Genomic DNA, 227,272 nt, shown 5'->3' on the forward strand with positions numbered 1-227,272 from the left:
TTTTATACCATCAATAGCTTACCTGGAGCATTGGAGATGATCATCTAGCCTGGCTGACGCAACTCTGGGGACTGGGCACATCTGTGAACATTTAATGACTGAGACCGACCCCCGGCACAATGACACTCTTTAGGAGCACACATGGCAAGCTTACAAAGCACTCTCTGGCTCAGGCAGAGAACAGTTTCAAATGCTCAGAGCTCAGTTAAACAGATACAGTTTCTGCTGAATGAAGTCAGATAGTCCTCAGGAGGAGGAGGAAAAAAAAAAAAAAAGAGTACTTGTGGCACCTTAGAGACTAACCAATTTATTTGAGCATAAGCTTTCGTGAGCTACAGCTCACTTCATCGGATGCATACTGTGGAAAGTGTAGAAGATCTTTTTTATGCACACAAAGCATGAAAAAATACCTTCCCCCCCCCCCCACTCTCCTGCTGGTAATAGCTTATCTAAAGTGATCACTCTCCTTACACTGTCCAATCATGGACATTGTAAGGAGAGTGATCACTTTAGATAAGCTATTACCAGCAGGAGAGTGGGGGGGGGGGAAGGTATTTTTTCATGCTTTGTGTGCATAAAAAAGATCTTCTACACTTTCCACAGTATGCATCCGATGAAGTGAGCTGTAGCTCACGAAAGCTTATGCTCAAATAAATTGGTTAGTCTCTAAGGTGCCACAAGTACTCCCTTTCTTTTTGCGAATACAGACTAACATGGCTGTTACTCTGAAACCTGTCATTATGCAAGGCACTGCATTTAACCATATGGAGTGGAAATCAACTGCATGAAAAAACTTGTACAGATACAGACAGACATCATCTTCCTTTCCAAATGCAAACAGATGGACATCGTACCAAAAGGACTGAAGGTAAAAAATCCATTACAATCTACATACCATACAGACTATGCTGACAGCTTGTGCCACACGTTCTCAAAGAAACTGCGGAACCACCTGATCAACATCCTCTACAGCAAACAGGGAAAGATAAAGAACGAGCTCTCAAAAATGGATACTCTCATAAAAAACCAACCTTCCACACAAACTTCCTCGTGGCTGGACTTTACTAAAACTAGACAAGCCATTTACAACACACACTTTGCTTCTCTACAAAAGAAAAAGGACACTAAACTTTCTAAACTACTACATGCCGCAAGGGGCCACAGCAATGGTTCCCTCAACCCACCCAGCAATATTGTTAGCCTATCCAACTATACTCTTAGCCCAGCAAAAGCAGCTGTCCTATCTCGGGGCCTCTCCTTCTGCCCCTCCACCTCCACGAACATGATACATTTCTGTGGTGACCTAGAATCCTATTTTCGACATCTCCGACTCAAGGAATATTTCCAACATACCTCTGAACATACTAATCCACAGAGACCTCCCTACCAACACTACAAAAAGAAGGATTCTAGGTGGACTCCTCCTGAAGGTCGAAACAGCAGACTGGACTTCTACATAGAGTGCTTCTGCCGACGTGCACAGGCTGAAATTGTGGAAAAGCAGCCTCACTTGCCCCATAACCTCAGCCGTGCAGAACACAATGCCATCCACTGCCTCAGAAACAACTCTGACATCATAATCAAAAAGGCTGACAAAGGAGGTGCTGTTGTCATCATGAATAGGTCGGAATATGAACAAGCGGCTGCTCGGCAGCTCTCCAACACCACTTTCTACAAGCCACTACCCTCTGACCCCACTGAGAGTTACCAAAAGAAGCTACAGCATTTGCTCAAGAAACTCCCTGAAAAAGCACAAGATCAAATCCGCACAGACACACCCCTGGAACCCCAACCTGGGATATTCTATCTACTACCCAAGATCCATAAACCTGGAAATCCTGGGCACCCTATCGTCTCAGGCATTGGCATCCTGACAGCAGGATTGTCTGGCTATGTAGACTCCCTCCTCAGGCCCTACGCTACCAGCACTCCCAGCTACCTTCGAGACACCACTGACTTCCTGAGGAAACTACAATCCATCGGTGATCTTCCTGATAACACCATCCTGGCCACTTTGGATGCAGAAGCCCTCTACACCAACATTTCACACAAAGATGGACTACAAGCCGTCAAGAACACTATCCCCGATAATGTCACGGCTAACCTGGTGGCTGAACTTTGTGACTTTGTCCTTACCCGTAACTATTTTACATTTGGGGACAATGTATACCTTCAAGTCAGCGGCACTGCTATGGGTACCCGCATGGCCCCACAGTATGCCAACATTTTTATGGCTTACTTAGAACAACGCTTCCTCAGCTCTCGTCCCCTAATGCCCCTACTCTACTTGCGCTATATTGATGACATCTTCATCATCTGGACCCATGGAAAAGAAGCCCTTGAGGAATTCCACCATGATTTCAACAATTTCCATCCCACCATCAACCTCAGCCTGCTCCAGTCCACACAAGAGATCCACTTCCTGGACACTACAGTGCTAATAAACGATGGTCACATAAACACCACCCTATACCGGAAACCTACTGACCGCTATTTCTACGTACATGCCTCCAGCTTTCACCCTGACCACACCACACGATCCATCGTCTACAGCCAAGCTCTGCGATACAACCGCATTTGCTCCAACCCCTCAGACAGAGACAAACACCTACAAGATCTCCATCAAGCATTCTTACAACTACAATACCGACCTGCGGAAGTGAAGAAACAGATTGATAGAGCCAGAAGAGTTCCCAGAAGTCACCTACTACAGGACAGGCCTAACAAAGAAAATAACGGAACGCCACTAGCCATCACCTTCAGCCCCCAACTAAAACCCCTCCAACGCATTATTAAGGATCTACAACCTATCCTGAAGGATGACCCAACACTCTCACAAATCTTGGGAGACAGGCCAGTCCTTGCCTACAGACAGCCCCCCAACCTGAAGCAAATACTCACCAGCAACCACATACCACACAACAGAACCACTAACCCAGGAACCTATCTTGCAACAAAGCCCGTTGCCAACTGTGCCCACATATCTATTCAGGAGACACCATCACAGGGCCTAATAACATCAGCCACACTATCAGAGGCTCGTTCACCTGCACATCCACCAATGTGATATATGCCATCATGTGCCAGCAATGCCCCTCTGCCATGTACATTGGTCAAACTGGACAGTCTCTATTAAAAGAATAAATGGACACAAATCAGATGTCAAGAATTATAACATTCATAAACAAGTCGGAGAACACTTCAATCTCTCTGGTCACGTGATTACAGACATGAAAGTTGCGATATTACAACAAAAAAAACTTCAAATCCAGACTCCAGCGAGAGACTGTTGAATTGGAATTCATTTGCAAATTGGATACAATTAACTTAGGCTTGAATAGAGACTGGGAGTGGCTAAGTCATTATGCAAGGTAACCTATTTCCCCTTGTTTTTTCCTACCCCCCCCCAGACGTTCTTGTTAAACCCTGGATTTGTGCTGGAAATGGCCCACCTTGATTATCATACACATCGTAAGGAGAGTGGTCACTTTAGATAAGCTATTACCAGCAGGAGAGTGGGGTGGGGGGGAGGGGAGGTATTTTTTCATGCTTTGTGTGTATAAAAAGATCTTCTACACTTTCCACAGTATGCATCTGATGAAGTGAGCTGTAGCTCACGAAAGCTTATGCTCAAATAAATTGGTTAGTCTCTAAGGTGCCACAAGTACTCCTTTTCTTTTTGCAAATACAGACTAACACGGCTGTTACTCTGAAACCTCTCAGGAGGAGAGCATCTCTATGCTCATCTCTCCTCAAGTATGAGGCAGCCATTTTTTTTGTGGGTGTGGAGTTAAGCAGTTCTGAGGACTGGTTTGCCTTAGGCAGGGTACAGGGATTTGCATACTTGCTGACTACGTGTAAAGTAACACTCAGCCATTCTCTACTGCCTTCCATCTCAAGATTTCAAAACACCAACCAGCAGCTGCCACCCTCTGAGCTGGGCTAGTATTATCCCCATTTTACTGATGGGTAAACTGAGGCACAGCAGTTAAAGTGTTCTGCCCAAGACCACTCTCCAAGTCCATAGTAGAGTCAGGTGCAGAATGCAGGTCTCTTGAATCTCAGTCAGACAAGAGCAGGCGTGCATTCCACAATTTATCCATCCACTGAAATGCAAAGAATTGTACAACTAAGAAATAAGTATATATTCACAGATCACAAATGCCCGGCATCCCTGCGGGAAGGCAGAGATTCCCATTTCAGTACAGGAGAAAATTTAGTTAACGGTTGCAATCCTGAAAGGAAAAAAAGGTTTGAATTTGAAAAGTTTCTTTCCACAAAAGATACTTACTTTAAAATACAACTCAACTCCTCCTCTCCCCAAGCAAACTTCTTGTTAAAGGCATTGTAATAATAGCACTTCGACCTCTGATAACAGGGCAAGACATAATTATGCCATGGGTGTGTATGCAGACAGACCAAAGTTAGCTTTTCTTCTTACTTCTACAAAAAGAGGGTTCTCAGACATACGTCACATCTGCCCCCTAGTGGATGTACTGTAGCTAAAGTACAGAAAAAACTACCTTCCTACAACACGAAAGCCACACAATTCATGTTAAAATAAAAAAATCACCAGGACATGCAGATGTTCAGGTTCCGAGTGCCACATTCACTTGGCCACGCTCTATCACAGTCTGCATGTTAGTATGTGCAGGGAGAAGCATGGCCCTTTTCAATCTGGGAGCCTATTCTCAGTCCCAGCTTTCCTTATTTCACCAAGACACACAAGGTGGGGGAGGGAATATCTTTTATGAGACCAACTTCTGGTGGTGAATGAGACAAGCTTTGGAGCTAAACAGAGCTCTTCTTTGGGACTGGGAATGGTGCCTGAAGAAGAGCTCTGTGTAGCTCGAAAGTTCTCTCTCTCTCACCAACAGATGTTGGTCCAATAAAAAAAAATATTGCCTCCCCCACCTTGACTCTCTAAAATCCTGGGGGCCAACACAGCTACAGCAACACTGCAAACGGCCTATTTTACCCCATACTGATGTTAAAATTGTCAGAAGTTCTGCCACAGACCAGACTGGATGTGTAGTGTGGCCAAGTTAGCGTTGCTGCAGAAGCTTAACTCTCACATTCCTAACTCTTCTCCTTGGGTTGCAGTAAGGTCCTATTATTCCATCTCATACTTGGGTTAAAAAGGGAAAAAACTGGGCAAGCCTGTGTTTTAAAAAGGTTAGGATTTAAAAGGGTCAGGCTAGGTTTTGAGGTCCATGCCTTACCAAGGTGAATTGGGAGGCAGGGACTAGAGTTCACCCCTCATTCGAGATGAGCTCCCACCTTTGCTACCATACTGTTTGGCTGAGACAGATTTATGCAAAAGTGCAGCAATTGCCCTGGTCAAGGTGGTCAGAGATCTGCTCCTTTCTCTGACAAAGGAGGTGCCACCTAGCTCTCCCCCACCCACCTGGCTGGGTCTCTCCGCTGTCTGACACTGTTGATCAAAGTATCTCCTCTTCCACTGCCCCTCTTTCCCAAGAGTCTGTACGTGTGCTGTTCTCTCCCCGTGCCCCAACTTAGCAAGCCATCCCTAGTGAGCAATGCTCGTAAGCAAGTGCTGAAAGCAGAGCCCAAAAGCTGCACTCATCTTGGTGGGACTTGTGCACTTGCTTGAAATGAAGGCCATGTGTTAGCATTGGGGCCTTGCTGGCAACACCACCCAACTTGCCTCTCACCCAGTTGTTGATGGCTCATGGTTCTGTTCTCCTTCCTCCCTCTCCTGATAATCTTACCTTCTTCCAGGACTTCAGTTGCTCTTTCCACTCCAGTAATTGCCAAATTCACCTCTACACCACCAATCTGTCCCTCTCCCTCCAGTCTCACGTGTCTAGCTGCCTCCAACATCTCTTGTTGGTTGTTCACATCCCACCTACAGATGGTCACTCCTGACCTGAACTACTCTCTGCCCCCAGCCTCTTCCTCCAACCACCACCTCACAGCTGTTGTTCGTGTTGTAGGCCCACAGCCCCGGCTCAGTTGTTGGGTTGCCTTTCCCTTCCTCATGTGTCTAGTCTCTCCCTGGGGCCTTCTGAATTTCTCCAAAATCCAACTGCCATCCCTCACCCCACTATTAAAATGTCTCCATGCCCCAGTCATCTCTCTACTAGATTACTGCACCTTTCTGTCTGGCAGCACCATTCTCGATGGACAGGAATGATAAGAGGCAATTATCTCCCTGCATCACATTCTCTTTCAATCCCTCTGTTAGCTTCCTACTGCATCAGATCAGAGCTCCTCAGCCTCCCAAGGCCGTGCTTAATCTCAGTGCCCTTCCCAGCCGTTGCCCTCCTATGCACAATTCTCATTTCCACTATCTGTGTGCTGGTCCGGGCACCTTTCTCTCTTTGCCCACCCTGGTTGATACCTTCCACCATGCATGGAACTCTGTCCACATTCGTCTCCTCTGGTTTAGTACATAAAACGCAAGAAAGAGCCCATCACCTAGGCCCCCAGCTCCAGGGAGGGTACGGATTTTTTTCCATAGTCTCCTTATTTCAACATATTGTAACAAAGTTCCTCCTCTGCTTTGGTGGGTCCTGCACTTTTTGGCGGATTTGCTCACCTCAGAGGTTCACGGCAGCCCTCAGTTTGGCTGCTTCTGCTACAGGCTCAAACCTGCTGTTCAGTCAACTAACCTCATCACTGGCCAGCATGGGGGAAAATGGAGAACAATCTCTGCAGTCTCTGTTATCCCACCTAGTGGGTCAGAGACAGGCCAGATCCCTTTCCAAATTAGACCTTCCCTTCTGGTGTTGCTCACAGACCAGGTCAACTCCTCCTGTGTCCAATCAGGAATTGGGGAGAACCCAGGCCTGCCCTCTACACCAGGTTCCAGTCCAGGGCCCTGGGGATAGTAGCTGTCTACATCTCCTGTATTAGCTGCATGACAGCTACAACTCCAACTCCAACTCCCTGGGCTACTTCCCCATGGCCTTCCCCCAGCACCTTCTTTATCCTCATTGCAGGATCTTCCTCCTGAAACCTAATCATGCTTGTACTCCTCAGTCCTCCAGCAGCACACCTTCTCTCTCACTCCCTGCTCCTTGCACACCCTCCACTAACTGATGGGAGGTCCTTTTTAAACCAGGTGTCCTGATTAGTCTGCCTGCCATAATTGATTCTAGTATGTTCTTAATTGGCTCCAGGTGTCAATTAGTGTGCCTGTCTTAATTGGTTCTAGCAGGTTCCTGATTGCTCTAGTGCAGCCCCTGCTCTGGTCACTCAGGGAACAGAAAACTATTCATCCAGTGCCCAGTACATTTGCCTTCCACAAGACCTGGAAACCAAGTACAGGAGTCTGGTAGATCTCCCCCTTAGGCTGCGGAGGGGATCCTTTAGCAGTGGGTGAGCTTTGCCCGCCCACTTCCTGGATCCCAATAGGACAAGACCTGGAAACCAAGTACAGGAGTCTGGTAGATCTCCCCCTTAGGCTGCGGGGGGGATCCTTTAGCAGTGGGTGAGCTTTGCCCGCCCACTTCCTGGATCCCAATAGGACAAGACCTGGAAACCAAGTACAGGAGTCTGGTAGATCTCCCCCTTAGGCTGCGGGGGGGATCCTTTAGCAGTGGGTGAGCTTTGCCCGCCCACTTCCTGGATCCCAATAGGACAAGACCTGGAAACCAAGTACAGGAGTCTGGTAGATCTCCCCCTTAGGCTGCGGGGGGGATCCTTTAGCAGTGGGTGAGCTTTGCCCACCCACTTCCTGGATCCCAATAGACCAGACTCCTGTACCCCACTGGTCTGGGTCTGTCACAATATGCTTAGGGTCAGAACCCTGTATCTGGTGTTACCAGCTAAAGTCAAGCTGGGCACGGATTAGAATGTGGTACCAGGTTATGCAGACTGCAGTTCGGCACAGACACTATTTAAAAAATTGCCCTGGATCATAAACATCCCCAAATGATTTGTTGTATTGGCCCTCAAACCAGCATCTCCCAGCAGCCTAGGTGCTCCCACTGCTTGCAGGAAGGAATCCGCACTGTAGAAGGAATGCTCTTCCTCAGGTGAGTCCTGCCACAGTGGGGTGATGACGTCGACTCAGTGAGCTAGGAGTACTCATGAGAACAGGGAAAGAGGAGAGCTACTTATAGAATCATAGAATATCAGGGTTGGAAGGGACCTCAGGAGGTCATCTAGTCCAACCCCCTGTTCAAAGCAGGACCAATCCCCCAACTAAATCATCCCAGCCAGGGCTTTGTCAAGCCTGACCTTAAAAACTTCTAAGGAAGGAGATTCCACCACCTCCCTAGGTAACACATTCCAGTGTTTCACCACCCTCCTCGTGAAAAAGTTTTTCCTAATATCCAACCTAAACCTCCCTCACTGTAACTTGAGACCATTACTCCTTGTTCTGTCATCAGCTACCACTAAGAACAGTTTAGAGGTAGTTGAAAGCAGCTATCAGATCCCCCCTCATTCTTCTCTTCCGCAGACTAAACAATCCCAGTTCCCTCAGCCTCTCCTCATAAGTCATTTGTTCCAGTCCCCTAATCATTTTTGTTGCCCTCTGCTGGACTCTTTCCAATTTTTCCACATCCTTCTTGTAGTATGGGGCCCAAAACTGGACACAGTACTTCAGATGAGGCCTCACCAATGTCGAATAGAGGGGAACGATCACGTCCCTCGATCTGCTGGCAATGCCCCTACATATACATCCCAAAATGCCATTGGCCTTCTTGTTGACTCATATCCAGCTTCTCGTCCACTGTAAGCCCTAGTCATTTTCTGCAGAACTGCTGCCGAGCCATTCGGTCCTGAGTCTGTCACGGTGCATGGGATTCTTCGTTCCTAAGTGCAGGACTCATTCACTTGTCGAATGAACATTCTGCTTTTATTGGATTTCTCAGTGAGCTCGTGTATCCCGTTTCAAAAGGTACATGCCACAGGGGAAAGCTTCACCCATGAAGAAGTGTGGCTGGCTGGTTTTGAGAAGACCACAACTTCCCTTGAGAGTCCATTCCACAGACTGATACACCTCACCATGAGGAACTTCCCCGGTCAACCAGCTATATTAAACTTTCCTTTCTTCCTATTACTGTTTGTACTTCCATACATAGTCCTCCTCCCTCCATGGTATTCAGACCCCGCAAATATTTGTAGATGGCTCAGTCCTCATCACTTCACCAAGAGATCCATAATTAGCTCTTCTCTCAAATTAATCCTCCCGCCCCCTTCCCTTATCCCTCCCCCCCGCTTTTTTGTAATTCTATGTTCTTGGCTGCATGCTGGGACACACTCAGGCTGTTCTGGGCCAGAAAGCAGAGATAGGGCCAGGAGCTCTGATCTGGTCACAGACCGCACAGCCGTTAGTTGAGTTACTGTTAGAGCTGGATGCTGCACAAGTGGCAGAGGTTGGGCAGGGCTGCTTTCAACAGACCGTTTATCTTGGGTGGTATATTGAAAACTCTTAAAAGTGTAGCTATCACTTTAAATTTTATGGAGACTTCCTGGTCCTGCTTGCAGGTTAGGGGGCTCTGTAGGAAGCCTGTGTTTTGTTACTTTAGCAGTCAGTCTGTAAAGAACCAGCTTAGAGCAAAGTGGGTGGGTTGTTCCTCTCTACCTTAAGGAGCAACCTGCTTTGTCTCTCTGCTTTGGGTTCTCATGTGTTAGGGTTCTGCATTTTAAGATATACAGTCATTCTTTCTGGAATATTGCAACATAACATTTTTCCCCATCTAATTTCTCTGTTTGTATGCTGTGAACATAACAGCTTGTATGGCAGAGATGTAGAGCTATTCCTCCCCTTTTGTGCTGCTGTCCTGTTAGGCCCTTAGTCCCACACATTTTCGCTCTCACCACCTTCTTTATCTGTAGCCGTGGATCAATGTGGCCACTCAGCTGACCAGGTCTTCACCATGCACTGTTCCCTCACCTTTATTGCCAAGGTCTCCCTGTCTAATGGTCTCTCAGCATCACTCACCTGCCTCTTCCTCCTGACGCTGGTTCCATCTCTCTCCATGTCTACCACGCCTCATTCTCATGCCGGTCAGCTCAGGCACTGGTTCCTACTCTGTATTCTCCCCTAGCGGGGGTCCATCCCACCAGTGCCCTACCCTCGGCTAAACCCCAACACCCACCATTCCTCTTGCAGGAATCCCATGGCCATATCGACTTCCCCAACAATGAGTTTACGTGCCTCCTCTAGCACTGCCATTTTCCTGGCCCAGCACCTGTACTTCTCCATCCTCAGAGGCCTCCAGAGATATCTCTATGCAGCTCCAACTCCCTGCGTAAACTTAGAGCTGGACAGGAATCTTCTGACAAAACACTTGTCAGAAAATGCCTGTTCACTGAAACCAAAATGTTGTAAGAAAACACTTCGGTTTCGCCAAACTGTGGCCAAACCGCAGGCTGAGTCCCAGCAGATTTCTCCCTGGTTTATGGCCACCTCCCCTGGTGGGGAGGCCTGCTGCTCCAGGGCCAGGATGCCCCAGCTTGAACCGGGGCTCTTAAGGCCTAGGGTCTCTGCTCTGTAGCAGGGGCAGCTCAAGGAGTCTCCCACAAGGCAGGGGCAGCTGGCTGCTGTTCCATAAAAATGAAATAAACGTAACCCCTTTGGGGTTGAGAGAGCATGGCCCCTTTAAGTTTTTTTTCCTAGGGGAGAGGGGGAGCAGTAAGAGAAAAGAGGGAAACTCAGGGGCGTGGCTCTGGAGCTAGGAAGAGAGAAGGGCTGCAGCCTGGAGGCCCAGGATGAAGTGAAGCAGAAAGAACCTGCCTGGGAAGGACAGGGCCACTGGTGGGGGACACCCCAGGACAGGAGCCAGGAGCACTATGTCAGGGAGGAATCACCTAAGGAGGACAGGCCGGAGCTGGACCCAGTATCACTGCTGCCCAGAGCTGCATGGGGCTGTGAGTACTGGGGCTTGTGATTGCACTGGGAATAAGGAGGGAGGCTGTAGCTAGTTAAGTGCGGGAGGTGATCGCCCTGTGTGGCTTGGCAGAGAGTAACAGAAGAGGGCACCGAAGAGGTTTGTTGGGGAAAGTTCACGGGCGCCAGAGACGACCAGGAGCACCCAAGACCTACCACTCAACTGGAACTTTGCTCAGGACTCCTGAACTCCGTGTGCAGACACATTGCTTAGTGTCTGCCCTTTCAGACTGTGCTACCACTGGGCCTGTGGTGCCTTGATTTGGATGCAACCCTGTTCTACTGCTTCCCCTATACTTCCCCTGGTTGTTTTTCTCCTCTCATCCCTCTGTAAATAAATATTTCCCTTTGTTATATCCACTGTACTTTTCCTGTGGGTGTGTGTGTTCACTCTGGGGGGTTTGAAACAGGTGCCCCTGGGGTGGAAGGGATTTTTCCTGCTGCATTCCTGCATGTGCCATCTCTTGGCCAGAGGTGCCTGCAGAGCAGAGTCCATCTTGGTCACGAGGGCGCTAAAAAAAATGGTTGTTTTTTTTCCAAAGCAATTTTTGGGGGGAATTTCCTTTGCATGGGAAATTCTGACATTTCTAGTTTTTGTTCTGAATCTGAACAAAATAGTTTTTGAAATGTCAGATGTTTCCATTCAATGGAAATTCCAAGTTGACAAAAATCTACCTAATGCCCCCCAGCCCACCACCATCCCTCTAATTTTTCAAGTATAAAATGACCAAATTCCAACAGGTCCCTCCTACCTACAATCTTCTCTCCCACCTCCCGTCACAGGTAGATTTCCTCTCTAAACCCACACACCCAGTACTTCTCCAGGATTCAGCATTACCCATCTACAGCTAAAATTTGTCCATCCCTCCTCACCATCAGCATGGGTTTCGAGTAGACTACTACTACTACCTCATCCTCTGCAGTCACGAACGCTGCAATTTTGCTCCCATCCAGTCCATTAAAAATGCTGCTACTAAGATAATCTTCTTGGCTTGTCACCTCTTCCTTCTTTCCCCTTTCTCCATGGCACCACACCCAAATGGATAGTCTTCAGCTTTAGGGCCTTCCTGGCCAATCCCCTCCCTCTCAACAACACATGCCATTGAGCCACTGACTCCTACCTTTGCTCTGCCAATGCCACCAGACTTTTGTGACCTAAGTCCAATTTCTCCTTCTGTGCTTTTGCCCACACAGCCCCTATGATTGGGAAGCTGCCCCTAAAAATCTGCAAACCAATATATGCTCCTTTCAAATTCCACCATATTGCCTACGGAACCCTGTACAATGGCTCTGTAGCTGGCCTGCCAACACTTCTGTCTATGATGTTAATCACAGTGGTTTACCTTGTCCCTCCCAATCCCATTGGTTATATGCACCTGTTCCCGTGTCCTATATATTGACTGAGCTCATTAGGGAAGGGACTCGTGTGTGCACAATGCTTAGTGCTCTCCATCGGAGCCTCTAGGTGCTATTGTAGCAAAGGTTTGGTTAGTAATTTGTTGTGCACTTGAGTTAGTGGGGCACAACCCTCAGCCTCATTGTTGAGCACCAATAAAAGAATGTCTTAGTGGAGGGGGCTGGACTGGATGACCTCTTGGGGGCCCTTCCAGCCCTACATTTCTATAATGTCCTGTGATCAGATGTAGCGAGGCCTGCCTTCCTTCCCACTTACCATCCTAGAAACGAACACACACTTGGCAACTCACTTCCTGGCCAATCTGATATCTTGGGAGCATGCTCTGAGTGGCTTAGCTCCCCTGATTGTGTGCAGCTCAGAAACAAACTGGAGGAAATACTCTGGGATTTTGGCTTTTGCAAGATGGTGGAGCTCAGGTTCATCATGGAGGGCTGGGGATGGGCTTTGGCTGTGAGGCCTGAATGTGGCTGTTGCGATGGAAGGGGTGACAAACAGCTAACAAATTAAGCATGTTCTGGATGATCTCTAAGGAACACTGTTTTCTGATGGTGAAGGTAGTGATGATGCGGAAGCTGTGTTGTCAAGAGACAGGGTCACGCACATTGTTCTCCACACTCCTTGCAGGAGAAGAGCTCAAGGATCACAATTGTTTCAACACAGGGGAAAGGGGATGGGATTGTGGTAATCCTGCTCTATCCTGGGGTGTGAAATATTGTTGAATAGCATCATGTGGGCACAAAAAAAAGCCACTGATGTAAAGAAGCCAGCTCAAGTGCAGTTTGACCATCAAAAGAAATGCTTTGGTCTTGTCAACACAACTGGTAGCAGCAGTGGCTTCCCTGAGCCAGTGCTGAGAATGCTTTGGCTGCTAGCATAGGCAGTACCAGAAAGTCTCCAGCTCTGTCAAACCATCCCTGAGACTTGCTTCCACCCTGTCTCACTCTTACGTACTCTACTGGTGAAAAAGAAATTTTTCCCATCTACTCTAGCAGCTAAGCCGTTCCAAAGCATCAGTTCAAAGGACTGTCTGCTAGTAACAGATTTCCAAAGCTGGTTAACTTCCTAGTATAGACAGATCCAACCCAGGCATACAGCGCTACAAAATGCAGCCATTTCAATTCAGGCCAGGTCACTGGCACAGAAATGGACGGCTGCTCCCACCCAAAGGAGATGCCTGGGACGTGAGTGTGCTTTCATGTCCAGTTTTATTAGTGTTGCATTAGTACCATAAAATAGTCGATGAGGTTGCGCACATTGCAGTTCGTTCCAAAAAAGGCTATTTACATTTAATTTGTCTTCATATAAAACCTAAAACCCAAACAAAACAACAATGAAACAGATGGACAACTTAGAAATCTACAGTGGTAACATCCCTTCATTTGACATTGTCACGTGTGCAGCAAGCATTGCTCAGACTATCTCACACACTAGTGTACCCACACTTAGCAAGGTGCTTCCTAAAGAGTGCTCTGAGTAAAGATGCACTGCATGCCAGTCAGACACACTAAGTTCTGGGATTCCTTCTATCCGGCTATACAGAAGGGGAAGCCGACCTGACTGGGATTTTGATGTGCTTCCTTTTAAAGGAATTAATGCCCTGCTACTTGCAAAACTATGGCTCCTCCTCCTCTCTAGCATCAAGTCCTAAAGACTCCACAGAAACCCAGGAGAGCTCATCACTCCAGCGCTCCCGCTTATCACTCCCGTGACTTTGCAAGGAACTTGCCAAAGGAGCGTCATCAGGGTCTGCGGGAGATGCTGTGCTCAGATGGTCACCTCCCACACTGAGCATCCCAGTGGGAAGGTCATACTAGAGTTTTAGCAAGTCCCCACAGTTCTAATGGCCAGGATACGGAAGTGCACTGAATGGAGGGTTTTTAATCATCTCAGCATCTCTAAGCAAACAATATGACAGAAGAAAACACACCAAGATGTTCCTACTGCCAAGAGCTTTCAGACTTTACATCCTGGGGATCTGAGCTGAAACAAAGCTTCCATCTGAAGTAAGAAGCCCCTGTCCTTTCAGTACTTCAAACTACAGGGAAAGAATACAGGCTCTCTATTGTCACCAAGATGTTTTGCTTACAAGGTTTCAAGGCATCTAGTACTAATTCTTGAACCCTTAAAATGAACGATTCTTAGAATGTTTTCTTGGTACTAAACACCTGGCCAGACTGATCCGAGATGGTAGCGATAGCTAGCCAAAGACTAACAAGATATACATGTCAACAAGAGTGTTTTAGAGACATTAATGGAACAATGCTGGTCAGTTTGGTTTTTAGCTGGGTCAACCGGCCTACAGGTGGGTATGGCGATTCTATACAAAACCACAAAAACTTCCCATTCTACTACTCCACCCTCAGATCTCCTCTCTAGGACATGACACCAAGGCTTGCCAATAAAAGCAGCAAAATGAAGCCAAGGGAAGGTTGATAAGTATCCTCAAACTAAAGTAACAGAGGAATTTTATACTTACATTTGAGATATAAACTGCTCAATGGGGCTGTTGTTGGGTTGGGCAGAAAAACGTGACTGGATTATAAGCAATTGATAACTGCAGGTGAAATTAATGGAAAGCCAGAGGTTAAGTGAATACTGTTGCTCCAGCTGCTGTTTTCTTTAGGGCAAAGAAAAACAAATGCAATTCCAGCAAGCATTCAAAACTAGTAAGGATATTCCCTGGCTTGCCATGGTAGATGTCTGCATTTCATTTAGCCATGGAAGTGCAGAACCAGAGCTCCAGTCCTTGGCCAGCCTACTAGGGATGCCTCCTTAGATCCAACCTCCAAGGAAGGGCTGGGGCCAGTTTCCCAAGAGAACACCAGTACATGGGAATGGCAGCTTTGCCAACAGGAAAGTGCTGGAGTCACAGCTTGGGGCTCCATGGAGCAGTCAGTCAGTATCAAGGCCCGGGTCAGTGTGTAATGGGAATCAAACGGATCTGCTACTACAGTACTTTCCTGCAGGAGGCCAGGAAATATCAGCAATCCCAACGCAGGTGGGAAAGGGGGGGGAAGTTTAAAGGTGACAAGGTGGCATGCAACCAGCTGAAAACTAGGCAGTCAGCTCTCTCCCCACCCCTCTGCCTGTTCACTGCTAGAAATCCAGGGGCCGAAGTAAAAGCGACTTCTAGATTTCCAGTTAAAGCAGGCTGATTCAGGCCAATGAGATAAAGCAAATGAGTTTCCTTCTTTGAGTCACACTCTGGTGGAGGTTCGTGCAGGTCTCTTTTCATTATTCCATAAAGAGTTTTAAAACTGGGGCTGTGCAGGGTTTCTTGCTCCATTAGGGTCAGTCTTCTTCACTCATCACGGCAAAGGTAATTAAGCAGCCCACCGATATCCTGATGGCCCCTTTCAGGCACAAGAACTGGCACCTCCCCCCGCCCCCTCCCGGTCAGCTCTGCCACAGGGCGTACAATGGTAGAGTCACAGCAAGCTGGCACACAGACCAATTCTTCAGAGTGACTTCCTGTGAACCCTGGAATTGGTGGTTGGTTGGAGAGCACCACGTGGGAGACCGGAGCTCAGCTCAGCTCACCCTGAGAGGAGGCTCCTACCATTGCTTTATCAAAATCATTTCCTATGGAGCAGTACATTGTCTGCACAGCCCAACTGCTGTAATACTCTGTTACTGCAGAGCTTCAGCTCTCAGACTTCCAGAAAGTTTTCCTAGTGGTCAGGGACGAAGTTAGTTGTGTGAAGAAACTCAGAGAAAGTAACCACTGTATAAAACTTTAACAAACATTCCCAGGAAAAGCCCAGGGAATCCAACTCCAACCCTTGGCTATGAGGCAGGGCAGCACCATGACGAGCCACCAAGAATGAAGCTTTCCCAAGATCAGTGCAGTTCTGCCACCCTAAAAACTCCAGCCTGAGGGTTCAAGGAGGGTTTCCTTGGAAGCCTTGCTACAGCAGAGAGCCCACTGCAGATGGCTGTACTGCCAAATAGCAGCTTGCCAGAGGTAACAAACTGTGCTGTCTGCAAGTGCATGGGTACCAAGCAGGCAGAAAGTTTTCTGGTGAATTAGATTTCACAAAATGTAATTAAAATAAAGAACTAATCCACATGAAACATTACACATAGTAAGAAAGGGGGCAACACACATTTGATAGGCAGGAGCCATGAAGTCCCATACCGGCTACTGTTTGTCTCTCTATAGTAGGTTGAAATACAAAGAGGAGCAAAGTGTCAAATCCTTCATTGCCCCGGTAAACAAAGTTATTGCAAATAGCCAGTCCAAGCCTGCCGCAGAGCTGCAGGGGCCATGAAAGTCAGGCAAGGGTCTCTGCCAGTGCTGGTGTAGAATAAGATGTGGGACTGAAATCAGACTGGATTTCAGTCACTCTACTTGCACAGTGAAGAGGGATTTAAGGAAGAATCTGAACTGCTGACTTCATTAAAAGGCTTGTCCTGAGACAACAGCTTCAATAAAGAGCACTGATGTGCTCGTGTGCTCATTCCTAAGTTGTGGCTGTCAGGCAACGCTGCGCTAACCCAGAGCAAGGCACAAGCCTCCTTGCAAGATCCTACGCGTCAGCCGCCACTATGCTGAAGCTAGAGATTCTTTCTGCTCCTGTTACAAACCGTTAAAGGGAAAACCTACCCTCTCCTCAGGGCTGCCATAAGCGAGTGAATAGATTACAGTAACCCCCCACCAGCTGCATCAGCATTTGTGTGCGGATCTGTGCGCTGACCTGCCCAGCTCCTCAGAGGAGTGCGCATTGCTGGGCTGCTGAGGACCCTGCCAGTCTGATGAGAGTCAATTCCTGGACATGGCTGAAATTGCACTAGAAAGTTTCTATCTTATTAAACACGTGTCTAAACCAGTAACCTGAGCAGTGAAGGGAAGGTGCATGTACTGTTTGCTCTGCGGATACTCCACTGTGAGGGGGAAGAAGGAGGCACTGTTCTCATTTAGGGCCCCGGTCACCCTCACTACTTCAGCAGGGCCGTTAGCTGAACACACCCCCAGCTGCCCACTGAAGTCCTGCCCAAGTCAACGAAACCCCTCCTCCAGGATGCGCCTTCCTGGGGCGTGACCCACACGCAAGGTGGAACAGGCTCCCCAGCCATTTGCAAATCTTTGTTCAGTCAGTCATTGTCCCAGAACATTTGGACTCTGAAAAATGCTTAACATATTGCTGTCCCTTTGAGAGGGTGGGGGAAGGAGCCACTCTGGGGATCTCTGAACACAGGCCTGAGCAGTGCAAACGCCTGCCCATGAGACTGGAACCCCCAGGAGGCTCCCCTTATGCAGCTGCACCCTGCTCATTCCAAGGATGGGGTGTTGGCTCCTCTGCAAAGAAAACAAGCTCTAGCTCCTGAGCCCCTGGGTTTGGCAGCATCTGCATGGAGGCTCCTCCCTGGAGCTGTATTGCCAGGGGAGCCCCACAGATCCAGCCCTGGGACCCCCTGGAGGAGTAGAGCAGGGTTACAGGTAACTAAAGCTGTTAGGCTTTGCTGTAGTGTAATTCCTTGCAGGGTTGAGGGGGGAGGATTTCTGGGAAAAGGCTCCACCCCTGGGAATTTCAGTCCACGTGCGGCTGCCACCAGTGTAGTGTGCACCATGCCTGGTAGAGGAGGGCTTCACTCAACTCCAGGGAGCTAAACCAGGTTAAGCAGGTGGTGAGAAGGATCAGAGCCTTGTTCCTCCAGTTAGAGCACCCTGATGCCCCTTCAGCAGAGCAAAGCTCTGTCCTAAGCTAGGGTAGGATTCCCAGCAAGGAGAGTTCCCGCAGTAGCTCCTACACCACCCACACACCCAGCTGCAAATGTGAGTGGGAGACAGGGGCTCCAGTAGCTGAGCCTCCTTTGGCTCCAGAGATCCCCTGCTGCTGACACAGCCCTGTAGGGCTACTGACATTGTAAATCAGAGCAACCTTCAGGCTGCTTTAGAATACCCTGGCAATGGGCTAGCACTGTGATATTTTAAGGGAAGGGGAAAGGAGAACATACATAGGTTACAGCTTCCCACTCGTGAGCTGCAGTAGTGCTCAGGCTGTAGTGGCCAGTGCATTTCACCCAGGCACTGGCTGGTTTTGCACAGTAAATCCTTAATCCGTGAATGGTGGGTTCTGCTAGCTGCAAGCTTGTATCCTGCTGGAGTAGCTCCCTTCCCATGGAGAGAAGCCCACAGGAAGTACAGGGGCACTGATTGACTCCTCCACCCCCATTTTCTGTGGCAGGCCCCTCGACCCCTTGCAGGATGGATCCTAAGCCGGCACGTGGCCCAGCTGGCTAACGGTGCATTGTGCAACACAGGTGCACTGCTGGAGTCAAAGAACTAGAATAGCTGAGAGAACCCTCAGGTGACACAATCCGTGCATGAGGCATTCCAAAGCAGTCCAGACAAGCCTAAGTACTCTGTCTCTGCTGTCAGAGCTGGCTTTGCTACATGGCCTCCTGCCTTGGAAATGGCAGCAGCAGCTCACATGGCTGGAGGGGGCCCCTAAACAAGGGATTCCCACCTGGAGTGCGTGTGTGTGTGTGTGAGGAATCTTGTACACATTGCCTGGAAGAGAGGGCACATTCAGAATGAGGTATGCAGGTGGCGCGTTTGCTGTGAGCTGGTATTTTATGTGCTTTCACATGCACATGTGCTTTTGCTGTGTGGGTATGAATGTAGCTGGTGTAAAATGCAGCTGCTCATGTGTAAGGGCTCAAGGGGCACAGGAACTAGCCAGTAGACTAATGCTTGACTCATTAGACAGCAGCTGATCTTTCCTGTTGTCTTTTTTAGCAACTTAATCTTTTTGAAAAGCGTTAAAAAAATCTGCACCTGTAAAAATCCATTCTCATGAGAGGCCGGGCAAGGTTTTATTGATGTACATAATCTGTGTGAAAATCTAAATAGCAACAACCCCACTGAACTGGTGTCCTTCAAATCCAGCTACAGGCTGCAGGGGGCATTGTGACGGGCTTGGTTGGGTTACTGGGATGGACTTGGAGCAATGGGATTCCTAAAACAGACATTTCATACTTTGTATTTCAGTCTCTACCCAACCTGAATCAGGCACGAGTGTGAACATGCCTGCCCATTTCAGTTGCTGGCCTTAAAACAATGACCCTCTGGCATTTCTTCACCTGTGGAGAATCCCAGGGTTTCCCTCAGTTATTAGCTTGGTTTTTGGCAGACAGCGCAATGTATTTCACATTCTTGGTACCTGAACTATTTGGTGGTGAACCAGGCTCTACTTTCTTCATGTGAAGTCTGGGGGGGTAGAGTTAAACATTTTAAAACACTTAATCCTCCCAGTACCTCCTACTCTCCCCTCAAAAACCACTCAAGCCCAATCCAGAACACCCAGCCACAAACACACCGAGGAGGTTTCAGGTTAATAAGCAGTGCAGTTATCCAGCTATCTGCTCTTAAGTTCTCCAGCAGGCCACCCCACTTCTGGAGGTTCTCCTGGTAATTTCCATGTTATCAGTACATCTCTACTTAAGACTGTTTTTCGCTTTGTTCAAGGGGATTCCTTTCCTTGTAGTAAACTTAAGAATTAATAGAAAAAAGTAATTCAGAAGTAATCCAGACGCATCTATAAGTAATCCACAGGAGAGAGCAAGCAGATTTGAATCAGCGTTGGCATTCAGATTCCTGGCTCCTGGGTGTGCAGTCTCCACACAGGGAGAAAGCCGCCTCGCTGAAAGCAGTTAGAAGTTAGGTTTGGAGTGTCCGAATATGCAGATGGGAAAGTGCTTGACATGGGAGGACCACTGTGCTGCCAGCTGAAAGAACTTCACATCATTCCACTCTACGCCATCAATCAGGACTGCAGGGGAAGAATAGAACAAGGAAGCAGGTCAAAAAGCACCCAGCAAAACAGACACACTGGAGAATCCCTATGTCAGAATTCTACGCCATCACATCATCCTTCCTCAGTCAGTACAGGAAACAGATGCTGCACTGACAGCTAGATAATAGAAAAATTAGGAAGACGGCCCAGTCAATTCTTCTGCTGCCCTGAAGATCAAATGAAAATGGCTCAGCAGCTGGGTTGGGAAAAGATGCCAGTCATCTCCCTGCCCACCCCCAACAGTGGGAAATTATTGTTGACTGACTGCATGCATTACGGAGAAATTCTCTTCCTCTCAAACATCATGTAGAGGCCACAACCAGAGCAAACAAGATGGACCACTGGTTTGTTCCAGAATCAACACTTATAACCCAGAAGAGTTTAGAACAGTAGTTCTCAACCTGTTCCCAACAGTGAACCTATGTTACAACATAAAACTTCTGGGACTCCTCTCCCACCTAGCTACAAAGGAAAAAGAGGGTTGTCATGCCCTCCGAGACCTGTTTGTAACTCCCAGATTGAGAACCTAAGGTTTAGTGGCTGGCTGCTCTATGTCATGTGTGGATTTCCCCATGATGGGAGAATCCTCTGCAGCCAGATCCACCAGGTTCAAGTCTGCTTTGTGTCACAGACCAGCACGTCCTGGTCAAGCACTGAGATGGCTGGCTTACAGGCAATAGAGCCATCATTAGCAATAAAATGCTCCCTTTTACTATTGGAAATGATGCAATAATTCAGCACTTACCCCGCAGCATATTCTGCTGATGTTTTGCTGTGCAAATCAATCTACTAATTCCTTCAATGCATTGACTCTTAGACTCAATCTCCTTGTCTTTTGTTTTCTTGGGCAAAAACATCACTAGAAGAAAATCAAACCAAACATGCTTGATCTCTACCAGCCACAAGAAGTTATACTGAAAGAATTAAGTAAAAATACACTGAAGTCTGAACTTTCCTCTTTGCCAGGAGTTTGAATGGCCAGGTACTCCCCCTGCCCATGCTTATTAACATTTCCAGTTCACAGAATTACTTACCAAGCATCGCCACCTTACAAACTGGGTCCTATTAATTGGACCTTTTTAGAGCCCCAAAGTAATTCATATTGCCTCTGAAAGTCTTCGTTGCTGTAAGTCTCCCCTTCATCCCCCTAGGGCAATTCCCTGCTGGGAAAATATCCAGTCTGTTAAGACAAAGCTCCACCCTTGTGCACTGCGAGCTTTGGTGGTTGGCTCAAATGATATAAAATCTGCTGTGCTCCCATGGAGATTCTTGCTTATTGCAAGAGGTTTCTAGAGCAGAAAGCCCCAGATGTTATCCTCACTTGCAGTTGAATGTGGCAACTAGTGCATATTCACTACACAAACACCAGGTCAACAGTTGCTCAAAGGGACAGCCGAGATAAGGGAGCTCCTGCAAAGAAAGGAACTGGGCAGGGAGGGGAAAGGTTAGGAAGCTCTTCTGAAAAAAGGTACCAAGGTCTCAGGATCCATCTGAATTAATAATCTGAAATTAACAATCTGGCTCCAGGAGAATTGCTTCCAAACTGGGGATGAACACCCTAGACACCCCAGCCTGAGTGATGTGGCATCTGCTCAGCATTAACTCTGGCCCAACTCTGCAATGGGGCACCCATGCAGGGCTCATTGCAAGAATAGATCCCCTCGAGGGAAAAAGTTACCAGCTATTGAAAAGCCAAAGCCATTTGCTGCAACACAGCACATTTTCAAACCAAGTGCTGACTAGCACAATTCAACAAAGTGCTGGAGATTTGATGTGTTCACAGTCCATTGCAATATGGCAGTTGCTATCTCCCCAGCTCTTGGAGAATTATTTTTTCAGGCCCATGCGCAGGGCCAGTGGAGAACTGTTGTAGAAGACTCCTGAAGGAAAAGGAATTCTAGAAGTGCCTCTCACTGGTAATAGATTTCCCAGAAAGTGTAATTTCCTGGCTTTCCAGTATTTGGGTCCCCCCCACACCTAAACTTCAAACATTGTTCGGCTCCCCAACAATCCTCCTCCTTTTTGAAATATTCCTGTGTTTACAGCCTTACAGGGAACAGGAGGAAGACTGAGCTCCTAGGTTGGAAAGGTGGTTCTGGTCATACTTGGAGAATGGAGTTTAAACTTTAGGTGGGGTACACGTGAACTGGAGGCTGCCCAAGGATGATGGCAGCTCTTTGAAACCTGCTGGTCTGATTAATCTGGGTCAGAGCTCATCTCTGCAGCCTGCACTCTGTCAGGGACCTGGGAGGATCCTAGTGATAAACACGGAGCCCTTCCTCCCCCCTTACACCAGTAGCTGAAGTAGATCTGTACGTATGGGAGGATACTGCTGTGGCTGACTGCATTCTTGAGGCTAACAGCCTTTTAATAGGCACCGATAGCCTTTTGTCAGTATCCCTTGCTGCGTGGTTTAGCTTGGAAGGATGGAGATGTGTGATCAATCCTCAGTGGAGTCAGTAGTTTCACTGGGCCATGTTCTTGTTCCCGTTATTTCCAACATCCACATCCTCCCTGGTGCAATCGGAGTCCCTGATGCCTCTAGACCCTGATCCGCAGTAGCACTCTTGGCAGGGGAGCATTGCAGCAGTCTCACATCAGGGGTCCTGAAATAGGATCTCCTTGTCTAGTTGTTTGCTGCAGGGCGAATAGCTCTCCTTGGTGTTTCCATGGGGCACACTACACCCAAGCTGTACATCTCTCATTCTCCATTCACTCTTTTGCTCCATCTCTTCTGTCGAGCCCCTCGCTTTGGTGCTTGGTGCCCCGTGTATGCACAGGTGCTTTTCAGACCAACTGAGCAGTCGTCTGGCCTCTGGTGTGTTGCTTCTTGTCTTCTCTTGCTGTTTCTATAAGGTCAATGTCGCCGGGTGGATTATCACATGTGATCCTCAGAATGGGGGACACACCTACGAGATCAATCCTCAGCCGGTCGATGTTGTTCCTGACTTCAACTTGTGGATGGAAACTCCCGGCCCCAAGCCTGCCAGGCTGCCATCAGCCTTAATGACTATCTGGGGTAGGGGTTCCCCCCTCAATCACCAGAGTGAGTTTATTTTTTGTGGCATTTCCATCAGCCTGGTCCCCTCCTAGCTTTGGAGTGAGACCATTTCTTGCTCATGTTTGAGTGTGAAGGATCCTAGTGATCCATCCTGAATCTAAGTTTCTAACACCCATGAAAGATCTCCAAACAGCTGACTATCAACCTAACAGTTTGGGGAGACTGTGCACTGCCCGGTCTTTTGCTGCCTGTATGAATGACCAGGTCTCCTCTCACCTTTCTGAATCACGTCTCTACTCATACCTAAATAACTCTCCCAGGTGAGCTGGCAGGATCTTTATCACTGCCTCTGTGGCCTCCTCCAATTCCCTCTTGGTTCTGGCCTTGATGAGAATGTCATCTACACAGGGAAACAAATGCATGCCCCCTGGCCTGGAGCTGTCCCACCAGGATCTCCATATTTTGTGAAGACTGGAAGCAAAGGAGAGCATTGCTCCATCACAAATGCAGCACAGGAATCTCTGGCAGGTGCTGGATGTGGCTTTGGTCAGGTCTCCTGATGCCCTGAATTTCCTGGGCAGCATTCCTGCTGCTCTGGCATGCTACGTCACCATGTGGAACAGTGTGCTTTTTATGCTAGGAGAGTATTTCTGGCCCAGCACTGCCCACAGACCCTCTGATTTCTTGTGGATGATTAAGATGGAATACTGTCCCTGAGAACTCTTCTGAGAAAGAGTCTGCTGTCCCTGTATGTCAGACACAGAGTGAATCTTGAGGTTACGTTGGTATCGGTTTCAAAGGGTGTTGTGTAAGGACAGTTTTCAGTACCCACTCGTCTCATAAGGCATGTTCTCTCCTGGTGTAGAAGATGGTGGGCCTGCCACCAATTGCTTGTCTCTGTTCCTCCTTGGGCAATGCTGGTGTTGTCTGGAAGAGGGCAAGGAGGGGTTGACGTCCTGTCATACTTTTCATCCTCTGCTGAAAGTGTGGTTTCCTCCAGTCAATCTGAGTCCCTTCTGTGGGACTGGTGAAGGGGGGCTTCAAGGTCAATTATGTGCATTGTCCAAATTCTTTTTGGAGCTGGAGAAAAGGTTGTGGGGCATCTTTTCCCCTGCAGTGCACAACTGCATTCCCCCCCCCCTTTTTTTTTTTAGGGGGCAGTGGGTCTCCGTTAAACCCAGGAGCTGCTGAGCCAGAGTCTCCAGACCACATATATAGCCCCAGGCTGTGCCTGAAAACAGACGAGCTGCCATTGCCCTTGTTGGGCTGTCTGATGGTGCCTGCTGATATGTCTGCAGTGAAAGACGTGGCAGGGACATTGATGAAACTGTTGATGACATCTGGAGGCCAATCCTCTTGGTGCCTGTGCCATAACAGATTGTCCTGGAGTGAGAGAGAGCGGCCCAAGGAGCCTGGGGTGCCAATAAGACAGTCTGAGGGCATCCTCTACTTTCAAGGGGAAAGAGACCCCTCCCTCCACCACAGTCGTGTCAGAGGTGAATCACCACGATGATCTCTGAGGTGTGGCGAGTGGTTTACTCAACAGTGCCCCATACGGGGATGCTCCAGCCTGAATGATCTTTTCTGCAGCCACGTTCAATGGCATGCCGTGCCCTTTGGGGAGTGGTGGGGGAAATCCATCTTAGACACAGATTGCGCCTCTTCCTCTCCACCTGGAGTCCCAGGGCTGCAACTGCCCTCTGAGGCATAGGGGTAAATGCTCGGGGATGGAGGGAAGGAGTGCACACATTAGATACCTCATGTTTTGACTCATCTGCCCCACCAGGGCAAGTCAACAGCGCACAGGGACCTGCCTGAGAAGGAGAAAGGGATGTGCGCTTCCTTCTGGCTGGATTTGATTTCTGTCCTGTGTAGCTGTCTCCTGAGAGGCCAGTGAAGAGATGGAAGAGGATGAGTCTCTTTGTTGTTTGAAACAGGACCCAGCTCTCTGCCGGTTGCTGTGACCTGCTCCCAACCCCCTCTGGGGTGGGAAGGGCTACATGCTTTGGCGTCTTGGCACCAAGTTTCTTCAGGGAGGAGATGGTGCCCACCCAGAGTTCTCCCACTGCTACTCCCCTGAGGTACACCACCCAGCTGAGCACCCCTTCATCTACTCTTCATTTGGGTCAGTCCAACTCTTTGCTGCTGAATCAGTATGCCAGGGGGCTCCATACCCTCACATGGGCAGGTTTCCTTCCAGTGGAGGGGTTGGTTGGCCTCCATCAGTTCCCTGCTTGTCTCCCCTTGCTGTTTAGAGTATCAAGGTGATGTCTGATCTGATAGCGTGCCATCCTCAGCATAGGGGCACGTGTCTGGGAGGTCAGTCCTCAGTGCCGAGAGTCCAGCCAGCTCATGCTGTCCTGGCTTCCATTTGAATGGACATTCAGAACATAGCACTTGTTCAGGAATGGTCCCACTCCTGGTTTCTTCCTTAGGGGAGCAGTGAACCTCACATCTACTGGATTCTCTAGGGCTGGCCCAAGTTTTGTGGAAGGTTGCACTGAGGCTGTTCTGCCTCACACTGCTGGGAATGAGCATATTGCTCTCCTCCTCAGACTCGTTCTCACAGACACAGTCATGCTACGGTCCCTCCTTGTCCAAGGGGAAGGAGACAGAAAAGCCCATGTCACCAGGGCTTTGGCACTCAGGTGGCCAGCTGTCTGCCAGAACTCTCTGCTCTGGGAATGAGGGAACTGGGAGACCCGGCACCCCCATGGATCTTCCTGGTTGCCTGGTCCTTGTCTGAGTGGGGGACAGGTATGTTTTGCATTGAGCTGGGAAATGGGGGGAGGTAGGCAGAAGCCTTCTAACAGCTGGAAGGATCATGGGCTGGCTGGTAGCACCATACTGGGACACAGGGGAGTTCCAAAGGAAAAAAGGAAGAGAGGCTCAGAAGACCCAAGAACTGTAGCAAGTTCTCTGCGTTGCTCCTCCCACTCCACATTTTGGTGGTGGGTTTCCAGCAGGTAGGTCCTTATGAGAGAAGACTGGACTGAAGCCTGTAGGTGTGAGGATACCTTCAATTGGGGAGGTGGGGGTGCTGTGACATACTCTCCCTTGAGTACTAGCAGCACAACTGCTGTACCCTCTTCTCCAGCCCCACCCTTCTCTTCTCCACGTTCTTCTCACACCTTCCCATTCTTACCCTCCCTCCACTACCCATACCCTGTCGTATGACCGCCAACTCCCCATCCTCCTTCGCCTCCAACCCTTTCTCCCAACAAACGAACAGTAGGAATCCAAAGGCTTGTCTACACGAGGAAACAGCCCTGAATGACTATTCCGCACTAGCTCCTTGGGTGGATGCTTATATAGTACACGAAGAGTACCTTTAACTTAATCCACTTCCAATTAATCCATCGCTTTAAATTCACACCATATCTTATTTCACAATAGATTCCCTGTGTAAACCAGCTGTAAGGGCAGTCTCTGTTCATCGCTGCTGTGAAATCATCTAACAAGGGTACAGGATGATACTGAGTCCAACACAAGGGCTAGATAGTTGCATGACCGTTAACACATCTCTACCTGCAATAATGAACAGAGCAATTCAATCTCATGCTTCAGGCCTTCAACTGATGCCCAGCAATTGTCACAATCGTATAGCTGGCTAGGTGCAGGAGGGGTATCTTCATCTTAAACGTCAAGTATTAGCCATCTTTAGACCACAGACACATCCATTATGGCAAAATTTGTGCACCCATGCCTGGAAAAAGTTTTCTACAAGTCTAAAGCTAATGGAGCAACAGTGCATGGAGTTCTTTAAGAAATGGCACTGCAGCAGAAAGGGCAAGATATTGTTTTAATGAATGTTTGGGTTTGATAAGGAAAAAGCAAAATAACCCCACCCTAAAAAACCCAGCCAAAGTCCACCCGTGAGATTGGGTGGCTCATGATTTGTTGTGTGTTCAATTATTCAGTGGCCTTGGCTTACCTCATGGTACAGCAACCAGCTTTTATTTCACAGGGGCAAAGGCGGATCAGGAGACCTACCCTGTGGTATGTGGTATGATTTGCTGGCACCAAACACAGCAACACGGGGAGTCACTCCCCAAAACACAAAAATAAGGTTGCCTCTAGGGCCACAAGCCAGCAGGCCTAACAATGGCATTTCAGGGCCGAGGAGCAAGTTCTATTGTTAAGACATCACACAGTGAACCCGGGCAGACCTGGAAAGCCAGGACAAGTACCATCGTCCACCTTTCACACGTCAGCAACACCCGATAGAGCAGCAAGTTGAATCCCCTCTCCTCTTACCCTTTTTGTTCTTTTCCTTTGTCACGACTGTCATTGACATTGTTGGAGTGCTGGTGGTCTCCCCACTCGTGGGTAACCTGCTGACCTGGAGAGACCGGAAAGTGCATTTGAGTGTGTTTTTGGCAGTGGAAGAGTCCTTCTTCTCTGGGTCTCTTTTCTTCTCCATGGGCTGAGCTGCAATCCAGTAATCCACCTGCAGTCCCATCAGCTCAGCACCAAGGCTCTGGCTAAAAGATGGGAGCAAAGAATCATTTCCACATGCTGACTGACAAAATTTCCATCAAAATGACAATCAAGGGCCCATCATTTTCACAAGTGACTAGGGATGCTGGCTACCCAACCTGAGACTCCGTAAGGTGGCCAGATTTTCAGAGGGCGAGTGCTCAGCTTCTTTGGCAAGTCACACCCCTCGGACGTCTCTCAGAATGGGCACCTGAGAATGGTAAGCACCCAGAAACAACTAGCCACTTATCAAAGGGTAGATCAAGGAGGTTAGGATCTTCTCATGAAAGACAATTGTCAAGGAAGCTCCATTACGTGGCACATGAGCCAGGGATCACTGTTACTAATTACATTTAATCAGGCAACTTCTAATGAATTCCTTTTCCTTTGTTTTAATTGCAATCCTGAGAATAACTATCAGACTGTTCTTCAGAAAGAACAGCCAGTTACTTTTTTGGGTGACTGCACTGTAAATCAGTCTGGCTAGAGTCACATCTGCTGTGTAGCTCACAAAGTCCAACCCATGGAAAAGGAATTTCCTGTCTTGGTAGTTCATTACCCCAATACAATCCTGAGCTTGACAATCACTTTCCCTTGTGGGCTACCAAAGTCAGACCTTGGCTGCCATCAGGACATGGTGCAAAACTCACTCCAGCTTGGTATTTTAGGCACACAGGGGGACTTAGTTACAAAACATAAGTCTGTTAATTGGTTGAGAAATTGCCAGTGGGTGGAGCAAATGAATAAAACACGGTCTACCATGGTGGCCATATCAGGTGATCACAGGAAAGGCTATGAAGAATGCACTGACCCTGTGGAGAAAAGTCTCAACTTTTTCACCAGTGGATGTTTGTTCTGTGGCTTGGCTCTCCAGAGTGGACACATGTGCGGGCCCATTCTGCTGACATCAGGCAGGCAGTGAAGAACATATCAGGAGCAAGAAATTTGGCACCAATCGTGCCCTCATTCAGACACTCTGAGCCTTTAGGCTTCTCAGCCAATAGCTGCCAAAACCCATCAGCTAAATCTGCTTAGCCTAGGCTACACGAGTCACTTCACCCATTTCCTCAGCCCCAGGGGCTACCTGGGAGGAAGTTCTCGCAGGGGAGCAAAGTCACATAAACCCAGTTGGCAGTGGAAGAAAGTTTGTGGCTTGGCTCCCTAGTGCTGAAAATGGCCCAAGGAGGGAGCAGGAAACTCGCAAGCTGAGGTGACAGGTACAGTGGGGCAGGCTGGGGAGAGGAAGGAAGGAGTACTCCCCACTGAGGTGACACCTTGGAAAATGGTCTTAAAGCTGGGGCACTCTGTGCAAACTCCTCAGACCCCAGTGCAGTCAGATCCAGCTGATAGTGCTTGGTGAAAATGTGGGCCCTTGATGGCTGCTCTGCAGACCTAGCTACAGAGTCGTCTCCCCAGTCAGTCCATGGACCTCCTGGAACAGGCTCTAAGTTGGGTTGAGCAGGCTGGCTAAGGCAGAGGCCAGCCAGAAGCAGGAACATATTTAGTGTGAAAAGATGGCCAAAGAGGACCATCATGGAACAAAAGGATTTTCTCAGCCTCTGCACGAAGTAGGTGGCAGCCCTTGCTGAGGTATCTGAGGGACAGAAAGGCTAGTCAGACGGCAAGCCAGGATGAGAGTGTACAGTGCATCAGCCTGCTGTGCAGTAACCTCCCATGTGGACATGGCTACAACATACAGAGAGTCCCAGCGTCCAGGTAGGTTCACACCCTGGCGCAGTAACTCATCGGGCAGACAAGCACTATCTTCCTCTCTTCAAGGAGTATCCTGAAACTAGAAGTCTCAGTCTAATTCGGCATGAGACTCATGGGGACCACAGTACCTTACCAGGATCTGGCTCCATAGGCTCAGCCCCAAGCAGTGTTTACAGTGAGGTGCAGTTACACTTGGAGTAGCACATTGCAGGTGCAGCATTAACCAAGTGGACGGGGCGGCCTCGTCTTAGGGACCCTACTTTCACATCAGTAACCTGCATTCTCCTCCTTCATGGGGGGTAATCTCCAGAGGCTGGGTCATACCAGAGGTGAGAGAAACACTCCTTGCGTAGCAGACACAAAGCTTCTGAAGAGGAAGGGGAACGAGGGGCAGGGCCTCAGGCATTAGTCACACAGGGAGAATTGCCTTTGGTGGTGAGACAGGGAAGGACTGAGGAAGAGGCGGGCCTCTTCAGAAGCTGCTTGGGAGGAGGGAAGGGAGAGGAGCATCTGGGAATACAGGCGATGGCCCCAGCCATAGGAGGGGGGTGCGGTGGGGAGACAGGGGTCCTGGAGAGAACTCTTTGCCATCTCTCCTGGGACCAGGCCTACAGTAGGTTCTAGACAGAGAGCGCGAAAGTGAGGTGACTCAGAATTCAGGTCTGGAATGGAGGGTGCCCTGCAGAGGACCTCCTCCACTTCCTTCCCCACAGAGGGGTGAGAGAACTCACTTCACCTGTGCTGATAGCCACAGCTCCTGTGGCTGAGACAAGAGATGGCGCCTCAGCACGAGGCTCTTGCAGTTTTCTCCCAGGAGAGGAGGAAGGGGCTGGGGAACACAGAGACCAAGGCCAAAGCTTTCAAGTTTGGAAGCACAAAGGAAGCCAAGTGGGGATTTAGATAGTGAATAACACTGGCCTGACTTTCAGAAATGCTGAGCCCTGAAAAATTCCACTGGAGTCAATGGGAGCCGAGGGGACCAGCTGCTCTGCATGACGGGCCTGAATTCAGCTCAAGATGCCTAGCAAAGCCTTCCCCATATGAAAATATTGGTGCCATCTCCTCCGATCCTGACTGGTCCTTCGCCAACTGCCTGCCACCAGAGGAAACACCCACTGTAGTGCGAGGAAACGAAAAGCAACACAATCCTGGCCTTCTAAAGAGACACTTCCATAGTTAACATGCGCCTGGCAAAATGAAACTGGAGACGCAAGCTTATGAAGCAGGGAGCCCTGCACTCAAGCCAATCTCATTCTACCTGGGGAGGCACAGATAGGCTATTGCACTGAAATGATCCCAGCACTGGGGAAGATGACTCTTGCATCTGAAGTCATATTCAAGCCACACGCCTACAGTGCCTCCCTACTACCTTCCCATAACTCACACTGAACCCCATACCTGAGCAAGCCCTCAACAGATGCTTCTCCTCCTCCCTGCTTTTCTGCCTGTCTATCTCCTGGGAGCTTCCTCCCTCACTTGCCATGCTACAGCTCAGAGCTTACAAGTCAAACAGCCTGGAGGAGGAGGTGGACTTGTCCTACTGCTTGCTTCTCCTCCAAACCCTTGTCCTTAATAATTCTCCATTATACAGCATCTTCCATCTGAAGATCATTAAACTAAATGATTAGGCCGCACAACACTTCTGTGGTGAAGGGAGGTAAATGATAAATCCCATGGACTTTCAATGAGATTTGTGCTCCTCTGTAATTTTGGCACTTTTGAAGATGTTTAGTTGGTAACTTTTAATGCCCTTACCACCACTGTGTGTAGCAGCAGAACACACACAAAAAATAAGCTTTTAGGGCTAAATTCTGCCCATAGTCACTGAGACTCCCCATAATCAGTAGCAGAAGCACCACATCTGCCCTTAGCATTTTCACTAGCTGTCAGATCATTTTTGTGGTTCAATTTGTTAATCGTTTCAAAAATATGGACATACAGTATTCCAGCACTGGTCTCACCAATGCCATATACAGAGGCAAAATCACCTCACTGCTGCTACTCACTATGCCTCTTTATACATCCAAGGACCGGATTGGCCATTTTTGCTACAGCATCACATAAACTCATGTGAAGTTGCTTGTACACCATGACCCCCTAGATTTTTTTCAGGGTCACTGCTTTCCAGGATGCAGTTCCCCCTACAGTTATAGGCTCTCTTCCTTGTTCCTAGGTGTATAACTTTTTCAGTCGCTCTGTATGACTGCCCTGTCCTCATCGTTATCTGCTATTCCGCCAATCTTTGTGCTTTCTGCAAATTTTATCAGCTGTGATTTTATATTTACTTCCAGGTCACTGATTAAAATACTGAATAGTGTTGGGCCTGCTACCGATCCCTGGGGAACACCACTAGAAACAGTCTCATTTGATAAAGATTCCCATTGACATCTGTCAGCCAGTTCCCAATCCCTTTAACATGTGCTCTATTGATATTGTATCGTGCTATTTCGGTAATCAGAATGTCATGTAGTACCAACTCAAATGCTTTACCAAAGCCCAAGTATATTAAGTCTTTGCAGTTATCTGTATCAACCAGCCCTGTACCCTCAAAGAACAAAATCAGGTTGGTCTGACAAGACCTGTTTTTCATAAAACCACATTGATTAGGATTCATTACATTTCTGTCCTCAAATTCTTTATCAATTGAATTGCACGTCAACTTTTCCATTATTTTGCCTGGGATTGATGTCAGGTTAATCAACCTATAGTTATCTGGGTCATCCCGTTTTCCAGTTTTGAATACTGACATTAGCACTCTTCCAGTCTTGTGGAATTTCCCTGGCAACCCAACACCCTATGGTTCTGAGCTATTGATAACTCCATTTTGTGTTGCTCTTCTCTCAAATTTTTCCATATCTTTAGTACTGAAGTAGCCAGAACTGACTGATGCCACATCTGTACTGAGTTGGTCTGATACATCCCAGCTCAGGATGAGATCTGTGAATCCAGCCCAAAATTACATTGGCTTTTTGCTGCCCTATTGCACTACAAAACTCATTTAATTTAGTCTCCATTAACATGCCCCAGGTCCTTCTGCATTTACTGTCTCCTAATTCCCTCTCTCCCACTGAGTATTCTGGATTATTTGCTCCTAGTTTTGTTAGCTTCCATTTTTCAAACAAAGTTTAATCTCCCCATGCTTCTAATCTTCCTTGGTCCCTCTTATTTATTGGACTGGTCTTCACAGCTCTTCCCAGATTTAGTGTCATCTGCAAATTTCATTAACATGCTTCTTACTTCCTCCTCCTAGACCATTGTTATTTCTTTGCATTGTGCAGCACCTCAAGGACCCAATCAGAAAGAGGCTCTACTGTGCAAGGTGCTGTATGAATACAGGGAGCGTCTCCATCCAGGACATTAATAAGGCCAGACCCTAACATGATTCCAGGGCTGTCCTGTTATCCTTTGTGATGGCCCTTGCTCCAGTAGTTACGATCACATGGATTATTCTTGAATTAAGATTGACGGTATCAAATGCTTTACTAAAATCCAAAGGCAGTACACCAGGAGGCCCAGAGAAATACCTGCTTTCTACACATTCTCCAAGACATGATGCATTAGGTCTCCAGGCCAACTGGAGACCTCCAAGACAAGACTCCCGTTTGAGGACACTAACAGAACCTGAGGTAAAGCTGCAGACGAGTATCCTCAGAGAGTGCTGCAGATGAATGTATGCAGACAAGCACTCTGCCAAACGACCTGACCCCCTCCCAGCCAAACGCAGCAAAGAAAATTCAGCCTGACCCTCATGAAGCCCCTATGACCCTCCCATCAGTCCTGACTCCTCCCAGTATCCACGAGTTAATTCCTCTGAAGTGAAGCAGGGTTAATCTCCACAGGGCAATAGGCTAAAAGAATGTAAAGGGATGACTGAGGAGATGGGAGTTGCACGTGGGGGAAGGAGGGCTGCAGTATTCCTTACAAAGAGATTTCATTTCTACTATATTTTGGGTAATACAGGGAGAGAAAAGAGGCGGAAGGTGCTTTACCTGGAGGAAGAGAAGCTGCCCGTGACAGACGGCGAGGAAGGTGGGGTGGGGGAAGCTTCCTTCACAGCAGGAGACACAGAAGGCGGGGTAGAGGAAAGGACACTGGAACTAGAGGGAGCTGCGTCATCGGAATCACCTTAAAGAGAATGAGTCAAACCGTTTGTCTGTGTTCGTCACCTGGGTTCTCCTGCTGGTGAACACCGTGCAGTGCAGTCTCTCTCTTGGCAGATCTCAGTCTTACGCCTAGGCCATTGTCTCTTCCTGCCTCTGTTTCACGGCACCCCCTGGGCCACTCACCTAACTTGTTTCCCCATCAGTAAATGGAACAGTAACTCCATTTGACAGATCTCACAGGTGGTTTGGGAAACAGAGTCATCTAGGGCGAGATTGTTGCCCCAGCTTATTACAGGAAACACACTGTATGCAGATCTCAACTCCACTGCAGAAGGGAGATGGCCAGCCACTTCCACAGCCCTCCCAGTGCTCTCTGCAGGAGCTAGGATTCTTGTGTAGTAAGGGGGTCGGGCCAGGGAGGGGAAAATTGGAGGAACATGCATTGTTCCCTCAACCCCGGCAGGGAATCCACACAAAGGTAACATGCTTGTTAGCTTTTCCATGGAACCCCCTCTGCTGAGAACTTCTCTTAAAAGGGGGGAGGAGGCAGTGAAAACGCACAGGAGGGTTAGGTGGATGGTCCTGTACCACTAGGACAAGGTGGTGTCCACATGGTTTGGGAGCCAACCCCTTGCTTTAATTGAAAGCGTGTGCATGAGTGGGGGGCAAATCCCCCTCTCCTAATGGGAGGAATTAGGAGGAAACTCCACAAGGGGAGCCCTGTGGAGTCCCCACGCCATCTTCACATTTGTAAAGAGCTTTGAGTCTCTTTGACAGAAGGCTCCACCATGTATAAGAGCAATGTGGTGTTACAACATGCAGCCTGTTCCCAAAGCTCTCTAAGGAATTAGTACAACAGCCAAGAGAGAGAAATTAAGAGGCATGGAGATGAGATTCTTCCATATGAGGCCTCAGATGAGAGGCGTCTGGAAGTAGAGATATGGGAATGCTGTTCCAGATGGGAAGAGATGCAGAGGAGAAGGCTCTTATACACAGAGAACAGTGGGTACAGGTGCGCCTTGGAAGGATGTGCAGTACACAAAAACATCAGGGACTGTGGAGTATGAGAAGTTGTCTTGCCCCGTATCTGAAGGACAGATTTAGGCCACTTGATTTCTATTCCCAACTCTGATTCCGACTTGCTGTTTGATCCTGGGTAAGTCACTTAATTGCTGGGCCTTTGCACCCCATCTTTCAGGCTGCTCTAATACTTACCTACCTCCAAGGGTGCTGGCAGACTTAAATATGTAACGTGGCGGCAGAGCCATGGCAACAGACATTAATGCAGCCTCCCCATGGGAGGGCTGTGTGGGGCCCCAGGCCTCCATGGTGGGACGGGGAGCTGGCCCCAGGCCTCCACAGGGGCAGGCTTGAGGGGTAGGGGAGAACCGCCCCCCAGCACGAGCTGGCGGAGTGGAATGGGTTGGGGCCAGGTCACTCCACTTCCTGCCGCCTGGTGAGCGCAGGGCAGGCCTGACCCCGCACTCACGGGGCGACGGGAAGTGGAGCGACCTGGCCCCAGCCCGCTCCGCTCTGCTCCCCTGGCTTCCAGCCTCAGGGCTTGAGGGGCGGGGGGGAACCGCCCCCAGCACTCACTGGCGGCGCGGAGCGGGCTGGGGCCAGGTCGCTCCACTTACCGCCATTGGTGAGTGCAAGGAGCCCAACCCCTGCTGCAGTCCCCAGGGGAACGGCTGGAGTGAGGGTGAGGCTGGGGTGGAGCAGGGGCAGGAAGAGGTGGGGTGGGGGTGGAGCAGGGGTGGAGCCATGGGGAAGAGGCGGAGCAGGGGCTGGAGCAGTATGCAGCTGCTTACTTTGTGTATGGGTAGGGACGGCCCTGGCAGCGTTGTCATAGCCATGCTGGTCCTTAGGTATTAAAGAGACAAGGTGGGGGAGGGAATGTATTTTATTGGACCAATTTCTGTGGGTGAAAGAGCAGCTTTGGAGCTACACAGAGCTCTTCTTCAGGTCTGGGAAACATATTTCCAGCCTCACAACTAAATGCAAGGTGAAACGGATTGTTTAGAATAGATAGCACATATTGCAAGGGACCATTCAAGGTGGAGTGGCCTGTTAACACCTCTGCAATCATAGGACAAAAAACAGGAGGGTTAGTGTCCAGTGTGTCTGTTCAATCCATGATTTTTAGGCTTTGTCTACACTAGCACTTTTGTCCGTCAGGGGTTTGAAGCCTCTCCCCCCCACCGCCCCCAACTGACATAAGTTGCACCACCAAAATGCCAGCGTGGACAGCGCTTCACTGGTGGGAAACGCTCTCCGAATGACAAAGCTACTGCCCTTCGTTGGGGGTGGTTTTATTTTGTTGCCGGGAGAGCTCTCTCCCGGCAACAAAGAGCAGCTACACGTTGAACCTTACACTGATGCAGGTGTAGCAGCACAGCTGCGCTGTTGTAAGGTGCGCAGCGTAGACAGCCATAGAGTCTGTGTAGCACAGTTATGAATTTAAGCTCCCAGGCTCGTCTTTTGAAAGCGTTGTGCAGGTTTCCTTTGAGGATGAGGACTGAGAGGTCAGAGTGATCACTCTGTGAGATGAGTTCACCCACCGGTGATGTGATATTTTTGTCTTTTATCGCTTTCCTTTGCGAGTTCATTTGACAGTGCAGTGATTGTCTGGTTTCACCCACAGAGTTACTGGGGCATTCAGTGAGGTGGATGAGGTACACCACCAACCCCCCCCCCCTTTTTGTCCTATGACAGCAAAGGTGTTAGCAGGTCATTTCACCTTAAATGGTCCCTTACAATATATACTAACCGCCTATGCTAAACAATCTGTTACACCTTGTATTTAGCTGTGACACCTTTCCCAGACCTGAGGGTGTGGCTCAAAAGCTTGCTCTCACCACCAGAAGTTGGTGCAATACAAGATATTACCACACTGCATCCGATGAAGTTAGCTGTAGCTCACGAAAGCTCATGCTCAAATAAATTGGTTAGTCTCTAAGGTGCCACAAGTACTCCTTTTCTTTTTGCGAATACAGACTAACACGGCTGTCACTCTGAAACGCCATTTAATGGCATTTCTCTGGATGTAACGCAATAACTTTGATCAGATGTGGCATTTAAATTCCAAAATTTCAAGGCATATTCTAAGTATCAGTGGGCTGAAGCCTACTGATTTTGGTGAAAATCAGAAAGCCAAAAGGGGAGAAATGGCACAGGGTCCCCCTGGTATCTGGTTAGCAAAGCTAGCAGGTTCAGGCACCTCTGAAAGTGCTGGCTAAGGGCAGCCACTAGCACGTTTCAGCACAATACCCTTTATCTCCAACCAGCCCATCTTCCCCAGACAGTTTAAAAATACTGACCTCCTGAAAGAGAAGAGGAGAAACAAGAAGAATGTGGGGAGGTGCGGAAAGAGCCTCAGGCATGGGGGAAAGGGGAACACAGAATCCCTGGTGGTGGTAGTGGGGGGACGGGATGACAGTGCGGGATCCTGGTATGGAGCATAGAGGTCAACCCCTGGCATATGTGCATGTGGGAAAAGGGGGCACAGAGATCACCTGGCATAAGGGCGTGGGAGGGCTGCAGGGAGTCTCTGAAACAGGGGGATGGGAAGTTGTATCCCTCCATTCCCACCCCCCACAAACTCCCTGGGTGGCGGGAATGGAGGGATACAGGACCCCTGGGGTGTGCTATAAGCTTGGCCTACAGAACCAACAAAGCATGCAGAGCTCTAGTTAAGGTTGCAAGACAGTTTCCCATGTTAACATGTGCAGAATTTGCCAGACGTCCACATTTTGGGGTAAAATCTCTCTGGCTTGGGCCCTGCCTACATAGAAGTTGCACCAGTTTAGCATATAGCACTTTAGAAAACAGATTTAGTTAAGCCAGTGCAAACCCCTGGCTGGGACACTTATTAGGTCATGTCTACACTAGCGAGTTTACATTGGCACAGCTGTATCGATGCAGCTGCCCCCACTGTAAGATTGCTGCTCATGTAGCCGCTCTATGCTGGCAGGAGAGCGCTCTCCCATCATCATAAAACCACCGGGCAGTAGCAGCTCTCCTGCCAACATAGCTTGCGCACACTACCACTTATGCCAGCAAAACTTATGTCGCTCAGGGGTGTGTTTTTTCATAACCCCGACTGACATAACTTTTGTTGGCATATGTGGTAATGTAGATATGGCCTTCGTTTAAAACTGGTTCTCTCTGTATATTTGTCAGTATGAGCCAGGTTTAACAATCAGCATAACATATCCACAATGGTGCTGGTTTAAAACCTTCCCTTTAATAAAACCCACCCTCCCCACAGGTTTAAAGTTTGAATACAATTCTTCAAGCCATTTGAGTCATGGGTGAGGGGTAAAACAGTCCTTCCCAGCATGACAAACCTTAACCTGCCTTTTTTGAACCGGGTTATTTATATTGCAACTGACTATGGTAGGAAAGCTGGCGTCAACTATCACTGATTTGCACAGTTTGGGCAAAAAAATTTAACGAAAAGAAAAATCACTCCATATGCTCTGTGGTCAATTACTAAGGCTGTGTCTGTGCTAGGGATGTGCACAAGCACAAGCCCCAGTTCAAGGCCTGGCTGCAGACCACAGAAATCCCTATAGTAAACCTGGCCTAAGATATTCAGCAGAGCCTACTGAAATCCCAGTGTAGTCTTTTTGCCAAGTTTAACACTCTAGGGTGAAGGCTCCAGGACACTTTGCAAAGGAGAAACTAATTGTTTCACTGGCAAACCCCCAAAACTCACCCAAAAAGCCTTAATGTCAGAATCAAGAAAATCCCGGCAGATCCTGGCTGCAAAGTTGTCTGGTCATTTTGTTAAGAACATTTTAGAGCTGAGTGTTTTTTCCTGCTATGAAGAAATATGCAATGCAAACTGATGTGCTGCTGGAACCACCACTGAAAAGCTGTCTCCAGCTGATCCCCTTCTCAAGCACCTGCCTGGGGCTGGAACTTTGAAGCCCAAGTAAGAGCTGGTCTCTACACAAACATGCACCAAACTCACTTCTATTTCATACCTGATATTTTAGAACAAGTCTATGAGCAAGTCTACACTACAAAATGAAGCTGACCTAAATTACGTTGACATAGAGCCACTGTAGCAGTTGAATCGGTTGTACACGTCCACACTACACTCCTTGTGTTGGCAGTGTGTGTCCTAACCAGCACTTGCACTGATTTAACTGCCAGTGTGAGGCACTGTGGAATGGTTTCTCAAAGGCAGCAACAGGCAATGTAAGTAACGCAGCATCTACACTGACACTGTCGACCTCACTACGTCAACTTAAGAGCTACGCCTCTCACAGAAGTGAAGTTATTCAGTTGGTAAAGTGGAAGTTATATCGGTGGGAGTTACGTTTTAGTGTAGACGCTTACAGAGTTAGGTCGACGTAGGCAGCCTTACATTGACCTAACTCTGTTGTGTAGACAAGGCCTGTGTGGCTGCTCATTTAGGATTAAGAATGTTCTGTTTTAATGGACATGGTTAATTCCAAGTAAATTAGCTACACTGGCGTATGTTTGTATGTAGCCCAGCCCCACAACGACGTTAAGGTGAACTCTAAAAGCAGCACCTGTGCTCTTTATTGCTGCTGCCTGGTGTGAATGGCCTGCTTTCACAGACGGGTGTTCTACATTTGACGTTAGGTGCAAGCACATGCACTCGCACCCCCACTTCCCACCTCATCCCCCACTAATACATTTGCCTGGAGCGAATTGGGAACTCCTAATGGATGCAATCTGAAAAATGTGCTGCCTCCCAGGGGCCTGCTCCATATTGCCGCCCCCTGGTGTAGGCTCTCCCTCCCGTCCCCTCCTCCCTCCTTCAGAGGCCCAGGACATGGCTGGTGCAGCCAAATTAGTGCAGCTTCTCTAGACATTAACAGGTCTGTGCTAGAGTCGGGTATCTCATGGCCTTTCAGGGCTACAAACGGGAGCTTGTTTGTTCCCCCAACAGGGCCCGGTGCTCCTGTCCAGCTCTACAGAGGGCCCAAAGAGTCAGGCTGATGCAGTAACACTAAAACTATCATTTTTCATGTGTTCTGACAGATCAGCTTTAGTCTCTCCTGCCCTATGAGCCCTGCACAGTTGGACTCAGAGGCCAAGATATTTTCCTCCTGGGAAAGTATGACCTAGGCACCCATTGGTGCCAACTGGCAGAGGGTCCGGGGGTGCATAGGGGTTTACAGGGATCCCCAGGGTTGGGTATCTGCCTAATAGTTCACCGAAGGGTGGCATGTGAGATCGCTACTGAGAGCCAGTAGCCCACTGGTTGCCATAATCATTGTGAAATGTGTGTATGGATAATGGTAAAGGAGCTATGTATCTATACTGAAAATTATGCTCTCAAGGTCTTGGAGTTGAGGCAGGTCACCAGGAGGTGCCAGACTGTGGAGATAATTCCTTTCAGGCAGGCAGTAACAGGCCTCCTCCGCCATCTGACCATTTGTGTGTGTATGCCACACACTGTAGGCTTATTTGCACACTGAACCAGGTGCCAAGTTAGAAATTGCAAAACCTAGAGGAAGGAACAAATAGCAGGAGGATGTCCTATTGACAAACACAGACATCGGATTGGTCTGGTATATCTTGAAGCACAAAGGGACACACTGAATAGTTCAGAGGAGGCAAACTGACAAACATGCTTGTCTAGGTAAAAGGGGATGACAGCCATGCCTGGCTGTAAAGCGCTGCAAGGATTTGGAGTGAGTAATACTCTGCAAGACACGAGTCTCTTGTTCATTAAGTCTAGGCTCTAGAATGCATGTTATGATTTTATTGTATATGTAAAAGACAGTTACCTTTTCCATAACTGGTGTTCTTCGAGATGTGCTGCTCATGTCTATTCCACAATAGATGTGTGTGCTCTCCACATGCAGTGGTGCTGGAAGTTTTCCCCCTAGCTGTACCTGTAGGGGGGAGCGCCCCCCCCGTGACCCCTGGAGCGGCACCTGCCTGGAGCAGTATAAGGAGGGCTGCGCTCCCCCCACCCTCAGTTCCTTCTTGCCAGACAACTCTGACAGAGGGGAAGGAGGGTGGGATGTGAAATAGACATGAGCAACACATCTCGAAGAACACCAGTCACGGAAAAGGTAACTGTCTTTTCTTCTTAGAGTGATTGCTCATGTGTATTCCACAATAGGTGATTCCAAGCTAAATCTGTTGGAGGGGGGTAGGAGTTCACAAGTTCTCGGGACGGAGTACTACCCTGCCGACCCCGGCATCATCCCTGGCCTGGGAGACGATCGCATAGTGTGAGGTGAACATGTGAACCGAAGACCCCGTGGCGGCCCTACAAATGTCCTGGATGGGGACGTGGGCCACGAAGGCAGCTGGCCTGACCAGGACAGGGGAAAGGCATCGGAGATAGCGCCCCTCCCTAGGCCCCCCTGGAGCAGAACCCGGGCCATCGTCAGTTCTGCTGGGTTGCAAATAGGTCCACCTGGGGAGTACCCCACCTTCGGAAGAGCTGGTGAGCCACTTCTGGGGGCAGAGACCACTCATGCTGAGAGGAATAATCCCTGCTCAAGAGATCCACCCTCACATTCTGGGCGCTCGGCAGGGGAAAGGCTTTTAGGTAGATGTCGTGGGCTATACAGAAGTCCCACAGATGTAGGGCTTCGTGGCAGAGGGCAGAGGATTGGGCCCCGCCTTGTCTGTTGATATAGAACATCGAGGCTGTGTTGTCCGTGACGACCCTGACTATCTGGCCCTCCAGGTGTGAGCAGAAGACCATACACGCCAGTCACACCGCCTTGAGTTCCTTGACGTTTATATGACGGGGTAGGTCTTGTATTGACCACAGGCCTTGGGTCTGAAAGTTCACCACATGGGCCCCGCAACCCAGGTCCGACGCGTCGGACACCAGCTCCAATGATGGGGCCCTGTCCCTGAATGGGACCCCTTGGAGCATGTTGTTTGGGACGGACCACCACCGCAGGGAGGTGATCACCGAGTTCGGTACAGTGAGGACTTTGTCCATTCTGTCCATGGCCTGGGAGAACTGTGAGGCCAGCCACAGCTGGAGGGGCCTCATTCTGAGTCTGGCGTGACAGACCACATATGTGCACGCAGACATGTGACCCAGCAGGTGCAGGCAAATCCTGGCTGTCGTCACGGGGAACCTTGTGACTGAATCAATGAGTCCTTTCAGGGTCTCAAACCTGTCTGGTGGGGGAGAGGCCCTGGCCGACACTGTGTCCAGTAGCGCCCTGCTAAACTCTATGTGTTGGACCGGGACTAACGTGGACTTGGTATTGTTTATCAACAGGCCCAGGGCAGTACATGTGGACAGGAGGAGTGCCACATGATCCCTCACCTGTTACCTGGAGGTGCCTTTGACTAGCCAGTCGTCCAGATATGGGAATATTTGAACCCCCCGCCATCTGAGGTAGGCCGCTACCACCGCCATACACTTTGTAAAGTGGAACGCCTTGGGCATTGCCTCTAAAGCTCCTAGGTCCAGGAGCTGCCCCACCTCCTACTTGAGCAGGGCCTTGTGAGAGGGGTCCCCCGGAAGGGACGGGGTGGTTGGGCGGGGAGGAGGTAAACTGAAGGGTGTAACCTCAGGAGATGGTGCTGAGGACCTACTGGTCCGAGGTGAGCCACGACCATTCCGGGAGAGAAGTACACAACCGATTGGAGAAAAGGAGCTTTACTGGGGATAGGTCCCTGCTGAGAACTGGCAGGGTACCCCCGAGCATCCCGTCAAAAGCACCTTTTGCCCGCCTGCTTGTTCTTAGAAGATCCAGGCTGGGGCCAGGCCGGGATTGCCGCTGCGGGCGCTTTCTATAGTCCCGCTGCTTTTTGTGGGCGGCCTTGTACTTCGGGAGGGCGGCCTAGGCAGGAGCCTGCTGCAGCTTGAACTTGGGTTTTGCCGGAGGAGGGACATAGAGGCCCAAGGTCTGGAGAGTTGTGCATGAGTCTTTCATGCCATGCAGCCGTGTGTCTGTTTCCTCAGCAAACAGAGCCTTCCCATTGAAAGGGAGATCCTGCATTGACGACTGCGCTTCGCTGGAGAACCCAGAGAGCAGAAGCCATGATGCTTGTCTCACAGATGCTGCCGAGGCCATGGACTGCACGGCAGTGTCTACTGCATCCGAAGCGGCCTGCAAGGATGCCTTTGTGGCCGCAGTCCCTTCCTCCACGAGCACCTTAAACTCCTTCTTATCGTGCTCCCGGAGGGAGTCCTCAAACTTGGGGATTCCCAGAGGTTAAACTTGTAGTGACCCAGGAGAGCCTGATGGTTTGCTACTCATAGCTGAAAGCTTGACGACGAATAAACTTTTCTTCCGAAAGTATCCAGCCTCTGAGAGTCTTTGTTCTTGGAGGTCGGGGCTGGTTGCCCCTGCCGCTCCCTGTGGTTGACTGACTCGACCACCAAGGAGTTGGGTGCCAGGTGGGTATACAGATACTCGTGTCCCTTCGTGGATACAAAGTACTTGCGCTCCGCCTTTTTAGAGATGGGAGCCAACGAGGCGGGTGTTTACCACAGGGCATTTGAAATTCTTGCCACCCCTTCATGGAGTGGCAAGGCCATCCTGCCTGGTGCTGAAGGGACAGCACATTGAACAGGGAGTCTGAGGACCTCAGCCTGGAGGTGGAGGCTTGCTGCCACCCTTTTTAGGTCTTGGTGAGCCAGGTAGTCCTCCTATGGGACGGAGGGGGGGCGGGGCCTCAATCAGCTCCTCCGGATGGGACGAAGCGGGTGCGGTGCTTTGGGTGTCGTCCGGCACCGGCGGATCCACCACCTGGTGTGACTAAGTTCCTCCTCTACCTTGGTGGGTCTTGTGCTTATTGGTGGATTTGCTCGCCTTGCAGCTTCGCGGCAGCCCTCAGTTTGGCCATTTTCGTGAACCCACAGTCCAGGTCAACTCCTCCTGTGTCTGACCAGGAGTTGGGAGGTTTGGGGGGAATCCAGTCCCGCCCTCTACTCCGGGTCCCAGCCCAGGGCCCTAGGGAATGCAGCTGTCTAGAGTGCCTCCTGGAACAGCTGTGCGACAGCTGCAACTACCTGGGCTACTTCCCCATGGCCTCCTCCCAACACCTTCTTTATCCTCACCATAGGACCTTCCTCCTGGTGTCTGATAATGCTTGTACTCCTCACTCACAGCTCCTAGCGCCTCTTGCTCCCAGCTCCTCACATGCACACCACAAACTGAAGTGAGCTCCTTTTTAAAACTCAGGTGCCCTGATTATCTTGCCTTCATTGATTCTAACAGCTTCTTGATTGGCTGCAGGTGTTCTAATCAGCCTGTCTTAATTGTCTCCAGAAGGTTCCTGATTGTTCTGGAACCTTCCCTGTTACCTTACCCAGGGAAAAGGGACCTACTTAGCCTGGGGCTAATATATCTGCCTTTTATTACTCTCCTGTAGCCATCTGGCCCGACCCTGTCACACTGGGTCAGACTCCAGGCACAGTACCGAGGACACAGATCCCACCAACCTTTTTTCTGGCGGTCTAAAGATGGACACCGACTGTGCTTCTGAGGCCCTGGACACTGAGTGAGCCTGCATCGGGGCTGTGCCGGAGGTCACGGTGCCCACTGGTACCACTGCGCCGGCCACGATGCTTGGTCCCACTGCGCTTGCTGCAGCACCAGCGGGGCTGGCTGTTCGGGCTGGCTAGCTTGGCCTGTAGATGGGCGGCTGTGAGGGGAGGCCAGGCTGGCAAATGATCCACTGCTGCCTTTGGACCGGGAGTATTGGCGGTGCTGGGACCTACATCGGCCACGGGACTGCCATCTCGACATGGAGGAGCGGCGCCAACGGTAGTAGCTGCTCTGCGAACAGCCTCGACGGGTGGACCCGCGTTGGCAAGATGCTGGCTATCAATGCCCGGGGCTATGGTGCCTTGGCGGAGACTTGGAACAGGAGTCTGAGCGGGAAAGGCGTCGACGATCATGCCACGACCGACTGCGGTATCTCCTGCAAGACGAGGACAGATGGCGACGTCCGCCATGGTCCCGTTGATGTTCGCTTTGCAAAGACTGCGAGTCCTGGTCGGACGGCACCCATCTGGACAGTGCTGGGAGTCCCGGTCGGACAGCACCCATCCGGACAGTCTGGCCAGCGTGGAGGGTGATCCACATGAACCGAGCCCTGAACGGTCGCTGGATGGTGAGCTGTGTCGGGAACGTTCCTTCGACCGAGACCGGTACCAGGCCGGTTGCGACTGTGGTGATCCCAGCGGCGGCTTGCCTCTGGAACATGGGGCCGACATCAGCGGAGCTCCGGGCACTGGCATGGACATGATGTCCCTGGCTGCCTGGAGGGCTTCGGGCGTAGATGGCATCTGGACATCCGGAGAGGCCTGCTCTGAAGGGGCCGGGCTACTCCGCTCAACGTGAGTCGGAGGCCTAGGGCCTGATGGGGATCAAGGACTACCCGACATGGGCCTAGCTTCTGTCCCAGACTTCCCTCAGCACCGTTGTGAAGAGGGAGTCTTTCCGGTCCTCTTGGCGTGCCCCGTGGATGGGAAGTAGTGCCCACTGCACGATGGTACTGGAGGGTCTCCGCGTACTGACGCCACGGTGCCGGGTACCGGTTCGGAGGGCATGCCGGGGTCGGGGTCAGTGCCGACTCCATCAGGATGGCCCGGAGCCTAATGTCCTTTTCTTTTTTAGTCCAGGGCATAAAAGACTTGTAGAGCTTGCACCTTTTGCCGATATGGGTTTCTCCCAAGCAGTGCAGACAATCCGCATGCAGGTCGCTCCTTGGCATAGAGTGCCTACAAGAGCCGCACGACTTAAAGCCTGGGGCGCGGGGCATGCCCTGGCCCGGGTTCAATGACTAACTAAACTAACTAAATTAGCTAACTGACTACAGGTACTACTGAACAAATGAAGAGTTCTGGGGACAAGCCGCAGCAAAGCTGGAGCTGAGCAGTTTCGATGCACCTCCACTGGTGGCAAGAAGGAACTGAGGGTGGGGGGAGCGCAGCCCCCCCTTTTTCCATGCTAGACAGACGCTGCAGGGGGGCACTCCCCCTTACGGGTACTGCTAGGGGAAAAACTTCTGGCACTGGTGCACGTGGCGAGCACGCACACCTATTGTGGTATACACATGAGCAATCACTCGAAGAACCCTTTTTTCCAATATTTCTACTTGCATCTCCATCCTTTGTTAAATAAAAGTATACTTGCTTTCACTATAACCCTGTCTAAGTGCTGTGTGAAACGGGGTGGTGAACTGAGGTGGAACTGGTAAACGGGGGTGTACTGTTCCTTTGAGACAGGGAATCTGTGAATGCTGCGAGTGTCCAATGGAGCAGTTGCTGGACACTACAGGTAGACGCTCAGAGAACGCAGGAGTGTGCCAATTGCTAACCTGCAGAGCGACAGTGGGGCCTCCGAGGCCCAGAGGGCAGGGCTGGTGCTGCCCAGGATCAGTGGAGTTGGGGAGCTGATCCCTGGCAGATACAGACTTTGCTTCCTCACACTAAAGCCACATGGTAGCAAGGTGCCTCACAGCCCTGGGTACCCAAGGAAGCGCCACAGAAAGTCCCGTGGGAATAGCCGGGGGAAGTCTGAGGATCCTCTTGTAGGCCTCCTCCCAGAGTGTCCCAATGGGGATGGTTTGTCCTCTGCAGAAGAAACCAAAACCTGGTAGAGCTAAGGGGATATACAGGAGAACAAAGCCATCCACCTTAAGATCGTGGGCCTCTGTGGTGCTCCAGCGCCCAGCATCCTGGCCACAGATGACCCTCAAACCCTGAGATGGGCACAGGGAGCTGCAGAGAATAAATACAGCCTGCTGTTGTATTATTTTTGACTAATATTCACGTCTTCTCCCCACCTGTTTCCCTCACTCCATCTGTCCTAGGCCTCCTGAACTCACTCCCTTGGACCTTGCGGAGAAGCCTCCAGAGGGATGGGGTGGGGTGGGATGGTGCCAAGTACATGGCAGAGTCCTGCGGTGTAGGAAAGACAGCCACATATGTAGGGTTCCCTCCATGCACAGGTCTAGGGCCAATCCAGACCATGGTAACAAGGCATGTGGCTTTACTGGTGGAGGGATACAAGAAACAGTCGCAGCAATTTAGCAGACTAAAACAATCCTAAGGTAACAGTGTGTATCAGGGCGGCGATGTACAGAGGATATTGGTAGCTGTTTGTACATCCCAAGCTCATATTGCTAATTGCTTGGGCTGAAACTTTCAATGCCAGGTGTCCGATTTGAGGGGGGGCGGGGGGGTTTCAGCCAAAATGGCTCAACGGTTTCAGAGAATAAGGTTAGGACGTTCCGGCAACTTTCTTTAAAGAGCTCTAGCACCCCCACGCTTTGGAAAAGGGACTAAAAATTAGTAGGGGTTGGCTTTTGTATCAGGGAGGTACCATTTGCTTTTCCCATGAAAATCCGCTCAAATTTGACCAAGTTAGAAGCCTTTGAAAATTGCAGTTTGCTCAAAGAATTCTTAGATTTTTAACTGCTAAATTTCCTGAACTTTCTATCTGCACTGAGCATGCTCCAGCTCAAAGGTGAGCAGGACTATCCCTGGAGCTGCAGCTCTGGACTATGCCAGGTCTGGGCTCCTGAACTGAGAGCAGATGACCGCTTGCTGAGCCCAGGCAGCATGGAGGAGGAAGCTGCCTGATTTGAGTGCAGAGGGGACCTGGAGTAGATTGGGACAAGGAGCCTGTCAAGCTGAGAAAGGAGACTGGGAGCCAGGGAGGGAAACTAGATGGGGGTTGGACATTGTGAGCAAGACCAAGATAACAAGACGACCACAGGGAGAGTTGGACAGGAGAAAGGGGGAGGAGACAGATCTGACGAGGAGCCAGTGTGCTGGGGGAGAACTGGTATGGCGGGGCAAAGACTTGAACAAGAAGCTGGAGTGGAGGGGACTGAGTCTGAGCAGTGCTCACATGCTATTTTTTCCACAAAACCCCGGCTTCATTCAGTGCACCGGAGGGCCTGCTCTGGGGATGAATTAGAGCTGTGTAGCGAAGGAGGCTGTTATCTATAGCACCCCTGCTCCATTTGTTGCAGAATTTGGAAGGAGTGTAGTGAATGAGGCAGGGGGTTGTAGGAAGAGAAAGGACAGTCTCATGGTTAAGGCAGTCAAACGCTGCCCTGGAGAACTGGATTCTATCCCTGCCCCTGCCACCGAGTACTATATGATGCTGCACAAGTCACTTAAACCAGACTTTCCATAGGTGATCACTAATTGTGAGTTCCTCATTTTCTGGGGCCCAACTTAAAACCATGAGCTCTGATTTGCGGAAGTGCTGAGCACTCACAGCTGCAGATGAAGTCAATGGGAGATGTGCTTGCAACATATAAAGTGCTATATAATGCCAAATACTCTGAAAAAGTCAGATCCTGGGCATTTCAAATTGGGCACCTAAAATTAGTGGATACTTCAGATGTTAATCTCTGTGCCTCGATTCTCCATCTGTAAAATGGGGACAATACCCCCTCACCTTACAGGGGTGTCATGAAGATTAATCTATGTTTGTGAAACACTCAGATACTACTGGTGACAAGCATCATAGAAAAGCCAACTTGGAAATGAGTAATTCTGTCATCAGTGCAGGGTTTGAATAGTGTGCAGTTCATAAAGCCTGAGGCCTCACACTGAACACCCAGGAGTAAAATATTGAATAGCTGTCCATCCTGTGCACTGAATAAGGCAGATCCTGTGGACAAAATAGTATGTGATCATGTAATTAAAGACCATCAATCCAGACCCACAAGGGGCTGAATTAAGGTTGCACGGAGCTCCCTAATTCCATTTGAGTGCTTGCTTATGTAACCCTAACTGTTCTTTTCATGTAGTTCTTGCATGTGTGACAATTTTAGCGAATATCCTCCACTCCTATTTCTGTTGGAGGACTGCAATGAGATTGTGACAGCACAACAGGCTGCTAGAATCTGAGCTGCTGTTCTCCAAGTGCATAAGTGGCTTACAGATTTAATCAGGAAACAAACTCTGAACCTTACTATGTATGTCAAATGAACCCAGGCACTGAATTCAAGTTTACACTGATGTTGCACGTTTTTTTTAGTGGTTGTCTACACCAAAATTTTTCCAGTTATACCAGCATAAACACCCCATGTGAACATACTTATTCTGGGATAAGAGTGGATTTTTTCTGCTGAACTTAAATCACTTCCAAAGCGACATAAACGAAGCCAGAAAAAAGGCCCTTTTATACCAGAATAGTGCATCCACATGGGGAGTTTAGCGCTTTAAATTCACACCCTACCTTATACTGCCATAACTTTCGCCCTGTCAACAAGCCCTAACATGCCATGATTGCTAACTCTGACCTTGTGCGACTAAACCTATGCATTCCTGCATTCCTATAACGTAGCTCCAATCTGGAATGCTACAGACGGCAATGAAAAGCAGACAAAGGTTCTATTACCTGATGTTGCTGAGGACTGTTCCACTATTCCAACCTTTACCACCTAGAATGGAAAACACAATTGAGTTTATATGTATTGGTCAGCTCCATCACTTGAAAAACTGTAAGCCAGAGGCTCAGTCTCACAAATCGCTTTCCCATCACTCTGGTGATGCAAAAGGGCCAGAAAGACGGCTCGAGTGGGCAGTGGAGTACTCTACTGGTGATAGAAATCCCCGTCTGGCATACAACCAGCTATACCAACTTAACAACAGTCTGGGGTGACCAGGCAGCAAGTGTGAAAAATCTGAACAGGGGGTGGGGGAGTAATAGGAGCCTATATAAGAAAAAGACCCCAAAATCAGGACATCTGGTCACCCTACAACAGTCCCCTGTCCCCCTGTAAAGGGGGTATGGAACCTTGGGATCCTTATCAGCCAGTGTAACTTGAATCAACCCTGAGACTGCTCAAACTTATACCAGAGACCATACCGGTCCCCTACTACCCCTAGGAATAGGAATGGGAGCAGAAAGACAATAGAAAACCATTTTTGGCTACACCACTTCAACTACCATTGAAATGCAGTCACATCTGGGGTGCAACACAGTTTCTGTTTAACACTTTACCCCAACACTATGAGATAGCCAGGAAGAAAACAGGTTTCAGAGTAGCAGCCGTGTTAGTCTGTATTCGCAAAAAGAAAAGGAGTATTTGTGGCACCTTAGAGACTAACCAATTTATTTGAGCATAAGCTTTCGTGAGCTACAGCTCACTTCATCGGATGCATGTATCCAATGAAGTGAGCTGTAGCTCACGAAAGCTTATGCTCAAATAAATTGGTTAGTCTCTAAGGTGCCATAAGTACTCCTTTTCTTTTAGGAAGAAAACAGTATCTAAATCAGGGATCTCAAACTCAAACCACCACAAGGGCTACATGAGGACTAGTACATTGGCCCGAGAGCCGCATCACTGAAACCTTTTCATACAACGATACAAAAGTATAGTCAAAAATGAAAAAAATGAAGAGTAATATAGTATGCGATTAAAAGTCAATGTACTAACTTTTTAAAAACTAATGTGAAGAGGGGTTTTAATAAAATATAAACACTCAGTAATGCACCTCACTCAAACAACATGCGTTTACTTTTAGAATTAGTTCGGTTAAAGCCCCCCCATGGCCCCGCCCCCACTCCACCCCTTCCATGAGGCCCCACCCCTTCCCCAAATCCTGGCCCTGGCCCTGCCTCTTCTCCACCTCCTCCCCTGAGTGCGCCACGTCCCCGCTCCTGGGAGCTTGGCTGCTGGAGTCTACGCCTATGGCGGGCTGCAGGAAATAACTCTGCGGGCCGCAAGTTTGAGACCCTTGATTTAAATGATAATTTTCTAACACTAGAATTAACGCAACCAACACCGGTTAATTCTACAGTAGACCTCTCATTCTGATGGATAAAGATGAATTGATCACTGAACTAAGAATCAGTGGTTACTTAAGTGCAAGTGAACATGATCTGATTTGCAATTCCACAATCATGTAAGGTGGTTGCACTGACTAAAGAATCCTGGTTTAGCGGGGAAGTGAAAGCAGCAACACAAAATAAAGAAAGTATAACAAATGGGGAAAAGGAAAAGTTAACAGCAATAAATATGAATCAGAAGTTATGAAATGCAATATAAGATAAAGAAAGCTAAAGATATCAATGAAAAAAATCTAAGGTTAAGGACAATGTTTTTTAAATGTATCAGGAATTTATCACTAGGCAAGATGATAAAACTGTCTGATACAGACAAGGCAGAAGAAGCATTCAATAACTATTCCTGCTCTGTATTTGGAAAGAAGCCAGGTGCTGTGTTCATATACAGTGAAAAAACACTTTCCAATCAAATATTAATTAAGGAGGCTGTTAAACAGTGTCTTCCAAAGTTAAAAATGTTTAAAAATCAGCAGGGCAGTATAACTTGTATCCAACAGTTTTAAAAGATTTGGCCAAGGAACAAAATGAACACTCAATGCTCATTTTAAATAAACTTGAACTCTAGGGAAGTTCCAGAGGAAGAAAGGTAGTGTTGTGCCAATATTTATAACGGGTAAATGGGGTAATCTGTGTAACTACAGGCCAATTAGCTTGACATCAATGCTGGGCACCAATAATAGAATGGTTAAATAAGGCAATCAGTAAAGAATTAAAGATGGTAGCAGAATTAAATACCAGTTAAGTTTTATGAAAAACAGGCCTTTTCAAACAAACTTGGTATTGTTTCTTGATGAAGCTAAGAATTTGGTTTGAGAGAGTTGCGTTGACATAACGTTCTTGGACTTCTGTAGCTTAGTACCACACACCACTGATTTAAAAAAATCAGAAAATCAAGACACCACTGCAACACTGTGGCTAAGAGGGCTAAGAGGGCTAAGATGACCCTTGGATGTATAAGCAGGGGAATGTAGGTGATGTGTAATTACCTCTGTATATAACATTGGCAAAACCATTACTAAAATACTATATCCAGTGCTGATGTCCGACTTCAAAAAGGATATTGACAAACTAAAGAGAGTTCAGAGAAGAGCCACAAGAATGATTTTGAAGCCTGGAAAACCTGCTGTACAGTGAAAAATTAAACCAGTCCAATCTATTTAGCTTAACAAAAAGAAGATTAAGAGGTGACTTGAACATGGTTGAAGTATCTAAATAGTACAGGATTCAAAAGGCTGATCAACCGCAGAAAGTTATTTTGACCAAGTTATGTCACTCGGGGGTATGAAAAATACACACTCTTGAGAGACATAGTTATGCCGACCTATCCCCCAGTGTAGACAGCGCTAGGTCACAGAAAATTGTTCTATCAACCTAGCCACCCCCTCTTGTAAGGTGGATTACCTACACTGACAGGAAAACCCGGCCTGTTGGCATAGGTGGGGTCTCTAATGAAGCTCTGCAGTTGTGCCACCGTAGCATTTCAAGTGGAGACCAGCCCCCAGAGGGATGGATTTACCACAGGAAGGGAAGCACCCTTTCTGTCACTACGGCTGTGATGCTGTACTGTTTCTAGTGCAGACATACCCTAAGATAGAAAAGGGATAAAACGACCCACTTACTGAAAGTGGAAACTTCATAAATTCATACTGGGAAAAGCCACAAGTTTTTGTAGGTAAGGGTGGCAACCCTGCAGCTACTTACAAGAGAACGGCGTGGATTCTCCATCAATTCAGGGCTTTCAAATCAACATTGGATTTCTTTCTAAAAAATTTGTTCTCTGGTTCACCTGCAAGTTATTGAGCTTGATGCAGGAATTGCAGGGGGAAATTCTGTGGCTCATGATCACAATGGTTCCTTGTGGGTTTAATCTATGAAATTGGAAGGGGAAATCAGGACAGCAGTATGTAGTTACCTAAATTTGAGTGTGACCAGGGTCCTGAGGCTAAAGAGTGTGCCGGGGCTAATAAATAAGTGAGTATGTTTCAACTTGGCAGTTTTATAAATGCAAAATAGAAAGTTTTCATCTTTCTCGAGAGAATGTTCTTCATCCATATTTAAAATAGAGAAGCAATGCTAATTTAAAATAAGTCAATGTGAGAACTGCTGAACCAGTATTCTTCAAACTTTATTTGGCAAATTACAATGAGAACTAAATTTAAGTCAAGAGGAGACTCTTATAAAAACCTGAAAAAGTTGTATTTTGTGCAGTGTTCATATCACTTCAAGCCTAACATCTTAGCTCCTCTGCCTTTCATTAGGAGAGCTGAAACACTTCACATAAGGACACACACCCATTAGTCAGCCATGACTCAGAAAAATTCACTGATCCTGGAGCTTGCATGACACTCAGTCATGAGAATACTTGTCATGGAAAAGTCAGTGTAATTCACCTCACAGCCTCAGGGAGATTAGTACCTTAGTTAATAAAGGAGCATATCAACAGTAGAGCTGCAAAGGCAGATTTCCTGGGAAGGCTACATCTTAGGACAGAAAAAGACATGAAGGTGAAAGCAAGGTCAACCTGAACCATAGGTCGGACTTAGGATAAGACCTGCTAAGAGCTCTAAGGTGTTTGGGACTTTGTCACTTATAGCTGGAAGCACTACTGATCTACACAAAACACACAAAAGCTGACTTAAGATGGTCAGAAGGAGGAGGAAGAACAAGTCACCCCCTCATAAAAAGCAAGGGAAGATACTAAAATGCAACAAAAAACCAGAGACGCAGAGACATCTAGTGGCTGAAGAGAAATCAACAAGTCATCCTTTAAGGTTATAATATTAAATGGATTTATACCAGAACCTTGGAGAGGACTGAATAACCTAACCAAGAAAAAAGTAAACCCGAGAAAGGGAAGATTGCTCCATTCCTGTGAAACACGTCAGCAAGAGAATCAGAGCACCAGAAGGGCAGGCAACACAAAAGTTACTATTTCTCTCAGCATGCCTACAATGGCAGGGTAAGGAGAATAGCGACTCATTCACAAAGAATTTAGCCACAGCAGCCAGGAGCCCGGGTCATGGACTAGGACCCCATTGTGCTAGGTGCTGTACATACAGAACAAAAAGATAGCACCTCCTACCCAAAGGAACAGACGTTCTAAGTGCAAGACCATACACAACATCAGTATAGGCAGACAGTGTAGTACAAGTAAACAATGAGACAATATTTGTCAGCATAATAGGCAATGGTCTCTGCACACCAACCGCTTGGCAGCTGTCAAGTTTTTTGTGGGCCTCAGGACCAAGGAGAGTTCTGAGGAGGGAGTCGAAGGTGGAGAAGGAGGTCGGGTTTCAGATGTTCATAGGAGAGCTCTTCCCAGGTGCGAGGGGCAGCATGGGAGAAAGTACAAAGGTGCCAGTGGGAACATCTAACAAGTGGGCATTGGAGGTTGGTATCACGGGCCAATAGAAGAGCACTGACAGCTTGATAGCAAACAAGAGATGATAGGCTGGGAATTGATTGCAAGGCCTAGAAAGTGGAGAAGGGAAGCTTGTATTTGACGTGATAGAGAAGGGGGAGCCAGGGCAAGGATTAAAAAGAGAGGGGGTGACATGGTTAATGATGAGCTAGGAAATAATCTTTGCAGCAATATTCTGAATGGGTAACAGCAGGACAAATGCAATCTTGCCAAGGCCAGAGAGGATGTTGCAGTAAGCAAAATAAGAGATGAGAGCCTGGACAAGAGTTTTAGCTATGTGGATGCATAGGAGAGGCAAGGCTGGATCTTAGAGATGTTATGCAGAAAGAAATGCAAGATTTAGATATAGGCTGGATGTTGGGCCGGAGTCATCCAGCTCTCAGTCACATGGTTTGAACATTAACATACTAGTACTGAGAAAAGTGGAAGGTTAGCAGATTTCATACAAAGTATTCCAAAACCAGAACACTTCATTTCAACAGTTAAGGGAAAACAAGATGACTTGGGTAACTATAGGCCTTTTACCCTGACCTTGATCCTGAGCAAGATCATGGAAAGGCTAACATGGGATGCAATCAGTAAAGAAGTAAAGGATGGTAATTAATGACAGGCAGCTTGATTTAAAGGAAAATAGCTCTTTGTAAAACTTAATTTTTTTGATGAGGTTGTAAATTTGGTTGATAATGGCACATGCATTGAGATAATATATTTGGGCCTCTATAAAGTGTTTGGCTTAGTATCATACAATAACTAGTCCTACTAGTTCAACATATTAAATGGAGCCTCAAAAGAAATTCTATGTGGGAATTGCCACCCCAATGGGCGTGTTTTTAACGTGGTCTGTTCTGATAACCGGGCCTACACATTTAACCTAATTGTGAGCTCAACTGTAGAAAGTGAATGAAAGTTCATGAAAGGTCACAGTAACCTGTAACAAGTGCTGGTGGGAAAAGGTGCAAAAGGGAACAGCCAAAAAGGAATGCTGATCTAACTCCAGGACTGTACCAGGCATAACTTTAACAAGTGTGGGACTGGAAATCAATGAACCAAATTTGGTGTCTTGGAAATTAGGCTTAATGGGTGAACAAAATAATGAGAGGATAGGGTAATCCACCCTCCACTCCCTTTTAAAGAGCCTTAAATGCAGCTATATAATTTGTAAGTTTCTTTTTCAAAAAGGCCATGTTTTCATTTTGAAATTATTGGTAAAAGAATTCATTTTGAATCAGAGTTACAAGTTACAGTGATGTAATATGCATGCCTTTATATGCAATATTATGCTGGCAGGGTAACATTTGAGGCTGTTAACTGTGTGTGTCCTGGCTTTACAGTGACTCAATTTTGTAATTAAATGTTAATTTAAATAAAGACTTTCTTTTCTAAGCATTAGATTTGCTTTGCATAACACTTCTGATTTTAGGGAATTTATTTACCTGTCAGGAATGGTCTAAACTCTAGATAATACTTAGTGCTGCCATGAGTGCAGGAGACTGGACTAGATGACCTCTCAAGATCCCTTCCAGTCCTACGATTCTATTTACCAAGCACTAGGTACCACACAATTCTGTGCAGCTACAGGTAAAGTGGTACACAAATTTGTAATATGAAGTGCCAAGAGTTGGCTGCAGAGAGAAAAAAGAGTAAGACTTTTCTCAACTTGAATAGTTTCCAGGTAAATCCTCAACTCAATTTCAGGAAGGGCTTTACTGGTAAGTTTCATTTTTTTAAGAAGAGGAAACCCTCTTCAGAAAGCAAATTTTTGCAGATGGGTTGGTAGGTGATAGACCCTTCATCTCTTGAAGTCTTCAGATCAACAGTGCATGCCTTTCTGGAAGATTTGCTCTAGTCAAAGACAAGAACTGGACTCAGGACAGGGGTAACTATGTGAAAATCTATGGCCTGTATTATACCATATAATGTCAGCCTGGATGATCTAATCATCCCTTTGGGGCCTTAGAATCTATGGATCCAAGTGAAATTGTTAATAATCAACCTTGTTTTATGAAATTCACCAAACTTTAACCTGCACATCAAAGCAAATACTCACCCCAACAAAGGGAATGAACTTCTGGGATGATTCTTCATCAGGGCTAGAAGTAACGAGGAGAGAGTGATTAATAAGAAGTTCTTTCAATGCTGAGAAAAAAATTCATGTTACTGTTTCAATCAAGCATGCAGCAGGAACTGAAAATGTGCAAGCGCCAATTCTATTTCTTCTCTCAGTGTCTCTCTGACAATACTCCGAGAGCCCACACCGGCTGGGGAGTATTGCACCTCCTCAGAAATCTTCTTAAAATAAAAGAGGAAGTTCCCCCCCCCCCCCACTCCCTTGCTGTTTTTTTGGAGAGAGAAACATGCTTTAATGACATGGCAGTAGCTATACTCATACACATGACTTCCTACTGCAAAGAAATGAACCCGTGCCACAACATACATCACCAGCAATACAGAGACCTGCAGGTTACTTACTACTAACTGAAGCTCTCGGAACACACTGCCTTCACGAGTCCCACTTTGCAGTCGAGTAGCATACCTTGCAAATCCCAGAATCACTAAAGCAGTCAGCCTGCTATGGGTTAACAAGCCATGACACCTTACTTGTGTGGCACCAGACACACACATGCACAAAAAGAGGTAACACTGCCACAAGGAGCTTACACCCTGAGTGAGACACAACGCAAACAAAGCCCAGACCCAGAGCTGGAACAGAATGCTCTTGGGAGATCACTGATGTTTAGGAAGCGAACTGGAAATAGTGACTTCAGGAGGGCTGGGAGGAGAGGCAGGTGGCTCACCCAGACAGTGTAATGGGACACAGATAAGATGTCCCACATACAGCCCCAAGTGCAGCAATGACACGACTTACACTTTGAAGGAGGTGGTATATCAGTCCTGCCCAGAATTCAGAAACATGGAGGAGGGGAGAGAAGAAATCCGTGGTGCTGTGGTGGCACAGAGGAAGGAGGAGGAGCAGGAGGCACACGTGGGAGGCAGGGAGACAAGAGGGAGAAGTGATGGGTAGGAGAGGGGGAAGGGAAGGTGCTTGGTGGGAAAAAAGCTCTAGGGCAGGGGTCCCCAATGCGGTGCCCGCAGGCGCCATGGTGCCCACCGGGGCATTTTTGTGAGCCCGCAGGACACCCTGTTGCCGGAATGCCACCAAGAAGCGTTACCGTTTCTCAGCGGCATTTCAGCAGTGACGCTTCTTCCTGCTGCCACTTCTCTGCGGCGGCATTTCGGCGGCGGGGTGTCCGGCGCCTGCCATAGTCTTCTGGGAATAGCAGTATGCTATTCCCACAAGAAAGGTTGGGGACCACTGCTCCAGGGCACCATGGAGGGACAAGATGAGAGGTGCAGGGATGGGGACAGAATGGCAGAGGTCAGGAGAGGGCAAGGGTAGTCACTCTCCAAGCAGCCACTGGAGAGGCCTGAAGTGTGCGCGTGCACGTCTGAGGCTGAATCTGAAGTCGAAGAAAGCAGGTGGGAGAGTTTTAAATCTCGCAATTTTTGAATGCTGGGAGCTTTGCACTCCGTCAAGAAAGGCATTTGCTGTAGCCTGGACTACTGCAGAGCGCGGCTCAAACACTCAAGACATGGAGTCCATCAAAAGAAACAAGCCACCCTGTGGTGCTCTCTGCAGCAGATCCTCTGAAAAGGTGCGGAAACGTGAAAAATGCTGACAACTGCACAAGTCGGACTGGCTAGACAGCTTCCTCCCAGCCCTGTGTAAGGGGTGGCACGCAGCTGAGGGATGAGTGACTCAGGCACAGCTCCCGTCCTGCTTCAGGGGCAGGGGGTGTTTTACCATAGCTCTTCTTATGGTGCAACTTATCCTTGCACTGGCTCAGCTGGTAGGAGTGTTGGGGTGGAACCAAGGCTCCGCTCACTTCCCGACCCAGCTGTTTTCTTCATGCTTCAGCCACGCTGAGGAAGAACTAATTATACAGACGCTCGTGTCCTTTATCTAGGCTTTCCATCACACCCTTTCAACTCCAGTGCTAGCCCTTGCCATTAAACCTCTAGAAACTTCCCTGAACAAAACCTGCTAGAGTACGCAGCAGAGAAACTGGGAAGTGCTACTGAGAAATCTCTAATGGACTATGGAAGTCGTAGAGCTGTTGAGATAAAACAGCAATGGAATCTCAGTCCTTTCCTTCCTCAGCTACAGTAGATAAGTGCTGTCCTCATCTGACAGCCTCACACTGCCTGGTCACTCAGTGGGATGATGAAAGTACCAGAGTATCATGCTTCTTACTCTTGCTGCTATTCCAGTTCTCTTTAAACACTAAAAAACCCAAACCAAACGCTGTTGCAGCAGAACACTTGCTCAGTTCTGCTGAGGACAAATGCTAGTACCAGAGCAGATGCCTTCCAGGGAAAGCCGAGATGTCTTTGATTCTAAAATAGAAATTTGCCCATTTTAAATGGCAAATAATGGTTCATTTCTTAACTACTGCTCTTGACAGTTGACTAATGCTTCTTAAAATGACAACTGAACAGATTTCAGTTAGAAGCATTAACCCAAAATCACTTAGTTTGGAAGAATGCGCTCTTCTTTAAATATTGTTCTTTTGGGCCATATAGAAGTTTGCTTATTTTTATGTCTATTAATTATTTTAATAGAGAAACACCAGCAGGATGGATGGACATACATACAAGTGGCGCTCAGAAACAATGTGTGCCACAGAAAGCCTTAGCAGTTAGCCAACTGTTACACTGGGAAAAAAGGCAATTTTTTTTTTAAATGATGAAAATAGATTAGGAAAGAGTGGATGAAAGTAAAATTCCCTTCTTGAAGTCCTTGTTAAAATAATAATTTATTCTATCGGGAGAGATGACTGAATGCCCATCCTTGTAACATACCAGTAATCAGGACTGCTAGGAAGTACTGAAGTATTTGACACAACACATACCAGATTAGATATCAGAACAAGCAATTCTATGGTGTGATTTTTTTTTTTTAAAGTGGCTTTGAAAATCAGTCCCAGGCTCCTTCATCTGATACATCTCTTGTATTTAACTTTTGGTTCTTGAGGTTGGATGAGACTGGCAGGAGCTGGAATTGGGGGCTGCTGATCTCCCTCCCTTCCCCAAACACTCAGTGGGGAATAAGCCTTACAAGCCAGCCTTTGTCCAAAAGAAAATGAAGGAACTGGGGATCAGGGCTGCTTCACCTGGCTAAACAAGCCCAACGAAGGCCTAGTCTGCACTAGAAAAGGTTTTGATGAAATAGTAAGTCAAGAAGGGTACCCTAGAACTACAGGGATTTTAAATATGATAGTGAAGAAATTAAACAGCTGCCCTGATCTTGCAAAATGTGGTCACTGTATATTAAGCTTCCATTTATAAAGGGTGAATAAACAATTAACGGGTGTTCTAAGGCTGTTACAGACATGAGGAGTATGCTACAGAGGGCAATCAAATCAGCAGAAGGTGTTTGAGTTTAAGTAACCGGTTGACCTGCAGAGCGGGATAACACCACTTTTCTAGTCACAGGGACGGGAAGGTTAAAGGCATTAAGATTGTGAGGCACTAACCTATTACTGTGATAGGTGCGGGACAAGTACTTAAGGTTGGTTAGTCAATTGTTAGACTTTTAATAAAACACCTATTAACTCTTTATACACTATAAATGGAACTTTAATACAGAGCGTGACACCGAATGTATCGAGGGGGCTTGATTTTACAGTCGGAGGTCCAAAACCAGGCTCTCGGTTCCAGCCATGCCCCCATATGGTCAGCAGGAGAAAGGGGTGGCAGTTCTGTCCCGCCAGGGGAGGTCTCTGTGGCCCATTACACTGGTTGAAGGCCAAGTGCCAACAGCAGCATCATGCAGGGCAGTCACTCCACACCCCAGAATTCTCATCCTTAGGGATGAGGGCATCAGTGCTTGCTGCTAATTTACTGCAGATGACAGTCACAAAAATACTGGTTTTGATTTCATCAACTTGCATTGTGAATAAATGGATGAAATGGCCAAAAGTCATTTAGACTCTTTGGAAGATTCACTTCCAAATTTGATTTCTCCCTGTGGGTGGGAAGCGTGTCAGTCTTTCTCCGCAACTTCGGACCATTTTCAGCATTCGTGATACTCCTGGGCCATGTCACATGCATGGGCACTCTGGGTCCTCTCGTGTCTGAGGCACTTTTCAAGTCATTCACAGATCTAGCCATCTGTTTGCCCTCGTTTAATCGCCATCTCCGATAATGCAGCAATGGAGCTGGGTTCCAGGTTACTCACTGGGTTCCAGGTTACTCACTGGAGAATCTATGGCATTTCCTACCATCTGACCTAAGCCATGCTATAGGCTCCATCTCTGCCACAGTAGCACACCATATTTGAGTGCTCTTGGTCTCCCGAAAGATGTAAAATTCTTATTAGAGTGACCATAAGCCCTTGCAAAACCAGTAACTTTTCCTGGAATGCAGCTATTGGCGATCATGACAATACAACAGAATGTAGTAAAACATCACATTTCAGCCCCATTTACCCCCTGCTGCACAGTTCAGAGAGGTCAAGGGCACAAAATGCATCAAATTATTCCCTCAGAGTGCCCCAAAGAGGAAATGCTGTCATGTTTTCCTCAAGTGCCGCCACAGGTTCTCACCAATGCCAACCACAACAGGTGGGCATGGCTGAGCCAAAAAGAGGCATGGTTCCAGGGGGTGGGGTGGCGGGGGTTTGAACAAAACTTCCATTGCAGGCTCCCCCCTAGATTCCAGCATACAATCTGGCAGCTTCAGAGCCTGCGCTTTGGAAGAGACAGTGTTGGGTGCCAGGCCCTTGGGCAGTGTGTCCCGTGGCGAGGGGAAATATCTTTTAGACATCCTGTGCTGCTCAGTGCTCACTGGCATGTGACGCGCTCCGGCAGCATTAACTACCATGGTGCAAGGAGGGCATGGGGTCTTGCCTTGCAGCAGCCAGGTCAGTAGAGCCACATCCAGTGGATAGGCCTGGCACTGGTACAATGCTGCTGGTGTCACTAACACCTACTGAACTGGAGGCAGCTTTCTAGGCCACAGCAGTCCTATACTCCACCAACCTTCTCTGACCAGGGTCAGCAATATGCTGCACTGACCCACTGGCCTGCAGCCAATCAGCTCACTGGTGACCAGTAAGGGGGACCTCATCAAAAGCAGCAGGCCCGTACCAGTGTTACTTCCCCTTCTTGCTGTCGAGGTAGCTGACTTCACAGTATTTCAAACACCTCACTTTCTCCTTTGTCAGACATGGGGAATGGCTGCTACCACACCACAAGCAACTACCAACGTGCCCAGAAGAGCATGGCTAGGGAGTGAGAGGGGAGGGTGCAGGGCACAGGTCGTGCCACTCTTCTGGCATATTCTCTGCTCACCCTTCAAAGAATCATAGAATATCAGGGTTGGAAGGGACCTCAGGAGGTCATCTAGTTCAACCCTCTGCTCAAAGCAGGACCGATCCCCAACTAAATCACCCCAGCCAAGCCCGACGTTAAAAACCTCAAAGGAAGGAGATTCCACCACCTCCGTAGGTAACGCATTTCAGTGCTTCACCACCTCCCTAGTAAATAAGTTTTTCCTAATATCCAACCTAAACCTCCCTCACTGCAACTTGAGACCATTATTCCTTGTTCTGTCATCTGCTACCACTGAGAACAGTCTAGATCCATCCCCTTTGGAACCCCCTTTCAGGTAGTTGAAAGCAGCTATCAAATCCCCCCTCATTCTTCTCTTCCGCAGACTAAACAATCCCAGTTCCCTCAGCCTCTCCTCATGTGTTCCAGTCCCCTAATCATTTTTGTTGCCCTACGCCAGACGCTTTCCAGTTTTTCCACATCCTTCTTGTAGTGTGGAGCCCAAAACTGGACACAGTACTCCAGATGAGGCCTCACCAATGTCGAATACAGGGGAACGATCACGTCCCTCGATCTGCTGGTAATGCCCCTACTTATACAGCCCAAAATGCCATTAGCCTTCTTGGCAACAAGGGCACACTGTTGACTGATATCCAGCTGCTTCTCGTCCACTGTAACCCCTAGGTCCTTTTCTGCAGAACTGCTGCCTAGCGATTCAATCCCTAGTCTGTAGCAGTGCATGGGATTCTTCCGTCCTAAGTGCAGGACTCTGCACTTGTCCTTGTTGAACCTCATCAGATTCCTTTTGGCCCAATCCTCTAATTTGTCTAGGTCCCTCTGTATCCTATCCCGACCCTCCAGCGTATCTAGCACTCCACCCAGTTTAGTGTCATCTGCAAACTTGCTGAGGGTGCAGTTCACGCCATCCTCCAGATCATTAACAAAGATATTGAACAAAACCGGCCCCAGAACTGACCCTTGGGGTGCTCCGCTTGATACCGGCTGCCAACTAGACATGGAGCCATTGATCACTACCCACTGAGCCCAACCATTCAGCCAGCTTTCTATCCACCTTATAGTCCATTCATCCAGCCCATACTACTTTAACTTGCTGGCAAGAATACCGTGGGAGACTGTGTCAAAAGCTTTGCTAAAGTCAAGAAATAACACGTCCACTGCTTTCTCCTCATCCACAGAGCCAGTTATCTCGTCACAGAAGGCAATTAAATTAGTCAGGCATGACTTGCCCTTGGTGAATCCATGCTGACTGTTCCTGATCACTTTCCTCTCCTCTAAGTGCTTCAGAATTGATTCCTTGAGGACCTGCTCCCTTTTTCTTCCAGGGACTGAGGTGAGGCTGATTGGCCTGTAGTTCCCCGGATCCTCCTCCTTCCCTTTTTTAATGATGGGCACTACATTAGCCTTTTTCCAGTCATCTGGGACTTCCCCCGATCACCATGAGTTTTCAAAGATAATGGCAAATGGCTCTGCAATCTCATCCGCCAACTCCTTTAGCACTCTCGGATGCAGCGCATCTGACCCCATGGACTTGTGCTCGTTCAGCTTTTCTAAATAGTCCCGAACCACTTCTTTCTCCACAGAGGGTTGGTCACCTCCTCCCCGTGCTGTGCTGCCCAATGCAGTAGCCTGGGAACTAACCTTGTTCATGAAGACAGAGGAAAAAAAAGCATTGAGTACCCTTCTACCCAGTGTGCTTTTTTTAATGCATGGGATGACAACTGGGGCCATTCAGTTTGCAATATGAGAGCGGAAGAGAATTTGTTTACAGATCACAAATGTACTCTACATTTTTAAAGAGGCAGTAAATGACAGATTCCCTAATACAAGTGAGCAGTGCTTTCATTTCCAAAGCCAAGCTGCAGCCTAGATTCATGCAAATGAGATCCAGAAGCCCCAAGGCTTCAGAATTACCATGGGCAACACTAACTTTGTTGTCCACTGCCAGTGAATGCTCGATGACCTGGCTGGACAACTATTGTGAGTTACCACTGGCAAAGTGTTCCAATTATGACAACTAAAGCCTACAAAAATTCTGTCCAATAGAGTGTTTCCTTCTAGAGAACAGGGTATGTCTAAACCAGAAGTTGCTCCAGCAACACAGCTACGCACCAGTAGTGCTGGTCATATAGACACTTACTACAGCCCTGGAATGGTTTTTCCATCTCTGATGTAAATCCACCCCCTCACAAGGCAGTAGCGAGGCTGATGGAATAGTTCTTCTAATGGGGTTTGGGAGACCTAGCTACATTATACAGAGTGAAATTTTTCACAGCCCTGAGCAGTGTAGCTCCCTTGACCCACATTTTGGATGTAGTCTGTCTGTATGAGACCTGGTCATCAGCATTACGTGAAAGATGACTAAGTACATGGTAAGTAAATGACCCTTCCCATTGATATCATTTAATCTCATCTCGATTGCAGCAGTCTTCAGCTATTCCTTAACTAAAGCATTTCTCCTCCTCCCAACCCTACCACCACCACACCCACCCCCCACAGAGAGTACATCACCCAGAAGAGACAAAATACAGCAAATCATTTTCTCCCTAAACCCCTTCCTCTCCCCAAGTCTCTGTATTTTGGGAAAGTCAGCGGATGCTCCAAAGAAACGGGGCAAAGCTTTCAGACAATATGCAGTCTATCACAGGCAGTACATGCTTCAGTCTTGCCATGACAAACAGAACAAGTGGTGAGCGGTGGCGGGGCGGGTTGGGTGGGAAGGAGAGCAGAAGTCAGTTAAGTTAGGAACTGGCAGCAAACAAGTTATATAAAGCAGTTCATTACATATGGCTAGGTTCTGGAGACTGGTTTCTCTCTCTGGTTTTGGTGTCCTCAAATCACTAGAGCTTGTTTAACAGAGCAAGTGCCAGGATACTGGGAAGATTTTTAAAGTGTTTCTAAAAAGCAATTTTCAGTGAGCTTGTAGAATAGAGCTGCTTCCTCCAGCACAGACCCTCACAAAGGATGAGTAGCTTCGAAGAAGTTGTTTCCCTCAGCTCAGTAGGGAGATTGAGAGCTCTACAAGGCCTTGTGACTGGAACACTGAACAGAGGTCACTGGACAGTTCAGAACTGGGGCAGAATGCAGCATCTGTCAGACCACAAACACCAACTAGGGTTAGAGAACCGAATGCCTCCTGCTACTCTTGCTACATTCTCGTTTGCCCGCCCCACAACCTTGTCTTAGATTGAAGAATATGCAAAAGCTAGCCTGAACTTATGGAGGCTTCCATTCCAGGAGCTACATTTCTCTTCTTTCAACTTGTTATTGGGAAGGGAACAGCCCTGGCCTGTAATCTTGAAAGACCCACATGCTTCTACTCCAGCTGAAGAGGTTCCAAAACCTGTAGTCTCAGGGTACGTACACACAGAGATAAAAAACCTGTGTCTGGCCCATATCAGCAGACTTGGGCTGACGGGCTGAAAAACTGCTTGGCAGACATCCAGGCTCAGGCTGGAGTCTGAGCTCTGGGACGCTGCAATAGTGGATGGTCCCAGAGCTCAGGCTCAGCAACCTTTAGCTCCGCAACCCAAGTCAGCTGGCCTGGGTCAGTCACGGCTGTGTCACAGAGCTTTTCTCTTAGTATAGACGCACACTTAGGGGGTACACTTGGTGCCATTGTTGGGAGCAAAGAACATTCTTTAAAATTACACTAATGGTGACACTTAAAACCTTGGTTTAGTGTGGATTCTTTATATATCACAGTAAACCCCCTAATAGCTGTGACTAGAAGATAAAAGGCACATGATCAACATAAAAGCCACGTTTATAACCACCTTACCTGTACTGATATATTAAAACCAAAATACTTCACAATTCTAAATCACTTCTACATACATGTTACCTATTAACATCATTTGCTTAACTCAGCTTTGACAGTAGGAACCAAGACTGGCTAGTTTCACTTTCACATTCTCATGCCCTCAAGTGACACTGGCCAAACTTCTTTATTTTCTGGATAACATTTCTATTCTTAAATTTATTTTCTGTGAAACCTGCATTTCGGTTCCCCAAACAATTGGCTCTGTGGTCCTTGGAACAGTGCATTCTGCCATCAGAGGCAGGAGTATGAAAAGGAACAAACAGAATTTAATCTGAAGCACAAGTTAAGCAACCCAGACCTGCAGGAGCTGTTAAACAAGACATAAAAGACCAGCCCAGGAAAAGTATAGAAGGTACAGAATGGGGAAGGGAACCTAAACAATGGATACCTTATGGTAAAATCAAAATGAAAGCTCTTTTTCCTTTTCAGAAAGCAACCAAAGGAAAAAATGAACACGTTATTATACTTATGATAGAAAGCAATACATTCGTTTGGGTAGTGCTAATGGAGCCCTATTTGTATATGTTACTTTAAAAAATAATTCCTCCAAGTCACTGCTATCAGTGAGCACAGTTTCTGAAGGAAACCAGAGGTGGGAGATAATTTCCCATCACTCCATGTGATAAATTGCTTCTCTAACCTCTCTAATTCCCTATGTGGTACTTGGCTGAAAGCAGAAATTGTTTGAACAGAGCCATAAATAGATTCCAGAAACTCTAATGACCTCACATTTTAGCCAGGAAGTGAGGAAGATATCAGGGAGTGAGGGCCTGTGGCAATGGTTGAGGAACCAAATAAAATTCTTCATTATTTCACTTCAAGGTAGCCCCAGACAGACCAAGCAACCTCTGCATGGCTTCAGGCACAGTGCACCAAGAGGACCTGAAGGGTGTGATGCCAAGCCTATCTTTAAAAAGGGAAAAGGTGGAGTAAGGTAACTATGATCTGTTACAGACTTGCGTGAACTGCCCGAATCTATCATAAAAGATAGCTTGATGGAATGGGGTGGATAGACATGGGTGTAAATAGAAACCAGCACACTTTAAAGAAATCTGAACAGCTGATCTCAGACAGAATTATCCTCCTAGTAAGGAGGTCAGACAGGCTGTTGACCACGGAAACACATGTGATGTCTAGCTAGATGTCAGAATGTTTTCAACAAAGTACCACTTGCAAACTTGATTCTTAGATCAGCCAACCTGGGCATGGCAGAAAGTCAAAGTGGGTAAACTGGTTAAATGGGAGTGCTCATTATAAACAGGAACCGGTACTAGAAATGGAGAAGTCAAGGGGGAACCAAACAAGAATACAACAGTTAAAGCATACAGGAAAGACAAAGGCAGCAATATTAGAACAAGTTAATGCTGTAGTAAAAAGATTTAGAATTTTCTCCTGCTATTTGTGGAGAGAATGCAGTTTCATTCATAAATCAGGAGTGAGACAATCAACCATGGTGCTACAATGGCTAAGCAACCAAATGACTAAAGTGTTATTAGGTTAATATTACAGAAGAAAGTTTGGGCAGGAAGTAAGGGAGACATTAAAATACAGCTAATGAGACAAGCAGGTTAGAGTATTCAAATATTTACTATATCGGCAGGTCTGGAGGTATCTAGTTGAGGGGGCTATGGGTGTGAACTAAAGATTTCATTGAACCACTTCAGTTACTTCCAGAAAGAAATGGGGAGCAACTAAAGGATTGCAAACAAATATGCTCCCAACTTTCAAAGAGGAAAGAAAAATAACGAGTAATTACTGCTTGTAAATTTAGCTTCTACTCCTATAAAAATTGAATGCAAAGGAACTACCATGGTACCAGTGTACCATTAAAGTCACAAGTTCTGCACCAATTTAGAAAGTATCATTAAACTCAGCTTTACCTCACCCATGTGGCATATACGCTATATTTGCGATTTTTGTCACTAATTGAAAAAGTAACACAGGTGAGTTAAAACTACCTTGAGAACTGAAGGAATCAGGAAATACAAGAACTCAATCTTGCTAATATTGGATTACTTTGTCTTAAACAGATAAGAAAACTCCTATGCCAACACATTGGGCCTCACTCCCATAGGTCCCCCATCCTCGCTGCCATACTTGGGCATAGCCGCTTCTGCCCCGCTCCCGCTTTGCTCCTATCCTGTTTGCTGACTCCCGTACTCTCCTCTCAACCCACATCTCACAAGCCCCATATCCATGCCAAAGCTGAAGTAAACCCTGGTGAGCTCCAGCCGTCCTGACTGGGACCCCAGTAATGCTGTAGCTGCCAAGGAGAGGAGCAGCTCCTTTCCCCACCTGTCAGATGGGCGCTGAGGCAGTATTCTCTACCCAGGCTTTTGCACCAGTTCTTAAGGAGGCAGAGGCCAGGACCCCTCAGAGACACCCTGGTCGAGGGCTAGGCAGAGTTCATGCTCTGAGGTCTGAGCGCTCCCCCTCACAAAACATTCAGACACTGGCACTGTAAGCAAAGACAGATATCTGAATTCCTTTGCATCTGGAGACCAAGCAGGTATACAGGTTCCTCCCAGGCTTCTTTGCTCTTCAGGTATACCAACTGCGCTGAAGAAAGTAAGGCAAATTTCTGGTTGTTCTAGATTTGTCATCTGCTATCTAGCTGATGACACTCACGGTGCCAGGGACTGTTCCTTGAAAGAGTTCTTGATTTGAATGTGCAACTCTTACAGGTTGTTCCTCAGACAGTTTTGAGGTGGCCAGCTATATGTGTGTGTAACAAGAGAATGAAGTGGTGTTTCCCCCATCCTCTGTGGACTTCCTGACATTTTGGAAACCATTACTGAAATAACGTACCTTTTCTGTTTGTACGTCAACATTGCTTCTGCAATAGGCAACTGGTGTGCACAGTTTGCCCCGGCTATATACTGGGTTATTCTGGAGACAATATCTGGTGTTTCCTGAACTGCAATAGAATGAAAAGAAGAGATAGGAGCAGAATAAGGACTATTCTTCACTAATGGAAACTGCAAAATGTCACCAGCAAATTAAATCATGCAAGATCAACCAGGGCAAGAAAGAAAAATAGGGGACACTGTCAGTCACTTGGTCAAGAATTGGGTAATGAAAAGAGGGACTCAAATTTAGAAAGAAAGATATGTTTCAAAACAAGGTGCCAACCAGAGCAGACAGCAAGAAAGACTAACAAGATCAATGCCATGTGCTCCTCCCCAAGAGTTCAGTGTGTGGCTCAACAGCACCCCTTGCTGAGAGAAGAGAGGAGAGGCACCGCTGCATAGCAACATGAGAGTTTCTCTAGTCCTCAAAGCTGAGTGCATGACTTCTGCTACGGCAATGACCTTGGGAGAAGAACAAAGGGGTCACCCACGGTGTGGTGTAAGGCTCTACCCCCAAGGGGATGCAGCATCTGCCTTCTGAAAAGACCCAAAATGCTGGTTCCCCTCACACGGAAGCATAGAAGGAAAAAACAGTGTTTTGGCAGAGGTAGCCATGGTTCTATGGTGAAGGCTGAATTGAGTTTTGCATTTAAAATAGGAATTTGGCCTCTTACATACGAAGAGTACCAAGTATCCTCCTCAAACTTTTGGCACCACTTTTTTGAGCACAGAATGGGTCTTCTGAGAATTCACAAGCAAACCTATTAGTTTAGGAGTTAAAAAATAATTTAAGATGGGTTTTATGGGATGCTAAATTTCTGTCAGACCATTTTTTGTTCTGAATGTTATTAATAAAAAGAAAAGGAGGACTTGTGGCACCTTAGAGACTAACCAATTTATTTGAGCATGAGCTTTCGTGAGCTACAGCTCACTTCATCGGATGCATACTGTGGAAATTGCAGAAGACATTATATACACAGACACCATGAAACAATACCTCCTCCCACCCCACTCTCCTGCTGGTAATAGCTTATCTAAAGTGATCATCAAGTTGGTTCATGGTGTCTGTGTATATAATGTCTTCTGCAATTTCCACAGTATGCATCCGATGAAGTGAGCTGTAGCTCACGAAAGCTCATGCTCAAATAAATTGGTTAGTCTCTAAGGTGCCACAAGTCCTCCTTTTCTTTTTGCGAATACAGACTAACACGGCTGTTACTCTGAAAAATGTTATTAATGGAAATAATGAAAATTCAGACTTCCCATATGTTAAAACTCACTCAAGTTGTGTGCATTGGCTACATTTGAAGAAGTCTTAACAATTCATTTTTTTTTTGGTCATTCTTCATAAACTTTCTTCAGAGAAGTTCACAAAGAACTGCTGTCTTTCAAAATGGCTGCCATCTCCTTATGTTCTCAATGGGATTGAGAGCCATGAATTAGGATGCCCTCTTCTGGCTTGGCCATCACCAATCATGGCTTCCAATGAGAATTAACCTCCCTGAAGGCTTCACTCCCATTTGGTAGCCAATTTATCAACAGAGGGCACCTGTGGCCCAAATCCCATTGCAGGAAATGGCAGCCATTTTGAAAAAAGGTAGTAGTTCTTGAATGTCTCTGAGGAATGTCATTCTTCAGCAACTGGAGAAACTTTCAGTAAGGAAAAGCAGCAAAAAATAACCATTACTCCTAAAAAAACAAAAAACTTCAGACTTGGCCTATGCTCATAAAGCACCGAGTAGAATGAAAACGGATTTTGTTTAAATAAATTACAACCTTTTGAAAATTCCACTCTATATGTAAAGCACAATTTTACACAGAGTTCTCTCTATCTGTAAAATGCACAGCTATGGAAGGTCATGCTGCATGTGCTCATCCAGTACAAGATCACATTTTCTTCTTCAATCTTGAAGTAACGCATGCACCACTATACGTGCCTGTGCATGCCAGATAAATGGAGTTCATTACAAGGGAAAACATAGTAAGTTCTTATACAGGCATAAAGAAAAGTTTTTCGGGCACATATAGCTCACTTAAATTTGGAGGTAAGCCAGCCTCATTTGCAACTAAGGCAGTGCTGTTGGTTGAAGAGAAAAATCGGTGTGACTTTGGACTATAATACATACCGTATGGAAGACAACAGTTGTAACTTTGTTGGGGTTGCAAGGAGAGTTTCTTTCTAAGCTTTATATTTATCCAACAGCCACCAACTCAATAGCAACAAGCTATGCTGACCTTATGTGCTTCCATGGACTATTTTTTCCCCTGAGACTTAAACTCTAGAACAAGGACACAAACTAATCAAAACTGACCTCCTTTTCCCGATCTAAGAACTTCAGCATTTTCTCCCGAAAAGTTAACTCTTTGCAGCCTATGACCAACGACTTTTGTAGATGCCCAAACAAAACTGAACATTGGACAATTCAGGAAAGAATAGATTTCAAATAAAATGTTTGGGAAAGTGCATTGGCATGGAATGAATGATTGCCAACAAGTCTGCCATGCAAAGCTTTATATATGTAGCTTTATTTGCTGAAAACCCTACATGCTAAAGCAACTGCATTGATGCTGAACTGGTTCATCCGTGAGCCAGTTCCATTCTTCTCCCTCAAGACTTTAAGGAGCTAAATAAGGGAAATGCCTACACTCTTAGTTCCCAGTACCTTAAAGAGTTGCTCTGCTCACTGAAGTCTCTGGACAACCTGACTTCCTAATTAACTCTCATAGCCCTGCTGAATTCCTAACTGAGAATACAGAAAAATGCCAGGTTAGGAATATCCATGATAAAATACTTTAGAGTTTAAAAATTAAATATATTAGGGAGAAACTGAAAGTTTGTAAGCTTGTGCTTGTCAGAGTCAAGGTTTGTGTGAAGTGTGTATGGTGAATTTTTACGTCAATGTTGTCATTAGTATTGATGATTAATTGTAAGAGTAATGGAAAAGAGGAAATTGCTTCCCTATAACTGGAAGTTCTTCTAGATGTGTGCTCCCTATTTGTATTCCAAACGCAAGTGCACAGGCACACCATGCACTCAGTCAGAAGGTTTCTGTAGCAGTGCTCATCAACTCACACATGCACCACACGTAGCCTCGTGGTGCAGGCGAGGTTGTATGAGGCTGCGCAGGATGACACTCCCCCAGTCATCCTCTTACTGATGACCATAGCAGAGGGGATGGAGGGTGGGTATTGGAATACAAACAGTGACCACAGATCTCAAAGAACCTCCAGTTACAGGTAAGTAACCTCCTCCTCCTCTTCTTCTTCGAGTGATGGGCCCTATATGTATTATAAGTGCGTGTGAGTAGCAAGCAACGATCATTGCAGAGGGGGGTGCGAGGATGCAAGGGGTATTACAGTCTGGAGGAGGGCGCAACTCACAGCTGTATCAGCTGCCACTCTCAGGCTATGGCATAGTGGGTGGTAAAAAGTGTGCATAGAATGCCATGATACATCAGCCAGGGAGGTGGAGGTGGCCACTTGCAACCACGTTGAGTGTGCCATAATCCAGCCAGGTTGCGTGGTGTTAGCACATAGCATTCTCGGATGTATGCTGAGACCCACTTCGAGATGTGCTGGGAGGAGAGGCTTGGCCCCCGGATCTGTCCTCATGAAGAGGTGTGGGGCTAGTCCAGGATGGCAGGGGTGGAGATGGTGTCAAGGGGAAGGCGATGGTGCCGAGCCCAGGGGGTGAAACCGTGTAGGACGCTCTGGTGGAGGTCTGCCTATGGTGCGTAAGGATGAGTCACACCGGTGTCAAACAGACTTTGTCTATTCCTGAGTCCCATCCAAAAACCAGGCTGTGAGATGAAGGCGGCCAGGGTTGGGGTGGCAGACACTGCCCTGGTCCTGCGTGAGGAGGTCTGGGAGCAGGCATAGTATCTTAGGAGATCCAGAAACCAAAACTGACTGGCCCAGAATGGGGTGATTAGGATAATCGTGGCCTGGGGTCTTGTCAGATCTTCTGTAGGACCCGGGGAAGGAGATGAATGGGGATGGAAGGCAGGAGTTTGCTGCAGCAAGGCAGGAGGAGAGCATTGCCTTGGGAGCCAGGCTCTATGGCCCCCAGTGAACAGTACAGGGGGAACTTGTGGTTGTTGCACATGCAAAAAAGGTCCCACCGAGATATGTCCCTGGTATGGCAGAGAGAGTGGAGAGAGGGGTCATGGAGTTCCCCCTTGTGACTGATGTACCAATGCTGGCTGACCACAATGGCCAGGGAGTTCTGCATGCCCAGGAGGTAGGCCGCACGGAGCATGACAGTGGTGGATACACCGGTTCTGGAGGAAGATGGATTCCGTACAGAGTGACAGGGATTTGGTGCCCCCTTGCCTGTTGATATAGGCCACTGCCAGCCATGGTATTGTCGGAGAGGAGCTGAACATGAGCGGCATGGGTGGGAGGCCAGGACAGACAGGCCAAGCGGACTGGTCGGAGCGTACATTGATGTGTATGCAGGCCTCACGCTGCGTCCAAACCCCCTGGGTGGTGTGTGAGCACAGATGAAAGCCCCAACCGGCGACGGAGGCATCTGTGGTCAGGGGGATAGTCGGGACAGGGCAGTGAAGGGAGTGCTAATGAGCACCTTGGAAGGGTTGGGCCACCATATGAGGGAAGCCAAACCGACCATGGGACAAGCAGTGGGCTATCCAGCAGGGCGTTATGGGGCTGGACAACTGACAGGAGCCACATCTGGAGGCAGCGCATGTGCAAGCGGGCATGCAGCATTGCATAGGTGCAGGCCGTCATGTGCCCGAGGCGGCAGCGGCACACCATAGTGCAGGGGCTGCGGTGCAGGTCCTCCACCACAGCCGTCAGCGCAGCGAAGCAGTCCACCAGGAGAAAGCCAGGAGCCACCATGGAAATGTGGCGGGCACCGATAAAGTGGATCATCTGCGTTAAGAAATCAGCACTTGTCCTCTCGTTGATATAAACGCCAAGCGTAGTGAGGAGAGAGCAAAGAGCATGAATCGCAGATGTAAGCTTGGCATGGGAGGACGCGACAAGAAGACAGTCATTCAGATATGGGAACATGGAGTACCCCAGACATCAGTTGTCCTGCCATGACTGCGAATACCTTCGTGAATACCCATGGGCCGTTATGATGCTGAAGGGGATAACTTGACCTGCTAGTGGTTGGCGCCCACACGGAATAAAAAAATTTGCAGTGGACTGGGCAGATGTTGATATTTCATACTGAGAGCTGTGAACCAGACTCCCTGGAGAAGGGAGGGAAAGATCAAGGCGAGCATCACCATATGGAACTTGGTCTTGTTGATAGAGATGTTGAGAAGGGGGAGATCGAGGATGAGGGGGAGCCCTCCGCCCTTCTTCAGGATAAGAAAGTACAGAAGGTAGAACTCCTTGCCAACAAAGGAATCGACTACCTGTTCCATCCACCCTTGGCTAGGAAGGTGAGCGCCTCGCGTTGCAGGAGGGCGTGATGGGAGAGATCCCCTGTACGAGTCCGGGGGGCAGGCGCAGCGGGAAGGTAAGAAACTTGAGAGTAACGGTGCCACACAATCTCCAGCACCCAACGGTTCGTGGTAAGCTTGCCCCAGTTGTGGGAAAAAGGGCAAGATGGCCCCCAAATGTGACCGAGGGGGCCGAGGGTGGTGACGTGGGGGGCTTGCAGCTCCCGATGCATGTGTCAAAACTGTCCCTGAGGTGGTTGTTGAGGCAAGGAGGAAGAGGTGGCTGTGGCAGTGGCTGAGGCCGCTGGGACTTGTGTGCTTTTGTGGGGGCGTCCTGATAGGAGGGCAAGGGGTCTGGTACAGCACAAAGGACCGGGGTCCCGAGGGTTGTCATTGTTGCCTCTGCTGGGGAGTCTCTCTCAAGACATTGAAGCATCGCCCTCAAGTCCTTCAGGGAGTGAAGGGACTCAGCAGTCCTATACAAGAACAGCTTGTCCTGGTTGAAGGGGAGGTCTTGGACCTCCCATGGGAAGCTGGAGAACTGTAGCCACAACTCCCGGTGCATGACTACCTCTGGTGGTGAGGGAGCAGGAGGACATGTCCGCTGCTTTGACTGAAACCTGGAGGGTCACCTTGGCCATCAGGCAACCTTCTTGTACCAGGGCCTGGAAGTGTTGCCGTTTGTCCGGTGGCAAGTCATCCAGGAACTCTACTAGCTTGGCACAGTTGGTAAAGGCATACTTTGCCAGCAGAGCCTGGTAGTTAGTAATGTGAAACTAAAACGCTATGGAAGAGAAGACCTTCTGGCCCAGAAGATCCAGGCATTTAGCTGCCCTGTGGGGAGGGGCAGAGCCATGTGTGTGCTGTCTCAAGTGTTCATTTGCCATGTGTATCACCAATGAAGGAGGGGCGGGTGAGAGAAGACAAAGTCCACCCTTACTGGGGGCCAAGTACACCTCTACCCCGATATAACGCGGACCTCAGGAGCCAAAAAATATCTTACTGAGTTATAGGTGAAACCATGTTATATCGAACGTGCTATGGAGGGGCGGGTAGGGAAGGCTGTGCCTCCCCAAACAGCCTGGCCCCGCCCCCTTTCTGACCCCCACCAACTTCCCGACCTCTGACTGACCCCTTAGAACCCCCGACCCACCCAATCCCCCCTGCTCCCTGTCACCTGACCCCCCCCCACCCCCAGACCCTCTGCCCCTTATCCAACCCCCTGGCCAGAATGTCAGAGCCAGACACGCTTCTGCTGTAGGCGCCAACTCCAGGGCTGGAGCACCCACCAGCAGCTCCCCGCCCTGCCCCCCCCGCCCCACCTCCTCCCCTAAGTGCACTGCCGCCACTTCGCTTCTCCTCCCGCCTCCCTCCAAGGCTTGCCGCAAATCAGCTGTTTGGCGCAGCAAGCCTGGGAGGGAGGAAGGGAGTAGCCGAGTGGAGCTGGGGCAGGGAGCAATTCCTCTGAACCCCCCCGGTTACTTGCTGCGGCCCTCCCCACCTCCCCCGCCCCAGCTCACCTACACCCCACCTCCTCTCCTGAGCACGCCACCGCTCCGCTTCTCCCCACTCCCTCCCAGGCTTGCGCAAGCCTGGGAGGGAGGGGAAATGCTTTACTGCGTTATATCCGAATTAGTGTTACATCAGATCGCATTATATCGGGGTAGAGGTGTACCTGATTCTGCCTGTTTGGGCATGGGAGCACAGGAGGCAGGTCTGTACCAGACTGCTTGCTGCCCATTAACGATGGTCCCGGATCAAACGGTGCATACAGCTGGAGAACCTCCTCCAGGAGGAACTTACTGAAACAGAGCAGACAAGCCTCAACTCCGCGGTGGGAAGGACCTGCAAATCTCACAGCAAGATGGGCTTCCCTGAGACAGTAAAAGCAAGGGTGGTGCTCGTTGCTCACTGAGAACGAGCAAAGGCAAAGCACAGTTCTTGAACCACAGAACATGGGGCATAATCCCCCAGAGACCAGGCCCCAAACGGGCAAGGGTGAGACAAAACTATACTAACAGTAACAAACTGTAGAAGATAACAAAAAACTATAAGAATTCAGACTTCGACCATGGGTAAGAAGAAACAAGGTGATGTTGTCTCGCACAGCCTCATAACCACGTCTGCACCATGTACGGGCCTACAGACACTGATACAGAAATCTCACTTACGTTTGGAAAACAAACAGCAGGGATCTGGAGGCAGGGGTTGAGGTTCAGTGAGGTGAGGTTCAGGTATGGAGAGCTAGGGGAGTTCTGTATGTACCCAGTGAGGTTTGGCAGGGGTGTCTGGGTATGGGAGGTCTGGATGTACAGGGATTGGGTGGATGGGGAAGCAGCTCCCCGTGCAGTGACCCCTCCCCCCCACAGCTGAGGAGCAATGGGGGCAGGAAGCAGGGGAGGATGCTGAGCTTACTGCAGCTGGGGGAAGTTTCTGGGGGTGGGTCTGACATAGAACCAGACACTCCTTGAAGTGGAAGAGGAAGTCCTGTCCTCTCCTGCCTCCAGTCCAGATGGGACTAGCAGCTGATCCCTGCTCAGGGTAGGAGCCACTGGCTGGAGTGTCCCCAGCCCTGCAGTGATTTACCTCTCTGCCGGCTACTCTGGGTGCCTGAAACGATGTACCTGCTCTGCTAGGGAGTGGTGCATGACTGCTTTTGAAGTTTTCCTTTGCTTTCCTGTCAGAAAGTCATTTTTCCGCAGGAAAGCAAAGAAATCTGTGGGGGACATGAATTCTGCCATGCGCAGTGGTGCAGAATTCTCTCAGGAGTAAAATAGGAACCATCATTTGAAAAAGAAATGTAAGTTACCTTCACCAGTCATCTTCATATTTTAACAAAGTAATTATTCTTGTGTAGTTTGTCAGAGGGTTATAACTTGACTATAACTATATCAAGAACTTTGGGTTGGAATGACAGAATTCTATCTTGATCACTTACAAAACTATTTGGCCAATAAATGTTATACACAAGAATAAAAATGATGAGACCCTAGAAGTGAGTGTCAGGTTGTAGAAAAATAATATGGCATTTTAGGAATAGTATGTGATTGTGTAATGAAAGGCTCTCACAATACACATACACAAAAGGACAGAATTCAGGTTGCCAATGCATGCATCTGCAGTGTGTACACATTCCTTTTGTCTAAAAAACTTATGTAACCTCAGTGAGAATGGCAGAGCATAACAACATGTTTACATTCTACTCTGCTTCTGAGGGAAAAACCGTTATGTAGAGCAAAGAAGTAAAAAGAATCTGCATTATAGATCTGGTCCCATGTGATCTTGTTAGAAAAGTTCCCTAGTAAAGTGACCCATTCATGTTTTTTGCTGGTTGAACTGCTTGAGAACAGAATGGGAACTAGTTGCTGATCTGACACAGGCTGGTTCTCACTCAGGTTGGGGCAGTGACAAAGGGTGTCTTTCACTGGAACAGATGCTTCCAGCGGGCTTCAGAAATAGGATTATTCTCACATGCAAAGGATATTATCTACTTTGAGACAATGATAAACAGAAGAGCTCTCCGTAAGGGTGAAAGCTTGTCTGTCTCACCAATAGAAGTTAGTCCAATAAAAGATATTACCTCCCCCATCATGTGTCTCGAAAATAATTTAGATTAGTCAAGACTATAGAGGATTGAGGAACTCTTGAAAGACTTAAGAGCTACTGTGGGTAGTTGGCTAAAGTGATGGGGAAGACCCCGGGGACAAAAAAAACAACCAACCAAGATCTGGGGGAAAATACAGAAATCCTGAGAAAGGCACTGAATCTCCTGGAGTGGCAGTGGAAGACCACAAAGAATGACATTTAAGACTCCAAAAGAATCAGCATCTGAAAAAGCAATATGGAATTGGAAAGCGGGGGGAAGACAGTGAAATTCTCTAAACTCTTAGATTTGTAGCTCTTGCAGTTATTTGTAATTTTCTAACATTACTAACTCACTCAAGTTGTTTGCTCCATGCACCCCAAAAATTAAAACAGGCTCTTACCAGTGGTCTGTGCTTCAAGTTTATTAAACAAATCTCTCCAGGCTAAGTCTTGGAAGAAGTTGTTGTACCTGTAATCTACAGAGCCTAGATACTTCGCCACTGGATGAGAACCTAAGAGGAGAGAAAAATAAGCCAGTTGCTCCAAATGCTGAACATACTGACAGTATTAGGCTTGGCCTACACTAAACAGTTAGGTTGACCCAGCTACATTGTGCAGGGATCAGAAAAATCCACCTGAGCGAAGCTGGTCAGCTGATCTAAATCCCCATGTAAGCAGCACTCTGCCAATGGAAGAATTCTCCCATCGACCTAGCTACCCACCTCTCGGGGAGGTGGATTACCTGTACCAATGGGAGAACCCCTCCCGTCGGCGTATGTAGTGTCTGCAGTGCCGCTGTAGCATTTCAAGTGTAGACAAGCCCTTAGTATGGAAAGAATTTAAGTTCAAAATAAAATTATCTAGATGCTCCATTAGTATGTTTTCAATTGCAACAGAAAGCAATTTAGGCCAAAGTTTTCAGACTCGTGTGTTTAAAGTTAGGATCCTAGATAAAAAGTGGCCTGATTTTCAGGAGCGATGAGCATCTGCAGCTCACACTGACGTCAACACAGAAGCACAGCCACATGGGTTTCTCCCCAGTTATGATTTTCCTGGCATTCTAGCTAATGATGCCCATCAGGCAGCCATCGTACAGAAACTCACATTCTTCAGATGAACAGAAAAAACCACACAGTGGAGATGCAAATTAGATATCTAGAGCCAATTGCAAAGCAGATCGATCCCCAAATGGAGTTGTTCTCTCAGTAACCAAGCTGCGGTAATGCAAGTCTCTCTGTTCCAATTGTGTAGTATAATCCCTGCTGCTCAGATCAAACATTCTTAGTACAGGAGTCCAACTGTTTTCCAGCATCAGAGACGCTGCTTCAGTTTGACTCCCTTGAGCAGACCTAAACATTCTAAAGTGTAAACGAAAGCAAAAATAACAGACCGAAAGAAACAAGGACTGAGAAACTGCTGAGGAGAAAAATACTTGTAAAATAGTGAGACCCTGTGACTCAGCTCTTCCATTGTGACTCAACTCCTACTCCCGCTTTAGTCAAAGGGAATTTTGCAAATTTCTTTAATAGCCGCATGTGCATCAGATCCTTCCTTCCGCTCTGCAGGTCACCAGGGCTCTTGTCCTCAAAAGAGCTGGGATACACTGTCTGTGTTTGTATTCAGAGAAGACACCCTCTCCTCTAAATTCTGTTCTAACTCATATCAAATCTGTTCCGAAACAGGGAGGGTGCAATTTAATTAAAGCAAAAAAAACCTCAGGTTTTTTCCCCCTTAGGGGAGAAAAAAAGCAATGGGAAAAAAAATCAAGGTTTTATTAACGAGACATGTGAAACGTAAACAGAGTTAGCAAAGAAAAGTTTGCAGTTCTACTGGAACACACATGCACACTCGCTAAATGTGTCCCTAGACAACTAACTAGTTACACCTACTGCTCTTATCAGTCATTAAATACACACTTTTATCAGTGTATTTGTTTTTTCAACTTTACTGAAAAGCTTTACAAAGTTTTACTACATTCAGATTTGCAGGGTCAGAGAAAGGGTTGACTGACACAGAGCTGGCTGAGGAGGTGGTCAAGGCATTTAAAAACTACGTTCTGGAGTTAGCAATTCTGACTCCCGAGGTGTCGGAAATCTTCCACCACTTTGAGATGGGCTTTTTCACGGCTTCCTCCAAAACCAGATTAGTGATCGAAATCTGGATACTCAATTTTAAATGATAGAGGAGAACAGAACTCAGGATTGTAACTTCTATCAGTCACATTCTAGCCTCTGCTGTTCTTTGCTCAACCAATATTTTCTGTATTTTGGATTAGTCGTGTTGGCTAAGTAATGGAAAGGTTCCATAGCTTCTCCAAATCTCTTGATTTTATCCTTGTGTGCTTCCAATTCTTTAAATAGCTACCCACATTGACATTTGTGTCATGAGCCTATAATCTGCCAAAATTCCCCCAAATTCACCTCCAATTGTAATGGTGCTTTGTAGTATCCCTTGTTGTGTAAAAAGCATACCATGTTTCCAATCAAAATCCTCCTCATACCAGTGCAAATTTCAACACATCTGTGGTGTTGAATGCAAACAGACAAGAACTTCTCTAGTTCCCCTGCATTTCTTTGGAAGCTGGGGCATTAAACCTTTTCCGGACAACAAAACAGAAGGCTGCTGGTGGTTGCAAAAGAATTTCTCAACATGTCATGCACAACGAGTTTTAGGACTGTGCTACATGTTACTTCTTTCTCAATGAGTTTTAAGTAGTGTTTTGAATACCCATGCATCAGGAATTTGAGGCAGAGGATGAATTCTTCTGAGTTTGTAAAGCAAACAGCATGAGGTGGATGTTATGGAAACCAGTAATAAAAATGAACACTTCTGAGAAATTCTCTCCTTTGTTGTTCTGAACAAATGGTGAAGGTGGTCTTGTCATACTTTTCTCTGCATTCCTAGAGGGTATCTTCAGTCATTTGGACACAATATGGTCTTTTCAACTCTAGAATCAATGGCATTATGCTGGAATGCATTTTTCCTATGTGGACATTCACAGCCACAATAGGACAAATTCTAACCTTCGACTATCTTGCGTTAATATCAATGTGATTTTTTTTTAATCTCTCTTTTTTCCTTCATTTTTTTTACATGCAGCACCTAGCAGTGAACCTGTGAGCATAAGTCTCTGAAGGAAACTATTCACCACAAAATGATTCAATTATTTTTTTTCAATTGTTCATTCTGCACTACATTAAAGGCAATGTTACCAGCATAAAAGAGGTTGTAAGTTTAAGTCTTTGCCTTTCAGTGTTTTCATGGGATAAACAATGCTTGATCTTAGGCATTTTTTGGCTCCTGAATGAAGTTGATGCTGAAGAGCTGATGGAAAGTTGGGAACTGGTGCTTAAAACAGAGTTGGTTGGGTGTTTTTCAAGTAAATATCTTTTGTTGGAAAACACTGCTTCATCAAAACAAACTGTTCACAGGAAAGGGTCTGTTTCAACAGATTTTCCATATCTCATTTTAAAGTTCTCAAAACATCCCGTTTTGTCATTTTCAATCCTAAAATGTTCCAAGACTTTTCACTTTAGAAATGTAAGTTAATTTATAGTAAAAAAACAAATTCAAAAAAATTGAAGTCAAAACCAGCTGTTTTGACCAATCCAATAATTTTTTTTTTCAGTTCATGAAAATATGAAATAGACTTTTGGGCCCAATTCAGGATAGGAATTTTTTTTCAAATTCTCAAAAAAATTTTATAGGACCAGAAAACTGTTTCCTACCCGGCTCTACTTAAATCAGAGATTCTCAACCTCTCTCTTTCTGAGGGCCCCCCCCAACATGCTATAAAAACTCCATGGCCCACCTGTGCCACAATAACTGGTTTTCTGCATATAAAAGCCAGGGTCAGTGTTAGGGGGCAACAAGCAGGGCAATTGTCTGGGGTCTCATGCCACAGGGCCCCCTGTGAAGTTACATTGCTCAGGCTTCGGCTTCAGCCCGGGGTGGCAGGGATCAGGGCCCTGAGCTTAGACCCAGATGGCAGCACTTTGGCTTTCTGCCCTGGGCTCCAGTGAATCTAACCCTGGCCTTTCTTGGTGGACCCCCTGAAACCTGCTCAACACTTCCCAGGGGCTTGGACTCCTGGTTGAGAACCACTGACTTAAATCATCACCACAGCCCTGCTTCAGTGATAATGGCATTTATGATGTCTCTAGCACAGGGGTGGGCAAACTACGGCCCACAGCCCACATCTGGCTCATCAGCCGTTTTAAGCCGACCCTCAAGCTCCCGCTGGGGAGCGGGGTCTGGGGCTTGCCCTGCTCCGGCGCTCCAGCTGGGGCTCAGGGTCGGGGGCCACTCCATGCAGCTCCCAGAAGCCACGGCATGGCCCTCCCTCTGGTGCACCTGCCAGGGAGCAGGGTTGGGGGCTGCTCCACGCAGCTCCCGAAAGCAGCAGCATGGCCCCGCTCCAATGGCCCCCTCTGGCACCTGCGGATGGGGCAGGGTAGAGAGCCGCCTGGCCACACCGCTGCGTAGGAGCTGTAGAAGGGACATGCTGCTGCTTCCGGGAGCCGCCTGAGGTAAGCACTGCCCAGAGCCTGCACCCCGAGCCTCCCCCTGCACCCCAACCCCCAGCCCTGATCCCCCTCCAGCCCTCCAAACCCCTCAATCCCAGCCCAGAGCACCCTCCTACACCCCAAACTCCTCATCCCCAGCCCCACCCCAGAGCCCGCACCCACAGCCAGAGCCCTCACCCTCCCCACCGCCCCAGCCTGGAGCCCCCTCCGACACCCTGAACTCATTATTTCTGGCCCCACCCCAGAGCATGCACCCCCAACCAGAGCCCTCACCCCCTCCCACACTCCAACCCCAGTTTTGTGAGCATTCATGGCCTGCCATACAATTTCTATTCCCAGACGTGGCCCTTGGGCCAAAAAGTTTGCCCATTCCTGTTCTAGCAGGATCAGGCGCTTCTGCATTTATACACAGAAGTTTCATTCAATGGCACATTTGATCCCGATGAAACATTCTTCTGTCCATTGAGATGAACACTAACCATTCTATCTCGATACTTTAACTCTTGACTATGGTTAGATTTCCCTTGACAAGTATTATTTGCTTTCATTAATTCAGGATATTCAATCACTTGACTTCTACCACCTCCTTTAGAATGCTGAGTCAGGTAAATTGATACATTGATGTATGGTAGTCACGGACCACCTGTTTATAGTACAGATCGGTAGCTTTCACATTCACTACACTTGAAATGGAAACAACCACTTATTGAATTCAAAACTAAGATTGAAAAAACTCAACTAGTTTCACTGTTATACAGAGCTACGTTATCAAGTGGCCAGCCCGGTTCCCAGAAACTCCTAAATTTTTGCAAACCCAGCTCATAACTCCATCCTTGCTTATCCATTCAATGACATTTGATTCAATCCACTAGCCAAGCCCCTCTCTACAATCTGTCCCCCCCATTCCTCTTCTCCAGGCTTCTAGACAGTTCTAGAACACGTGTAATTGTTTCCCAGTGAATGTAACAAGAACCTTGATCTTCTCATCACTAACATTTTTGAAGTTTTTCATTCATAGTCTGAAAGTTTAGACACTAGAAAAATTAGGCTGACTTCAAATGTGTGTTGTGATCATGTCAGCCAGAATGACCTAGGAGTTGAAATAATGAAGAGAACCTCAACAATGAGCTAATTTTTTCCTGCACACAGCTACATATGGGATTTTGTAGAAGAGCCTGGCTGAGCAGTGGGGATGTCATTAACAGAGAGAAAGGAGGGAGATAGGAAGGTATCTTTGAAAACTCATGGCAATCGGGGGAGGTCCCGGATGACTCGAAAAGGGCTAATGTAGTGCCCATCTTTAAAAAAGGGAAGGAGGAGGATCCTGGGAACTACAGGCCAGTCAGCCTCACCTCAGTCCCTGGAAAAATCATGGAGCAGGTCCTCAAGGAATCAATTCTGAAGCACTTAGAGGAGAGGAAAGTGATCAGGAACAATCAGCATGGATTCACCTGACTAATTTAATTGCCTTCTATGACAAGATAACTGGCTCTGTGGATGAGGAGAAAGCAGTGGACGTGTTATTCCCTGACTTTAGCAAAGCTTTTGACACGGTCTCCCACAGTATTCTTGCCAGCAAGTTAAAGAACTATGGGCTGGATGAATGGACTATAGGGTGGATGGAAAGCTGGCGAGATCATCGGGCTCAACGGGTAGTGATCAATGGCTCCATGTCTAGTTGGCAGCCGGTATCAAGCGGAGTGCCCCAAGGGTCGGTCCTGGGGCCGGTTTTGTTCAATATCTTCATTAATGATCTGGAGGATGGCGTGGACTGCACCCTCAGCAAGTTTGCAGATGACACTAAACTGGGAGGAGAGGTAGATACTCTGGAGGGTAGGGATAGGATACAGAGGGCCCTAGACAAATTAGAGGATTGGGCCAAAAGAAATCTGATGAGGTTCAACAAGGACAAGTGCAGACTCCTGCACTTAGGACGGAAGAATCCCATGTACCGCTACAGACTAGGGACTGAGTGGCTCGGCAGCAGCTCTGCAGAAAAGGACCTAGGGGTTATGGTGGACGAGAAGCTGGAGTGTGCCCTTGTTGCCAAGGCGGCGAATGGCATTTTGGGCTGTATAAGTAGGAGCATTGCCAGCAGATCAAGGGACGTGATCATTCCCCTTCATTTGGCATTGGTAAGGCCTCATCTGGAGTACTGTGTCCAGTTTTGGGCCCCACACTACAAGATGGATGTGGAAAAATTGGAAAGTGTCCAGCGGAGGGCAACAAAAATGATTAGTTGGCTGGAGCACATGACATTGTTGGATCATGTTAAAGGAGTTCTGTATTAAAATCACAAATGAGTTTGATTCCCCATAGTTTAAATTCCAGGGTATTACTAATTAAGAGGTCTCTTGGTTTTTGGTACTGTTTCTCTCCCTCTCTGTGTGAAACTTGCAAGGTGCTAATTGTGTTAGTACATCCTAAGACAGAGTCTGTTCTCAAAGCAATACTTTGTAACAACAGAAACAGCACACAGACTCCCCGTCCTTCTGTTGTATTTATCTCGCTTTGTTAACAATTGTGATTAAAATAGAGATAGAGGATGTATGTGGATGGATGCTTGGTGTGGATAATAAATGAATGATCAGGGAGGTGCCAGCCTAAGAATCCAGTGTCTATCAGCCGAAGAAGGCGTCAAGTGGAAACAACCAGAGGACCCTGGGAGGGCAGACTTGAATTCACCCAACAGCCTCAGGGATGGGAGAACCAAAGAAGATAACATCTGGCAGCACAGGAGCCATCAGGAACGTGCCATCTGCTGACTGATTCAGCAACAGCATGATGAAGCAATTCCCATAGACTGGCATAGCAATAAATTCCTATAAAAATGGACTCTAGAAACTGAGAACTTTGGGGTCTGATTCTGCAAACCAACTTCCAGGAGTGTCAGATGTGCATCTAACAAGGCCCTGCTCCCTCCTCGTGTCCAGGCCACCTGGCCAGTGGTAACTATAACAACAACCTTGCAGAACCTGTGTGTGTATGAATGAATGTGTGAATAAATATGAAATTGAATGGAATGTTATAGCTATAACTAACTGCTTACTATGATTCTTTCTGTATTCACAATAAATGTGGCCTTTTGCCTTTTCCCCTTTAATAAGATCCTGCTGGTTTTTATTTCATTGGTATAACATTTTGGTGGAGAATTGCGAAAGGAGGAATATTGGTAAAAAACCTCAGTTATTGTAAATATTGGTGTGCACACCGCCCCCCTATTGAGCTAGGCATTTCTGTTTGGTTAACCAGCCTTCTGGCCTCCAGAAGGCAGAGGTAAAATATACAGAGCTCATATTACTAAGCTACGATTACAGAATCCAAGTCCTATTGTTAACTGAAGTATCAGGAGCAACAAGAAGACCTAAGGGCCAGGCAGTGCTGATCGCTGGAACAAGGAGTAGCAGGATCAAAGAATCTAGGCTGTGTCACTCGCTGACCTCTGCCAGGTGTGACGAGGACATTTGATAAGCTACGTTTTCAGAATCTAGGCTGTGTCACTCCCTGAATAATACCAGGAGTGACAAAGAGATTGAAATACCCGTGTTAAGATGTTTAAAAGAAAACAGGGCAAGCCAGTACCAGAGGGAGGAATGGAGTCAGAAGGAACTCCAACCTCACCTTTTGTTAAACAAATTACACCTTTTAAACAAATCCTTCAAAAATTTGGGTACAGTCCTTGGACTAAACAAGCCCTAGCTGATGTCTGCACTATTTCGGATCTAGAGGATAGATTGGCTCAGTATATCCGCATATACAAACCTTCTAGTGCTGCCAAAAGAGATGCAGCAGCAATTTGGTTGTTGTGGGAGGCATGTTAGGATTCTTACCTCTGTTTGTCTTCATGTAAAGAGGAAAAGGCATCTTTACAGGAAAAGTTAAACCAAACGGAAAAGGGAGCAGACAATTGGAAGGTGCTGGCTACAAATACCCAGAGTCAGCTGGAAATAGGGAAAGAGGCACTCCAGGAATGCAGAGAGAGAGAAAGATTCCTGTCAGACCAAGCTAAAGCCTCTGAGAAAACTGAAAGAGAGAATCATGTGCTCCAAGGTATGGTAAAGAAATTAACCTTGAAGCAGGGCAGAGCACCTGCAAATCATAGTCATTGAGAGTCATTAATTAAGAGTCAGACAAAAATTGGGCTTTGCACTAAACAGGTAGCAGCCGTTACAGCGGGTGAAAGGGGAGAAGGTCCTATGCAGGGCACCCCCAGGCATAATTACAAAGAGAAAAGAGAGTGAAAAGTTAACTCTGCAGAGGCTGGAGAGAATTAAGCAGTTAAACTTTGTGAAAATGTTAAAAAGGAAAAGTGTTAGAAAGAGAATTCTTGGTTTCTTTGTAGCCATTCTGAAGCAAAAATGGGCTCTTTTCCAAAGGAATGTGTGTAAATAAGCCAGACAAAAATAAACTGTCCGATAAAAATCATTTGACTGGACAATTTCGTCAAATCTGCTAAAAGAACATAAGGGGGTTCTATTGGAACTTAACTGCCTCAAATGTATGAAGGGAATGCAAGATGTAAAAAATAGAGCAGTGTGGAAGGGATGTTAAGGAAAAGAAAATGTGTATGTATCTATCTGTGTGTGTGTAAATCTGTAAAGTTCTAAGGACCAAGTGGTTTTGTTTTTGTTTAATGCCACTAAAAATCCATTTGACTCTTTAATTCAAAGTTGCAAAACTGACAGACCTTTTTGCTAGGCACAGGTGATTAGCGTTGTTTGGCTTTGGGATTTGGCATTTAATCCTTAAGAGGTAACTCAGTGCTTTACAAAATTTAAAATGTTTTTAAGTAGTGGCTGCAGCAGGGCAGTCAAAATCAGGAAAATAGGAAAAAATTCTAGATTCTTTTTGTTTGGTTGGTTTGTTTGTTTGTTTTTGTAACAAAATAGCAGATGAGAGCTGTAGTTTAAAAAAAATAAATTAAAAAAAGACAGTACCCCTCTGAAGCAACAGCAGGGGTGAGGTGCACAAAACGAAAAGAAGCAATGTTAGAAACACTGAGTCTTAAAATGACTCTGAGTAATCAGAGTGTCACTTTGATAAAGGTACATGAAAACTCTAAACACAAAAGAAATAGTTACACCTTATGTAAAAATTGGTATGGATAATGTTATAGAAGGTAAGCTATGGAAGGAACGTGCATTTGCCCCAGAACATGTGCAGTGTATATTGTAGAAGGGGCAAAAGAAATGCAAACATACCATGCTGCCTAATTAAAATGCGATTAGGGCTCCAAAGGAAGCCACAATAGGTTGGGTTTTATTTGGCCTGGTCTACACTGGGGGTAGGGATCGATCTAAGATACGCTATTTCAGCTACGAGAATAGCGTAGCTGAAGTCGAGGTACCTTAGATCGACTTAGAATCACTTACTTCGCGTCCTCGCAGCGCGGGATCGACGGCCACTGCTCCCCGTCGACTCCGCTTCCGCCTCTTGCAGTGGTGGAGTTCCAGAGTCGACGGCAGAGCGATCGGGGATCGACTTATCGCGTCTACACTAGACAAGATAAATCGATCCCCAATAGATCGATCACTACCCGCCAATCCAGCGGGTAATGTAGACGTGGCCTTTTTCAGATTGCTGTGTGTTTTGGAAGCAGAAGTTAAAAGTAATCAAAACTCTGGTGAAAGTTGATTGTGTCCCTTTTAAGATAGAGTCTCTGAGCTGCTGATGGCTTTAAATCCAAAAGCAAGCAGAAAGCGCCTGTGAAAATGCAAATTACCTAAATGATAAAGGAAGGAAAGAACTAGCAACACAAAGGAGCTGCAAATAAAGGACATACATGGTTAGTAAACAAATTGTCTAAATAAAAGGCCTGGTATAACAAGATAACTTTAATAAATTTAATGATAATAAGTACCCCGTAACAATGTATAGTGTGTATGATTTTTGGAAAAATCCTTTAAGGTCATATGATAATGATGCTTCTCAGCTATTACCTGTAAATAAACTTAAAGCTTAACACAGCAGGAAAAACCATTATAAACTTGGTCTGCTGTATAAGAAGGGAAACTGAGGTACCCCACCTCAGGGATTTAATGACTAAACAGTGGGATAATTTCCCCATAACCCTTAAAAGATAGAAGCCATTGAAACCTGGCCTGCCTATAGAACAAACAGGAAAATGTGGGGGCAATTCCTCTGTTTTGCCTGCAATCAGCAAGGGTATTTGTAAAAGAAATATTTTAAGCAATAATCTGCCACCCCAAAAGGGGTAGAAACATGTTCTTCTTGTCTTTCAGAAAATCAGGAAAAGCTGATGCCAGCTGAAGAGAAACCCAATACCATGAATCTACTGTCACAACAGAAATTGTGTTTTGTGTTCTATGTTTTGTCTTGTGTTTTGTCTTGTTGCTAGCACTGTTGTGTGTTTAAAAAAAAAAAATACTGCAGACCTGCAGGTAATTAAGAATAAATTAAGCTCTCTGTCCCAGCTACAGGACAGCCTAATACAAAAACAAAGAAATAGATAATTGTTTGACACTCATCAATATGAATGGATGCAATACGTTTCCGGTATTGTAAAACTGGACTTTTATTTGGGAGAAATTGTTGTCAAAATTGCACACCAACAGTCCCTGGAGGCAAAGGTATGGAAGGTTAGCTCACTTCCCATATTACACATGGGATCCTTCTGGCTACCCTGGACCTCAAGCCAGTGGGCTGGGGAGGGAGGAAAGCTATTGGACACTAGAAGTTGTACAGAATGGACTCCTCAAAAGTGGGTGTGCCTCACCTTGCCTGTTGCCCCAGAACCTTGTAGTAAAGATACATCACTAGGATCATGTATGTGGGATGAATTGGAATCACACAACTCAAATTGCCTCACAGTACCTTCTCTTGAATAGGCTACAGAGAAGGTGACACTGATGATTATAAATCCTGCTGGTTTTTATTTTATTGGTATAATATTATGAGGAGAGGCGGAGGGAACTGGGACTATTTAATCTGTAGAACAGAAGAAAGAGGGGGGATTTGATAACTGCTTTCAACTACGTGAAATGGGGTTCCAATGAGGAAGGATCTAGACTGTTCTCAGTGGTAGCAGATTACAGAACAAGGAGTAATGGTCTCAAGTTGAAGATTTAGGTTTAGGCTGGATATTAGGAAAAACTTTTTCACTAGGAGGGTGGTGAAGCACTGAAATGGGTTACCTAAGGAGGTGGTGAAATCTCCTTCCTTAGAGATTTTTAAGGTCAGGTTTGACAAAGCCCTGGCTGGGATGATTTAGTTGGGGATTGGTCCTGCTTTGAGCAGGGGGTTGGACTAGATGACCTCCTGACGTCCCTTCCAACCCTGATATTTTATGATTCTATGAAGGTAGAAGGAAAGGCCAAAATTTTTTCCCCCTCAGTTTATCATTCAGCAATTTCAGAGCCCATTTAGTTTTTCTGTAGTTTCCTTCTCTTCCATTTAAAACGTGTAACAATTTAAAGGTGCTTCCTGTTAACTGAGTATTAACCATACTCTGAGTTCAACAGCCTCTCAGTTACTTTCTACGAACATCTTGAGCTGCAATCTCAGAAATAAGAGTCCAGAATACAGTCATTAGTTCAAACACCACTTGCACCGTAGTAAATCATAGCAATTGTGAACAGGATTGCTAGCAGAACATTCACAAAAGTTCATTATACACTTAAGTTAAAAGTACACTGCAAGAGGATTAATATTGTAACATAGCTCTGTCTTGGGAGAGCTCATTTCAATCCTCTACATTTAATATGAATGATTAATGGCTGCTTCCCAACAATAGTTTAGGATTCAGCGTCAGGAACGTAAAGATGAAATTCACTACTGTGACAGGACCATAATAAATATTAAATACTATAGCAGTGCAATATTTGTCTCATTTAATGGCCAGCAAGAATGTGGCCTTTGGAATGCATCCTAACCAAGATTTCCCTGAAGGCAATTCCTGAGAGAGCGCACTTGATTTAAGCCATTCATCTTTCTGTGAAGAAAATAGTGACTTATTTACCTAGTGGGATGATCAAAAATCTCATGTAGCTGAGCCAGTCCGGGGTTTTGTGAGACAGCTGTTCTACATAGAGCCTCAACACAGCACTGAGGTAATTCTGGGCTCCGGCCACTGCAATTTTAACAGGGTTTGGAGGCTGAGAATTGCAGTTACAGCTAGACAAAAAAAAAAAAAAAAGAGGGAACATATTTATCATTTGCCTTCTAAATAAGTACTTTAAAGTAAGTCAGAAAGACTGCTTAGCTGCCGCACAGGAAAGAGCTATTCTAGCATGTAGGACAATCTTACACTGAGCAGCATCTTAAAACGTATTAATGAAATGTAACATTTGCTTCAGAAACAAACTTTCAACTGTTCTCCCTGCTTTCTCTCCACTCCCCCCCCCCCGCAACTCTTTCCAAGCTATGAAAACCCGTACTTCAGTTTTCTGCGTAGGGTTCAATTATTATCAATCGTGTTGGGAAAAATGACCAAAAGGCACCCCCCCCCCCGCAGCATGCACTGCTGCCTTTAGTGACTTTGGGGATGTCTGCACTGAAACAAAACGCCCGGGCCTGGCCCATGTCAGCTGACTCAGGCTTGCAGGGCTCAGGGGCTGCAGAATTGCAGTGCAGACATTTGGGTTCAGGTTGGAGCCTGGTCTTCTGGGATGCCACTCTCCCAAATATCTACACTGCAATTAGCCCCACTGCCAGAGTCAGCTGATATGGGACAGCCACAGGTGTTTTCTTGCAGCTCAGACATACCTTTACTCTCACATTTTTACAAATTATGTTAAAAAAAAAAATCTTCCCATCAGTCTCCTTTCCAAGACTTCTAAAGATTTCCTCACTGGGCATTAAGCCTAGAACCAGAGACTTGCTATACGCAACAAATTTCACTGAGAATGATGTACAGTTGACTGTATGCAGAGATTTCAGAGTAACAGCCGTGTTAGTCTGTATTCGCAAAAAGAAAAGGAGTACTTGTGGCACCTTAGAGACTAACTAATTTATTTGAGCATGAGCTTTCGTGAGCTACAGCTCACTTCATCGGATGCAAATTATGCAGAGAATTAACCACAAATATTCGGTCTTATCCCTGCACTCATGTTGCTGAGGGGTAACAACTTCCGCTCACTCTGCTAGAGTACTGGTAGCCGAAGTCTCTGGCTGAAGCTAAACATCTGGGGCATAAAGAGTTCACTTGTTATGCTGTGGCTGTGCAGGAGGCAAAGAAATGGTTCTTTGCTTCCACTATCGCATCCACAGGATCCCAGACACACTTATGTAGAGTTATGGATGGCTTTGTTAATCTGAGCTGTCTGTGTGGTGACTGGTCTGTGGTCCCTCCCAGCACCAGATTAAGACACAGGTACTACAAGACTGCGCCTATGGCCTCAGCTTCTGGGGTCTGAGATTAAACATGACCATGTAGATCGTTGTTGCTACCACTGTTATATAATTTCAACAAATCTTATCCAAATTATGTCAAGTAAGGTGTCTATGGAAAGGCTATGATTTGCTGAATATGATTATGCTATTTGTATGCATGTATCATTTTTGTATTTGAAGTTTTGAGCATTGGCTCTATACCTGTATTTCAAATATGCTTGCTCCTGGGGTAACGCTCACAAGGTATTTATTTAGCCTGCACATCCTGAAGGAACTATTCAAATTAAATGGCTCATCAAGGAACACTTAACTCACAATGGACCACAGAAGATGCCTATCTACACTTAATGAATGGACTTTCCTGTGAATGTTCCATTTAGAGTACAGGTACTGGCTACTACTGTAACTAAGGGCACGTCTTCACTGGCAATGTTAAAGTGCTGCCGTGGCCGCGCTTTAACGTGGCTTCTGTAGTTGCGGCAGAGAGCTGGGAGAGAGCTCTCCCAGCGCTCTAAAAAAACCAAAACCAACAAACAAAAAAAACCAACACACCTCCACGAGGGGAATAGCTCCCAGAGCTGGTGCACTGTCTACACTGGCACTTTACAGCACTGAAACTTGCAGCACTCAGGGGGGTGTTTTTTCACACCCCTGAGCAAGAAAGTTGTAGCACTGTAAAGTGCCAGTGTAGACAAGCCCTAGGCGAAACCATGCATGGACATATGACTTGCCCTTGTGATTCCAAACCATTTTGTTCACTGTGATTTTCCACTAGCTGTGCTGAGGGCTTTGTTTGAAACAATGGGTTTCCCTCCACATTGTAGAAGCTACAAAAGGCCCTGGAAACATCTCCATTTTGCCTCTTTCCTGCTCAAACCTCTGGACTATGAATTTATACTACTGGAAGCATTCTAACCAAGGAATTTGAGGATGTTCCAATGATTTGGAAGCAACCAAAGACTTGACTTAAGCCAGCAGTTTATTCCCTCACTGCTACAAGCCTGAACCAAGAACTTTGTGATTGTTCTATGTATTTGATTCCTTTAACCAATTTTAACTCTCACCTTTCTTTCTTTTTATAAATAAACCTTTAGATTTTAGATACTAAAGAACTGGCAACAGTGTGATTATTGGGTAAGATCTGAGTTGTATATTGACCTGGGTATAGGGCTGGTCCTTTGGGATTAGAATCACCTTTTGTTTGATGAAACTGGTTTTAAAAAAAACATTCATCTTTAAGTCTGGTGTCTGAGTGTTGAATCCAGGACTGGAATACCGAAGGAAACTGCTTTTCTGACTTATTAGCCAATGTGGTGAAACAGAAGTTCACTTCTGTTGCTGGTTTGGTATACCTTATGGGAGAATAACCACCAAGTGTTTAATTCGGGGGGAAGGGGGGGGAGAGGAGGGATGCCCTATTTCTCAGCAGTTTGTCCTGAATTTGGTATTTTCAGTTGTGACCTAGGAAGGCATAGTTATACTCCCTTAGAGCAATGAGCCCTCAAGCCCTCAAGCCCTCGTGGTTAAAGTTTGAAAATAAGACCAGTGTGGTGCCTGAATCTGCAGGAAGCCCGAAACAATAGCTCTGGAAGGCGTGAACTGTCCTCTTAATCTCAATGAAGATGTTAACTCCGAGGCCCACTGCTCTGGTGGGTCCTCCCAGCACTACCCCAACAGAGATATACCCAGGCTGCTACTGAGTACTAAAGGAGCCACCCTGCTTTGGCTACAAGCTCCTCTCTGGGAAATAAGTACTCCTGCTGTGGCATCTGGTGGAACATGGGGGCTGTGTTGCTGCCCCTACCTCCCTGGGAGGGACCCCCACCACTCCAAATGGGGGAAGAAGCCATCCCTTGACCTTAAACTGGCTCATTCCTGTTCAAGAGCCAAATCTCCCATTTCTGAGCAAGGTTACAGAAGAAGGTGTGGTGAGACAGCTCCCATTAAGTAAGTGCTTTGGATCTCCTGGATCCCTGTCTGTCAGGACACAGACCTGGGTTTGACAGACACTGAACCAACTGCAGAGGTTTGAAGATAAAGCTCAGGGGTAAATTGTGACCTACAAAACCCAGACAGCCTGGGTCCTAGCTACCTGTCCCCCTTCCCATTAGAACAACACAGCTGGGGGTCAGTGGAGGTACTTCTACAGAACCCCTCAGTATAAGATTTCTGGCAATGCATAATTCCCGAGGTCTCCTAGGCTCTGGGAATTGCTTCCCCTTCTTGATCCAAATAGCCTGTGTCTTTTCACCTTTAGGGCATGCTGCAAAGACCATCAGCTTGCTAGGACATTAGGGAATGGATGAGATTTAGATGGTGGGGTATATTTCTTGACTACATCAATTGCTAGAGGGAAAACTCATTTCAGTTTTGTGGTATGTAGCTCTCTAGTTTGCCCTGTGAACATATGGTTATTTTACATCATTAGATTGTCTGGAGGTGGGGAACAGACATCTTATTGTACTTAAATTTAAATAATTTAACACTAAATAAAATGTGAACTTACTATCTCTGTATCCTGGAGACAATCGTGCTGAAAGCTGCTTGCACATCAGCAGAAGAGCACGTACAGACCACAGGCAGGGTATGTTTTTGCAAGACATCGGAAAGAAACTGGGAACACAACGAAACATGTTATGAAGCTCTGCCAAAAGGACTTGATTTTACCCAAAACTTTTAGTCAGAAACACACATACATGTAAATTTGCCCTGCTGGGGTATTTTCAGACATAGGCGTTTCCAGATCCTGGAATTACTGGCTGCACTCCATGCTGCAGTTTTCTATGACACCTTTTCCAGGAGTAAAAGCCCTTCTAAGGTGTGTCCGAACTGCAATCAGAAGCATGACTGTAGCCCAGGTGGGTATATTCACAGTAGCTTTAATCTAGCTAGCACGGCTAAAAATAGCAGTGAAGATGCAGTGGCAGCGACCCAGTGTGCTAGCAACACAAGTACGTACCCAGGTTCCAGGCTGGGACATACTGCCAGGGTCTGCACCACCAAGTCTTCACTGCTATTTTTGGCCATGATAGCTAGATTAAAGCTAGTCGGTTACACCTGTCAGAGCTGCAACCAGGCGAATGCAGCATAGGCATGCCCTAAGTGTGTGTCTTATTGGCTGGCACAGTGACATCTCCCCCAGAATGTACCACTTCTGGTACCAAGGTGTCAAACAGATCGCACCAGATGTTTCATTAGAGCTTCTGAGAGCAGAATCATGGTGGGATTCCAGCAACTGGAACATCAGAGCACATGGCTCATTACCAACCCCCTCCTTCCGCCACCCCCTTTAAAAAACAAAAAAAAAAAACAGTTCACTCCAGGGTTTCCTGCAGAGAGAACAAGCTGATTTGTTTTTCTTGCTACAGAAGCATAGCTAGAGCAGCCTCTCTCCCCTGTTCCCCACAAAGGCTGCTATTGATTAAAACAAGAGCTGCTGCAGACTAAACCACTGCAATTACCATTCCAGAAACAATCTAAAAGGGATGAGGAGTTGGCAAATGGGACATCCTCCCCTTCTCACACCCTAAAATGCGAGGAAACCAGCTACAGGACTCTTCTGACTGTACCCTGATGCCCACACAGCACATTTCCTTGACAGCGACAGACTCCACCTCCAGAAGAACTACCCAATGCTTCCAACTGCTAAGGAAACACTACAGTTAGTGACAGGTTTCAGAGTAGCAGCCGCGTTAGTCTGTATTCACAAAAGGAAGAGGAGTACTTGTGGCACCTTAGAGACTAACAAATTTATTTGAGTATAAGCTTTCGTGAGCTACAGCTCACTTCATCGGATGCATCCGATGGCACAAGTACAACAGTTAGTGTCTCCCCTCCACAGCCCCCATGCAAAGACTTAATTATAACTTCATATTTCCCTCACTTAGCCTGGGCACATGTCAGCTCCACTGGCTAATGCTGAGACTGTCTGTTTACTACCCAGTTCTCCTCCACCCCACTCTTTTGCTGTACCATCTGCCCCCCAGGCCTCATGCCTGGAGCATGTGGATGGGGTAGGCCAATCTGATCCACACAAAGCGCGGAGCACCATGGGGGAAAGTCCTGTGGTCAAACAGCACCACTCCACTCACCTGCTGCCAAGCTGCTCTTTTAGATTCCCTTAAACACTCCTGCTTTCTGCAGAATCAGGGTCTAAATATCACACAGATCAACAATTTCACCTGCAGTAAGGCTAGCAAGCCCATGATTCTCGTACCACCATTCTCCATACTGGACTATTCTGAGTGTTATAGAGAAGGTCTATGAATTATAATATCAGGCACTTTCCACACTTTTTTCTGTTTTTTTTGTTTGTTTGTTTTTTTAAACGTGTCTAGTTTGGTGGGAAAGGAGTGCAACTTGATCTGAAAAAGGCAAACAAGCCTTATCTCCCTGATGTAAAAATAAAGCACTAGCACCATAGTAAGAGCGCAATGGTAGCATTTACATATTCCACTTAAGGTAAGGTGCATTTAGCAAATGAACGTGCATGCAAGGAGGGGGTGATACTTTAAGGTTCCCACAGGAATGTTATTTTTTGCACCTGTTACCTGTGCCCAAAATTCTTAGCCCTAGCACTGAATTAGTTAATCCTGCCCTGCATTTATTTCACTATTATGACGACATCAAGTATCTGAATGCTGCACTCGTACTCTGCTTGCCCCCCTCCTCACTTCTACTGGACACATTCCCTGCCTCTCTTAGCACTGCCCTCCTATGCTAGTTCTGTAGCATCCAAAGATTTTATCCTTTGCTCCTCCACTCCATTACAGGGCCAGGAGAGTCCCTGTGAATACGTACTTCTGGGCATCCCCTTCCTCCCACCCCGGGTCCAAGTACCCCATCTCAATTCATTTTCTGAGGGTCTCCTTTCAAGTGTCATGGAGAGAAAAAACTGTTCAGCCGTTTCCAACGAGCAAGGAAAAAATTTATCTGATTAAACCAGGAGAGTGCCACCTTAAGTGGAAGGGGGTGTGTTCATGGAAGGCTCATGTTAAGAACCGCCTTGAAGTGCAATAATTCTCTGTGAAAATAAGATCCCTCGGCCCATGAGTTACCTGCTGCCACAACTCCCAAATGCTATCAGACCCATTTACTAGATAGAAAAATATGAACCTTAGTGGTTGCTTCGCTCTTCCTTTTTTGTAAGCTAAAAATCCTGTCCTCCCTGCCCTGTACAGAGAGCAACAGGAATTGCCTGCGGGAAAACCTAGGGCTCAGCATCTGTTCTCCTGCACTTACCTGGCCTTGCCAGTCTGAAGTATTGACAAGAATAATATTTTCTGGTAGCTGGTCATCAGAAATCAGGATGTGATTCAACTGATCGTACACAGTTTTCCTTGGAATCTGTGAATACAAAAAAAAAAACAACCCCAAACAGAGAATGGAACAGTGGGACAAACTGGCCATAGATCTGAACCAGCAGCATTATTTTTGTGAAGTTCTCGGAGATGCTCTGTATGAAAGATACAAATAAGGCTATGTTCTATTTCCATCACTTCCAAGAGCCCTGTTTTTTACAGAAGCTGGGAGCTCTACCGCATGATGAGGCAGAGACCCAGTAACATTTCCAAAGCACATATTCCACAAACTACTGAAGTAGCTGGGATTTGTTTTGTCAGTGATTCCGTGATGACAAAAGGACACACAACAATAAAGTAGTTGTATCAACCAGTATCAACTACAGTCGCTGCTGGGGGGCTAGATTTTCAGTAATTTTTTTTTTTGGGTCCAATATTACCAAATTCTGTGGCTAATAAAACTCCCAGGACATGGAGTAGGGACTTTGCTAGAAACACACCACTTTGGGTGCGTCTACATTGCAGAACAACCTGTGGCAGTGAATCTCAGAGCCCCGGTCAACTGGCTCTGGCTTGCAGGGCTTTCACAGTCTGGCTAAAACCAGCAGTGTGGCCATTCCCACTTGAGCTCAAGTCTGGGCTCTGGAACCCAGCGAGGGGGGTGGGGTCTCCGAGCCCAGGTTCCAGCCCAAGCGGAAATGTCTACGCTGCCCTTTTTAGCTCTTTAACATAGACTGGGTCAGCTGACCCAGATTCTGAGGACTTGCTGTGGCTTTTTGTGTTTCCCCCCTTGTGCTATGGACACTGGATCACCTTAGGAAACCCCTCTGTTTCAAACCAGGCTTTTCCTGGGGGTAGTCTTAAGAGATCACCATTTAGTTCTTTTTGCTGCCATTTGCCCCACAGTCTTTTTCAGTCTCATCCTAGTTGATATAAAGCAACGCACTAACCAAAAGCAGCGAGAATAGACAGAAAATGGGATATCAGCTGAGAAAAAAATTCAACTCATCATGTACCGGTGGAGCCACATCCCTGGCCTTCAGAAGGGAGAAGGCTGGTGGAACAGGAGGCACAGGGGATGTTTTGGGGAAGGATGCACAGCGGAAGGCTGTGAAGGGGGTGGAGCTCATCTCACCTGCAGGTGGTGCCTGGTGTCTGGAGAGCGCTCATTGTCCAGGCTGTTTGCCCTCTCATTCTGTGGCCTCGCTGGCTGCCTTTCCTTCAGTGAAGTGCTTCTCCCACGGCGACCAGTTTGCTTCCCTTCTGTCCTGCTAAATTGCAATGGTTACACAGTCACCATTCACTCAGGGCCACAGAGAAGCTGTTTGCCAGAAGGGTTATCCTGAGCTGCGTCAAGGGGATTCTGCATAGTGTGCTCAGGTCAGAGACCCGCCAACAGCCCAAGAGGCCTCCTGCCCCTCCATAGTTTATGAACCTGCCTCCCAGAGGAATGTCCAGCACTTTGCTTGAGAAAGACTAATCAGAAATACTAACCGAAGGTAGCCCTGAAATCCAAGCTACTCTAACCCCAGTGACTTCAAACTGCCCTGTTGGACAAACAAGGCAGCTAGATCACTTCAATTTTTTAATAAATCATTTGTATATAAACTTTGTCCGGTGTGTGATGTTAGTATTGGTGAATGTCTTTGGATTAGCAGCCCTGGGGCCTAAGATCCCTGCCATTACAGTACAGGAAGCAGCAATGGAAACATCCTCCCCTTTGCCCTGCCAACACACATCACCCACCATGGAGGGCCCATCACCTCTAGTGGGGAGATAGATTCTCCATGGCTTATTCAGTTCTTGGCCTCTTTTCTAAGAATGCCTACAAGGGAGCCAATTATTGCATATCAGTTTTAATTTATCAAGGGGATTTTTCAAACTAAGCCACAAAATTAATCACATTCCATCATCAAATAATATCAAATAAAGGACCATGTCCTCCCCAAGAAATTGTCCCATGAAGCAAATGACATCTGTCCGCTAGGAACTGGAGTAAGATCCAGCACCTTATTACCCATAGACCAAACAGCTGTCACCACTACAAGCCAATAGGAACTGGTAAGTGACTGTGTCTACCTCCAAGAGCAGTTCATAAGGAACATCTGATCTTTCAGCTTGATGGTCACGTTGTCAGAAGAGACTAATAATTTTGGCTGTCCACCATGACACCTCTCAAAAGGGACCTGATTGTCAGAACATGATTCAGTTCAATATTCCACATAACCTGCAGTCCCTCCACTCCTTCCATCCCAGGCATCCTGCAGGTTGGAGTCGGTCTCTGAGAACTGCACCTCCCAGCTTCTACCCCATCCACACCCACCTTGACGTGCCCTCAAGGAGCCAAGTCCCAGCCAGCTACCATCCTAGCTGAGGAAGCGTGGAAGGAAGACCATCACACCAATCCTGCAGACATAGCCTCTGCTGATGAAATGAGACCCTTATTCCAGGGGCTGAACACTGCTCTACCTCACAGGACTGAGGAGGCGCTCAGATACTATGTAATGGGGGTCATATAAGTGTGACCAAAGACAGCTGACTACCCTTGCTGCATAAACTGAAGTGGTGCACTATATAAAAAATTAAGTGCTTCCATACCATATTAGCCAGTTCCCACAGCAGATGTGATGCCTGCTGCTATTGCTGCTTAGGGTGTTACCTGGTGGAAGGAATAATGAGAGACTCTGTCTTGGTGATTTTTCCACTTGGTGGGAGCTTCTCAGTGAACACATCCAGCGTGGAGAGTTCTGCTTCCTGGGAGTCTTGCTGGCTAGGCTCCTACAAACACAAATAGTGATGTGAAAAGCCATAGAAATCCTCTGCTCTCCCTGGCTCTAGCAGATACACCAACCATGTTCCACCCACATCAGCTACTCACAACAAAAGCTTTCATGGTGTGATAAGATCACCAGGAATGGACATAAACTGAACCCCCAGCCAGACCATCTTAAGAAGTTAGCTAGAGACTGATCTGCAAGGCTACGTCCCTTTGGGCTTTGCCATGATGATATAGACAAAGCCCACCCAGTGTATGACGGATAGCGAACACAAACTACTGGATGAACGTTACCAAATGAGTTTTTAAACTTACGTAAGACATAGTGTCAGAGATACTGTCGCCTGGATGTTTGCTTCCAAGGCTCTTTGTCTTTTCAGGCACTTCTACCTGTTTGGCAAGAGAAAGTCATCAACGCATGGCACACTAGAGCAGTGGCTCTCCACCGTGGGCCGTAAGCAGGTTTCAGGGGGTCTGCCAAGCAGGGCTGAAGCCCAAGCAACTTAGCTTTGTGGGGCTCTGGGCAACTGCCCTGCTTGCTACCCCCTAACATCAGCTCTGGCTCTTCTATGCAGAAAACCAGTTGTTGTAGCAAAGATGGTCTGTGGAGTTTTTGCCCCCATTAATTCATTTGGGATTTTGTTGGAGAGCTTCAGAAAGAAAAGGTTGAGAACTCCTGCACTAGAGCACACAGCGCCCCCTACAGATGTGCACTTTATACCTCACTGCTTCCAAGCCAGATTTCACAATGGAGGGCTGCTGGGCAGTATTCACAGGAGGTTTAGGTGGTCACTACCTTGCCAGTCCAAGGCTAACATACGCAGAACCTGAACCGCCCTCAGATCTTCAATTTAAACAATGAAATGTTCCACTAAAAACACCTGTCAATTAGGAAGCCATAACAGAAGATGGCCTGGCAAACTATTGTCAGGGAAAGCCCCTTTCTGCAGAGATCCCAACCCCCACAAGGCCTCCAGCAGTGGTTTTGATACCGCCCGGGGTTAAACATTAACTGATACTGAGGGCGCAACAGCACACAGCAGCCCGCCTTCAACACCCCTGCTCCGTCGGCTCCACTTGCTTCCTTAATGGACAGGGTCTGATTCTGCCAGAGACTGAGTCACACATGAGGTACAACCATACATGGTTCACAGGGATGCTGCTGCTTGGAAGACTGAGGCAGGTGCTGGGGGCAGAATGTTGGCTGCATCAAGACCTTTCTTATGGGGCTTCTTGCCAAAGGAGAGCAGACAAAGTCCAAGCCTGACTGTTCACATCAAAACCCAAGATGCCATCTGCACAACAGCACCTTGCCCCCAAAACAGTTTCCTTTAAGCAGCACCCCTCTCCGCCCACCCTGGAGCCATGCCAAGGCAGCCACACGACCACCTCTTAGTTCAGTCTGAAGGGTTCTAGGTACCAAATCCCAACACCAACTAAAACTACTCCTGCTTGTGAACAAAGCCCTACTTCATATACACTTGAGAGCACCTCTGAGTCCTGTCCTGACTACAGACATCATACAGAACTGTGGTGCATTTGGGATGGCATCCAACCCTTCCCATATACAAGTCAGGTGCCCCACAAGAGGGCATAGGTGGGGTGTGGTTGCCCCGATAGGCACTACTATCTGAATGTTTTGAACACAGACACATGCATGCAATACTCAAGCAGTTAAGGTTCCTACAGGAAACATTTGCTACTCCGGTTCTTATGTGGAATTGAATGTAGGATTGTTTAGTAAACCTTTTAACATCGTAAACAGGCAAAACATGCAGTCTAAGTTACTGCCATGGGAAACTCAAACTTCTGCAACTCTGCTTTTTAAATTTACCCAGGCTCTCTTAGCACTGGATTCATGCCTCACTCACCAGCTATGCAGAATTAGATACAAAGGAAGAGGCTGGTATCGGCATGAATTACAGCACAGCACGATCATCAAGGTTGAACACATTCAACTACATGGCAGGTTAATACTGCTTGGCTAGTGTAAATTTATTTCAGGTGAAATGTTGCTATTTGGTTGGGGAGAGTACACCGTGCTGTAGCAACGTCATTCTGCCAATAAATAACCCTTTGGAAACAGTGACTTACAGGACTTGATGGCTCTCTTTGGCTTCTGATGCTGTGGATGCTACCAATTTCTGTCTGAGAGCTGGAGTGTGACAGGCCTTCAAAATATGGTCTAAGACAAGACAGACAGAAGATATGGTTATCTGCTGAGAAAGAAACCAATGGCCACTGCTCCCACACTCCTAATCTGAAATCAGACAGATATCCAGAGGGTCTAATTGCCCCACCACCCCTCATTAGTTCATCAGGGATTTGTTAGCAGCTGCCATTTGTGTCGGAGGGAGAACGGAGAGTAGAGTTTGATGGTTCGAGCATGGGAACGGGGGTCAGGATACCTGGGATCCTGATTCTAGCTCTGCTAGTGACTGACTGCAACCATGAGCCAGTCCCTTACCTCTAAATGTACCACTCTGTAAAAGCGGAGCTCTTGCGTGCCAACCTCAGATGACTGGTCCCAGGATTAATTCAGATTTTTAAACTATGTGGAATGAAAGTCAGCTCTACTCTCTCCTTCCTCCCTGCACTTCATCCTCATTTCTTTCAACTCCCCCGCCCCCCTGGCTCTTCGACTTCTAACCCACCCATGTCCATGGCTTCTGTATCACGCAGTCCCCCTTTCCCATGCTGACTCCATTGCCAATTCCCTCCACTCCCACTGTCTCTCTTCCACTGCAAAATCTGCCCCTGCAACCTGGATCACGCTCAAAATCTGCTTCACCAATCCTGCTCCTGTATCTCTGACCCTCTGGAGAAAGCCCTGCAGACACGTAGATGTCCCTCAACCTGAAATTTCATAGATGTTAAGGTCAGAAGGGACCACCATGGCAGGGTGGATTTAACTCACCACTTTTCATCATGATTTACATCAGCACGTAGATAATCTTAATTTATTTTTTTTCTGTTTGTACTTTAGTTATTTTCCCAAGGAAAGTTCATTCTCACGGTTGGTATAACCTTTAGAACTTGCTGATTGGATTCATATACTCTTTACACTAGGTTTGGTACTTTTTCCTAACCCGGAGGCTGCACTATAATTATATATATAATTTCCTAACCCGGAGGCTGCACTATAATACAGATTTAGGCTATCATACAGCTTTACACTTATTCAGATGATTAATTTCTACATCTTTAATGCTACACGATGGTAAATGATGTATTTCTGATTTACTAAATTAACTTTTAAGTTATGATTAGTGTCAAGCTACACTTGGAAAAAAATTGGAATTCACCTAAAAATATACAAAACCAAACTTTTTAATAAGTTGAAAAGGACCCTCAGATTCCCTTGCAACCCTTATTGTTTAAATCTAATTAAAGCTACACAATGAAGAACACTAGATGACTGATGGTTTAACTGTAAACATGAAACTACAAGTATTTCTGCTCAACTGAAACCCAACGTAACTAAAGTGAATGCTTTTCTACACAAACGAAGTACTGTACTGACATAAGGAAAGACGTGTACGCCAGCATTCACACTATTATAAAGACTGTACATAACGCGGTACTTGACACCGTGCCATATTTATAAAGGCTGACCCAAAAAGTAGAGATGTCCCCTGACTCTATATAAAAAGCAGCTTTTAACTCATTCAAGTCTATGAGAAGTAACTGATTTAGCATTTAATTTATTTTAACAGATAATAGAGAAAAGATGGTTGAGGTAATATCTTTTATTGGACCAACTTCTGGTGGCGAAAGAGAAGCTTTCGAGCCAGAGAGATTACAGTAACTTCAGGCCTTAAAGTGACTTATCAAATTGAAATGAAATTTAAACAGATTTTTATGCTCTTGGCACTGTGATCATCCAGTTCAACCTTCTATATAACAGGCCATAGAGCTTCATGCTCTGAGATCTGCACCAAGCCCCCCAAAACTTCTGGCTGAGCTAGAACGTATCTTTTAGACAGACATCCAGTCTTGATTTAAGTTAAAATGATTGCCAAGAGGTATAGTAAATTCTTAATCTGTTCTGATAGTTAAATCAGCCTCAGTTTTAAAAATCTGCACCTTATTTTCAGTTTGAACTTATGTAGCTTAGCTTCCAGCCAATGGCTCTTGTCATGCCTTTGTCTTATAGGTTAAAGAACCATCTCTTATCAGATCTTCTACCAACACAGGTACTTGGTTTAACAAAGAAGGTTAAGTGGTTACTTGATCATAATGTAGAATAGTCTCTCATTTTAGAGATGTTTTCCATTCTGCAAATCATTTAGCTTTATAAACCCTCCAATTTTTCAACCTTCTTGTAAAATGTGGACACCGGAATGAACGCAGGCTTCCAGAAACAGTTTCCTTAATGCTGCATGAAGAGGTAATAGTATCACCTTCCTATTCGATATTCCCTTGTTTATATCCAAATGCTGAGTTGGCCCTTTTAACCCCAGCACCAATCAACCGAACACAAGCTTTCAATGTACCCACCATCACCTGCAAGCCCTTTGCAGAATCGTTTCTTGACATAATTTAGTCCCCCATTCTTTAGGTATATCCCATATTTTTAGTTCGTAGATGTAAGACCTTGCATTTGACCACATGAAGATGGATATCTGACTTTGCCCAGTTTACCAAGTGGTCTATGTCCTTCTACAAGCAACCTGTCCTAGTAACTTACCTGCCACCAGTCTGTGTCATCACCTGCAAACTGCCAGCAATAGACTTTACATTTTCTTCCAGTTCATTCACAAATTACTGAATAGCATTGACCAGGAACAGATTCTCAGCCTTTCTAGTTGATCATTCCCCAATTAACAATTACATTTTGCAACCTATCAGCTAGCTGGCATTTAATCCATTTAATACAGACCATACTGACTCACTGGAATGTTAGCTTTTCATCATCGGAACATTAAATGATACTAGGTTCTCTCCTCTGTCAGGCCTGGCATACTCATTGTAAAACAATTCTCCTGGCACTCATTTCCTGCCTTTCATTCCCCATTGAAACCATCCCTCCCACACAAGGTCTTGCCACCTTTTTCAAAGACACAGCTTTACAAGATCTCCCTTGGCTTTCCTTCTCCCTGCCTCTGCAGCTTCCAACAGCCTCTCATTCTCCCTAATCCCATGGTTCCTTGTCTGCTCTCTCCCCCAAACCCCCTCCGCTCACCTCAACACAGTGCCCACCTGGCTACTGCTTTCCCTTCCATTTGCTGTCTTCTTGATTAGCTTGCTCCCCTCAAAATCTAGGTGTGCCCCAATTAACCCCATCAGCAAAGCGCCCTTCTTGACTTCACCTGCCTCTCCAGCCACTGCCCCATCTCCTTTCTCCTCTAAATTCACTGAGAGTGCCCTTGACAACCACTGCTTCAAATTCCTCTCCTCCAACTCCACCCCTGGTCTGGTTTCTACCTTTTCCACTCCACTGAAGCCATCTCACAATGGCATCTAACAACCTTTCCCATAATTCACCCTCCTCCTCCTGGACCTACCATACACTCCCTCACAGCCTGGCCTCTCTCGACTTTCAATTGCTGCTGGTTCTGGTCTGATGACTCCATCTGGCGCATTCTTCTCCCATCCTCTCTTCCTCTTCCCCAGCAGGGGGATGTGTGCATATAGTTTTTAGTTCCACTTACTGCCAATGGGCACTTTGCACCTCCATCTGTCTGACATAGGCATCAAATAGCACCCTCCTCTGTTCTGTCTGCAATGCATAAGACCAGGCAGCACACTTAACAACAGGATGTGGTGAGAGCAGGGCTAACGGGATAAGATGTAAACTCTTGCCCAGCATGTATAAATCTTTCATGCTGTGGTTAAAATACATACCATGACCCATTGCCAGGTAAAGGAGAAAAGGAAAGTAGGAATGGAATGAATGTAACATGTAATTATAAATGGTGTAAGAGGGGATTCATTTTCAATTCCTCCCCACTTCCAAAAAAAATATTTCCAAACTCTTAGCTGGAAATGGAGGCTGTAGAGCACTTTAGCAGCCAAGCATTGTTTTGTTTCTCAACCAGTTAATTTTACCTATGGCTTCTTCAAGCCCATACTGACACCAGAGCCAAATTCCCTTACTTTAACTTTGGTTTAGGAGTGCTGAGGACACTGTCGTCATCTTCCATTTCAGGGCCACTGTCACTGGGGTTGTCTATATCCAGTGTATCGTACAGAAGATCCAAGTCTTCCTCCACTTCCGGCACATGCTCTGCTGGGTCCTGCTCTGAATCCAGAACCTAAGCACAAGACACGTGGATACTACCAGGCAGCGCAGAAATGATTAGGGGACAGATCCATCCCAAGTCATTTCAGCACACACAGCGACTGCTGTACAATAGGCTGGTATTTCTGTTGGCCCCCAAATTTCAGGCCAATCTCAGAATACGTCACTGTGAGTCACTCTGTATGCGAGTTCCATTTATAGGTTATAAAGGGTTCATAGATGTTTAAGCCTGTCACAGACATGAGCTCTGCGTATTATAGATGATTTATAAGCATATCAGTAAAAGGGGTTATAGATGTTATAAGCAACCTATTCACCTGTCAGACTAAGAATCTTTAACTAGTTATTAAAATATTTACTGATCATTTAACAGCCCTTTTATAAATGTAACTTTAGAGTGTGAGCCCATTATAAACATTCTACCAACAGTATAAAAAGTACATAATATTCCATCCTGTATTCTATCCAGGTCACCTAACCTTGAACGGACGCTCCAGCTCCTTCTGACTTATTTCATTGTATTATTTGCAAGCAATTAAAGGAATAAAAGATTATATCCAGATGGGATTTCCCTCATTAGCAAACTGAAGGTTAACAAAAATCTAGTAGGAAATCCATAAACCAAAGCTTCCATTAGCTTCCTCACATGTGAGAGACGGACAGGAACAAAACATCTACAGTTAGAGTAGGATCTTGAGATGGGTGCAGTCTGGTGCCAATCCTAAAGCCAGCACAAGAGGGTGCTCTCTCCTGAGCAGCAGCAGTGCAGCTAGCCCAGATCTCAGCTACAATACTATTCCTGCGGAGTTGTTTTTCCTTAGTAGGAACAGGAATGAAAGGTGGGGGGGAAGGGTAAATTTAGGGCCTTCCATCCATGGAAGAACAGTCTATTTTGCAGGTATTGCATCTGTCACAAACAGGTGGCCTCCTACATAGCACGGGTTCTGTATGGAGGCCAACATGGCTGGAGTGAGAGTCTATGGAACAGTACTTTACAGATGGAAGGATTACTTAAGGACTGGATAGCAAGGAAACAGTGATTTTGACAAGGATGTTTACTTGGTGCCATGAGATATGGGGAACCCAACAGCTTGGGGCACCAGAGGGGTCAAGTGCCTTATTTTCCCTTAGCAGCTATGTTTGGAAGAATAAAGTACCAAGGTGGAATGAGTTGCTTTCAGCTGAATCATCTGGCTAGTTACTTTCCCGTGGGACCATTTATTTACCTCTACAGGGACACGGTGGTTGTGTTTGGTGTGTTTCATATGGATGGGGCAGTTCAAATTCTGTGAACCGTCGGGCTGCACTTGCATCGGATGCTTTTTAAAAGTTTGCTTACATTTTCTTTTATGTCTCTGTCTTTTTTCAGCTTTCACTGGATGGTTTACTGTCTTGGGGATTTTTTTGTTTCCTCAGCATATTTTGCTAAGCTTTTATAATAAGGGCAATAAGAAAATAAACTGCAATCTAACTTAATGGGCAACAAACACCAGACTACTAGTCTTTGAAAGGGTCACGTATGATTACAAACCAGTCTGTAAGCAAGTGGGTGCACAAGTGTCTTAAATCTTTGACAAAACTGCCTCCAGAAAATCTTGATGGCTTTTTGAACTTAGCACTGAACTGGCCCTGTCCAACTGAGGTCCAAACAAAGCTTCAGAATGTTGGGCAAAGTCACTGGGGAACTCAGGACAATTCCCAGTACGGATGTGAGAAGTAAGGAAGGAAAGCAAAAGAGAAAGGAGGAGAAACAGCTTGAAAATAAGCTGAACCCATGAAGCAGCTGAATGAGCATGTCTGAGGTATGAGTGAGTGTTAATTAACTTACCTCATCGGAGACTTTAAACCTTCTCAGCAACGCCACCACTTTCTGCTTGAAGTTTTGTTGCTGTAAGTCAAGAACACTTTTACATAAATAAGGCAAGAGGGAATGCACAGGCGCGCCACCACAGCTAAAAATGGATACACTGACTGCTCCTAGGTAGAACCATGTATGGGGCTGAGCCACAAACCAAGGAGCACCCCTGCCCTTCCGCCTACCTATGTGCCATTCCCCAAGAAAAGCAGAATTCCCCATGCTACATGCTACACTATCCATATTCACAACAACTCAGTTCCAGCCCTGACTGGTTTAGCCTTATTACATCTCTATGGGCCCCCAACATACATTAAACATTGCACTCAGCTAGCCATGTATTTATGTATCTAGTGGAAAGACAACATTTTTAGCCTGCCAGTTAGTCACAAGCTGATGAATATAGTGAGTGCTTGAGGCTGTTTTTCTGCTTCCTTAATGCAGAAGTTCCACCTGCCTTCAGAGATACAACTGACCCTTTTCCACAAGGGAGCAGGGAGTTTTCACACAAACTCTTACAGTTGATGGCGGTGTCCCAGTTTCCCCCATGTGGGTGACTGGAAAGTTGGTTCCATAGCAAAGATCTGCAGATCATCTTGGCAGAGTATTTTACCCTAACAGTGGAGCTTTAATGACTTGGGGGGGGAAACGGGGGGTGTTGGGTCCTAGTGTTTGACAAGCCTTTTGGCTTGCCAGAATCTGTGCCTCCTGAGCTCTGAATGTAGAGCTTCACTCAAAAATAATACAACCCAAAGCACTGGATTTTGCCTAATTTCTAGCAAAACCCATAAACCCCCAGCCTGCAGCAGGATGAAACTAATCTTAACATCTGCAGAGAGTTAAACAATCCTGGGATGTTTGGCTTTAGCAAACAAGTTTTGCAAAACTCTGGCCCATACATGTTTTCACTAGACCTCCTGAGAGAACTGGCATGAGCTAGCTGAATTATTAAGAGTGGCAGCTATTCTGAATGGATGAAAGCAATGTCAATGGGCCCACCCTTAGTGAAGGCTAGTTCCTCATTTTGCTGCTATTTCCCTCCCTGCAACTTCTAGTGTCTGTGTTCATACAGAGTCCAGCCAAGAGATTCAAGAAGAGGAGCCTGAAGTTGGGCTTTTAATTCTATATTTAAGCACCTGCCCGATTCTCAGAAGTGCTGAGCACCCAGCAGCTCCTACCAACCTTCTGAAAAAAATTAAACATGCCTAAATATGACCTCAGGAGAGTTTTGAAAATCTTTGCCTATAAGTAGGGCCCTACCAAATTCACAGTCCATTTTGGTCAATTTCATGGTCATAGGATTTTAGAAATTGTACATTTCATGATTTCAGCTATTTAAATCTGAAATTGAACAGTGTTGTAATTATAGGAGTCTTGACCCAAAAAGGAGTTGTGGGAGGGTGGCCAGGTTAGCATGTGTGTGTGTGTGGGGGGTGCCGGGGGTGGGGAGAAAGAGAAAAGTTGCGGTACTACTGAGCTCTGAAGGCAGAGCCGCCGCCAGAAGCAGCTCAGAAGGATGGCCTGGTGTGGTATTGCCACCCTGACTTCTGCACTGCTCCCTGCAGAGCTGGGCCCTCAGTCAGCAGCCGCCACTCTCCGGCCACCCAGCTCTGAAGGCAGCAGTGCAGAAGTAAGGGTGGCATGGTACGATATTGCATTGCCACCCTTACTTCTGTGCTGCTGCTGGGCGGGCGCTACCTTCAGAGCTGGGTGTCTAGCTAACAGCCACCACTCTCTGGCTGCTCAGTTCTGAAGGCAGCGCAGAAGTAAGGGTGGAAATAACGCCCCTCCCCCGCAACTCCCTTTTGAGTCAGGCCCCCCAATTTGAGAAACACTGGTCTCCCCCGTGAAATCTGTAATGTACAGGGTAAAAGCACACGAGACAAGATTTCATGGTCTGTGATGGGTTTTTCATGGCTGTGAATTTGGTAGGGCCCTACCAATAAGTTCTTGGCATCATCTACATACACCATGGTGTGGATACTATTAGGTACAGTTTTTAGTTATGAGATTAGGATGACCATAACAAAGCCACTAGATACCCAGTTCCCCTCCAACAAGTGAATTTATACCCTGGTTTGTGAAATGCAGGCTGCAACTGTTTTCATAACTATGCGCCGTGTGGGGTATAATGACAGAATGGCACAAATTGTGGTATAAATTGTTCACTGACATAAGTCTGGGGATGGATGACCATCTTTGTCAAGGGGCTGTGTCATCTCGAGTTACGCAAGCCATCTCAAAACTCAGCTTTCCACGATGCGTCCTTCTCCCCTCCCACCGCCATATTCTGCAAGCACCAAAAGAGTCTAGACAAAGTCTATTTAGAATTTTCTCTCGTAAGTTTTTATTTTTTTAAGTATCGGTCTGCCTCTAAGGCCAGGCTGCCTTATTAGTTAGCATATGAGCCTCTTCCCCTGTGAAAAAAAGTTAACAGAAATATTAGTTTAGAAAATGCAGCTTTCATGATTTTTTTTATTCAGTTATGGGATTGCAGTTTTCAGATCCAATATCTGATTAAATGCCAGGACTAGAAACAAATGATTTATGTCATGAGAAAGCTGCATTACTTACTGGTCAAGATGCATAATTCTGTCATAAGATAATTAAAAAGATCCTAAAACTGTCACTGATCCAGGCCTGAACAGCTAGTAAATCAGCATCTGATGATTTTTCGTGATCCTCATTTAGGGGAAGAAGAAACTTCTTTTGGTGGCAGATTCCTTTTATTTGAAAAAAATGTGGCCTATTCAGAACTCTCTCAGATGTTTGATGTCAGAAATAGTGCTAGTGGAGGTAGATAAGTGTGTAGACTGCCCTTCAGACCTACTCTAAGGTCCAAAGTAAATCCTGCTTATTCCATGGTTGCTGCAATAAAGGTATTTATCTCAGTACCTAGAGTTATTGTAATCTTGTATATGGCACAAATACTGTATACAAAAAAACTAAATCATCAAGGTTGCAGCACTCAAAGGCAAGTTAAGGTTTTATGCTAAAATTTAACTCTGGCCCCATGTGTGCATATATTATGACACAGTATGTAACTGCATATCATTTACCAGACAATAGTATCTGACAAGTCCTACAGCCTGAACTACACACGTGCCATCTTGCATTAACCCACTTTATTATTTCATACCTCATCTCCATTATTTAACTTTGGAATTCTCATCTGGGCTGAATTCACCCTCATGTAGAGGGCCAGCAAAAGGCCTATGCCCCACTTCAAGCCTACTCGGAGGCTTACATATGCATGGATCTTGTGTTAGCCTCTGCACTAGGTCAATTTCACCCTTAAATGATTTTCATGGGGGTCCTCTCATCTTACAGCCAACATAAGTGATACAAGATGGTACTCACAGATAAGGCTGTCAGTATCTGCTGTGGTTTGATCGGTACTTTGATCACTTGGCTAGATTTTAATTCTGCACTTTCCCACCTCCTGTGATTATCTCCGATTTCGCCATTGGGACCATTGTGTAAATAGCTCTGTAAATCTCTTGAGCTGTATGCACATCCTGGCCAAACCCATTCAGTGTTAGTAAAACTAATTTCCACCGACCCTGGTTATGGACGTCGTTCTTACTATCGATCTCCGCTGCTTCTTTGGCTTGCCCAGCTCATATTCATCATCGTCCAAATCCTGCACAGAAAGAGTCGTTAGATTTTACACTTGCCTCAAGAACAAACAAGGGCTGTTTTATTATTATAATGAGAAATGTTTCGTTTGTGCAACAAAACATGTGTCAGGGAGTGATTAGTATTATACAGGTGCACAGGAGAGACTGGTTAAGGCCTGGTCTACACTACAGAGTTAGGTTGACCTAATTATGTCAGTGTCTGCACTACAGCCTTGCTCCCTTGTTCTTCTTCACTCAGCGCACAGTCAACCTACAGAACTCCCTGCCTGAGGAGGTTGTGAAGGCTAGGACTATAACAGGGTTTAAAAGAGAACTGGATAAATTCATGGAGGTTAAGTCCATTAATGGCTATTAGCCCGGATGGGTAAGGAATGGTGTCCCTAGCCTCTGTTTGTCAGAGGGTGGAGATGGATGGCAGGAGGGAGATCACTAGATCATTACCTGTTAGGTTCACTCCCTCTGGGGCACCTGGCATTGGCCAGTGTTGGTAGACAGGATACTGGGCTGGATGGACCTTTGGTCTGACCCAGTATGGCCGTTCTTCTGTTATGTTCTCCCGCTGATGTAAGCGCCCTACTACATCGACATCATAACTTCACCTCCACGATAGGCATAGGGCTTATGTCAGTGTAGTTAGGGTGATGCAGTTTCTGTGTAGACCTTGCTTAGCTTACATGAGCTGTTGGTTGTCATTCTTGTCCATTTTACAGCTCCACGCTGGAGCCATGAAATTGCCAAAGGCTGGAAGAAGGCTCCATGCTGCGAACCCCATGCCTGGCTGTCATCCCAGCATAGGTGGGGGGCACCAGCTAGAGCCCGGCTGATGCTCAGGCTCCCCACTCTGAACCAACCTCTAGGCTCCCTGCCCCCTGCTGGAAGCCTGGGAGGAGAGGGGGTAGCAGCAGCTGCAGCACCCTCCACTGCCCCTCTTAAGTCAGTGGAAGCACTCCTGATGAGGATGCACACTACCGACAGAAGAAGGGCAGTGGGGATATGAAAAACTGGAGTAACTTCTGAGGGGGCTGTAAGTGGATCTAACATAGGTCGAGTTAAGCTTGTAGTGTAGACGTGCCCTCAGTCTTCACCTGTAGCTCCCTTCAGCAAGGTTTTAAGTACTGGGGAGGCAGAGACTTAGCCCTGAGCTAAGGATTTTACTGATCTTGCATAGAGAAGGGAGTGCTGAAAAGGCAAGCAGAACTAAACCCTAGGGGTGCAGCATGTTGCTGAGCAGCCAGGGCTCAGACACGTCAACACACAAATACCAGTACCTCTCTGAAGCCACTATCCTGTTCACTGGAATCTCAGCTTTCCCTTACATCAGTCTCTAGCTGCAATGGTGCAAAGACCCCAAAACATAAGCGGAATACCCAGTGCCAAGAGGAGTCAGCAGACAGCCCAGAATACCCTGAAAAGGTGTCAAGTGCCTCATTGTGCCAGCGAGACAATAACTCGGAGGCCTATTGGTAATTCATCATTTAAAAGTCAACACAATGATTTCGGCCCTCATGTAAGGAAAGGAGAGGGAAGGCCACAGACTGTACCATTTACAGAGAGCGATCCCCCCATTTTGGTGCCACAAATTGATGGCGTTCAGGAGACACCATCAATGCACCTTCCACACACTGAGAAGATGCAGAGCCAAGGCTGGAGCCAGAGCTCAGACCAGAGCTGCACAGTTCCATTTTGAACATCTGCACGACCTATCATGAGCAGTGTCTCATTACAGCGATTCACATTGGTGGAGTGTGGCAGAGTTCCACCATCTTTCTTGCCACAGTTGGACCCATCAGAGGCTGAGGCTGCTTAAGAAGCAGAGATCTCGGTTGTGACTGTCTTTCTATCCATGGATGTCCAAATTGCACAGAGTTTAAAGGAAGGGGAAAACACCGGGGAAAAAAATAATCTCTCACCATGTACAACTACCCACTGCAGTACAGATTTAAAAGTTATTGACCATGTTAATTCTAGGCTCTAGGGACCTGTGACAAGGTGTACAGGTTCTTCGAGGCCTCCAGCAGGGGCTTTCCACGGTCCTACCACACCCTGCCCCAGAAAAGGAACGGCGAAGGTGGGTCCCCCAGGCCTGCCTAGAAAGGCTGCAGGGAGGGAGCCAATCAGAGCACCGCAGGCTCAGTTAAAAGGAGCTGCAGGAGATGAGCTCATCAGTTCCTGGCTGGGACCTGAGGGGTGAGGAAGGGCTGGAAGACAGAGGAACTCTCCGGGTGAGGCGGCCTGCAAGACCCTGCTCAAGCAGGGAACAGAGAAAACTCAATCAGGTGCTGAGACCAAAGGAGAAGCAGCAACTACTAAAGGGAAGCAACATATGGCTTGTGTTTAAGGATCCCTGGATCAGGACCCAGAGTAGTGTGCAGGCCTGGATCCCCTCTCACCCCCCACCCCCCAATGAGAAAGTGGTAGGCGTTGCTTGTACACTGGACTATTTAGCCAAATATCCATCTTGTTAAAAGTTAAGCAAAGAGTGATTATCATCAGTTTACGCGCTTCTGGGGAAGAAATCCTTTGTAGAGCACTGAACAGCAGCTTCACATACAGTACCTGTCCCTGGACAGCATCATCACTGGCTTCCTGCTCAGAAGAAAAGCTCTCATACTCTTCTTCAGAATAGTTATCTGTAAGGTAAGGAAAGCACAAAGTCTTGTAAGAAGGGGAAGCCTTGATGCTCAGGAGAGCAAACTTCAAAAAATTCACACTGGCTAACATTCCTAGAATCAAAGAATATGAACATTTGGGGAGAAGACTAAGGGTGTATCTGTTAGCTGCACTAGACAGGTAGGATGAGAACTTCCCACAGAGAAAGGGAAGATGAGAAATACTCAGCTAGCAGACAGGAAATTTGACCGCAAAGTAAAGAAGGTTGGCATGCAGGTGAGTCCTTCCCCCACAGGGAGCCAGTCTGGCATGTCCACCCCTTTAGGAAATAAGTAGGGACCACTGGCATATAGTCCAAGATGGAATGGGCATCACTCAGCCTCTACCCATGGGGCAACTCAAGCTACACACTTCCCCAGGATTTGTTCCCCTAACCAGGCACAACTGGTATGCAGGACCAAATCTGGTGAGGGAAAAAAAGATCCTGTTCCTTACTGAAATGATACACCAAGTAAATTGTCTCACTCTATTCTGGACTCCAACTAGGCATCTCGTACACTGTGTGGTGCATGCCCATGTATCTTGCAACATGGACTTCCTATCTGAATTCAGAATTAAGCCATTATCCTGTCACAGTGCAGGTACAGAGAACAGAAGCCATGTAAAGGGAAGGCCTCCAAGCATGGAAACCAAGATCTTTTATGCACACTGTATAAAAATCACATATTTGTGCTCAGATAATTTAAGTTAATAATGTCATTTACTTTAGACTGTTACCGTGAGTGCGTTTTGGAAGAGTAGCTTATGTGGTTGGGTTGGCTAGCCCAGTGGTCCTCAACCAGGGGTAAGTGTACCGCTGGGGGTACTCAGAGGTCTTCCAAGGGGTACATCAACTCATCTAGATATTTGCCTAGTTTTACAACAGGCTACATAAAAAGCCCTAGCGAAGTCAGTACAAACTAAAATTTCGTAGATAATGATTTGTTTATACTGCTCTGTATACTAGACACTGAAACGTAAGTACAATATTTATATTCCAACTGATTTATTTTATAATTATATGATAAAAATGAGAGAGTCAGCAATGTTTTAGTAACAGTATGCTCTGACACCTCTGTATTTTTATGTCTGATTTTTTAAGTGAGGTGAAACTTGGGGGTACACAAGACAAATCAGACTCCTGAAAGGGGTACAGTAATCTGGAAAGGTTGAGAGCCACTGGGCTAGCCCAACCCTAGAACCTGGTGACTCCATTACAAGATGTAGTTGATTAAGAACAAGCACTAACATGTTACAAACCTGTCACTTCTTAGGGATATCACTATTTTTTTTTTTTTAAAACAACCCATGAACTTACTCTCTAGAAGTGTGCAAGATTTAGTCATGTGAAATAAACCAGAGTAACAGTGGAGTCTAGCCCCCAGGGATCATGCAGTAGAAGCTATCTATGGAAGAACTTCTCATCGTGGTTTTTGTAACAGCCAGTTGATACAGTAGTCACCAATCAAAAACAGGACAAGGAGATAAACATTTCTATCTAACTTACTAATGAAAATTTTCAATGCACACTGCCCCATATTACCTAAGTGTCTAACAGCAAAGCAACAGTTCAAAATATCACCAGCTCCAAACATGTCTCTACTTCCTTGGAGTGTCCTTCAGCTCTCAAGTGTCCTTGAGAGTGTCCTCTGTCCCCCCCATGTCAGTGAGGAGTCAGGTTTGTGGTCTATTGATGCATACACATACTATTTCATTTAACTTTTGGTGTTGTGCTTCGGTTTGACCCTGAAGAGTTTCTTTAGATTATTATTTTTTGTTACAGTATTTGGTATAAACAAGTGTATGGTGAACGTGCCAAGTGCTCATGACAATGTGTGTTCCAAACAGCAATGTTAAGCGAGACCAGGAACTGGAACCAATCTATATTCTGTTTAGGTGTTGTAGTGAGCTCTTCGTTTAATGCTCAGAGTGTGAAGAAATGGAACCCTAGAAAAACAACTGCAAAATGGGGTTCCTATGGCTCCCTTATGATGGTGCTTGTGTATGATGCAACACAGAAGGGAATGAACACCATGGGCCCCAGTTCTGCTTCTCCTTACATACATCTCGAGAACCTCTTTGATATTACGGTATAGTTATAGCACTGTTAAGAACTGGTACTGATTTGTCCTAGAAATTAACTCCGTTTGCCTGCAATTCTACCATTAAACACTAACCTTCAGAGTGAGGACTGTATACCATCAGCTACAAACCCTCATCCCCCATCCCACAGTCCATTCCCAAATGTCAAACAATTACATGCTATTGTCATGGTGTCATCGGGGGCCGCTGCTACACCCCCATCTTCGAACATACGCTGCCACACCCAGTCTCAGCTGAGGGTTATTCTTTTATAACGTTTTATAACAAAGGTTAAACAGAAGATAGTCTTAAGTCAATACCTGGCCCCCAAGCTTCAGGGCCACTCCTCCCAGAGGTCTCTGGCACTCCAGCTCCTGGCAGCTTCCTTGCCTTGTCCAGGTCTGCTCCCCTCTCTTCCTGGAGCCCCTGGCCCCCTTGCTCCAGGGACCCACCACAGCAGTTAGCTCCACTCCAGTGTGGCCTCTACTGACCACATCTCAGCCTTTGTCCTTCCTCCCCAGCTGCCTACCAGCAGCCCTTTATAGGCCCAGGTGTTGTGCAGCCCCCTTTAATTAGCTGGATGAGGCTCACCTGCTCCCATCTAGGGAAGCTGGGCTCAGTCTATCTGCAGAGACCAGTCACCCTGTGATACATAGTAAAGAGGTAAGGAAATCTGAACTCGTGCCAGATGAGAATTTATCAAGAACCAATGGAGCACAGGATCTCAGAAGCCTAGGGGTTTGTCTACATGGTGACTAATCCACTGTAGCTATTCCAGGCTAGCTCCCCACATGGACACACTCATTCTTTACTGAAAAAAGAAAAAGAGGACTTGTGGCACCTTAGAGACTAACAAATTTATTTGAGCATAAACTCAAGCTTTTCTTTTTGCAGATACAGACTAACACGGCTGCTACTCTGAAACCATTCTTTACTGAGAGTGCCTTTTTGTGGTTTAGCTTGATCTTCAGTAGACAAGCCCTAGGTCAGAGAGGATTTGACTTCACAGGGAATATGGAAGAGGGAGGAGAACAAAGTTGATTTCCATGGTTATTTGCAGTGCTCTGTTTTGGTTCCTCTTCACCCCTCCCAGCCCAGACCACATTGTAGTTTTGGTTTTTTTTTAATGATATTTACTACTTCTCTTTCCAAGCCCTGCCCTCCTTGAAGCTATTTGGTTATCAGCAAAATGCAGGAAGTGGCACTTTATTTGTGATGTTTGAAGGCCCCATGCAGGACCAGGGCCCCACTGGGACAGGCACTTTACAAACATAAGGCAGTCCATGCCTGAAAGCACATGCTATCTGAAGAGACCAAGTGGAGGGATGGAGAAGGGGATTTGACATGGTGGGGAAGCGAGCAAGATGGTGGCAAAGACAAGGCCAGCTTGTTTAGTTTTTTTCTGTTGTATTTATATCACAAAAATGTAAGTTGAGGCAGCTTCCAACCAGGTGGGCTTTCGGGAAAAAGGAAGGGAAGAGACGGAAGAGGAAATAGATGGGCTGAAGTTCAATAGAGGGCATATCTTTACCTGTGGACTTCATCTTCTGGCTAGGCTGCATAGTGCTGTCTTCATGGTCTATTGGCTGACTAGACAGTGAGAAGATCCAGATCTCTGCTACTTTGGCTGTGGCTTCCTTGATGTTACTGAAAAGGCTCAGAACCTGGCCTCCTTCAGTCGGGTGCTGCATCACCTGGGATTGGGGAAGTAACAGTCTTATATTTAAATGTTGTGGGCCTGATTCCCATCCACTAATATTGGAAGAGTTCTTTAATGAGTTACTCTGGGTATGCAAGAAGGCTCAAATGCCTGGGTCTAGAAGAACAACCAGTTATAGACACTATTTAATGCTATTTCAGAATTTACTTGGCTATCAACTCAAGGAAGTGGCAGGGACAGAAGATTTCAGTTTGACAAGTGATCAGATCACACTGAAGCATGTTATTGGATTACCCTCATTATTATTCTGTTAGCTTGCCTGGGTACTAATTTTAGTGATCATTAAGTTATCCAACTCTCATGAACTCCCAAACAAAAAAACCCTCCAGATTTACTTTAAAACCAGCTGCAGAAACCATCCACAGTGACCTTTCCCTGGACAAGCACGTTAGGTGCTTTACAGAACAAAGTGAAAAAAGCAAGTTCCTGCCCCAAACAGCTGGCAACCTAGATGTGACAATGAGAACTGGTGAAAGCACAGACAAAGGGACATCTTTGTGGTTCTATAAAAAATGGAATTTGCTTCTCCATTCTTTGCAACCTTCAACATGATGATGATCATACCTTCCTCCTATAGATTCTCTTCTAGGCTTCCAAGACTGTCCCTCTTGTGCTCTTCCCACCCATCCAAAGCCCTTTCAGTCGTGCCTCCCCTCCTGGTCTTTATCAGTGTTCCTCAGGACTCTATATCTGGCCCCCTTCTATTCTCCACTTTCCCCCTGGGTGACCTCATCCACTCAAAGCTTCAATTGGCCACCTTTGTGTTGGTGACTCACCAGTCTACCCCTCCTACCCTTAACCTATCTGTTCAATTTTGCATCTGACATCAGCGGGGAGAAGAAAAACTCTTGTAAAAATTAAGGAACTAAAAATTCCAGGACGTACTATTTATAGGGTGCTCTATCAGAAACTGGATGTTTTTTAAGTTAGTGAATTTCAAAAAAATTCCAGCTGACATCCTCTTTTAGATTCAAACACATTGCAAATACTTCATAAATATTTAGCATTTTCATATCCTCTGCTGTCAGAAGTGACAAAACAGTAAGAAAAAGTATTATATTTCAACAGTGAATGCTTAACATTTTAAAGAGAGATGCTGGTGAGCTTACTTGAGTGCTGCTCATATTTTTTAGTGTTTAATTTCCAATTATTAACAATGAACCAAACATGATACAAGACAGACAAAAAGGTCAAAAATTAGGATTTAACAAACTCAAATGCAGAAGTGAAAGAGTATTTCCGTTTAAAAGCTCAGTTTGCACAAAATAAATAATTTGTAGATAAAATCAATCAATTATCTAATATCACAACAACCTAGCACCATTTCAGTGTTAAACCATTTCATTTTGCAATAAATTCTCCACTGATGGAACTAAATTTATGGAATGATATTTTCTGGAAGATTTCTATGCTAAGTGTAGTATGGCAGGTTTCTTCTACACAATGCTTCTAACACTATATTTTTAATATTCACAAGTACACAGCTGCGTAGATTAGGGAATAAAAGAATTAGTGTGAAGCTAACTGAAGTTCAGTGGATACCATAAGCATCTCCCACAACTGCTGATTCAAAGTTGAAAAAGTCAGCTTCCTTTGGTCATTGCTTTCCATGAACATTCAAGAAATCAAGTTGTATTAACAAGAATGACCATAAAAAGTAAAACTCAAGATTTCAATACCTGAACAGCCCAACTGAAAATGGTGGAAATTATACAATCATGGTGAACTATCATCATGCACATGCAGAAAGGGGCAGAATTAAGATTGCATAGGCTACTTTGATTTCAGCATTTCCTAACTTTGAAATGCTTGACTTTGCAACCTTAATGTATTTGGATGGAGTAAGATAAAAATGTGCTATTTATGTTCAAGAATTCAAGAAACAGACAGATGTTAGCTCAATTGAACTAATTTACTGCATCTTTGGTTGACTGTTCTTGTGCATTATTTTTTAAGAATACTTATTAGAAGTGCTTAAACTCTCTCATGCCAAAGCATGTTTTAAAGACAAGGGGAGCGATAGCATATTTGGGCAAAGTACTTGAAACTGAGCCTGAACCTTAAAAACCATAAGAGAAATAAGCCAGCCCTTGGTTTTCCTGCTTACATTTTATAGAAAATACATAGCATTTATTACTTTATATTATTTCCATTAACACTCTTGCCCTATAAATCTTGGTACACTTGAAAAGCGAGACACACATGAAAGCCATCTAGGTACTTTTCTCAGAAAAGAATGGTAGCCTGGGATTTAAACTGAGGATAGAAGGCATATGCTGGCTGACTCCATCCGAACGCTTTGAGTTGTGTTGATGAACATCTACCTCGGCCATGTTGATGGAGCCCACTGCCAAAGTCTTGTAGCCCAGAATCGTTCGGTTTTTGTATCGCTTCCTCCTTTGCAGCATGATCTGAAGCTTGTTGCCTTCTCTTTTCAAGAAGTGAGGATACTGAAGTCAGAATACAATTTGAAAAAACGTTACACTTCTTGCCACTAGCTCCCAGCTACCCCGTTTACAGCTGACACACACTTTTGCTCCTTAAAGTTAAATACCTCGCCCAGTCCCAGTGCTTTTAAAGATGTTTACAGTTCATCTAATCTTTTGTTCTACTACTCTGCACTGGTTCCCAGGAAGGCCAAGCTTTAGGTACTTCTGACTGAACACTCTTGGCCAGTTTTTACAGCCAAACATTCTCTTTTCACCACTCTGTTCGTTCTGCCCTCACAACACTGAAGAATCCAAAATAATTACTCATCTTACAAACACAGCTCTGCAGAAGTGCTTTCAATGGGTCTCTAACAGAACATGAGCTTGTCTGGGTGGCTGGGAAGGGAAATCTGTTCGCGTAAACCTCAATTGACCTATGTCCATTATACAAGAAAGGAACTGGCCCAGCCAATCACAGCACAGGGAAGCCTGATCCTCAACTGTACGTTTATTTCTCATGTAAGCAACTTCCTGAATGGCAGGAGTTTTGTGCGCACAACGTCCTCATGGTTATTTCTCAGTAGACAAACTGAATCCCTGTGCTCTGTCTTGCTGACAGCTATTTGCAAGAGTGCAGAGATCTGTGTAACCACTAGGGCTGTTGAATAATCACAGTTAACTCACGCAATAAACTCAAAAAAGATTAATCACAGTTTTAATTGCACTGTTGAACAACAGAATCCCAACTGAAATTTATTAAGTATTTTTGGATGTTTTTCTACATTTTCAAATATATTGATTTCAATTACAACACAGAATACAAAGTGTACAGTGCTCACTTTATATTTTTATTACAAATATTTGCACTGTAAAAATGATAAAGAGAAATAGTATTTTTCAATTCATCTCATACAAGTACTGTAGTGCAATCTCTTTATGGTGGAAGTGCAGCTTACCAATGTAGATTTTTTGTTACATAACTGCACTCAAAACCGAAACTTTAGAGCAGTGGTTGGCAAACTTTTTGGCCCGAGGGCCACAACTGAGTATGGAAATTGTATGGTGGGCCATGAATGCTCACGAAATTGGGGTTGGGCTTGAAGGAGGGGGTGAGGGCTCTGGGGTGGGGCCAGAAATGAGGAGTTAAAGGTGCAGGAGAAGGCTCCGGACTGGGGCAGAGGGTTAGGATGCGGGAAGGGTGAGGACTCCGGCTGGAGGTGCGGGCTCTGGGGTGGGGATGAGGGGTTTGGGGTGTAGGAGGGTGCTCCAGGCTGGGACCAAGGGGTTCAGAAGGTGGAGCAGGGAGTTGGGGCATGGCATGGGGGAGGAGGTGAGGGCTCCAGCTGGGGGTGCAGGATGGTGTTCCGAACTGGGATTGAGGGATTCAGAGGGCACAAGGGAGATCTGAGCTGGGGTGTGAGAGGGGGTGAGGGCTCCAGCTGGGGGTGCAGGCTCTGGGGAGCGGCAGGGATTTGGGGTGCAGGAGGGTACTCCAGACTGGGATCGAGGGGTTCAGAGGGCGGGAGGGGGATCAGGGCTGGGACTGGGGCCCAGGAGGGGGTCAGCGATGCAGGCTCTGGGTGGCGCTTACCTCCAGCAGCTCCCAGAAGCAGTAGCATGTCCCCACTCCAACTCCTATGCAGCGGCGCAGTCAGGTGGCTCTGCATGCTGCCCTGTCCGCAGGCACCATCCCTGCAGCTCCCATTGGCTGATGTTCCCGGCCAATGGGAGCTGCGGGGGCAGCGCTTGGGGTGGGGGCAGCATGCGGAGCCCCCTGGTTCCCCCTTTGTGTAGAAGCCAAAGGGGGGACATGCTGCTGCTTCTGGTAGCCATGTGGAGCGCCCCCCGACCCCACTCCCCAGCTGGAGCACGAGAGCAGGGCAAGCCCCAGATCCTGCTCCCCAGCAGGAGCTCAAGGGCTGGATAAAATTGGCTGGCTATCCGGATGTGGCCCGTGGGCTGTAGTTTGCCCACCCCTGCTTTAGAGCCTACAAGTCCACTCAATCTGACTGCTTGTTCGGCCAATCGCTAAGACAAACAAGTTTGTTTACATTTACAGGAGATAATGCTGCCCACTTCTTATTTACGTCAACTGAAAGTGAGAACAGGCGTTCGCATTGCACTTTTTAAGCTAGCATTGCAAGGTATTTACTTGCCAGATGTTAAACATTCGTATGCCCCTTCATGTTTTGGCCACCATTCCAGAGGACATGCTTCCATGCTCATGATGCTCATTAAAAAAATGTGTTAATTAAATTTGTGACTGAACTCCTTGGAGGAGAACTGTATGCCTCCTGCTCTATTTTACCCATATCCTGCCATATATATTCATGTTATGGCAGTCTCGGATGATAACCCAGCACCCAGTTTTAAGAACACTGCAACTTTCACTGCAGATTTCACAAAACGCAAAGAAGGTACCAATGTGAGATTTCTAAAGATAGCTACAGCACTCGACCCAAGGTTTAAGAATCTGAAGTGCCGTCCAAAATCTGAGAGGGACGAAGTGCAGCGCATGCTTTCAGAAGTCTTAAAAGAGCAATACTGAGATGTGGAAACTACAGAACCCAAACCACCAAAAGAGAAAATCAACCTTCTGCTGGTGACATCTGACTCAGAGGATGAAAATGAACATGTATCAGTGGTACTGCTTTGGATTGTTATTGAGCAGAACCCGTCATCAGCATGGGAGCATGTCCTCTGGAATGGCGGTTGAAGCATGAAGGGAGATATGAATCTTTAGCGCATCTGGCATGTAAATATCTTGCAACACTGGCTACAAAAGTGCCATGAGAATGCCTGTGCTCACTTTCAGGTGACATTGTAAACAAGGAGCAGGCAGCATTAGCTCCTGCAAAAGTAAACAAACGTGTCTGAGTGATTGGCTGACCAAGAAGTAGGACTGAGTGGACTTGTAGGCTCTAAAGTTTTACACTGTTTGTTTTATTTTTGAATGCAGGTTTTTTCCTACATAATTTTACATTTGTAAGTTCTACTTTCATGATAAAGACATTGCACTACAGTACTTGTATTAGGTGAACTGAAAAATACTATTCTCTTTTGGTTTTTTACAGTGCAAATATTTGTAATCAAAAATAATAATATAAAGTGAGCACTGTCAACTGTGTATTCTGTGTTGTAATTGAAATCAATATATTTGAAAATGTAGAAAACTGCCATTTATTTAAATATTTTGGATTTCTCTTATTGTTTAACTGTGATTAATTTTTTTAATCACTTGACAGCCCTACTAATCACCCAATGGTTCTCTCTCAAGAGCCAGTCCCGACCTCACAAGTGCTGACAGGCCTGCCAGAGTCTGGCTTGTTCTTCAGGGTGTCAGAGTTGTGTCCTGTCATCACCAGCAAGGCCAGACAGCGTGATTGAGGTGCCGTCAGGATTAATACCCTGGGCTTCCAACGTTTGGGTTTTGTTTTTAGTAACTACATGGCTGTTCCTGCTGAGAACTCTTGGCCTTCACTTCAGGGCCAGGTATCGTCTATAGGAATTTCCTTTCTGAAGTGTCCGACACTGAGATCCAGGGGAGGCGGGATACCCAGCAAAACTCCTTGTGATTCACATGTTCTAGAAAGGCTGGGCCCCAAGAGTTTGTGTGTTTCAATCAGTACTCAAGATCCAGTTTTATTATGAACCAATAAACATATTTAAAATGGAGTCTATACACATGGGAAAGCACCTTCTCACATAACAATATAGTGCACACAAAAGAACTATGTTACAAGAACAGCCAGGTTGCAAAGTCAAGCATTTGACCTGCCTGGGCATATGCATTATGATACAGTCTTTAAATACATGATCACATAATTTTTAAGTGAGCTGTAGCTCACAAAAGCTTATGCTCAAATAAATTGGTTAGTCTCTAAGGTGCCACAAGTACTCCTTTTCTTTTTGCAAATTTTTCTACTGTGACACATTCAGTGCACAGGATGGACTCTGCTCACGGAATGAGCAGCCACACAGTGTTTTTCCCTTGTTGCTCAATGCATGCAGTAAATTAGCCCTGGGCCACACTATTCAAACCCTACTCTGAAAATACAGTTATTAATTGCCTTGTGGGCTTTTCTATGGTGCTCATCACTAATGTATGTGAAACACTCAGATACTATAATGAACTTATTTTCACAATACTTTTGTGAAATGAACAGTGCTATTATCTCCATTTTACAGATGGGGAACTGAGGCACCAGGAAACTAAGGTCAAGAGTATCCACGAATTTTAGGTGCCCAATTTGAGATCCCTAGGACCTGATTTTTCAGAGCACTTAGCATTATACATACATACTTCATACATTCAAAGCATTTCTGCAAATCAGACCACAGAGTTCAAGTGAGGCACCAAGAAAATGAGGATCATCATTAGAGATCACGTCTTAAACAACTTGCCCAGCAACTCTGTGGCAGAGGAAAGGATAGAATCCAACTTTCCAGGGCAGCATTCAGCTGCACTAACCCAGATTTCCTGCCCCTGCCTCATTCACCACACACCTTCAAATTTCTGCAATAACTGAGGTAGAGGTCCTATAGACAACAGCCTCCTTCGTTACACACCCCTGATTCATCCCGAGAGCACCATCCATCCTGGGCACTGAATGAAGCAGGGATGCTGCAGAAAAATAATAAGAGACTAAAAATATATAATAGATGGGCCTGTGTAACCCTAAACCAGTCCCCCTGAGTTCAGGCATATCCTAAATTTTGAGAGCTTGAATTTGCAACCTGAATGTTCTTTTAATGTAGCATGTTTGTGTGTAAGTATAATTTCCTAGGTTTTAAAAAGCAAAACTGGGAAAAGGAAGATCCATCATGTGGCATCCTATTGATATCAGCGTGGGTCACCAGTAGGTTGGAACTTTAGATCCATCAAACAGACCTCTGCAACTTGAACAAATGACTAACAGTAATAAATTGCCATCCTCTGGATCAGCTCTAGAGGGGGATGGGACACTTTGCCAGTGGGTTTCGCTCACATTTGCTGACAGCAGAGGAATGGTGAGACAAAGGAATCCTGGGTTAATTTCTAGGCTCTAGGGAGTTTCAGAGCAGGAGCAAATCAGAACAGTGAAGGGTACAAGAGCTGGGCAAGGCGCACAGGTCAGGAGACTGATGGCATTACATAACTTAAGGTGTTCCCAGGATCAGTATTGGCATTTGGGCCAACAACCCTCAGCCTAGGAAGTCTCTCAAAGATCGTGGCCTTAGGTTTTGGCCTTTATCTAGCCCAGGCTGTGGTTATTAGCTCAGAGACAAAGTACCTTCAAGCTGTCATCTAATTAAAAGACAATTGGTGCCTGTCATTAAAATCCTACTATGCCATTTCAGAAAGACATCCCACACATCGCTGTGCATACCACCACAAATCCTTCATGTAATCTATGAGAAGCTCACCTTGTCTCAGTGACCAGTTCTCACTGCATCACACTTGCCTCTCCTGTTTCATTTCATAAAAGCTCAAAATCCCCAACTGCTAGAGACAGGGCACTAGAGGGGGAGGGCTCTGAGTTAGAGAATTTTTTCCCACCTGCTCAGGATCATATTTGGGGTTAAGAAGGAATTTTCCCTCAGTCAGACTGGCAGAGATCCCGTGGTTTTTTCGCCTTCCTCTGCAGCATGGGTCACTTCAGGTTTAAACTAGTGTAAATGGTGGATTCTCTATAACTTCAAGTCTAAAACCATGATCTGAGGATTCAGTAATTCAGCCAGAGGTTAAGGGTCTATTACGGGAGTGGGTGGGTGAGGTTCTGTGGCCTGCAACATGCAGAAGGTCAGACTAGAATCACTACATGATCACAATGGTCCCTTCTGACCTTAAACACAGTGAGTCTAAGTGTCTAGGGCACAGTTCTGCAGTCCTTGCTCAGACTGAACTCCCAAACACGTCAATGCAAATTGACCCTGACGGACCGTAGGACAGTGTTCTACATGTTACAACTCCACATTTTAAATGGTGGTGTGTTCTAAGCTAGAAGGGTAAATTAAAACTCAGTGCATCCATGAGATGTCCGAAAGATACATGCTGCAAGTCAATCAGAGAAGTAAAGAGGAGAAACCTCAAGTGCAGAGGAAGTGGAAGATTTAGAGTGTGCTCACCGCTGCCTATTTCCCTGATAGCTATAGTTCTCTTAACTGAGTGCACGTATTAATGCAGACTGAAGAGAAGCCAAATCCTGCCTCCAGCTATTGGGTAACTGGAAGTTCTAGAAAACCATATGCTTAGCCAGCTATGTGAGGTAAAAGCATTTGCTCCTAGTGGAATGGGGTGAGGGAGTGTGTCTCACTTCACCCCTAATCACCTCGGGAGATCTGGTTTGCTGCAAGACTGGGCATCTAAAGTTAGCCAACAACTGGAAGAAAAATTCTCAGAGCTGCATGTTATTTTATTCTTGAGCTACAGCTTTGCTGCCTCTACTCACTCTGCCGTGAAAACTTGTTTGGCAGCTAGGCCCCATTTAACCCAGCCTGTATCAGGGAAGGGCTAGGTAAGCACCTATCTCAATGTCTCAGTTCGGCTTGGCAGCTCCCAGGATTCTCAGGCAACAGATGACAAAAGCACTATCACAGTTATCCCCATTCCCTCTGCTCCCGTTACCCATGTGTAGCACAGGGTTTAACTGCTTTTGGAGTATGAAAGACCCTATCTGTTGTCCAGACCTCACTGTACTGGGACCTTATTTCTTTCTAGCCAAACAGTTCAGCAACTTTGAAAAAAACAAAACTTCCAAGCATTCCCCAAATGGGGCTATTCCAGATTAGCAACATTTCTGAGTCTCATTAGCCTGCACTTTGCTATGCTTAGGGCATGCTGTCTTCACCACAAGGACCACTCTCAGCCCTTAAGAGTGCAATTCGCCCATAGCAAACAAGCCTCCATCCTCATTTTCCGCATGCGGAAGATCAGAGGCAGCACATCCAGTGGTTAGAGCAGGAGACCTGCATCCCTATATCCCCAGGAAGCCAGATTTGTCTAATCTCGGCAAAAAGGCAAGATCTAATATCGATCTACCATTAATTTATAGCGTCGTGCACTGGCAGAGCTAGGTGAGGGCCCTATTTTAGTGCTCCTTAGGCGAAACTCCCACTGAGCTACCCCTGGAAAGGTGGCCAAGCTAATGTTTCCCATAAAAGGGAAAAGGCAAGAGCTTTATTTTTTAAAAGCAAGCATAGCATTTGCAGAATCCGAAGTTGCCAAGTGACTAACAATCAGAGAACTCTTTGTGTGCGCCTGTGGTTCTTGTTTTCCTCCTGTTCTAAAGCAGTTTTAAAGCAGCTTCCACTCCTGACTCTAGCAGAAGGGGATTTTATGCAGCCTCCCAGTTACCCCCTTCTGTAAAATGTGGGGGATGACACTAGTCTAAGGTAGAGGCCTGGTTTGTGGTAAGGGCAATTGAGTGCCTAGACTTAACAGCAGTCAGTGGAAGAGCTGGACTAGACCTCATGGCCTCCTGCCAGCTCCCAGCCAGGAGGCTGCTGTTCCATGTGTTGCATTCCTTGTCACTGAGGAGCAGTCACTTATTCTCCCACAAGGGTACCCCAGAGCAGTAGGAAGAGCGTGAGAGGAGAAAGGAGCCCATCCCTCATACCTAGCAGAAGGTGGTGATGCGGGATCCTGAAAAAGCTAGTGGGAAATCCAAAGCCACCCCAGGAGCAACTGTGGAGAAGAATGCTGGAGGATTTTGGAGATGGAGGAGAGAAAAGGGCAGGCCAGCCTGAGGCAGCTGCTCCCATTAAATGGCTTTCTTCATTCTATTCATCGCCCATAGACTGCTTGACTCCTAATCCTGCTCCCCCTCATCCCCAGGCCTGCCCCTTCTTCCTTCTCCCTCCACGTTACCTGGATGCTAGCAAGGAGAGCAATGGAAGCACAGAAAAAAGCCTTCCTGCTCTGCCTAGCACCTGTGCCTGCAACAGCCCCAGCAACCAGGAGCAGCAATTGAAGGGGAAGTTTTTCAGCCCTGCAGCACTCCTGGATGCATGAGATCCAAGCTAGGTAACAGACTGCATGCAGGGGAAGGATAATGTCATATACCCCAGCGCAGGACATTCTGCATTTCTGCTGGAGGGAACGCTGCTGCTGCTGCTGCGCAGGACATTCTCTGTGCATTCTGGGGGTTTGTACTGAGCATGTACCGACAATTTTCAGAGATTTTTAGATCCCAGCCTCAAACTCCACTAAGGATATGGAAACTACCATTTTCAGAAGCTTACAATTTGCCAATATCCAATTGATTTCCACAGGAACAGAAAACTGTACCTCCCACTCCAATGCTAGCCCTGTCAAGTTTCAAATCTTTGCTCCAAAGCATGGAGGTGCTAGAGCTCCTCAAATCAGCTGTAAGAATTTAACATTGGCAAGACCAGCTATTTTTCTCCACTCTTGCTCTTGGAAGTGGCTGGACCATTTCTGCTGAAATGTCCCAAAATATTCAGCCTGAGGCAGAAACTCCATCACATGGAAAATTTCAACCCAAATGGCTTTTTAGCTTATAATGAAAAAGCGTTGACTACAGGTGCCATTGCCAGAACTGCCTATAATTATTTCAGAGGAACATTTACATGAAGACTTGTTAAAACAAATACATCAGAACTTGGTTTAATGCAAAAATCAGATGAGCACATTCACTTTGGACTTTGTTACTATGTTACCTGTAGTGAAAAAGTTAGTGCAAGTTCGGTTTCCACATGTCCGCTTGGTGGCAGCACAATTTCATGAGACCGTAGTATTCGCTTCGAGCCCTACACAGAAAGAAAACCTGGTCAAGTAAAGGTCTGAGTATTAGTCCCGGCTTGTTCCTTTCACCCTTTGGGAACTGGCTAGTGCAACCTGGCTCATTGCCAAAGTTTGGACGCAATCAATAGGGGGCACTCTCGCAGACAGCAGGGTTTGTGGTGAAAAGATAGTAGAACCTCCATGTTCCAAACACTTCAGGAATGGAAGTTGCTGATAACTCGAACGTTCGTAACTCTGAACGAAACATTATGGTTGTTCTTTGGAAAGTTATAACTGAACATTGACTTAATACAGCTTTGAAACTTTACTATGCGGAAAAAAAACGCTGCTTTCCCTTTTTTATAGTAGTTTACATTTAACACAGTACTGTACTGGATTTGCTTCGCCCCCAGTCTCTGCTACTTCCTGATTGCCCACTTCCGGTTCGAAATGAGGTGTGTGGTTGACTGGTCAGTTTGTAACTCTGGTGTTTGTAACCCTGAGGTTCTACTGTATGGTGCTGCTGGATGGAAGCTGAAGCTAGTCCAGCTTGAAGCTAGTCCTGCTCTGCTCCCTGACACAATCTACACCTTGTCCCCCAGCCACTCTTCCCCTTGTGTTGCCTCCCCTTTTGCCAAACCCATTTCTATACCAGGCAACACCAAGGCAAGCAGCAGCTTCTCCCAGCAAAGCAGGGACACAGTGGGGCTCTAGGATGCTGAGCAGCAGACAGTCTGCAAGTGAAGTGGGCTCCCTGTTCAGGGAGGGAGGCTTGTTCAAACAACCATTACGGATGCCAATAAAGGGGAGATGAGGCCTCATCTGAAAGAAATAGAGGTAGCTGCAGGAATGGCTCATGTGCCGCATGGTGGGAGCACCCAGACTAGTACCATTTATTGAGGATATGGGAACACCTCCTTAGGGATCTATGGGCAAAGTGATTATAGCAGTAGTGTATGGAAAACTTAAAACTAAGCTGTCACTTGAAATTTCTGGGGGGTTTCTTGGTCCTGCTGCCAGGCTGGGGGGCTCCATAGGGAAGCGCACAATCTAGGATCAGCAGCAGTGAGTCTACAGACAGTTCACAGTAAAGTGGAGGTGAGTTGTGTCTGTTTTCAGGAGTATCCCACTTTGTTGCTCTGGCTTTGGGTTCTTACGTGTTCCTGTTCTGAATTCTAAGAAAAATATTGTGCTATACTGCAGCCTTCCAGCAAGAACCCCTTTGTATCTAACTTGTCTGTGTTTATGCTGTGAGCATACCAGTAACAGAGTGACTGTGCTCTCCTCCAACAAAAACCTACCCAGATGAAAGCAAAGTACTTGGCCATTGGGGGATTTGGACAGATTTGCAGTTAGTAATACAGTAGTGGCATACAGCAATATTTCTGCAGCACCAGCCCCAAATGTTCAAACGTGATTCTTTTTAAAATTATATTTTTTTATTTTTAAGCCAATAAATAGAGGCTTCTTTTTATCTGCCTGCTGGGTTTTGAGTCCTTAGGTCAGGTTTACCAGCTCCTCTGCAACCATTAAAGATATAAATTAACTTTTAAAATGAAAGCTGAGATTCTCACCTAATCAAATGACTTTGGCGGCTGGGGCTTTAAGAGAAACACAGACTTGCAATACGACTGGGAGAGCTGATGTGACTGATTCGGAGCACCACTAATAATGTATGAATAGTGCATGCTAACTATGTGACTATATTCGTGCAACTCTATAGGGAACTGTCAGCAAAAATAAGCAGGAAGGAAAAAGAGCTCAAGATAAGCTACGCTACAGCAAACACCTCAGGGCTGCTAAGGAGCAGTGGCAGAGCTATTATCTCCAAAGACTCCGGCTCGATTCCTGGGGAGCCTACGGAAGGGCCAAAGGCCAGGAACACAGAAGAACTATGCAGGGTTTAAAAGGGACCCTCAAGAGAGGGGATCATTTTTCAGGGGAAACCAGACAAAGCCAGCTATTCAGTCAGGGCTGTCTGAAGAAGGTAGGTTTGCCTGCTGTACCACCTGGGGACTGCAAGCCTTGAGGCAGGGGACGTACATGTAGACAGTTTTAAAATCCTCCCTGAATAGTTTGTTTCTACCGTTAAACACTACTTGGATTTTTAAGAAGTCTGTCTGGTCTCTGTATACAACTGGTCAGAGTCCTGAAGGAAGAACTGCAGGTGTCTGAACTCAGTCAGACCTGTAGGTTATTGGTGGATGCCCATGGGGCTGTATCCCAGGGCTTGCTCTAAGAAAGGGAAAACTGAAAAATTCCACCCCAAGAGAAGTAAAGGCAAGAGGCCTGACACCTGAGGGTGTGCACTCAGCTGAGAAAAGGGAGAGGGGCACCCAGCCCTGCAACCATGACAGTTAGCAACACTGATGTTCTGTCAGTACCAGAGCTCCTTCTAGTTGTGACAGAGCGGCTTTATTTGTTATGCCACACAGTGGCTATATAATAAAGGAGCAACACAGCTGCCTCCTGAATACACCACTGTATTCAAAGCAGACAAAAGGGACCTGAATGTCTGATAAAGTCTCAGGAAATGCTGTTGAACAACGGTCGAAAAGGGTCTCCCCAGGACGGGGACAGGCTGGCAAAGATGGGCTAGTTAAGATGGAATTTTGTCATGCCCTTTGGAAGGAATCAAGGATGTGTTTGTAACACCATATCTTTGCAATTCTCTTTATAAAAAAAAGGATTAAGTCACTAGACTGAAAGCTCATGCACTTGGAGATCTGATATCACTGACATCTGAAAACGGCCTTCATATCAGGAAAAGACAGTTACTTTTCTGTAACTGGTGCTCTTCGAGATGTGTTGCTCATGTCTATTCCACAATACGCGTGCGTGCTCGCCACGTGCACCGGTGCCGGAAATTTTTCCCCTAGCAGTACCCGTAGGGGGGGAGTGCCCCCTGCGGCCCCTGGAGTGGCGCCTGCCTGGCGTGGTATAAGGGGAGCTGCACACTCCCCCTACCCTCAGTTCCTTCTTGCCAGACAACTTTGACAGAGGGGAAGGAGAGTGGGATGTGGAATAGGCATGAGCAACACATCTCGAAGAACACCAGTTACGGAAAAGGTAACTGTCTTTTCTTCTTCAAGTGATTGCTCATGTGTATTCCACAATACGGGATTCCAAGCTATATCTGTTGGAGGTGGGTAGGAGTTCACAAGTTCCCAGGACGGAGGACAGCCCTGCCAAACCCGGCGTCATCCCTGGTTTGGGGGACAATCGCATAGTGCGAGGTGAACGTGTGAACCGAAGACTACGTGGCAGCCTTACAAATGTCCTGGATGGGGACGTGGGTCATGAAGGCAGCCGACAAGGCCTGCGCCCGAGTCAAGCGTGCCCTCACATTGGGTGGCGGGGGAACCCCCGCCAGCTCATAACAGGAACGGATGCACGAAGTGATCCGATTGGAAAGCTGCTGGGTGGAAATCGGCTGGCCCCTCGCATGCTCAACCGAGGAGACGAACAGTTGCGAGGACTTTCTGAACAGCTTGGTCCACTCGAGGTAGAAAGCCAGAGCCTGCTGCACATCGAGAGTGTGGAGACAGCGCTCCCCTCACTGGACGCATGAGGCTTGGGGCAGAGGACCGGTAGAAAAATGTCCTGACCCATGTGGTAGGCAGAGACCACCCTCGGGAGGAACACGGGGTGTGGGCCGAGCTGGACCTCGTCTTTATGAAAGACCATGTACGGCAGTTTGGAGGTCAGGGCCCTGAGATGCGCCTGGCCGACATGATTGCAACCAGGAAGGCCACCTTCCATGAGAGGTGAGACCAGGAGCATGTGGCCAGTGGTTCAAACGGTGGCCCCGTGAGGCGAGCCAACACGACGTTTAGGTCCGACTGCGGGACCAGGGGGACTAGAATACGGAAAAAGATAGTCCAAACCCTTAAGGAACTGGCCAGTCATAGCATGGGAAAATACCCTGTGCCCTTGCACCAGCAGATGGAAGGCCAATATGGCTGCCAGGTGCACATTGACTGACGAGAGCGCCAGGCCCTGGGTTCTCAAAGGTGGAGGAGGTAATCAAGGATAAGCTGGATCGGGGCAGTCACCAGGGAGACACCCTGATCCGCCACCCACCTAGAAAACCGGGACCACTTTGCCTAATAAGCACGGCGAGTGGAGGGCCATCTACTTTCGAGGAGAACGCACTGAACCTGCTCTGAACACATCCTTTCCTCTCTACCTAACCATTGAGCAGCCACGCCATGAGGTGAAGAGCCAGCAGGTTGGGGTGGAGGAGGCGGCCCGGGTCCTGAGAGAGCAGGTCTGGGTGGAGTGGCAACGGCCACGGCGGAGCTACCGCCAGGCCCGTGAAGGTCCTGTACCAGTGCTGCCTGGGCCACACCAGAGCAATCAGGAGGACCCGGGCCTTGTCCGTCTTCATCTTCTCCAGGACCCTCCTGATTAGAGGAAACAGGGGAAAGGCGTAGAGAAGCCGGCCTGACCAGGACAGGAGAAAGGCATCGGAGATAGCGTCCCTTCCCAGGCCCCAACCTGGAGCAGCACCAGGGGCATTGCCGGTTCCGCCGAGTTGCGAACTGGTCCACCGGGGGAGTTCCCCGCCTTCGGAAGAGCCAGTGGGCCACTTCCGGGTAGAGGGACCACTCGTGTTGCGAGGAGAAGTCCCTGCTCAGGTGATCTGCCCTCTTGTTCTGGGCACCCGGTAGATGGAAAACCTTCAGGTGGATGTCATGGGCTACACAGAAGTCCCACAGCCTGAGGGCTTCGCGGCAGAGGACCAGGCCCTGCCTTGCCTGTTGATATAGAACGTTGAGGCCATGTTGTCCGTGAGGACCTTGACTACCTTGCCCTCCAGGTGCGAGCAGAAGGCCATACACGCCAGCCACACCACCCTGAGCTCCTTGACGTTTATATGTAAGGTCAGGTCTTGAGCCGACTACAGGCCTTGGGTCTGAAAGTTCCCCGGATGGGCCCCCCAACCCAGGTCCGACGCGTCAGACACCAGCTCCAACGACGGGGCCCTGTCCCTGAACGGTACCCCTTGGAGCACGTTGTTTGGGGCGGACAACCACTGTAGGGAGGTGATCACAGAGTCTGACACGGTAAGAACTTTGTCCATCCTGTCCGTGGCCTGGGAGAACTTCGAGGCCAACCAGAGCTGGAGGGGCCTCATCTTGAGTCTGGCGTAAAGGACCACGTACGTGCATGCCGACACGTGACCCAAGAGTTGTAGGCAAACCCTGGCTGTTATCACCAGGAACCTTGTGACTGAGTCGATGAGAGCTTTCAGGGTCTCAAATCTGTGTGGCGGGAGAGAGGCCCTGACCGACACTGCGTCCAGGAGCGCCCTGATAAACTCTATGCGTTGGACCGCGACTAACATGGACTTGGTATTGTTTACCCACAAGCCCAAGGCGGTGCATGTGAAGAGGAGAAGAGCCACATGATCCCTCACCTACGACCGGGGGGGAGAGGAGGGGGGGCTGCCCTTGACAAGCCAATTGTCCAGATACGAAAATATCTGGACCCCCCGCCATCTGAGGTAGGCCGCTACCACCGACATGCATTTTGTAAACACCCTGGGGGCAGTGGACAGACCAAACGGGAGGACTGTGAATTGGTAATGATTCTGTCCCACAACGAAATGGAGGAAGCACCTGTGCCCCTCGAATATGTGGATGTGGAAGTACGCGTCCTGTAGATCGAGGGCAGTGTATCAGTCCCTGGGATCCAGGGAGGAGATGGAGGCCAGGGAGACCATGTGGAACTTGAGCTTCACCATGTACTGGTTCAGACCTTGGAGATCCAGAATGGGCCTGAGCCCCCCTTTGGCCTTCGGGATAAGGAAATAACGGGAGCAATACCCCTTGCTCATGAACTCCTCAGGCACCGTCTGTATCACTCCTAGACCTAGGAGCCGCCCCACCTCCTGCTCGAGCAGAGCTTCGTGTGAGGGGTCCCACACGGGGGGTAGGGGCGGGGGTGTGGTTGGGCGGGGAGGAAGTAAACTGGAGGGTGTAACCCTGGAGATGGTGTTGAGGACCCATCGGTCCAAGGTTAGCTGCGACCATTCCGTGAGGAAAGCACACCACTAGTTGGAGAAGGGAAGCTTTATTGGAGGTGGATCCCTGATGACGACTGGTGGGATGTCCCCGAGCATCCCGTCAAAAATGTCTTTTCCCCGCCTGCTTGCCCTTGGAGGACCCAGGCTGGGGGGCAGGCCGAGACTGACTCTGAGGGCATGTCTTATAGTCCCGCTGCTTCTTATGGGCGGCCTCGTACTTTGGGAGGGCAGCCTGGGTGGGAGTCTGCTGCGGCTTGAACTTAGGTTTTGCCGGAGACGGGACATAGAGGCCCAGAGTCTGGAGGGTCATGTGGGAGTTTTTCATGCCATGCAGCCTTGTATCTGTTTCCTCCGCAAACAGAGCTTTCCCGTCAAATGGGAGATCCTGCATGGAAGACTGAGCTTCGCCAGACAGCCCAGAGAGCAGGAGCCATGACGCCCGTCTCATGGGCACCGCGAAGGCCATTGATCGTGCAGCCGTGTCGGCACCATCCAAGGCTGCCTGTAGGGACGCCCTAGCAGCCGCTGCCCCTTCCTCCACTCGAACTCCTTCCTGTCACGCTCCTGAAGGGAGTCCTCAAACTTGGGCAAGGAGCCCCACAGACTGAATTCATAACGGCCCAGGAGAGCCTGATGGTTTGCCACTCGTAACTGGAAGCTCGAAGATGAATCACCTTTCCTTCCAAAAGACTCCAGTCTCCAAGAGTCTTTGTTCTTTGGGTTCGGGGCTGGATGACCCTGCCGTTCCCTGCGGTTGACCGACTTAACCACCAGGGAGTTGGGCGCCGGGTGGGTATACAAGTACTCATGCCCCCCAGCGGGTACAAAGTACTTGCGTTCCGCATTTTTAGAGATGGGGACCAACGAGGCTGGTGTTTGCCACAGGCATTTGAAATCTTAGTCACCCCTTCATGGAGAGACAAGGCCACCCTACCCGGTGCCAATGGGGACAACACATTAAACAGGGAGTCTGAGGGCTCCTCCATCTCCTCTGCCTGGAGGTGGAGGCTTGCAGCCACCCTCTAAGAGTTCTTGGTGGGCCCTGAAGTCCTCCTGCGGATGGAGCGGGGGTGGGGCCGCGGCCGCAATTGTCTCCTCCAGGCGGGGCAAAGAGGCCGGTGCGGTGCTCTGGGTGTCGGCCAGCACGGGAGGTTCCGCCACCTGGTCAGACTCTGGGCACGGTGCCAAAGACACACGTCCCACTGCCTCCTTTCTCGGGAGTCTGGAGAGGGAGGCCAACGGTGCCTCCGAAGCTCCGGCCACAGACTGAGCTGCCACTGGGGCTGCACTGGAGGCCATGGTGCCCACTGGTACCATTGGTCTGGCCAAAACATTCAGTGCCACTGCACCTGCTGTGGCACCGGCAGGGTCAGCTGTTTGGGTTGTCTGGCCTGGCCCATCGAAGGACAGCTACGAATAAAGACTGGTCTGGTATAAGATCTGCTGCTGTCTCTGGACCAGGAGGAGCGGCAGGGCCGGGATCTACGATGGCCACAGGATCGCAATCTCGACATGGAGGACCAGTACCGGCGGTAACAGCTGCTCTGCGAACAGCCTCAACGAGCGGACGTGCGACAGTGAAACGCCGGCGATCGATGCCTGGGGCTGCGATATCTTGGCGGAGACTTGGAGCGGGAGTCCGAGAGGAAACGGCGTCAACAACCGTGCTGTGATCGACTGCGGTACCCTCTCCAAGACTAGGACTGAAGGCGACGTCCGCCACGGTCCCGCTGATATTCGTTCCTTGAGAACGAGCGGTGCTGCGAGTCCCGGCCGGCCGGAACCCAGCCAGACAGTCTGGTCGGCGTTGAGGGCAATCCACCTGGACACTGCCCCAAGCAATTGCTGGTTGGTGATCGGCGTTGGGAACGTTTCCTCGACCGAGACCAGTACCGGGCCGGAGGCGACTGTGGAGATCCCAGCGGCAGCTTGCCTCTGGAGCACGGGGCCAACATCGGAGGCACTCCGGGCACCAGCATGGACATAACATCCCGGGCCACCTGGAGGGCTTCAGGAGTGGACAGCATCTGGACATCCAGAGAGGCCTGTTCCAAAGGGGCTGGGCTACTCTGCGCAACGTGAGTCGGAGGCCTGGGGCCTGGTGGAGATCAAGGACTACCTGACATGGGCCTAGCCTCAGTCCCAGACTTCCCTCGGTGCTGCTGTGAAGAGGGAGTCTTCCTGGCCCTCTTGGCTTGCCCCATGGATGGGGAGCAGTGCCGACTGGTCGATGGCACCGGAGGGTTGCCGTGTACTGACGCCACAGTGCCGGGTACCAGTTCTGAAGACATGCCAGGGTCGGGGTCAGCACTGACTCCATCAGGATGGCCTGGAGTCTAATGTCCCTTTCTCTTTTGGTCCAAGGCTTAAACGACTTGCAAATCTTGCTCCTTTCACGGATATGGGTTTCTCCCAAGCAGCGCAAACAGTTTGCGTGCGGGTCACTTCTTGGCATAGAACGCCTACAAGAGCAGCAGGACTTAAACCCCGGGATGCAGGGCACGCCCCGGCCTGGGCTCACTGACTAACTTAATTAACTAAACAGCTAACTAACTACAGGTACTAACGCTGAACGAACGAACAGTTCTGGGGATGAGCTACAGCAAAGCTGGAGCTGAGCAGTTCCGACAAACCTTCACTGGCAGCAAGAAGGAACTGATGGTGAGGGGAGCGCGCAGCTCCCCTTATACCACGCCAGGCAGGAGCCACTCCAGGGGTCGTGGGGGCGCTCCGCCCTACGGGTACTGCTAGGGGAAAAACTTCCGGCACCAGTGCACATGGCGAGCACGCACACCTATTGTGGAATACGCATGAGCAATCACTCGAAGAAGAACTTGAGCTCATGTGCACCACGAGCTTTATCAGCACATATGAATATTCAAATATGTCAAGACCACAAACCTACTGACTGCATGTGGCACTGCAGAGACACTGGTCCACCTTCAATTAGTTCATCATAGGACAAAATAAATGTGGATGGTAATTAGGTGACAGTACAAGGTCAGCTCATTGGCACCCACATACAAGGCAGTAGCTGTAGCTGTCACATCCCCTACAAAGGCCATCTGGAGATTATGCAAGGCCAGGTCAATGATGGATGAGATGAAGGATGGTCCAGTGGTTACAATTCTAGGTTGGGACTTGAGAGTAGGGGTCCAGTCCCTGCTCTGCCACAGATTTCCTGTAGGACCTTGAGCAAGTCACTTAGTTGCTCTGTGCCTCAGTTTCCCATCTGTACATTGGGATAATAGCCCTGCCTCACCAGGGGGTTGAGAGGTTAAACACATTAAAGATTGGGAGGTGTGCAAATGCTATAGTGACAAGGGCCTGAAGTACTCCAACTGTTTCCATCATGCCCTTTTCCCCCCATATACTTAATACTTTCCAGGAATTTGCTACTTTTGCTGTTTTACTGTCTATACCACAGGATTTTTCTTTTTTAAACTTAAGGAAAAACTCCCTACAGTGAGAACAGCTGCCTCTTCAGACCTGAAATTTGGCACACCCATGGTGTTCTGTGTGTAGTTCACACGCTGCTCAGTTTCAGGAAGGGCGCATGTAAGTGACAGGACCATCATTTGGGAGCGTGAGCGGTGGAACAGAGCTAAGTGATACGAGCCCCAGATGCCATGCATGCCCATGTGTACATTTTCTGGGGCTGACCACGCATGCCCATGTGTACACTTTCTGGGGCTGCTTATGGAGCCTTGGAACCCCTTTCCACAAGCCCCTTCCTCACCTGTGAGAAGGGGCTCAATAAATCCCTTGGCTCCTTCTGTAACAAAGTGGGAGTGTTCTTAATGTTTTCTCTGAATACTGTGTGGGTGCCTCAGTTTCCCCTATGCAGTTCTTAAGTATCTAGGTGGTGGGATAAGGGTGTGTGATTGTTGCAGAGCCCTAGAGGGCCAGTGTGATGGTGTCTGCACAGAGAATGGCTGACACCCTGTCTCCTGGCAACTGATGGCCTGGGCCCCTCCTCTGCAAAGGTACCAACTGAAGGTGTTGGAGAACAAAGATCAGGTGGCCTCCTGGCCCGGGAAAGAGACAAAAGGCGAGAGGAGGGGTGGGAGAGTTTCAGTTTGGAGCTGCCTGGGGAAATGGAGGGAGGCCTGAACTGGGTCTGGCTCCCTACCCCCAAGATGAACCTCACTGAGGGGTCCTGTTTCCTGTACCTACAAGCTCTGTTTTGGACTGTGTTCCTGTCGTCTAATAAACCTTCTGTTTTACTGGCTGGCTGAGAGTCACGGTGAATCGCAGGAAGTGGTGGGTGCAGGGCCCGGTCTCCCCCAAACTTAGTGACAACTGGTGGCAGTGGTGGGATGTACTGCACCCCGTGGGTGGCGCTTCCTTCAGTGAGTGACTGGGGAGCAGTAAAACAAAGGATGATTGATGAGGACCAGGCGTACTGAAGTCTCAGAGAGGAGCGGTTTCAGGGGGCGGAGAAGCTATGCTTAGCTTAACTCCTGGGAGAGTGTGACCAGCAAGAAGGACTGTTGCAGTAATGGATTCCCCCTGGGGATTGCGGGGAGCAGTCTCAGGGGCGGAGGAGCCTGAGGCTTGGCCCTGGAAGAGAGAAGGACTGTTGCAGTAATGGGGTCCCCCTGGGGACTGCAGAGAGCAATCTCAGGGGCAGAGGAGTCTGCGGCTTGACCCTGGGAGAGAGGTGGTGACCTGGAGAAGGGCTAGCACACTAGGGGTTCTTCCTGGAAACCGTGGGGAGCTGAGAGCACACAGGCCTGTGAGTCCACAGCAACTTGGGAACAGTGAAGTGATGGCCTATCACCATCTCCTTAAGAAGGACATTGTAAACCTGTGCAAAAAGAGAGGGTTACACATTGGAAAGTTCACCAAAGCACAGTTAATTGTGCAGCTGGAGGACGATGACTGCTCTAAGGAGCAGATTCCTGACCCAGATGGGGCTACAAGAGGATCTGGGAGCAGCTGGAGCTATAGCCAGGCATCCCCAAGACTCCTGTCCCCGACCAGACGGGAGTCTTCACAGTCAGGTTCCCCATCAGGAGATCGGAGACAGATGGGATTGGAGCGGAGTCCAAAGGAGCAAGAGGACCATGAGAAACAGCGAGAGCCCAAGAAAGAGCTGCAGGAGAAGCAGCAGCAGCATGAACTGGTGATGGTGGAGCGGAGAGGCATAGTGGACTTCCCAGAGGTGAGCGGGAATAGACACCGGGGTGCCAGCACTGCAGGGAACCTCGATACTAAATTGCTGCCCCTAGTTAAGGGGTGGGGGGCGGGGGGGGAGGATGTGGATGCCCACCTCACTGCCTTCGAGCAGGCTGGCGATTTGAACCAGGGGGACCCTGCAGAAAAGCTGTGGTATTTAGCTCCCTTGCTGGGTCCCAAGGCCATAGATGCCATCAGCCAGATGGGTGGGGTGGTGGACAGGCTTCCACTCCTGGCCCTGGCCTATGTGTCTGCGTGGACTCTCCTGGGCACAGGCCTCTCAGACCCCCAGTGGGAGCGGAAGGTGGTGGTCAATGAGGAGACATTCCTGGGGTGGCGAGATCCTGGGACAGAGAGAACTGTTGTCAGGCCCCAGGTGGTGCAGCCTCACCAGATGCTGAGGGGCTGTGTGACCTTGGTGAAGGTCCCAGGGATGAAGCCCCTCACCCTGCCTATGGGCCAGATCCCTGTGCAGTCACAGGAGGGGTTGGGCTGGCTGGTAGTTTGGGTTCTCCAGGATATCGGCTGTGCGGTCCTGTTGGGGGGTGACTGTGTGTCTTTGGGACAGGATCCAGGCCCTGCTCCTGTAATGGCCGAGGATTTGAATTTGAATCCAGGGAAACAATTGGCTAAGACGGAAATGGTCAGTGAAAATGCAGATGGAGAGGAGAGGAGGGGTGGGAGAGTTTCAGTTTGGAGCTGGCTGGGGAAATGGAGGAAGGCCAGAACAGGGTCTGGCTCCCTATCCCCCAAGATGGACCTCACTGAGGGGTCCTGTTTTCTGTACATACAAGCTCTGTTTTGGACTGTGTTCCTGTCATCTAATAAACCTTCTGTTTTACTGGCTGGCTGAGTGTCACGGGTGAATCGCAGGAAGTGGAGGGTGCAGGGCCCTGTCTCCCCCAAACTTCAAGACACCTTCCCATAAGGGGCACTGAAATCTGTTTCCTGATATCCTAACAGAGGTTCTGGGAACTGAACTCCATCATTCTGGAATTGCACGAGGAACTAACAAAGCTATTTGGATGCCTGTTCGTTAGAGAAGGGAGGGGATGAAGGAAATTTGATGGAAACATTTTCTGATTTAAAGCGGAAGTGACAGAATCGGTACCCCAAATAGCAACAGAGCTGCTAGGGCCTGCTGGAGACGAGGACTTGACAGCCTCAACATGCACAGATGAGATTGTAGCAGAGTTTCTCGCTGCTCTCAGAGTGGCAGTGACAGCTGGTTGAATCCATAGCTCTTTATTTGAATATTCTGGGTCTTCTTGTAAGATGAACCCTTTAAGTTTAAATGTTCAGGCTAACGTTTTTGGGTTTTTTTGACAACTACTAAGTTCTCTGCAGGGTTTTTGGCTGCAGCAGCAGATTTAATCAACTTCAGCTCAAGATTAGTGAGGTTTTATGCCTGGGAATCGTGTTGGCTTTCAAAACAATGCTTAAGCACTGTTCAGTGACAGGAATCCCTGTACGTTGGGCTGAGCTTACAAGTAGACCAGGAATGGACCCCATTCCTTCCCAGCTTAGCTCCTGCCTACATGCACACTGATGTATGTACACAATGTACGTATAAAACCAATGCATTAATTTAGACATTTACAGGTCCATATAACACACTTGCAACGCAAGTTCATACACTTTAAAATATACATTATTTTTAAGTCAGGTGATATCCATTCTCCTGCATTTTGCACCCCTTTGAAGTCACTTTTCTACCAGGATTACGGTAGCAGTGCAGTTGGGCAGCGATTCTGTCGTTATTATGAAGCAAAAAAAACACAAGGAAAATCCTTTGAAAGTGCAAGAGGGAGCATGTTAACTCCCGTCCTTCTGTAGCTCCATTTGACTGGCCCTAAGCTATCTAGGAGGGAAAAAACCTCTGTTCTGCCCTGAGACAAGATGTAACATGTAAAACAGGTCAAGAGGTTGAGTTTTGATGAAGTTGGGAGAATGAGGGTTTGCAACAGAAACTCAGTTTCATAATAAAAAGCTACTTTTGGCCTTAATGATGGGAAGTCTAACTCACTCTGTGAAGATATATTTAAATACTGTGACAGTGGAAGTACACAAGAAAGGAAAAAAATGTTAAGATCTTACTCATGAACCTAACACTGCACAGGTACCAAAACAGCGTATTGTATTAGTGGAATAGTAGGCGATAGTCTCCTTGTACACACGCATTACAAAATGCAACCTTAATTTTCATATTTCTTGACATTTCAGCGCTTAACACTGCAACTGTTGTGTTGCTCTTACCATTTAAGGCTAAGTATTAAATGCAAGTTACCTGCATTTTAACGGCAATGACCACAGAAATGAGCTCCTTATCCAATTCCTTTAAGACGACCAGTTTCTTTAAAGTCAAGGTGCACAACCTGCAAGCAAGAACACAAGAGAAACAGCTATGAGTTACACCTGGAAAAGGAAAGGACATAAAGTCAGAGCACCCCGGAGGTACAGCATGCCCTTGGGATGAATTTCTTCCTTTTCCTTTTATGTATTGGAGAACAGAGTACAGATTACTGACCCACAAGCTAGATTAAAAAACTAGCTCTTAAAGCCAGACAACCAATAGAATTCAGAGTTGCACATTTTCAAGTTTGTTGGTTGTTTCACTTTGCAACTCCTGGCCCATGAAGACCTACTTCGACCTGTTTGTCAACTGTTGTTCTCATGAGTTCTTTTAAAAGTTAATAAGCAGTTCTGGCCACCCAAATGGAAAAACATGAGAGGGATTTAAGCTCTTCCCTCTGTCCCCTGCTGCTGGCATGCCAAGCAGATGAAAGTAGTGTCACTCTCCACTCATTGCTACTTTGAGTTGTTCAAAGCTGTTAAGAAAATAAGTATGGCCATATTGGGTCAGACCAGTGGCCCATCTAACCCACTATCCTGTCTCTGACAGTGGCCAGTATCAGATGTTTTCAGAGGGAATTAACAGAACACGGCAACTTATGGAGTGATCCATCCCTGTTATCCAGTCCCAGCTTCTAGCAATTAGAGGTTTAGGGACACCCAGAGCATGGGGTTGCATCCCTGACCATCTTGGCTAATAGCCACCAATGGACTGATCCTCCATGAACTTCTCAACACTTGCAGAGTTTTTCCCGCTGTAAGTTTAACTGGTGATAGGGAATCAGTGAAAGTAAAGCGCTGGTTTGTGTACTCACTTAATTCCTCAGGCGTCAGAGTGTTTACATTAGCAGCACATCCATCCCTGATGAGAGCTGCACTCTAGGGAAGCTATCCCACAGTGCAGCTCTCTCCAGTTTGACCATGGGTCTTAAGGGAGGGAAGTGGGGGATGATCGCGGGGCATCCTGGGTCCTTGCACAACCTCCTCTCCCCAAACATGGATAAGCTCCAGTCGCTCAGCATGGCTCCAAGCAGGGGATCCTTTGCTCCTTGGAGCAGGCATTGTCACCTGGCCAGATAAGTGAGCACTTGCCAAGAAAACAGGAAGGGGAGTTTTAAAGTTCCCAGGGCTTTACAGGGGTAGGGGTGGATGTCTTTTTACCTGGCATCAGAGCAGCAGAGCTGCTGGCTAGAGTGGTCACCTAAGCACTGTGGGATATCCTGCGGAGGCTAAAAGCTACGTAAACAGGAAGAACGTGTCTTCACCTGCACATCACTGCAAATGCATCACCGGTAAGAGCTATAAACCTCTCCTGGAGGTGGTTTTCTTTTTGCAGTGAAACTTCTGAGTTTCACTGCAAAAAGTCATTAACAAGTGTATCCCATTGTTTTTGTGAAAAAAAGGGACTCTCTCTTATTTTAAATGGCAAGTGTAGATATGTCCTAATTCTTTTTTGAACAGTGTTATACTTTTGGCCTTCACAACATTGCCCGGTAACGAGTTCCTCTGGTTGACTGTGTCTTGTCTGAAGTACTTCCTTTTTTCAAACCTGCTGCCTATTAATCAGGTGACCCCCATTCTTGTGTTATTTAATGTCATTAGTGATCCGATACTATTGTGCATTGAAATAATTCTTTGTATAAAGTACGGACGGAATTATTTCAATACACAAGTGTTACGATCAAGAAACAAGCCTTAGTGTCTGGATTTTAATATTAGACTGGCCAGAAAGAAGCCCTTCCGCTCTGCACGCTCAGGGAAGATCCTGCTTTACTGAGCCACTTCTCAGACACCTCTTCCCAGCACAGCTCCTAGGTATGACTTCTCCTAGGAGCCTTACAGCTCTACCATTTGGCTTGGTGTTTGGTGGGCATGGTTCCGTCAGATCCTCTCTCTATTCACTATGAGAACAACAGGAACTCCAGTCTCTTTGGAGCTATCCTCCTAACTCTCCACACTTGGGTTGCCTGTGCCTGATACACACACACACACACACACACACACACACACACACACACACACACACATATATATATATATATATATATTAGGGGGGGGCGGGGGGGGCGACAGTCCTCGTCATCACAGATATTGCCATTCCAGCATGAGTTATGCTTAGAAATCCATCTTCTCCAACCCATCCTAATCCGTCTGGCCTCTCTCAGTCCCAAGAGAGAACAACCACATAAACAAAGAGCACAAACAAAAGCCTCCCCCCCCCCCAAGATTTCAAAGTATCTTGTCCCCTTATTGGTCCTTTGGGTCAGGTGCCAGCCAGGTTAGCTGAGCTTCTTAACCCTTTACAGGTAACAGGATGTTGCCTCTGGCCAGGCAGGATTTTATAGCACTGTATACAGAAAGGTTGTTACCCTTCCATTTATATTTATGACAGAGGAGATCAACAGATAGTTGATCCAATCACCTCCTTCCCATGTGTGTCTATCCTATTTTCCCAGTAAGAGCGGAGGACTTTGTCTCTCATACACCTGTACACTGCACTTCCTGACCCAGCAAGAGCAGGAAGTGAAACTGATCCATACTGTGTTGGTTTCATTCCCTGGCTGCTACTCCTGCAAGCACTGTATGAACATCAGACCATAGGGCTTGAAGGTCATTGAGTCCCCTGGTACTGCAGGCAGCCCCATCATATAATCTTGGTCACAAACTCATCAAGCTGCAGCTTCAGACTAGTTAGGTCATTTGCCCCAACAGCTCCTATTAGGAGGCTTCTCCAGAACCTCTCTCCTCTAATGGTTAGAAACCTAATTTCCAACGTAAATATACTCATGGCCACTATTCCATTTGTTCTTGTGTCAACATTGTCTTAAGCTTCCACAGCTCCTCTCCCTCCCTGGTGCTTATCACTTCAGCAGGACCAGCAGCACATACTCCATGCTGGGAGCAGAGACACCTACCAAAGGGGGAAAGATGCCCCACGTCCAAACTGGAGACTGGCAAGGCAGTGCACTCAGCCCCTAAGAGAGAGCACATGTGAAAGAGCAAAGGCCACTCTAGCAACCCCTCCTGCTGGCAGGCTACAGAGGGACCCACATGCATGTTCCATCATGAGAGAGACTCAGAACATTGACACTCTCTTCCACCCAACCTCCCCGCACCCCCAACACCAACCATGGACAAAACCCCAGAAAACAAACCAACCTAAACAAGTAAAATAAAATGAAAAGCTCTACTCCACATAGAGGTTTTACCCCCCAAAGGATCCAGAGAACCACGAAGTCTCCAAGGGGCTGCATTATTATCTATTTTACACAGAAATGTGTGCAACACTGGGACAATTCATAGTACCTCTGGGCCTCAGTTTCCCCATGTGTACAACAGGGATAACAGCCCTGCCCCACAGGGATGTTGTGCGGATGAATACATTACAGATGGAGAAGTGCTCAGATACTACAGGAATTGGCAGCAATGTAAAACTGAAACTCAGCCCCTCCTTAGCCAGTTGACGACAAAGGGCAAAAGGGAGAATGGAGGCTCTCACACACCAAGTCCATCCACACAGAAAGGTGGAAGCTCATACTGACAGAAAGTGGGAAGGAAATAGCACAGAAAGGCAGAAACAGGGGGAGAGGAGAGCGAAGTCCAGTATGTTTGACTGCACATCTGGTTTTTACTGTGTGCCAACACTAATTAGAAGTGATTCAGAGATAAATCTCAGGTTCCAGAGTAGCAGCCGTGTTAGTCTGTATCCGCAAAAAGAAAAGGAGAACTTGTGGCACCTCAGAGACTAACAAATTTATTTGAGCATAAGCTTTCGTGAGCTACGGCTCACTGCTGTAGCTCACGAAAGCTTATGCTCATATAAATTCGTTAGTCTCTAAGGTGCCACAAGTCCTCCTCTTTTTTCTTTTTTTTTTTTTTTTAAGAGATAAATCTGTCCCCTACTCCAGATTGAGGGAGGGGAAGAGGCCTCCGCTCCTCACCCCGTCCCAAAAGAAATGTCAAGTGTCAAGCACATGCATGCTGCAGCAGAGTCAGGAACTCGTTGTGATGCCATTTGTTTTCTTTGTAATGCTGTAGCTGGAGAACACTTACACCCCCCTGCTTGCCAAAATCCACAGAGCTGTGGCTGGTCAGGTGATGAGAGCAGAGGTGTAACAGGACAGGCATTGTCTCTGCTGACAGACCAAAACAATCTGCTCTTTTTGTCCATCATACCCAAAGCTTGAGAAGGGAAAACGTACGTAAAGAAACAATTGTGCTCTCAGCACACACAGAAATATATAAGGAGCATTCTGTTCTCCACTGACATTCTTTCAATTAGTCATTTATAAGCTTTGATCAAACCCATGCAGCACTGCTGCCTGAGAAAGCCTCTCACAGTGATCAGGGAAACAAAAGCAGTTAAAAAAAGACATGAGATACATCTGCTTTCTTTATCCATGATCGCTGGACAACTGGTACTAAAAGGCTCTTCGCACCAAGAACAATGAAGCATTTATATCCTCTAGCAGGAGGAGGAGATCCACAGTGTAAAAATCATTCATGCAATCAGTGTGTTTATTATTGCAGGTCTAACTTGTCTAGCTTCTGCCTATCTGTTACTTTACAAATCAAAGTAGGAAATGGGAGGAGACTAACGCTTGCAAAAAAAAAAAAATTTTTTTAAAAGGTTATTCTAAGGGTATATTGATTGCAGCCACAGCCACATTTGGAGTAATGCACGAACAGTGGATTCAGTGGCTAAAACCAATGGGGGGCCTCCATGTACAGATGTGTACACAGAACAGCACCAAGATTATCCAAAAAGGAGGCACAAAGGTATCACCCCCTCTGTGTTCCTGTCCATCTGCTTGGAATTTTAGTGATACCTAAGTCTCGCAGATCAGCATTTGTCTGCTCTTAGCATCTTTATTAACTAACTAGAAAATGTTGCAACGAGCACGTTAAATTTCATGAGCAATACTAAACTGAGAGGAGTTAACACCAGGAAGGACAAAAAATACAGTGATCTAGAGAGATCTGAAACAGAAAAAATGATTTTCAGCTTGGAAAGATGCACTCAACATACACAGGGAAAAATAATCTAGTACACAGCTATCCAATAGGAAGGAGGAAACTTGGAATCAATACTGCAAGAGACACCAAGGGCGATGACACAAGTAGGCTGAATGACTTGTAAATATTTCAAAACTGCATATTGCGCATGTGCAGCAGAAGATTTTTCGTGCACTCGTTTCAGCATCCACCTGTAACTGAGTATGCGAATGCATAGCTAGTTCACGGCACACAGGTGGGTTCAAGATGTATAGTTAAACCCACAAAAGCTTAGAACCCTCACTTTTGTATTCCTTGTTTATCTTAACTGTGCTATCATGCAATTTTTGCATTTAATAGATACATAATTTTGATTATTCTTGCTCATTTCATTTATGCCAAGGTTGGGATTGGGATTGACTTCCCCTCCCAGCTTTTATTGGCAGGGACCTTTTGTGTTTTTTTGCTTTTCTCAAGGCACTTAAATATCCATTGGGAGGACAGATGGGTGCCACTCAGTTTCTGAATCTGAAATGGAACCTTGGGCCTTCCCTTAATCATAAGCCAGGTTTCCATAAAAGAGTTGGAGGCTCTTGCTTAGATTCTCCATCAATTAGAGCTACAAACTACTACAGAATAAACACAGGTCCAATGAATATAAAAGGCTGTCTTTCTAAAGTAAAGATGTGAGAGTGACACTAGCTTTAAACAGAAACCTGGTCTTCACCCAATTCCTTCAGCCCCACACTGAAGGTATAGAATCATAGACTTGTAAGGCTTAAAGAGACCTCGAGAGTTCTCCTAGTCCAGGGGTTCTCAAACTTTTTCTGAGGCCCCCCACAACATGCTATAAAAACTCCTCGGCCCACCTTTGCCACAACTGTTTTTCTGCATATCCAATAGTTTAAAAGCCAGGGCCAGCATTAGGGGGGTAGCAAGCAGGGCAATGGCCCAGGGTCCGACACCACAGACAACCTTACAAAGCTAAGTTACCCAGGCTTCAGCTTCAAGCCTGGGCAGCGGGGCTTCAGCTCGGGGGGGGGGAGGGGGGGGGCAGGGCTCAGGCTTCAACTTTCTGCCCTGGGGCCAGCTAGTCAAAAGCCGGCCCTCCTCTCTGATTTATTTTGATAAACCCCCTGAAACCTGCTCACGGCTGCCCAGGGGACCCCGGACCCCTGGTTGGGGAACCACTCTCCTAGTCCATCCCCCAGTGCTGAGGCAGGATCAAGTATATCTAGACCATCCCTAACAGGTTTTTGTCCAACCTGTTCTTATAAGCCTCCAGTGATGGGGATTCCACAACCTCCCATGGTAACCTGCTGAAGTACTTAACCACTCTTTGGGTATGTCTACAGTACGAAATTATTTCAAAATTATTCTATTCGAATTTTTGGAAGCGATTTTATACATTTGGTCTTGTGTGTCCCCACTAAAGCGCGTGAATTCGGCGGATTGCGTCCACAGTACCAAGGCTAGCATCGAATTTCGGAGTGGTGCACTGTGGGTAGTTATTCCACAGTTCCTGCAGTCCCCGCCGCCCATTGGAATTCTGGATTAAGCTCCCAGTGGATGATGGGGCAAAAACAAACATTCTTGAGGGTGTTTCTGTGTGTGTGTTGTCAGTCGCTCCTCCCTCCATGAAAGCTAGGGCAGACAATCGTTTCGCACCCTTTTGGCATGCAGATGCCATACTGCTTTCAGCAGATGGTGCAGTACGGTACTCTGCTTCTCTCCTGGTACTATGAATCCACCTCACATTTCCTCGTCTTTCTATGTAATCTCTATAAGTATCTACTCTCTCTCTTCCTCATCGACCGCTTCTGCTGCCAACTCTGCTCGGCCATCGTGAACCAAGCAGCACATCTTCCGCCGCTAACTCTGTTCTTCCACTCTTGCCATGCTACCGAGATTCTCCATGTCTGTCCTGGGCTTCCGCCTCCATGAAAGCTACAGAAGACAATCATTTCCTGCCTTTTTTCAGCTATCATGAACCGAACAGCACCTCTTCCGCTGCCACTCTGTTCTCCTACATTTCACGCCCTTTTTCCAGGATTACCTGTGCAGGCGCCATAGCGCGGCAAGCATGGAGCCCGCTCAGATCTCCGCTGCAGTTTTGACCATTGTAAATACCTCATGCATTATCCAGAGGTACGTGCAGTACCTGCAAAACCGGGTGAGGAAGCAACAACAGTGTGATTACTATACTGATGAGGACATGGACACAGACTTTCCTAGAAGCACTGCATGTGGCGACTGGGAGATCATGGTGGCATTGGGCCAGGTTCATGCCGTGGAACGCCAATTCTGGACCTGGGAAACAAGCACAGACTGGTGGGACCGCATAGTGTTGCGGGTATGGGATGATTCCAAGTGGCTGCGAAACTTTCGTATGCGTTGGGCCACTTTCATGGAACTTTGTGACTTGCCGTCCCCTGCCCTGAAGCACAAAGACACCAAAATGAGAGGAGCCCTCACAGTTAAGAAGCAAGTGGCCATAGCCCTATGGAAGCTTGCAACGCCCAACAGCTACCGGTCAGTCAGGAATCAGTTTGGAGTGGGCAAATCTGCTGTGGGGGCTGCTGTGCTGCAAGCAGCCAACACAATCATTGACCAGCTGCTATCAAGGGTAGTGACTTTGGGAAATGTGCAGACGATTGTGGATGGCTTTAATGCACTGGGGTTCCCTAACTGCGGCAGGGCGATAGACGGAAAGCATTTCCCTATCTTGGCCCCGGAACACCGGGGTGGCCAGTACATAAACAGCAAGGAGTACTTTTCCTTGATGCTGCAAGCACTGGTGGATCACAAGGGACGTTTCACCAACATCAACGTGGGATGGTTAGGAAAGGTGCATGACGCTCGCACCTTCAGGAACTCTGGTCTGTTTGAACAGCTGCAGGAAGGGACTTACTTCCCAGACCAGAAAATTACAGTTGGGGATGTTGAAATGCCTATAGTTATCCTCGGGGACCCAGCCTACCCCTTAATGACATGGCTCACGAAGCCGTACACAGGCACCCTGGACAGTAGTAAGGAGCAGTTCAACTGTAGGCTGAGCAAGTGCATAATGGTGGTAGAAAGTGCATTGGGACATTTGAAAGCGCGCTGACGCAATTTACTGACTCGGTTAGATCTCAGCACAACCAATATTCCAATTGTAATTGCTGCTTGTTGTGTGCTCCACAATATCTCAGAGTAAGGGGGAGACATTTATGGCAGGGTGGGAGGTGGAGGCAACTCGCCTAGCGCCAGTTCCAAACAGCCAGACAACAGGGCGATTCGAAGAGCGCAGCAAGGTGCACTGCGCATCAGAGAAGCTTTGAAAGTCAGTTTCATGACTGGCCAGGGTACGGTGTGACAGTTGTGTTTGTTTCTCTTGAAGTTAACCGCCCCCTATATATATATATGAAAGTAAATAAAATCACAATTGTTTAAAAAAACATTCTTTATTATTTGTTCTCAACACATTGAGAGAAATCAGAAGGTACACCGGGGGAGGGGGTATTGGGTTGGGGGGTGGAGGAGGAGGGAAGGACAAGCCCAGAAACCAAATCAAAATTTAGGATATGCCAGCTTTCTGCTGCTTGTGCAATCCTCTGGGGTTGAATGTGTGGGTCCCCGTAGCCTCCCATCACGTGTTCTTGGGAGTCTGGGTGAGGAGGCTATGGAACTTGGGGAGGAGGGAGGATGGTTATTCAGGGGCTGCAGTGGCAGTCTGAGGTCTCGCTGCCTTTCCCGCATTAGATCCACCATACAGCGGACCATGTCAGTTTGCTCCCCCACGAGCTTGACCATAGCTTCCTGCCTGCTCTCATCGCGCGCGTCCCTCCTCTCTCTGTTCATTTAATGCTTTACGGGACTCCACAATTGTTTGCCTCCACACTTTCAGCTGGGCCCTATCAGTGCGGGAGGACTACACGAGCTCAGCGAACATGTAGTCCCGAGTTTGTTTTTTCCGCCTTCTAATCTGGACCAGCCTCTGGGACAGAGTAGATAGGGGCCGTGTTGAAACATTTGCACCTGCAGGAGGAGAAAAAGGGAGGGTAGTATTTTAAAAGATACATTTTAGAGAACAAAGGGGACACACTTTCTCAGTGAAACAGGCAATTCATAGTATGCAGCACATGTTCTTTCTGTACAAGGTCACATTTTGCCTCTTATACTGAAGTGCCTGCCACTTTGGTGTGAGTAAGCCATCATACATGGCCAGGCAACAGAATTCAGCTTGCACGCAGCCATGGTAAGCCCTAGGGGCATGGGGGGGTTCTGCTTTTTCCACATTCATTTCAAGGTTTTCAAACCGCCAGGCCCCCTTTCCCATAGCAAGCAATGCCTGGTGGGTTTGCCATATAAAAGGAAGGACTGCAGGCTCTCTGGGATGATTGCTTCATACAACACCCCGCCCCACCACCACCACGTGGCTCCGATGAGGCTCTGAGCAGGGATGAGCCCTTTAAGCTAAACGGGAACAGCCCAGAGCAGCTGGGTTTCCCCCCCCACCGCGTGGCTCTGATCAGACTCTCACTCACCAAAAGTGCCTTCTCCAAGGCCATGGTCCGGGAGCCCGCCTTGGGAGTGGGGGGAGGCTGTTGGCTCCAGCATTAAGAGTAGTTCCTAGCTAGTGGGGAAAACGGATTCCCCACTTGGCGCCTGTGCACCGTCCTCCTCCTCTTCGTCCTCCAATAACTCATCCTCCTCACTCCGTGCAACTTCCTCCTTGCAGGTGTCCACAGACAGTGGTGGGGTAGTGGTGGCGTCACCCCCCATAATTGCATGCAGCTCACGGTAGAAGCGGCATGTATGGGGCTGTGACCCAGAGCACCTGTTTGCCTCCCTAGCTTTTTGGTACGCTTACCTGAGCTCCTCGATTTCTGTACGACACTGCTCTGCGTCCCTGTAGTAGCCTCTTTGCGTCATGGCCCTGGAGACTTTAGCGTACGTATTTGCGGGGTTTTTTTGGAACGTAGTTCTGCCATAACAGATTAGTCTCCCCAACATGCGATGAGATCCAGTACTTCCATTCGGATCATGCTGGAGCTCGTCTGCAAATCCGGGACTGCATGGTCTCTTGTGATGGTGGACTCTGCATGGTCGCCTGTGGTGGTGGTCGACTGTGCTGATGGTGACCAAACAGGAAATGAAATTCAAAAGTTCCTGGGGCTTTTACTGCCTATCTGGCTAGTGCATTGGAGTTGAGAGTGTTGTTCAGAGCGGCCACAAGGGAGCATTCTGGGATAGCTCCCAGAGGCCAATAACGTCGAATTGTGTCCACAGTACCTGTAACCCGGAACTGCAATCTCGATTTTAGCGCTACTCCACTTGCCGAGGTGGAGTACAGAAATCAGATTAAAGAGCCTTTTAAATTGAAAAAAACGGTTTGGTCATGTGGACGGAATCAGTTTTATTTCGAATTAACTCTGCTAATTCCGAAATAACAGCATACTGTAGACCAGGCCTTAGAGTTAATATCTAACTTAAATCTCCCTGGCTGCATTACTGATTATAATCCCTGATTAACATTACTGCTTGTCCTACTGTCAGTGGAGAGTGAGAACCATTGATTCATCTGCTCTTTGTAACAGCCCTTAACATCTTTGCAAACTGTTATCAGGTCCCCCCTCAGTCTTCTTTTCTCAAGACTACACAAAGAATCAAAGAAATATAGGACTGGAAGGGACCTTGATAGGTCTTCTAGTCCAGCCCTCTGCACTGAGACAGTGCTAAGTATTATCCAGACTAAATATTATCTAACATGCCCAGGTTTTTATTAACCTGTCTTCGTAGATCAGGTTTTCTAAACCTTTTTTTGCTCTCCTCTAGACTCTCCCCAATTTATCCTCATCTTTCCTAAAGTGTGGTGCCCCAAACTGGAACAAATACTCCATCTGAGGCCTTACCTGCATCAAACAGAGCTGGACAGTTACCTTCCGTTTCTTAAATACAACACTCCTGTTAATCCACCTCAGAATGATACTAGCCTTTTTACAACTGCATAATATTCAGTTTGTGATCCACTATAACCCCCACATCCTTTTCTGCAGTGCTACTGCCTCACCAGTTATTCCCCATTTTGAAGCTGTGCATTTGAGTTTTCCTTCCTAAGTGAAGTACTTTGCACTTGTCTTTACTGAATTTCATCTTGTTCACTTCAGACAAATTCTTCAATTTGAATTCTAATCCTTTCCCCCAAAGCGCTTGCAACCCCTTTCAGCTTGGTGTCATCTGCAAATTTTATAAGCACATGTTCCATTCCTTTATCCAAGTCATTAAAATATTGACTAGTACCAGAATCAAGAGAGAGACCCCTGCGTGACCCCACTAGATACATCCTCCAAGTTTGACAGCAAACCAGTGATAACTACTCTGAGTATGGTTTTTCAACAAGCTGTGGACCCACCTTATTGTAATTTCATCTAGACCAGTGCTTCTCAAGCTATCTGATGTGCAGGACCGGCCATTTTTTTTCCAATGTGCGCGCAGACCGGCACCAGTCCGTGGACCACCACTTTGAGTAGCACTGCTCTAGACCACTTTCCCCTAGTTTGCTTATGAGAATGTCATGTGGGACGGTCTCAAATGCTTTACTAAAATCAAGGTAAGACTCATCTACTGCTCCCAACCCCCAATACACTAAGCGTGTCACGCTGCCAAAGAAGGAAATTAAGATGATTTGTTCTTGACAAATCCATGCTGGCTATTATCACTCTATTACACTCTAGGCACTCACAGATTGCTTTTTTGATCATTTGGTCTGTATCTTCCCACGAATTGAAGTTAAGCTGATTGGTCTATAATTCCCCAGGTTCTCTGTGTTCTCCTTTTAAAAGAAAAGATAGAATCTATGTTTGCCCTTTTCCAGTTCTCTGGGACCTCACCTGTCCTCCATAAGTTCTTAAAGATAATTGCTAACAGTTCTGAGATTGCTTTGTACAGTTAAATACCCTAAGCCTATGGTCAATATCGCCAGGCCATGGACTTGCTTACAATATTCTTTCACACATTTTCCCTATTCTGGCTTGTGTTCCTTCCCTCTCCTTGCTAATAAAATGCTTCAAGCATCCAAACAAAATTAACATTTTAGAGAAGACTTAGGGTATGTCTTCACTAGCAACGTTAAAGCACTGCCACAAGGGGAGTAGCCCCCAGAGCTGGGGCACTGTCTACACTGCCACTTTACAGCGCTGAAAATTAGTGCTCAGGGGTGTGTTTCTTCACACCCCTGAGTGAGACAGTTGTAGCAATGTAAAGTGGCAGTGTAGACAAGGCCTTAAGCAAACTAGCCATTGAACACCTCAGCCTAGGGTTTCATCTATTCTTTCTCCTTCCCCATCCTTTGTCTCTCTCTTGTTCCTAATGTATGTATAGAACCTTTTATTATACGTCTCTTGCCAGGTGTAACTCAGTTTGTGCCTTAGCCTTTCTGATTTTGTCTCTACATGCTTTCCTTCCTGTTCTTTTGTACCTACCCTTAGCAATTCATCCATGTTCCCGCTTTTTGCGGGATTCCTTTTTAACTTACAGGTAATTAAAAAGCTCCTAATTGAGCCATATTGTCCTCTTATCATTCTTTCTATCTTTCCTTAGTGTTGGGATAGGTTGCTGTTGTGCCTTTAATACTGTCTCTTGAAAAAAACTGCCAATTCTCCTGAACTCCTTTTTCCCCTCAGATTTTCTTGCCATAGAACCTCACCTCCTAGTTCTGAGTTTGTTAAAGTCTGCTTTTTTGAAGTCCATTGTCCTTATTCTTCTGCGGTCCCTCCTTCCTTTCCTTGGGATAATGAAGCCTATCATTCACGCTCCCGAGTTGCCTTTAAACCTTCAGATTCACAACTAATTCCTCCCAGTTAAATAGAATCAAGCATATAATGGCTGCTCCCAGGTTATTTCCTTCCACCTTTTGGAACAAGAAGTGCTCTACATCCAAATGGAATGGTGTGTACTAACAGCCTCGCTACACATGCTGTCTGCCTTTAGGATAGCAATTATCTGCTGGGAAGGTAACATTTTGGCAGTCAAGGTCTGAAACAAACAACAACCAGTGTAACCAAAAAGGTAGCAAATTGTTTATTAATATGATAATTCTGTTTGTGTGCCTTGGGGTATAAAAAGCAGAAAAATATACCTCTAAGAATGAAATTGGCTCACTGAATTAAATGTCCTTTTCTCCATGGGGAGCACAGTAATTGCACCAAGACTTCACTCACACAGAGATCTTTGACCAACAGAAAGGAAACAAAATTAAAAATTAAAGACCTGCATTTTAATTAAACCCCATGAAACTCAGGAGTGTGGATGGAAGAACCAGCTGCTAGATCAAGTGAGCCAAGCTCTAGACTGAGACTCTAATGCAGGGGTAGGCAAACTCTGGCCCACCAGCCATTTTAAGCTGGCCCTCAAGCTCCCGCTGGGGAGCGGGGTCTGGGGCTTGCCCCGCTCCAGCTGGGGCTCAGGATTGGGGGCTGCTCCAAGCAGCAGTATATCACTTCTCTGGCTCCTATGCGAAGGCATGGCTAGGCGGCTCTGCACACTGCCCCATCCGTAGACACTGTCCCTGCAGTTCCCATTGGAGCACCAGAGGGGGCCATGCCACTGCTTCCGGGAGCTGCTTGAGGTAAGCACCATCCATAGCCTGAACCCCTAAGCCTCTCCCCACACCCCTTGCCCCAGCTCTGATCCCCCTCCCACCCTTCAAACCCCTCGATCCCAGCCTGGAGGACCCTCCTGCACCCCAAAGCCCTCATCTCCATCCCCACCCTGGAGTCTGCGTCCCTTCCTGCACCCCAACCCGCTGCCCCAGCCCTGATACACTTCCTGCCCTCCAAACCCCTCAGTCCCAATCCAGAGCACCCTCCTACACCCCAAACTCCTCCCCCGCCCTCACCCCCACACCCTCACCCCAGCATGGAGCCCCCTCCCACACCCTGAACTCCTCATTTCTAGCCCCACCTCGAAGCCTGCACCACCAACTAGAGCCCTCACCCCCTCCTGCACCCCAACCCCAATTTTGTGAGTATTCATGGCCCGCCATACAATTTCTATTCCTAGATGTGGCCCTCGGGCCAAAACATTTGCCCACCCCTGCTCTAATGAATCAGACTCTCCCTGAGCAACAGAGACAGGACATCTTATCCTGATACCCAGATCACAGATTTAAAGTGAATCCTGACAGCCAAGAAGATCTTGCACTTCAGACTCTACAGAGGCAGGTTCCCTCTGCACGTATAGTCTCTTATGACAAAAGCTACACATATCCGATCCTCTAGAGAAGTTACAAATTTCAACCAGTGGACATGCTGCTTTCAGGGAATCTGTGTTTCTACGTGGACATGTTTCGTACAAACGTATTGGAGATGGTCGAAAGAGAGGTGAACGTATCATACTGAGATTTTACACCACCACCCAAAACAAGCACCTTCTGTATACAAAGTATTACTTCGACACAATGAGACTTTTGTGCTTTCATACAGATTTGCATAGATCTGCAGCTCCACCTCTGCTTTGCTTCTGTCACTCAGATAATTATATTAGGCACAGGCAGCAACTGCTACATTTAAAGATACAAAGCAATGTTCCATTATAACCCTATTTACGTTCCATACATTGAGTGTGTCACTTTTTGGCCTCACATATTCCACAGTCCGTCTCCCAAGGTGAAATTTTGTTTGAGGAAAAATCCCTTGAGCCACTTAAGTGAGAAGAGGGGCAGGAACAACATTTTTATATAAAAAAATTAAAAGAATTGTTGTGCATACAAGCCAACAGCTGAAGTCAACAGCTGAAGAGAGATTTTGCATAGGAGTCTGAATAAGAAGCATTTTTCGGAGGAAATGGATTTGACCAAGTTATGAATGTTTGAAAAAAAAAAATCAGACAGCCTATCTAGCAGAGTGCACGTTTGTTAAGTATGCGCCTAAGGAACTAATTGCAGCACCTACGTGTCAGCAGTTTAGTAGCATTTAATTCACTATTTCCGCAAAGACTCCTAACCGGGCTGGATCTTCCCAGTATTTCCGGAAACCCAGGTATCAGGAAAGGGGGAGAAGGAAGAAAATAATCATCCTAATCTCACCAAAACTTTCTGTGGCCTAAGGCTCAGACTGGGAAGTCCTGAGCTTTTCCCACCTTTTCCACTGACTGGCCATGTTAGTTCTTTGCAATCAAATCTTACGCGAGTCCTTGGGTTGCCATGTGTCAGTCCCATTTATAGATAGGATCACTGAGGCAGATACAGGTTAAAGTCACAGTGCAACAGATGGCATAAGCCCAGATTTCTGACATGCTGTACCCATGTTTTAGGCCTCTCAGCAATTATGGGTCTGTGCTTAGATATACAATGGGGCTAAGGGCTCACTTTGGTAAGGAACTCCAAAACCTATAGATAAAAATTACTGTAATTCAAAGGCTCATAGATCAAAACCCATCTCTTCCAGGACAAGACTACCCAACGCCTTCTCAGTGAAGACTATTTCCATGCCTAGTTGCAACTTTCAACCCTCTTCCATTTTGACCGCAGCCCTGTTCAAGGAATCTTTGAGATTTTTTTTTCCAATAGGAAGAGTATTTTTCATTGTCCTCAAACTCAAAAATAGTTGGAAAAGTCTGGAAACAGCTTCCATTATAATGGTTGGGACTCAAGATCCTAAGATTTTATAGCTGTAGAGATCAGGTGCTCTAACAGCAAATCGTAGCAGGTCACAGGAGCCCTGGGCCTCCCTTCCCACTTGGCTAGTGAAGCCTGAATCTGCTGAGTATAGTACAAGTCTATTTGTTCCAAGCTCTGCATGGGTGGTTCAAATAAGCGCAAGAGGTCTGAGGAGAAAGCATTAGTTTTGGTGGGATGCTCAATTTAAGTTCTTTGGGTCAGTGAATTTTCATCCATATTTTTGAAAATGGGACTGTACATGTCCCCAGGGCCTGGAATGCATGCATTTTTATCAACTGAATAGTGACAGAGCACTAAATGGTGATCGGCTGTGAAAATATGAGTTTATAAGCTTTGATCCAACACCCCGGTTGGAAGAGGTAAAGAGGTACATTTCCCAGGTGCTCTGGAGGCCTTAATCAATGGTGGCCGGTGTACAGTAATTTTAGTCAAGGAAGGTAACTCATTCAGGAGGCACCAAGACAAGCAGTTCCAGATCACACAATTTACAGCTTAGAGAGAAATGCCACTGGAGTGTTTAATGTTTAATAAGGAAATGTCATGCACAAAAATAGCATTAATAATGTGCTATTAAAGGGGAGAAACCCACAGGGGTCAAGAAAGGTTGAGCTTTCAACTATAACAATTAACTCCTCCCCCTTGTGCACTTTACAATCAATACAAATATATAACAAACAGGAATTTTTCACACACTTTCATACAGCTACAGTGCATACAGCCTTCAAAGCTTTAGAGTTTTGAGATTTAAAACATCCCACAAAGTCAAGTTTACAGAAAATCAGTTCAATGTTTGAAACAGCATGGTCCTACTTTTTAGGCAGGAGCTGAGTCTGGAAAGAAATGGAAGGAAAAACTTACTGCCTCCTGACTTTAAACTTTTGATGCTTAAAGGAGCTAAAGCCATTTTCTTCAGGCTTGACTGGTCCCTAAATCCATCATATGCATAAAGTGATTTTTGCAGTTATACTTTCTATTTGATTTTTCAGATCCTCTGCCGATATTAGTGAATTACCTGAGAGGTATGTATTAGACCCATTTTAGGATAGAAACAAGGTACAAAGAAGTTAAGCAACATTAACAGTAGTAGATTCTAGAAATGACAACTATTGGGTTCCAGGACCACAACCTAAGGGTACACATGATGAGCAAGATGTTTGTGTCCTGTCCACACTAGAATCTGCAGTCTGAAATAGAGGCCAGAGAACATTGTGAAGTATAATATTTAGTTTTTATATAGTGCTTTTTTCTTTCAAAGCACGTTGCAAAGGTTATCACTATAAGTAGCCCCATTTCACAGATGGGGAAACAGACAGGTGGAGAGACTTGCTTAGGGTCACACAGAAATGCCAATACAGCCAGCAACACAAACAGATCTTGAGAGTTCCAGTTCAGTACTCCTGTCACTAGGACACGCTGCCTCCCCTCTAAAGCCCCACAGCACAGAAAAATTTTAATATGGGACCTTAATGACAGCCGTCAAAACATTATAAACTGGAAGAAAGCAGGCCGTTTAGGGTGCATCATGGATCAATGCCTTTGTCTGGCTGGTAAATGTGTACTGCTCAAAGCAGAACCTAAATCATCCCAGCGAGGGCTCTGTCACGCCAGGCCTTAAAAACTTCTAAGGATGGAGATTCCACCACCTCCCTAGATAAATAGTGCTTCACCACCCTCCTAGTGAAATAGTGTTTCCTAATATCCAACCTAGACCTCCCCCACTGCAACTTGAGACCATTGCTCCTTGTTCCGTCATCTGGTCACCACTGAGAACAGCCAAGCTCCATCCTCTTTGGAACCCCCCTTCAGGTAGTTGAAGGCTGCTATCAAATCCCCCCTCACTCTTCTACAGACTAAACAAGACCAGTTCCCTCAGCCTCTCCTCATAAGTCATGTACTCCAACCCCCTGAACATTTTTTTTGCCCTCCACTGGATTCTCTCCAATTTGTCCACATTCTTTCTGTAGTGGGGGGCCCAAAACTGGACGCAATACTCCAGATGTGGCCTCACCAGTGCCGAATAGAGGGGAATAATCACTTCCCTCGATCCGCTGGCAATGCTCCTACTAATGCAGCCCAACATGTCGTTAGCCTTCTTGGCAACAAGGGCACACTGCTGACTCATATCCAGCTTCTCGTCCACTGTAATCCCCAGGTCCTTTTCTGCAGAACTGCTGCTTAGCCAGTCGGTCCCCAGCCTGTAGCAGTGCATGGGATTCTTCCTTCCTAAGTGCGGGACTCTGTACTTGTCCTTGTTGAACCTCAGATTTCTTTTGGCCCAATCCTCCAATTTGTCTAGGTCACTCTGGATCCTATCCCTACCCTCCAGTGTCTATTCTCCCCCTCAGCTTAGCTTAGTGTCTATTCTCACCCCGTCATCTGCGAACTTGCTGAGGGTGCAATCCATCCCATCATCCAGATCATTAATAAAGACATTGAACAAAACCAGCCCCAGGACCGACCCCTGGGGCACTCTGCTTGATACCGGCTGCCAACTAGACATCGAGCCATTGATCACTACCCGTTGAGCCTGACAATCTAGCCAACTTTCTCTCCACCTTATAGTCCATTCATCCAGCCCATACTTCTTTAACTTGCTGGCAAGAATACTGTGGGAGACCGTATCAAAAGCTTTGCTAAAGTCAAGATATATCACGCCAATTGCTTTCCCCATATCCACAGAGCCAGCTCATCATAGAGGGCAATCAGGTTGGTCAGGCATGACTTGCTCTTGAATCCATCTTGACTGTTCTTAATCACCTTCCTCTCCTCCAAGTGCTTCAAAATGAGCCAACTCCCCTCCCCAATCTCCTTCGTGCCTTCCTCACTCAACCTTCTTCTGTGTTGCTTGTTCCTCCTCACCCCCCGAATGGAGTGTAGTACAGCTAATATCTCAGAGGGATCGCTCATTTAAAATGTTCTACAAAAATGCATAGAGGCAACCCCTGCTATTAGTGACTGAGTCAGCTGACAAGAAGTGTTCAATACACCCTGAACCCATCTCATTAACGGGAGCTGCAGGCAAAGCCTGTGCAATCCACAGGGACCATCAGGCTCTGACAACTCACTGATCCACCAACAGCTAGCTGCAAACGATAGAACAATACCCCACACAAAGATTTTCCTCTGACAATACTACAGAGCCAGAGAAACACACTCTTCTCAGAGCACCTATGGAATTTCCCACAGAGCTAGATAGCCATTTCTCTTTCATACCCGCACTTCAATAATAAAAAAAAGGTTTAAAGAAAAAAACAACCAGATTTGGACTTTTACAGTATTTTCCCCTCTCTGCAACCTCTCCTCTCACCCCATCCCAGCTTTAGGGCAACAGCGGTTTTAACAATCAAACATTCCCACAGCAGCTGATTAGCTGGCACGTACTCTCACTCTCTGCTCCCATGAGACAACAAATGAGACGGTGCGCATCCTTTGGCTTGTTTGTTCCTTTCCTCCTAATCCCTCAGAAGTATGCCAAACAGCAAGCCGCCCCCCTCTTGAGAGCTGAGTCAAAAATCTGGGTCGTTAAACAGCACTTACTGCTCCCCTGGCAAATCCTTTGCCAGTTTCTCAAGGCAGAGAGTGTGAGCACTCAAACCAGTGAGTCTGCTTGAACCCAGTCAAACTCAGTGAGGTGACTGGCCTTGGTCAGCCTGTTTTTGTGCTCTCCAGCATTTATTCAACAGTATTATGCACACTGCCCACTGCTTGACTACACAGTTAAAGCAAGTCTCATCACTGAAGCTTTAAACAGCTAGACAGTAATTCAGTTTGTGTTATGGTCACTAAATGATATAGAGTAACAGCCTGAAGTCCGCCTTCGAAGACGGTTGGGCTGTGATCTTGTTGGATCTTTCAGGTAAGCAGGGTTGAACTGGTTCAGCGCTGAGAAGATAAGGAGCAAAGCCCACAAACAGTTGGTCTCTGGGTCTGCAAATCAATGTAAACCAATTAGGGTTGAAAGTTGATCAGATTTTCTGAGGTTCGCGGAGTACCCAGCGCTGATGCCATGAAGTCCAAAAGCCACGTGAACAGGTCCCTGGACTTTAGAAGCAGTACAGTACAGTGTACAGTGGTTGGGAGGTGCCCCTGGCTTACCGCACACAGGCACAGTCCGCTGGATGCTAGGAAGCACCTTGCGCAGCAGCAGCTTCCCCCCAGGGAAACCCTCAGTTAAGGTTCTCACAAACAGACAAATGCAGCTATTACATGTAGGGAAAGACATCTAGATAATCATATGAGAGGGAGAAAAATCAGAATGCGATGCTAAGAGACAACAGATTAGACAGGGCCTCGCAACGTTATGGGAACATTTGTGCTCTGGTGCAGGGAAGGAAGTAATGCTCTACATGGCTTTGGTTGAAGACAGTCTATTCCAGGCATCTATTCCCTTCATTTCTTCCATATCTGAATGTTTTGGGTGATATATTTTTGCTTCCAGACTGCCGAGCGGTCTATGAAAGTGCGCAGAAAGGGGCAGACAAGCTGGGAACAAGTTTCCAGAAGAGCAAAATAGGATCCAGGAATCTGATGAGATTAAGTAGTGACAGAAACAGACACACGGCTTGTCTAAGTGACATTGAATGGGTTGATATGATCACAGCAGTCTAAATATTTGAGAGTTGTCAGCACCAAGGATGTGGAGAAATTATTTAGGGGCAACAGATGAAATTAAAGAAGTTCAGCTGAAAGACTACCAAATTTTCCTGAGTGCTGGCGTGGGCTCACCACCGTACAAATAGAGTAGACAAGCTCCATGCCCCAAAGACCTCTTAAATTAATGAATTTAGCCAATACTTGACCAGTGAGTGATCTCCCAAGGGAAGCAATGGAATCTCCGGTGATAATCAAGGCTCAACTAGAGAAAGCACTTGACAATGCACTGGCGGTAATTTCTCCATTGGCAAGGAGAAGGATGGGACAACCCCTAGCCAGCCTTTTTCATCTTTAATATTTATGATTCTACGGCAATTAGGCTGGCAATAATGTATATATATAGTTAGGCCAGCTAGTCCATTCCCCCTTTTTGGAGGACTGGTCCCTAGACCTTTTCCAAAAGGTGCTTCTCAGACTGATCAAGTTGTTCTGATCCCACCTCCTTTTAGGCAATTTTCCTTAAGAAAACTCATTCCCAAGCTGATCTCAATGAGTTATTTCCCCACTGATATTTAAAACGAGATTTTACATCATTGGAGCTTCCCTGTACGCACATCTTATCTCATTCTCCACCTTAAAGAATCCATATTGCCATTGCAAAATGAGCATTTCTATTTCAAGAGAGCTCAACTTGTGAGGCTCTGTGTGTGACATTGCACTCTATATAATTTTATAAAAATATGCTAATGAGTGTGAATATAATATAACTGGAATATGCTTCATCCAAAAGGTCTCTTGTTAGGTATCATTACAAATCTTATAATCTACTAAATGTGGTCATCCTATTTGTATAGATGTATCCCTCCTGTATCTGAAACTAGAAATATGAAATATAACTTTGAGGTCCTATTGTAGTTATGCAAAGTGTGGCCATTAATGGTGGTTTGGAATCTTAATGGCTCCCATTAACCAGAACAATTACCTGTGAATGGCTCTGTTTTACTTGTAAGTCTTCCTGCATACCTGTGGGCTGGCAAGTGGGTAATGAAGTCTTACAGTGACATGTGATCATGTCATCTGATCTGGAATCCATCTTTAACCTGGTGCTTTTCCATTGAGAAGGAGGGGCAGGAACCCAGAGGGACAAAAGATTCCCACCTTATGCAAAAGATATATAAGTGGGTGGAACAGAACAAGGGGGGTGGCCCTCATGAGAAATCCCCTAGCTACCACCTGAGCTGGAACAAGGGCTGTACCAGGGGAAAGCATTAGGAAGGCATCCAGTCTGTAAAGGAACTTATTGAAACATCTCTGAGGGTGAGATTTTATCTGTATTCAGTTTTATTACTTTACTAGACTTAGACTTGCGTGTTTTATTTTATTTTGCTTGGTAATTCACTTGGTTCTGTCTGTTACTACCTGGAACTACTTAAATCCTACTTTCTGTATTTAATAAAATCACTTTTTATACTTAATAATTAACCCAGAGTATGTATTAATACCTGGGGGGGGGGGGGCAAATAGCTGTGCACATCTCTCTATCAGTGTTATAAAGGGCGAACAATTTATGACTTTAACCTATATAAGCTTTATACAGGGTAAAACGGATTTATTTGGGGTTTGGATCCCATTGGGAGTTGATCTGAGTGTTAAAGACAAGAACATTTCTTAAGCTGCTTTCAGTTAAGTCTGCAGCGTTGAGGCACATGGTTCAGACCCCGGGTCTGTGTTGGAGCAGACTGGCATGTCTGGCTCAGCAAGACAGGGTGCTGGAGTCCCAAGCTGCCAGGGCAAGAAAGCAGGGGCAGAAGTAGTCTTGACACATCAGTTGGCAGCCCCAAGGGGGTTTCTATGATCCAACCTGTCACAGTGTGCATGCAAGAAAAATCACTACTACATGGTACAACACTTGAGTTTTAAGTTTGGTTGCATCTTTCACTGGATGAGGTAAGTTTGGAAGGTTTGGCTACTCAGCCTTTGCTTGGCACCTTCCACTGAAACTTCCTGTAGCCTATAACAACTTCCCTAGGAGGAAATTTTAATCAAATCATTCAATAGTTACTAAAGACACTCAGTAGCAGAGTCACTTTAGTATCAACAGCAGCATATCAGACAGAATGTGACTATTAACTTTGTGGAAACACTTGCATTTTTTGTCTAGCATTCAAATCCTCTTCAGCAGCTGTCAAACAATCCTAGCTGGCAAGCAGGTATTCAATATTATTTAGATATTAGATTTCTTCAACAATATTAGTGGAATTTTTCCCAAAGGCAACAATCAATTGCATAACAAACTGAAAAAGGAGTTTTTCTTGGAGAAATTCGACTATTTTAAATAAAAAAAGTGACTTATCTAAAGTAACCAGCTACTCAAACTCAAATGAACACACAAGTGCTGTGTCCCAATTCTATTCTTCAGTGCTCAGAGACTTGCAATGCTCCAACCCCCATTAATAGTTTCAATACTGAAGATACATGAGGAGTAAAAAGGTCAAAACACAAGATTTCTTAAGGATAGATTTGGTGTATGAAGTATAAAATTAAAAACAGAATGGCAGAGGCACTGAGGAAACAGAATATATACTAGAAGCATTTCATCAATAAGTGTAGTTTTGTTTAGGAATAATGCAGGTAGTATCTAGAAATGGATATATACCGTGCTTGTAGTACAAGAAGGCAAAGCAATGAATAAAGAGTTGTTACAAGATAGCAAATCACAGGCAAAAATGGAATGGATTATAGCATCATGTGTCAATGCAATCTAAATGGAAGGAGAGGTGCACTGTTATTTATACTTCTACTCTAACCACCTACATGAACAAGCCTGACCGTGACTTTACCGAGCTTCGAAAGGCATGGGGAAAGTGGCTAATCATGTGCAAACTCTGCATGATGAGCTTGTGCACATTATGACAGGCATCTAGTTTAGATACTTATATATGCACATAGTGAAACACAGTTAAGATCTGCAGCTATGTCCTCAGATAAGCAGTGAACCCATTTAATAATTGCACTCCGTATACAAATCTATGATAAGATCATTCAAGTTGTAAAGTGAAGCAGGTGAGCCTCAGGAAAATGTCAAGAATTATGGCTGCCCATAAAACCTTAACTCTGCCCCTGTGCATTATAGTAGTTTTTAATTATAGGATCACATGCACATCTTTCTGCAGGAGCCCGCCTCAACGCACAGACTGGACAAACTATCTAGTGATGTGGCACACCAAAACCACTATGAGAAGATGGGTAAATATTATCCCCATATTACAGACATAATGAACCCAGACGCATTAAAAGATTTTAAATGCGTGGCATGAAGTCGCACAGGAGTAAGTTTGTGACAGTGCAGGGAACAGACCGCAGATCAGCATTTCCTGAAGCCCCTTATGCTGTTCTTGTCCTTGATTAGGAGTTTCTTATGAATCATGAGGAATGCAGCCACGACGGCAGCAAGCCTCACATCAAGGACTCCTTTGTTGACAGAGGATTCCGGACATCCGTTCCTTAACTTCGGCGTGTGCAAAGAGATAACGTTCTCTCACTTCTTCTTGATGGTCTGTGTGAAACTCTCAAATAGTCCTCACATCAGTTGTAGTAAGAGACTTACTGAGAATAGAAAAATTATAGTAAAGCCAAACCAACAATGCACAGCACATCTAGTCTTACACTCTACAAAACTAACATAGGTAGGTACAATCTGTGTAGTTACAGTGAAACAGCATAAACTTATTTCACACAGCATCCTCCCTCCCCAGTTTGTCCTGTGGCCAACCAGCTATCCACACAAAGCCATTGTGCTCAAGGTAAGTGTCATTCCTCTGGGGAATCAAGCGCACGGCTGTCTCTCTTTGGCGTCTGCCCAGTAATATTTTCTGGGTAACTTAGGACTGCGATCTTCCCACACAAAAAGGTATTTAAAGAGATTTCCCAGTCCCAGGACTGTCCCATTGTTATGGTATCTCTCAAGGTGTTCCTCATAAATACATCTTATTCAGAGGCATGTGTCCTTGAAGATTACACTTTGCCAGACATGTAAAACCTGGGTGCTGACTAAATTATTAAAATAACTTCAGTGAGAACATAAAAGAAAGAATGAAAAAACGTTTGAGATGCTTCCTGACTACTTTTTTTTTGTACTTTGGTAGTGTCAGGAGCCCCAGCCATGGGTCCGGAAGGAACGCTCTGTGGTAGGTGCTGTACAGATACAGAATAAAGATGGTCCCTAAACCAATGAGCTCACAATCTTTCCAGATGTAGAAAAAAAAATTATGCTACTACAGGTAGTCGTCGGATTTATGACGCAATTGGTTCCTAAAAATTGTGTCTTAAGTCAAAACATGGTAACTCAATTTTCCCATAAGAACAATGTTGGATTGAGCATTATTAAGTCAAAATCAACACTGTAAATTTGAAACCAACGTCGTAAAGTCAAAACAGGTTGTCAATTTATAAACGTCATAAGTGCCATTCATCATAACTCGAAAGTCGTAAAGTCGAGGATTGCCTGTATAATGTAGTTGGGTGGAAAAATTATGGAGCGGGTCCACAAAGAATCCATTTTGAAGCACTTGAAGGAGAGGAAGGTGATCAGGAACAGTCAACATGGATTCACCAAGGGCAAGACATGCATGACCAACCTGATTGCCTTCTATGATGAGATAGCTGGCTCTGTGGATATGGGGAAAAGTGGATGTGATATATCTTGACTTTAGCAAAGCTTTTAATACGGTCTCCCACAGTATTCTTGCCAGAAAATTAAAAAAGTATGGATTGGATGACTGGACTATAAGGTGGATAGAAAGCTGGCTAGATTGTCAGGCTCAAAGGGGTAGTGATCAACAGCTCGATGTCTAGTCGGCAGCCGGTTTCAAGTGAAGCGCCCCAGTGATCGGTTCTGAGGCCCCTTCTGTTCACATCTTCACTAATGGTCTGGATGATGGGATGGATTGCACCCTCAGCAAGTTCGCGGATGACACTAAACTGGGTGGAAAGGTAGATATGCTGAAGGGTAGGGATAGGGTCCAGAGTGACCTAGACAAATTGGAGGATTGGGCCAAAAGAAATCTGATGAGGTTCAACAAGGACAAGTGCAGAGTCCTGCACTTAGGATGGAAGAATTCCATGCACTGCTACAGGCTGGGGACTGATTAAGCAGCAGTTCTGCAGCAAAGGACCTAGGATTACAGTGGACAAGAAGCTGGATAGGAGTCAGCAGCATGCCCTTGTTGCAAAGAAGGCTAACAGCATATTGGACTGCATTAGTAGGAGCACTGTCACCAGATTGAGGGAAGTGATTATTCCCTTCTATTCGGCACTGGTGAGGCCACATCTGGAGTACTGCATCCAGTTTTGGGCCCCCCACTACAGAAAGGAAGTTGACAAATTGGAGAGAGTCCAGCGGAGGGCAACAGAAATTATTAGGGAGCTGGGGCACATGATTTAAGAGGAGAGGCTGAGGGAACTGGGCATATTTAGTCTGGTGAAGAGAAGAGCGAAGGGGGATTTGATAGCAGCCTTCAACTACCTGAAGTGGGGTTCTAAAGAGGCTGGAGCTAGGCTGTTCTCAGTGGTGGCAGATGACAGAACAAGGAGCAACGGTCTCAAGTTGCAGTGGGGGAGGTTTGGGTTGGATATTAGGAAAAATTATGTCACTAGGAGGGTGGTGAAGTACTGGAATGGGTTACCTAGGGAGGTAGTAGAATCTCCATCCTTAGAGGTTTTTACGGGCCGGCTTGACAAAGCCCTGGCTGGGATGATTTAGTTGGAGTTGGTCCTGCTTTGAGCAGGGGGTTGGACTAGAGGAATTCCTGAGGTCTCTTCCAACCCTAACATTCTATGATTCTATGAAAAAGAAAAGGAGTACTTGTGGCACCTTAGAGACTAACCAATTTATTTGAGCATAAGCTTTCGTGAACTACAGTTCACTTCTTCTACGCTTTCCACAGTATGCATCCGATGATCTTTTTATACACACAAAGCATGAAAAAATCTCCCCCACCCCACTCTCCTGCTGGTAATAGCTTATCTAAAGTGATCACTCTCCTTACAATGTGTATGATAATCAAGGTGGGCCATTTCCAGCACAAATCCAGGGTTTAACAAGAACGTCTCGGGGGGGGGACGAAAAAACAAGGGGAAATAGGTTACCTTGCATAATGACTTAGCCACTCCCAGTCTCTATTCAAGCCTAAGTTAATTGTATCCAATTTACAAATGAATTCCAATTCAACAGTCTCTCGCTGGAGTGTGGATTTGAAGTTTTTTTGTTGTAATATCACAACTTTCATGTCTGTAATCACGTGACCAGAGAGACTGAAGTGTTCTCCGACTGGTTTATGAATGTTATAATTCTTGACATCTGATTTGTGTCCATATATTCTTTTATGTAGAGACTGCATCAAAAGCAGCATCACTTGCCCCATAACTTCAGCCGTGCAGAACACAATGCCATCCACAGCCTCAGAAACAACTCTGACATCATAATCAAAAAGGATGACAAAGGAGGTGCTGTTGTCATCATGAATAGGTCGGAATATGAACAAGAGGCTGCTGGGCAGCTCTCCAACACCACTTTCTACAAGCCACTACCTTCTGATCCCACTGAGAGTTACCAAAAAAAACTACAGCATTTGCTCAAGAAACTCCCTGAAAAAGCACAAGATCAAATCCGCACAGACACACCCCTGGAACCCCGACCTGGGATATTCTATCTACTACCCAAGATCCATAAACCTGGAAATCCTGGGCGCCCCATTATCTTAGGCATTGGCACCCTGACAGCAGGATTGTCTGGCTATGTAGACTCCCTCCTCAGGCCCTACGCTACCAGCACTCCCAGCTACCTTCGAGACACCACTGACTTCCTGAGGAAACTACAATCCATCGGTGATCTTCCTGATAACACCATCCTGGCCACTTTGGATGCAGAAGCCCTCTACACCAACATTCCACACAAAGATGGACTACAAGCCGTCAAGAACACTATCCCCGATAATGTTACGGCTAACCTGGTGGCTGAACTTTGTGACTTTGTCCTTACCCGTAACTATTTTACATTTGGGGACAATGTATACCTTCAAATCAGCGGCACTGCTATGGGTACCAGCATGGCCCCACAGTATGCCAACATTTTTATGGCTGACTTAGAACAACGCTTCCTCAGCTCTCGTCCCCTAACGCCCCTACTCTACTTGCGCTATATTGATGACATCTTCATCATCTGGACCCATGGAAAAGAAGCCCTTGAGGAATTCCACCATGATTTCAACAATTTCCATCCCACCATCAACCTCAGCCTGCTCCAGTCCACACAAGAGATCCACTTCCTGGACACTACAGTGCTAATAAACGATGGTCACATAAACACCACCCTATACCGGAAACCTACTGACCGCTATTTCTACCTACATGCCTCCAGCTTTCACCCTGACCACACCACACGATCCATCGTCTACAGCCAAGCTCTGCGATACAACCGCATTTGCTCCAACCCCTCAGACAGAGACAAACGCCTACAAGATCTCTATCAAGCATTCTTACAACTACAATACCCACCTGCGGAAGTGAAGAAACAGATTGATAGAGCCAGAAGAGTTCCCAGAAGTCACCTACTACAGGACAGGCCTAACAAAGAAAATAACGGAACGCCACTAGCCATCACCTTCAGCCCCCAACTAAAACCCCTCCAAGGCATTATTAAGGAATATACAACCTATCCTGAAGGATGACCCAACACTCTCACAAATCTTGGGAGACAGGCCAGTCCTTGCCTACAGACAGCCCCCCAACCTGAAGCAAATACTCACCAGCAACCACATACCACACAACAGAACCACTAACCCAGGAACCTATCCTTGCAACAAAGCCCGTTGCCAACTGTGCCCACATATCTATTCAGGGGACACCATCACAGGGCCTAATAACATCATCAGCCACACTATCAGAGGCTCGTTCACCTGCACATCCACCAATATGATATATGCCATCATGTGCCAGCAATGCCCCTCTGCCATGTACATTGGTCAAACTGGACAGTCTCTACGTAAAAGAATAAATGGACACAAATCAGATGTCAAGAATTATAACATTCATAAACCAGTCGGAGAACACTTCAGTCTCTCTGGTCACGTGATTACAGACATGAAAGTTGTGATATTACAACAAAAAAAACTTCAAATCCACACTCCAGCGAGAGACTGTTGAATTGGAATTCATTTGCAAATTGGATACAATTAACTTAGGCTTGAATAGAGACTGGGAGTGGCTAAGTCATTATGCAAGGTAACCTATTTCCCCTTGTTTTTTCGTCCCCCCCCCGAGACGTTCTTGTTAAACCCTGGATTTGTGCTGGAAATGGCCCACCTTGATTATCATACACACTGTAAGGAGAATGATCACTTTAGATAAGCTATTACCAGCAGGAGAGTGGGGTGGGGGGAGGTATTTTTTCATGCTTTGTGTGTATAAAAAGATCTTCTACACTTTCCACAGTATGCATCCGATGAAGTGAGCTGTAGCTCACGAAAGCTTATGCTCAAATAAATTGGTTAGTCTCTAAGGTGCCACAAGTACTCCTTTTCTTTTTGCGAATACAGACTAACACGGCTGTTACTCTGAAACCTATGATTCTATGGTAGTTTGAGAATGATAGAATTATAGCAACACAGGGCTGGAAGAGACCCCGAGAGGTCATCAAGTCCAGGGCCCAGAGTTGAGGCAGGACCAAGTAAACCTAGACCATCCCTGACAGGTGCTTGTCCAACCTGTTTTTAAAAACCTTCGATGATGGGATTCCACAACTTCACTTGGAAGCCTATTCCAGAGCTTAACTACCCTGAGAGTTAGAAAGTTTTTTCTAAATCTCACCTGCTGCAATTTAAGCCCATTACTTCTTGCCCTGCCTTCAGTGGATGTGGAGAACAATTGACCACTGTCCCCTTTATATTAACATATTTGAAGACTTATTAGGTCCCCCTCTCCATCTTCCTTTCTCCAGGCTGAACATGCCCAGTTTGTTTTTAAACCTTTCCTCAGAGGTCAGTTTTTCTAAACATTTTATCATTTTTGTTGCTTTTCTGTGGACTGTCTTCAATTTGTCCATGTCTTTTCTAAAGTGTGGTGCCCAGAACTGGACACAACACTCCAACTGAGGCCTCATCAGTGCCAAGCAGAGCAGGACAATTCTCTCCCATGTCTTACATACAACTCTCCTGTTAATACAATGCAAAATTATATTTTTGGAACTGCATAATATTGTTGACTCATTCAATTTGTGATCCACTATAATCCGCAGATCCTTCTCAGCAGTACTGGCATCTCATCTATTATTCCCCATTTTGTAGTTGTGTGTGTTTGATTTTTCCTTCCTAAGCATAGTACTTTGCACTTGTCTGTATTGAATTTAATCTTGTTGATTTCAGGCCAATTCTCTAATCTGTCGAGGTCGTGTATTTTGAGTCAGTATCTTAAAGCATAAGCTCAATGGATGTATATTTAACCATAAATCTGGAATTCCTTAACTCTGCAATATTAAAGTTCCATGAACAAGTTTTACATTTATAGGGAGGCAGTATGGCCTAGTGGATTGGGCACGGGACTGGGATTCAGAAGATCTGGGTTCTATCCCTTGCTCTGCCATTGGTCTGTTGGGTGACCATAGGCAAATTGCTAGGCTCTGTGCCTCAGTTTCCTACTCTGTGAAATGGGGATAAGGACACTGACTTTTGTAAAGTGTTTTGAGATCTTTTGATGTAAAGCACCAGGTAAGATATATTACTGAAAAGTACTCTGTGCATATAAAGCATCTTTAATGCGTACGTTCAAAATAAATTTAGAACCAAACTGATTGAGATTTTTAAAAAATCTGTCAACTCACCCTCACAAACTACTGAGGCAGAAAGCATAGCAAAACTCCAAATTAGAACTAGCCCAACGTCTCCCCATCCAAGGTTAGTGAGGGACAAAGGCATATAGGGCAGAGAACAGTGAGTGGAGAAATTTGCATGATATTGAATCTGCACCTTTCCAAAGCAAAAATACTTCTCTGCCTGTTTATAAAGCAGGGGCTGGTTTCTTAAGAATCTCCAGCATTGTGCTCTTACCTCACCCAAAGCAGCCTATAATGCAGTCAACCCCAGGAGCAGTTCCTTTGCACAGGGTTAAAGATGTGGGCAGCAACCTGCAGCCTCAAGTTTTTCTTCTCAGCTCCCATGATGGTCAGCTAAGCTGCAAGAACACGTGACTTTGCACCACAGAACGACTGTGGGATGCCCAAACCCCAAGCAGCAAGCAGCTTTCTACTGAGCAAGGAGGGAGTGGGAGCAACAAAATGAGAACAAAAAAATGAGGCACAATAAGAGAGGCAGAAAAGTATGGAAGAGAGAATGGCAGAAAGGTGGCAGAAACTGTGAGAGAGCACATACAGCAATCCATCTCCTCAGTTACACTAGCTAGGATATTCTATAAGGGATATCATCCCTCTGGCTTCAGGACAGAACCCCAGGGAATCTCATCTATCAGTCAAGATAGAGACAAGGTGGGTGAGGTAATATCTTGTATTGGATCAACTACAGAAGATGGTTCATTAAAAGATATTACCTCACCCACCTTGTGTCTCTAATATCCTGGGTCCAACACAGCTACAACATTGCAAGACAGTCAAGATCTGTTCTGGCTTTCCTTGCCCCTCAAATAGCCAGATTTTATTCTCAGGTTTGACTGTTTAAATTTATTGGTCACTAGTGCTTCATTTTGGAATACTGGGAATGCTTCCTCAGTGGTCAGACCAAAGGACTGGGAGTCAAGACTCCTGGGTTCCATCCAACTCCACAAATGACTCAATTTAGGCAAGCCAACGTTTTGAGCCTCAGTTCTCCCCTTTGTGAAGCAACAATCATCACAGGCTCTTTCACAGAGTTAATGTTTGCCAAGCACCATGAGACTTTTGCATGAAAGGGTGTACCAAATACATTCTTGTAGAGCCAAGGAGAGTACAAGATGAAAGAGTTAAGAGCAGATTTTCATATGCATGGCCACAAAAGTTAAACAAATCATCAGGTCAATTTCTCCAGTTCCACATCTGAGTCAGCAAGAACAGAATTCAGTGCTGATGCAGAGTATGGTTTCCAGTGATTTATATTCAGCAATGTCCTCTGAGTTTGCAGACGTTGGTGTCTGCCCAACCACTGAGCAGCTTCTTCACAAAGCAATGCTTCTCCAGGGCAAGCATTTTGTGGGAGCATGGATTTACCACTACTGAGTGAAGTCTATAATCTGGGATTATTTAGGCAACAACTTGGAAAACCTGGTGATCATTTTGGAACTGGGTCAGTAAAGAAAGGCTTGATTTTAGGAGTGACAGCTTCCCATGCTGGGAAAGTAGGACAAACGGGGAAAAGTTAGAGACTTCGAATCTTAGACGATTAAAGTTGGAAGAGACTTCAGGAGGTCATCTAGTCCAACCTCCTGCTCAAAACAGGACCAACCCCAACTAAATCATCCCAGCCAGGGCTTTGTCAAGTCGGGCCTTAAAAACCTCTAAGGATGGAGATTCCACCACCTCCCTAGGTAACCCATTCCAGTGCTTCACCACCCTCCTAGTGAAATAGTGTTTCCTAATATCCAACCTTGACCACTCCCATTGTAACTTGAGACCATTGCTCCTTGTCCAGTCAAAACTATGTTAAGACTCCACTATGATCACATTATTCTAAGCTCACTAGCTTGGCTTGTTGTGGTGTGCAACAGTTTAAAACATGTTTAAGACGGCAGTTACCAGGGGAGGGGAGTTACGGTATGCTCGGTCACTTCGCTTTTCAGATACTCTATCACCTATCCCATCATCCCAGACTAGGGAATACGGAACAGGATATACATATGCCATACTGTTCACTGCAGGCCCATATAGACAGTCTTGCTCCATTAAAATTTCCATGGAAGTACACTGGTGCTTTGTTCTTAATAAAACCACAAGCACAGTTGTAATGACAAGAGTTGTCCTTTCATATAGATGCACAGACTCTTCTTTTGATTTCTCATGCAACTTTTAATGAAAATATTCTGCATACAAGTTCTTCTCCCTGCATCTGCTTGTCTATTTAGACAATATTGCATGTGTTTCCTTGTACTCCGTGTGTCTGTATCCATGTGTTTCCTCGTCTTGTAGTTGGACTGTCATCTCTGCTCTGTGTTTGTACGGCGCCTAGCACAATGGGGACCCGAGCCATGACTGGGGCTGCTGGGTGCTACCCCAATACAAGCAATAACTAAGTAAGTATTAGAGAATGTACAATGAACAACATGACAAATTCTGCTCTCAGTGAAAACTATAAAATTATTGGAGTACTTGTGGCACCTTAGAGATGAACCAATTTATTTGAGCATAAGCTTTCGTGAGCTACAGCTCACTTCATCAGATGCTGCATCCGATGGAGTGAGCTGTAGCTCATGAAAGCTTATGCTCAAATAAATTGGTTCGTCTCTAAGGTGCCACAAGTACCCCTTTTGTTTTTGCGGATACAGACTAACACGGCTGCTACTCTGAAACCTACAAAATTATTGTAACTCCAGGGATTTTAGTACAGGTACTCTGGAATTACACTGGTTTATCCGAAAGCAGATGTTCACTCTGGCTCCCAACATCCATTGCTCCTCTCCCCAAGGCACACTCATAGGCACTGATCCTTGTTAAACACAATAGAGTAAAAAGCATGTTTGACTTTTCCAGGCCATGGGTGTGTAAACCCCCCCGAAAGTTGGTGCCTCCACCCCAAATCCTGTGGATGACTAGCAAGCCAGCAGGGTTAGGATATGACTGATACACGAAGAAAGAAAAACCTAAAGGAGAGGAAGTTATTTTTCTGGCTTAGTTCTTTTTTGTTAATGACCATTTATGCTTAATATGCAGACAGCTGAAGAAAAGCTGTTTTGTTAAGGCCTGGTCAACACACAGGTTTTTTGTACCAATATAACGTTCAGGTGCAATTTTTTTTTTTTAAAAACAATTCCTAGTGTGGCTGCAGCTCTCTCAATATAATATGCCTTATAACAGACTCCTGCCAGCAGGAGCAGAAGGCAGCGAAGCAGGATCCTTTGGAGATTCAGAGAACTCCTATAGTTTTGAATGGACTTCCTCAGTTTCTCTGACTGGCTGTTTGCTCGCTCAAGTCCCGATGCCACGCTCTACCCCACTGCCCTGTCTCCTTCCCTCTTCTTTCCATTTAGCTGATCCCCTCTTAACTAAAGCCATCCAAAAAAACCAGATATTACAGAACATGTTTGCTGCCATCAGACTGTTCACACAGTGTGTGTGTTATACCCCTTGCCCACTCTGTGGCTGGCTGGTCTATTTAGACTGTCAGTTCTTTGGGACAAAGACTGTATGCTGCTCTGTACAGAGCCTAGCACAATGGGGCCCCATTCTTGGTTGGCACTTAAGCACTACTGTAATACAAAAGGTTAATATGTATAGCTTATTCCCCTTCCTGAACAGGAATAGCTGTACTTGTACAAGTACATATATACTGGTATAACTGTGTCCACACTAGGGGATTGTGCCACTTTATAGCGGTATAGTTAAAGCAGTACAGCTTGTGTGCACACAAGCCCTTGGATCCAATACCTTCACCCCTTAACTAGGACACAGAGCTTCCTAATTACACCTCCAGATTCTCCACTGGAGACCTCCAGAGGAACTAGGAAGGCAAGACTTGATATTCTTGATGTTTTTACGTTTAAAATAACCTTTTTTCTTGTACCACCATCCTTCACATCTTCCTTGTGCATCGTAACGCAGCAAACAAGACAAAAACCTAATTGTTGCCACTTCTTCGGGTCACCTCACACACTAACTCCCAACAACAGCTACCTCTTAATGGACTATTCCTAGCCACATTCAACTTCCAACCTACATATACAGAAGTGTTTTGAAGGCTTGGCAATTTAAAAGTAAGCATCGTTTACAAAGTAACGTTCACTATTAAGTTCTAGGGTCTGGCTGTGACATTAGCTACTTGCTTTTTTAAACAAGACAGAGTCCATTGAAAGCAAGCTTTAACAATGAAGCCCTTTCAAAATACAAAATATTTGCATCCATGCATTTTTCTTTTCAGTCATAAGATTAAATCAACTATACCTCAGCAAGCCTTGTAGAGAAGGTTGGGTGGAGGGTGGGAAGGGGGAGAGAAAAGTAGAGAAGAATTTCTATTAAACAAAAGAGCTCCCAGAAGTTGATACAAATTTGCTGGAAATTAAACCCAGCCCACTCAACATTTTTCATTGTATGCAGACATACCAGAATCCCAACAAGGAGCATTTTTTCCTGCTAAAATATGAACCATCAGCAGTTTGACCACCACCAGACCGAAATATGACATCCGAGTGGAAGGAACAGAGGGCTAGGTGGGGGAAGAAGCAGCAAAGTTAAGTAAAATATTGCATAGGTTTACACTGAATCTAGGGTTTGCTCTACAAGTTCACCACGTTGTAGGTAGCACTCCCACCCATCGTTCAGAATGTGCTGAAACTGCTCCTCTTGGAAAGGACAAGAAACTGGCCCCCCAAGTAGTGCCATGCTTTACTGTCAAAACTGAACAACTGCGACTCCCTTTAGGAGAACAAAGGTAGCAGCACCTTTTAACTGACCAGGTACAGTGGGTTTATTGGAGCTGAAAAATGGAATCATGAACATGAGACTAATCTCCAGTTTCCACAGAGCTCAAACAGGCACATTACACAAACACAGATAGTTGTCTTATTCTTGCTTGTAGCTCTTATACACCTTCCAAATGGATAATGATGTAAAGTAAGCCTAGGATCCCAGATGAACTTTCAAAATGTAAAGCATGCCCCGGTGCAAGCCAGGAGGAAGAACTGAATCCTTTTACATTTAAGTATGGACCGTCCCCCCTTATTAATTTTTCTGGGATCTGCTCTTTGCACCCTTATGTTCTTACTACATCCACAGTTCAAAGAAGTCAGCAGCTTGGTACTATCAAGATGAAGTTGTTTTTTTTTTTAAATTACTACCCTGGAATAACCAAACACTTTGAGAGGAAATATAGATTAAGCACACAGATTAAGCACACATACAGAATAAAAGCAGCAGAATCACTATCATTTGCTAGCCAAAAATAAGCTGTCTTTGGATAAGCTTTTATTAGTTAAATACACCCCTGCAAGATAGTTGCCCGCTCCCTGGAAAAAGTCCTGTCCACACACTGAAACTGGCCAGTTGCCGAAACAAACTGGCAGGCTCCATACCACGAACTACGTAAGCTCACCACCTCAAAAGGGCTCCATGAACCAATTTTTAATCCAGAGAGCTGGTTGTGATTTGCCTCAGGAGTAAACCAATCACCCATCACACTTAGCAGCTAAACATGTCAGGAAAGAAATTCTCTAACCTATTTTAGTGTCTGAGATACACCAGTTTTAGATCCTAGCAGGACTCAGCAATAGGTTAATTTCCTAGTGACATACAAAGAAGCTAGAAAGACTGCAAGATCTTGAAGCAGGGCAGAGGGGCAGAAGGTGTTTTACTGCAGCCTGCAAGAAGCCACAACAACCTAAAAGAGACAAGCGCAATAAGATGGGCAATCCTAGCAAGGTCAGAGAGATACAAACCCTCCTTGACATGGAGGGAGACTTAAGATCTCAATTTCCCATCAAAACAGCTGGGCAGCTCAGTGGCACAGGTGCAGTGTACAGAAGAGGTAGAACAGCAAACAAAAGAAGTTCTTCCCATAGCAAGACATGAGTAACATGAAACTGGACCTTCTGGTTAATCCCTTTTACACAGAAAATTGCTGCCAACTGGATCAGAGGCAGAGGCCATTGAGGTAGGTTCTTGGGACAGGCATAAGGAACCTGGAGCAAATTCTGTGAGCCACAAATCAAAATCAGTGCTGGTTTTGGAAGAGGATTGGAAAAATAGAACAAGACAGCAATGCCAGAGATGAATGATCCTCATAAAAACCATATAAGCTTTTTGCTGGAGTTTTCCCCATTTACTCTGATTCTAGATGTAAGCACCCAAGAAGGACCACATTTAAAATGTGGTTGATTCCTTGCTTTAAAATAGGATTTTTATTTTACTTTTTATAGAATTGGTTAAATTAAAATACATTAAGTCTGCTAGCAACAACTCAAGGGTTACCAGTGCCATTTTCTTACTCCTCATAACAAAAGATCATACAGATCAATGTTCCAAAATGAATTGTAAAGTCAGATGATACCTGATTTAATTCCTGTGAATCTTCATATATTATATACATTTTTGTGCCCTAAAAACAGTGTTTTAAGTCACTGGCTAAACCCTTTACTGTATATAGTACAAACATTTCTAGAATTTAATTCTGAAAACATAAGATATAAAAGTTTAGGAAACAGGGTTTATATGTTTAAACATGCAGTTATAGTGTGGCATGTTTAGAAAAAACTGAAGCCAAAAAAAACTGAAGCAATACCTATGAATACAGCTTCACGATAAATTTCTACAGGACTCCAAAAGTCTTTAATAAATGTATCTAGAAGTCTGAATTTGTAGATTTGAATAGCAATTTAAGACTATTTGCACAGTTAATATATAAAATCCTGTATTTTTTGAAATATCAAGTATCTTTGACTTACTCAAAAAACCAAAAATATATCAATGAAATGAATGCAGCATTAATAGGTTATCAAGGGGCTTTTTTGCTACTTAAGTAGCCTAACATATGCAATATGAAAACAGGCAAATGTATGTTCTCAGGCACACAGGTACTATTGCTGTATTCCAGACAGTCCATAAAATCAAATATTAACGTTACCGTAAAACTATGTGTATAGCAATTATAGTATACCCATGTGCTACCTATAGTATAAGGCTTACAATTGTGTTAGTTCAAAATAACAATGTCAATATCGGAGTTCCTATAAATTCATACATACAATATATACATGTCTTTATGTCAGCTTTTGAAAGGAGTCACAATCTTCAGTTTATTTGCACATGGCTAGTTAGAAATCAGTGGCATGCATTTAAATACAGACCGATTCTTATGAGAAGTCAGAGAAAGTAGATTCAATTACATCCCAAAGAACTATAGTAAAACAAAGTTTAGGCTACAAGGTTGAGCACTCAAAAGATAGGAATGGCCAGATTTAAGCTTGCCCATGGAACCTTAATTCAGTCCCCTACATTATGATGTAGTCTTTAATTACATGATACAGTTTTTTCCCACTGGACCCCTGCATCACTCAGTGAAGGATGAGTGGGAAAACAGGATCCTAGCACAGCCCTGCTTTGTTCTCTGCCCTTTCCCTGACTCTACAGCTTCTTTCGAAGTACCTGGCCCAAGTCTCTGCCAGGGGGATGTGTACTGCAGTATCTAGGCTGGGGCACATGTGCAGGGCTTTGGAATGCTCAGGGCTCCTGACAAGCTGCCAAAAAAAAAAAAAATCATCAAGCTGTACACTACAAGCCACGGATGGGAAATAGCACTTTAAGAGCTCACAATTCAATCTTAACAGAATTTCATGGGATCTGAAAAAGGTACCTCCCTGGCCCCAAGACTATCCTCCATTAAATGTAAGAGGCCTAGGGCAAACAATGGAAGTATGAAATTCTCAGAAAAGTTCACACAAATCTTTTATAATGGAAGGAGTTAGGCATTCTAAATATAAGGGCCATTTCCAGCTTCTTCAGAATCACAAGTGAAATGAAATACTCCAAATGAAAGATGCAAGTTAGTTATACTGTCTCATGGAGAAAAACAAGAACTCAAAAATACTGCTAATACAACTATATGCTTTTCTCTGACAAGAAGTCTAGGAGATAATGCAATACGTTACTTATCAGTGGCTCTCCGAAAGGTGGAATAGCCTAGTTAAATATTTAATCTACACTGATGTGCCAAAACTAAAACACACCTTGAGAAGAGTATTTGAAGTCTAGGGACCAAATCTTGCTCTTATTGACTTCAATGGAAGCGGAAGTGGGCTGTAAGACCTGCTCTTATACTGCACGCATTACAAATCAATAATGGTATCGCAAACCAGTGTAACAAAGAAATCAGGTAAAGTATGCAAAAATGACAAATAGTAAAGTTGCTAAGTATGGGTATTAGATTTAGAAATGTGGCATGATAGCCTCCATTTCCATAAGAGATTGCACTTCATCTCTCAGCAGTCCATCAGAAAGATTCCTCAAGAAGGATGGAAAAGAAGTTGACCCCAAGTTGAAGTGTGTGTTCCCAATGGATAATTCCAGGACCCACTGATGTGAAGGGATCCTGCATGCTTGTAAAAATGTGAACAACGACGAGATGGAGTTAAAATTAGTTCAGTCGTTTACAATAAGTGCGACTTTGCTGGACCTACAGAAAAACCAGTCTACATCTTGGGTGAGCTCTTTATATTTTCTTCTCTAGATTGACCAGGATGTGAACTGCACTGGACTCAAACTGCTTGAAGAGCAGGGTAAGGACTAGTCTGATATCAGAAAGACGACTGACACTTATAAGTTGGATCATTCTTCATAAAGTGATGAAACCACTAATCTGGTCCTAGAATTCTATAGCCAAGAGGGTTTGAAAAGAAATGTTGTTTGTACCCAAGGACATAGACACTGAATCTAACAGATAATTAGAGGCCCTTCACAGAGTAAGTTAAAACTTGCCAACATTCCAAAGGTCATGAAATTCCAACTTCTTAGTCTTCAGGATAAGCTCCCACCAGGTATCTCTTAGTCTAGAGGGAGTAGCAAAGAATAACTGTCAGTAATTAGCAGTTCTTAAAGGGCCACAGAAGAGTATGCTTTCCTTCCAAACTGTAATGCTGGTTGGTAGAGAACATAAGAATGGCCATACTGGGTCACACCAATCTTCATCTAGCCCAGTACCTTGTCTTCCAACAGTGACAGATGCCAGATACTTAAGAAGGAATGAACAGAACAGGGCAGTTATTGAGTTATCCATCCCGTCATCCAGCCCCAGTTACTGGCAGTTAGAGGTTTAGGGACAGCCCCATGCTCTGGATGTGACCATAGCTAACGACTAATAGCAACTGATGGACCTATCCTCCACGAGCTGATCTAATTTTATACTTTTGGCCTTCACAACATCCCCTGGCAAAAAGTTCCAAAAGCTAACTGTGCATTGTGTGAAGTAGTACTTCCTTTTGTTTTTTTTAAAACCTGCTGCCTGTTAATTTCATCTGTTGACCCCTGGTTCTTGTGTTATGTGAAGGGGTAAATAACACTTTCCTATTTACTTTCTCCACACCGTGCATGGTTTATAGACCTCTGTCATATCACCACTTAATTGTCTTTTTTCCAAGATGAACAGTCCCAGTCTTTTTAGTCTCTCCTCATATGGAAGCTGTTCCCTTAATCATTTTTGTTGTCCTTCTCTGTACCTTTCCCAGTTCTAATACAACTTTCTCAAGAAAGAAAGGCTGGCTGGGAATAGGCTAAAATATCCAAGTGGATGAGGCCCAATGCCAGGAGATAACTTAATTCCACATTCATTCAGGCTGGCAGAAAGAACAACTGTGGAGTGGGTGCTTTATATACCCTGGGTTCCAGAAAGACACATGGATGGGCATGTACCCACTCAGCCAAAGGCTAACATTTTAAATGAGTTCCACAGGTGCACCGCAGGGCACACGATCATACCATTGGGATCTGCAGTGCCAATATCAGCAGTAGAAGAGTCTGAAACAATCAAGAGCTCTCATGCCATCCACCCCAGTCAATGTATAGCTTGGATCCAACTAAGGCATGACCACCTGGACCACTCCATTGGATCCTACGCACACAGCACTGAAGCACCACTTCAGATTCTAAGAACTAAGTATTGTTATTATTTCTGTGCCAATGTTACCCAGATAATTCTTGGTCTTGGAGCCAGAGAGGACCCAAGGAGAGTGTTTAGAACTCGACAAGCCTCAGACAGGAGTGAAATTCAGATTCAGTGTCCAAAAACTTGGTTAACGCTCACTTAAAGTTGATTGGCAGGGCTGTGAACCCTTCCAGAACATGAAATGCACTTGTACTTAAACCTCTGAAAGCTACAAATTAGAGTTAAAGTAAATGCCAGCTCACCCTGCAACTTTCACTCTGCCCCCTGAAGCTGGCAAGCGCCACTGGGGATAGACTAAGTATGTTTCAGCCAGGGCTGTCCCGTAATAAGCAGACATGAGGTAGGTGTCATTTTATGTGGAGTGCTGTCCCCCACAGAACTGTATTCTCCCATTCATCTGCCTGCACTCTAACAGCCTTTCAGTGTGTTAGGGAAACTGCATTGACTGGTGCAGGGATTACTTGCAGTAGGTCACAATAGCTCACACTGCAATACATGGAGAGATGCATCTACACCCAGAGGGATCATGAACCACTAGTTTCTGTGCTGACTGATGTCTGCTCTGCAAGCAGAGGAGCACAGATTATTCTTGCCACAGGAATTGGCAGCAGGCTGGTGCAGAGGTAAGTGCAGGTGATGCTCCAGAGAGGATCCTTGGAACAAGTGTTGGTAACGCTGGACACCTGAGGGTCATCTAGGAAGAACAGGTGAAATGGAGGATAAGAATAGGCGTAGCCAGCTGGTGTTGACTAAGCTCACCTCCCACAACTTTTGCTTTAGCGAGGACCTGGTCTGACAGTTTCTCCTAATATACCCAAGTGCTGTGTCCCTGCAGTGCTCCGTATCATATGGATAGAGTGCGACAGTATCCAGAGCAGGCAGGACATCACTGAAAGAGGGCAGAGTTAGGGTTGCATAATGGGGGTGGGTGCCACGTGTTCTGTGTTTCCTGGTTTTCAGGAGTGCCAGGCACTCAACGTTCTGGAAGGGTAGGAGGGGTTGCTAATCAACCTTAATTCTGCATTAACAAAGTTCTGAGGGCATTAATTTCCCCTGTTTTGGGGGGGGGAAGCGGGAATAATAGGGGGCCATGAGCACAAGCAGACTTCCTGGGAACATCTCAGTGGATGTTCTCCCCCTTCTCTCAAAAGGTACCCCAGCCCCTGTTGGAGTACCAGTACTCAAGATAATCTTGCCATGCATGTGGTTTTTAGAGCATTTTGAAAATTGAAAAAAGATCAGCATAAGCTGTATGTTGGGAACCCCTTGATCTAAAGGGCCCCAACTTACACCAATAACTCTACCCTGGCCCTGATGCGGCACAGCAATATTATGGTGTGGCAATAATACCACCACAGTGAAGGTCGCAACAAGGTTTCCATTACAATGGGGTGAAAAGGGTCAGCTCTTAGACTACTGCACTGGGCAGCACAGCATGGGGAGGAGGTGACCAGCCCTCTGTGGAGAAAGAAGTGGTTCAGGACTATTTAGAAAAGCTGGACGAGCACAAGTCCATGGGGCTGGATGCGCTGCATCCGAGAGTGCTAAAGGAGTTGGCGGATGTGATTACAGAGCCATTGGCCATTATCTTTGAAAACTCATGGCGATCGGGGGAAGTCCCGGAAGACTGGAAAGAGGCTAATGTAGTGCCCATCTTTAAAAACGGGAAGGAGGAAAATCCGGGGAACTACAGGCCAGTCAGCCTCACCTCAGTCCCTGGAAAAATCATCAAGCAGGTCCTCAAGGAATCAATTCTGAAGCACTTAGAGAAGAGGAAAGTGATCAGGAACAGTGAGCATGGATTCACCACGGGCAAGTCATGCCTGACTAATCTAATTGCCTTCTATGACGAGATAACTGGCTCTGTGGATGAAGGGAAAGCAGTGGACGTGTTATTCCTTGACTTTAGCAAAGTTTAGACACTGTCTTCCACAGTATTCTTGCCAGCAAGTTAAAGAAGTATGGGCTGGATGAATGGACTATAAGGTGGAGAGAAAGTTGGCTAGATTGTCAGGCTCAACGGGTAGTGATCAATGGCTCCATGTCTAGTTGGCAGCCGGTATCAAGCAGAGTGCCCCAAGGGTCGGTCCTCGGGCCGGTTTTGTTCAATATCTTCATAAATGATCTGGAGGATGGTGTGGATTGCACCCTCAGCAAGTTTGCAGATGACACTCAACTGGGAGGAGAGGTAAATACGCTGGAGGGTAGGGATAGGATACAGAGGGACCTAGACAAATTAGAGGATTGGGCCAAAAGAGATCTGATGAGGTTCAACAAGGACAAGTGCAGAGTCCTGCACTTAGGACGGAAGAATCCCATGCACCGCTACAGACTAGGGACCAAATGGCTAGGCAGCAGTTCTGCAGAAAAGGACCTAGGGGTGACAGTGGACGAGAAGCTGGATATGAGTCAACAGTGTGCCCTTGTTGCCAAGAAGGCCAATGGCATTTTGGGATGTGTAAGTAGGGGCATTGCGGGATGTGTAAGTAGGGGCATTGCCAGCACATCAAGGGACGTGATCATTCCCCTCTATTCAACATTGGTGAGGCCTCATCTGGAGTACTGTGTCCAGTTTTGGGCCCCACACTACAAGAAGGATGTGGAAAAATTGGAAAGAGTCCAGAAGAGGGCAACAAAAATGGACTGGAACACATGACTTATGAGGAGAGGCTGAGGGAACTGGGATTATTTAGTCTGCGGAAGAGAAGAATGAGGGGGGATTTGATAGCTGCTTTCAAATACCTGAAATGGGGTTCCAAAGAGGATGGATCTAGACTGTTCTCAGTGGTAGCGGATGACAGAACAAGGAGTAATGGTCTCAAGTTGCAGTGGGGGAGGTTTAGGTTGGATATTAGGAAAAACTTTTTCACGAGGAGGGTGGTGAAACACTGGAATGCGTTACCTAGGGAGGTGGTGGAATCTCCTTCCTTAGAAGTTTTTAAGGTCAGGCTTGACAAAGCCCTGGCTGGGATGATTTAGTTGGGGATTGGTCCTGCTTTGAGCAGGGGGCTGGACTAGATGACCTCCTGAGGTCCCTTCCAACCCTGATATTCTATGATTCTATGAAAAAGGACTACAAAAATTCTGTCTTTGGGGTTAGAATACATTTTAATGCTTACTGCAGTTTGTGCATGGCTGGATGTGCACAGCAATTTTCAAGACAATCCAGGAAGCATGAGGCTTTTTTAAGCACTTTAAAAAATAGGCTGTTAAACAATAAGCTAGTCTCAACATTAACTAACATATATAATTAACCTGGGTAATCCCATCCATAAACACAAATTCAACTACCATCTCTTGGCTGATGACTCTCAGATCTCTCTCTCTACTCCAGACAAGTCTCCATCTGTCCAAAAGGAAATCGAAGCCCATTTCTCTGACATCTCCTCCTGGATGTCCAGCCGTCAGCTTAAACTCAACATTGCGAAAATAGAGCTCTTAAAAGGTCCCTGTCCCCAAGACCGTCCTGCTACCTTTTCTCGATCACAGTGGACGTTACCATTCCACTTGTCTCCTGGGCAAAAACCGGATCATCATCTTCGACTAGAAACTTTCTGTAGGACCTCACATCCAAACTATGTCTAAGCCTTGCAGATTCTTTCAGCACGATGTCTCAGACACATTTCCTATCCATCCACACAGCTAAAACTCTTGTCCAGCCTCTCATCTCACCTCTCAATTAAAGCAACACTCTTTCTTCTGTAATTGACCAATGCAGTCCTCCCTTGCTTATATCCATTCAGAATACTGCTGCAAAGATCATTTTCGAAGCCCATCACTTTGACCATGTCCCCAGCACCCTTGAATCCCTTGACTCCTGCCTTAGATCAGCCTCTATTGCCCACTTGTTAAATTTTCAAACAAGCACCTTCCTACTTTCTCTTATGCTGCCTCCCATGCCTGAGAGGAGCTGCCCATCACCCTTTGCAGAACTAACTCATCCTCCTTCAAATCCCTCTTCAAAACACTTTAGCGTGATACCTAGAAAAACAATGACAATGGTTAGGCTCCTGGTGTGCCGAGACCGTAGCCTCCCATGCTGACCCTATTGCCTCATTGTTTCCTTGTATTTTTCATGTTGGTCTGTATCTATCTCTTGCCTTATACTTAGATTGTAAGCTCTTTGGGTCAGGGACTGCTTTCTTGTTCTGACAGGTTTCAGAGTAGCAACTGTGTTAGTCTGTATCTGCAAAAAGAACAGGAGTACTTGTGGCACCTTAAAGACTAACACATTTATTAGAGCATAAGCTTTTGTGGGCTACAGCCCACTTCATCGGATGCATAGAATGGAACATATAGCAAGATATACATGTGTGTGTCTATATATATACACACATACACACACATACATACGCACACACACACAGGTAAGTTGAAAGTTACCATACAAACTGTGAGAGGCTAATTAGTTAAGATGAGCTATTATTAGCAGGAGAAAAAAAATAACTTTTGTAGTGATAATCAAGATGGCCCATTTAGATAGTTGACAAGAAGGTGTGAGGATACTTAAGGAAATAGATTCAATATGTGTAATGAACCAGCCACTGCCAGTCTCTATTCAAACCCAAGTTAATGGTATCTAGTTTGCATATTAATTCAAGCTCAGCAGTTTCTCCTTGGAGTCTGTTTTTGAAGCTTTTCTGTTGCAAAATTGCCACCCTTAAATCTTTTACTGAGTGGCCAGAGAGGCTGAAGTGTTCTACCAGTTTTTGAATGTTATGATTCCTGATGTCAGATTTGTGTCCTTTTATTCTTTTGCGAAGAGACTGTCCCGTTTGGCCAATGTACATGGCAGAGGGGCATTGCCGGCACATGATGGCATATATGGTAGATGTGCAGGTGAACGAGCCCCCGATGGTGTGGCTAATGTGATTAGGTCCTATGATGGTGTCACTTGAATAAATATATGAGCCTCTCACAGTTTGTATGGTAACTTCCAACTTATCTGTATGTATGTATCTTACTATATGTTCCATTCTGTGCATCCGATGAAGTGGGCTGTCGCCCATGAAAGCTTATGCTCTAATAAATTTGTTAGTCTCGAAGATGCCACAAGTACTCCTGTTCTTTTTTCTTGTTCTGTGTCTGTACAGCGCCTAGCATCATGGAATCCTGATCTGAGACTAGGGCTCCTAGACGTTACGGCAGGGGTGGCCAACCTGTGGCTCCAGAGCCACATGCGGCTCTTCAGAAGTTAATATGCAGTTCCTTGTATAGGTCCCAACTCTGGGGCTGGAGCTACAGGCCACAATTTTCCAACGTGCCAGGGGATGCTCACTGCCCAACCCATGGCTCTGCCATAGCCCCCGCCTCCTCCCCTGAGTCTGCCATGCCTTCGCTCCTCCTCCCCGCCCCCCCCCAGCAGACTCCTGCATGCCACAAAACAGCTGATTGGGAGGTGGGGGGATGGAGGGGGAGGTGTTCATCAGTGGGGCTGCCGGTGGGCGGGAGGTGCTGGGAGCTCATTGGGGGGAGGGACGTGGCTGCAAACATATTACTGTGGCTTTTTGGCAATGTACATTGGTAAATTCTGGCTCTCTCTCAGGCTCAGGTTGGCCACACCTGCACTATGGTAATAAAAATAACTATAGTTGTGCTATCACCCCATCATATTGCATGCTTCTCTCCCCATTTTTGCACCAAAGGAGCTGAAATAAGCCAGTCTATGTTTGTCCCACAATAGTTGCACTGACATTTAATGCCTCAAGAAGGAACAGACGGAGCAATGTCTTTGTCCCACCAAACCCCTGGAGAAAAGGCTGCACAAGTGGTATCATTCCCAGTCAAATATATGGCACAAAGATGTAAAAAGCTTTGGACTTGCTGATCTGAAACAGACATCTGTCCTGCAAGCAGAAAGCATTTAAAGCCTGGAATTCTGACTGGCAACAATTGGGTAAGAGAAAGAATGAGCAGCCCAGCCAGTCACCACACAGCTACCACGGCATGGTTCTGATCTAGATAAGACACTCAACTGTGTGGAATGAGCTGCTATGAGTTTGCTAGGTAGTTTTTCAAAGAAAGGCTGAAATAGTTGGGTGAGATGGAGATCCTGACTCACCGCTTCCAACTCATGAAAGGCAATGTGATATGGCCATGAAAAAAGCTAATGCGATCTTGGGATGCATCAGGTGAGGTATTTCCAGTAGAGATAAGGAGGTTTTAGTACCGTTATACAAGGCACTGGTGAGACCTCACCTGGAATACTGTGTGCAGTTCTGGTCTCCCATGTTTAAGAAGGATGAATTCAAACTGGAACAGGTACAGAGAAGGGCTACTAGGATGATCCAAGGAATGGAAAACCTGTCTTATGAAAGGAGACTCAAGGAGCTTGGCTTGTTTAGCCTAACTAAAAGAAGGTTGAGGGGAGATATGATTGCTCTCTATAAATATATCAGAGGGATAAATACCAGAGAGGGAGAGGAATTATTTAAGCTCAGTACCAATGTGGACACAAGAACAAATGGATATAAACTGGTCATTGGGAAGTTTAGACTTGAAATTAGACAAAGGTTTCTAACCATCAGAGGAGTGAAGTTTTGGAATAGCCTTCCGAGGGAAGCAGTGGGGGCAAAAGATCTACCTGGCTTTAAGATTAAACTCAATAAATTTATGGAGGAGATGGTATGATGGAACAACATGATTTTGGTAATTAACTGATCTTTAAATATTCATGGTAAATAGGCCTAAGGCCTGTGATGGGATGTTAGACAGGGTGAGATCTGAGTTACCCAGGAAAGGATTTTCTGTAGTATCTGGCTGGTGAATCTTGCCCATATGCTCAGGGTTTAGCTGATCGCCATATTTGGGATCAGGAAGGAATTTTCCTCCAGGGCAGATTGGAAGAGACCCTGGAGGTTTTTCGCCTTCCTCTGTAGCATGGGTCACTTGCTGGAGGATTCTCTGCTCCTTGAAGTCTTTAAACCACGATTTGAGGACTTCAGTAGCTCAGACATAGGTGAGAGGTTTTTCACAGGAGTGGGTGGGTGAGATTCTGTGGCCTGCGCTGTGCAGAAGGTCAGACTAGATGATCATAATGGTCTCTTCTGACCTTAGTATCTATGAATCTATGGTTACACGTACTTTCGTTTCCAACCACTGGGATCTATAAGGTACACTTGCAGCTCTTAAGAGCCACCGTTTCCCAAAGGGTTATCCGCTTCCGTGCAGATGGATGCACTCATCCCAAGAGGGGATCTATGCAACACTCAAAGATGGACCAAGTAGTTTCCAAAGTCTCCCGGCAACTAGTGTCACTTGTTTATTTACCTATCAGCCAATTCTCTCGGTGACTACCCAATTTTCAATAAACAAGCTAGCAACTAGTGAGGTTCCATTCTCTCATGGTGAAACTGGCTCCATGCCCTGTGAGTCTCCACATAATTACTGTATATTACTGTAATCCAATTAAACCTCACTACAAGATGAGCTTCATGTTATCACTTTCAATTAGATTTAAGCCACTTATTGTCTGCATTAAGATCCATTTGGACTAAAAATCCCACACCACTGCTTGAGAAATGGCATTTATCAGCCAAATGACAACAGCAATGCATGTTATACTGAAAGCCGGAGAAGACAGTAAAGACTGGATAACAATTACAGTAGCTTTCAGGGAGAGAGAAAACACGGGGAAGTAAACTAACATGACCACTATCCAAGCTTGCTGGTCTCCCAATAGTCAAATTCGCCTCCAATTCTCCACTCCCTCTTTTTCTTCTGATCCCAGCTTCATTAAAAAAAATGGAAGATTTGTTAGAGGCCCAGAGGAATTCCTCAGTCCAGAATTTTCACTAAAGCTAAGAGAAAGACTGAGGATAACAGCGGGCCTGGCAATCCAGCATTATTTGGCAGATGATCATTAATTCCATAGGAACTACGCTCCCAAGAAGGTCAGTCATAAGAGTGGCAGAATTTGGCCCATAGGAATTAGGAGAGCTGCCAAGACATGACGCAAATAAGCAGACTAACAGGCCAACTTCCCATGCAAAGGCAAACTATGAGATGTGTTTAGAAAATACAGACCAGGGTTTACAGAGGAACATAATGGCACTCTGAAAAGTTTTCAGCATTTGCTTCTTGCTCATTTGTTGGGCTACAGTTCCTCTTCAAGCACAGACTATATGTGGAGTGACTAGGTTGAGACGCTCCATATTTTCCCTCTGATCTTTCTTCCTAACTGTCAAGTTTTTGCTTTCCTTCACCCCAGTGACCCATGATCAGCTGAAGGTTGGTCTTTGACTTAAGGCACTGAGCTAACTCAGTTCTATTCCCACCTTCACCAAAAGCTTCCTGGATGACCTAAAGCAAGTCACTTTCCCCCCTCTGTCCCTCAGATCTTTATCTGCAAAATGGAGATAATATTTCACTACCTCTTATGTGTGTTGAAGGAAAGTTAACATTGAAGTGCTCAGACACTACACTGATGAACAAAGAAATCTCAGCTTATTTATAACACTAACTTCTTCTGAGCGCTATTCAGTTTGCTTCCTTGATTTCTCCCAGTGATGTATGAGGAAACAAACTTACCCCAATAAGATGTATGTGTGAGACCAAGTTTGAGTGCTTTCAAACATCCTAGAAACAGATCAATAGCATAATGCAAACCCTGTCATGGATGAAAATATTAATCCAACCACATTTTTTATTCTGGAGATCACTTAGCAAGACAGTCTCTTACAGTCTTGAGACCACCTCCTCCACTTCCCCAGCCATCCCCCTCAATCTCCTAGTGTTGGGGCCTCAAAATGTTCTCTCAAAATGGGGAGGTTGTCACATTCACCATAGTAGAATAGCCAACTTACACAGCACTTTCCACCTTCAAAGCAGTTTGCAAACTGTAACAAATGAAGCTCCATTTTTCAGATTGGGGAAACTGAGGCAGGAGCAGTTAACTAAAATCATACAAGTCAGTGGCAAACTCTGAATGAGAAGTCAGGATTTTACAGTTGCAAATTCAGTCTTCAGACAACTTGACCATGCTGCCTCTTGAACCAGCAGCATAATTCGAGAAATATACAACTCTAGTTTCTTTTCTCAATCATTTTTTAAAAGTTTTAGAGGAAATGTTATGCAATATATCCTTCCTCTAAAAACAGCAGTTCATTGCACAAGAGTGAGACTAGTAGGGAAGAAACAGGTAGACAGCTTCTTCCCTCTGAAATATACTTGTCAAGACTCTTTGTTGATAAGGTAACACCAGTGATGTGATTGCAATGACTGAAACAAGGAACTTGATTTTCTGAGAAGCTGATTACCCACAACTCCAATTTAAGGCAATGGGTGCTACACATACTCAATTCATCTAAATATCAGGCCCAAGAAACCTATTATATACATAAAGGAAAGCTGTGTCTGTCACTATCAGATGGGTAGGAAGCCAGAGGGCTAAAATCCAGAAAGGCTACATAGTTTTAACATAGCTGCAGCATATGGTTTTGATGGAGTGATATCAACAGCCTGCTCTGCATGACTGAGGTATTATGGTCGCTAATACCACAGAAGTACTTTTATACATACAGCAACAACTGTCCACAAAGTACTTTAAAAAAAAAAAACGAAAACAGCTGACATCAACAGAAGAATAAGCACATCAAATCATTTGTTACACAAAGAAGCTGATCCCTCTCTTTCAAAGAGAAACCACACTCCCTTCCACCTAACGTACAAAGAATCAAGCACAAAGATTTAACTGAGCTATGTGTCACTGAAGAAAACTATGGTTCTTTGCCACTATTTTTCACAAACTAAATATGGCTTCTGAGAACATTTCTCCCCGTAAAGCAACTAGATACTTAGCCCTTCAAGTTTTACTAAGTCCACATGAACTGGCTGGACTTCCAGTAAATCAAAACTAAAAGGAGATCTTCCTCTCGTCCTTGTGAAGAGTGATATTTCATATATTATCCACCACAAAGTCTGCTAATCAGCGATCAACTGGACAAAATGAGCAAAGCATTCCAGTCAATCAACTCTCAGTGTACCAATCCACCCACAACACTCAAGGCTTCATACCAGCTACACAGGGCAATTCACTGAATGAGACCATTGCCTTTTATTTCCTTTATTGGCAAGCTCTTGTCCACAAAAGCATTCCAAAATATGTCACATTCCCCAGTGCGTGTGTGTGTTGAGAAAAAAATAACTGCAGGCACTTAGCCCCAATTATGTATTCCAATAAAGCAAGCACTTGCTGGTCCAATCCCTGCTCCCCTCTATTGCTGTATGCCAACAGGGTAGGAATGTCTCTGAAATAGAAACAAATGTCTCTAGAGATTTATCTACACTAACCTAAACTTTTTAAAAGGGAAGGAAATGCTCTCTCCCAGAGCATGATCCTTCTGCATATTCCACCCATTCTCTGACTTTTTACTGAGTTCAAAGCAGTGGTGTTTGAAGAGTCTTAAAAGTCAACAGGCACACAGAAGAGAAATTGCAGCCAATGAAAATCCAAAGGAAAACACCAAACCCATTTTCCTCTCCACTCTCCTCCATGTATTCACAGATGTCTGCTTGAAGAGGGAGCTCTCATTCTCAGAGTATATTGTGTCTTCTAATGTCACCTTTTGATTATAGCATGTCTCAAGGACATTCCTGCATCCCAGGAAGTGATACTTGCAATATTCATGGTCAAAAGTTTCAAAGATGAGTGCCTGAAGTTAAATATAGTCTTAGGAAAGTAACTTTAGCCCTCCTTTTTTTTAAATATCTTGCCCTCTCCAATCACAGACACCTTTGTGTTCTTATGCAGCACCTGCACCACATACAATGAAATGCAAAACAGTAGTCTGATGTAATGTTAACAGGTAGAGTTAAAACAGCCAGGAAAGGCTAATAAAGGTTCACTGAACAACTTAACACAGCAGCATTTATATATATATTTATATATATATATATATATACACACACACACACACACGGAGTATTTTTTATTTCTGGTTAACTGTGTAGCATATTATTGTTTGTTCTAAAATGTGCAGCATAAGATACAGATGCACTGACACCAAACTAATGTTTCTGTAGGAACCTCAACTTTTCAATTTTCTGACTTAGTTTTGGCTGTGCACTCAGTGTTTTATAAGTCTACTGCGTTTTGCAGACCTGCCAAGTGTCATACGTTTCACAAAATTCACACCTGCAGGGTGACACGCATTCCCACGGCCCAGACTGAATATTCTGCATCCAAATGGGCTGCAGCAACATCTGACAATTATGGTTCGGTCACCAGAGGCCGCTGTGGCACCTGGGGGGGGAACATGCAGCCAAGCAGCTTCTGTCTGCTACTCCCCCTGCTGGACCTGGAAACAGCACCATGAGGAGCAGGCAGTGACAGCAACCACAGAGAGGAGGCAGGGTGGAACCGACCAGACTCCCATACCCAGCACCAACCACCAAATAGGTCTCAGTTGCCCCCAGTCCTTAGACGCCCACTGGGTTTCACAATGTGCCCTATGGCTTCTATCCCCAGACACTCACAAATCCAGTTTCCTTCCCAGATATCCCCAGACACTCCCACAACCCAGCTTCCCTCAAACCCCAGTTCCACACACACAAATTCAAGTTTCCTTATGCCCAGCTTTCTGCAGCCATCTTCATCAGTCCCCCAGCCATTACCAACCTCCACCCAGCCAAATTCAGCCTTCCTCCCAGCCCTCACTTTGTATTTTATTTGTTTGGGTTTTTAGAAATAAAAATTGTCTCTAGTGATGTTAGCCTCCAACTAATCCCAGTCACCATTTGAAATACACACCTCCTTGAGGTAATTAGTGTGATGGAGTGGAATATATTTTTATTGCTGCTTTTGTTTTTGTTTTTGTTTTTTTTAACAAGGCTGTGTTATAAAAGCAGAATCATCATGTACATAAATAGATTGGATGATTGCAGCAAGAGAAAACTTTTCAGAGTTTAATTTGCAGAATGTAGCCAGAATTGTGGAGGTCTCTTATAATTGTGGGAACTACAATTTCTCCCAATTCCCAACAATCTCCTCCTGTTCCTGATGCTAAAGTAGGGATTTGAAGGATTTTGTTGTGTGTGTTTAACTGAAATAGTGATGATCACGCTCATGCAAACTGTCACACTAGAAACCTGACAACACACCTTGAGTCTTCTCAGGCTACTTTAAGGTCACAATAACTACAGAGCTTGTTGGGGTGTCTGCTAAAATGTTAGATTACTGGGCATACTTGGTGATTTCATTCTTATATTCATTTGTTTCCCCCTAAACCAAGCAAAGACAGTAGCACTTCAAGAACTCTTGTCACTGTCACCTGCCAACACCCCGTCATTTTTGGTGTGACCCTGCTGAGAGAAAAAAAAAAAAAGGAGAGAATATTTTTTCCTACACAAACAAGACGACAAATAAAGGGATCTTCCTCAAACATTCATATATACTCACCTTTGGGCAGATACCAAGCATGGAAATATCAGCCCAGCAAGTTTGGAGAGTTATGAGCAAGTGAAAAGAGGCTGTTAGAATGGAAATGCACTTTCAGCCTGATTACCAGAAGCCTAGACATCTGGTATAACATATTCAGACAAAACTGTTACAAGATACTGATTAAAAGCTTGTGCATTTCTCAACTAGTGTGGCAGACTCATTTTAGGAAGAGGGCATACAAGGGGCAAAAGAAGGGGTCAGAGTTAATAGGGAAAGCTGCAAACATTCTGCCCCTCTTAAAGTAAAGCAGCAGGCCATTACTTGAAAGCTCACCATGCTCACAATTTGGCCTCTGGTGAAAGTGGCTGTGAGAGCAGCTCACATGTACAGGGCAGCAGCCCACCAACCCAATATTCTCTGCTCAACCTAATGGAGTACTAATGGGTAAAGAGTAAAGGGAGCAGCAACTATCTGCTAATCTACCCCAAGGTGGGGAGCACCAAACAAAGTTGGGACACCTGTTTACTCTGCACACAGAGCCAGAGAGATCTTTTTACTGAGTGAACAGCAGTGAAAATGAAAAGCAGGCAACCTCCAGATTCTATGCCCCTCATGTCCTGAAGTCCCTTAAACCCGATGAAGTGAGCTGTAGCTCACGAAAGCTTATGCTCAAATAAATTTGTTCGTCTTAAGGTGCCACAAGTACTCCTTTTCTTTAAACCCTGCAGTTTACCTGTGGTCGCATTCCTATTCTCATGGACCGTAGAAGGCTGGGGTTGAACACAGACATCTCTGGAGTACTGGGATAAGGGAGCACAGACAATGACATGAGTCTAGGGAGCATGGCTCAGCAGTGGGGGTTCCCCAGTGACTCTCCTCCCAGTGCTGCTGCCTGGCAAAGTTCCCTGAATGCCTTGTTCACAGCATTCCATCCATCAACCTGTCTGCCCATTGTACACATCCAGTTTGTGTCATTTTTATCATAAAAAGCCAAGCTGAGGATTTGTCTCTAGAAACAAGAAAACATGACTTGATATTAATTTAGGAAGCTTGCTTTTATGTTTTTTTTTCTGTTATGATCATAAAAACCCTGACAACAGAAGTTTATCTGGGCTGGGGGAGCATGAGGGAGATTTCAGGGCTAAACAATGGGAGCAGTGTGACAATGCAAGTAAGGTGCACTGCTGCCCAGCTAAACTCCCACCCACACCCTTTTTCCATCATCCCACCCACCACAAAGCCCAATTTCACACAGCTTAAGGTGTTCTCATGCCAGTTCATTTTTGAACAACTAATACCCACACAAATAAACAACAAGTACGGGAATAACGAATGGGAAGATGCTAGTAAGTACTATTAAAAATTAAGGAATTTGCAAACAGAAGCTAATAAACAGATGCAGTCCCGAAAGCCAGGATGTCACCAGCTAAACCAAGCCTCCCCTGCCCATTCATGTCAATTCACATGCCTTACCACCCAACCAACAAGAAATGCCCTTTCCAGTCCACCCACAAGGCACTCACACAGTCCCTTCAGACACACAGCCCTAACCCCATGCTCCCTCCCCCCCCAACTCCCTCCAGGTACAGACCTCACAGGCACGCATCTAGGGAACATAGCTGGGGCTCAGGCTGCCCATCTGGGTACAGAGGTGGGACAGGACAGGTGCATGGAGGCGGACATGCCGCAGAGCAACCCCAGGGCTGAGCGGTCTGTGATGGAACAAGCACGGCTGCGGAGAAGCGGGGCACTGCCTGCCAGCAGGAGCGGTTCCCACCTCAGTGCTAGCTAACGGCACGTCCGGAGCTGAATCCGAGCCCTGAGCTGGGCCCCGCGCCCTGAACACAGCCAGGCTCTCCCCGCCTAGCAGGGGGTCCGAGGCCGGTCCCGCCCCACGCCGGGGCAGCCTCCCGGGGCAGGGCAGCCAGGACCAACACTGGGGGCCCCTCAGGCGCACGCCCAGGGCTCTCACGGGGGCCTGCGGACCCCCCCCCATCCCCCGGCCCAGAGCTGGAAGGGAAGGGGGCTCCGCGGGGAGGAGGAACCGGGGGCACCGGGTGCGGGGGGCTGCCCCGCCTGGTCCACTGTGGGCGGGGAGCCCGCAAGCTCGGCCCGGCCTGGGGGCAGGGACGGGGCCCGGACCGCCAGGGGGGTTGCAGGCAGCCCGCGGCAGGGGCTGCCCCGGTGCAGGCCTACCCAGGAGGGGAAGGGGGCGGCGGCGGCTCCGCCCAGAGCTAACCTGGGGACGCAGCTGGGGCTGGAACCGTCGATCTCCCAGGTGGCGAATAGGTTCATGGGCACCGGGCGGCTCAACACCCCGGCGCCGCCCGGGAAGCTCAGGCGGCCCCGCTCCGCCGCCATCGCCGCAGCCGCCTCGCTCCCGCAGGGGAGCCGGGAGCCGCCTGCAACTAGACGAACGCACCCCCCGACCGGTCACTACGCCGCGCCTACCGCGGCCGGCCAGGGTCACATGGAGGGGGCAGAGCCAGAGCGCTGCGTGAGGGAGGAGCGTGGAGGAGGGAGGGGCCTAGGTAGATAAGGGGAGGGGCTTATGGGAGGGCGGAGCTTGGGGCACAAGCCTTGGGAGAAAAGGTGCCGTGGCGGGTCGGTGGTGCAGGACTCGGAGCGAAGAGGGGACTAGTCTGTATGGAGGGGTTATTGAGTCCCGGGTCCTCCAGCGTTACCAGAGAAGATAAGGCTGTGTTGCAGCGGGGAACTCAATAATGGTAGAAGCTTCCTGTTTGAGTTCTCGAGTTGTTATTTAAAGAATGGCTCTTTGTCTTCACCCTTCAGAGCCTGCAGATAGGGAGGAGTTTGGGGAAGGGGCAGTGCTAGCTAACGGCACGTCCACGGGGCTGTGCTTAGGAAGAAGAAGCCTAGGAGTCAGCAGAAGGAAAGTGGAAGAGCCTGGGGAAAGACAGGCGTTTGGAGAGTTGAAGGGGAGGCTCTTAAGGCTAAGAGAGGAAGAGCTTGGACAAGGGCCTGCAGGGCAAAAGTCTGCGAGAGGTGCGGAGCCTGGAGAGTGGAAGTTTGGAGAAGGAAGCAGAACGAACTTGCATGAGGAAAATAAGAGGGGAGAGATGCGAGGATGGGGGACCATAGGGAGAAAGAACTCAAATGTGTGGAAGAGCTTGGGATGTGGGAGGAATATAGAGGACAGGAACCTGAAAAGAGAACAAGGAGTCCGATAGCACCTTAAAGACTTACAGATTTATTTGGGCATAAGCTTCTGTAGGTAAAAAAAAACACTTTTTCAAATGCATGGAGTGAAAATTACAGATGCAGATGTAAATATAAAGAAAAGGAGTACTTGTGGCACCTTAGAGACTAACCAATTTATTTGAGCATAAGCTTTTGGATGCATCTGATGAAGTGAGCTGTAGCTCACAAAAGCTTATGCTCAAATAAATTGGTTAGTCTCTAAGGTGCCACAAGTCCTCCTTTTTCTTTTTGCGAATACAGACTAACACGGCTGCTACTCTGAAAGATGTAAATATACTGACACATGAAGAGAAGGGAGTTACAGGGGGAGGGATGGATCCATGCTTTGAGCCTGCTAAACCCAGGGTTGTGAGTTCAATCCTTAAGGGGGCCATTTAGGGATCTGGGGCAAAAATTGCGGATTGGTCCTGCTTTGAGCTTTGATTGGTCCTTCTAAGGTCCCTTCCAACCCTGATATTCTATTATTATGAGTCTATGATACCTCAGAAGTGGAGAACCAGTGCTGACAGGACCAATTCAATCAGGGTAGATGTAGTCCAGTCCCAATAATTGAGGAGGAGGTGTCAATTCCAGGAGAGGCAAAGCTGCTTTTGTAATGAACCAGCCACTCCCAGTCCCTATTCAAGCCCAAATTAATGGTGTTAAATTTGAAAATGAATTTTAGTTCTGTGGTTTCTCTTTGAAGTCTGTTTCTGAAGCTTTTTTGTCCAAGTATGGCTACTTTCAAATCTGTTATAGAATGTCCAGGAAGACTGAGGAGTTCTCCTACTGGCTTTTGTATATTGCCATTCCTGATGTCCTATTTGTGTCCATTTATTCTTTTACATAGGGACTGTCCGGTTTGGCCAACGTACATGGCAGAGGAGCATTGCTGGCACATGATGGCATATATAACATTAGTAGATGTGCAGGTGAATGAGCCTCTGATGGTGTGGCTGATGTGCTTGGGTCCTCTGATGGTGTCACTAGAGTAGCTATGGGGACAGAGTAGGCAATAAGGTTTGCTACAGGGATTGGTTCCTGGGTTAGTGTTTCTGTGGTGTGGTGTGTGGTTGCTGGTGAGTATTTGCTTCAGGTTGGGGGGCTGTCTGGGAGCGTGAGGGATTGTTTTCCAGGATAGGTTGTAGATCGTTGATAATGTGCTGGAGAGGCTTTAGCTGAGGGCTGTATGTGATGGCCAGTGGTGTTCTGTTGTTTTCCTTGTTGGGCCTGTTCTGTAGTAGGTAACTTCTGGATACCCATCTCGCTCTGTCAATCTGTTTCCTCACTTCCCCAGGTGGGTACTGTAGTTTTAAGAATGCTTGATAAAGATCTTGTAGGTGTTTGTCTCTGTCTGAGGGATTGGAGCAAATTTGGTTGTATCTTAGGGCTTGGCTGTAGACAATGGATCATGTGATGTGACCAGGATGGAAGCTGGAGGCATGTAGGTAAGTGTAGCGGTCAGTAGGTTTCTGGTATAAGGTGGTGTTTGTGACCATCACTTATTTGCACTGTAGAGTCCAGGAAGTGGATCTCTTGTGTGGATTGGTCCAGGCTGAGGTTGATGGTGGGGTGGAAATTGTTGAAATCCAAGTGGAATTCTTCAAGGGCCTCCTTCCCGTGTGTCCATATGATGATGATATCATCAATGTAGTGCAAGTAGAGGAGGGGCACTAGGGGATGAGAGCTGAGGAAGCATTGTTCTAAGCCAGCCATAAAAATGTTGGCACACTGTGGAGCCATGCGGATACCCATAGCAGTGCCACTGACTCAAAGGTATAAGTTGCCCCCAAAACTGAAATGGTTGTGGGTGAGGACAAAGCTCAACCACCAGATGTCCCGTGGCCTTATCAGGGATACTGTTCTTGACAGCTTGTAGTCCATCCTTATGTGGAATATTGGTATAAAGAGCTTCTACATCCATGGTTGCCAGGATGGTGTTTTCAGGAAGATCACCAATTCATTGTAGTTTCCTCAGAAAGTCGGTGGTGTCTCGAAGATAGCTAGGAGTGCTGGTAGTGTAGGGTCTCAGGAGAGAGTCCAAATAGCCAGATAATCCTGCTGTAAGAGTGCCGATGCCTGGGATGATGAGGCATCAAGGGTTTCCAAGTTTATGGATCTTGGGTAGCAGATAGAATATCCCTGGCTGGGGCTCTGGGGGTGTGTCCATGTAGATTTGCTCCCATGCTGTACCAGGGAGTTTTCTGAGCAGATGGTGTAGTTTCTCTCTTTTGGTACTCCTCAGTGGGATCAGAGGATAGTGGCCTTTAGAATGTGGTGTTGGAGAGTTGCCTGGCAGCCTCCTGTTCATAATCCGGCCTGTTCATTTTGACTACAGCACCTCCTTTCTCAGCCCCTTTGATTATGTCGTCACCCATAACTATTTCACATTTAGGGACAATGTATATCTTCAAATCAGCGGCACTGCTATGGGTACCCACTTGGCCCCACAGTATGCCAACATTTTTATGGCTGACTTAGAACAACGCTTCCTCAGCTCTCGTCCCCTAATGCCCCTACTCTACTTGCGCTACATTGATGACATCTTCATCATCTGGACCCATGGTAAAGAAGTCCTTGAGGAATTCCACCATGATTTCAACAATTTCCATCCCACCATCAACCTCAGCCTGGACCAGTCCACACAAGAGATCCACTTCCTGGACACTATGGTGCTAATAAGCGATGGTCACATAAACACCACCCTATTACCGGAAACCTACTGACCGCTATACCTACCTACATGACTCCAGCTTTCATCCAGACCAAACCACACGATCCACTGTCTACAGCCAAGCTCTACGACGATACAACTGCATTTGCTCCAACCCCTCAGACAGAGAAAAACACCTACAAGATCTCTATCAAGCATTCTTACAACTCCAATACCCACCTGGGGAAGTGAGGAAACAGATTGACAGAGCGAGATGGGTATCCAGAAGTTACCTACTACAGGACAGGCCCAACAAAGAAAATAACGGAACGCTACTAACCATCACCTTCAGCCCCCAACTAAAACCTCTCCAACGCATCATCAAGGATCTAGAACCTATCCTGAAGGACGACCCATCACTCTCACAGATCTTGGGAGACAAGCCAGTCCTTGCTTACAGACAGCCCCCCAACCTGAAGCAAATGCTCACCAGCAACCACACAAAAAAACAGTAAACCAGGAACCTACCCTTGCACAAAGCCTGTTGCCAACTGTGTCCACATATCTATTCAGGGGACACCATCATAGGGCCTAATCACATCAGCCACACTATCAGAGGCTCGTTCACCTGCGCATCTACCAATGTGATATATGCCATCATGTGCCAGCAATGCCCCTCTGCCATGTACATTGGCTAAACTGGACCGTCTCTCTACGTAAAAGAATAAATGGACACAAATCAGAGATCAAGAATTATAACATTCAAAAACCAGTTGGAGAACACTTCAATCTCTCTGGTGACTCGATTACAGACCTAAAAGTGGCAATTCTTCAACAATAAAACTTCAAAAACAGACTCCAAGAGACTGCTGAATTGGAATTAATTTGCAAACTTGACACCATTAAATTAGGCTTGAATAAAGACTGGGAGTGGATGTGTCATTACACAAAGTAAAACTATTTCCCTGTTTATTTTCCTCCCTTACTGTTCCTCACACATTCTTGTCAACTGCTGGAAATGGCCCACCTTGCTTATCACTACAAAAGTTTTTTGTTGTTTTTTTTTGTTTTTTTCCCCCCTCCTGCTGGTAATAGCTCAACTTACCTGATCGCTCTTGTTATAGTGTGTATGGTAACACCCATTGTTTCATGTTCTCTGTGTATAAAAGATCTCCCCACTGTATTTTCCACTGAATGCATCCGCTGATGTGAGCTGTAGCTCATGAAAGCTTATGCTCAAATAAATTTGTTAGTCTCTAAGGTGCCACACGTACTCCTTTTCTTTTTGCAGATACAGACTAACATGGCTGCTACTATGAAACCTACCCTTGTTAGCAAAAGGTTATTGATTGCCTTGGCTACTTGGATCACAGCAGCCCCCACGGTAGATTTGCCCACTCCGAATTGATTCCTGACTGACCAGTAGCAGTCAGGCATTGCAAGCTTCCACAGGGCTATTGCCACTTGCTTCTCAACTGTCAGGGCAGGTCTCATCTTGGTATTCCTGTGCTTCAGGGTGGGGGAAAGCAACTCACAAGGTTTCATAAAAGTGGCCTTATGCATGCAAAAGTTTCGCAATCACTGGGAATCATCCCAAACCTGCAACACTATGCGGTCCCACCAGTCTGTGCTTGTTTGCTGGGCCGAGAATCAGCGTTCCACTGTATAAACGTGCCTCAATGACACCATGATATCCCAATTGCCACAGCCCGTGTTTTCAGGAATGTCTGTGTCCATGTTCGCCACACAATCTTCCTCATGCGGGTGGTTCCTAGCTAGGCTCTGCACATACCGCAGGATAATGCGTGAGGCGTTTACAATGCTCACAAAAGCATTGTGCAGCTGAGTGGGCTCCATGCTTGCCATGCTATGGTGTCCGCATGGATAACCCAGGAAAAAAGGCATGAAACGATTGTTTGCCATTGCTTTAAAGGAGGGAGGGAGGAGAGACTGAAGACACATGCCCAAAATCACCTGTGACAATGTTTTTGCCCTATCAGGCACTGGGAGCTTAACCCAGAATTCTAATGGGCAGTGGGTACTGTGGGATAGCTACCCACAGTGCACCACTCCGTGAGTCAATGCTAGCCACAGTATTGAGGACACACTCCGCCAACCTAATGTGCTTAGTGGGGACACACATGATCGACAGTATAAAACTGGTTACTAAAGATCGACTTCTATAAAATGGACCTAATTTTGTAGTGTAGACATGCCTTTAATCTGACCCTGTAGGGCCATTCTTATGATCATTTTGGTCCCATTTGCCCTTAATGACAAATGAATAATTAATAGACTTATCTTCTGAGATATTAAAATGCCATCTAAGGGAGGCAACTAACTCCAGGAACTACTGTGCCCCAGCTTTTAACCTAGCACATCAGCTATAACTAAGTACTAGATAAGTCAAGAATTACTCTAGTCTATAGCCATTCACTCTGGAAACTAAAGTGAAGGGGGAGTTAACGGTAAGGTTTGCCGAGTTAGACACCTGAGAACGTGTGACCACACAAATTCAGTGTAAAAAGAGGATGTTATTTACCTGGGTATTCACAGCACATACATCATACATACAATGCAGTAACTACAGCGAGATGTGAACAAAATGCAAGGGAACCCTTGGCCGCCCACAGAATCACCAGACATCGTGTTTTGTGCCGAACTTACAGCATTTCTAGACCAGGCTTTGAGAGGCCATGACAACAAACCCGTCAGCCCCACATGGGATGGCTCTGCAAAAACAGGCAGTAAAGCGCAGGGCAGCAGCGGGAAGCCTCAGCTCCTTCTTCAGTGGGATGGGCAACAGGGGCAGGGTTGTGCACCGCTGGCCCGGCCCGGCCCGGCCTCCAGCGCGGGAGTCGGGCCTGCTCGGGGCGGGGGGCCTAGCCCACGTTCTCTTCGGGTGAAGACCTCCCGGGGGAGTGGGAGCAGGGACCGGTGCGGGGTGGGCAGTGGGGGCCGCCCGGGGCCGAGCTGCCTTGGGAAGCCCGACCTCCCCTGGCCCTAGCCTCATTTATCGCCTCGCCCTACTCCGCTCCTGAGTGGAGCGCAGCCCAACATCCGCCCCGCCCGGATCTCCCGGCTTTGACCCCCTCGAGTCGCTCCCTTCTCGGCCCACGGGACACCCCCTTCCCCGGGCCGCTCCCACCGGAAGTGGATGGAAGTCGGATGGAGTTCGGCACCGGACCGGAAGTAACCCGGCAGTTCCAGTGGCGTGGCCCGGATGCTGCGCTGGGTGTTTCCGGCCACCTCAGTAATAGAGGCCAGTCAGAGGGTGGCAGCAGGTGGGGCGGGCGGGCGGGCGCGGGGCCGGGTAGCGGCGGCGGCTCCCGGGTTGGAGCGGCGCAGACATGGTGCTGCTGACTATGATCGCGCGGGTGGCGGACGGGCTCCCCCTGGCCGCCTCCATGCAGGAGGATGAGCAGGTGAGAGACCGAGACACGCCCCCCTCCCGGCCCAGAACCTCCCAGATTTCCCCCGAGACCCACTAGATTCTCCCTCTCCTTACCCAGAGTCCCCCCGTTCCTGAGACACTCCCCCACCGATCCCCTCTCTCCTGGCCCAGAGCCCCCTAGATTCCTCCTGCTCTCCCCTCTCTCGGCCCAGAGATCCCCCCCAAGCACCCCATCCTGGCCCCGAGATCCTCCCCAGATTTCTCCTGTCCCTGTTCAGAGGGCCCCCCTTCCCAAACCAGAGCCCTCCCCCAGATGCACACTCCCCCTTCCTGGCCCAGAGGCCACCTGAGACTGAGATCCATCTTAGCGGGGGCACGGAGGCTGTGTGGAAGCTTACAAAGCAGACCCTAGGTGGGTTGGACTTGTGCCCTCAGAAGGCTGTGGTAGTGCTTGGCTGTGCTGGGAAATGTGAGTTTCATGCAAGGTTGATGACATTTGGCACTGTTCTTCTTGCACTGTGACCCTGTTGGAGACTAGACTCGCCCACCCCCTGGCACCAAGAGAGAGACTTGAAATAGCAATAGATTAAATAGTGTATTAATGGGTGATTAGTCCACTGACAACAGAGCGAAGTACAGCCTTATAATTCTGGAACCTAACGGTACCTTTTTAATGTTAGCTGGAGCTCTTTTCCAATTCAGCAAGGCTACTTCTGTTATAACCAATTATAATACTCATTAACATTAAATCTACCTGTAACCTGATTTACATTTTTGCCACCTTTTTATTGGCTTTTTACATTATGCATTATTTAAATTAACACTTGCACCAGTTTCAGAGTGGTAGCCGTGTTAGTCAGTATCAGCAAAAAGAACAAGGAGTACTTGTGGCACCTTAGAGACTAACAAATTTATTAGGGCGTAAGCTTTCGTGGGCTAAAGCTCACTTCATTGGATGCATGTAGTATTTTCTGGGGCAGGAGCAAGGGCATGGCAGGCTCAGGGAGGGGTGGGAAGGGATGGCGTGGGGGCAGGGCTTGTGGCAGAGCCAGGGGTTGAGCAGGGAGCACCCCCCAGCACCTTGGAAAGTTGGCGCCTCTAGGTCTAGCCTTGGAGTCGGTGCCTATACATATTAACTTCTGAAGAGCCGCATGTGGCTCTGGAGCCACAGGTTGGCCACTCCTAAATTAATGTAATCATTTTAATAAGTGTTTTTTAAATTTTAAAAATGGTTTATTAAAAATCCTGCTAAAACGATTTATAACCAAAACATAGCCACAACATAACTTTGGGTCATGTCTTTGCTACCTTCAGTTTTTTTATTTTACTTTTTTTTCAATTTATTTTTAGCTTTTTTTACACTACCAGGTTTAATTTTCCATACTTGTCTACACTTAGACTAACTTAAACCTAAATCTAACTTTTATTTAACCTATTTTATAGGCTACAGCAGACACAGCCCACATCAATTAAAGCGTCTTTTTTGTTGGGTAGGCGTGCCACCGCCCCAAATGATTTACATAACAGAAGCCTTCTTCCATCAACATAGTTGCATCTGCCCTGGGGGTTAGTTCAGCATAGCAATGTTGGGGGGCGGTGGTTTTTTCACACCCCTGCCTGATATAGGTATGTAGACTAACTTTTAAGTGTAGACCAAGCCTTGTAGCCCTTGAGAAAGGCGGCGACTAGATTTGGCACCAAGATCTAGGCACCCTGCCTTCCCCTGGCATCTAGACTCCGAGAGGGAGAGAGAGAGACCATGAGTCCCCCCAGTATCAATGAAGTTCCTAGAGATCCTTCTAGCACTCAAATCCCAAAGTAGATCAAAACTGTGTAAGAAACCAAGACCCCCCGTCAGTGAGATTCTCACATACTTGCACACTTTTGAGGGAGCAAGCTAATACTTCTGGAGAGAGAGATCCTGTCAGTATGTCTTCAGTGCAATGTAAGCCCAGGTTAGTAGAACTCAAGTTAACAGACCCAGGATTTGTTAACTGTGGCTTGACCATTTATACTCATTTGTAACTCCAGGAATTGTTGAACCTTGGGTCCCATCTTGGGGCTCCAGCATCCGCACTACATTATGCCGGTCTGAGTCCAGCCACCCTTATCCCGGACTTCTTAGCACCCTCCCAAAATGTGTCCACTCTGTTCCTTTGTTCATGGTGCCACGTGGGAAAACTTGACTGTCCAGAGGACAAAGAAAGCTGGCCTGTGGAATTGTAAGACATTTTTGGCAGAGCATGAGTCCAGCAGGGCTGTGTCTACACTACAAAGTAATAGGGCTTGAACCCTATGTTCCAGTTTGACTCAGACTTGCACCCTTCACCCCTGTGGGGTACTGGGACCCAGGGTCCAAGTTCTGAGTTAGCAAAATTTGTGTGTAGATAGATGGGGGTGGGGTGGGCTTAAGCCTGAGTTCAAACCTGGGGCTGATACTGCAGTATAGACATACCCTGTGAATCACGAACTCTTCCCCTCTCCCTCAGGGCAGAGAGACTGAAGCACCTTCTCTGGACCAAGACATGCTACAAAAAAACAAAACAAAACTCCCTAGGGGACCTCCTAAATGGTGACTGAGATATTCATCAGAGGTAGATTCCTGAGATTTACCAGCACCTACCACTTAGTTTGGCTGTGTCCATTGACTTCAGATCCAATTCTGGTAAAACTTTTTGAGGTTAGCTATGGATATCATGTTAGTTTCCTTGTGGGAAAAGGGCCTCCCTGTAAGAGGTGGTTATATTGTTTGCAGTTCATTCTGCCATATGGTAGAACCATGCGTAATAGACTTTTTTCCCTTCTCAGTCAGGTCGGGACCTCCAGCAATACCAGAGCCAAGCTAAACAGCTTTTCCGGAAGTTGAATGAACAGTCGCCTACCAGATGCACCCTAGAAGCAGGATCCGTGGCTTTCCAGTAAGTATAACATGCTGTCGAGATTAAGGTGGACAATGCAGGCATCCCAACCTACATTTATAGAAAACTGAAAAGTACTTCTAGGAGATGTTGGAGGTATATTAGAAATTGGCCCATTGGAGAAGAGTAAGAGTCAGTAAACTATCCCACCAGCCCACGGGAAACCTGTGCTCAGAGAGAGTGTTGTTTCCTTTTATATGCTTTCAATCATTTTAAAATTTCTTTTCTTCTCTAGCATTGTTAGACTTCGTGCATTCCTATCCAGTTCTTGTTTTCCCCCACTCTCTTTTCTGTAGACTGCATATATTTGGCTCCCTTTAAGTTTTGTCTGCAGGTTGTGCCCACTAATCATTCTAGCATCTGTTGTCCTTTGGATTCGCTGAGGTTTATCAATATATTTTTTTAATAGTGAGGTGTTCCATCTATACTTAAGTTAGCATTACCAAAGTTGATTCTTCCTACACAAGGTTCTCTTCTCTCTCCATTCCACTATGGCATATCCTTTCATGTATCATCCTTGCACTGCAAACTCATCTAACTTGTTGTCCATTATTTCCCTGAATCTCCTCAGCATTTCTGTTCTCCAGCAAGCATTGTCCATGTTTTATACACTTTTGTCTAGTATTAGTATCCCGAAGTGTCGTAGCTGCATTTAGCTCATCCGTTTGAGTTCACTGTCTCTCTCTAAAACCTTCCATAATGTTTGCCCTTTGCTTTCATTGTAAACCCTTCTAAGTTAGGGTCATCTTCAAATCTTACTAATGTACAACACAGTTCTAGCAGACTTGCTCAGGGTAAGCAGCGAGCTGGCAAAATCTGCAGGAACACAACATCATGTAGGTTAGGCAAGACCTGAGAAGACTGATGTACTTCAGAGGGACCTAACCAAGCTAGGCAGCATAGTGGCAGTTGAAGTGAAATGTTGACACATTCAAAGCTATGCAGGTTGGAGAGAATAATTTTAACTCCTGCATCTCCTAGGTTCTAAACTAAAGATTGAAAACATTTGACTTGCTACCTTTAGAGAGGAGATTAATAAGAGGGGACATAACTTTCATCATTTTGTATACTTTTATAGAGAAGGTAGAGGCACCTCTAATCAACTTCTCTCATAACACAAAAACAAGGGAACATCCAAGTAAACGAAAAGGTGGCAAAGTCCAAACTGATAAAGGAAATGGTTTTCAATGCAATTAATTGCCACAGGGCCTCACTGAGGACAAGATGGTAGCAAGATTTTAGAAAAAGTACAGGTAAAAAGATCTAGAGTTAAAAACCCTTGTTTGGAAGCGCCCTCGTGGCACAAAGCCAGTCTCTAATGGTTGGGGCTTAGGAGGCAGCTTTCCTCAAGATGGGTTAACACATAATCACTTACTGCAGGTTTTTTCACATTTTTTCCACTTTTCTCTAAAGCTGTCTGGTGCTGGCCATTGTTGGCAATAGGATGCTGGACTAGGTAGCCCACTGGTTTGATCCAGTCAGGCAATTCCTGTGTTGATAATTTCTGTTTCTAAAGATGCTACTTGATCCCTCTTCCCAGTTTGCAATCAATCTGTCAGTCATTTGTTTCCATATCACAGTATTATCCAAACATCATTCTGACTTCCACTGAGATGCCTGGGGAAGATTATATCTAAATCATAGTAAAGCTCTTGCTATGTAGTGTCTGACTTTCTTTGCTTACCAGACTTATAACTGTCAAAAAAGGCTATCCAGTTTTTTGGTCACAATTATTTATGAATTACAACCACCTTGCAGTGGCTTTGATCTCATCAGAGCTGTTAAGCTAAGAAAATTCAGCCAAGCTCAGTATTTCTATGGGAGATCTCAGAGAAGCAGTTGAGGGGTGTTGGAAGTGTTGTGGGTGAGTAGGCAGGGAAGGTGCACTTTGCCCTGTCAGCTCTGAAGCTGTTCTTCAGCCAGCTGTTAAGGGGTGCAGATTTCTGCTGGTGCCATTTTTAGGATGAGACATAAAGTCACAGATGAAAAAGAAAATCAGTTTTTGTTTTAAACAAAAATTCTAATGAAACTTTTGATAATGCTGCATGGAAAAAAAATGGTGTTTGAGATTTGGCCTAAAATAATCCTATTTAGTGGCTAGTGCATTAGCTTGGTCAAGGAAAAAAATGTTCTTCGTTAACTGAAGTTCTAACTCCTTTAAAATAACATAGTGCAGAGTAAAAAATGCAATGACAGCTGTCATTGTGGAGCAAAGATATGTGCATGACTAATTGAAATGTGCACTTCTCCAAATGTGCAGAGGTGTTAATATGAATAGCCTTGAAACTGACAAAGTTTGAAGAAAATTTGGCTCTCGGTGAGACCCAAAACCAGGTTTGAAGAATTTTCTTCTGTCATTTTAATGTTGGAGATTAAAGTCCAAAAGCCTTACAACCAACTCAGTTATCATGGCATGTGAGTACACACACTGATATTTATGCAGGTGATAAGTGCCTATGCAGTCTTTTGTGAAATTAGTTACTAGCTGACCTTTGGCTGATTTTAGTGTCATAAATCTTTAAGTGCACAGATTACTAGTTCCATTAAAAGGCAACCATTGGCCTTTGCTAGCTGGTGCTGCCTAAAGAAGTGTTTTTTTTTCTCTCTTTCTTAAAATAAATATAAGAAATTAAATTCCAAAAGTATATATATTAAGATTGCACAGATAAACATTCAGAAATCAAGAATGCAAAAAGTTAAAGGTGGCCAACTGTGTATCTGTCCCCTTACATACGTACGTTGCAAAAAGGCATAATTACATGATTTTATACTGTGTTAAATTTTATGACAAAAAAGTGTTAATGTGGTGTTAAAGTTGAGAAATCAAGCAGTTATGTGAGAAAATTCATATTACGGTTAATCTGGGCTGTCAATGCTATGCGGCATTGGAAATCTGTGTGCTTTCTCTGCCGATATAGAAAACTTGGAATCTGAAACAGTTAATATCAAAAAGGGAGTAAAAACAGCTCTGGGAAACATGGAGATCAAGGCAGGAGAGCTCAGATCAAATCCAGCTGACCTAAAGTGTGATGGTGCAGCTGTGCATATGGCAGGAGACCGTGTTAAGAGAAGATATTGTACTCTTCTTGTACTTACCTTTAGCTTGCTGTTATATCTCTCATAGGAGATTATCCCTATCTTAAAAGGTTTTGTTTTGAAATATGTTTTCTCATTTTACTCTTCAAATCCTGAAAGATTATGGATTGCTCAAACTCTTGGTAATGATTTGAGGTAACTGTGAGCTATGCTGGGAGGGATCCAGTATATGTGTTGGGTTCAAAGTCAGGCCAGAACACTGAAGACAAGGATCAGAAACGATCGCTTAGCTAGCACTGTTTTGGAACATAATGTAGAAACTGGGTCATGGACTGATGTAGAACAAGTTAGGGGCTTTCTTAGGGAAATCAAGAAGCTAATTTGTGAGTATATTTTATTCCATGGTGGACAGTGGTGACTACACTCTTACTGTTCAAGGCAATGCCCATTGTTTGAGGCTTTTTACTAAAGCTAGTAAGTGCCATGTTGGGACTGGAACAAGCACAGATAATCCTGGCCACTGTGTCTAAAAACTAATTCTTGAATGTGGCAAATTTGAAGGATTTAAACATTTCTGGGTCTCTAGAGGCTAAGCTGAGGAAAAATCAGATCTGTATGCTTGAAGCTGCTGTTGAACATATGGATACCAGATTTACCAGGCTATTGTATGGTGTCAAAACTTTGATTCCACACAGTGGCCTAGTGATTGAAAAAAGAATTGGCCCATTATGGCAATGTAAAAATTAAGTCTGCTAAATCACTACATATAGCTGTTAAGTAAAGAGAAAAGGAAAAGGACTTACAAGTTACATTTAATGCCAATAAATCCACAATAGTGCTTATGCCTGATGAAAGTTTTGAACCCCTCAGCCAGAGATGGGCAAATTATGGCCCGCGGGACCATAGTGCCCGACCCTTGAGCTCCCAGCCGGGGAGGCTAGCCTCCAGCCCCTCCCCTGCTGTCCCTCCTCCCCCGCAGCCTCAGTTTGCCGTGCCGCCAGTGCAGGAGGGGGCAGCACTGCAGGGGCATGGGAGGGAGGCTCACCTGCAGCCTCAGGGGGGCATTGTGGGTGGCAGGAGCATGGTGAATGCGGGCGGAGGACTCAGGAGGAGCACCGGGCAGCCGCGCAGTCGGCCAGAGAGAAGCGGTGTTTTGAAGGGTGAAACCACTGCTTCTCTCTGGCTGTGCCGCTGCCCCTGCTCCTCATGAGTCCTCTGCACATGTTTGCGGGGCCGCATTCTGAAATGGGCTTTAGATATGGGGTTGGATACGGGGTGGGGTCCCCGGGGTTCTGTCAGGGGGCGAGGGTGTGGATAGAGGTCGGGGCAGTCAGGGACTGGGGGGGCTGGATAGGGGGTGGGATCCTGGGGGGGGCAGTTAGGGGCAGGGGGTCCCGGGAGGGGGTGGTCAGGCGACAAGGAGTAGCAGGGGTTGGATGGGTCAGGAGTTCTGAGGGGGGCGGGAAGTGGGAGGGGGGCAGATAGGGTTTGGGGCGGCACAGCCTTTCCTACCCGGCCCTCATACAGTTTTGGAACACCGATGTGGCCCTCAGGCCAAAAAGTTTGCCCATCCCTGCCCTAGGCAACCTGCCTTAGAGGTTATATTGTTATTGATGGGAATATGTCCTCATTGTCTTGTATCGCTGTGTTTTCCACAGTTATTTAAATTAAAACAAGCCCCCAAACACACACGTGTGCTCTGTTGCATGCCATGACTTGGGCTATTTAATCATATCCGCATCCAGTGTAGGTGCTTTTCAGGCCTCTCTGGTATGCTGTGCTACTGGCTGGAAGGGGAACAAACATGGTAATAGACATAATCACAGTGAGCATTCAACAGCAAGCAGCACTGTTTAGTGGAGGGGTAGGTAAGTGCTAGTCTGTATGTTCAGATCTAAATCTAAAAATCCGGTGGACTTTATCCAATCAGATTTGTACTTGAATTAGAAATAAAATACATATTCTCTGTACTAGCATGGGAACTAAAACTGACAGTAAAGTAAGGACAAAATGAAACTTACAAGAACAAATGATAGTTGGACACTAAAAAAGGGGTGTGGGGGGGGGGGTTTAAACACTGGCTCATGAGTCAAAAACAAAACAAGTGGAATGCAGCCAAGTGCCAGTAAGCAGTCACACCAGCTGCTATATTTCATCTTAACCTACATGTGAGTGAGGCCACAGCGTGAAAATTATTGGCACAATCGCCCTTTCTTGTCAGATAGCAAAACCTGAAGTCCCAGCAGCCCATGGACAAGCAGCATTTCTGTTTCTCAGCTTGCCTCTGTGAGGCTTTGTGTATGGGAAATAGAGTCCTATGCCTAAGACTCACCCAGGGTGGAGTTTGGGGTGCCCCAACTAGTCTCCTCAGGCTGTGCGGGGCTGACCACCTATCTGTCTGATTGCCAGGGGATTGGTGCCGTTGGCGACCCATTCCTGTGCACTTCTGAATCTCTGTAGGAGATGCCACAATAGCCTTCTCTCTCCCTATTCCCCCCTTTCCTGCTGACCTTCAGGAGAAGATGCATGCTCCTGTGCACTGTACATCATATCCTCTCTCCCATACATTACGGAGCTGCCCTACTGGGTTAGACCATGGTGCAACTTGGTCAGTATCTTGGCTCCAACAGTGGCCTGTACTAAAGCTTGAGGGGGATTATACAGAACAGGGCAATTATGGAGTGATCCACTCCATCTTTCACTCCTGGCTTTTTGTAGTGAGAGTTTAGGGTCGCCCTGTGTATGTGGTTGCCTTCCTGACTGTTTTGGCTAATAGCCATTGATGAACCTATCCTTGATTAAATTATCCAGTTCTTTTTTTGAACCGAGTTATACTTTTGGCCATCACAATACTCTGTGTCAATGAGTTCCGAGGTCAGTTGTGCATTATGTGAAAAAGTACTTTCTCTTGTTTATATTAAACCTGTTCCCTGTTAATTTCATCACCTGAGCCTTAGTTTTTATATTATGGGAAAGGCTAAATAACATTTCTGTGCTCACTTTCTCCATGCTGTTCATTTTATAGACCTCTATCATATCCCCCCTTAGTTGTCTCTTTTCTAATCTTTTTAGTCTGTCTTCATACAGAAGCCATTCCTTACCCTTGATCATCTTTGTTGCCCTTCTCTGTACCTTTTCCAGTTCCACTACATCCTCTTTGAGATAGGGTGACCAGAACTGGACACAGTATTCAAGGTGTGGATTTACTGTGGATTTATATAGTGGGATTATGATATTATCTGATTTATTTTTCTTTCCCTTTCCTAATAGTTCTTAACATACTGTAAGGCTTTTTTACCACGGCTGCACATTGAGCAGAAGTCCAGGGTGATGCCAAGATCCTCCTTGAGTGATAATAGCTAATTTAGAACCCACCATTTGGGATTCTTTTTTCCAATGTGCATTACTTTGCACTTGTCAATGTTGAATTTAATCTGCCATTTTGTTGCCAGAAAGGGCATGGGAGTGTGGGGCCTGCCTCCTTCAGATGACGGAATGTCAGCAGGAAGAGGGGAATGTCCCTTATTCTGCTCAGTCCAATGTCAGGACTTTTTAAAACCACAACCAAAAACACTAAGGAAATTCCCAGGTAAAACTTTGTTAAAATGAAGTTAAAAGCCTTTGGCAGGGATTGAAACCAGGATCTGAGGCCTCAATAACACTGTAGTTAGGGAAAAGAAAAGAGAAACTAAGGCATTTAGAAAGATTTAAAATGAAGCCTAATGTGTAAATCTGTGGAAATTCAGTCATGGTATTTGCAGTAGAGTAACTCTGTCCTGAGCAATGCCCTGAGAACCTGAAACTTAGACTACAATATCCACCCCAAACAAACAGTTCATTTTAGGAGGGAATGCTAGAACTAGACTGTAGTATGCTGGTTTGTGCCAACTTAGCTGCCGTCATGGCTACGAAGTCCAAATAAAAATGCTTTACTATGTCCTGGTAAGATGAGCTTGCTGAAAGGAGTCATTCCCCACTCCTCATTAAGGGCTCCAACCTGCCAGGCATTGCCTGCTCTCATCACCTTGCAGGGTCAGGCCCTAGGATTCTGCGTTCCAGCCAGTCATCCAATATGATGTCTCATATAAAGGTCTCCTAGGAGGATGAGTAGCTGGAGATTATGGTACTTGCGGAGGAAAGGAAAGGCTTAGTGCAGTGACAAGATATCTGAATATTGGAGACACATGTATGAAACCACCTGTGCTGTGCGATACCTGGTATGCTTTTATGTGTAGTATAATAATAAACCCAAAGGCTGGGCACTCCACCATAGAGGAAGAAAGATGGGAAAGGGAAAAGTGGTGTCTTACAGGGACAGGGTTAAAATTTGTCCCGTTTGTTCTCTTCTAGCTATGTTATTGAGAAAGGGGTGTGTTACCTGGTGTTGTGTGAGGCCACCTTCCCCAAGAAGCTGGCCTTTGCATATCTGGAGGATTTGCATTCCGAGTTCGATGAACAGCATGGAAAGAAGGTGCCGACGGTCTCCAGACCTTATTCCTTCATTGAGTTCGGTGAGGTCCTTCCCCTTGAGAATAATTAATAAACATCCTGTTTGTTTGGCCACATTAGCCTCTCCTAGCTCAGGCCGTGGAACTTACCACTGACAGTGGAGAAATCTGGTGTTCTCTATGAGCCAGAAATGCCAGGTATGTGAATGGAGAAATGGTAGGGGAAATGACAAATTTCCTACAATCCAGCTTTCTGCTTTTAAGTCTTGGTTTTTTTCTTGTTAGTACTCGTGTGCACCTTGCTCACTCTCTCTGCAATGTTCTGCCACTGGGGTAGCCCAGAAAAAGGTAGACAGCAATGGATGCTCATGCTCCGTAGGCAGCCATATTGTTACTCTAGGCAGTGGTTGTCCCCTGATTGCTGGTTTGCTTCCCACCCTTTAACACAAACTTCCTCTCACTTGAGGTCACATGGATAATGCAGGGACTTTTATGGCAGCATTGGAGAGGTGTGGGAAGTGGGTGTGAAGCATGGTGGAGCCACCATTCATTAAGCATTGAGGAAACCTCTGAGCTAATTGGCTTTAGATGTACATGTCCTCTTCTGGGTGGCCTATTTTTCTAAGTCCAAAGGGCACCCATCCTGTCAAGTGCTTTGTCCCTGGTGTAGGCATGCAGGATGCAACATGCTCTAAAACAAGTCATCAGTGCTCCTTGTGCCTGTCAGGGGAGGAAGGGGTTGTTAAATTGTCCTTGAGGTATGCTGCCCTGAGGTTGGGTGATTGGAATCTACTCAGAGCGGGGTAAGGGGTGTGGTGGTGGTTGCAGTTGTGGAGGGAAGGAGATAGAAGTTGGCTCGACAGGTGTTCTCGGCATGGCAGGCAGGAAGTGCTGGGGGAAAAGTTTTTCATGTTGACAACCACCTTTTGTTCCAGACACTTACATCCAGAAAACCAAAAAACTCTACATCGACAGCCGGGCAAGAAGGAACCTAGGCTCCATCAATACAGAGTTACAGGATGTGCAGAGAATCATGGTGGCCAACATTGAAGAAGTGTTACAGCGAGGAGAGGCACTCTCAGGTACATGGAGTTCAGCTTTTGAAACTCTTTCCTCTCTCTGAGGCTGTCAGGCAGGAGATGGCTGAGGGAAGGATTCTGAGACTGGGTAGCAAAGAGGGCCTCCTGAATCAAGATGGCCTTGTAGTATATATGTCTGGCTCAAAGTGCATTTTCATTTGTCTGATCTACACCATAAATAAGGCTAAGATGTATTATGGGATATTTTTGGTAAAAGTCATGGACAGGTCACAGGCACCCATGACCTGTCTTTTACCAAAAATACCCCTGACTAAATCTCTACTTCTGGGACACTGGTGCTTCGGGGGGCCCCTGCTGGGGACGGGCCCTGCTCGAGTGCTGGGGGTTGGCTGCCCCCCGGCCGCTGCTCCTGGGGACTGCTCTCCAGATGTCCTCCGGGCACCCCTGGGACCGCTGCTGGTCGGGCGGTCCCCAGGGCACCCCCAAGACTGCTGCTTGGGAGCTCCCCAGAGCCAGCCACACTGGCCCCAGGGACTGCCGAAGTGGCTGGCCCCGGGTCACTCCAGCAACGGCAGGTACAGCTGGCCGTGGGGTGGTCCTGAAGTCAGCCACACCCACAACTGCAGAAGGCATAGAGGTTGCAGAAAGTCATGGGATCTGTGACTTCCATGACAGAATTGCAGCCTTAATCATAAACCATCTGGCAATTTGTAACCCTACTTTGGGAGGAGCCGAAGCCCCTTGTGGGCTTGGGGCTGTTCTTGTCCTGTGAAGATGAATGTTAGTGATGTGTGTCTAGGACAAGAGTGATGCGTGCTAGTGTTTTGAAGGTGCTGGTGAAGCTCCTGCTCCTGTAGTTACTCTTGTCCCTTCTATGTTTGGGGAGGTAAACCGTTTAGATTGCATTGTGTTGTGGCTTGACTAACAAGTTTAATGTAGGAATCCTTCAGAACATGAGGAATGGGGGATGCACAATAAATCAGATAAAGCTCCAATAGAGCAGCTGCAATTATCTATGAACACTACCGTGGGAGTGGCTTGTTGTTGTTTATCCTGCAACTAATCTGCTTCCACTTTCTCTTCCTTAACAGCTTTGGATTCCAAGGCCAACAACTTGTCCAGTTTGTCCAAGAAGTACCGTCAGGATGCAAAGTATCTTAACATGCGTTCCACCTATGCCAAACTGGCAGCTGTAGCTGTGTTTTTTATCATGTTAATAGTCTATGTGAGGTTCTGGTGGCTGTGAGATGTTGGCAGTCACTGGAGAGGGAGATCCTGTAGCATGGCAGGTGTACATGTGCAGCACACTTTGTTCACAGGGATGTGCATTAGAATCCACACAGGACTGTCACTTTTAAGGGTGTGTCCTGAAAATGATACCGGAGTACTACACTGCTTAGTGAATCTTAATCATAGGTATAAAGTCTTCTTTGAGGACTAGAGGCTTTTCCTATGAGGCACTAAACACTAGGGACTCGGTAGAGTGTGGCCTCCCAGTGTACTAAACTCATTAACAGTGCTGTTTGATGTGTCCTGGAGCAGTTAATCAGTGAAGTTTATCCTAATCAGGCGGTACTGGCAACAGTCACTTCTTCCTCCCTTTTAAAGAGTAGCTCTAGTGGGAAATGGACTCTAATGAACATTCCTTGTATCTGCAATGTTTGCTTTTCTAGAATCTGGGTCTGCATTTGCTTTTTTAAAACAAGACTCTCTTGTTTGAAGGCTGATTCTTCACTGTACATATTGTAATGGCTTTCACCCTTGTCAAACTAGGTATTGTTGGGTTTTCATTGTCTGACATCTTTGCTTGTTACATTTTCAATTGCTTTAGGAATAAATGGATATTAAATTATGCCTTAAAATTACATTATATTTAGTCTTAAGAGAGACAGTGAAAGGCTACTATCACTGACTTCTACAAAATTAAACTACTAGTCTGTAAATCTCACTTTCCTGGCAGTTGTGTATAAGAGCTTGTTTTAATGTGACTCAGAAGAGTCTGCTGGTGTAATTAAAAAGGCACTGGCCCAGGCACAATGCAAACAATTTCATCTCTGTTTTCCTGCCATCTGTCTATCTCCAGAATCATTGCATTGTTTCTCCTCTGTAAACATTCTCTATTCCTCAAACAAGTGTATCACTACCGCTAGCATTCCAGCACTTGCAAACTACCCTACAAAAACAGCCCAGTATGTGTGGTGGTGAAGAAAAAGTAGAATGTTTCTTTAAAGAAACATTTCAGTTTCACGTTTCTGTGAGGTTGGTGATAAAGAATAGTACTGAGTTTTAAAAACCAAGATTCCTTGTTAATGTCCTGTTCTCCCTGTGATCACCCTCTCTCCACTTCTGTTGGCAAGATCTAACTAGCTGAAGAGAAATTCATAATGTGGGGCTACAGCATTTAATTTCTTAACTTGTTTCTCACTAGATAATGTAAATAGTTCCATCATGATGTGTTTTTTTTTTTAAATTTTATTTTATTTTATTGGTCCAAGTGCGAGAAACTTTGTCTTGCCTATTAGGCTTTAGTTTTTTTTAAATCAAAGCACTGTACAGGCATCCCCCACCTTTTCCACAGTAAGGTGTCTGTTTCTGTCATTATCTAGCAAGTGAACACTCTCATAGAACAGACATAACAGAAGGAAAAATTCAAAGTTCCTCAGCATCTTCAGAAAACACTTAATTTGCTGCAACTCTGAAAGTGTAAGCTGTAACCATAGATTGTCTCCTGCAGTAAGGTAGGACATAAGAGCAAAAAGAAGCCTCAGTGTCTCCCCTCTCCTCCTGTTGGCAGGCAACTAGAATTTGTCTGCCGATCTACTTGCAAACCTGATCTGTCAGTTAGTCTCATCTTCTGATTTTTGCATGATGTTTCCATTTGTTTGTTTGTAGACAGCTGTACTTTTAAATTCTTAAAAGTTGTGTCCCTAACAGATGAATGTACAAGTGATGTAGGTCTGTGTGCAACTTAGGTACTGAAAGGTGAGCAGACACCACATCTAGATTCTGTAATGACCTGTAGGGAGTAAAACTCTCTCTTGCAGTGAATGGCAGCTCAGTGAGCAGTTGCCTGCTGCATCCCCAGTGTCACAGTGAAATAAACACTTGCAAAAGTTGATTTCCTTTAGTGTGGAGTTTCCTGTCTACATGTACAGTGTTTTCAAAAAAACACCCTCTCCTTCATTCTCATGGCCCAATTTGTCCTGGGGTAGAACTTGGCAAAGGCCACTTGGTAAATGCTGTATTAATGGAGTAGGCTTATACCTAGGGTGGAGCATGCCCTTCACCTGGAGCTGGGTTCAATTTTTTGCCTGTAGGTTGGGTAGAGTTTGGCAAATGCCATTGTCCTTTTCTAGCCCCTAGCGGGAATGCTTCTAATGTTACCTATTACAGGTGGGCCCAAGGCCTGCCTTTGTGACCATAAATGCATGTGGAGAGTAACATGTATGCAGCTGCAGCTATTTTGTGTAGCAGTTTGCAGCTTAGGTAGGTCTCAGCTCTGAGAAGTTGTCTTAATTAATAAACAAGCTAGTCAGTGCCCTATGCAGTCCATGGCTTTGAATTTGCTGAAGAATCCATCCCTTGCTATAGAACTGTACTCGGAATTTGTTTTCATTTTAAAAATATTGTTCCTAGCCCTTTCCAAGGTGCAGATGATCTTAAAAACAGGATGCAACTAGAGTACCCTGTACTGTGACAGTGTCTCAGACCAGTGTCCTGTTTGGGAGTGATCAGCGCCAGATGCTACAGAGGAAGTTACAGGAAACCCCGAAGCTGATGGTTGTAGATTATTCCACAACCAGAAGGGGGAAGGTTTCGCCTTCCCCCGGCAGTTGTCCGTAAGTTTATGCTATGAAGCCTGAGTGTTTTGTCCTTTTTAACTTTGATCCTGGTTAACTGAACTCTGCATGTTCTCATGAACAATTCCCAATTTTTTGAATCCTAAGATTTTGACATTAATATCTAGTGCAATGCATTCCAATTGCTAATTGTGCTTTGTTTTAAATTGGCTGCCTTTGACTTGATTATATGTCCCATAAGATGGACTCCAGGTCCAACACTGCCTTGCCTTCAGTCCAAAACAGAGTTATTCTGGGACCCGTAGGCCTCACACCAAGAGGTGCTGGGAGGATGGGCACTATGGAGGCAGCTCCCTTACCTCAGGGCAGGAGACAGCAAGGACGGGGCAAAATCTGTAGTATGTTGAAGGAGGAAACTAGGCCTGGAGCTTTGGATCTCTCCAGTCAAAGGCTGGGAAGAGGCCTAAACAGCAACCAGTCAGAGAGGATCACTTGGGCATCATCACAGAATCTTCAAGTAGCCAGAACTGGAGCCTGGCACCAGGTTTTCCTGAAGTACCCTGGTATAGTCTGGGTAGAGATCCAGAGTTGGAGACATCTCAGGTCTGGATTACACCTAACATTTAGGTCAATTTAGCTACATTGCTCAGGGCTGTGAAAAATGTCATGCCCTGTGTGACACAGTTAGGTCAACCTAATCCCCATGGCAGATGCAGCTAAGTTGATGGAAGAAGTCTTCTGTTGACCTTCCTGCCCCCTGTCAAAGGGGTGGATTTACTACAGCAATGGGAAAAAACCCTTCTGTGGCTTTAGTATCTATACTACAGCAGCATAGCTGTGCCTCTGTAGTGCTTGTAGCATAGACATATCCACAGAGAGAAGTGAGGATTGTAGCCTGAGGAAAGAAAAGCAGAGGAAGTTTAGGACCAGATCAGACGCCTGCTTCATTAGCTTGGGCTAAAGGTGGGAGCTCCTTTGTCTCGAGAAACCATCAGAGGGCCCAGCTGTCACTGCAGAAGGGGGAAAAGACCTGGAGAATGTTTGAAAGCTTAAATCAACTTACCAGTGAGGGAAGTAGAAACAATGGCCATTCTCCCCAGGTAAGACATTCCTTTTACTCCCATGGTCCCCGTGCTCTTTGCTAAAAGAGTGAATTAGGAAACCCTCACTTACTTTCTCTATGCCACTCACTTTTTTGTACCTGTATCTTAGCTCCTCTTATTTTCTTCTCTTAACTAACTAGTTGCAGTCTTTTTCTGTGAGGGGGTGTCTGTGTTTCAGGGGTTTGTCTACACTCCAATTGGACACCTATGGCTGGCCAGTGCCAGCTGACTTGGGCTTGTGGGACTTGGGCTAAGGGGCTGTTTAATTGTAGTGTAAACTGACCCACCAAGGTATTTACTCCTTTCAAAATACTGAATTAAGATAAGTTCAGTTTGTTATATTCTGTCCATTTCTCTCTCCTCCCATAGAGCATGAGGATATTCTGCTGTTTAGTTTAAGGAGGGAGGCCATACTGCTTTATAGGTTCAGTTTTGTTTGATAAGAGAATCTAACTCTCGAATTCCATCACATCCCATATACTGCAGAGTCAGCCAAAAGAGGAGACTCGGACTTTTTGAGCTTACTTTACTATGTCTCAATGCAGAAAATACCATTTTTAGCAAATTGTGGCCAGACTTTCCTTGGTCAATCTTAACTTCCAAAGATGACATGTCTGTCAGCCACTGTGTGTTACTGAGACATTACCTGGGCTACCAGCTTCCCAAGACCCACATGCAGTTTATTCAGAGGAACAACAGTAATAAATTTAATTTAATTTATTTATTAATTTAATAAATGCCTGTCAGTGGTAAAGCCAGATAAAGTTAATCAGTTTCTTAGGGGAAACCTATTACCCATTTCATGGTACACACAGAACATTTTGACATTTGCCTTAATATTTGGCAAGTCAATACACTTGATACATTTCAGGTGCAGTCATTCCAGACCAAACTGCTTCACTATCCTGTCTGCACAGCCTCTCCCCAACTTTTTTTGGCAATGGGAGAGTCCGGGGGGGAGGGGAGGGGAGGCGGGGGAAGCAGGGCAGGGGTTATTTTCTTTTCTAAACAGTGTGTCTGATTTGGCAGGTCAGAGATTGCACAAGGCCCTGCTGTAGTAAAGCCAGAGTGTATGGGGTACATTTCTCAACCTTTGCATGGAAGCTACTGTGCAAGCTAGAGGATGCCAGAATGAGCTCCTCTTATCTCATCCAAAATCCTTTGTTCACTTCTTGCCTGGGGACTGTGCTGCATTATAGCTTATTTAATGCTTGTTTTGCTTTGTTTGTTTGCATCATACACAAAGCTCAGTGCCACAGGACCTCCCCAGAACAACTTCTTTTGAACTAGAGCAGATCTTTAAAAAAACATCCAATCTTGATTTTTAAAATTGCCAGTGACAGAGAATCCACCATGACAAACTCTTCCAATGGTGAGTTTGAGTAACAGCCGTGTTAGTCTGTATTCGCAAAAAGCAAAGGAGTACTTGTGGCACCTTAGAGACTAACCAATTTATTTGGGCATAAGCTTTTGTGAGCTACAGCTCACTTCATCCGATGAAGTGAGCTGTAGCTCACGAAAGCTTATGCTCAAATAATTGGTTAGTCTCTAAGGTGCCACAAGTACTCCTTTTCTTCCAATGGTGAGTTATCCTCACTTGTTAGAAAGTTATACCTTATTTCCAGCAGGGGGCAGTGCTGTCACAGCAAAGGACACCAATTGTGCTTTCACTTCGCTGGAATTAGTTCACCCTCCATTACCCTTTTGGGAAGGAAGTTACTCCTGGCACACTGTAGATTTGAGGGGGCACAGGGAAGTAAAACTGATCACACTTAATGAGGGACTCCTGTACAAGCTAAGAGGCTTTTGTCTACTGTATAATTTGTTTCATTTACCAACATCCTAAGCTGTAGTCTCTCTTGTTAGATAGAGTCCTGCTCTAGTATCAGATCTTCTCCCCAGGTGGGTACTTAGACCATGATCAAATGGCCTCTTGTTTTTGATCAGCTAAGCAAATCTCCTTTAGTCTTGACTTTAACACACATTTCCCAGACCATGAGTCATTCTTGTAGCTCTTCTCTGAACTTTCTTCCAATTTTTTCAACATTGTTCCTAAGTGTTGAAAGACCTGAACATAGGGTTCCAATAATGTTCTCACCATAGCCATATTCAGAAGTAATATTTTGATGTTGCCCTATTTATATATCCCAGGATTGAGTTAATCCTCCTTGCCACAGCATCACCCGGGGAGCTCACAGTGACTTGTTTGTCCACTGTGACCCCTAAATCCTTTTCAGAGTTACTGCTTTCCAGAATGCAGTCCCTCATTTTGTAAGTAGATCCTGTGCTCTTTGTTCCTGAATGTATGAGCTTGCATTTGGGTGTATGAAGATTAGGGCTGTCGATTAATCGCAGTTAACTCACACGATTAACTAAAAAAAAAATTAATCACAATTAATCGCAGTTTTAAGTGCACTATTAAACAATAGAATACCAATTGAAATTTATTTTTGGATGTTCTTCTACATTTTCAAATATATCTCTCAATTACAACACAGCATACAAACTTGACAGTACTCACTTTTTTTTTTTTTTTCAAATATTTGCATTGTAAAAATGCCAAACAAAAGAAATAGTATTTTTCAATTCACCTCATACAAATACTGTAGTGCAATATCTTTATTGTGGAGGTGCAACTTACAAATGTAGATTTTTGTTGTTGTTGTTGTTGTTACATAACTGCACTCAAAAACAAAACAATGTAAAACTTTATAGCCTACAAGTCCACTCAGTCAACTAAAGTTTTAAGGTTTAAGAATTTGAAGTGCCTTCCAAAATCTGAGAGACAAGGCGTGGAGCATGCTTTCAGAAGTCTTAAAAGAGCAACACTGCGATGCAGAAACTACAGAACCCGAACCACCAAAAAAGAAAACCAATCTGCTGCTGGTGGCATCTGACTCAGATGACGAAAATGAACATATCGGTCTGCGCTGCTTTGGATGGTTTTCAAGCAGAACCTGTTATCAGCATGGAAGTATATTCTCTGGAATGGTGGCTGAAGCATGAAGGGGCATACAAATGTTTAGCATAGCTGGCACGTAAATACCTTGCAATGCCGGCTACAAAAGTGCCATGCAAACTCCTATTCTCACTTTCAGGTGACGTAAATAAGAAGCAGGCAGCATTATCTCCCATTAATGTAAACAAACTTGTTTGTCTTGGCGATTGGCTGAACACAAAGTAGGACTGAGTAGACTTGTAGGCTCTAAAGTTTTACATTGTTTTATTTTTGAATGCAGGGTTTTTTTTACATAATTCTACATTTGTAAATTCAACTTTCATGATAGAGATTGCACTAGAGTACTTGCAATGGGGGAATTGAAAAATACTATTTTTACAATGCAAATATTTGTAATCAAAAATAAATATAAAGTGAGTACTGTACACTTTGTATTCTGTGTTGTAATTGAAATCAATATATTTGAAAATGTATAAAACATCCAAAAATATTAAATAAATGGTATTCTATTGTTTAATCATGCAATTAATTGCAATTTAATTTTTTTATTGCTTGACAGCCCTAATTAAGATGCATGTTATTTGACTGTGCCCAGTGTACCAAGTAATTCAGCTGGCTCTGTGTCAGCCACTTCCCCCCTTATTTAGCACCCCACCAATCTGACAACATACAAATTTATCAGCAATACTTGGTTTTCTTCTAGATCATTGAAAAATTAAATATTGGGCTAAGAACCAATCCCTGCAGGTCGCCACTAGAAATACACCCATATGTTTTCAGATCCATCAGTTAGCTAGATACTATTTCTGTATAGAGCGCATATTCTTAGGGGTTTTCCCCCCAATACCTTTTGGATTACAGGAAACCCCTAAAATAGCAGAAAAATAGTCCCCTTAGTGAGTCTCTTCCTGTGTTATCTCAGCATCACCTTTCCTGTCATGCGTTTCTTAGAGTAGTGCTTTTGTAATATCAATACTGTAGACATTCAATGTTTTGCCTCTTGCATCAGCCTTCATTTGCAGCTCCTTTCTCTGCCTTTGTGATTTAAATTTCTCATTTAATGATTTTTCCAGTCTTGTTTTCCATTCCTTCCCACTGGATTCTTCCATGTCCGTTTTCTGTCAGATTTTGAACATCATCCGAGCAGCATCAGTTTTTCTTTGTGTATCAGCAAGGCCAGGAGAAACACCTCTGCCAGTGCTGTTCCATAGATCTGGCACGCCCTCTTTGATGTGTTGACCTTCCAAGAGTCCTGTATGATAGTACTTACCACAAAATGCTCCACAAAAGCAGTGGCAGTATTCTACTGTGAACCAGTTAATCCCTCTTCTGCTGCTCTTAGTGTCCCCAGCCATGCCAGAAGCATCCTATCAGTGATGGCCCCTGCCAATCACTACCACCACCGTCAGCTCAAGAAGGTCCTGGGACTTCTTAATCCAGGCATATGTTCTTCTCTCAGCCTTCAGCCACCATCCACATTTTCCTTTCCACTTCACCATTTGTATATTTAGGTCAAACTATCTGTTGCTCCACCACCCCAACCACAACCCTCCCATCAAGTTGCCATCTCTGCTTGGCCTTCCAACACAGAAGCAGAGGTTGGCCTGCTGTCATGCACCTTCTCTGCAAAGCTGTACAGGCTGAGGTTTTGGTTCAGACAGCTGCTCGCAATGAAACAGGAAAGAACTGAACTGAAAGCAAAGATGAGGAAGTGGAAGCTCATGCCAACCGCAAAAGTCAGTGTGTCCCCTAGATGCCCCGCGCTGCATACCCCATTTAGAAGAGCTGTGGGGGTGATGACAAGCTGTGGTTTGTTGACACATCAGCAAAAGGTGTTGCTCCTCTGCCATCTCAAAGACTTGTCCTGCAGTTGTAGAATCAGTGAATCGATGGGTTTTACAGACCTCATCAGCCCTACAGTTTATGGTAAGAAGTATATCTCCTTCTGATATTAGAACAGGCCTCTGGCCCAGCTACTGTTCTGGAACTTCAAGTCACCACCCACTCTTTTCTGGGTACCAACTGCCCCCAACCCAGCTGCCAAATCCTGTAGCTTCTCCTTTCCCCCAGGTGCAGCTGTGCACTGTCATTACAGAACCTGCAGTGCACTGACTACCTTAAGGGGGAAGGAGTGTAAAAAGAAGTCAGTTGAATATCCAACAGGCAGGGCCTGCTGGGCTGACTGCATTAAATATGAAAGTGAATAATGCAATCAACGCAGCCCCCATTTTGGGATGTCCATGAAACTGCTGCAGAATTTAGGCTCAGATTCCCCTATAGAGATTAGTGGGCCTTGGGTCCAAGTGGGCTATGGGCATTGGAACCGGAGGATCCTATGCACAGCTGTGTCTCTGGGTGCTTTATGAAGGAGACAGTTTGGTAAGTGCCCAGCAGTAGCCTTTGCCAGGCACAAGGAAAAGCAAGAGAGAAGGTGTCATAGAGTTTAGGCCAAGATGGACCATTCAATCGTCAGGTATGACCGGCATAACACAGGCCAGAGAATTCCACTCAAATACCCCTACACTGAGCCCAACAACTTCAGCTAAATCAAAGCATTTCAGTCCATAGAAAAAAAAACAAGGAGTACTTGTGGCACCTTAGAGACTAACAAATGTATTTGGGCATAAGCTTTCGTGGGCTAAAAGCCACTTCATCGGCTGCATGCAGTGGAAAATACAGTAGGAAGATATATATATACACACAGAGAACATGAAAAAATGGGTGTTGCCATACCAACTGTAACAAGACCAGTTAATTAAGGTGGGCTATTAGCGGGAGAAAAAAAACCTTTTGTAGTGATAATCAGGATGGGCCATTTCAAACAGTTGACAAGAAGGTGTGAGTAACAGTAGGGGGGAAAGAATTCCAGTTCTGGTTTTTGGCACATGATGGCATACAATGTCCCTCTGCCATGTACATTGGCCAAACTGGACAATCTCTACGCAAAAGAATAAATGGACACAAATCAGACGTCAAGAATTATAACATTCAAAAACCAGTCAGAGAACACTTCAGTCTCCCTGGTCACTCAATTTCAGACCTAAAAGTCACAATTCTCCAACAAAAAAACTTCAAAAACAGACTCCAATGAGAAACTGCAGAATTGGAATTAATTTGCAAACTGGACACCATCAAATTAGGCTTGAATAAAAGCTGGGAGTGGATGGGTCATTGCACAAAGTAAAACTATTTCCCCATGCTAATTTTTTCCCCCTACTGTTACTCATGCCTTCTTGTCAACTGTTTGAAATGGGCCATCCTGATTATAACTACAAAAGGTTTTTTTTCTCCTGCTGATAATGGCTCACCTTAATTAATTGGTCTCGTTACAGTTGGTATGGCAACACCCATTTTTTCATGTTCTCTGTGTATATATATCTTCCTATTGTATTTTCCACTGCATGCATCTGATGAAGTGGGTTTTAGCCCATGAAAGCTTATGCCCAGATAAATGTGTTAGTCTCTAAGGTGCCACAAGTACTCCTTGTTTTTTTGTTTTTTGTTGTGTTTTTTTTTTTTTTTTTGCTGATACAGACTAACACTGCGACCATTCTGAAATCAGTCCACAGACTAAACTGTTGTGGCCACAGGTGGAGAAAAGGAGAGACCGAGGTGCTCCAATGCCTGAAGCACCTGCCATGGCAGGGAATTGATTAGGTGGGATATGCCCAGATCCTAGCAGGTGAGTTGTGCTGCAGAGGAAGGTGGAAAATCCCTAATTTCCCTTCCAATGTGACCTGGGGAGAAATTCCTTCCTGACCCCATATATGATGGGAAAAGTGGGGAGAACGGGGAGGGTGGCCAGTTGTAGGGGAAGGATTAATTTAATTTCTAAACTTCCTGGTTTGCTCTAGGGTAGGTGGCTGAGAGCAGCTGCTGCTGGAATTGTGTGCTGTGTATTTTTAAGCTCGGTGCAGTGTGCCTGGAGTGGATGGTAGGTACCCTTTCCCAGCTGGCTCATACAGGCTACCAAACCTACTGTGGGTGGGGCATCCCAAGGGAGGAACAGTGGTGTTAATTTTTGCTGCTGGCACAGTCCTCCAGACCACAGAGCAAGCCAGAGCTCATTGCCCAACCGCTGTGTCTTGCTGCTACCTGGTCCACAGCCCCTGCTCAGACAAGCGGGGCAGGACGTGGGGATACTAGAGTTCATTTCTGGTGGAGGGGGGAAGCTTGTCCCATCTGGATTCCCTCCACCCATCCTCCATTCCCCTATTTGCTTGGTCCTGCAGCCACTACCCTGACCGAGGCAGCTTCAAGGGCTTCCCAGCTCCTGTTGCTGCCATGCTCTCATGCTGTAATCCCCATCACAATTTGAATCAACTATTTGTCTGGGTCTGCAGGGAGCCCTGAGATATGCCTACACTGCGGCAGGGAGTGTGCCTACCAGCCGGGGTAGACAGACTCACATTAGCTCAGCTTGGGCTAACGCGCTAAAAATAGCAGTGTTGATGCTGTGGCTTGGGCAGTCGCTCAGGCAAGTCACCTGAGCTCCAACCCAGCAGGCTAGGTGGGCTTAAGAGCCTGAGCTGCAATGTCCACACTGCTATTTTTAGCGCGTTAGCTCGAGCCCAGCTTGTGTGAGTCTGTCCGCATGGGGTCTGACGCTTGCTCCCTGGTGCAATGTAGACGTAACCTCGGTATCCTTGAATTGATTTTGGCAGAAGAGAAGTTTGGGCAGAGAGTAGGAAAGGGGAGATGCAAACAGGAGCTGACTTTTACAGATCTTTGAAGGTAAAGAGGAGCAGCAGCTTATGCGCTGCTCACATCCAGC

The 227,272-nt window shown here is 46.2% G+C and overlaps 2 protein-coding genes across 4 annotated transcripts; one reads left to right on the plus strand and one right to left on the minus strand.

The window, feature by feature from the left end:
* Positions 1-13,476: 13,476 nt before the first annotated feature.
* PACS2 (phosphofurin acidic cluster sorting protein 2) lies at positions 13,477-196,398 on the minus strand. Of its 3 annotated transcripts, none has more exons than XM_074960862.1 (24): positions 196,186-196,398; positions 141,414-141,501; positions 127,851-127,940; positions 119,085-119,210; positions 116,572-116,734; positions 112,866-112,939; positions 110,231-110,311; positions 106,642-106,701; positions 104,669-104,826; positions 100,664-100,754; positions 98,885-98,959; positions 98,453-98,571; positions 96,929-97,061; positions 95,735-95,839; positions 93,000-93,106; positions 89,121-89,275; positions 77,018-77,128; positions 67,577-67,685; positions 55,644-55,686; positions 48,724-48,766; positions 33,266-33,401; positions 27,342-27,568; positions 20,829-20,942; positions 13,477-20,059 (listed from the first exon to the last, which is right to left on the minus strand). In XM_074960862.1, the coding sequence occupies exons 1-24, from the start codon at positions 196,305-196,307 to the stop codon at positions 19,941-19,943; spliced, it is 2,649 nt and encodes an 882-aa protein (XP_074816963.1). In that variant the 5' UTR covers positions 196,308-196,398; the 3' UTR covers positions 13,477-19,940. The 3 variants fall into 3 exon arrangements, with proteins under 3 accessions (XP_074816963.1, XP_074816962.1, XP_074816964.1); XM_074960861.1 differs by having other exon boundaries at positions 96,929-97,064; XM_074960863.1 differs by lacking the exon at positions 119,085-119,210 and having other exon boundaries at positions 96,929-97,064.
* Positions 196,399-203,135: 6,737 nt separating this feature from the next.
* On the plus strand, positions 203,136-217,843 carry SEC22B (SEC22 homolog B, vesicle trafficking protein). Its single transcript, XM_074962158.1, has 5 exons — positions 203,136-203,225; positions 206,003-206,112; positions 213,499-213,659; positions 214,532-214,678; positions 215,728-217,843. The coding sequence occupies exons 1-5, from the start codon at positions 203,151-203,153 to the stop codon at positions 215,880-215,882; spliced, it is 648 nt and encodes a 215-aa protein (XP_074818259.1). The 5' UTR covers positions 203,136-203,150; the 3' UTR covers positions 215,883-217,843.
* Positions 217,844-227,272: the final 9,429 nt, after the last annotated feature.

Source organism: Natator depressus, chromosome 8 (assembly GCF_965152275.1).
Source record: "Natator depressus isolate rNatDep1 chromosome 8, rNatDep2.hap1, whole genome shotgun sequence".
Classification (NCBI taxonomy): domain Eukaryota; kingdom Metazoa; phylum Chordata; order Testudines; family Cheloniidae; genus Natator; species Natator depressus.

Excerpts from the sequence above, each read along its gene's own strand:
- PACS2 (XM_074960861.1), bottom strand. The coding sequence starts at position 196,307 with ATGGCGGCGGAGCGGGGCCGCCTGAGCTTCCCGGGCGGCGCCGGGGTG. Across the intron at positions 89,276-92,999 it reads GTCTCCAGGATACAGAGATA|CTGTAACTGCAATTCTCAGC; the intron begins GTAAGTTCACAT and ends TTTTTTGTCTAG. Across the intron at positions 20,060-20,828 it reads TCAGCAGAATATGCTGCGGG|TCCTGATTGATGGCGTAGAG; the intron begins GTAAGTGCTGAA and ends CTTCCCCTGCAG.
- SEC22B (XM_074962158.1), top strand. The coding sequence starts at position 203,151 with ATGGTGCTGCTGACTATGATCGCGCGGGTGGCGGACGGGCTCCCCCTG. Across the intron at positions 206,113-213,498 it reads GCAGGATCCGTGGCTTTCCA|CTATGTTATTGAGAAAGGGG; the intron begins GTAAGTATAACA and ends GTTCTCTTCTAG. Across the intron at positions 213,660-214,531 it reads TTATTCCTTCATTGAGTTCG|ACACTTACATCCAGAAAACC; the intron begins GTGAGGTCCTTC and ends CTTTTGTTCCAG.